The sequence below is a fragment of the Myotis nattereri genome (genome assembly GCF_964212035.1).
Source record: "Myotis nattereri genome assembly, chromosome: 3".
NCBI classification, from domain to species: domain Eukaryota; kingdom Metazoa; phylum Chordata; class Mammalia; order Chiroptera; family Vespertilionidae; genus Myotis; species Myotis nattereri.
Window position 1 is genome coordinate 198,253,166 of NC_138077.1, and position 251,193 is coordinate 198,504,358.

Here is a 251,193-nt window from a genome sequence, read left to right on the forward strand (position 1 = left end):
AATGAGAGAGTCTAGGAAGGGCGTGACTCCCACCACCTTCTTGCTGTGTGACCTTGGACAAGTTACTTAACATCTCTGGGCCATAGTTTCCTCATCTGTAAAGCTCAGACCTTTATCTCCCTGCTCTGCTGAGAAGGGTTGGAGTCAGCGAAACCTGGTAGGAGGAGGAAATAGCTCAGTCCTCGCTTCACAGGCCAGAGAAGAGCTCAATGGCCTCACACCCACCTGGCTTAGAGTAAGTGATCCCTGAGAGGTGCCCTCAGCTTCCAATACAGTTCCTACCCTCACACCAGCCCTTCAACGGGGGCTGCCTCCTCCGTAACCCCTCCTGGCTTGGAGCTCTGACACTGGAGAGGTAGGCACCCCACTGCGGATGCCCACTGCTGCCTGCCATGTGCTGGGTCTCCTCCTGTGGAAAGGAGCTGCAAAGCTGCGCTGATGTCCAAGTTCCTGGGTCCAGCTGCTCTCTGCGTCACCCAGCATTTGAAGGAAGGAGGAGAGGGTGCTTGCGAGGGAGCTCCCTGGGCCTCCTTTCCCCTTCCCAATGGCGGTAGTCCTTGCAAACATCCAAGGACACGTGGCTGTCTGATAAAAAAGCGAACGTCCACAGCCTGGGCCGAATGTCCAAGCGAGGGCCCGGGAAAGGCGACCTTGGGGGTGGGGATGGCCGAGGAGAGACCAAGGCAAGTCTCCCAAGACTAGAGTTTGGGCTTAGATGAGGCAGACCTGGGGGCCAGCCCGCTCTGGCAGTTAGCATTAGTGTCTCCGTAAACCTGTTTCCTGTGGGCAGGGCAGGGAGGGAGGTAGTGCTGCCCTCTCGCGGCCGTTGGGAGGATTACAGAGGACCTGCTCAAGCAGCGCCTCGCAGGGGCGCCCACGCGGTCAATCTGACTCCACCTCCCACCCCACGCGCTCACCCGGCTTTGTCCCGTGCGGTTCAGCCCCCACTCCGACCTCCCAAGCAGAATCCTTTCTTTCGTAAGGAGCCTGCGGTGTGCCAGGGGGCGCATCCATAGGCTGCAAGGCCGGGGACCCCGCGTGCCGGATGGGGCCGCGAGGCCCGAGGGGAACACGTGCGGCCCAGGATCCCCGCGCGGGGAGTCAGCGGAGAGGTGGAACTGGGTGCCCGCTTCTCTGCTGCAAATGCTGCGGCGCTCTGGGCCCGGAAGGGAGGGCGGGCAGGGGGGGCTCCAGGGGTAACGCGGGCCTCCGCGCGGGAGGATGGAGCCCGCCGGTGCAGGTGAGGGATCTCGCCGCCAGGTGGCGCCAGGCAGGCTCCGACAGCGACTCCTCCAGCCTGTGGCGTCCAGGCTTCTCTGAGGGCTCTGCGTCTCCATTGCTGTCTCTGGCATACTTCCTGCTGCCCGCTGCTCCGGGCCTGGGCACTAAGCTCTTGGCACAGCTCGGAGGCAGGGGTGAGCCGCTGGAACTGGACTCCTGCCTCGCTGATATGGGGAAGGGAGAACTGGGGTGACAACCCATCATCAGACTGTGACTTCGGGCATGCCACTCTGCCTCGCTGGGTCTCCTTACGTTGTCTTTATGTTTACAAAGAACTTTATTCAGACCTCTGGAAACTGGCATTTGACCCCGCATTATAGACAGAACGGGGACCAGTCCAGGGTTGTGAGAAGCTGGACCATGTGCTCCGAGAGCCTGAGACTTGCTCCCTGCAGGTGACTGATAGGTAGATGGACAGACAGTGCCCACAGGCACATGTGACACAGATGACAGTGGCCCCTCACGCTCAGAGTGGCCTTGCACTTAGGAAGGTAATGGCGGGTATAAAGGGCCTGGGTAGCCGACAGTTTGGCCAGAAGGTGACATTCCTACTGTTGTCCCTCAGCCTAGGGATTAGGGCAGGAGGCTGGCTTTGCCCTGTTCCCCAGGAGGGCCTCACCCCCTTGACTTTCCCCGTGTCGCCCAGTCTCTGCCTCCTTCTCTCTTCCGGGTTTAGGAGAGCAATGGAGATGGGACTCATTCTCCCTCAGGGCTTTGCCAATGGCCCCGACACCAGGAGAGAAGCCCAGTGGCCCAGCTCAGAGCTTCCATGGAGTGGGAGATGGACTGGGGGTTCACATCCCAGAATCCCCTGAGGGCCTGAGCCTTGGATGGGCCCTTGTGACTGTGGGGAACTCTTCTGACCCTGAAACCCGGTGGGAATGTCACTAGCGGGGCACTGGCTTCTGCCCCTATGGCATGGAGCGTTGGAGCTGGGCTTCTGGGTCCTACTTGCTAGTCACCTACTGAATCAGCACCCCAGTCCTTCTCGTGGGGGACGAACCGAGAGGCGGGAGCTGTGAGGGAGTGCCGTGACGCCCACGGCACCCAGGGGATAGCTGGGCAGCAGAGTCACAACTGGGCCTCGGAGCCCTGGCTGGGGAGCTCATTGGTTAGCATGCACCCCCAATACACCAAGGTTGGGAGTTTGATCTCTGGTCAGGGCACAGAGATGTCTGCTTTGTGGAACAAGTGGCTGTTTCTCTCCCTAAAAAACCAATACATTACAAAACAAAACTGGGCCTTGGAGCTAGGCTCTCCCTTCTGAACCAGCGACTGTCCGGGTTCTCAGTTGAGGTGTCTCTGGGGGGATTGGGGGGGGGGGAGCTACACCGGCTCAGGAGCGTTGCCAGGGCAGCCCCCAGACAAGGCGGCTTTAGGAGCCCCTGGCTCCAGCAGGGGAGCCGGGCAGCCTGGCCTCGGCCAGCATGGCGGCTACTGCAGCAGACAGGAGAGAAGAGGGCTTTCCAGGCCCTGCTCTCTGCGGCCCGGCTTAGTGCAGCCACAGGCAGGAGGTGACAGCTGCCCCCTCCCACGGTGGCTTCTGGAGAAGACACGGAGCCTCAGGCGGGCAGGCACCTAAGGGTCACTGTGTCCAGTTCCTGTCTTCACAGAGAAGCCTGGGCAGAAATGCTGGCCCCCTGGGTCCCTGAGGGCGAGACAGACAGGCCCCTCCTCAAAAGTGAAAGAGTCCGGCTCACACAGAGGCCAGAACAGACCAGGAGGAAGTCCGTGTCCGACAGTGAGGTCGCCAGTGCCCGCCCAGCAGGCCCCGTGGGCAGAGGGCAGGCTGCTGGCTGGGTGTCTGTGGGGCAGTTGGGTGGCCTCTCTGAGCCAGTTTCCTCATCTGTAAACTAGGCCTAACATTGACTTCCTAGAACTTGCAAGAGAATTTAAAGAGGTTATATCTAGGGCAGAGGACGCCTCTCTCCCCCAGCCCCCCAAAATGACCCCAGGGAGGCTCCCCCAGTCCCAGAATCTGTGCCCTGTGCCAGGAACCCCGGGCAGAGAGAGGATGGAGCAGCTGTTTGGTGGGCACTGACTTCGTGCCAGATGCTGACATGCGTATTCTTATTTAATCTTCAAAACAACACTGGGAGGTATTAACCCCCCCCCCCCCCCGCCCTTTTATACGGAGACACAGAGAGCTGAGTTTTCTCTCCTGCTGTCTGAGTGGGGCTCGTGGTGGAGATTAGGAAAGGGTGTGGCGCTTGGGGGAGACACAGGCCAGTCTAGGGCGTTGTGGGCAGGCACTGTGCTGGGCACAGGGCTCCAGGGGTGAGCAGGACAGATGGGGGAGGGGGAGGGCACAGACGGGAAGCAGACTCAGTTCCCAAACACGGACCTGTTCGCCAGCGCGCAGTGCTGCTCAGAGAAGGCTCATGAGAGGGTGCAGAACAGGGTGGAGGAGGGGCTGACCTGGTCTGGGGGACACGGCAGGTCTGAGGGTGAGTAGGAGCCGAGGGACGACCAGGGGAGGCTGGAGTGCAGAAGATTTGGGGGTGGGAACAGTCCAGACCCCCAGGCAGGGGGGTGTGAGAGGGCAGGGGCTGGTCTGTGGAGATTTGGGCGCAATGGGAAGCATTGGGGGTTGTAAGCAGGGGTGAGGGGTGGTTCGCATTCAGTGCAGAGCTGCGTGGTGCCCTCTGCACGGCCGGTGGGCAGGACAGGGCCCGGGCACAGGGGGAAGGTGCTAATTCCAGATCAGAAGAGCAGGGCCAGGGCCGTGGTGAACTCAATGGAAGGGGGAGACCAGGGGCCTAAGGTGACCCACCCGTGCAGTGGTCTTGGGGGGCGGGGCGGTGAGGCTCCTCGCAGGGGGGATGGGAGGAGCCGGAACGGGCCAGGATCCCCGGAACGGGCCAGGATCCCCGGGAGGCTCCCCTGAGGTCTGGCTGACGGGGAGGCTGGGCTGGTGGCCCGGCTGGGGGAGCCCCGACACGGGGGGCCGGGGAAGGGGAGCTGGGAGGAGCAGCAGGAAAAGCAAGTGGCAGACACCAGGGCAGGTGGAGGCCAAGGACCAGGACGCCCGACAGTCCAGAGGCGGGTCCCGGGAAGAGCAGTGACAGAGCGGGAGGAAGGCGTCTGTGAGGGCGGGAGGTGTGCGGGGAGGTGAAGTGCGGGGTGCGGGTCTCCAGGAAGGAGGTGCAGGAGGCGGGAGGAAGGTCCGGACGCAGAGCGGAGGGCGTTCCGTCCCGGGCTCTCGGCTCGCAGGGGTGCAGCCCCGGCCCCCCGCTTTGGCCTCCTCCGGACGCCGCTCTGCTCCGGGTCGGTACCCGAGGAGGCTCGGCTCCCAGGCGGCCGCGGTGGCTCCGGAAGATGCCGGGCCCGGGGCTGGGAGAGGGGGCGGCGATGCGGCCCCCAGGCCCTCCATCGGCAGAGGGCCGGAGCCGGGTTCGAGGCCGAGCTCTGCCGGTGGCTTCGGGACCCCGCTCGGCCACGCGAGGGGGCGGGGGCCCAGGCCGGCGACTTCCTGCCGCTCCCCTCCCCCCGGGCGCGCAGCCGGGTCTCATTAGCTCCCTCCCCCGGGCCGGGGGGTCTCCGCGCCGGGGCGGGGCGTGTCCTAATCAATCCCAGGCCGGAAATTCCTCCCGAGGGGCCCGGGGGCTGCGGGAGCGAGGGGCCGGCGCGGAACCTGGCCGGCCTCCGCACTCCCCTCCTCCGGGCCCGCCCCCCGCATCATGGAAACTGGGCGGCCGGCCGACCCCCGCGCTCCGCTCCACATTCTCGCCTCTGGGGCGGGCGGGGCGCGGGCCCCCCTCCGGCTTCGGGACAAGCACCCCCACCCCAGACTGGACGCATCTTCTAGGCTGTTAGGACCATTCGGTCCCTCAGCTCTGGCGGCCGGGGTCACCCCAATCACCCGCCCCCTCGCCGTGAGCGCCGCTGGGGGATCCGGGCTGCGCCCCGCGGGAGGATGCGAAGCAGACACCATACGCCCATTTTACAGGTGAAGACGGTGAGGTCCAGGGAGAGGAAAGCCTGGCGAAGCAGGACCTCGGGCCGCCGCCTCCAGGCAGCCCCCCGGGGCGCTGGGCGTCCTCGAGCGCTCAGCCGCCCCCGCAGGTCCTCTCCAGGCGCCGGGACCGAGGGGCTCTGGGCGGCGCGGAGGGGGCGGCCGCGAGTCCCGCCGCACCGAGCTCAGCCTGCGGGCCGGGCGGCGGCTCCCAGCCCCGCGCTCCGCCTCCCCGCGTGGGAAGAGGGCGCCCCTCGGCCTCCGCGAGCGGCCACCGGGCTCACCTGCGCCCAGACCTGCGCGGGTGCGTCCTCCCCGCGGCGGGGCCTGGCGGGGCGCGGGCCGGACGGTCCCCGGGCTCCCGAGGGGCGGGGCCGGGCGGCGCGGGGCGGGGCGGGGGCGGGACCCGCGGCCCAGATTCGGTGGAGGCGGCGGCAGTGCCTGGAGCCGCGGCGCGCGGACTCGGACCCGGACCCACCCGGGCGCGGCGGCGCCAGGTGAGCAGAACTAGGGTCCGGGGTTTGTCCCCCACTTTCCCCAACTTTTTGCTGGGCTCCTCGCCCCGGAAAGGCCCGGGAGTGTGTTGGAGCCGGTCCTCCTCCTCCGGCCGAAGTGGGGACGAGGCGGAGGCGGGAGTCCGGAGTCCGAGAACTTCCCGAGACCCGGACCTTCGGGCCGGACGACCAAGTTTTGGCGGCTCTGAGCTCCCAGCGCCGACCCACACCCCCGAGCCTGGGGTCTCGGAGCGTGTCCCCATCTCCCGTCCTCCGCGGGGGCTCGGAGGTGATCTCCCGGAGTTGGGACTGGGGCTCGCTCTGACCGGGGCTGGGAGAGGGCCTCCCACTCCTGCACAAGCGGGTCCCGGGCCTCGCCTCCTGCCGGGACGCTCCGCTGCTGCACCGCGAGGTGTCCGGCTCTGAGCTGGGCCCGGGCCCGGTGGAGCCCCCGCCTTGGGCGGTGTGACCCGGGCAGGCCCCTCTCGGCCGCAGTTGCCATCTGTGAAAACCCGGCGGTGGACGCGCGGATGCTGCTGCCCGTGCTGGGCCCTGGACTTCAGCTCTCCTCTCGCGGGCAGGGATGGGCGTCCTGCTTCGAGCTTCGGGGTGCGGCTGGGGAGTGGGTAGGGGAGCAAGGCCTCCTCCCTGGGGCCTTGGGGCGGGTTCCAGCGCTGGAGCTGCTTAGAAACCAGATTCGGGATGTGAGGACGCACCACTGGCCCGCGAGGTCCTAACCGTCCTCTCCTGCGGTCCCGGGGCGCCCTGGGCGGGGGCCCCGTTTCTCCCCGCACCCTCCCTTCCGTGGGGGCCGTACCACACGCAGCCCGTTGCTCCTGCCCCAGCCCCAGCCCGGATCCAGCTCCCAGGCCGGGCTGGACCAGCAGCCGGGAGGGGCTTCAGCTGGCGGCCCGGACCCGGGGGTGGCCCGAGGCGCCGGGGCGGTGCTGCACCGGCCGGGACTCGGGCCACGGAGGCCTCGGGCGGAGGAGGCCGGAAAGGAGGCCAGGCGGCGGGAAAGGGGGATGATTCATCCGGAGGAGCCCGAGTTGGAAACGCAGCAACCTGGGAACAGCCTTGTCCGGGCCGAGGGGAGCGCCAGGAGGGAGTCCCGGACCAGGCGGAGTGCGGCCCCGCAGCCCCGGCCTCCTGCCCGCCGCAGCCTGGCTGCTGGGGGCGGGGCGGCCTCTTCTGCGCGGAATTGAAAGGAATCCTGGGCCACGTCTGCGCTGGTCGAGGTCAGAGCGGGCTCCCGAGTCTTGCTCAAGTCTCTCCTGCTGCAGCTCCATGGAGGAGGGGGCGGGCGGGAGGCTGGAGTCAGCGACACCCCCTCCTTCCTACGCTGCGGTACGTGAAGCGCAGTGTGGGGAAGGGGGCCCGCGAGCCGCTCCAGCGGACCGGGCGGTACCCCCCGCCCCCCTTTACTACGGTGCAGCCACGTGCGGGGGTGAGGTCGGCCCGGGCGGGACTTACACCGGAGACGCCGCTGCCGGGGCTCCCACACCTCCCGAGGCCCGGGACCCGCGGGCCGGCGAAGAGGGGTCGGCGGGCGGCCAGAGCCCCGCAGCCGAGGATGCGCCAAGGAACAGCCGGCGCCCCTCCCTCCTCTCGCCCGCAGGCTCGGCCAAGTCGGGCTTCTGCCGCGCGGCCCTGGCTCCGAGCTCCGCTGCGGAAAACCGGAGTGGGGGCGGCTCCCCGCCTGGCAGCCCGGGAGAACCCGGGGGCGGCCGCCAGGGATCTCCAAGCGAGATCCTTGGCGAGGCGGCCCGACCTTCCCTCCCCGATCTGTGTCCCCGACCCTAGGCCCGCGGGTTCAGCCCTGCCTCCCGCTTCTCTCCACAGAGCGTCCAGACGACGGCGAGATGACGGCCGGGAGCCCCGGAGACCGCGGGGAGGTGCGGAGGAGCCCCGAGGGCCGCGTGTCGCGCCTGGGCCGCCGCCTGGGCCGCCGCCGGCGCCCGCGCTCCCCTCCCGAGCCTCTGCGGGTGCGGGCGCGGCTGCGGCTGCGCTCGCCGTCGGGAGCGTTCGCGGCGCTGGGGGCCCTCGTGGTCCTGGTGGGCATGGGCATCGCAGTGGCCGGCTACTGGCCGCACCGCGCCGGGGCCCCGGGGCCGCGAGCTGCCAATGCCAGTGCGCCCCCCGTGAGCGAGCTGCGACGCGAGGGTCGCGGTGCCGGCCGGGCGCACGGCCCACACGAGCGGATGCGGCTCCTCGGGCCGGTGGTCATGGGCGTCGGCCTGTTCGTGTTCATCTGCGCCAACACCCTGCTCTACGAGAACCGCGACTTGGAGACGAAACGGCTTCGCCAGGGGGTGCTGCGGGCTCAGGCGCTCCGGCCCCCCGACGGCCCCGGCTGGGACTGCGCCCTCCTGCCCAGCCCCGGCCCCAGGACTCCCGGAGCCATCGGCTGTGTGGAACCAGAGAGTTGGGACCTGTCCCCGCGCCGGGGCACCTCCCCGGTCCCCTCCGTGCGGAGTCTGCGTTCAGAACCTGCTAATCCTCGCTTGGGGTTGCCTGCCCTGCTCAGCAGTTACCCGCTGAAGGGCCCGGGGCTGCCCCCACCTTGGGGTCCACGGACCCAGACTGGCCATGTGATTATCACCGTGCAGCCCTCGGGTTCCGGCATCGAACACTCCAAGTCTCTGGATCTGGGCCTCGGAGAGCTCCTGCTTGGGGCCCCGGCAGCTCGGGACTGTGCTCACCGAAGCTGGCCCCGGCTGGACCGCCTCAGCCTGGAGGGTTATACCAAGTTGGGAGGAGGAGGGGACTTCGGGGCTCCGGTTTGAGGAGCTGGGCAGCCAGCTACGAGGCTGCAGCATGGGCCATCGTCATAGGACCAGGAGTCCCAACCTCTAGTAGATGCTTGTCACATCCCAGACTGGGGAATGGATGCTTTGGCCCAGCAGCTGCTAAGGCATCCTGACTTATATGTCGGCAGAGAAATGCCAACTGCACAGGGTTCAATAAGCTGGAAAGTGTTTTCATGTGAACTCTGGAGACCAGCATGACTCGGCCTCAGGAATTCCTTTAGCCTCCGAAGTGGCCTTAGCCCTGAACAGGTACCTGAGGAGGCTGGAAGGCCAGGCCAGGGTGATTGGGAGATGCACCTGGTGTCTTGGCAAACCCCAATGGTGGGCAAGAACCCCTAAGACTTGGAAGGTAGGTTGAGATGTTACAGGTTGGGACAGGCTCCCTCCAAGGTGGCACTGGTGATGGGGTTTGGGCCTCCAGGAAGATGGGCAATGGGGTACAGTTGTGACCCTTCACTGCCATCTGGGATGGGGACTGAGCCTTTAACTCTCACCACCTCAATCCCTTTCTTCCCTCAGCCATGCAGGGTATATCCTCCTAGGGCTACAGACTGCCAATGCCTCCTGCTGAGGGCCTGGCCCCTCCCAAGCAGGTCTGGGAGCCCCCTTCTCTCCTTGTCCTGGTCTATGCTGCAAAATCTCCCTTCTGTTGGCCAAAGGCATTTGCCAATTCTCAGAGACCTTTTTATACAATATTGAAGCTGCGTTTTGGCCAATGTGGGTAACTTTCTTTTTAGCAAGAGGGGAAGATAACTTTGAAAGTTGATCAATCCTCACAGATTCAGTCCTTTTTTTTTTTGAAGTTTATTGAAAAATGCAGTACAAGAAGCAAGACCAAACACTCGTCTAAACACTACAGCCACTTCTCTTACTACAAAAGGCCAAAACAGCAGACTTAATTATTGCCTATTTAACCTAAGGATTTTGCCAATTTGATTCTGCTGCCATAGTTCCTATTTTGTCAAATGTAAACAACTACTTGATATGATTCATAATTTTTTAAAATTTTACAAAGCTCCTTCATTTTTGTCACCAAAATAATACATTTGAGAGAGATTTGTAAAACCATCAGCCTGGGGCTGAGGTCCTGGCAGACAGTTCCCATGAGCATTCCTGGGGGTCGGTAAGGCCACAGCCGTGGCTCCAGTCGCTGAGATGACTGCTGTCCCCTCACCCTCCGCTGCCCTGCTGCACAAACGGGGGTGGGGGGGGGGAGGTCTGGGAAAGGCGTTGAAGACGCCCTGACAGCCAGGCTCTGTGGGCCCTCCGCTTATAAATGCAGGTCCGGCGTGGTGGGTGGGTGGGTGGCAGAGACCTCGGGTGGCTTGGAGGAAGTCTTTATTTCTCAAGTGAAATAAAAATAAAATTGCAGCGAGAGTTGTTACTGTGATGTGTCTGAGTCACTAGGAAAACTGCCAAGTCCCTCTCCTCTTCATTTCCTACCTGGACAGAGTCTGCTTTTCTTCATGCACACACACACACACACGCACACACAACTGCAGGAAGAAAAAGTCTGACTATTGCCAAACCTCAGGATCTGTCAGCAGAGAGGGAGGAGGGGGAAGAGGCCTGGAAGGACATCCCTCATGCTAGCTTGTCCCCAGTGTGACTTCCTGGTGCGGGAAGGGCGTTACAGATCTGCTCCAGTTTACAGACAGGGAGCAGCAAGAAGTGTGCTGAGCTGGTGACAGAGCTGAGGGAAGGGTAGGCCCCCTGACGCGTGGTCCTGTGCTCTGAGAGCTGCCACATGGTCGGGGTGGTCACCTGGAAATGCTTCTTAGCGGGACCTGAACGAGGTGAACCCCTCATCCCCCTGTGTGCAGTGCACATTCCCCGAACTAGAAAACCTTTCAAAAACCTCATTCATTTTCTTTGCCCAAATCACCACTAAAAATGTGCCATTAGTGCTTTGGCCCAAAGTGCCTGTTTTCCTGTGAGTTTTGCTCTCCTGAGATGGGAGGTGGGGGAGTACCTAGCAGAGCCAGTGCTTCTGGTGAGGTAAAAAGGGTCGGAGGGCAGGAAGGTGAAGGCCACGGATCTGTTAAAACATTCACAGTATCAGATAGAGCTGAGCAACTTCTTATATCTTTGATCTAAAGAATCTCCAAAAAGAAAGAACAGGAGGGAGGAAGGAAAAGCAATGCCACATTCTTGGCAGAGGTCTCTGCCTCCCCCAAACCACCCTCCGCAAAGGGACAGGGACTCTGCTGGGTCTGTGGATCGGGGCAGCACCCTGCCCGACATTCCTGTAAAGTCACATCATTGGCTCTGAGAAAGGGCTGGTTTTTAAAGTTTCAACTGTCACCCAAAGGGTATAAAACTAGGGGAGAGCAGGGCAGCCCCATGCAGCTGGCTTTGGCCCCAACACAGCGGGGACAGTCTTTGGAGGCTTCCAGAAGAATTCTGTGGGCCCTGTCAGCATCTGGGTTGGAAATCAATGGGGAGAGGCTGGGCTGAAGGGGTTACAAACCACCCCATAAAAAACCAAAAAGCTCTTTAAAAACAGTTCGTAGAGTGAAAAGTTGAACAGTTCTAGTATCACAATATAGAAAAAGGTATTCAAAAGGTCAGTGATGTCTAAAAGACTCTGTTGGTATAAACTCCAAATAGAAAATGAAATTAATTTTCTGGTGGTTTAGAACCTTGAAAGTCTGAAGTCTGACTATTGCAGGTTAGCTTCTTTGTCGTTTCTCTTGGATGGGAGACGGGCAGGGAGTCGGGGGTAAGTGATTCCTAGAGGAAAGAAAAGCAAAGTTGATAAATCCTGCAAGGAGACTCACCCAGTCCCATCACCAAGTTCTTGTGGCCACAAGTCATAACCAAGGCCCGCGCGGTTTCACAGGACCCAGTCCTGACGGGTGATGGATAGCACCTTCCAGTCATTTGTAATCACTTTTAGGCATGAATTTATCTGGATCCCTGTCTCTCAAAAAGCAGACCCCCTGCTGCCAACTCTCTAGTCTGCTGCGAGAACTTCAGTCATTTCTCCCTGTCCCCCAGCCCCTCTGTCTCCAGGCAGCCTGGCCCTGTCTTTCTTGGTTTTGTTCTCTGGCTCTTCCCCGTGAGAGCAGAGAGCAGAGAGGAGAAGGGGAGGTGCGCAAGGTGGAGCAGCAGGGACTGCATGAAGGGACTGCAGGAGGTGGGTGGGGTTTGCCTCCAACCAGCACTGCAGGCACTAAGGGCGGGAGGACACAGGAGACCCGGTTGCTTTAGTTGGAGCCAAATATTTAATAACCTCCTATGTTGCCCTCGTCAACCTCTCCTCTGCCTTCACTGTACCCAGCTCCAGGGTGGACGCCTCTGGGGGGATGGCTCCCAGAGTGGCCAGGGCTCCTGGCCAGTGCTCTCTGAGGCTGGAGAGGGAGCACCCTCCACTACAGCAGGAATAGCCCCTACCTGAGCTCATTCCTCAGAGATTTCAGTCTCCTGATGGACGACCACCTTGGTCACTGACATGTCCGGGTGCTGCTCCTTTGCCTCCTTGATGGCCTGCACCAGGACCTGAGGAGGACAGAAAGGGCACCCATCAGGCAGGAAGCAGCTTGGCCAGTGAGGTAAGGTCACAGGACAGCATTTTCCTGGCAAATTCAATCCTGTCTGCAGCACCAAGGCAGCATTCAGGCTAAGCCAAGCTGATGATGACCGTCTCCACTCTATCCTGCATAGGGAGGCTCCTGGATAAAGGCACGGAGACAGGGAGGGTTAGAGCATCTTTAAGGAATCAGAGAGGGACTTCAGGGGTGAAGGCTGCACCTGCTGGGTGGGTCTGGGAGGATCCACTCAGAAGTGAGTCTAAAGGACAAAGCAAAATCTGTGTTCAGCAAACGGTGCCTGGGAAGCTCAGAATAGGAGAGGAAAAGGAAGCTGCGTACTACCAAAAGGAAGAGGTGGCTTTGGCTAAAGTAGGGAGAAGAAAGGAGAGCAGGAGAGCCTAATTCCATGCCATGTACTAGCCTAACCACATTACTTATTGTTACGTAGTTAATCTTCACAACAACCCGGTGCACGAGGGCGGAGTCAGTACTTCCCTTTTATAAACAAGGAACTGAGGTTCAGTGGTGAAAGTGCTAAACGTTCCACAGCCAGTAACGCAACAGGCGTTTTAACTCAAGTCCACTGGGCTTTCCTCTTTACCGCATGGCTTATCAGATGGGGGGAGGGGGGGGCTGTCTTAGCATCTGAAGGGGTTTGGTCATTTCAGGGAAGCTAGAGGGGGCAGCGGGAAAGGAGCAATGAAGCCACTACTCCTTGGGCTGCAAGTCTCTGAGCCTTTACCTTTGGAGTCTGGTGGCACACCACTTCTCAGAGAAGTGCCCCCTCCCCCATTACAAAGGACTCTAGCTAGATTTGACCAGCGGACTGTTGACCCAGCTCTTAAGAACCATCTCTAAGCCTGGCTGGTGTAGCTCAGTGGTTGACCGTCGACCCATGAACCAAGAGGTCTCGGGTTTGATTCCTGGTCAGGGCACATGCCCGGGTTGTGGGCTCAGTCCCCAGCAGGGGGTGTGCAGGAGGCAGCCGATTGACATTTCTCTCATGCATTGATGTTTTTCTCTCTCTCTCTCCCTCTCCCTTCTTCTCTGTCTAAAAAATCAATAAGAAAATATATATTTTTTTAAAAAAGAACCGTCTCTAAGCCTTGGCTGGTGTAGCTCAGTTGGATGAGCATCATTAGGGCACCAAAAGGTTGCCAGTTTTATTCCCAGTCAGAGCACATGTCCGGGGTTGCAGGCGTGATCCTTAGTAGGGGCTTGTGGGAGGCAGGCAATTGGTGTTTCTCTCTCACATTGATGTTTCTCTCTCTTTCTCCCTCTCTCTCCCCCCATCCCCTAAAAGTCAATAAATATACTTTTAAAAGAACCATCTCTAAGATGGAGCAACAGGAGAAGAAGGGAAATCCTCTTTTGATCTTTGTTTTGGTTAATCCTCACCCTCCTTGACCTCTTTTTGCTCAACTCATCTGCTCATGCTTCAAGGCCCAGCCCACGCCCTCTCTGGTTACTCCGGCCTTCACCTGCCTCTCTATGAAAGCCTGCATCACACAACTTCTCCTGAATAGTCCTCCTTAAAGTGCTCCCGCAACCCATCCAGGGGCCACCACACCTCCTTTCACGTAGCCCTCAGGACCTAGAGAACCGCGGACCCGGAGCATCTCTCTGAGCTATCAAGTGTGCTTGTCCCTGTGTCACAACAGCCCTGAAGAAACCTCCGCTTATCTTTATTCTATAGAAAGGGAACCACATCTCAGAGAAGTAAAATCATCTGCGCAAGGGCATGCACCCTGTGAGCTACGGAGTCAGGATTCAACCCAGGTCTATCCCACCCTGAGCCCCACGCACTTTCTCCGCCCGCCGCTCTTGCTGTCCGGCACAGACTGAGCGAGCACAGAGTGGGGGCCCAGATCACATGAGACTGAGGAGGGGTGCAGGCTGGTGATGCAGCAGGATCCACTGAGCTGGGGCAGACAGGCTGCAAGGCCTCTCACTTGGGTGAGCAGCCTTGCTGCTGGGACCCTGAGCCCAGCATTCTTAGCTGTAAGTCTCAAGCCTGCTACCAAGGGAACAGCCGGCACTCAGCTCAAGTTTTCATTTTTTTTTTTTTAAGGCACTCAGCATATCAGCATAGAGGCCACGGCATCACTGCTCCGGCGCTCCTGTCAATGATTCCAGAAGCATCTGCATGCAGTGTCTTCCACCCCCTCTTCTCTGCAGCATTAGTTCTAACCTCACTGGCAGAGAATCGGGAACATTAATCCTGACCTTATTATTTGCTAATTGCTTGTAGCACACAATTAGCACCTAATTAACATAAAAACATAGAATTTAGCTCTCAGAAAGGCCCAGAAATTATCTAGATCAACGTACTCTTTTAGGAGAGGGAAAAAAAAATCAGAATTAAAGTGATTCGCCCGAGGTCCACAGTGAGTCAATGATAGATCTAGGGCAGAAATCAAGTCCAGTCTATGTCCCCCTAGTTGTGTCCTCAGCTAGACAGCCCTGAGGGTAGAGGTCATGCCTTCCTTTGGCTCCGATATCACCTGCTGTCCCTAGCAGAGGCTTAGGGCCCGCTATCCCCCGCATAACAACAGCTCCAGTTACTTGGAGCCCACCTTGTGCCACCTGCTGTATCCCACTTCAGTCTGACAGCCTTGGGAGGAAATGCCCATCGTATAGATGAGGAAGCGGAAGCCTAGGGAGCTGAGAGCTAGGATTTGCTAAGAACTAGGATTTAAACTCAGCTGTTTGGAGTCTGAAGTCCATTTCTTCCTATTACACCTCCTTGCTTCCCCAGTCTACGGCCCCCACCCACAGCCTCTGTGATCTGATTCCCTCTGTCTTCCTTCTTGCATAAGAGCGACAGTAGCTGAGGGGGCTCTTTGGAGGTGACGCTGGCAGAGGTGTCTTTTGCATCCACCAGTCTTCCTGCCCAGGACCCCTCCCATGCCCAGGGTCTCCTCAGCATTCCCACCTGGTCATGGTCAATATCGGCATCTCCTGTGATCACAATTCTCTTCTCAATCCGGGTCTCTGATATCCCACCTTTGACCGTCTGAAACCAAAGGGAGGGGGTCATATGAGAAAGAAAGAAAAAGAAACAGCAGGAGATTATTCTGAAAGTTCCACTCTAAATTTTAATCTGCTGCTAGGTACTGGATAGGATAGCTTCTCACCTACTTGTCCAAAATCTTGGCTGAACCTGCTAAATGAACACACCTCTATCCCCTTGGGTTGCTAAAATCTTCAATAAGTGAAACCGAAAGTCAGAATTCTCTAGTTGTTTATTTTCCCCTTTTTCTTTCTCATAAATACCACAGAAATTCAGTGAGTAAACAAAATAGGTCTATTTTGTTCCTTCATTACTGTATATTTTATTTGACTATTTTCAGGAGGGAAAAAAAATCAGAAGACTGACCAAAAGCCTCACACAACTTGAAAGTGGGTTCTTTACTTTAAAGCATTTTCATATTATTGATGTCAAAAGGGCCTCAAATAATCCCCTCAGCGTGGCCTGGTTTCCCGACTTGGCACCTGAAGAAAAGCAAGGTCTAGGTATGCTAAGTAACTGGCTTCCAGTCCTCCGTGTGCTGATGGGGGAGCTTGGTCAGAAATCTAGATTTCCTGCTTATAAGCAAATGCATTTTCTTCCAGTGCTACAGCAAGCATGGCTTGTCCCTGACTTCCCGAGAGCAGTCCCAATGTTAGATAGGTTGTCCCTCTTGCCCCCATAAGCACTACTGTGATAATTCCAATATTTCAGCATCCAAACTCTAGTTCCCATGGCCCTGATCCTGGACATGGCATAAAAACTCCTTGTTGGACCCCGAGTTCTGATTTCTTGGCTTGGAAAATATGTTTGCATTATGATACCAACAAACTTGCCCTTAAACTGACTTTTTAAACTTACCTCCACCACCAGGTAAGAGACTCACTAATCGGAGAGACAGACGGATGTGAAAAGAACAACCACATGTGACTTATGAGACTAAGTAGGTGGGGTGCTCTCGGGGTCTCTCCAGGTTTATTCCTGGGGAAGCAGCAGGTCCTTCCGCCGGGACACTTGGCATAATTTGGCTCAAAGGGGATGGAGTAGAAAACCCTGGTTTATGGACCAGGGTCGTTCCTGCAGAGAGGCAGTGAGCTTGCTGCACCGCTGGATTCCAGCAGGAAGCACTGGCTGGTCTGTTACCTTGGTAATCTGCGTTGTGGTGGTGCTGCTGGTGGTCTCAGAGGTGATGGTCTGAGCTGTCAGCAAGACTCCTGGGTCCAAGTCCCCATTGCTCTCATCAGTCTACAGAGGGAAGGAAGCACAACCCGTCATTATGCCTCAAAGGAAGCCTGGTGGGCAAATGCAGGATGCAGTTTTGCTCTTTAGCTGTCCATTCTAAACCAAACCCCCCGATTCCTTTACAGTGATCTCTCAATAAATCAGATTTTAAAAAATACCCTGGCAACACTGCTCCCTATAAAAAGGTTGGAGGGGCCCCGTTTCCCGTAGCACCGGGTCAGCAATAAGGGCAGGTCAGAAAGAGGAGGCAGGGTGTAGCCGTAGGTTCAACAAGAGTAACAGTCACTACGCACTGCCACATCTTTCTGATGCTCACAGCTCTATGAAGCAATTCAAAGGGCGAGGTCTATACTCCCAGGTAAGAAAACTCAGGCTCACAGAGGGAATGACCTGCCCACAAACTCAAAACTAGTGAGTGGCAGTTGTCCTCTCTACAGATCTGGAGCTCTTTATACACAGCACCCAGAACGGAAAGGGGCAGGCCCCTGGTTCCTGAGGCATGGGTGGGTTCTGAATCCTAGGGAGAGCTTTCCAGAAAGGCCCGGGAAAGGCCAGGGAACCTCAGGCTATCTTCTTTGAAGATGGAGATGGGAGACTAGAACAATGAGGTAGGAAATGTCCATTTAAGGCAACTTGTAAGGAGATATAGCCACTATCTCAAAGACATTTCTGATAACAACTCTGTTATTGAAATGGATCCTCCTTATTATAGGAGGGATTTAAAAGTATTCAGGCCCTGGCTGGGTAGCTCAGTTGGTTAGAGCATCGTCCCAATATGCCAAGTTTGTAGGTTCAATCTCTAGTCAGGGCACATACAAGAAGTAACCGATGAATGCATAAATAAGTGGGACAACACATCGATATTTCTCTCCTTCTCCCCCCCCTCTACATTTAAAAAAAAAAAAGTATTCAAAATACAGTTCATCTATATGGAGAACAGGGCTGGGCTACTTCTTGTTTCTCTGGAGCTCACCACATTATGAGAAAGACAAACATTTTATGACCAGGCTGAGAAAGGACATTAGCAAAAAGGAAGAGGGATGCTTGGTAGGGGCCAAACTCAACTTGATGAAAAGTTAGGGCCTTTAGACTCAGATGGCTGATTAACCCACAATCATTATGGAAACAAACAAGACCAGGAAGATGGAGGCTGCCTAGAGCAACATGCTTTTCAGATGATAATGATCTAAAATACCTGCTACTGGCATTGCACATTGTCTCAGAAAGGAATTTAGAGAATAGCAATTATTTTCACAAAAAATCCTGAAGCAAACATGTGTTAGGCCACTATCTTTCTTTGCCACTTTATACAAGTCATCTGTATTATAAGCAGAGGCCTCCAACCTTTTTATGAGTAGGACTACATTTTATTAAGGACTACATTTTATTGAGATATGGGGTGGGGGATCAGGTGGAGGAAGGAGAAGAATTCCTAGCTGGGTTCCCTTCCAAGGAGGAATTTAGACAAGACAAAGAGAAGGAACGTGGTCATGCCACCTAAGTCACACACATGGCAGTACCATGCTGGGTGTATTACTGGCTAGTTTGCTGATACTTTCTTTAGCCCAGACCCTCTTATCTACCTTAGCTTCAGACTTAACTAATATTTACTGCACTCCTACTATGTGCCAAGCACATAATGCAACTGTTACCTCATACACTTGAGTAGGTCCTGTTATACACTCACTGTATATAGTGAAGAAAACTGATGTCCAGAGAGGTGAGGTAACTGGCCACAGTCTACAGTTCATGAGCATTTGAAATGAGGCTTAAAGCACGAAGCTTAAAGACTGAGGTTTGGGTCCCAGTTCAAATAACTGAGCAAGTTAGTCTGACTCCTCTGAGTTTTAGTTTCCCATTTATAACAGGTAATACTGTAGTAAGTGCTCTGTTTCCACCAGAGCATTGTTTTGAAGGTCAAAAGAGATTACAGAAATAATTTTATAAATTGTTATATGAATATAAATTTGCATGCCAGGAGAGCTAAACCTTTTTATTTTTTAAATTGATTTTTAGAGCGAGAGGAAGGGAGAGGGAGAGGGAGGGAGGGAAGAAGGAAGGGAGGAAGGAAGGGAGAGAGGAGAGAGGAAGGAAGGGAGGTGGGGAGGGAGGGAGGGAGACAGAAACATTAATTGGCTTCCTTCTGCGCACACGCCCAGACTAGGAATCAAGCCAGATCCTGGGCATTTGCCCTGGCCGGGAATTGATCTGGCAATTGCTCGGTGCACATACTGATGCCCAACCAACACCTGAGCCACGCCGGCCAGGGTGGGTAAACCTTTTTAAAGAGCTCCTCCTCTACTAAACCTGTGACTTTTTTTCTGCCTTCCCTTGAACCCCTTACTCCTCCGTTTCTGTCTCTGAAGGAGGTGGAAGACAGAGGAGACATGGTTAGGATTTCCCACTTACACGCTTCCCACATCAGGCTTCTCTTCTTTGATCCTCTTACCAATGTTTCCTCACACGGTACTGTGGCTCTGACAGTTGCTCATAAAGGTAAACACCCATTTATCCTGTGACTCGGCAATTCCACTCTGAGGTGTTTACCCAAGATAAGTGAAAACATATGTCCACAGAAAGACTTGCACACAAAGGTTTATAGCAGCTTTATTCAAATTTGCCCCAAACTGTAATCAACTCAAATGTCCATCAACAAATAAAAGGATAAACAAATTGTGGTAGATTCACCCAATGGAATCTATTCAACAATAAAAAACAGTGAACTATGGATTCATATGACATGGATGAGCCTGAAAAACATGTTCAGACACAAAAGTGTACTATTTCATACTCTATTTATTTGAAGTCCAAGAACAACTAAGCTATGATGATAGAAATCAGAATAGTTGCCGAAACCGGTTTGGCTCAGTGGATAGAGCGTCGGCCTGCGGACTGAGGGGTCCCAGGTTCGATTCCGGTCAAGGGCATGTACCTGGGTTGCGGGCATATCCCCAGTGGGAGATGTGCAGTCGGCAGCTGATCAATGTTTCTCTCTCATCGATGTTTCTAACTCTCTCTCTCCCTTCCTCTCTGTAAAAAATCAATAAAATATATTAAAAAAAAAAAAAGAAAGAAAGAAATCAGAATAGTTGCTGAAACCGGTTTGGCTCAGTGGATAGAGCGTCGGCCTGCGGACTGAAAGGTCCCAGGTTCAATTCCGGTCAAGGGCATGTACCTGGGTTGCAGGCACATCCCCAGTAGGAGATGTGCAGGAGGCGGCTGATCGATGTTTCTCTCCCATCAATGTTTCTAACTCTCTATCTCTCTCCCTTCCTCTCTGTATAAAATCAATAAAATATATTAAAAAAAAAAAGAAATCAGAATAGTTGCTAGAGGGGTAGGGACTGACTAGAAAAGTTATAAAGAAAGGAGTGATGGAAATGTTCTATATCCCAAATATGTCTTGGTTACACAGGTATATGTTTATCAAAGCCAATCAAATGCAACACTTAAAATCTGTGCATTTCACTGGATGTAAATTTGACCTCATGCGCACACACATGCACATATACACAAACAGTAAAACCCTATTCTGGCTCCCTATCTCCTCTCACCCTGTTTCCCAACATGTAGAATTGTAGAAGAATAACAAAAAGATTCCTGGGCTTACTTGGCTGGCAATAAAGTAAAAATAGAAGTAGAAATACTTGTAACAAATAAATAATTATAATAGCCAAAAAGTATCTGGTGCTTATGTACAAGGTACGTTTTTCTACAGATTATTCACACCGTTTTTGCACTGTGCTTTTTCATTTATCAGTTTATCACATAGTCTATTCCCATCAGAAGCTTCTAAAAATAGCTGCCTAGACTTACCTTCATTGAATGTACCATAATTTATTTAACCTGTTTCCCACTGATGGACCTTTAGGTTGTTTCCATGGTAGTGACAACGTAAAGAGCTCCCTCCCATAAGCAAGTAATTCTTTCCTACATCCTCTGGCTAATTGTGTGCACAATCTTAAAGTCATTTCCTATTCCTTCCTTTTAGTCCCCTTCACTGCCAAGTCCTATTCATTCTCTCTCTCTCTCTCACATGTCCTCAGGCTACACTTCAGTTCCTCACCAGCATCTCCCCACACCTGCTTTAGTCACATTCCTGTCTCCAGGCGCTCCCCTACTTCAACATATGCAGCACACAGCTTTAGGAATCATCTTCCAAAATTGTTGCTTTCATTATGCCACTTTATCACCACTATTAAAAAACTTCAAGCGACCTCTCATTATTTACCAAACTCAAGTTCCACGCTCCAGACCACAAGAAAGAGAAGGGGCCGCGTTCTAACATTACATGCCTGTGAAAGCACTAAGCACTTTACAGACGTCGTTTCACTTAGTCCTCCCCCAGATCCTGCAATGAGCGATCCAGCTAGTCATCCTGCAGGCCGTGGCCAAAATGTCACCTCCTCAGAGAGGGTTTCCCGAATGACTACTCCAGCCCCAAAGTAGCAACCTTTCATGTTAACTCAGATTGTTTAACTATTTTAGTTTCTTTATAGCACGTATTACTGTCTGAAATTTATATATTTATTTGTTGTTTTATTGTCTGTCTCTCCTGATCAAATGTGAGTTCCGGAGGATATGGCCAGTGTTTACCTGTACACTGCTTTGGCCTAATAAATAAATGCTCAAGAAATATTTAGCCCTGGCTGGAGTGGTTCAGTTGGTTGAGCATTGTCCTGTGCAGGGAAAGGTTGCCAGTTTGATTCCTAGTCAGGGCACATGCCCAGATTTTAGGTTCAGTCTCGGTTGGGATGCGTGTGGGAGGCAGTTGATCAATGTTTCTCTCTCTCTGAAATCAATAAAATAAAAAATAAAAAAAGAAACAAGCAATGAATGCATAAATAAGTGAAATGACAACCTGTCTCTCTCTCTCTCTCTCTCTCTCTCTCTCTCTCTCTCTCTCTCTCTCCCCAAAAAATCAATAAATTTTTTTTTCTTAATATATTTTATTGATTTTTTACAGAGAGGAAGGGAGAGAGATAGAGAGTCAGAAACATCGATGAGAGAGAAACATCGATCAGCTGCCTCCTGCACATCTCCCACTGGGGATATGCCCGCAACCCAGGTACATGCCCTTGACCGGAATTGAACCCGGGACCTCTCAGTCCGCAGGCCGATGCTCTATCCACTGAGCCAAACTGGTTTCGGCCAAAAAATCAATAAATTTTAAAACATATTTTTGAAAGAGAAATATTTATTGCCTACGATCATGGAAGCCCCTGTGAGTGGGGTCAGTGGGAGTGGTGGACTATACAGTGTGGCTGCAATACATAAATGAATGAATTAACAGCTTGGTTTATAGAGGGTTTCTTACTGTTGGCTCCTGTGAATTAAAAAAAGAAAAATAATTCAATATAAGCAACCCTAGCTCATTCAAATTGCCAATAATAAAAGAGAAAGTTTATTAAAAGTAGGACATAAATGGAATTTTAAATACTTAAATTCTTATGTGATGTTAAATTTAATTTAATTGCACTAATAGGTTATAATTATTATAGCTGTTGCTAATTTCTGCTTTCAGGCATGGTGCTCAAGTCAATTCCATGCAGTACAATGTTTTATAAAATCTTCCTAACAAAATCATGAAGTAGATACAGGCACAAACATCATGTGGACTAGAGGAGGGGATGGGCAGGGCAGCAAGGCTCAGAGATATTCTGTTATTTGCTTAAGTTAACAAGTGGAGAAGCCAGGACCTGAACTCAGGTTTGTTTGACCCAAAGCTCATGTTCTTTTTTTAAAAAAAATATATTTTAATGATTTTTATAGAGAGGAAGGGAGAGGGATAGAGAGTCAGAAACATCTACAAGAGAGGAGCATCAATCAGCTGCCTCCTGCACACCCCCTACTGGGGATGTGTCTGCAACCAAGGTACATGCCCTTGACCGGAATCGGACCTGGGACCCTTCAGTCCTCAGCCCAACGCTCTATCCAGTGAGCCAAACCCGTCAGGGCAAACTCATGTCCTTAACCACTACACTAGACTCCCTTCACTAAGTGAACAGGGTGGATATCAGCAATCAGATCCAAGACAATTTTGATTTTATAAAGTATGTCGGTTCATTCTTAGATCAGTGATCTCTACTAAAAAGAACGGCCCCAGAAAAGCCTAGTGTTAATTGGAGTAAATAATTGGAAACCATGTGAACAAAGGCTATTTACTGTGTCTACTCAGCCTTTGCCCCTGAGACGTTAACCGCGTCCTACCTGAGCGGCCTCGTAGGTGATGGTCTTGGTCTCGGTGTGGACAATAGGGACGTCTTTGGTTGGGATCTCGCTTTTCGCGGCATTGGCCGTGTCTGAGATGGTGACGGTCTGAGTCTTCACCAGAGGAGGCTGTGAAGCAGTAAAGACACAGTTACCAGAATCTTCTGAAGGCTGTGGGGAATTAATCTTCTGACATTGATCTGATCAAAGTGACAGCTCTAATCAAGCAAAAGCCTAGCTCAATCTCTGCCCAAGACTTGGACACTACTCCAAAGTAGCGCTGACAAGGTGTCAAATCATGAGGGATATTAAAGAACAGCATTACTGCAATCACTTTCATATGCTTAATGGAAAGTTATAAGATCAGACAATTATGGCTGGTGATATAAAACACTTCAGACTGACCTTCAGAATTTGAAAATAAAACTATCTGCCAAATAGCAGTCACTTTTGTTGTCCTTGTGACCGTACCATTAAAAAAACCCAGCCACATTTTCTCCAATAAGTTCAAGTGGTACATGAAACAGCAGTGGCATTGAAATGCATTACCCTGAAATTCATTAATTTCTTTCAAATCAATGTCAGACATTCACTTTGGAGTAATTGAGAAGAAACAATATTTGGAAAACTGGAAAGAAAATAATCACTTTTACCACCACCTGGTGATTAATCTCAGAATTTCAGAAGAATGAACATTAGTGGAATATCAAAGGCTTCTTGTCCATCAGTTCACCTTCCCCAAGACTATAAATCACCCTACAACTACCATTTGACTGTGATACAGTTATGTGGCCACCCACCTTAGCATAGAAGATTAGTGCCTATGATCATGGAAGCCCCTGTGAGTGGGGTCAGTGGGAGTAGTGGGCTGTACAGTGTGGCTGCAATACATAAATAAATTTTGGGAGCCTGAAATCTCATAATAAAATCAGTTACACCTTCTAATTAGGAGTATTTGAGTTTTTTGAGCATGGTATCAGAACACTGTAGGTTCCTCATCATGTAAGTCTCAGAAATTCATCTCTTTACATTGCCCACACTTGAGCAAGGAAAAGAGAAACACACACCAGCTTCATAAAGGCAAACAGATGGAGTTCACCCTCAAAAGTCTTGTTAAATCATCAAGGGAGAAAGCATTTCATGGAGTTAATTCCCCTGACTAAATTTCTTTATAGTCATCAAGGGCTTCAATTTTATTCTGTGATTTTGAGAAAAGCAGACAGACTACTACCCTCATTACCATCACCATCACCACCACCACCACCACCACCACCACCACCTCCACCTCCTCTACAGAACAGATTCTGGCCCTCTCCCAAAGTGAGTCATTAGACCTGCATCATTAAATCAGTTACTACCTGGAAACTTCGAATGAGGGTGGGGAACTGGTTACCCACACAAGAGTCAGCAAATGATCCATTTTGCTTTCCAAGTGGCTCTCCTGGTGTAACATGTTCTTCACTACTCTCTGCCTTTTTTTCACCAAGTTGCAGCTGAGAGGAGGCTGGTGATACTGAGAGCTTTAAGGCACTGGCCTGTTCCTCCACTCCTATACATTCCCCACTTGGGCCTCCTGGCATTTCCTTAATATCAAGATGGCCAGCAGCCCCCTGCTCCTTCTCTTCTGTTTCCTTGCTGCTTATGGAGAGGGAGCCAAAGTCAAAGCTTTGTGGAGACTCCGCGGGGGTAGTCATTTGGCTCTTACTAGGAATTACTGAATGCTCGGGGCCCTCCCATTCAGAGTCAGGGTTGGTAGATGGCCCCTTTGTCACGGCAGCCGCCTCCTCTGTGCGAATGCCATTTATATTCTACAAATGAATGAACACATACAAAAGCAAGAAGATTAGGAATAAATGGGGAATATAGTAAACTCTGAGAATCAACAATGATTTTTAAGAGGCCTCAAAAATATTAATATTAATACTAATATAAACTAATAATCTTAGCTCATGAGGTAGTCAAAGGAAGAATTAAGCAGCTTAAGCAGTTCCAGCCTTATTTGGGTCATGATTCTAAAAGTCTGTTAATCTGAGAAGTAATTTCGATGTCCCTAGCCCTGTACCAAGCACTTTGTATTATTTTGGTCTTTCCTGTATAACATACTCTCATACTTAAAGGAGTTAGTTACTTTGCCATTCCTAAATACCCAACTCATTACTAGACACAGGAACAATGCAACCTAAGAGTCAATCAAACCATATTCTTGAGGAGCCTGATCAAGTTGAAAAATGTTTCATATCTCCAAGCCATATATATCATCATATTAGCATCTAATGCAGAAACTGAAATCTAGACTTCCGTTGGCAGTGATATAAAAGTTGAGTTCATCTGGCACAGGCTTAATTCAATTATTGCCATGAATTCAATGTAATATCAAAAGTAGTGAAACATTTCTGTGTAAATAAAATAAAAGTGACCCAGCAGCTGAGGTCATTTCTTCACAGATGAATGACTAACATCGGCAACCCCTAAGGGAAATGAATCCTGGAAACACAGAGTTCCCTCTAAGGCTAAACGCCTCACATCCCGGGAAAACAGATCTAAAATAAGTACTTTCAAGAGAATGTGAATGAGAAGAAAATGCCACAGTAGGCCTATTCCTAAAGTTTAAAGAAAGGTACTGAAGGTGGAAGAGAAGGAGTTCACACTAGTAAGAAAAGAACGAGTCATTTGAAAAATGAACAAACAATCTAACAGAAGCCAAATGTCATGGGAAGTAACATATTCAAATACTCTCCAGAAAGCTGTAAATATGCCACTTGGGCCTGAAAATCTAGTAAGGGCAATTTACCATATTACATACCACATAGGAACTGGATCCCAGACAGGCTCTCTTAAGAAGGTGTTTCTGAACTAAATGACATATGCTTGGACCAGCGTACACATTTTAGTACCCACATCACTGCTGCTCCTTTACTTGTAAACCAGCCTACATTGTGATATTGTGATGAACATAAACCAGCACTCTGTTAAGGCAAGAAAAGAGGCAGTGTACCAAGAACTTGAGGCCACTTTTCTTCTAAGCCATCTTTTTTATTATTATTATTGATTTCAGAGAGGGAGAGGGAGAAAAAGAAAAAGATAGAAACATCAATGATGAGAGAGGAACATGATCGGCTGCCTCCTGCATGCCCCCTAATGAGGATTGAGCCTACAACCTGGGCATGTGCCCTTGACCGGAATTGAACCCGGGACCCTTCAGTCGGCAGGCTGATGCTCTACCCACTGAGCCAAACCAGCCAGGGCTCTTCTAAGCCATCTTAAAACAAGAGCAATCACAGTTTCGATTAGGCAGGTCTTTTGCTGACTATTATAAATTGACTAAGGACATTAAAAAATTGAATTGAGAAATGACCATGCAAACTGTCTCTGTCAGGAGATAAAACAGAGATATATAAAATATCTTGCTAAGGTATATGATTTCATCATACTCAAAATGAGGATAATTCTCAATTTGACTTATAGGTTTCTGAGGATCAAATACAATAAACTAAATGAAAGCACTTTGTAAACTCTCAAGTATCATATAGATTCACTTAATTCACTCAACATTATCTGAGCACTTATAATATGCTAGGGTCGGGGGACACTAGAATGAACTTGTAATATTATAAACATACTAGAGGACCGGTGCACCAGTGGGGTCCCTCGGCCCGGCCTGTGCTCTTGCAATCTGGGACCCCTTGGGGTATGCCAGAGAGCCGGTTTTAGAACGATCCCCGCAGGCCAGGCTGAGGGACCCCATCGATGCACAAATCCATGCACCAGGCCTCTAGTATGCATATAAGATCTTTGGTTAATCTCTTTCCGCCCTCTCCCCTGCCCCCTTCCCTCTGAGATTCATTAGTCTGTTCCATGTTTCCATGCCTGCGGTTTCTGCTCCTGCGTTGAGAGTCTGCCCCCCTGGTGGCCAGTGCGCATCATAGCTACGCACTGATGACCAGCCAGTTGGCTGGTCACTTAGGCTTTTATATCTATAGACTAGAGGTCTGATGCACGAAATTCATGCAAGGGCCTTGGCCCCAGCCCCTGCCCACCACCGCCATGGCCAGGGGTCTCTGCCGCTTCTGCCTTGGCCCCCGCCTGCTGCGGCTTTGTCTGGAAGGACATCTGGTCTAATTAGCATATTACGCTTTTATTATTATAGATTGTACTTTCTAAGGCACTTATCCTACCATTTCTTTGGGGTTACACAAGCTGATATAGAGAAATCAAGAAATAGATTAGCCCTAACCGGTTTGGCTCAGTGGATGGAGCATCAGCCTGTGGACTGAAAGGTCCCAGGTTCGATTCCAGCTAAGGGCATGTACCTTGGTTGTGGGCACATCCCCAGTAGGAGGCGTGCAGGAGGCAGCTGATTGATGTTTCTCTCTCATCGATGTTTCCAACTCTCTATCCCTCTCCCTTCCTCTCTGTGAAAAATCAATAAAATATATTTATAAAAAGAAATAGATTAGCTGATAATAAACAAATAGGCTTTCTCAAATTGCTACATGCTAGCTCTGTGAATGGCACATCCAAACCTATATACATGGAGAGGAACTTTATGGCTTTTCCATATATATACATTTACAACTGAGAAGGCTAATTAATAACCAGGAAAATATCTAGATAATCAATCAAGTAAGAGACAATTTTATACCAGTCTACTCAAGTGATAAGTGGTGGTCTGTCATCAAGAAGCCATTTATGAATTAAACGTTGTGTAGGCCAGCACCACCTGGCCCAAAGTTGCCTACTGCTGAGTAAAATTAGATCAATCATTTTTTTCAAAGTACAGACAGAGGAGACCACAGGTAAAAGCTGTAGTCACAGTAATATCAATTCAACAAATATTTACTGATCACCTAATATGTGTTAGTCATTGGAAGGAAAGGAAAACTGATAACAGTTGAGCTAAATTGCCACTTACAGCATTCTCACGTAAGTCAAATCCACCTCTCCAGTTGGCTCTGTTGTCCAGATCTCTTGGACAACACAACCAACAACTTACTGGACATCCTCCCAGGCATATGGAATGCAATATGCCCCAAATTAAACTCATCTCTGCTGCCGTCTGGACCTGTCACCCCAACCTCCTCCATCATTTCTATTACGCTGGTAGACAGCACCATCATTCATCCAGTCCTCCATGCTAGAACCCTGAGAACCATCTTCAATGCCTTTCTTACACTCATCACCACCTCCCACAGATTACATCAGCAAGTCATTCTATTCCACTTTAACGTCTCCCTTACCTACCTGCTTGTTTCGATCCCCACATTTACTATCTTCATTCAGGCTCTTATAATGCCTCACCTGGCTTACTACTCATGCATTAAACAGTGTTTCTTCTTACCTTCTTTCTTATCTAAAACCTTCCTTAAATACACCCTCTATTCTTCTGCTAAAATGTTATTTCTAAAAAAGAAACATTGAAAATTCCATTTTGCAGTTTAAAACCCTTCAGTGGTTCTTCATTGCCTTCTGGTTAAAGTCCAGACCCTTTAGTAAGACAGAAAATACTTTAAAATATGACTCCTACCTCTCTCTCCATCTTCACCCTGCTACACCTCCACACACATCCTTCTCTCCATTAATTCAAAATTATTTGCAGTTTCTAGAACAGAGCATGCTTTCTTTGGCCTCTGTGCCTTTGTAAGTACTGTCAACACCCTTCCTTCTACCTGGAAGTCCATGCTCAGCTCAAGGGTCAGTTCTTCTGAACGTTCCATCCTGGCTGCCTAGAGCAGGGGTCCTCAAACTTTTTAAACGGGGCCAGTTCACTGTCCCTCAGACCGTTGGAGGGCCGGACTATAGTTTAAAAAAAAACTATGAACAAATTCCTATGCACACTGCACATATCTTATTTTTAAGTAAAAAAAACAAAACGGGAACAAATACAATATTTGTATTTGTATGTGGCCGGCGGGCCGTAGTTTGAGAAACCCTGGCCTAGAGTATGTTTAGATACCATTCCTCTTTTGATCCCATTGTACTCTGTCATTAATGCTTTAGTCATCAGTCTTTTCCATTAGACTATGAGCTCCTTGGGGGATAAGTACTTACTATATTACTTAGCTATATTACTATGTACTCTCTTGTACAGTTTTTAGAACCTAATAGATGTTAAGTAAAAACTTGTTGAAAGTATACAATATCCAGACTTGAGAACTTCTGCTTCGCCTTGTGCTATGCAAAAACTGAAAAGGTATGTTTAGAAAGAACATAAAATATGAGCTATTGTCTAGTCCAGCATTTTATCTCCTACATCAGTAAAATAAGAGGAAAACTAACATTATTACATGTTCACCATGTGCCAGTCAAACATGTTTCCTCATTTAATTTTTCAGCTCACTATGAGGTGGGTCACTATCTCTATTTTATAGATGAAGAGATGGAGAGGTAGCAACTTAGAACTAGTAAGTGATGGAGCTAGGATTTAAACTCAAATCAGTCTGGTTCTAAAGTCCATTTCTTTTCATGGTACCAGAAATCATTTCAAGTAGGACCAAAGGATAAATCCATCAAACCTGACTATACTTTTGAGAAATACAAAGGTTATCCAAAGTCTGCTTATCAAAGTTTGATTTTAGTGGCCAACACTATTCTCTCTCTCTTTCTTTCTTTTTCTCTCACATAAAGGGTTTATATTAAATATTTTAAGGATAGGATAGAGTTACATCATAATTATAAAAATCACTTACAAAATTAAAGATTTATATTGCGTATACTTCTAAATGGAGAGAACAGGGAACTCTCTACACATTGTATAAAATTAGCCGAGACCGGTTTGGCTCAGTGGCTAGAGTGTCAGCCTGCGGACTGAAAGGTCCCAGGTTCGATTCCGGTCAAGGGCATGTACCTGGGTTGCAGGCACATCCCCATAGGAGATGTGCAGGAGGCAGCTGATCGATGTTTCTCCCTCATCGATGTTTCTAACTCTGTATCTCTCTCCCTTCCTCTCTGTAAAACATCAGTAAGATATATTTTTAAAAAATTAAAATTAAAAAATGAGCCTGCTGGGTCAGTGGTTGAGCATTGACCCATAAACCAAGAGGGTATGGGTTTGGTTCCCAGTGAGGGTACATGCCGGGTTTTGGGCTCAATCCCCAGTACGGGATGTGCATGGGGCAGCCGACTGATGTTCTCTCATTGATGTTTCTATCTATCCTCCTTCCTCTCTCTCTGATCACCTAATATGTGTCAGTCACACATATCTCTAAAAAAATCAATAAAAACCTATTTGTAAAAAATGAATTCAAGCTTAAAAGATGAGGTCATTACCTAATTTTAAGATGCAAACACGAAGACCTCTGATGTACACATTCGTTCAAACTGCACTACAATGATAGAAAATACAAAAAAGCGCAGCATTTCCAAGGAACCACACACATTTCGAACATAATTATTTGTTCCCGTTTTTCTTTGGAGAACTTTCATTTTTTTAAATATATTTTTATTGATTTCATAGAGGAAGGGAGAGGGAGAGAGAGATAGAAACATCATTGATGAGAGAGAATCATTGACTGACCGCCTTCTGCACACCCCCTACTGGGGATCGAGCCCGCAACCTGGGCATGTGGCTTTGGTTGAAATCGAACCTGGGACCCTTCAGTCCAAAGGCCAATGCTCTATCCACTGAGCCAAACCAGCTAGGGCTAAAACTTTCATTTTTAAAAAAGATGATCAGCTTAAGGATGTTTTCAGCCACTACAATCTGTGACCATCAAAACAGTCCTCTAATGGGTCCACATCATTCAGAGATTCAAGCCCAATCAGTTTGGGGTTTGGCACACAAAACAATAATAGGCATGCAATCTGGTTTGGAGGTAACGGTGGTTGTTCAAAGGTGTACAGTCCCTTCAAATGCCACATGTCACATACAACTGGAAAATCATCTTCTGTTGGCCCCGCGTTTGCTTCACAAGTGCACTTTATCCTATAACCACTGAAACAGCACAGTAAGCAAATATACAGACAACTGAAAACAAGTAAAAACAAAGATAAAAAACAAAAAAACCTAAATATCTTATTTTTAAATCTTTATTGTTGAAAGTACTATATATATCCCCCCTTGCCTCTAAATATCTTTAACATGCATTTTTCATTAGTTATATTCAACATTCTACTTAGAATAAAACAGGCAAAAAACATTTAAGCAAAAAAGAGAGAGAGGACTCATGGACATGGACAACAGTGTGGTGATTGTGGGATTGGGCGGGGGGGAGGGAGCTAGAGGTGGAAGAGGGCATAGAGAGGATAAATGGTAAAGGAAAAAAGAAAACAAATTAAATTTAAATAAATAGGTAGACAGATAGAAAGAACAATCGATCAATGGAGAAGGCTGAAAAGCCAGAATAAAAAGATTGAGGCAAAAAGAAGATATAAAATCTCTATGACATAACACTCAAAATTTGGAATATAACATCAGAGAGAAATTTTAACTGACAATGTTGTGCTTTTGGCTATGACCATCAGGAAGGACAACTGGGTTATATAAAACTCTGAACAACTGCAAATACCAAAGTGGCCTGGTAACTTTGAAGGGAACTTCTCAGGGACATGAATATATGACTGCATCTGAATCATCCACAATAACAGACAAAATTGAGACTTAATGTGATTCAAAGGTGCTAATTCAGATGGGGTATCTACAAGAAAAAAGATGCTACAATAGAAAGACCAGCTGCTTGTATAAAGTACTACAAGGCTAACTCGTTGGTTTCAAAAATATGAGGAGGGAATGTTACACAAGTATTTAATTGAGTAGGAACACTATTGATGGAAAATTCTTAATTTTACTTAAAAAGTCAATGGTTTCCACTATGTATGATAATTCAATATTTTCTTTGGTGGGGGGGGGGACAGAAGATCTTTTTTTTCTAAAAGCTTTCTCTTGAAAACTATTCAAAGGGATATATTTCAGGATTATCAAACTCCATGTATGTATATACTAGTACTTTGGGGAGTTATAAATTCCTCTTCTTGCCTTATTAGAGTTATCAGTAAGAGCAGGATATATTCCAAATATCAGTAAGAGCAGTATATGGTTGTTTTACAGTTGTTTTGCTGACATTTCATTAAATGCAATCCAGAGTTTTGTGTGTGTGTTTTTTCCCCAGTAAAAAACCCCCAAAACCACACAGACTATATAAAGCCATCCTTGAAGGATTTATATATTTGAAGAGACTATCAGAACAACTGCAGTTGTGCTTACAAAACTATCTTATCCTATTAGCATCACAATGAAAAGAAATCCTGAAAATCTTTCTAAATTTTGCTACATAAGGAAGAGCCATAAGTCTTTTTCTGGAAGGTCTATGTAGTGATTTCTGCTCCATACATGTGATCACTTGTCCCTGCTTAGTGAAGATCAACTTTACCTTTGGGTAACAATACAAAAACAAACCCTTTCTCTGTTAAAAGAAAGACAAGAGCCTGGTGTTGTCTTATTTTTATGTTTCTATATATTAAGATCCCGGGTAGGCAGATAAGTATGAAGTGAACAACAGAAGTATCACTGCCAACATTGCAATGTGATTTCGAGGAAGTATTTTCATCTCAGGACATGATTAGATGTTGGAATAAGGAAAGAAGGCAAAAATGCTAACTTCAAAGACCAAACCCTCCTCTCGATAATGTGATGTTTCATTTCTTATCCATTTAAAAATATTTTCTTATGTATATAATTATACACATGAAAAAGACCTTAAGGTATATTATACTAAAATATCACTAGTGGTAGGACTGCAAATAATTTCATTTCTTTCTTTGTTGTTGTTTTTTTCTGTACTTCCTAACCTTCCTAAAATAAATATGCATGACTTATTTTAAAAAATGTTATTACATTCTTTCCTTGTGTCGAGGGCTGACTTTCAATAGATCGCAGCGAGGGAGCTGCTCTGCTACGTACGAAACCCCGACCCAGAAGCAGGTCGTCTACGAATGGTTTATACATTCTTTCCTTATGCAAACTTTTATATCTGGTTTCATAATGATGTGATCTATTAAACCTGAAGAGCCTGGTAAACAATTTATATTTTGCTTAATGTTTCTGATTTAGAGATGGCAGGGATATTCTCAGGAATATGAATAAAAATATGGTTGTAGCTGTGATTTAATCCCTAAGTAAATGTCCTTATTAGATACCTGCTTCTGCAGCAGTGAAGACACTAAAAGAAAATTATTACTCTCTTGGCAAGTCATTATAGCAACAAGGAATATAAAATCTTAAAGATCCCCAAACTTCATCTGAACAATAACTCTAGATTAGTGATATTATAGATCAACACATCATTCTTCACTTCAGAATGGTCTCTCTCTCTCTCTCTCTCTCTCTCTCTCTCTCTCTCTCTCTTTCTCTCTCCTTCCCTCCCTCCCTCCCTCCTGCTGACACCTTGTTTTATTAAAATCAGGTATGAGGCATCAGAATGAATTGACCAAATTCAATAGATAGTGTTTCATTGTCATTTCAGAAGAGAAACCTTTTAGGTGATTTGGGGGTTAATCAGAGAAAGCAGTAATCCAATCTCTAGGATAGACTTAGTTAAATGAGGATACCGACAATATGTACAGATGGCAGTTAAATATGTTTACATAATAAACTCAGGGCCAAGTGGTGGTTGTGGCAATGGTGGAATCTTGGGGAAAAGGCAAACTTTTATCAGACCTGGTCTCTATGCTTAATTACAGTGTCTTATTATGTTTCTGTGCATTCTCCAGTATTATAATGTTACTAGAAGCCCGGTGCATGAAATTCATGCACGGGTGCAGTCCCTAGGCCTGGCCAGCGATCAAAGCATGAGAATCTGGCGTGGAAGGGCAGGTCCCAGCTCACCTCTGGGCCCTGGGCAGCACCTGGGCCCCCGGGGTCCCATGCATCCCCCTCCGCCTGAGTCCCCATGCGGAGATGCGGTGAGCACAGCTGGACATCATGGGCCAGGGTGCAGCATGGGCCTCTGGGCTGCCCAGCGGCACTGCACAGAAGCGGGCAGGTAGTGGGTTCTCTCCCAGCCAGCCTCACAGACTGGCTCCTGCTGGCCCGGCTCACCCGAAAGAAGCTGTGTGGGTGCTTCCCTGGTGCGTGAGCCCTGGTGTCCCAGGGGAGGGTAGCAGGGGGAGTGAGAGCGAGCTCAACGGACACCCTGCATTCTCACCACACCTCTGTCCCCAAGTAGCCAGCGAGAGGTTGCACAGTACTCCACTGACGCCCACCATGTTCCGTGTTGCCCCCTGGTGGTCAGCGCATGTCATAGTGAGCAGTCGAACTCCCAGTCTCCCTGTTGAATGACTGCCTGAGGGGACAATTTGCATATTAGCCTTTTATTATATAGGATAAACACTGAAATAAACCAGTCAGCAATGTTACTGAGTCCAACACAAGCAGAATTATACAGTTGAGAGAAAAGTTTTGAAAGAAAGAAGAAAACACAGTCATGTCCATTATAAAGCTAGCTTCTAATAAGGGCCTTGGAATCACTATCTGTTTACGTTTTCAAAAAAAGCTTTCCCTCATACTCTATTCAATGTTTTCAAAGCTCTATCTTCAGAATATCTGTGCAAATTTTATCTTCATATATATGCATGTTCAAACAAACATTATAAGTAAATTAATAAATATGGGCTTTCTTGCTGAAATTATCCAAGACAAACTTTAAGGGAGGGCCATTAACGTGCTAAAGTAACATTTTATTTTTATCAAATTGACTAAACTGAGAAGTAGGAAACACAAATGATAATTGCAGAAAGAACTTTCATAGTCCAACCAGACCAAAATACAAATTCTTTCACTAAACTGCATAAATACCCTGGCTACCTTACTGAACCAACACCATCTTTAATGGTCTCAAACCCTATATTCCAAACAATAAGAGTTTCACATTTACATAAATACACTTAGGGACTCAGGTACAGAATACCAACAATACTTTCTTTGATGAAGAAGAAATAATTACTAGTGTTACACAATGTCATTTGTTTTGATGTCAGTGTTTTTGGCTTGTTTGCTTTTGGATCCCAAGCTAATTTTCTTCTGACCTTGTGCTTGAGGCTTGGTTTAATTAACAGGAATGTAAACTATTGATCTATCTAAATAGCCCCAATAAAAAGGAACTACTATTTTCTTCTAAAAAATTCAATTCTTTTTATTGAATGATTTTAACACTGGAACCAGATTATCTCCACGGGGGCCAAACAATAGCCCTGAGAACTTCTGTCTCAACAACAGGCAAGGCCTCATTTCTCATTCTCAACTTCTGGTTCCTACTGACTGAAAGAGATCCAATTTCAGTTTCTGGGAGATTCTGTGTGACTCAACCTGGGGAATTTAAGAGATAAAAGGAGTCCAGTATTAATTAATCAATTCATTAGTGGCTTCCAGATCTTGGAGAACCATTTTAAATGCCTACTTTTTTATAAAGCATTAGGGCAGTGGTTCTCAACCTTCTGGCTCTTTAAATACAGTTCCTCATGTTGTGACCCAACCATAAAATTATTTTTTTTCTTCCTTTTTTTAAATATATCTTATTGATTTTCCACAGAGAGGAAGGGAGAGAGACAGAGAGCCAGAAACATCGATGAGAGAGAAACATCGATCAGCTGCCTCCTGCACATCCCCCAACGGGGACGTGCTGCAACCCAGGCACATGCCCCCGACCGGAATCAAACCCGGGACCCTTTAGTCCGCAGGCCGACGCTCTATCCACTGAGCCAAACCGGCTCTGGCCATAAAATTATTTTTGTTGCTACTTCATAACTGTAATGTTGCTACTGTTATGAATCGTCATGTAAATATCTGATATGCAGGATGGTCTTAGGCGACCTGTGTGAAAGGGTCGTTCGACCGCCAAAGGGGTCGCGACTCACAGGTTGAGAACCGCTGCATTAGGGCATCACAAATTCCAACCTTCTCCTTAAGTCACTCTCTATAACTTCCACCACATTTTCATTTGGGGACAAAGTGACTTAGACAGCTGCAGAGTAAGAGGGAATGTCACTGGGCTGAAACACAGAAGACGTGGGGTCTAACTCCACTTCCCTCACTTAAAAGAGGCTTTTTCTTGAGCAGGTCTCTGAACCTCTCTGGGACTCAATTTTATCATATAAAGCAAGAACATCACTACCTACCTGATATGGCTATTGGGAAGGTTAATTGTGGAGAGTGCTCAAAATGACGTGCTAAGCTCTGATAAAAGTTTGCCTTTTCCCCAAGGTTCCACCATTGCCACAATCACCACATGGCCCTGAGTTTATCTGCCTTTGTACTATATTTCTTAGACTATTACTTTTTGCAAAGAAACATGAACCAGAGCAATAAAGCACCTAGTCCGTACATGGAAGGGTTTCCTGAGCACACTGAGTAGGCCACGCCTATGGATTGAACTGCAGCTGGAATTCCTTTCAGCTTAGCAAGTTCTCTGCCAGGTTCTCATACTAGCATTTTAGAGAACATGACCGGGCAGAATTTTGAAGAAATTGTGATAGAAAATAAGAATTTAAATAGGTACACTATGAGGATATTTAATAAATATTCCTGAGCCAAGATCCTTACAAAGAATAGTAGGTAGGCCATTTTCAATAATTTTGAGATATACACTGTCTGTTAAGAAACAAAATAAGGAGAACACTTCTGATTTATCACAAAACTTACAATCATTTTAAAGCTTAATAGATTTATTGCTGTTTCTAAGCCCAAAGCATATCTTTCTATGTTACTATCCACAGATGAATTTCCTGAAATTTAGTAACTTTTGTCTAAAAAGAGTCTGAAAGTGAGCTTACTACCTCTGTAGTCACTGACACAATGGAACCCTAAATCCACTACCTCTATTAAACTACCACTGGTTTTCACACTGTCTTCCATCTGTTTTGCCATTCTGTCAGTAAAGTGAGAGTCAGGACTGGCCTTGTGATGTCTCCCTTGTCTTTTCAATGACTCTGTGGCCCGTTGAGATGCAAATACCTCAGGGGAAGCTCATCCATTAAATTTTTATCAGTGTCTCTGGACCTTAGAAAAAGGGGGTTTGGGGATTCATTAGACATCTTAATAAGATTTGCATAATTTTTCCCATCCTCACCCAAGGATATGTTTATTGATTTGAGAAAAAGAGAGAGAGAGAGAGAGAGAGAGAGAGAGAGAGAGAGAGAGAGAGAGAGAGAGAGACACCGATGTGAGAAAGAAACATCATGGTTGCCTCCTCTACAAACTGTGACAGGATCAAACCCACAACCTGGTTATATCCCCTCCTGACCAGAAATGGAACCCACAACCTTTTGGTGTACAAGACGACGCTCTAACCATCTGAGCCACCCAGCCAGAGCTAAGATTTGTATAATTTTTGAAAATAAGTTTTGATATGAAAAAGGGAGTGAGCAGAAGGTGGCAGTAGGATTGAGGGGGAAGGGTGTGCACAGACACACAGACACCCACAGAGCACATTACCCTTGTTTTGCAAACCCAGTAAGAAATGCTTTGCACTGCAAGTGCCCACAGAACCAGCAGGAATCGAGGTTATCTTAGCACAGAAGGAAGATACCCAGCAGAAGAGTGGAGCTCCTGGTTCTTAACTAAAGTAAACAATAAACATTACAGTCACTTAAATTATCAAGAATATATTTAAATACCCCCAAATGCTCTGCAACATGCAAACTAAAAACGTACAATCCAATCCTGAAAGATCAGTTAATTGCGAGTGCTTTGTTTCTACATTCTTCTCTTTAACAAAACATGGCAAGTTTATCTCACTAAAGAATGCCTTAATTTAAATGCCTTGGGGAAAAGCTCTAAAAAATAAAACGTACGTCATATCAATATTTGTAATCTTATTTCTATTTTGAAAAATTAATAATAACAGTGTTTTTCTTGGTTGTATAATAATCACTAGAAACATTAACCTGGTGATTTTTAAAAATCTGTCAAGTTAAAACGAATGTTTTTAAATGGACACTTGCAATAAAAGATAAATCAGATGTGGTAATGCCTTCTTTTGTAAAAGCCATATATAAACAGCACATAAAGATGACAAGTCAAGCAGCAGTAGCCCATTCTTCAGCCAAAAAAGGAAAAAAATGAGGAAGAACAAAAATTACCAAAAGAAAAGCACCCGCTGGCCCCTGCCCCCCAAAGCCTCATAAATAACAGTTTGAGTACAGTTTTGGTGGAAAACTCAGGCCAACTGATGGTTTAAAAAAGGACATTAGAATCACAAACACTCAAGATGGGGATAAACTAACAACAGAGTAACCATGTGGCCAGCAAAAGATGGTTTAAAAATTCTCTATTTCCTCTCTAGTGTGCCGTTCTTTATCATGCAATACATTTCTCTTCATTCTAACTTTTATCACTTGGCTACACCCTCCCCCACTTAAAAAAAAAAAAGTTTGTATGTTATTGGTCCCCAGCTAGAAATACATTCTTGTAGAGATCACTAGCTTCTCCATGAAATTTGAGTCATTTTCATGGTCCATTGCTATTCTCTGGCATATAAAGATTACATCTAGATAAAGGAACTTATTTAGGAAGGTGTAGGCCTTAAATAAATCACCGTTGGTAAAACTGCTTATTATATGAAAATCACTCCATAATGCAGCCTTCACAAATGCCAGCAAATGGAATTTGCCAGTGATGTATTCTTCAAGCATAGTTTTTATAATTTACTAAGTAGTGCTGTTATTAGATTATCCCCAGAATTCATGAATGTAAAAGCAAATAGCTTCAAAATCAGTGTCTGATGCAAAATTTAACTATTAGGTAATAGAAAATTTTGCCTTGATACTGCACTCACCAGCAAAGGACTCCACAGATCAAATGAGTGTTCTCAAGCTTGAACAGAGCTACAGAAGTCAAAGTGATTGAGCAAATATTAAAGGTTATACTAAACATATCTAGGAGACCAGAAGCCTTTGGTTGGTCCATTTTATTTTATATACTTAGAAGGGTGGAGAGATGAAGATGGAGAGAAGGGGCTATAACCAGTGCAAAAACTCATTTAGTATGGAACACAAACATATTTGGCAGGGCTTCTCGGGAGTCCCAATTCCAAAAATGATAAAGCCATAATAAATAAGCATTTAAGAAAAATATTATGCCCCTATTTGATATCTAAAAAATAACATGATTCCATAGAACTAAATACAACAGAAAACTAGTAGATGCTAACTAGCTGTGCCTTCTCTTCCTGAAAAATCCTGTAATAAAGAAACGGCTTTCAACAAATTTCTAACAGGAATGTGGTTTTGGAGAAACACTACAAAATTTTTCTATTACTCAGACCTCCACGAGGTACTTACTTTGAGCTAGTAAATACTAGCAGACCACTTCAAAATGCAGTGTTGGTTTTAAGTAATCACCTGGATAATACAATAGAAGCTAGAACTGTGAGGAGAGAATAAGAGATAAGGTTTATCCAAGGTGAAGTAAGAGATCAGGTGGAATACATTCTGTTAATTCCACCTTCCAGGAGCAAGCTCTCCTCACACCCACATATCCACACCCACTCCACTCTTCACTCTTCAGTATGATCAGAGTGGCAATCCTGGCGGGTTAATAACTACTAATTTGTAGAGTGCTTTTATGAAATAACATCTGAAAGACAATCAGCATATTAAAAATGCTTCTAACAGATGTGACAATTACATGTATTATAGTGACTGATTAAGTTGGTTAGAAAAAGTTGTTTTAAAATGCTTGGTATAAATAAATCAAATGAGTTCCCAGCTGATTTAAAATATTCTGAGAACTGAACACAGGTCAATAGGTTATCTCTTTTTTAGGAGTGAGAAAAAGGTAATTACTGGGTCACCGACAAGAGTAAAAATATGTAAAACAGGAGAACTTTTCTGGAAAGACTGGCTGACAATATCTCTTGCGGATCCACTGAAGCAGAGGTTCCTTTTTCTTTTTTCTTTTGTAGAAGGTCTGTCTATGTATAGCATCACTGGCTCCTATTTCCCTTAATGACTAGTATCAACCAGAATCATATTTGCAACAAGATTTATTCATGATAAATTTACATATTAACAGAGCAAATAACGTGAGAAAAATATCAAAGAAATTGTTCCAAAAGAGAAGTTCTCAGCAGAGGCTTACATATATTGTTGAACTGCTAAATGGATAAACAGTTTATTCAACCGAGTATCAGAGCTCAAGAATCTTGGACCAAGAAACCGAAAAGAACATATTAGGGGTTTATTAGAAAGGACCTCCCAAAGCTAATTACAGATCAAGGAATCCTTCAGAACACAACCACGTCAATTTGGAAGCAAAGACACTTATGAAAGAATATAACTTCACTTTATTCTGACTAATTGGTAAATATTGCCTAATTAGGTTCTGAATGGAGAAATTCCTGTCAGAGAAATCTCTTTATTTTGAAAGAGGAACCCTTCTAAAAGGTTTTCCTAGATACCCAACCGCTTACATCACTAAGGTGTACCAAAAGTTGAGACTGAAAATAATTTCACTTTCTTTACCATGGTTTTTAGATAATGTCTAAAACTTGGCTAAAGAGAAGGTGAATTTGGGAATTGTTTATTCCTTAGGGGAAAATGGAGGTAGACCCTTAAAAAACAAAAAACAAACAAACACCAAAGGAGTTAGCTGGATTCATCACTGAATATGTTACAAAGGCAATATGTTAACAGAGAACAAAAATTTGGAAAACTGACAAAGGCAGGCATGCTGTGGTGGTTACAGATGTTTTAGATTATTGTTCAGGTGTACTCTGCCAGATAAACAGAAACAAATACCTTGTCTTTTGTTTTCCATTTCTAATCATAAACAAGATAAAAAATACCTCTACAAGGAATGAAGACAAGATTACAACTACAGCTCTTCAAAACAGTACAAGGGCAGAAAATGTAATTAGTCAATCTCTGGTTCTCAAGACCTATGCCAGAGGTCAGCAAACTACAGCCAGCAGGCCAAATCCAGCCCTCTCCTGGTTTCTGCAGGCTATGATCTAAGAATGGTTCTCTATTTTTAAATGATGGGGGAAAACAGAATAATATTTAATGACATGTAAAAATGATATGAAATTCAAACTTCAGTGTCTATATAAATAAAGTCTGATTAGAACACATTCATTTGTTTACTTATTGTGTATGCTGCTTTCACTCTCCAATGGCAAAATTTTGACAAGGACTATGTGGGCTGTAAAGTCTAAAAATATTTATTATTTGGTGCTTGACAGAAAAAGTTTGCCAACCCCTGGTCTATGTGATATATCTAAAACTCTTGCTATCACAAGAGTTTGACATATTTCATGTTTTTATATCATGTAAAACACACATGTATCAACTGCTCTCTGTAATGCATTTTTTGATAAATACAAGTTGTCAAATAATGAAGTTCTTTTTTGATATCACAATCCAAGATGAATTTATACACGCAGAAACATACCTGTCTTGATAATACGTTCTATAGTGAAAATAATTGATTATTACCTGTAGTAAAAGGATAAGAACTTTTAATTGAACCAAATTATAAGACATTTATTAGAGAGACTAACACCTATCACAGAGGTATATGTAGATTCTTTGAATAAACCAGGGGCCATCCTACTGAATTAACAAGAGACAGTGGCTTCTGGGTTGTATATGGGTTTCTGGGCTACCTGCATGTACTGACTGGACATACGGTGAAGAATTTGGCACACATCTGTGTCCCAATATAAGAAAGTCCAAGTGAAAAGTTAGAGTTGATCCATTACCATTTGTGACTAATCATTTAATTCAATTTAACAATTATCAGTTATTTGTTATACTATATCTGAGATACAGGGGTGATAGGCTGGCAAACAGAGATGAACAAAACAAGGACTCTCACCTTTGAGAATCTCAGTTTTGAGAAGACAGGCACAAACTAAAAGGTACAGATTAACAACATTTCAAAGTTTTATTATTTTTTTTCTGGTGGAGATCTAAATCATAATAAGAATGTTAAACAGAAAATAAGTTTCCATAATTTTATCAGATCACATTGGTATAAATCAGATCACTTGGGGTGTTAAGTATGTAAACGTTAGTCAGGCTGTCAGAGAAGCAAGCAAACTTAGATCTAAAAAAATAAATCCCAGGTGTCTGTGTTATCTATGAAGAAGCTGGGATTTACAGGAATTTCAAAATGTTCTTTTACAGAGGACAAGTCAATGGGTATGGACATAAAGCTAAATAAACCACAGGGAAGCAACCTATGGGCAACAGAGCCAGAAAGAGAAAGAGCTGCTAAAGCAAGGAATGCTAAAAAAGAAAGGAAGCAAGCAGAAGGAGGAAGACTGGGACAGATCTGGATATAAGATGGTAAGTTATCTGAGGGCAATAACTGTGACTAATTCCAACATGACAGTTACTTTTAACTATATAAAGAGCTTATAATGTGGAAGATAGAATGACTTTTATACAAAAATCAGAGATGTCCAAAGATGAAATGTGCTGTATCTTAGGAGATATTTAAACACAGGCTAGGAGACCACCTGATCTCTAAATCTCTAAATGATACTGTACAATAGAGTCAAGCATTGTAGGGGAGAGGAGTTGGGTCCTAAAATTCTGATAATCCTGCAATTCATTATCCTAGTGGGCCATGAATAAATGCATGGACAGCAGTAACCATGCCTTTCCTTGATTTTTATCCTCTGCATTTTGTTGAGATAGGATCCTACACATATCAAAGACTCTTTTTAAGAGACAATAGAAGAGAAAATGAGACTAAACTGCACCCTTTATTGATTTGGGGGGACCCACAAAGATAGTTGGGACTCTAAGCTTCCCCTAGCTCCTTTAATCTCTAAATGTTAGATTTATTCTATTATTTACCCCAAACAGAATTCTGACTATGATAAAGGGGAGGGTGCCGTCTAGGATATCGATCGCAAAAGATGAGAAAAGCACTAATAAAGCATGTTTCCTCAACAATCTGTCATTCTATACATTTAGTTAGGCTATTATTAAAGTTACTTAGCTTTTAATCTGTATTTCCTATCTATGGACGCAATAAATTATTTTCTCTTCTTGTCTTTCAAGTTCTAGTATGACAGGAATTTCATTTAGGAAATGGAATATTCCATGAATTTGTAATTGTTGGTCATAGCCACATCTCTTCCTCTTCCAGCCTAACTTTATATGGCGTCTTCACTCTAACAACCATACCTTCTTAACCATTTCAGATGCCCATTCCTAAGTCCACACCAAGGTGTTTCTTTTTGCGTCATGTTCTGTTGCAGTACAAAGGAGATCCTAAGGTGTGAGGGGTAACAGGAGTAGAAGTGAGGGCAGACTTACTGATACCATCCATTACAGTATAGAGCAAGACTGGGATTTTGTAATGTCTATGAAGAAGAATAAAAAGGAAAGAAACTCTGGAGAAGTTCTGTATATCTTTACTATACTCAATACCCTTGGCAAAAACATGCAACAGTGAAAAGCATTTTATATTATTTTTGAATTTTAGGGCTTCCTTTTGAAAGGAAAGGGTAAAACCCAAATATAGATTTTGATTGGTAATGCCTTCTAAAAAAATAACTGAGACTCTATGCCTATATGCTTATTACAGAAGTGACTTAGGAATGTAGGAGAAAGTGAATTGGCTTATATTCACATAAATTTCAGAGTAAAATTTATAATGATATTTAATAGGAAGACATGTAGTAGGATGTAGGATGATCTGGAAATCTAATCCACAGATAACCGCAGTCTAATGTGTCAACAGAGTCATCTTCTCTCTTCAAAACTTTTACCAAAAATGTAAACAAGTAGTAAAATTCACCCATGCAAACTGAATCTTCTTCATAGAAAATGGCTAAAAGGTAGGTCCGAAATATTGATGCTGGCTTTATTCACAAGTATGGCCCACTCTAAGTAGGCCATAAGGATAAAATGAATTGTTTAAGAGTTTAATGAATTTGGAAAGACATTTTAACTTTAGTAGTTGTAAGTGCTTCTTCAAATACCAGTAAGGAGTAGATGGAAATAAACATAGCTATTTAATTTCTTATTTTCATGTGTTTGTTTTTTAGTTTCCATCTTCCCAGTCCCCAAAAAAGCAGGAATTAAACAATAACCAGAGTTTCTGGTGCCTGGAATATGTTACAGATTCATTCTCATGAGGTAGGTTTGTCTCTACACTACTAGGTGGAAATCTGGGCACCACATAAGTGAACCTCTCAGTTACTCTAGCAATAAATAAAACCAAGGCAAACACTCAAGACTTTTTACTGGTCTGTATTAATAACTTTAGTTCAAATTATTTTTTACATATCAACCTGCCATTAAGAAATTGAACCAGCCAGGCTGGTGTGGCTCAGTGATTGAGTGTCAACCTATGAACCAGGAGGTCACGGTTTGATTCCCAGGCAGGGCACATGCTGGGGTTGTGGGCTCAATCCCCAGTAGGGGGCGTAAGAGGCAGCCAACCAATGATTCTCTCTCATCACTGATGTTTCTATCTCTCTAACCCTCTCCTTTCCTCTCTGAAATAAATAAATATATGTAAAAAGAAACAGAACCAGGGTAAAACCAATACACAGTTATTTGGATCTGTCTCTGGTATTGAGAATGGAATGAGATATGAGAAGGAAACCAAAACTATTTACAGCTTTAGGTTACCAATATCAGTAGCATTAATTTTAGGTAATACAAAGCTGTAATGTCCAATGTGTTTCTTCTGATAATTGTGTTGGGTATAATTTTTGAGCCAACTTAGTCCAATACAAATAAAGGTTTAGCTCTTCTCCATCAGTAAGGATCTGTGAGGACTCCTGCTGCACTTGATAAAACTGAAAAGTATTACTGGATTACATTAGACTTTTAATGAATTTGGAATAACTCTAATACAAAGGGAAAAAATTTCAAGGTGAAGTTTAAAATAATAATAAAAAGCTGTGTATAGGAATGAAAACTAGAACTATAATCTGAACAGTTATAAAAGTATCAATAACATTCTAAGATTATTTCCTTCCTAGTTCCTTGAAAAAATAATTGAAACCAATGCTATAGTTTTATTTATTTCACAAGAAAGCTCTTATATCTCTATTTCACAGGTAAAGGGGAATATTTATGATGATCACCTTCTAAGTTAGAGAATAGCTTTGCGATATTTCAGGTTGACTTGACTTTTTTTTTCTTTTTATGAATGAATCAATAAATATGCTTAATTATAAAATATTTGTTGGAAACAGATATAGCCTCTGACATGAAAGATACACACTCATACCGGATTTTTAAACTTAACAGGCTCCTTGCTTCTTTTTCCTTTATTTTGGTGTGTGTGTGTGTGTGTGTGTGTGTGTGTGTGTGTTTTGTTTTTGGAAAGCCTATAATGACAGAGTAACAGTTTTCAGGAATACCAGAGAATTACTTCTGCATGTCTATAGAGACAATAAAACAATAGTGATGAATGCTTAAGGACAAAAGATTCTTGGTTTTACTGGGTTTTTTTGCTCTAAGAAGCCATCATCTTAAAACAAAGAGTCATGTTTAGCAGTTTCACCACCTGAAAAGCATTAAAGAGTAAAAGAAAGTGCAATAATCTCATTTTGATGACCCTATGAACTCAGACTTACAAACAAATATTTGAGACATTAACCAAATCACCCACATTGGTACATCCAAGTGCTATAAAAAGCAAGCTACATGCAAGACTTCATTAATAAAGGTAGAAAGTAACAGGTTAGACATCCGAGTTATGTTGTGAAGAGAGAGCACACTCATATTTACTTCAGGAAAGACTTAAAAATCAACATGCAAACATAGGACACACTTGTCACGAAAGAATTTTTTAGCTCACAAGGTCATCAATTCAAAACAATTGGTTTCAACACAAATGTAAGAACAAACGTGTTTAAAGTGTACCAAGAAAACAAAATATATCAATATATATTTTAAGCTTGCCACATGGCTAAATTATGCTTCTAGCAATATAACTAATTACTTAAGTCATAAAGACAAACACAGTATTTTAATTCAGAAGAGTATGTTTATGTACAGATCTTGAATAAATCTGTATTCCAGGACTTCTAAAGATGGATAGAGTAGTCTGGGAAATTCAGTCCTGGCTGGAGGCTATGGGATACCAGCACCATTTTCCTTAAACCATCAACATTTTATTTATGAAAAGATGGCATTTAACCTTTGCAGAACTCTTCTCTACACCAGACAGGATGAAGTTGTTTGTCCCTGTACCTCTCAGAAATACACATTAGGAAGGCCACAGAAGTCAAAAGCCCTTTTCAAAAAAAGGGCCTTTGTATATATTGGTTTGATATATCAAGAAAAGGAGTGGTTTTGGATTCGTAGATTAAAATGTGTCATTTTAAGGCTTTTGAAAGGTTAGCAAGTTGAATTTTTTTCTTAAACTACTGAGCCTGTGCCACACAAATGACTATGGAAGATTAGGAAAATATTCCATTGAATGTTTCTGCAGAGTATCTTGCTTTGTGTGAAACATTGGAGAGGAGGACACAGCAACAATAATAAAAACATAAAAAATAAAAGAGCAAAAGCTTTTGGAGAAAGTACCAACCTGCCATACGCTTAAATCTGATTAGTCTAAACTTGTTCACTTCAGTGAAGAAAGCTGACTTAGGCAATCCATTCCTACTCCTTTGTACCCCATAATGCATATTCTACAAAGAGTAACATTTTATTGACAGAAAAATGATCACAAGAGCTATCAAGGACAGTGAGCTATCAAGATCAGAGGGCATCATACAGTAGAAGCCAAAAGTTCGACAGTTTTAGTCTTGACATTTCAGATGTGCACCCTGTTTTCCAATCACAGAAAGACCAACCACCAAACAGCCAATGCAAGAACCACGAGAAAAGACATCATGAAAGGAATACGAGGAGATGGAAGAGTATTAGAGTAGAGGTGGCACTTTTTGAAAGACTTGTGATCCTCAGGGATTGGAATAGAAACCTTGGGAAGAACTTCTTCATTTTCTTGCTGGGGCAAAGCTCTTTCAGTAGATCTCTCTTGCCTTTTAATTTTCTCTTCATCCTGTACTAACAGAGCACGTTCCTGTGTCTGCTTTCACGGTAGAAGATCAAGAAAGACAGAGAAAGATGAACAAAATGACAGATGGAAAATGCTTAAAAATGATACTTGGGGATGTGCAAAGGATTTGGGAAAATCTTTTGGACACTCTATTTTATTTTGACAATTTATCCCAGCAAAGTTTTTATAACACAATACTCAAAGATAACTTTTTTGAATGAACACTAGAAGTCCTGACAAATCAAGGAATCACTGGACTTCCTTACAGCATTTATTCCTCCTTTGAGGATATTCACATAAGAATTTGGGTCACTTTTCATTGTTTTGGTGCTGTCAATTTTTCTTAGATCAATTGGGCAAAACCAATAATGAAGCATTCTTCTTGCCATCAGAAAAGTTACCTTTATTACAAATAGAATGGCAGAATATAAAGTTACCCTCATATTTCTTCATACAGATTTTAAAAACGAACAGTTCATTCAATACGGCAATTAGCTTTTGCTCAAGGGAATAAAAACCTTAATCCTATACATTTTAAAGATTGCAGAGAAAAAATGTATAAAATTTTATATGTGCCTCCGAGGTCTATCAAAAAACCCCACCAAAAACCAAAACCCCACAAATTTACAATTATAAACTACCTTCCCCTCTCTCTTGGAATTATGATTAAAAATAAATAATAATGACCACCATGAAGGTTTATAGATCACATTAGGCAAATACTTTTGATACTTTTAAGGAGAGTTATTTTTTTACAATTGTCCAATTGTTAAGTTTTTCTCAAGTCCCTGCTCCCCGCCCCTCGCCCAAATTTCTGTACTCTGCCATCCAATCAAGATAGATGTTATCTATGAAAGGAAAAACTTGGCTCTAAGTTCTCTCAGTTGAGCCAGCCTTCTCGGATCAGTTTGGAAGGTCGACACTGGTTCTTTGCACACCCCTAAGTGATATGTATCAGGGAGAAAGTAGCTGGGGGACTGGTCAGCAAAAAAGAAAAAAAGGAAAAGAAAGGATGCAAAATTATAATAATGATTTTTAACAGAAAACAAAGGGAGAAGAAAGACAACATAAAAAGAATAGGGTACAATTAAATTCATTTTCTCTCTGAAAACATATTTACATCTGCATGCAGCTTTTCAACCAGCCATGCGCCAACATAAGCAATTTGGAAGCTGCAAAAGCTGCAGCAGTGGAAATGTTATGTGTTAGGTCAAAAGGTGGTGGGTGTGAATTTACTAGTATCGCCAAAAGAAAAATAAATTAGCCGCTGCTGTTCAATTCTGGGGCATTATCTGCTTAGTGCCATGGCAAGAGCAAATTGTGATCGAGAAGCACAAGTAACAGCAGCTTTACCTCTGGCCCACCAACCTTTCTTTCCGAGGGAAGGACAGTTTTCTTCACCTGGTCATACACAAATTATAAAAATTCAGTTGCTTTGCAATGCAACAACAATGCTGTCAAAGGTGGAAGAGGTATCCCCAGAGAACAGAAATATTGTTCTAATTATTAAAGAAAAAGTAAGATATGCCAGAAAGTGGAGTTATCCTATACAAAAGGCTATCACAGTACAGTTCTTATTTATTCCATTATTCATTTAGAGGGGTAATATACACAAACATAGAGCTAAAGTTTCACAACTATCCCCAATGATGTAATTTAATTTATAAAGAGTCATTTCTTTAAAGTCCACAGAATGGCACAGCCATTCCCCAAACCAGTCCTGAGATGGTTTCTGAAGGGTTTCTATTAAGTTATAAGATATTTTCTGGAAATGGAGACTGATTCAAATTTACCAAACCTCATACAAGAGAATACTCTTTACTTTTTCCAAAGTAGGTGAGCATCTTTTATTATTTGCACAAAACCAAAAAGAAAACTTCTAGGAAATATGCAGTTACCAGGCGAGATAGAAACGCATTTTGTCCACCAGAAAAAAAGTCAGTTCAGGGGACATTCGCTAGATTTAGAATACAAAACTACGTCCATGTCCATCAGGGCATGGAGGCCTCGAAGACAGTGAACAGGAACAACTGCATCCTGCATCCCTGGTAACTCTACTTAGCTGCTCATCGTTCAGGATTTCTCCACCCTTACTCAGTGAAACTGGTTTGACTCCATTTAGAGAATCATTAGCCAATTTTAATCACATTTTGAAAAATATAGAAAGTACCCTTTGTAAACCAACTTTTACTATCTTCTCCAGTTCCAGAAACTAAATAAGTTGGATAGTTTATCCTAAATTCTGAATATAAAAGCAATTTTTAAAAATTATTAAGATATCACTTTACTTTTCTTAACTAGAATTGCTATTGCTTTGGGTGGGGGGGAACAAGCATATAATTTAAAGATCATTACAGTCACTCAGCAAAGTCATTGTAACTATTTATATAAATATTTAGCCCGGCAGGCTAAAGATTAAGTAAAGAATTTTTGAATATATGCTCAAGGTAACTTTTAGACATTTTCATTACACAGATTCATTTATTTGGGTGTAGAATTTCTACAATAGGAATGACAACAATAACAGAAAAAGAATAGCCCCTGGAAAGTATCTCTGGTTTCTCTAATTGTGACTATTTTATAAAGCAGTGTATTAAAAGTTTGATATTTCTCATAAAAATAAAATAAATCATCAACAGTTTTTCTAAAATTGAAATACAATAATTTAATATTTGGTATTCTGCATTCGCAGGCTTAGGGGCCTCCTAGGTTTATTATATAATTATGGTCAACCATTCCAGACATTTCTAAGTTATTCAAATGTTCAAATAAGTTTTTTAAAAATGCTTATTCCTTTCTAATTTTGACCTTACTAAATTTAGTGTACTCTCTGGTCCTTGAAGGCACAGTTTGAACATAAAGTTCCGTTGGCTTATGGTCAATTTGTAAACACACACTAGCCAGAAGCATGCAGCTACAGAGAGTTCTCAGACCCTAATCATCTACTGGTAGCTCTGGCTCTCTTAATTAGACTGGGTGGTCCAAATAACTTAAAAAAACCAGTGTTTGATTACAAATGCCTTAAAGCTGCAATGAACTGGTGAGACACCAAAGCTAAATTTCAGCTCTAAACTTTCTCTCAGATACAGAATATGAATATAAAAAACACTTATTTCACTAATTCTGATAATTGGTCACGTGAATAAAGTACTCACTCCTTCTCCTGTTGGGATTTGGCCATTGATGTTAAGTGTTCGGAACGGGGAGTGAGTGGATAAGCGTTTATCCCACTCACTAGGCCGTGGTTCAGGTACGGATTCCATGAAGTTCTTTTTCAGTTCACTGATGCTGGCATGATGTTTTTTGATCTCTTCTTGACTTTTGTCTAAATCCTATAGTTGGAAGGGTAAAGATGCAAAACAATAAATACTCAGAGAAAAAAAAAGTACCAAGGGAAGCCCATCACAGATTATGAGCACTGGTAGAAAACACACCACATCCAGGGATAGATATAGCTAACCCATAAATTGTATTCAAATTGTAAATAGACAACATGGTATAATTGCTTGCCTTTTTTTTTCAACAAGGTGCTTTTCTTGGAAGCAGTGAAGCATCAAAACCCCATAGCGCTTAGCAGTTATATAACCCATTAGAAGCTCACTCAATTTTACAACTCTCTTCCCATTATGACACAGCGCTAGATCTCCAACTCCTCATCCCAAGAAGGTAATCTCATACTCAATTAGCCTCAGCTTGATATAAACTGATTTAGGCTCAGCTCAGGCAGGATGGAGATAGCAATAGACAAGGAGAAACTATTAAATGAAGGACACGGTGAAAGATTCAGTTTCTATCACTGACTGCCTTGCATTGGTGAGTTGCAACTGTACAATATTCCTCTATTTCTACCTAGAGAAAGTTTTGCTTCCCTATTATTTAGTGGCTGTTGTTGGCTTTTAGTAAACAGGAATAGTCCTTTCTTGATATAAGAATTTATTACTAGTACATAAATGTTGATTCTCTAAGTTATACACCTGAAACTAATATAATATTGTATGTCAACTATAATTAAAAGATGAAAAAAAAAAAAGACTATCTCTCTGTGAGAAAGTGATTGGCTCCAAGATTACAAAAAAAAAAAAAAAAAAAGTTACTGAAATTTCAGGCTCAAGCTTCCAGAGCAGGTTGTTACTATCTCTGAATATTTACTCAGGGGTATGTCATATAATGGCTTTTTTTTTTTCCCTTTGCCAATACTATTCATATAAACTAAAAGGCTTATGCTTTCCAGCCTCTGACAGCTTCACTTTATCCCTTAGTACAATTAAAAAATAGGGGCCTTCTTCTACTAAATGTCAATGAATTGGGAGTGATTTAACAAGAGTTCATAAAATAATTTATATACCTCCTTGACGATTTAAAATACCTCAACTGTTCCAGCAGATGTGCATACTGGACAACCAGGGGTAGGCACTTAAAGGGCATATTCTAGGGAGAAATGATCAAAACTAAGATTGGTAAAGCTTGTAATAATGAAAAATACTTAGGTTTAAGTAACGGGAGGTATATAACAACTTTCAAAAGGGAGATTTGGCCAGAAATAATCTGAGAAATACAACTTGAAGACAAAAACTCAAATGTTCTTTGCCAAAATTCTTCTCTGAAAAAACTCAAAAGATTTATACTTGAGATCAAAATATGTGGGAGCCTGTCACCTGATGACTGCTAAAAATTCTGTGTTTGTTATATATCAAGGCAGCTCTGTATCCAAGAAAAGCATAACACTAAATATATCTCCTAATATGCAATGTGAATTTTGGGATTTGTCTTCTTTTTTTCTTTTTTACTCTTGTGGGGAACAGCCTCATTTGGAAAAAAATTGGAACTCACTGAAATAAAAATTTGTTTTAAAAGTTTTTTCTGCAGCAATTTAGGCTTTAACTACATTAAATATTTTTCAAAAGCAGTGTCAAAGGGAAAATAACAAATAGCATAGGAAAAAAGAAACAGTAAGGCACATGACACAACTTTGATTCTGGAGATATTCATTCAGAAAATTCATTTAGTAGTCCATGCTTTTTATTTTTGCAAGAATGAACCATGTAGCCCTAGCCGGTTTGGCTCAGTGGATAGAGCGTCGGCCTATGAACTGAAAGGTCCCGGGTTCGATTCCGGTCAAGGGCACATACCTGTGTTGCGGGCTCAATCCCCAGTAGGGGGCGTGCAGTAGGCAGCCAATCAATGATTCTCATCATTGATGTTTCTATCTATCTCTCCCTCTCCCTTCCTCTCTGAAATCAATAAAAATATATTAAAAAAAAAGAATGAACCATGTATATTTGATTTGCGGTCATTCAAAGAGAAAACTAACTCCAAAAGGGCAATCCTGCAGCTCCCCCATAAGAGTACCTCTTGCTTTCTGGGATGAAGTGTAAGTATAGCTCATGAACATGGGCTTCACCATGGGGAAACAACAGTTTGCACTTTTGTTCTATCTGAAAGCAAGAAAAGCATGTTTACTAGCTAGAGAAAAGGCATAAACAAGCTCAAAGACTCTGTAGTAGGCTGAACTCACCAGGCATGTAAGGACCTGTGACCCAGCACCTGACTGGAAATTAAATCTGCTCAGGCCAAGAACAACTTAACATTTGGGGGAGAGTTAAAAGAATGAATGGAGCAAAATATAAATGAGCAAGAGATGCTATGGTCAAACTATGACTCTCTAGGTTAACCTTTTAACACAAGAGTTTGTTACTCTTCTTGCCTAGCTTTTCTCTGGCTTGGAACCTGAGAAAATAAATGTTTCAATAACATCAATGGTTTCTGAGGGAGCTTTCTCCATCCTTCTTAGCTGGCTGTTGGAAACCTGTGGGGGCACAGAGTAAAATTAAGAGCTCAAAGGGACCTGTTCCAAATAGAATTTGTCATAGACACTTGCTACAGGTTCCCTCTGGGAGATGGAGGAGGAGGAGGCGGTACATCTAAAAATTAACCCGACCTTATTTGTGCCAGAACAAAGCATTAGTGGGGGTAGGGTAGGAGTAGAGGGAGGAGGGACGCTTGAAAAAAAAAACAAAAAAAACCCAACTGCTAGAGTGACAGATAACTTGAGAGAATTTCCTAAGAGGAAAAAAAAACCACACCCAAACTTTTATAATAACTAGAGAATGATGGTTAGCCAAATTACTTTGGCTGTTTCCAGGTTAGACACTTTTTGATGCCTATCATATTTTAATTTTAGAAGCAATCAAACCAAAACACTTCATTAAATATAAAATATTCTCAAAAGGTAGTTAGTAGTTTTAATTTTCAAGCACACACTTATTAGAAATCCCCTCTCATGGCTGTCAGTGAAATGCTGGGGAAAAACACACCACACACAGGGACTTTATGAGTCTCAGAAGCCATAACACACCTCATGAGACAAATGACAAATATATGATTGGTACTGCAGGTTCCAGTTAAGAGGAGGCCAAGAAACTGGCATGTTTGGAATTAGGAGATGTTATATTGCTGAGTTCAAGGAGATCAACTGAAATCAGTTATTTTTCCTAATCTCAGAAGAGCAACCATTCAAGTCTAGTTTTAGTTATGGGCTAAAGCAAAGAGATCTAGTTGCCACGCTTGAAATATCCTAGGGTCCAGCTTTGAAAAACCTCATGCTACATGAGGTAAATGTATGTAGAGCACTTGATATTGTACCCACCACATAGTACATGATTAATGAAGGCTGGCCATAACTTGTGTTACTTTCATCAAAGTACCTTATATATACATAGCAGGCACTCAAAATTTATGTTTTGACAAAGAATAAGATGAGCTTAAGTAATTATTAGAGACCATTACATTAAATCAGTGATCTATCCTAAAAAGTTTCTTTAATCTTCCAGATTAATAGTATTGACCACATTTAATATATGCTCATCTTTCAGGTCTCAACTAAAATGTTGTCTCTTCAGAGAGAGAACTTTCCTATCCATCTTATTCACAGTAGATCCCTTTTATTAGCACAGCCTATGGTTTATTTCCTTCATCGCTTTTATAACAACTTGTAACCATTTTATTACTATTTGTTCACTTGTTTATTGTTACTCTCCTCTCCACTTCCTCACACTATAAGCCTTCTGAAGGCTGAAACCATGTTCATAATCTTCCTGTATATTTATATTTCCTTTATAACTAAGTTAAATCCCTGATATCAGAGTTTGTGGTTGTTTCTTTTGGCTCTGTTTTGAGTGGAATTGTAAAATAATTTGGTCATCAACTTCTATATGAGTTTTTTTGATGTGTAAACTAACATAGCCTCAGATTTTTCTCTATACAGAATAATTCATTTCCTTATTTTTTCCTCAGAGTTCTCCAAATCTTCTAATTAACTTTGCATCCCTATCCAATATGGAGCCCAAAACTAGATAAAGTATGCAACATAACTCTGATAAAATTCTCACCAATGTTGACTGTAATGGGAAAATGACCTTACAATTGCTATAATCGACGGTATGTTGCTATTTCTTAGTTGGGGCGGGGGGGGGGGGAAGTAGTGTAATAGAGTTAGACAGGTCTACCTCAAACCCTAGCTTTACCAATTTACCAGTTCTGTGACCATATGGAAATTAGTTAATTTCTCTAAGCTTCAATTTTCTCATCTTTAAAATAATAATCTCATACCCACATACCTGTTTTTATGATTAAACCATCTTAGGTCATAGTAACTACTCATTAAATGCTAGGCTCCCTTTTCTCCTTTCTGTGTCTTTTCCTTCCCTCTGACTGTCCTTCCATCATTTCCTGGTATCTCCAAAATTTTAAGTCCATTTTGAATTGTGGTCATTTCTCTTGCTTTTCCACACTCAGTTCAGAAGATAAAAAAAATTGATGCTTGGAACATGTAGCAGTTTATACTCAGAAAATTCAATGAATTTTTTTTAACAGAGATGTAAAATTTTCTAAAAGTGGGTAAAACAATGGAACCACAAGAGGCAAAGGTATTCCCAATCATATATTTTTTAGATAAGTATGAGAGATGGAAACTAAAAAGAATCAGGTGAGATGGTTACATATCTTTGTGTTTACCAACATGCAAAAGCATTTTAAACCTAAAATTCTCCCATGCAATGGCATGCAAAACCAAACGCAGCACAGAAAGAAGAAAGGGGCATCAGCAAAGAATGCAGGAAGTTACAGGCAACCAAATGAAATAAGCTTCAAGTTCATACAAACCTCCAACATTAAATTGCTATGTCTGATATAAATGTTTTCACCATCTAGTCTCTCTCTCTTTTTCTGTGAAAATGAAAGAGGGGAAAAACAGAAAGCATAAAAAATTAAAATACTGTTCTTGCGGGGGAAAAACTGCAAATTGGCAAACCAAAAATTGTTTAAAATTAAATGTCCACAGCGCAGCAAAGCCAACATGAAATGGTCACAGAACCACAAGGACACACAGAGAACACGATTACCACTGGGAAATGGATGACCTTGTCCATGGACGATGGAAGAATGTGATGATGTTATTTAAACAGACAGTGCTCCTGGCTTCATTGGCTTCTTATATAATAAGATGTTTTATGTTCATTTTTTAAATTGAGCTGTTTGAGGGGTTATCTTAACACATGATTTTAAGAAGCATTAAAACTCCATGTTCCTTCCTGTATCTCTGGAATAGCTAAATACTTTAAAACATTATTTAGCCCTAGCTGATTTGGCTCAGTGGATAGAGCCTCGGCCTGCGGACTGAAGGGTCTCAGGTTCCATTCTGGCCAAGGGCACATACCCGGGTTGCGGGATTGACCCCCAATAGGAGGCATGTAGGAGGCAGCTGATCAATGATTCTCTCTCATCACTGATGTTCCTATCTCTTTCTCCCTCTCCCTTCCTCTCTGAAATCAATAAAGAAATATATTTTAAAAAGCATTATTTAGTTTTTTGACATATTTCATACATACTCATAATGCAATCTGTACATCTCTAATACTTTTCATAAGAAAGATCTATGGGTATTTTATATATGATCATTCAATATTATATTCAGCAGAAACTGGTTCATCTCACTCTATAATTGGGAAGAAAGAGGCACAGAGCAGTCAAACCCAGTTATTAACAGTACTGGGAAATGCTATGATGTTTCCATAATAAATATGTATACAATATTGCCAACGATTTCAAGAATATGGTGCCACTGTGAAATATTTCTTATAAAATTTAATAAAGGATAGGTTTGGCCTTTACTAATCATTTTACTGTGTTTCAAAAGATATTTTTCTACTGGAAAGTTTATTTTAATGAAATTTTTCAATTATAGTATAGGATTATAATGTCTTTTGTATCATATGTGTGTGCATATATGTATACATATACATCTATCTTTACTTGAAAGTAATTTCTGATTAAGAGAAATCAATGAAAAGAATGGATCACTGTCTTTTTAATGCACTGTAAAAGTCAGCATGGGTGATGCTAATGCAGTTTTGTGAAAGTGAAAAATGGCTAACCTTCCTCATTCTTATCAGATCTTCAGTTTTTTCTGCAAGCTTCTGTTTTGCCATTATTAAAAAAAAAGAAAGAAAAATGATAAAATATTGGCTCATTAAAGTTAGTTGGAACCTTAATTTAATTTAATTTTTTTAAGGAGAGGGGAGTTGGGGAGAAATAAAAATTGAGGAGGGAGGGGAAAAGGAACGAGTGTCCTACTGGCACAAACCTGTGTTTGGTCACCATTTGAGGTGGGTACTGTGACCTCGATGTGGGTTTTTTCCCCCTACATTTAAGAAATAAAGTGGTTAAAAACATTTTAGGTTTGTAGGTTCCTATGAATAGCATTATTTTCAAAAAAGCCGCATCTGTAAGCTGGTTGTAAAATAAGTTGATATGTAATCATCATGATGCAGCCTTTAGGGGGTGTAAGAGGGAGGGTCATTACTCTCAAGGGCAATCTGTTAGTTCATCACATTTTCAAGGCTGAAGAGGTAATATGGACAGCAAGTGATCAGTAAAGAAAACTAAGGTAATTATCCTACTGATGAACATTTTATACTTATTTATAAAAAAGTACGTACTAAAAATAATTAGGCTTAAAAAAGCCATATGTTTTTGTTTTGCTTTTTAATGATCTAGAGGTACCTTAAATAACATTTAAAAACAAATTTACAAATGAAGATATCAATGTATGACATACATGATAGTTAGAAACAAAAAGAAAATCTTTGCAGTTAAAGCGCACATATAACACCAAGCAGGTAAGTATAAAACATTTTGGTAGTTGACCAATATATTTAAGGAGGCAGTTTCACTCTCGAGTTTATTAGACAACAAAACAGCAAAATAAACTTAATCCAAACTGTTACTGATGCATGCAATTACTACTAAGGCTGGTTTATAAATACGCACACACAGGGCTCAGCTGCAGTATTCAACATTCTATAATCTCCTCTCTAGGCAGCTGGAGCCCATCTGTTTGGTGAATGGGTAAGATTCATCCTTAATACTAAGAAGAGAATAACTACGGCCTCTTGCTTAGCTTTGAAATACCTTTAGTAAGAGTCATTTCATATACCCCAAATGGAGTAAGTATAAATAAACAAACACTAGACAGACTATTAAGAGAAAGCATAATAAAGTGAGCAATGCCTAATGCACTGGATATCTCAAAATTAGAAAACTGTTTTTATTAAGGGTCAACTCAGATGCTTTGCATCAAGTTCTTTAAAGAACCAAATCGATCAGTGGGTTTATTTTTAACACACTTGGCAGCATAACTTCAAAGTACAATGTCACTGTGCTATTTTCTCTAGGACTGACTGTGAAGAACATAAGATAACACCAAATCTTGTGACCCTGTCAAATCAGAAACACATCCATAATAGCACTTTTAACTACCAAGGGTAATTAACAATTTAGGTCAGTTCTATTCTGAATCCCAGTATACTGGTTATGTGATTAAATAAACTAAGTTATTTCACCTCTCTGAGTTTAAGTTAGTTTAAATTTTTTATTGATAAAGTGGAAATGATATTTTCATAGACTTGTGAATGCTTAGCAAATGGTAGTTTTTAATTATTTTGTAAAGCTTAAATTACTTGTGTAAATGAATAATGATATTTTTGCTTTGGGTTCCTAGCAATCCAACAGCAGAAATTGAGAGCCTCTACTTCGGTCTAAGAATGGAGGCCAAGTAGCAGCAGTAGTTCTGTGTATGCCCCCTACAGAGAACCTTAAGTGACAAGATGTACACACCTGCAAAACAGGTCTTGTCAAATGACTCAAGATGCCAAAAAGCTCTCTCTATCTGGCACCAAATTAGTGTTAGATAGTGAAATTTACACAGCTACAAGACTACTTTATTACTGCTATTGCTTTATATAAAAATATAGCTCAAGTAAAAAATACGACTCAAGTAAATTCCATAATTATTTAACTGCTACAAATAAAATCAACTCAGAGTCACCCTTAATTCTGTACTGTATTACAGTAATAGGTGGTCATCACAGGTGGTTTTCAGTCTGATCTCAAAACAAGTATCTCAGAACAATATTATACAGAATTAATTGGCAAGAAGACCCCCTTCAGGCACTTAAATGGGGACCATATACCAGAAAGGATCTCTCCACTCTGCTGAGGTCCCAAGAGCAAAGGGAACCTTTCTTGAAGATACTTGTGTCTGCTTATAGGCAAAGGAATCTTTTGTCATTCAAAAAGATTCCCTTGTCAACTCCAGTAATCCAACACTTTCCAGTTAGTATAACAGTCAGAAGTGCCAGGTAAGAGATCGTAACTTTAAACTGGGTAGTCTAACATGAAAAAGGCACTGCTGACATTGAACTGGATGGCTGGTGTCATGCACATTTGGCTGGTACAAAAATGCAAACACCCATCATTCAATCAAACGTTTTTTGTTTTCTCTCTGGACTCAAGTTGATCTCAAAGGACAATGAAAACGGCATGTTGTATTGCACAGTTTCTTTTTAATACCATCAACACAGAGCCAACTTGCCCTCTGCTCTACAGATAAACTCGATGTTGAACTGACTCCAAAAGAACAAAATTTATCCATCTGCCAAGGTGAGAGCACTTACTAAGGTCTTATATGGTTTTAAATTTCTAAACAGACATATAAAGACATCATTTTTTTTATAAAGACTGAGTCGATTAATTTCTGTTGTCAAAAGAGAGATTTGTATTTACTTCAATAAATCTGAACTAGCACCTCAACTCCCTCACTACTTATCAACACATAAAAGATCAGTCCAGTTAATGTTACTCCTGGAAAATCTGCTAATTAAGTTAGTAATTTTTCAATACGGTTCGGTGACTAAGGGTACAATCAACTCAGAACTATCAGTAAGTCAGTAGCATAACCTCTCCCACATACTGGATCTTCCTCTTTTTGGAAAGCAACAACCACATAGATGCAATTTATGTAATACCTGGATAATCTCTGGCTATGTTACACACATATCCAACTTAGGGAAAACAAATTGTATTTTTATCACACTAGCACGGCTTACTCTTAAAAAGGAATACAGATATTCCTTCTGGATGAGTAAAACATTTTTAAAAGCAGATGATCACAGTGCTGCCGTGTTTTATAGACTTATTATTATTATTATTATTATTATTATTATTTCTTTTTTAGATAAAAATTGAGTTAAGGTTAGGTCATGTGAAAACTTCTGAATAGCTCACAGTCTTCATGACATTGAAAACATTCTATGAAAACATTTTACAGGTTCATGGGAGATACTTTCTTTAAGAAAGAGTAAGGGAGAAATAACTTTGTAAGGATTCTATAGGACTTAATGCTTTGAAAACCTTCCTGGTCAAGCAGTTAACACCTCTAAATGGAAAAGTTAATTTGCCAGATACGTGGACTTACGACATACCTTCCACACTTCTGTGGGCTCTGGCTCAGCTTGCTCAGGTGGCACTTCTTCCTTTTTCACTTCGTCCTTCACTGTTTCCTTCTGTGCTTTAGAAACCACTGTTTTTTTGGCAGGTGCACCTGGCACACTGCCTTCTGTGTCCTGACTCTGAGCAATGGCCGGTGCAGAAGTGGGCCGAGGACTTCGGTCTGTTGAATCGACAGCTGCTGTTATGTGAGAAAAGGAAAAGAGAATAAGTGAAGGCAAGAGTCACTGTACCACTTCGAAGTCACCAGGTGACCATATGAATGCTACAGCGTCCAGTGACTATCACACAGAAGGTACAAAAATAAATCATTAGTACTGCTCAGCCAGGTAATTGATGGCAATAAGAAAAAAACCAAAATGTGCAGGTGATCATGTTCCATTAACAGGAGTCAGGGGTGGAGGTGCTGACATCAAAATAAGAAAAGAAATTGAAAACTCATTTTATTAAAAAGTTACCAAGATTGTGTAACCTAGTAATCTGTTTCAAGAACCTGTAATGCAGTCTATGTAGAAAAAGAAGGGGTTAATCAAGTCTTATTTCTTCCATGAAGCCTCTTTGAAATAAAGATCTATGCCCGGCTGGTGTGGCTCAGTGGTTGAGCATTGATCTATGAACCAGGAGGTCACAGTTGGATTACCAGTGGGGGCACATGCCCGGGTTGCAAGCTCAATCCCCAGTAGGGGGCATGCGCAGGAGGCAGCCAATCAATAATTCTCTTTCATCATTGATGTTTCTCTCTCTCCTTCCCTTTTCCTATCTGAAATCAACAAAAATAATTTTTTTAAAAAACAAATAAAGATCTATTCACTTATGGGTAATTTCAGGAACCTAAAAGTATATTCTAGGGAAAAGGAATAAGCTTGATTTCTTCTGTGAAGCCTCCTCAGAATGATTACAAAATAACTTGGTAAATGGATCTTTTTTAAAAAAATATATTTTATTGGGGCTTTTTTTTTTTTTCACAGAGGAAGGGAGAGGGATAGAGAATTAGAAACATCGATGAGAGAGAAACATCGATCAGTTGCCTCCTGCACACCCCACACTGGGGACGTGCCTGCAACCAAGGTACATGCCCTTGACCGGAATCGAACCTGGGACCCTTGAGTCCGCAGGCTGACGCTCTATCCACTGAGCCAAACCAGTTAGGGCGGTAAATGGATCTTTTAAGACAGTATGGTTTTGATGCATGTTTAAGGGTAAATCTTTGAACACAACACTTTCCTTTTTAATAAGTCATGTGATTAAAATAATATGAATTCAAAATGTTTGGCTGTTAGTCCTTGGGAAAAAAAACACACCAGAAATACCTCTAACCTTTTAGGTTCTGTCCCACCAACTCCTTGAGTCTTATCAATTTGTATTATAACTCCTATTCTCGAATATATTTAAGCCAGCAGCTCTCAACCAGGAGTAATTTATGCCTCCCACAGAACACATGGCACTGTCTGGAGACATTTTTGGTTGTTACAACTGGGAAGAGAAGTGGAAGGAGGTACTGGCATACAGAGTGTACAGGCTAAGGTTGCTGAGGTTAACTAACCTTTTAGAGAGAATATTCAATTTAGGTTTATGACAAAATCTTGATCTCTTCAGAGTTTTGGTTTCGACTATTTGACAGCTAAGTTTCAGATCACTTATTTCAGAGCAATCATTCACACTCTTATGATTTTTATCTTCCTTCTTCCAGGGACTAAAAGAAAACATCTATACACTTTGTAGTAAAATCTCACCCAACAGTGCCTAGGATTGCAGTGTGTTTGTACATGATTTAATATTTCTGATAACAATTCATCCTTGCATGTACTGAGACTTTTAAATTTTAATTATTTTGCATGAAAACCTTTACAATTTGTATAACACATGTTTTTGCCTTCTTAAACGGAGTAGACTGAATTTAACTTCTCCTGATAAATTTAGACTTATAAACAGGAAGGATTAGGTAAAACAAAAAAATTCCATGAATCACAACGGATAAAAAAGATGAAATTCACAACTACTTCATATACACAACACCAAGAAAGAAATGCTCATAACCCTATAATGATCTCCAGTGAAAGAAATCATTCCTCAAAGGACACATAAGTATAACAGCAGAAATAAAATAACCTACTTTATCTTTCGATGAAAACTCTGCCCTGTTGCAAGTCCCTGCTTCTCATGGGTGCTCTAAGCCAGTCAATGCAAGAAAGGCAGATGGTAGACCAATTCTAACAACACAGGGGAATGTGACAAAATATTTTGCTCACAGTTGTGTTGAAGTATCATTATACATGTGTATTCACACCTCCTCTCAAAGAATTAATTCAATTCTGACTGGCATTGCAGAAACATAGCCCATGCTTCCACTATGTGTTATTTTGCCACTTGCGTTTGGTTTTAATACAATACTAATATTGCAGAGCCAAATGATGTATGTCTCCAGCATTCCTAACCCTGGCAATCTGTACTGCATGTGGAAAAGTAGGTAAAAGTGTGGAAACTGGCAGCTGAAACAGAGGCAGAAAGTTGCATCACTAGTAAAATGTGGAAGATATTAACTCCACAGAATACCAGGGAAGGCATGTTCAATGGCTATAAAAATACTTTATAAATCCTAACTATTAATAACTTTTAATGTCATACCTAAGTCTTTGTATTTCTTTTGTTATGGGTTAATATTTCAAGAGCATGTGGAGCAAAAATTAGTTATGTAATCATGGATATGCAATTCAAGTGAAAAATATAACCTGGGAGCCCTGGAGAGAACTTTCTTTCCTCTTCTCAATCAGACTACTACAAACTATGGATCAGAACAGAGAATCATGGCAGTGACTGTGGTCATTGAGATATAATTCACACACCATACAATTCACCCAGAGAGTGTGCATAATTCAATGTTTTTAGTATAGTCACAGTGTTGCAGGTAGTGAATATTTTTAAGATGCTTTGGCTCTTCAGTTTAATGAATTCTTTTGTTAACTAATACAAGACCTTGATGCGTCTGTAGAGAACATTTAACCTGAAAAATTCAATTATTTCCCATTTCTGGAGTGCTGGTTGTGATAATCTTATGAACCCATTAATTCCAGTATTATATTGCTCCCCTCTGACAACAGAAACTTAGACATTTATACATTATAGCAATAAAGAGTAAAACTCAAACCCTCATGTTGAGTAAAAGGGGACTTAACTTCCAGTTCTGGCTCTGTAACTTACTAGCACAGCTTCTGCTAGTATAGTACAGGCACAATAGGTATGCAATGGATCAGTGGTTCCATTACCAGAGGGACCCCACATGAATTAGCTGTGGATCTTAAAAACGACTATTGCCCAGGTCCACCACAGACAGATGAGACATCTAAGAGTCAGGCTTGGGGATTTGTTTAAAGCTTCAAAAAATGATAGGAATGTATTCCCCTGGCAAGAACTGAAGAATGGATTAACTTCCTGGTTGTGTGACACTCGCAAGTTATATAACTTTTTTTGTGCCCTAGTTTCCTCATGAGCAAAACAAGAATTCCTAAATGTGTCTTGTTACTAAGTAGGAATATATGGAAACGGCTTGAAAAGCAAAAAGGGCAACAAAAATATAAGTTGAAAGATCCTTGTCATCTTTATTAGCTATCCTTGTGACTTACCACTCGGTTATATACACTGGGATCTGAACCAGTTTTACTTCTTCAGCTAGCGAAGAAGATGCTCTGAGCACCAGATATATCAATACTCTACTTTGGTTACTGACTTCTGAACTTTTATTTATTAGCCACCTTTTCTTTTCTTAGTGGCATAAAGAACTGAATATGGCTTGTTACTTCATTTCAGTAATGCTCTCAAATCCTCAATACTGAGAAAAATTCAGACAGATCTTCGGTTAGAATACACAATCACGAAACTTATTTATTTTCTCCCTATTTTAAACAAAATTTGGAGATTCCAATAATAGGACTGCTTTTTCTGTATATAATTGACACATGACAAATGATCTAAAATAACTAATTGCTCTAGTGAGGCAGACCCTTTTCCTCTTTTCTACTTGAAAAAAAACAACTATTTAAAAACATTCAAGAGGGCCCTGGCCTGGTGGTTCAGTGAGTTGGAGCACTGTCCTATACACCGAAAGGTTGTGGGTTTCATTCCCGGTCAGAGCACATACCTAGGTTGTAGGTTCAATCCCCAGACGGGATGCATACAGGAGACAACCAATTGATATCTCTCTCTCTCTCTTCCTCTCTCTAAAAAGAGAAAAAACCAACAGAAACCTATCTTTGGGTGAGGACCAAACAAAAACATTCAAGAAGGCTTTAGTTCAATATACTACATTAAGTTTCACTCTGCAGTAGAGGTTCTGAATTCTAATTCTAGTCGTATTCAACCTCCTACTACCTATCAGTGGAACTTTGGTCTAGTTACTACTCTCTCTGAACCTCAGTTTTTCTTTGCTTAAGATGATTCCACTGACTTAGATAATTAGTGAGATCCATTTCATTTTACCAATGACATTCTTTAATTTGGTTCTCTTATAGATAACTGTACTTTCTTTATCTCTCCCTAAAGAGTTATCTTTTATGCTATTATGCTTAATATCTCACCAAAATTCAATACAAACCTCCATCAAGGCTCCGGGATGCCCGTTTGCTTGCTGTACGCTCGAAGTGTGGGGCTGGCCTGTCAATCAGAGCACTAGCTTGTCTGGTTTGAGCTTGAGTTCGGCCACTGTATCGAAATTTGGATCCCAGTGCAAGAAATTTGCTTTTAGGAATGGTGTCTGTAGATGTCAGTCTGGGGGGAAAAAACCATAATGATCACATAATACATTTAATCTCACTCTACTGAGACTGTGAGATTAAAGACAAAAATCTAGATTTTAAAAGTTTCAAAATTTTCAGTTTCCTTATAGTTACTAAGACATATTTTATGGGCCCAGCACGCTTGTGCTGCACCACTCTGCTCTCTATAAGACATATTTTAAATCAAGCAATCATTATTTTTTATTTTTTTTAAATATATTTTATTGATTTTTTACAGAGAGGAAGGGAGAGAGATAGAGAGTTAGAAACATCGATGAGAGAGAAACATTGATCAGCTGCCTCCTGCACATCTCCTACTGGGGATATGCCTGGAACCCAGGTACATGCCCTTGACCGGAATCGAACCTGGGACCTTTCAGTCCGCAGGCCGACGCTCTATCCACTGAGCCAAACCGGGTTCGGCAAGCAATCATTATTTTAATTCTATGTCATTTCTCCAAGCAACATGTATAATTTACTTATATTAATATCATCTTATATTATTATATCTCTGTAGACAGGGCCTTATGGTTTTCAAAATCCTTTTATAGCACTGTAATATTTTCACTATATCCTCGTAATATTATCATTTTACTGATAGAAGAAAGTGAATCTCAAAAAAGAAGTTACTTGCTTAAGGTCACATAGCTGTAAAGAGGTTGGGCAGTAACAGAGCTCTTTTTCTTTCCTTTTTTTTTTTAATTTAACTTTTTTATTGCTTAATGTATTACATAAGTCTCCTTTCTCCCCCACTGACCTCTCCCCAGCTGCCCCCAACCTCAGCAAATCCCCCCCCCCGGCCCTCCCCCCTATCTGTGCCCATTGGTTATGCTCATATGCATGCGTACAAGTCCTTTAGTTGATCTCTTACCCCCTCACCCCTCCACCTTCTCTCATAGGTTGGACAGTCTATTCGATGCTTCTATGACTCTGGTTCTGTTTTTGTTCATCAGTTTATGTTGTTCATTATATTCCACAAATGAGTAAGATCATTTATTATTTATCTTTCTACGACTGGCTAATTTTGCTTAGCATAATACTCTTCAGTTCCATCCATGCTGTTGCAAATGGTAAAAATTCCTTCTTTTATACAGCAGCGTAGTATTCCATTGTGTAGATATACCACAGTTTTCTAATCCACTCTTCTGCTGATGGGGCACTTAGGCTGTTTCCAAATCTTAACTATTATAAATCAGAGCTCTTTTTCCACTCTACTAGAATAATTTTGTCAAATGCACTCCAAACTCAATTAATCCCTGGTAACCTATTTAATAGGTTATTTAGTGTATTTTCAACTCAGTTAGGAACCCCATCTTCTTATGCAGTACCCTGTGCTCTCTTTAGTCACAGCATTTACTACAATGAATTGAAACAATTTATGTGCTGGTCTCCACTTATTCATCCTTATGTTTTCACTTCTGGCATAGTGCCTGGCATGAATTTGGCACTCAATAAATGTTTGCTGAATAAATACATAAATTATTACATCAAATACTATAAAAAAAGTATTTTTTCCTTGGGGATCGTTTATTTTAATTCAGCAAATACTTTCTTTTATGTAATGAAGCATTACATGTTAATATAGCTTCTTATTTTGATGCAATGGATTTAAATATGCTATCCTACAAGTAAATACAATGGTTGTAGCTGGAATCTATAGCATAGATATTAAACACTCAAAATAACTTTTTGGTTTTTTTTTTTACTTTCCCTTACCCTTTTTAAAAACTCTATTCTATTGGTTTGATTTTAAAGAAGAGGATGATGAAAGCATAAACAAAAATCTTAAAGTCAATGATTAAGATTCTTTAATTGGGTATAAAATGTATCCTCATGTTTTATTTTTAAGTGAGAATTTAAATGTCATTTTCCCTGGCTTTTCTTCCTGTCCACTGTGCTGTAATACTAGGTATGAAATGAAAAATACAACTAGAAGGAAAATATATCATGATTCTCTCTCTTGAGAGCCATTTGAGAGTCAAGTTTATTTATGAATGATGTGACATGAGGTCTTAGATTTGCTTCAAAATAATCTAGGAAGTAGTGGGAAGAATTGGGTGGCATAATAGATAAAACAAGACTGGCCTTGGGATGATAATTATGGAAGCTGGGTGATATGCATTATACTAGTCTCTTTACCGTACTAGTCTCTTTACTGTTGTTATGTATGCAATTTTCCATAATAAAGAACTTTTCTTAAAAAGGCAAGCTGACAATAACAAGCTGACTCTCCTTTCAATACAGTAATCTGTCTAAGGTCTGTGTTCTCTGCTAGACTGTATGTTCTATCAGGACAGGGAATAGAACTATCTTGTAGTATATATAGTCTCAGTGCCTAGTACACTACCTACACTGAGAAAATGCTTGGTAAATGAAGACGGGGGGTTAATGATATGGCCTCTTGAAAACCAGAGGAAAGAAAACTTTCTTCTGATCATCTGATACAATTGAGCTTCAAAGATGGTTCTCTGTGCTCCCTTTCTGGGTTGATTAGAGCCAAGATAATGATCAGCTTCATACCTTTCATCTTTCAGTTAAAAAGCCCCACACAGAAAGTAGTTAAGCACTACTTAGAGAAATTACATGTGGAGATGGTCAGGGTACCTCCTCCTGATAGGACTGATTTCAGCTCCAGTTAGAGCAATCACAGAGCCCCCAGTAAACACAGGTTCCTATCCTCACTTCTCTACTCCTACTACCATACACAGAAAGGTGCTCTGGGAATGCTGAGGCATGTTTTTCAACCCAAAGGAGAACTGGATTAATTCTGTCTTGCTTAAGATGGTCTTACCTGAGCTAAATAAAAAAATGTCAGCCATTCAAAGAAGAGAATTTTAATAGCAGACTTAAAACAGAAACTTGCATAAACAAGTTATCCTTGAAAAATACTGAAGTGAGAACAATACCTGAAAAATGTGTGATGCTCTACACAGACTTTCCATAATTTCTTAGCTGCTCGGTAACTGGGAAGTTTGAATCCGATGGTACTTTCATACTGTTCTTGCTATAAAAACACAAATAAACATTGAACATAAAGGATTATTTGACTATAGTGATAAGGACCAGAGAAATATGGTACTACAGAAAAGGTCATCAAGAATAAAAAGATGCCGAACCGGTTTGGCTCAGTGGATAGAGCATCAGCCTGCGGACTGAAGGGTCCCAGGTTCGATTCCGGTCAAGGGCATGTATCTTGGTTGCGGGCACATCCCCACTGGGGAGCGTGCAGGAGGCAACTGATCAATCTCTCTCATCGATGTTTCTAACTCTATATCCCTCTCCCTTCTTCTCTGTAAAAAATCAATAAAATATATTAAAAACAGGCAATTAAAAAAAAAGAATAAAAAGAACATCCCTAAAGGCGTAAAATATTTAAAATATTTTCCTACTTACAAAAAGAAATTTACTCACCGAGGTGGCTTTTTCCACAACAAGGAAGCCAAGAAATGCATCTTATATTATGTATGCATCTTATTTCGCTCAGAAACACACACATGCAGAGTACATTATTCTGGGTCATCATTAAGTTACCTTTTGATTGTCCAGACAGGGCTCTTTCTTAGTCATTATTTGCACTTGGGATACCAGACTACTTAATGCTCAGGGAATGAGATAGTAGATGATTCCTCCAATCAATCAATATTATTATGCAATTTTACTTATTTATTGTTTTTTTAGTAATAGGAGCTAAAGATGAAACATTTTGCCGGTTTGGCTCAGTGGATAGAGCATCGGCCTGTGGACTGAAGGGTCCCAGGTTTGATTCCGGTCAAGGTCACCTACCTCGGTTGCAAGGCTGCAGGCTCATCCTCAGCCCTGGCCCTGTTCAGGCTCATGCAGGAGGCAACCAATTGATGTGTTTATCTCACATCAATATTTCTGTCTTTCCCTCTCTCTTCCACTCTCTCTAAAATCAATGGAAAAATATCCTCGGGTGAGGATTACAAAAAAATTTTTTTTAAAGATGAAAGATTTTGGCTCTAACCAATTCTTGAATTAGTAATTGCCTTCTCTCTTTTACTTTAATTGATCATTAATTTATCTTGATACCTCTTTGACTGAAGCAAACCATATCCTGCTAGTCTGCTTTAAGCATACTTTTTAAGATGGAAAGGAAACTGACATTTATTTCTAGCGCCTATTATTGCCAATATGCTATAACTAGATAGTATTACACATGAAAAAACTGAGGTCAGACAAGTTACTTCTCAGTTTCACAGTAATGAAGTGGCATAACCAGAATTTCTTGGTTTCCACTAAACCATGCTACTTCCAAATCATCTACTATAGTCATAATACTACACTTATTGAAATCCTACTGTTGTTCCTGGCTGTGTTCTTAAAGTAAGAATTCTGCAATTTTAGTATATATTATATAGTTGACATTTAAAGAAACCAAAAACTTCTATTATCAAATTTATTAAAATGTGTGTGTGTGTGTGTGCGTGTGCGCGCGTGCGCCTTCCCACAAAAATAAATGGACTTTTATTCACTGTCTCTACCCACTAGAGTAGTGCATGGCACAAAGAATGCCCTCAATAAATATCTGTTGACTGAATGACTCTTGGTTTGAAACTCTTTGACAGAAGACAGAGATTGTTCTGTGAAAGGCACAAGGTAAATAATTATGGTACTAAATAAATGCTTCAATGATCATTCTTATGAGATTTTTAAGGCTGAACATCCAGTATTTCCATGCTCAAATAATGAGCCATTTCCACCAGCAGATGGTGATATACACACACAAAAAACCCACTAAATTAATATAATATTTTCCAGCTTAGACTTTTTGCAGCTGTCTTCTCATTTGGTCTTCAAATCAACCCTGACAGAGAAGGTATTTTCCACCTTGAATGATAAAGAAGCTGAGTCTTAGATTTCTCCAGGGTCTTTTACTTAGTAGTTGGCAGAGTAAGAGGTAGAACTTTTTAAAAAATTTAATTCCTACTTAAACAATTTTCCTCTATACATAATGACTATTTAATATAAAAGTTAAATTTGGTCAGCATTAATATATCCTGAAACTTGCCCACCAACTAATAATTGAATTATCTGACACAAAGTTAAACAACTCTATTAAAAATCTAGAACTTGAGCCTGGAATATATTCCCAGTAACTACTAGAAGCTACACATATAAATACATTTTAATTAAATGAGTAAGAGATTGGTGGTACAAAACATGAGTAACAAACTCCTCAATTTAAAAATCTCATGCTACTCAATTTAAAACGATTTTCCATGAAGATTTTACCTGGAGTAAACAAGGAACAAGTTTATCAATGCAAGTTTCACTTTTGGCCATGGTATATTTACTTACATAAAGAGAAAAGCCCAGAAAACCAGTAGCAAGGAGGAAAAGCAGCATTACAGGACTGATTGAGAAAACAGAATATCAGCTCCTGCATACTATAGAGAGACCTCTTAGATGACATAACAAGAAAAAAAGGAAGCGACGAGATATTGTAGACATGGTCTGTGTTTGATTTGGGGGTGGGGGGGTGGGGGAAAAGAAACACAAATTCTATACCTCTCCAGGCCGAATCTTGATAAAAAAGCTGCTACGTTTATAAGAAATCTTCAGCACTTTGGGCCAAGGAAAGCGGTTAATTCTCAGCTTATCTTTGTAAACCAGAAGGCCACTAGAGCAGACACCTAGGATGATGTCCACTCCCTCCAAGTCCTGAAAAAGAGAAGTATTAGCATTTCAGTCTTGAGCAAAGTGCTTAACACACTGCTGACTATTACTAGAGAATCTGAAGATATCAACAACCAAAAAGAGTTACAAAGCATACCATGAATAATAAAGCTTAACCTAACATAATAATCCATGGGACTATTCGGTCTATGTAAAAATGTCATTACTCTGCCACATTAAAAACCCCCACAATGTTATTACCTATCACAAATATCTTTAAAATGTCCAAATCAGACACAGTAATTCTATTTCTGTAATTTGTTCCAAGAAAATAATTCAAATCACAGAAAATGCTTTATACATGAAAATATTCAGAATGTTGTAAGAGTGAAAAATTGGATATAACCTAAGTACCCAACCTCCAGGGTTAAATTATTGCCCATTCTTTGGTGAAATATAATGTGACCATTAAAATAGTTACATAGATGCCCTGATGGGTTTGGCTCAGTGGATAGAGCGTCGGCCTGCAGACTGAAGGGTCCCAGGTTCGATTCCGGCCAAGGGCATGTACCTTGGTTGTGGGCACATCCCCAGTAGGGCCTAAACCAGCAGTTGGATATGCCCCGAGGGGTCCCGGATTGGAGAGGGTGCAGGCTGGGCTGAGGGCCCTCCCCACCCCCATCCACCCCATGCACTGGGCCTCTAGTCTATATATATAAAAGCCTAAGCGACCAGCCAACTGGTAGCTATGATGTGCACTGACCACCAGGGGGCAGAGGCTAAACACAGGAGCAGAAACGACAGGCATAGAAACGTGGAACAGACTGATGAATCTGAGGGAAGAGGGGGTAGAAAGAGATTAACCAAAGATCTTATATGCATACTAGAGGCCCAGTGCACAAATGCACAGCAGGGATCAGGCCAAAACTGGCTCTCCGGAATCCCCCGAGGGGGTCTGGGATTGCAAGAGGGCGCAGGCCAGGACGAGGGACCCCACCAGTACACAAATCCATGCACTGGGCCTCTAGTATACCAATAAACACTTCCAACAATTATTTTTTTAAAACATATATTTATTGATTTCAGAGAGGAAGAGAGAGAGCGAGAGAGAGAGAGAGAGAGCGAGAGAGAGAGAGAGAGAAAGAGAGAGAGAGAGAGAGAGAGAGAGAGAGAGAGAGAGAGACATCAAGGTAGAGAGAATCATTGATTGGCTGCCTCCTGCAGCCCCCCTATTGGAGATTGAAACTGCAAACCAGGCATGTGCCCTCACTGGGAATTGAACTGCGACCTCCTGGTTCATAAGTCAACACTCAACCACTGAGCAACACTAGCCAGGCTTTTTTTTTTTTTTTATGATAAAGTGGTCATCCTTTCAAAAATCATGATAAGGAGTTAACTTTATTACTATATAAATTTAATGTGAGAGAATTGTAGGTTCTTATAATTATTATGTTAAGTATATTAAATTATAAATATTATCCCCAAGTCAAGAAAGAATAGTCAGATAAAACATAGTCACATTTACATGCCTCTTTTCTTAGAGAAAAATTTAAAAATTAGATGTTAATCATCTATATGTCTGTAACTCAAGGAAACTAAATTTCACCTGAGTTAATTTCTACAGATGATTACTTATTTAGATAAGTAATCAAAACCTAGAGTCAAAGGTTTCTTGACTACTTCTTTTCCTCAATTGGGTATAGAAAAACATATTAGTGCCTACATGTGTACGTGCAAGCACAATCGAGAAGCAGAAATTATATGACTCCAATTCAACGACTACGTAACTGAGAATTTCCCAGAAGATGTCCTCTTAAGTTCTTAAAGCCTGTAGGTACAACAATATCTCTCAATTATACATTCTGAAGAAACAATTTGCTTTACAACATTTGGGAAAGGAACTTGTTACCTGACTCCTCTATTCATTCCAGATAATTACTGAATCAATAGCCAGCCTCCAGCAGGAATTAAGAGCAAAACCAAACAATTTTAGTTTTGGAAATATAGCTATTCTAATGTTACTCATCTTCCTACCATCTACTTTACATTTTCACAGATTACATAGATTCAAAGTTATAGTGCCCAGCCCAAAACAATCTGGAACAACATATTTAGAAAAACCATTAACATGCAATGAAATTGTAATAGAATTAATCTAACTTAAGGAAGAGACTTCAGATATCAGATATTCACATTGGGAGAAGCTTGAAAGGTCACTTTAGTTCAATCACTCAAGTGACTGTACTGCCTACGATGGGGTACCTCTAACAATAGAAAGCTCACTATCTTATGAGGTAGTCCATCCCTTCTTTGAATAGCTTTGACTGTTAGACAGTTTGTCAAACTATGCTGAACAGAATTTCCCTGTAGTTTACTTTACTGGCTCTAGTTTTATATCTTGGAGTCATAGTAAAATCTCTATTTCACACACCAATTCTTTAAATATACGAAGACAGATATTATGTCTTCCCAACTTTCTCTTCTGTGGGCCAAGTATTCCTATTCCTTTGCTTGTTTCTCATTGGACCTAGTTGTTGTTTTTTTTAAATATATTTTATTGATTTTTTTTACAGAGAGGAAGGGAGAGAGATATAGAGAGTTAGAAACATCAATGAGAGAGAAACATCGATCAGCTGCCTCCTGCACACCCCCCCACTGGGGATGTGCCTGCAAACAAGGTACATGCCCTTGACCGGAATCGAACCTGGGACCCTCCAGTCCACAGGCCGATGCTCTATCCACCGAGCCAAACCAGCTAGGGCTGGACCTAGTTTTGAGTCCTCTCTTCGTGCATCCTAGTTAAGTTCTTCTATGAAACTCTGATTATCCCTTGAGCCCTTTCCTTCACAAACTCCTCAACCTCCCAGCCAGTAGCTGAAGATGAGAGAAGTCAAGCATCTGCCCTTAAAGTATTCATTCTATTAGGTTGTATTAAACAGAACTAGGATTAGAGCTCAAGTTTCCAATATCATAACCTAGTGGTTCTCAAATGAGCCACTAGTGTTCATGCCATGTGCACTAAAATCACCTGGACAGATTGATTAAGCAGATTGCTGGGTTCTGCCCACAAAGTTTCTTATTCAGTAATTCTGGGATGGGGCCTGGAGTGTGCATTTCTAACAAGTTCCTCAATATGCTAAATGCTGGTTCAGAGATCACACTTTGAGAACTACTACCTTAGGCCAATGGTTCTCAGATTGTGATGTTTAATAAATCTAGAAATTTAGCCTTTTCTCCAAAATAATTCAGTAAATCTTGGAGGAGTTTGGGAATCGGCATAGTTAGTAAATGCTACAAGTGATTCGGATATATGTGACATTGGCTGTGAAACATACATGGATGCCACTCAACATTTTCAAATATATCTGTATTTTAGGAAAACAATTTTTGTTGCTCTAGATGTTATATATTTTGATGGCTTGGATGTGAAACTTGAATTCTGATGGTGGAATTACAAAGGGACAATTCATTTCAATACTTGATACACTTGATTGACTCAATTGATAGACTTAAAAGTCTAACAAGAATTCGTCTCTCTTTAGAGGAGAAACCAAGATGGCGGGGCATAGGTAAACACCAGAGATTGCTGCCTCGCACAACCACTTCAAAAATACAACTAAAAGATGGAACAGACATCACCCAGAACCACAGGAAGGCTGGCTGAGTGGAAATTCTACAACTAGATGGAAAGAGAAAAGCATACCGAGACTCAGAGGAGGTGCAGTGCAGAAGTAAAATACAAAGGTGCGGAGGTGCATGTGGAGAGGGTTGGCGGCTGAGGGTGCGGTTGTCGTTTTCAATCGGGAGGGAGTCTCAGGCTCTGAGCTCCAGTTCCCGGCGAGTCTCTGGGGACCCAGCCTCATATGGGAGAAACGAGACTGTCTGGCATCAATGGAACTCGAGGGCAGCTTTCTCTTGGAGGCACTCGCAGCGATTGCCAGGACCTCTGAAGGCAGGACTGAGAGCAGCCATATTGCTCGCTCTGCCTGTCCTGCTGATCCCCTGGGACCCCGCCCTGCCCAAGCCCTGCACAAAGGCTTTTGCATATGAAAGGCCCGGCCCTTTGTAATCTGAAAATTACTTAACAAACTGCAGCTTCCCCAAGGCCCCAGGGCAACTTGCATTGCTTTGCAGCTAGCTGGCTTCTGCTGGATAGCCTCAGGCAGAGGCTAGATTAGCACCTCCTTAGATCCAAGAGCCAGTGTACCCAGTGGTCAGAGTGGGACCATCCAATTACAACTCCTCAGATCCATAAGGGACACACTCAGGGGGAAGACTCAGTGAGCACCAAAGCCCCACTGAAGCAAGTCTTGCCCCATAAGGGTGTCTTCAGCACAGAAGTTCTCCCACTGTAGACACAGCTGATTCTCACAGCCAACTAGCCTGGAGGTCAAATCCTCCCAGTGTTACCTACAACAATCAAGGCTTAACTACAACAAAACTGTTCACAAAGCCCACAGGGGGTGCACCAAGAGTGTCTACCTCAGGTAATTGGGGAGGCTGAGCCACTGGGCCGTATAGGACACTTAGCACAGAAAGCCACTCTATCGACACAGCGAAGCATAAAAAATGCGGAGACAAAGAAACAGGACACAAATGACAGAAATGGAGGAAAGGAAACTACTGGATATAGAGTTTAAAACCACACTTTTAAGGTTTTTCAAGAATTTTCTAGAAACCACCAATAAACTTAATGAGACCCTCATGAAATCTAATGAGATCCTAGATGTTGTGATAAAGGACCAACTAGAAATTAAGCATACACTGACTGAAATAAAGAATATTATACAGACACCCAACAGCAGACCAGAGGATCGCAAGAATCAAGTCAAAGATTTGAAATACGAAGAAGCAAAAAACACCCAATTGGAAAAGCAAAATGAAAAAAGAATCCAAAAATATGAAGATAGTGTAAGGAGCCTTTGGGACAGCTTCAAGCGTACCAACATCTGAATTATAGGGGTGCCAGAAGAAGAGAGAGGGCAAGTTATTGAAAACCTATTTAAAGAAATAATGACAGAAAACTTCCCCTACCTGGTGAAAGAAATAGACTTACAAGTCCAGAAAGCTCAGAGAACCCCAAACAAAAGGAATCCAAAGAGGACCACACCAAGACACATCATAATTAAAATGCCAAGAGCAAAAGACAACGAGAGAATCCTAAAAGCAGCAAGAGAAAGAAATTCAGTTACTTACAAGGGAATACCCATAGGACTGTCAGCTGATTTCTCAACAGAAACTTTGCAGGCCAGAAGAGAGTGGCAAGAAATATTCAAAGTGATGAATGCCAAGAACCTACAACCAAGATTACTTTATCCAGCAAAGCTATCATTCAGAATTGAAGGTCAGATAAAGAGCTTCACAGATAAGGAAAAGCTAAAGGAGTTCATCACCACCAAACCAGTATTATATGAAATGCTGAAAGGTATCCTTTAAGAAGAGGAAGAAGAAGAAGAAGGTAAAGATACAAATTATGAACAACAAATACGCATCTATCAACAAGTGAATCTAAAAATCAAGTGAATAAATAATCTGATGAACAGAATGAACTGGTGATTATAATAGAATCAGGGACATAGAAAGGGAATGGACTGACTATTCTTGGGGGGGGGAAAGGGGTGTGGGAGGTGCGGGAAGAGATTGGACAATAATTGTGAACCTGTGGATGAGGACAGTGGGTGGGGAGTGAGGGCGGAGGGTGGGGTGGGAACTGGCTGGAGGAGAGCTATGGGGGGAAAAAAGAGGAACCAATATAATAATCTGAACAATAAAAATTTAATTAAAAAAAATTCTTCTCTCTTCAGAATGTTTTATAATTATAACCCCAGATAAAGGTTAGTGAGAAGTATTATATGACACAGGTCTGATACATGCATGTTAATAAAGGCCGAAGTTATTACCTTTGCTTTATGAAGGTCAACACCATACATAGACAACTTTTTGGCATTCTCAAGAAATTCCAGGTCAGCTTGAGCTGGAGTCATGGACCTTTGAAAGAATACAAATTTAAAACTCTTTCAGTGTCACAGTGTCAACATTTACAGTAACATTTGTATGATAATTGCATTTTATATAAACGTATATACCAATATGAATGTATAGTTCATAGTTCTGAAAGAAGAATATTATGGAAAATGACTCTTAAAATAAGAGATCTTAGAGCAACAGAAAGTTCACCACAAAGCTATCAGAAAAAAAAAAAAAAAGTTAAAAAAACCCTACTAAACAATTTCCTTAAAGCAGCCTCATCCACCATCAGTTCTGCCCCTTCCTCTCCTCAGTCTTTTTCCCAACACATATAAACTCCTCCCACTAATTTTTCTTGCTAAAGGGGTGACTAAATTAAATCCTCTGAGGGCATGGTACAATTTACAATATCTTCTTAGCTGCTTTTTTCGCTCCATACCCCTGAATTGAGTTACTATGAAAATTAAACAGAAGGGCAGCTGAAGTTACTTAACTGGAGACTCTTAATGGGGACAGGCTTGATGAAAAAAAAAAAAAAAATCTAACAGATGGTGTTCCTGTCCACTGATCTAAACAAAATAAATTGGTTAATAGAAGCATGTAGATAATGGGGCTGCTTTCTCTGTTATTAAGATGTCTTCATTACTAGGCATATAATGAATTTGATTTGTTTGAAAACAATCAGTCTCACTGCTTAAATACCCACTGTGATGGTCTTTCCTTCTCCTTTTTAACTTTCCTTTTTTTCCCCCCAAAAAGATCTCATGAGCAGTTATGTTAAAGAGAAAGATATCACTCCTAGTGCTGCACAATTCAGACCAATAAAATATAACTTCACAGTAACAACAATGCACCCACAACTCCAAAGAAAAATTATGGAAATGCCTGTTTCCCATAAGACTGCCTCAAGCTATACAAAGCAGCAGTGGCCTATTCATTTAACAGGAGGAAAAGTCTCTTTCAAAAACCATCTGTTTTTACCCTCATTAAAAAGAACAAAGGGTTCCTTGGAACAATAACAACAAAATCTCAGGAGAGAGGAGCAGAATTGTTCATGTCACAGCCTCCCTGAATAAACTGCTTTTCACAAGTTCACTATCACACCTGAGTTCTATTTACTAATGGATCCAAAGAAAGGAAAATTCAGACATTTACAAATCTGTATAGTCAAGTCATTAAAAACATATAAAAGTTTTATAGTTTTTCTACCCCACATAAGTTATATACTTTTATAGTTGTAAGAGTCATTTTATGGGTTTTGTAGTTACTATTATCTATGGCTTGAATTTTAGGATTTAAAAAATATGTATATTTTTATTGATTTCAGAGCGAGGGAGAAAGAGACAGAAACGTCAATGATGAGAGAGAAGCATCAATTGACTGCCTCCTGCACGCCCCTACTGAGGATCGAGCGCAGCCAGGGCTTATGCCCTGACCTGAATCAAACCAGTGACCTCTTGGTTCCTGGGTCAACGCTAAATTGCTCAATCGCTGAACCACACCCGGCTGGGCGAATTTTAGGATTTGGAAGCTGGAATGGAGCTTGAAGATTGCAGAGTCCAACACTTTCATTTTGCTGATGAAAAAAAAGGCCCCGAGGGATCACATAGTCATGGGCAAGTTATGACTCCTTGTTTAAGGCAGCAGGATTTAGTTAGGACTCAAGTTATATTTTCTTGAACTGGAATCCTGGCTCCTACGCTGAAAAAGTAGTGACCTGGTATCTTCTTCAATATCTGAACTATAAAATCAAAATCAATATAATAACTACTTTTTTGTCTTTGCTGAATGAATGTGACTGGTAGGACAAAATTAGGTAATGGTTGTGAAACTGCTTTGTAAAATATAAATGTTTATTATTTTTTATTGCAACAGTGATATACCTTATGCAGCTCATAAAAGAGAAATAATTTTGACCACTTGAATTTGAAGACAAATTTTAAAACAGTAAATGAAACAATTATGATAAAATCTTCCCTATACTCACTCCCCTAACTCTAAGGGACTATAATGGGGTCAATCAATTTGAGTACAGATTTAAATTTCAAACTATGTGGTCAAATGCTTTTCTGAGTAAGCATGCTTTAAAACTGTATTATGGGCAGGTAGTAAGAAGAGATCTTTAAATTTGAAGATATAGCCGAAACCGGTTTGGCTCAGTGGATAGAGCGTCAGCCTGCGGACTGAGAGGTCCCGGGTTCGATTCCGGTCAAGGGCATGTACCTGGGTTGCGGGCACATCCCCGGTGGGGGATGTGCAGGAGGCAGCTGGTCGATGTTTCTCTCTCATCGATGTTTCTAACTCTCTCTATCTCTCTCCCTTCCTCTCTGTGAAAAATCAATAAAATATATTAAAAAAAAAAAAAAAAAAAAAGAAGTTTCAAGGTGATTCTTCTTCTGTAAAAAAAAAAAAAAAAAAAAAAAAAAAAAAAATTTGAAGATATAACTTTCCACCCTAACCGGTTTGGCTCAGTGGATAGAGCGTCAGCCTGCGGACTGAAGGGACAAAGGTTCGATTTCGGTCAAGGGCACATGCCTGGGGGGGCATGCAGGAGGCAGCCAATCAATGATTCACTCTCATCATTGATGTTTCTCTCTCTCTCCCTCTTCCCTCCTCTCTGAAATCAATAAAAATATTTTTTTAAAAATAAAATAAAAATAAAGATATAACTTTCCCGTTAGTTTAAAATAATATAATTTAAAAATTTTGAAACACACTTAAACTTAAAAGTTACCTATAATATGAAAACTAATACAAAGTAATGTTGAATGTAAACTGTAATTGAAAAATAAATTTTTAAAACTTACCTATAATCACAAGTAATATTTTCCTGAACCATGAGAGTAAATTGTCAACCTGATGACCCATCACTTCCAAATATTTTAGTATGTAATTCCTACAAACAAGGACATTCTCCTACATAACCTCAATATAGCTGTCAAAACTAAGAAATATTTTCTAAAATATATTGTTATTGATTTCAGAGAGGAAGGGAGAGGAAGAGAGAGAGATAGAAACATCAATGATGACAGAGAATCATCGATTGGCTGCCTCCAGCATACCCCCTACTGGGGATTAAGCCTGCAACCTGAGCATGTGCCCTGACCAGGAATGGAACCGTGACTTCCTGGTTCATAGGTTGACACTCAACCACTGAGCCACACTGGCCAGGCAGGAAACATTAATACATTACTGCCATCTAACCCCCAGACTCCATTCAAGGTTAGCCAGTTTCAAAAATGTTCTGTATAGACACAAGGATCCAGATTAGCATCACAAGTTTCATTTAGTTCATGTCTCTTTAGTCTTCTTCAGTCTGGAACAGTTCCTTAATCTTTGTTTCATAATCTTAACCTTTGGAAGATGAAAGAGAATCATTGATCAGCTGCCTCCTGCACGCCCCCTACCGGGGTTGGAGACCACAACCCAGGCATGTGCCCTTGACCAGAATCAAACCTGGGATCATTTAGTGTGCAGGCGGACACTCTATCCACTGAGCCAAACTGGCTAGAGCCATGGCCATATTCTTCATCCTACTCAGGCTTCAAGACCCTGTATCAGGTACAACCCATATGGGTGCCCTCCACCCGATGCAGGCCTTAGCCCCATGTGGATGCCTTTCTCACTCTGCTTTGCCAACTAACATATGACGGCCCTCTTCATCCTATTTGAGCTGACTTTCCACACCAGGCTGCACACTCATCCCCATGAACACTCTTCCCACCCTGCTTAGGCCTGAATATCGCCAGCCAGACTGCCCTTCTGCACATATGACTATCTTGCTCTGTCCCACCTATTAGTTTTTAAACAAAATTGTTTAAGGAAGCCTTTTCTGATTATAAAAATCACCTATGTTCATCATATAAAATTTGGAAAGTATCATTAGGAACACAGGGAAAAAGTCTCCTATAATCCCACCATCCACAGACATCTGTGCATGCAAATATAACATTTTCTAAATGTAATATCATATATCAAACTTAAAGTATTTTTAACTTAAAATTTTAAAGATCATGGCTTTTCCCAAGACTCTTGAAAGTAATAACAAATTAGCTGGGAAGAGATTAGATACCTCTAAACCATTCAGAGTACTGTCATGAATTTATTAAATACCACCTAATAATTTACTTTTTCAAAGTACTGCCGCCTACGAAGTGCCTAACCAGAAAGCTTTGGCACTGGTTAACTCTTGCTCATTAAAAAGGAAAGTTACAACAAAGTTTCCCTGTATTTATTTTGAGCAAGTGGGGTCAGGATATATAGCCATTCAGTGAGTTCCAGTGTTATGTGACAGACGTTTAATAATGTTTCTTACATCTCTTAATTAAGGACTGTGATTTCAAATAATTAAGGGGGGAAACTGACAAGTCCTAGTATCCATAAATGGAGGGCAATTAATTTTTAAAGCTTGATGTGTTCATGTAAATTTAAAGTGTTAATTATAGCTTCAAAGTCTCTGTCTGGGCAAAGGGCCATTACTAAGAGTTCCATATAAGTGGCTATCTCTGCCTTATCTGAGGAGCAGGGTGGTATTTGCTTGTGCTTTTCCATGCCTAGTACATGCTTCTGCCCAAGCAGAAGTTTCTTTATATTGGTTAAAATGTCATGTGTTTGGACATAATTAAAATCTCCATTTGGCCCTAGATGGTTTGGCTCAGTGGACAGAGCATCAACCTGCGGACTGAAGGGTCCCCAGTTCGATTCCAGCCAAGGGCATGTACCTCGGTGGCAGGCTCAATCCCCGGCCCTCTCACATTGATGTTTCTCTCTCTCTGTCTCCCCCCTCTCTTTCATTCTCTAAAAAAAATCCATGGAAAAAATATCCTCGGGTGAGGATTAACAAAACAAAAAACAAACCTCCTATATATAATCAAATTGGCTTTCTGTTTGTGAGGGTTACATATTGTTCTAAAAAGGAGGAAGTAAATTCCAAGATGACAGACTGCAAAATGTTCTAGTCATGGAGATCCACTATTGCTCAATCTACCCGTGTATTTAACAGAACATCAACTGAACCATATCCATTGCTCCTCAGATCATTTCACCTTCTGGGGTTTAAATTCTGTTAAGTTCCAAAGAGGTGTTCTCCAACCCAAACTCATATTCATCACATAAAATAGGGACAAGAATTATCATTATCCTAGCAAACATCTGAATTCTCACTGTATACTAATCATTATTCTAAGCACTTTACATGAACTTTATGGTTTAATAATCATAAAATTCACATTATCACCCACATTTTTGAGATCAGAAAATTGCAGCTGAGAGCACTTAAGCAACTTTCTAAGAATCACAAAGCTAATAAGGAATGTGTCTGAATTCAAAGTAAGACAGCCTGACTCCAGAGCCCATGCTTCTGTCTTATTACCTAACTCAGTGGTTCTCAAAACTTTTGTACCTCAGGATCCCTTCACTCTCTTAACTATTATTGAGGACTCCAAAAAGCTTTCCTTTATGTCACTGATTTTCAACCAGGTTTAAGCCTAACGTATTTTGTTACTAAAATAACTTGAAATTCTTAAATTTGTCAATCTAAAGGAATCAAATCTCTGGTAAATCAGAAGCAAAGAATTTTTAAAGCATGCAATAGTTGACCTTTTCCCTTACATTGTCAAATTAAAAAAACCACAACAGCCAACACAACTATAGCAGCCCAGTGTTAATGAATCAAAATTACACCTATTTTTTGTGTGCCACAGAATTTGAGTAATTAGTTTATGTGCCATGAGATGAAAAAAGGCTGAAAATTGCTGCTTTATGTGGGTTATTTCTATCAATATTTACTATATTGAAAATTAAAACTAACAAAAAATTTATAATATTTACTAAATCTTTAAATAACACTAAACTCATATTGTAACATAACTTTTTGTGTGAAAAATAACAATACTTTCTAAAAAGATAGCAAAAAAGGACATTGTTTTACATATTTACAAATTTTTAAAATGTCTGGCTTAGGTTAGATTCTCTTATCCACTTCTGAATTCAATTTGTTGTAATAAGTTGACTTTGTTATAATATATGAATGTTATCTCACAAAGACACATAGTTATAAAAGGAAGGATTAATTATTTTAAATATTCTTTGATAGTACACCCAAACCCAACAATGGCAGTTTCTTAAAGGTTAGTTGCAATACGAAATCTGAAAATATATCAATGCATTTTTACACAGTGTTATTTTGATCTATCTTGCATTTTAAATGGACCTTTTTTATCCACGCATGATTTATATCACGAACTTCATATCTGAAAAATATTGGTTCACTGAGTAATAATGCACGTTTTCCAAATGTTGACATATTTCAGTGTATGATATATTAAAAAATCACATTCATTAAAATCACAACTTCATCAGAAAAGCCTTTAAATATTTGTAACTTGTCAAGATCATGGTGGCAAATACAAGTTTTCCAAAATTCCAATTTTCACTTGAAAGCTTGAATTTTATCATTTTATCAGCAACAAATACTGTCAGTTGCTTACTAATCCTAAATGTACTGGCTCTCTTCACTTTTAAGAAAATGTCTTCAAAATAACCAAGTCTGAATAATCATAGTCATTTAAAAAAATATGTTTTTATTGATTTCAGAGAAGAAGGGAGAGGGAGAGATAGAAACATCAATGATGAGAGAGAATCACTGATTGGCTGCCTCCTGCACACTCCTACTGGGGATAAAGCCCACAACCTAGGCATGTGCCCTTGACTGGAATTGAACCTGGGACCCTTCAGTCTGCAGGCCAACGCTCTATCCACTGAGCAAAACTAGTCAGGGCCATAGTCATTTTTTCAAGTAAAAACAGTGTTCATAAAAAAGGTGACCAGCCCGGTCCGGTTTGGTCAGTGGTTAGCATGTCAGAACTTGGGCGAAAGGGTTGTGGATTTGATTCCCGGTCAAGGACACATACCTCGGTTGCATATTTGATCCCAGCCCAGTTAGTTGGGGCACATGCAGGAGGCAACCAGTCAATGTGTCTCTTGCATTGATTGATCTTTCTCTCTCTCTCTCTCTCTCTCTCCCCGCTCCCTCCCTCTCTTCCTTCCTCCCTCCTCCCTCTTCCCTCTTTTGCGCTCTCTCTCTAAAGATCAATGGAAAAAATATCCTCAGGTGAAGATTTAAAAAAAGTGGCTAATTCAGCTCACAACTCAAAACAATTACGCAGATGCTTTCCTCAAGACAACTGTTGTACCTCAGTATATAGCAGAACTGCTTTGTGTGTAGGTCCTATTTAACCACAAAGAATATTACATAGAAATGTATTTAAGATTTAATAAAATTAATACTTTTTACTTCCTCATCAAGAAAATTTCTAAGTGAACTGGCCCTTTTAGTCTTATTTCTAACTTCAAGTTAAAAAGTAAAATTAAAGTGCCTGTGTGTAAAGAATATAATAACAACTAGTACAGTTTGATGTCATTGCCTTTATTTGTGCTCCATCCATTTCAACACAGTGAAAAGTCAAATATCATCTTAGTATTGTTATAAAAATAATTTTAACCTTAAAAAAGTCTTGAAGACCACAAGGCTGGCCTAACTCAAAAGGTGGTTATAAAGATTAAATGTGACATTGTATGTAAATTACTTAGCATAATAACTAGCACATAATAATACACAATAATTAGCTGCTTATAATTATGACTAGAGGCCCGGTGCACAAGAATTTGTGCACTCGGGGGGGGGGGGGGGTCCCTCAGCCCGGCCTGTGCCCTCTCGCAGTCTGGGACACCTCGGGAGATAACGCCCTGCTGGCTTAGGCCTGCTCCCAGGTGGCAGAGGGCAGGCCCAATCCCTAGGTGCAGCCCCTGGTCGGGCTCAGAGCAGGGCCAATTGGGGAGTTGGGGCGCCGCCCCCTGTCATGCACAGAGCAGGGCGGATTGGGAGGTTGCGATGCCCCGCTCAGTCATGCTCAGGGTAGGGCCTATTGGGGGGTTGGGGCACCGCCCCCTGTCACACTCAAGGCAGGGTCGATGGGGAGGTTGCAGTGCCACCCCCTGTCACACACAGAGCATGGCGAATCAGGGGGTTGGGGCGCTATCCCCTGTCACGCACATAGCAGGGCCCATCAGGGGGGTGGTGAGCTCCCCCCTGTCACGCACAGAGCAGGGCCCATCAGGGGGTTGAGGAGCTCCCCCCCCCCCCCCCCCGTCACTCACAGAGTAGGGCCGATAGGGGAGTTGGGGCACCGCCCCCTGTCACACACAGAGCAGGGCGGATCAGGGGGTTGGGGCGCCGCCACTCTCACACTCAGGGCAGGGCCGATGGGGAGGTTATGGCTCTACCCTGTCACACACAGAGCAGGGCCTGTGGGGGAGGGGGAGTTGGGGCGCCAAACCCTGTCACACACAGAGCCGCAGGGCGATCAGGGGGCTGGGGAGCTCCCCCGTATCAGGCACAGCGCAGGGCTGATCAGGAGGTTGGGGCGCCTTCCCCTGTCACGAACAGAGCAGGGTGGATAGGGAGGTTGTGGCCCCGCCCCCTGTCACACACAGAGCCGCAGGGCGATCAGGGGGTTTGGGCGCTGCCCCGTCACGCTGATCCCGGTGCCGGGAGGCCTCGCGGCTCCGCTGATCCCGGTGCTGGGAGGCATATTACACTTTTACTATATAGGATAGAGGCCTGGTGCATGGGTGGGGCTGGCTGGTTTGCCCTGAAGGGTGTCCTGGATCAGGGTGGGGGTCCCCACTGGGGTGCCTGGCCAGCCTGGGTGAGGGGATGATGGCTGTTTGCAGCTGGTCACACACCCTTCAGGGTGGGGGTCCCCACTGGGGTGCCTGGCCAGTCTGGGTGAGGGGCTGAGGGCTGTTTTCAGGCTGGTGGGTGACTGAAGCTCCCAACTGCTCCTTTTTTTCTTTTTTTTTATTCTGGGCCAGCTTTAGCTCTGGCTCCAGCTCTGAGGCCTCTGCTGCTGAAAGCAGGTATCTGGTTTGTTTGGGTTCTATAATCGAAACAATGTGTAACTCCAGCTCTGAGATCCCGGCTGGCTGAAAGCAGGTTTCTGGGGTTTTGTTTAGCTTCTGTATTTGTTACAATGTTTCAAACTGCAGGCTCAGAGGCCGGCAAGGCAGGCGGGGAACGTTGGAGTCCTCCATCACTGAAGCAAGCAAGACTCATGTTAGTTTCAAGCTGCCTGGCTACCGGCCGCCATCTTGGCTGGCAGTTAATTTGCATATCGCCCTGATTAGCCAATGGGAAGGGTAGCGGTCGTACGCTAATTACCATGTTTCTCTTTTATTAGATAGGATGATGATTGTATAACAATGCTACAAAGGAGAACCAAGCATTGGATAACCTGAGATTCTATTATGATCAAATAGCCAGTAAAAAATCATCAGAGATAGATTTAAGGCCTCAATCATAATCTGACACCATCTGCTGTTTGGCTACACAGCAAGAGTAAAATATTTTCTTTTACTATTTTACTGACTGCCCAAGATTTTACTATCAATAATAAAAATTATTTTTAAACTAAAAAGAGCATTCCCCTAAATCCTGACATTCTAACAAACCAAATTACTTTAACTGGTTGTTCCTATTATTTGCTTTTGCACGGATATATGTGTGTGAATATATACATTTTATAAATATAAAATTTTCTAGAATCATAATCAGAATATAAATAAAAGTATTAAAAATGTATTTAAGGACAATGCAAGATCATTAAGTTATAATCATTAATAAGTAGAAAATGGTATATTTAGGTGGTCCTAGATATTAGTGTTTCTTTGGAAATAGGTGACCTCATGAGAATAGGGTTATTCTTATAAGGCTATTGCTATATAGGTTGTAGACTTAAAATCCTTACGGTTCTCATGACTGATGTACACTACAGGGGCAATAAGGCAGACAGAACTTGGGCAACTTGAGTTAAAGGTCCCTTACTCAAAGCATCTCAATGCATGCAATCCTATTGGAACCACTCCAAGGTAAACAAGATTGTTCAATGTCTAGACAGAATACTTGTTAGTACCATGTAAAGCCTATAAGACTATTCTGGATTTCTCAGCAGTATGACCTTCTGGAACATTGTAACCTACTCATGCTAACCATAACTCAGGGTACTAACTCAAGGCCAAGATCAGACATTCACCTTAGTATGCTAAAGCAGCTTACAAAATTTAGTTATAGCAAGTCAAATATGGGAAGTATGGTAGGAAGAAACACAAATTACATTGGAACTTTAATATTAGCTAACATTTATTGAATTTTCACTATGTAAGACATTGTATTAAGTTTTTCCACACATTATCTTTCCCAATCCTATCAACCATCCTATTTCCTCTGAGGTAAATAATCTCTACCAGACATATAAAAAACCCGAGAAATTAAATGAATGACCCAAAGTCCCAAGGCCATGACCAAGAAGAGCCAAAAATGTAATCCAGCTCAGTATGACCATAAATCCTGCTTTTGATAAAAGTATTTTGCTATCTCCCAACATTACCAATTATTTCCATGAGAAAAAGCAGTAACTTTAATAAAGACTTTAAAAAATACCTCCTGGGGTTTCATGGGCCCTCTGAAGTCTATCCATGTATATAGACCCCAAGTTAAGAAACCCTGCACTAGAATCTCAAGATGCTTAATACAGTATAAGTTTAAAATTTGAAAAAATAAGGTATGGCAATCCTATATAATAAAAGGCAAATCAACCAAACGGTGGAACGACAGGTCCTATGGCATGCACTGACCACCATGGGGCAGACGCTCAATGCAGGAGCCTCCCCCTAGTTCAGTGTGCTCCCACAGGGGGAACGCTGCTCAGCCAGAAGCTCTGAGCAGGGCTCACAGCTGGCGAGCTCAGTGGCGGTGGCAGGAGCCTCTCCCGCCTCCATGGCAGCACTAAGGGGAGCGGGCCTAAGCCATCAGTTGGACATCCCCCAAGGTCTCCCAGACTGCGAGAGGGCGCAGGCTGGGCTGAGGAACCCCACCAAGTGCACGATTTAGTGCACTGGGTCTCTAGTAATATTAAAATAGCTACCATTTATTGAACACCTACTATGTGCCAGAGACACTGTGCTTAGTACTTTACATATATTAGCTCATTTTGTTTTCTCCCACAATGCAACACCCATTACTCTGATGAGAAAACTGAGATCAGAGGACTTAAATGACTTAATGAACTGGGAGGGAATTGAGCTTATGCTGACTCATTCTGTGGCACCAGTTCCCATTAAAGCAAACAGTGAATTAAGACCAGGTAAAGGGTTTAAACTTATTGCCAAAACAAACACAGAACAAACTCTGGAGGCATATTTACCTGTATGACTTATGCAGTTCCATGACTTTCTCTTCAAGTTCCTTGGTCTGATTTGGGGCCAGTTTAAAATCACTAACATAATCCGAACCATGGAGTTCAGGGTCATAATCGCCCAGCTCAGACTGGATGGTATAAGAACCTAATAAAGCTAAAGTTGCAAAGGAACAGGGCAGACGTCCTGCAACTATGTCTTGTCGAAGTTGAAGACATAAATAATATCTATAGCCAAAAGAGAAAAGATGTTACCATGTCAGCAACAACAATAACAAAATATATACAGAGAAAAAGGAATAAAGGGGAAGAGAGAGGAAAAAAGGGAAGAGGGCAAAAAAGTGATTAAGTAAATATGCGATAATAATAATTGTTCAATCTAGGTAGTGGGTTTATGGTTGCTTCTTGCACTATTATTTGTTCTTTTCTGTGTGTTTGAAAATTCCCTGTGACTATGTTGGAGTCATTGCTGGAAAGAAGTTTAGAAAGAAAAGAGGGAAAGTCTGAAGGAGGTAAAGAAACTAATGTTTTGTTGAGTGCAGTAAGAACCATACACATATCAACTTAACTAACTTTCACAAAAATAATTTGTGAGGGGGGAATTATTGCTAGATTACAAGATGAGGAGTCTGCCTCAAAAGGTAAGCGTGCTCAATGTTAGGTAGTAATAAAGGCTGTTTGGCTCTGAAATTGGGCCTTTTTCACACTGCTTTGCCAAATGCGTAGACATTGCCCTTCAGATTCAAAGATGACATTATTGATACATTTTCACTAGAATATGATCAGAAACTTTATCTTATGTTTAATAGCTCATCATTTTCCGTCAATTCTGAAGAGAAATTCCCAGAGTTTATAATCATGAGAATTACTTATTACATATTTGACTATTAATAAATTGTTTACCTTGTTATATCTTCTGTTAACTGTGCTGGGTCAGGTGGATAAAACTTTACATTAAATGTGAAATTCCAAGGAATACCTGTAAAAATAAACGCAAAAGAATTTTATGCTTATGCCTAAGTTTCTGATTGTTAGAAATACCTAAAAATATTCTATTTTTCCTATTTTTCCTGAGGTTTTAATATTTTCATGCTTTGTGAATGAAATATTTTTATTTTTATAAAATTTGTTTATATACCACTTAAGAGGTAAAGTTAGAGGGTCTCATTTTTCTCTTAATCAACTTAATACAGTTTTGTTTACAAAAGACTAAAACTATATAGGCAAAATAAGAAGGAAACCATCTTATAGGCAGACATGTTTATAGCAATAGTTTTCAAAATATGATTTATACTAGTATACTACTGTGGGTGCTCAGAGGTCATATGAATGATACATGAATGTTCTCTTTTGGCAACAGCATTATTTATTTGTGACATCTCTCAATATAGGCATACCTCATTTTATTGAACTTTGCTTTATAGTACTTTGTAGATAATGTGTTTTTGTTTGTTTTTGGTTTTACAAATTAAAGGTTTGTGGCAACCCCGCATCAAGCAAGTCTATTGGCACCATTTTTCCAAAAGGTTTAGATGATGGTTTGTATTTTTTAGCAATAAAGTATTTTTTAAAATTCTTTATTGTTTAAAGTATTACATATGTCTCCTTTTTCCCCCATTGACCTCTCCCCGGCCACTCCCACCCCCCAGCACATGCTCTCACCCCCCTAGTGTGTGTGTCCATTGGTTATGCTTATATGCATGTGTACAAGTCCTTTGGTTGATCTCTTAACACCCCGTAACCCTCCCCTGCCTTCCCTCTGAGGTTTGATGATCTGTTTGATGCTTCTGTCTCTGGATCTATTTTTGTTCATCAGTTTATGTTGTTCATTATATTCCATAAATTGGTGAGATCATGTGATATTTATCTTTCTCTGACTGGCTTATTTCATTTAGCAAAATGCTCTCCATGTCCATCCATGCTGTTGCGAATGGTAAGAGTTCTCTCTTATTTACAGCAGCATAGTACTCCATTGTGTAGATGTACCACAGTTTTCTAATCTACTCATATGCTGATGGGCACTTAGGCTGTTTCCAAATCTTAGCCATTATAAATTGTGTTGCTATGAACATAGGGGTATATATATCCTTTCTGATTGGTGTTTCTGATTTCTTGGTTATATTCCTACAAGTGGGATTACTGGGTCAAATGGGAGTTTCATTTTTAATTTTTTGAGGAAACTCCATACTGTTTTCCACAGTGGCTGCATTAGTCTGCATTCTCACCGAAAGTGCACAAGGGTTCCTTTTTCTCTACATCCTTGCCAGCACTTGTTGTTTGTTGATTTGTTGATGATAGCCATTCTGACAGGTGTGAGATGATACCTCATTGTCATTTTGATTTGCATCTCTCGGATGATTAGTGACTTAGAGCATGTTTTCATATGGCTCTTGGCCTTTCTTATGTTCTCTTTCAAAGAGTGTCTACTTGGGTCCTTTGCCCATTTTTTGATTGGACTGTTTATCTTCCTTTTGTTAAGATGTATGAGTTCCCTATAAATTTTGGAGATTAGATCCTTATCAGCTATAACATTGGCAAATATGTTCTCCCATGCAGTGGGCTTTCTTATTGTTTTGTTGATGGTTTCTTTTGCTGTGCAGAAACTTCTTATTTTGATGTTGTCCCATTTGTTTATTTTATCCTTAGTTTCTATTGCCCTAGAGCTATATCAGTAAAGATATTGCTATGACATATGTCTGATATTTTGCTGCCTGTGGATTCTTCTAAGATTTTTATGGTTTCCCATCTTATATTTAAGTCCATTATCCATTTTGAGTTTATTTTTGTGTGTGCTGTAAGTTGGTAGTCTAGTTTCATTTTTTTGCATGTAACTGTCCAATTTTCCCAACACCATTTATTGAAGAGATTGTCTTGACGCCATTGTATGCTCTTGCCTCCTTTGTCAAATATTAATTCAACATAATGGCTTGGGTCGATTTCTGGGTTCTCTGTTCTGTTCCACTGGTCTATATGTCTGTTCTTGTGCCAGTACCAGGCAGTTTTGAGAACAGTGGCTTTGTAATACAGGTTGGCATCTGGTATTATGATCGTTCCAACTTTGTTCTTCTTTCTCAGGATTGCTGCAGCTATTCAGGATCTTTTTTTTTTATTCTGTATGAATTTTTGAAGAGTTAGTTCTAGGTCTGTGAAGTATGCCATTGGTATTTTAATGGGGATTGCATTGAATCTATTGATTACTTTGGGTAGTATGGACATTTTAATGATGTTGATTCTACCAATCCATGAACACGGTATATTCTTCCATTTGTTTATGTCTTCCTCTATCTCTTTTTTCAATGTCCTGTAGTTTTCTGAATACAGGTCTTTTATTTTTTTAAAAAAATATGTCTTTATTGATTTCAGAGAGGAAGGGAGAAGGGAGAGAGAGATAGAAACATCAATGATGAGAGAGAATCATTGATTGGCTGCCTCTTGCATGTTCCCTACTGGGGATCAAGTCCGCAACCTGGGCATGTGCCCTTGACTGGAATTGAACCCGGAATCCTTCAGTCCGCAGGCTGACACTCTATCCACTGAGCCAAACCAGCTAGGGCTGAGTACAGGTCTTTTACCTCCTTAGAGCAATAAAGTATTTTTAAATTAAGGTATGTACATTGTTTTCTTAGCCATAATGCTTTTGCACACTTCATACACTACAATATAATATAAACATAACTTGTTTGTTGTTTTTAATCTTCACCCGAGGATATTTTTCCATTGATTTTTAAAAAAATACATTTTTAGATTTCAGAGAAGAAAGAAGAGGGAGAGAGAGATAGAAACATCAATGATGAGAGAGAATCATTGACTGGCTGCCTCCTGCATGTCCCCCTACTGGGGATCGAGCCTGCAATCCAGGCATATGGCCTGAGCTGGAATGGAATATGATCTTCTGGTTCAAAGGTCAACACTCAACCACTGAGCTACATTAACCAGGCTTTTCCATTGATTTTTAGAGAGAGGGGAAGGACGAGAAGGAGGGAGGGAGAGAGATACATCAATTGGTTGCCACTCAATCTAAATCAAACATGCAACCCAGATATGTGCCCTTGACCCGGAATCAAACCTGCTAACCACTGAGCAACACCTGCTAGGGCAAGGTGAAACAGTTTTAAGCATACATTCATAGTAATAAAAACCATTAAAATATATAATGGACTCATTAACACAAAATTCAGAACAGTGATGACTTCTGTAGGGGAAGGAGAGAAGGATATATTTAGAAGGGGCATACTTGGGCTATAGATTTTTTTAAAAACATAACTTGTGTACATTATATATCAGTGTTTTACTATATAGATGGGATTTCTTGCCTTTGCTCTGTGCTATACCAGAAAGAAAGGTGTGGAGGTGCTAGCCTAACTCAATAGGGGAGATCTTTCTTATTCAGAATCAATGGAATTAAAGAAAGCTAAAAATCAAGCTGCAAGGAGAGAGAAAGAGACTGATAAATCTCAGAAGGTAAGATTGGGTCAGAGGGAAATTTCAAAAAATGAGACAAAGTTATATATATACACACACACACACACACACACACACACACACTGTATATGGGTATACATGAAAGGAAAATATAGAAACATGGACTGAAAGGAATCACCCCGAATTCATGATAATAGATTTCTATGCATTGGGAGATGGGAATGGGACTAGGAGGAAAACAAGAGATAGACCTTGTATGGTTCTATTTTAAATTAAAAATATTAACACATGGCCTGCCGGTGTGGCTCAGTAGTTGAGTCTCAACCCAGGAACCAAGAGGTCACAGGTTCAATTCCCAGTCAGGGCACATGCCCAGGTTGTGGGCTCAGTTCCCAGTGTGGGGCATGGAAAGCAGCCAATCAATGATGTTCCTCTCTCATTGATGTTTTTCTCTATAGGTCTCTCTCTAAAAATCAATAAAAACATTTTTAAAAGAAGAATGTGGAAGGCATATTAAAAAATGTTAACACATTAATTCTGGGTGATGAGTACATGGGTATTTGTTATATTAGACTCCATAGTTTTCTATATTTTTGAAATATGAAAAAAATGTTATTGATGACTACCTATTACAATTTAAAATATTCATATTTTTATTCTACTTCTAAGATTTTATCTACAGACATTTATAATACACAGATATATATTATATAAATAAAATATATGCTCACTGCAACCTTGTTTGTAATAGCAAAGTATTGAGATTAACCCAAAATTTCCATCAATAGTACTGGTTATATGTAATATGTCACAACTATATAATCAATTAAAAATTTTTAATGGATGAAATAAATGTGTATATGTTGATGGTGAAAAATACTCTATATTGTGTTACATAAAAGACTGCATTTTTTAAAAAATTTTTCTGTTAATCCTCACCAAGGATATTTTTTTTCATTGATTTTCAGAGAAAGTGGAAGAGAAGGGGAGAGACAGAGAGAGAGAAACATCGATGTGAGAGAGACACATTGCCTTCCACACATGCCATACTGGGGTCGGAATCAAGCCTACAACCAAGGTACATGCCTTTGACCAGAATTGAACCCGCAACCCTTCAGTCCCTGGGCCAATGCTCTAACTACTGAGAAAATTGACTAGGGCTGGTTGCATATTTATATTAAATACATATAAATATTAAATGCTTATATCAAAACATACATGTTCAATGCATATTTATATTAAGACACACATTGCCGGAAGCCGGTCCATCCTTGCTGCTTGACACAGTCGCTGCAGGAAAGAAACATCTGCACAGCATATGTTTCAAGGGACCTGGCGTATATAGTATACTGTTCTTAATATGTTTGCTCCCCTTAGCGCTGAGTGTTTTAACCAAGGTCACCTCTCCGAGAAAGGTTGTTTCCCCAGGTAGGAATTTTTCCCTGAAGTCAGGGAGGGGATGCCTCTCCTAGAAAGGTTGTTTCCCTAGGTAGGAATTTTTCCCTGAAGTCAGGGAGGGGATGAAACTCCTTAACTAAGTGCCAGGCGGGTAGTTAATCACTACAAACAATCATGCTTAAGCTACATAATCTTTACTCCCTGGAATGGAGATAAGAAACGCCCTAACCTTTGTAATAGAAATTGACAGGATTAAAATCAACTGGGATAAATACGGATGTAACAAGACAATAAACAGCAGAACCTCTCTGGAGATCGAGACCAGAACTTGGCTGGAGATCCTGGCTAGGCTGCTGATCAACTGAACGCTGTCTCCGTGTCATTCCTTCTTCGCCGACTCCGTCTACGCCTTTGGGAACCCCTGGACCTGCTGGGGTTGGACCCCGGCATCTGGCGCCCGAACAGGGACCCCTAGGTAAGCCCCACTCTCAGGATGGATAGGACTCCACCGTAGAAAGAGGGTGGATAGTCTTCGCCGACTCCATCCACACCTTTGGGAACCCCTGGAACAGGATTCCCCTAGGTAAGCCCTCCCCATTGAGAACCCCACACTCGGGACGGATAGGGCTCCACCAGGGTACTGCAGACCCCCCTATAGAGGATAAGTAGGGTAAGAAGGTGGATAGTACAGAACTTAGATTGAGAAGATGTGCCATACTGAGTCCAAAGAAAGAAGACTCTGTATTGATCTTTAGATTAAGAAGATGTGCCATACTGAGTCTAAAGAAATAAGACTCTGTATTGATCTTTTAACACATATGCTTGCTAGCAGAGGAATTAAGGCTACTCCAAGTCAGACAGAACGTTTTATACAAGAAGTATGTCCATGCTTTTCTGAGGAAGGAAAGGTAAATGTAAAGGCATGGGAGGAGGTAGGCCCAAGGAGCCTTATCCTTAACCCCACTGCAGCCTTTCCACTCCGGGAAAGTGCAGGATTGGCAAGCTCTCCCTGGGGTGATAGATCAGGACTCAGGTAATAGCGGAAAGCGCCAATCCTACTCTTAAAATGGATACAAGAGAGCATTTCGGGGTTTTCTTTTTAATGCCCGCTTTTAAAAAATAAAAAAGGGGGAATTTGCCGGGAGCCGGTCCATGCTTGCTGTTTCAAGGGACCTGGCATATATGGCATACTGTTCTTAATATGTTTGCTCACCTTCTTGGCACTATGTGTTTTAACCAATGTCACCTCTCTGAAAAAGGTTGTTTCCCCAGGTAGGGATTTTCCCCTGAAGTTAGGGAGGGAATAAAACCTCTTAACTGAATGCCAGGTGGGTAATTAATCACTTTAACTACGAACAATCATGCTTAAGCTACATAATCTTTACTCCCTGGAATGGAGATAAGAAACGCCCTAATCTTTGTAATAGAGATTGATATATATATGGTCTAAAGGAAAACGTTTCACCATAATAAAAGTGCTTTCTTTTAAGAAACAAATAAAAAAATTTGTTTCCAGGTGATTAAAAGTTAAAACTTCTTATCATGATGAATAACATCTTTCAGTTCCTAGAAGCTTCCTCAAAATAAACTAAATTAAAAGGACATCTAGTCATAAATGGGGTGTTGGGGAGAGAAAGTCTCTATCCTTTAGCCATCCCATTGGGCCTAGGGCTAGAAAATACTAATTTATACTTAACTGGCCTAGAAATATCTATTCCTAGACATTAGTTGGAGCAGGGTGGGCAGCAGTGATATGTTCTAGAGCAGCGGTTCTCAACCTGTGGGTCGTGACCCCTTTGGGGGTCGAACGACCCTTTCACAGGGGTCGCCTAAGACCATCAGAAAACACATATATAATTACATACTGTTTTTGTGATTAATCACTATGCTTTAATTATGTTCAATTTGTAACAATGAAATTTGGGGTCACCACAGCATGAGGAACTGTATTAAAGGGTCGTGGCATTAGGAAGGTTGAGAACCATTGTTCTAGAGGGTTTGAAGCTAGGAGAAAGCCACAATGTCAAAAGGATCATTGGCAAAGAATTCTTATTATCTATTCTTATACTTCAATTTGGAAGAAGAATGTTGAAAAGGGACAAAGCGAACTGTAGAGAGAAAATCATGGAGACAGTTAGAATGCAATAGTCCAGAACATTTTAAAAAGGACAGGATCAGGCAGCATACTTCTAATTGAGGGCTGCTACAGTTTCAATCACTACCCTTTTGAGAACTGACTCCCCTATCCTTTTTCTCTTTTCATCTCTGTTCTTTTCCACCTTCTGATTCTCTCAACCTATCTTCCCCAACTTTGCCTAGTTGTAAAAAAGGAAAAAAAAAATCATCAAGATCTGACCTACATCTTAACAGTGTTCACCACTGCTGTACCTCTCTATTATGGAATCTCCTCCTTCCAGGGGAAGGCTTTATCTCAATTTCAAAGCCATCTACTATAGTCAGGATTCTAAAGTGACCCACAGCCAGAAAATGGTTGGAAATCCGCTGACCTACTAAAAGAAAGAATTATACAAAAAGGCAATATTTACTTACCACGAACCTGCTTTTTTATTTCTTTGGCAGAATCCAGCCATGTCTGTAAAAAGAAGAAAAGGCATTCATACAAATTTCCAAAACATAAACAAGAGAGTACCAGAACCAGGATTACTGACCATTTCAAATAGTGCCTCTAGGTCAACCTACATTTCCAATATTCTCGTATTAATTTCACATAGCATAGAAATATAAAGCCAGACAGTTGGGCTGGAATCCTAGCTCCACTACTTCCTAGCTGAGTGTCCCTTTTTAGCATCTCTATACCTCAGTTTCCTCATCTATAGAATGAAATATTAGTAGTAGTGCCTATCTCATAGAGTTATTATGAAGACTAAATGAATTGATGTATATAAAGCTCTTAGTAAACAAGAAATGCTAAATAAGCACTTGTTATTTTTATTACACTATAACAACTAGTAGAGACCTATAACCAGGATTATTGACATCACCCAGATCTTATTTTTCCAGCTTTTCTATGTCAGCACAGCATCTGGCACATGGTTCACACTCAGTTAATGTTTACTGAATGACTATTTTGTTTCCCCTGACTACTCTTGTCCACATTAACCCCTCCCTTCACTGTTTTCCAATCCCACTTAAAATCTTCCCAGCACTGTGGTGAACCATATAAAATAATTGTATGTGAAAAGAGCCTCCCCCTTAACATCTTTCATAGGCTCCTTGGGAAACGTTTAAACACAGAAAGTTCTAATTTGAATTGCTTCAAAGATTTTATTGACATAAGATGCATATGGAAAAGTACATAAATTATCAAAGCAAATATATAACAGCACTAGAGGCCCAGTACATAAATTTGTGCATGGGTGGGGGCCGGCTGGCCCCGCCCCAATTGGGGTAGAGGGGGCCAATCGGGGCTGAGGCTGGCCGGAGGGAAGGGTCGCGGGAGGTTGGCCAGCCAGCCCCAACTCTGATAGAGGTGGGGGTGGGCCGATCGGGGGTGGGGCCGGCCTGGGAGAGGGGCCGGGGGTGGTTGGCCAGCCAGGGGGAGAGGCCATGGGAGGTTGACCGGCCGGCCCCACCACCACGCAGTGTAAGTCATAGCGACAGGTCATCCTGGTCGTTCTGGTCATTCCGGTTACTTAGGGTTTTATATATATAGATTACCAGCATCCCAGGAGCTCCTCTCACACCTCTTCCCAATCCCTTCCCATTCCCTCCACTAAAAAGTTTAAAATTGAATTTTAGTGGTATTTAGACAAGAGAAGTAAGGTGTTCCCTCTTCACTCTCTACTAACAAGGGCAAAGCACAGGTGAGCATCCCATTTGCCCTACCAAAGAAATGAGCTTGAATACCACAATTTTCTATTTAACCACATACCACTTTAACTGTTATATAAAGACTAGATGCCTGGTGCACGACATTCGTGCACTGGAGGAGGGGGGGGGGGGCGGTCCCTCAGCCCAGCCTGCACCCCTTAGCAGTCTGGGCCCTCAAGGGATGTCCAACTAACAGCTTAGGCCCGCAGTTGGACATCCTTAGTGCTGCTGCAGAGACCGGAGAGGCTCCCTCCACCACTGCTGAGATCACCGGCCATCAGCCTGGCTTGTGGCTGAGCAGCGCTCCCCCTGCGGGAGCGCACCGACCACCAGGGGACAGCTCCTGCATTGAGCGTCTGCCCCCGGGTGGTCAGTGCACTTCATAGTGACCGGTCATTCTGCCATTTGGTCGATTTGCATATTACCCTTTTATTACATAGGATAGTTACTATAACAGACAATAAGCACAAGAGTGAGGACTAGTTTCCTTTTATCTCCCCGGCTTCCACAATTACCATAGCTGATTAAGAAATATATGTTAAAAATAATACAATATAAAATTAATTTACAGTATAAAACTAGGCACACAGTTGTCTAAGCCCTGTCAGAAAGGGGTAACCTGGGTGTTTCTTCTTTGTCTCTCATTAAGACCAAAGAACTTTAAGTTGTTTATAGACACTATAGTGCAAGTAATCTAGGTTTCACTGCTTACATGTTTTAAAAAGCCACATTTAGACTGGCTGGTGTTGCTCAGTGGTTAAGCCTCAACCCATGAACCAGGAGGTCATGGTTCAATTCCTGGTCAGGGCACATGCCCAGGTTGCGGGCTCCATCCCCAGTAGGGAGCATGCAGGAGGCAGCCGATCAATGATTCTTTGTCATCACTGATGTTTCTCTTTCTCTCTCCCTTCCTCTCTCTGAAATCAATAAAAACATATTTTAAAAATAAACAAGTCCACTAGTGATGTCAACCCAAATCTTCCTAGCAAAAGATAAGATCCCCAAAATGGCCTCCTACTCTGCAAGTATGTTTACAAAATTGATTTTAGTCTTTCTCATTTACCAGACAATAAAAAAACAATCATAACTGGCATTTGCCCTTCAAAGCCAGTCATGAATCAATAGAACACAATCCATCCTTTCAGATAACTAAAAACTAAATTCCTCACACTCTTAATGTAATATTCATTATACTAGTGTTTGCTATTTGCCTGTGAAAGGTGATTTTCCCACTCCTAAGGTAAAATAATTCATCCACACATTCATCTATTACTCTATTCCTCACTCCCTATAGTAAGCCAGGCTGGATGGCTCCTAGTTCCTCCAAGGCTACTCTCTCAACTCCAGGCCTTTCTCTCTCCACTTCACTATCCCATTTTATCCTTCAGGTCTCAGCTTAGGAAGCAGCTGTCCAGAGAGGACTTCCCTGGCTACATTCTCCCATGATGTCTTGTACTTCCATTTGTATGACACCCATCACTCTTCACTGTAAGCTCCAGAGGGCAGGACTGTGTCTACCTATTTACAGCTATATCCACATCATCTAGTACAGCACCTGCAAATACTTGTTAAACTGAACTAAAGTCTTCATCATTAAAGTTTGAGCTAAATATTTGTAATTTTCAGTTAATTGGCCCAGGAAATAATTCAAGCTTTCTGAAGTAAATACTTGACTTCTGCCTGGCCAGCATGGCTCAGTGGTTGAGCATCGACCTATGAACCAGGAGGTCATGATAAGATTCCTGGTAAGGGCTCATGCCTGGATGTGGGCTCTATCCCCAGTGTGGGGCGTGCAAGAGGCAGCCGATCATTGGTTCTCTCTCATCACTGATGTTTCTATCTCTCTTCCTCTCTGAAATCAATAAAAAATATATATTTTTTAAAAACCCTTGACTTTTAACCTTTCTTCCCTCCTCTATATTCTCACACTTTTTTTATTTCCTTCAATTAACTTTACTGGTTTTCTTTTAGGTTGAAAGAAAATGTCAGATTCATTGTATAAGTGTTTCAGCAATATTGGGACTTTATTCTCTTTTATAATGTTACTTTCAAATTATAAGTTTGCAGCGGCAAAAGTAGGTTTACAGTTGTTCATATGGAAAATAATACAATAATTAATAAATAATAATACAAGGATAAACTCTGTGTTTTGCATACTCCCAACTATAAACCTACTTTTGCCAATCCCTGTATATCATAATTATCCTATGATTATAGTATGATAATTATGATAGAACCATCCATTCAACAAACATTTATTATAAACCTGCTACATACTAGATCAAATACTATATGAATAAAACATAAGGTGATTGGTATATACTTGCTAATCAGGATATCAAAGTTCTGTACTTTGCCTGTCTTTTAAAACTAAACAATAGATACTTTCAATGATGAAAGAACACAGCAGCAATGATATTTTTTCTTTAAAATGTTCATTCTAGTCTAGAGAAATAAGAATAACTCTAAGTGCACCGTGTCTTGGAGAGGCAGGCATAAAATACATTAATTAACAACACAGCTTCTTACATTATCAGCAATTTCCTCACCTTGGAGTTTTCATTATCCCAAATGGCTAGACCAAAGTAGTCTTCTTCCAAAAGATTGAGGTGCTCACACACTCGCTTAAGTAAATCTTGTCCTTTTGCATGTTTCTGCAAAGATATACATATTTTAGTTGAGGTTTCCTCTTATTCCTGTATTCATCGCCAAATAAAATAAAATGTCATTTTCCAATTTCCTCTTTTATCTAGTTTAAAAAATAGCTAATAGCTAACATTTAAGTGGATTACACAGTATAAGTAGAACAATGTGAGTTATAAAAATCTTGCTTCATAAGAAGCAACTTGTCAACTTATATATGCAACACACTTACAATGACTTGGAAATAATGCTACAATTCAAAGCAAAATTCCAGCTTCCCTCCATCTACCACCACCACTTCACCTCCTTCGTAAACATGACATTCTTTATTTTTTGGTGCAATATTTCCTGAAGCTTGCTATGGGCTGCTGTCAGTCATCGTGACCATCTGAATTAACTGAACCAACTGCTGACATTGACAGTTAGTGGCTATGGAAATTATTATACTCTATCATTCTCAGACCAAATGTCCCAAGAGAATAAACTATGTCTCAAGTCCGTTCAATCTCTTTCAGAAAAAATGCATGGAGTGTAAAATTCTAGATACCTACATATATTAACTATTGCAGTTGCTCTTTCAGATGTGCTACGAATCATTTTCTTAATATCTCTTTACCTAGGAAATAAACAACTGCCAAATGTGGGTACTTATATTCCTGTTTATAGTGAGGAAATTCCCTAACTTAGGAGCTAAGATTTAGAGTAAAAAAATCCTGGCTCTTCCATATACTAGCTAAATAATCTGAGTCTATTTAATCTAATCACTCTTTCTGAACATTAGCTTTTGTATTTACACCTGTCCTACCTATTGACTGGAACAGTTGGGGGGTGGGAGGGAAGAATCAAATGTGCTAATTAATGCCTTCTGATAAATATATTTTTTAAATGTCAAAAACTAGAAATAATTTTTGGAACATATACATGGCATGTCCTCTCAATCAGCTGAGTTATTTTTAATGACTATTAGTAATTCATATAGATGTTAACTCACTTTCAGACTTAACCCATTCATATTACACCATTTTCTCACCTATGTTTTCACTCTAAATGACATAGATGATTTGGGAATTCTTCACAACAATCGCTTTATATCAAGCATATAATTGACAATTACTGCTCTAGTTTAAAAAATAGCTAATAGATTTTTAAGGATTTTAACTTGTCTTGAAGGAGCAAAAGAGTAACTGAATAACTCACATTTTTATTCAATCTTGATTCAATTTTTTATTCTTTCAGAAAATCGAGAATTTTAAGAATTAGCATTACTTGATTTAAATTTTTTATATCCTATATAACGGGGATAAAGAAATACATTAAATAAACTAAAGCTTATCAAGGTTTAGAGAGGAGAGCAGAAGTGAACACATAGTAAATTTTTTTTACAAATATAATTTGGCCCTGGCTGGTGTGGATCAGTTGGTTGGGCATTATGCCATGCACCAAAAGGTTGTCAGTTCGATTCCCAGTCAAGGCACATGCCTGAGCTGCAGGCTTGATCCCCAATTGGGGGAGCATGCAAGAGGCAGCCTTTCGATGTTTTGCTCTCACATTGATGTTTCTCTCTCTCTCTCCCTCTCTTCCGCTCTCTCTAAAATTCAATAAAAATATTTTAAAAAATTTGTTTTGACTATAAAAGTAACATATACTCAATTCACAAGATTTGACAGATGCAGAAAAAAAAACCTGAAGAAAATAGACTCACTCATAATCAATCCTTCTACACCTCTACCTCCAGAAAAATCACTATTAACATTTAAGCCCATAAAAATTGTCATTATACTGGGTCTTATCTCAGGCCATGACACCACTTACCCAATCCTACATGAAATAATTTGTAAGAATTCTAACTACCGAAACTTAAAATGTACTTACTTCTACAACACATTCATAAACTGTGTCATCCAACAAAGAAACCTTGCAATGCATGTTTCTGTGTCTTCTGATTGATTTCTGGGAAGCTTTTAATTCTCTTTCTGCTTTTGATTCAGGGCTTTCTTCTTTCACTTCTGTTTTAGAGCACTCTTCAACTCCTCCTCCTTCCTTAGTTTCAAAATCTGGATCTTCTGTGCGTTCTTCCTGAGCAGGCTACATATGCATGACATCACCAAGTCAATAATAAAGACATTTAACAAAACATGCTGCATATACTTCTACCTATAATAATGCTACCACTAACAATACTAACTGAAGAAGAAAAACTGTTGAAACAAATATAAGTGATGCTAATATTAAATAATTATTTTTTCTATGAAAGATATTACGATCTCCCAAAAGAACTACAGACTCTCCTATTCTTAAAACTACATAACGGAAGGTAGAATCCCATTTTTCAAATCAATAAGCAAAGGTTTCAGGTAAATTAGAGGACACCATTCTGTTGCTTTCAGCATTATATATTCTTCCTGATTATGCCATTATATAATTTTAAAGCCTATCAAAATTTTAACATCTCTGTGCCATGCTCCTCAATTTTAACAAGGTAGCCTAATGAATTGCAAAATGAGATGTGATTTGTCATGTATTCAAAATTTTATGAATGGCTAAGAGGGGTTCTTGGGACCAATTTTAGAGCACAAATAAACATATATAGTAGACTAACTGTAACTACCAATTAACTGATACCAGGTATCAATCATGATAAATACAAAGAAGGTTTAAAGAAGCAAGAGACAGAGAGAAACCAAGAAGGCGGCATAGGTAAACACCAGAAATTGCTGCCTCCCACAACAAATTCAAAAATACAACTAAAAGACAAAACGGACATCATCCAGAACCACAGGAAGGCTGGCTGAGTGGAAGTTCTACAACTGGAAGGAAAGAGAAAAGCACACTGAGACTCAGAGGAGGTGCAGAAGTGCAGAGGTACGGAGGCACACGCGGCAAGGGCTGGCAACTGAGGACGCGGATGTCTTTTTGAGTCGGGAGGGAGTTGCAGGCCCCCGACTACTCTGAACTCCAGTTCCGGGTGAGTCTCTGGAGACCTAGACTCATACAGGGAGAAACTGGACTGTCTGGTAGCGGGAAGAACTCGGAACTTGAGGGCGGCTTTCTCTCAAAGGTGCTTGCAGCAATTACTGGGACACTGAGACCTGGGGCCCCTTAGGGCAGGGCTGAGGATCAGCCACAGCTGCTTGATCAACCCTGTTGATTCCTTGAGACCCCGCCCCACCAAAGCTGCGGCAGAGCTTTTGCATATGAATGCCCTGGCCCTTTGCAATCTGAAAATTACCTAACAAACTGCAGCTGGGCCAGACAGACCCAGAACTTCCAAGAGAAGGCCCAAGGCCCCACAGCAGCTTGCATTGCTTCACAGCTGGGCCTCATTTGGGCACCTCCAAACCCCAAACAAGGAAGGGGAATCTGCAGATCTCTTCGTAGCTCCTGCTGGGTAGCCTCAGGCAGAGGCTAAATTAGCACCTCCTTAGATCCAAGAGGCAGTATACCCAGTGGTCAGAGGGGGACCATCGAATTACAACTCCTCAGATCCATAAGGGACACACTCAGGGGGCAGACCCAGTGAGCACCAAAGCCCCAGTGAAGCAAGTCTTGCCCCAGAAGGGTGTCTCCGGCACAAAAGTTCTCCCACTGTAGACACAGCTGACTCTCATAGCCAATTGGCCTGGAGGTCAATTCCTCCCAGTGATACCTACAACAATCAAGGCTTAACTACAACAAGACTGTGCACAAAGCCCACAAAGGGGTACACCAAGAGTATCCACCTCAGGTAACTGGGGAGGCTGAGCCACTGGGCCCTATAGGACACCTAGCACACAAAGCCACTCTACCAACACAGGGAAGCATAAAAAATGCGGAGACAAAGAAACAGGTCCCAAATGACAGAAATGGAGGAAAGCAAACGACTGGATATAGAGTTCAAAACCACACTTTTAAGGTTTTTCAAGAACTTTCTAGAAACTGCCGAAAAATTTAGTAAGACTCTCAAAAAGTCTGGTGAGACCGCCGATAAATGTAGTGAGACCCTCAAGAAATCTAGTGAGACCCTTGAGGTTATGAAAAAGGACCAACTAGAAATTAAGCATACACTGACTGAAATAAAGGATATTATGCAGAGTTCCAACAGCAGACTAGAGGATCCCAAGAATCAAGTCAAAGACTTGAAATACAAAGAAGCAAAAAACACCCAATTGGAAAAGCAAAATGAAAAACGAATTCAAAAATACGAAGATAGTGTAAGGAGCCTCTGGGACAGCTTCAAGCGTACCAACATCCGAATTATAGGGGTGCCAGAAGAAGAGAGAGGGCAAGATATTGAAAACCTATTTGAAGAAATAATGACAGAAAACTTCCCCTACCTGGTCAAAGAAATAGACTTACAAGGCCAGGAAGTGCAGAGAACCCCAAACAAAAGGAATCCAAAGAGGACCACACCAAGACACATCATAATTAAAATACCAAGAGCAAAAGACAACGAGAGAATCTTAAAAGCAGCAAGAGAAAAACAGTCAGTTACCTACAAGGGAGTACCCATATGACTATCAGCTGACTTCTCAACAGAAACTTTGCAGGCCAGAAGGGAGTGGCAAGAAATATTCTAAGTGATGAATGCCAAGAACCTACAACCGAGATTACTTTATCCAGCAAAGCTATCATTCAGAATTGAAGGTCAGATAAAGAGCTTCACAGATAAGGAAAAGCTAAAGGAGTTCATCACCACCAAACCAGTATTATATGAAATTCTGAAAGGTATCCTTTAAGAAGAGGAAGAAGAAGAAGAGGTAAAGATACAAATTATGAACAACAAACACACATCTATCAACAAGTGAATCTAAAAATCAAGTGAATAAATAATCTGATGAACAGAATAAACTGGTGATTATAAGAGAATCAGGGGCACAGAAAGGGAATGGACTGACTATTTTTGGGGGGGAAAGGGGTGAGGGGGATGCGGGAAGAGATTGGACAAAAATCGTGCACCTATGGATGAGGACAGTGGGGGTGGGGGGTGAGGGCAGAGGGTGGGGTGGGAACCGGGTGGAGGGGAGCTATGGGGGGAAAAAAGAGGAACAACTAATAACCTGAACAATAAAGATTTAATTTTAAAAAATAAATAAAATAAAAATAAAGAAGCAAGAGACAAATTGAAATATGGGTCTCCTGGTGCCTGAACTGTTATGAGGCTATTTTTATTTTTATTTTTTACCTCTATCCATCTTTGAATGTATCTTTGTATAATTTACATTTATATCCCAAAGCGATACAACTAAGTGGAATAAGATTTTGGCAGACTTTTTTCAAGCACGACAAAATTCTTTTCATTTAAAAGAATACATGGCTGACTTTTAGGAAAAAGAATTTAATTATTTGGCGCCTGCATTACATGTTGGAAGAGGTCTGTCTAAAAGGATCCTTCCAAACCTCATGACCCTCTTAAATGCAACCTCTTCAGAGAGGCCTTCATTGGCTATCCTACCCATCCTATTCTTCAAATCAGTACCTTCTGTGTTGCCTTCATAACACTTATTATGATAAATAATTATTTTGTATTTACCACTTTTTGTCTCCTCCATTAGATTATAAAGTCATCAAGAGTAGGGATGATATTTGTTTTATAAAAATAAAGCAAACATTTACATAACAAATACAAAAGCATTACTCATATGAACTCATTTTATCTTCAGAACAAACTCTGGGGAGGGTACTATTATTATCCCCATTTGACAGATAAGAAACTAAAGCCAGAGAAATTCAAGTAACTTGGGATCATACAGTTAATAAGTCACATATCAGTCTGGCTCCAAAATTCATCATATCAAACTTCTTTACCATATTATAGTTTTTATTTACTAATGTATATTCAGGGCCTGGTACACATAGTAGGTTTTCAATAAACAATTGTTTAATGAGTAAATAAATATTAAAAACTGACACATGGCTTCCAACAAAATCTAAGGCACTCTAGATGAAGAATAGTACAGTCCTATAAGGCAAATACACTTTGTTAAAAATTCTGGATAGAAAAGGACCACACAAATGAAATTCTCCTACAAGTAAGAAATATGGTTAAGCAATAAGGTTCTGATCCACAATGCTGTGATTTTAAATACTAGCTTCCATAAAGCCCTAAATCAGTGGTTCTCAACCTTCTGGACCTTTAAATACAGTTCCTCATGTTGTGACCCCCAACCATAAAATTATTTTCATTGCTACTTCATAACTGTAATGTTGCTACTGCTATGAATCATAATGTAAATATCTGATATGCAGGATGGTCTTAGGCGACCCCTGTGAAAGGGCCGTTCAACCCCCAAAGGGGTCGCGACCCACAGGTTGAGAACTGCTGCCCTAGTTTGCTCCTTTAAACAATATCCTCTTGAAATTTTATTATTTATTTTATTTCTTTTTCTTTATATGTAGATAAATACCTAAACACAATTTATCCCAATTCTGAATTAATGAAATTTCAATGAATGAGATTTTAAATAATTCTAGAATTTTGTCTGTCATGTGTTTCAACTTCAGTACAAATACTATGATCTTTAGACAAAATGACCCTGATTCAAATGCTAACTACAATGAGATATGGATTTTTCCCTACATAAAGCAGAGGACCCAAAAAAGCAGTTAAAAACCTCTTGAAAGTACCAGGCTTCCTGAAAGAGGGTAGAATTTAACTATTGGTATTCTTCAAATAAAATTAACAATATTAAGATATATAGTGTATCTTGGCCTTTACTGAGTAACAATAACTAATACTGAGTGCTTACTAAATGCCAGGCAATAACTTGAGACTTTACATGTTTATCTCTTTTAATCCTCATAATTGCCAAATGAGGTGGATATTATTATCCTCAGAGGAGGAAAATGATAAAGCAAAAGTGTCACTTCTCTATGATTTGAACCCTCTAGTCTGATTTCATAGCCTGCATTCTTAACTATTACACTATATAGTAAATCTTATGTTCAATCTTGTTTCACTACTAGCAAGTATGTAATTACAACTTTATCCTAAATTTTACTCTTAGCACATTTATTATACAATATTTCTAGAAATGCATGTAATACTTTAGAAAATTCTAATAAAACTGTATAGCCCAAACCTGTGACCTATGAACTATATATAAAAGCCTAAGCGACTGTTATGACCAGTCGACAGGTCGACCGATTGACCAGTCGCTATGACGCGCACTGACCACCAGTGGCAGACGCTCAATGCAGGAGCTGCCCTCTGGTAGTCAGTGAGCTCCCACAGTCAAACTCTTGCGGTCGGCCAACCTCCCGCGGTCCCTCCCCACTAACCAGCCCTGATCAGCCCCTATCGGCCCTGATTGCTGGCCAGCCCGAGGGACCCCACCCATGCACAAATTCATGCACCGGGCCTCTAGTAAAAATATATAGGACTTAGACTTTTACAATGCAGATAATACATGCTTCAGAAATAAAAAGACTGAAAATTACCCCATGTTTTTGGACAAATGAACAAATCCAGAGCTCATGTTTAGTTAACTACACTGGTGACACAATTAAGACCTCAAATTACTATATATTACAATGGTGATATAAAGACCTAGACTTTCTCATCTGTATCTTATACTCTGTGGTAATATGATCCAGTTAGAAAAGATGACAAAAATAAGCCAGGCATGGCTCAAATCTATCACGTACCTCTGGATGGCTTGAATCTATCACATGGCTTTAATGAGATTTCCATTAAAAAATCATGTCTGCTGATAACTATCCCATTCCTAATAACTCCAAAAATTAACTCTAAACCACCTGAATTCTTTTTTCCTTTTTATTAAGTATCATGGATATGTTCTACAATAACAGTAAAATGTTATATAGGCTGAATAAATTCATTTGATAAGTTCTTTTCTTTCATTTTGTTTTCTTTGATTTATACCGTATAAGTATCTTTTTAAAAATCAAGTTTCCGGATGGCGGCATAGATAAACACCGGGAAATTGCTGCCTCCCACAACAACTTCAAAAAAAACAACATAAAGACAAAACGGACATGATCCAGAACTACAGGAAAGCTGGCTGAGTGGAAATTCTACAACTAGAAGGAAAGAAAAGTACACTAAAAGCCAGAGGAGCTGCGGAAGTAAAGTGCAGAGGTACGGAGGCTCGAGCGTGCGCAGAAAGGGGCTGGCACCTGAGGACCCGACTGTCTTTTTGAATTGGGAGGGAGTCACAAGCTCCCGACTGCTCTGAACTCCAGTTTCGGGAAGTCTCTGGGGACCCAGGACTCATACGGGGAGAAATTGGACTGTCTGGCAGCGGGCAGAAATCGGAACCTGAGGTCGGCTTTCCCTCAGAGGTGCTTGCAGCAATTACCGGGACACTGAGACGCACGGCCCCTTAGGGCAGGGCTGAGAATCCGCCATAGCTGCCTGCTCCGCCCTTTGATTCCCTGAGACCCCGCCCCACCCAGGCCGCAGCAGAGGCTTTTGCATATGAATGCCCCGGCCCTTTGCAACCTGAAAATTACCTAACTGCAGCTGGGCCAGACAGACCCAGAACTTCCAAGAGAAGGCCCAAGGCCCCACAGCGGCTTGCATTGCTTCACAGCTGGGCCTCATCAGGGTACCTCCAAACTCCAAAAAAAGGAAGGGGAATCTGCAGTTCTCTTTGTAGCTCCTGCTGTGTAACCTCAGGCAGAGGCTAAATTAGCACCTCCTTAGATCCAAGAGCCAGTGTACCCAGTGGTCAGAGGGGGACCATCCAGATTACAACTCCTCAGATCCATAAGGGACACACCCAGGGGGCAGACTCAGTGAGCACCAAAGCTCCACTGAAGCAAGTCTTGCCCCAGAAGGGTGTCTTCAGCACAGAAGCTCTCCCACTGCAGACACAGCTGATTCTCACTGCCAATTGGCCTGGAGGTCAATTCCTCCCAGTGATCCTACAACAATCAAGGCATAACTACAATAAGACTGTGCACAAAGCCCACAAAGGGGTGCACCAAGAGTGTCCACCTCAGGTAATTGGGGAGGCTGAGCCACTGGGCCCTACAGGACACCTAGCACACAAAGCCACTCTACCAACACAGGGAAGCATAAAAAATGCGGAGACAAAGAAACAGGTCACAAATGACAGAAATGGAGGAAAGCAAATGACTGGATATAGAGTTCAAGGCCATGTTTATAAGGTTTTTCAAGAATTTTATGGAAACTGCCGATAAATTTAGTGAGACCCTCAAGAAATCTAGTGAGACTCTCGAGGATATGAAAAAGGACCAACTAGAAATTAAGCATACACTGACTGAAATAAAGAATAATATACAGAGATCCAACAGTAGACAAGAGGATCCCAAGAATCAAGTCAAAGATTTGAAATATGAAGAAACAAAAAAGACCCAACCGAAAAAGAAAAAAGATTCCAAATATATGAAGATAGTGTAAGGAGCCTCTGGGACAACTTCAAGCGTACCAACATCAGAATTATAGGGGTACCAGAAGAAGAGAGAGGGCAAGATATTGAAAACCTATTTGAAGAAATAATGACAGAAAACTTCCCCTACCTGGTCAAAGAAATAGACTTACAAGTCCAGGAAGCGCAGGGAACCCCAAACAAAAGGAACCCAAAGAGGACCACACCAAGACACATCATAATTAAAATGCCAAGAGCAAAAGACAAAGAGAGAATCTTAAAAGCAGCAAGAGAAAGACAGTCAGTTACCTACAAGGGAGTACCCATACGACTGTCAGCTGATTTCTCAACAGAAACCATGCAAGCCAGAAGAGAGTGGCAAGAAATATTCAAAGTGATGAATGCCAAGAACCTACAACCAAGATTACTTTATCCAGCAAAGCTATCATTCAGAATAGAAGGTCAGATAAAGAGCTTCACGGATAAGAAAACGCTAAAGGAGTTCATCACCACCAAACCAGCATTATATGAAATGCTGAAAGGTATTCTTTAAGAAGAGGAAGAAGAAAAAGGAACTCTTACCATTTGTCACAGCATGGATGGAACTGGAGAGCGGATAAATACCACATGATCTCACTCATTTGTGGAATATAATGAACAACATAAACTGATGAACAAGGACTGATCCAGAGACGGAGAGGCATTGATTGGACTGTCGGGCCTTGGAGGGAAGGTAGGGGAGGGTGGGGGTAAGGGGGAAAGATCAACCAAAGGACTTATATGCAAGCATATAGGCCTAACCAATGGACACGGACAAGGGGGTGGTGAGGGCATGAGCTGGGGGGGGTGTGGGGGGGGCGGGTAGAGGGTATGGTGGGGATAAGGACACATGTAATATCTTAATCAATAAAAAATATATTTAAAAAATCAAGTTTCCATTGACTACATTAATTTCCTTATTTTTTAAATTTTATTTTTTAAATATAGTTTACATTCAGTATTATTTTGTATTAGTTTCAGGTATATGACATAATGGTTAGACAATCATATACTTTACAAAGTAGTTCCCCTGATATTTCATCTGGCGCCATACACAGTTATTACAATATTATTGACTATATTCCCTGTGCTGTACTTTACATCCCCATGGCTACAGTAATTTCTTTAGAGCAGAAACTCCAAAGCTTCATGTTACTTATTACTATCAATCCCAAGTCAACTGGCTAATAACAAATAAAACCTAATGTTCTTAAATGAAAAATAAAGTGTCTAACCTACCTTCATTACACCCACTTCCCACACATTCACATATCCTTACCTGTGTTTCTGCACTGCTTAATGAGTGAAGATCCAAGGATGGGTCTGTTTTGAGTTCCGGTTCAGGAGCTGCAATTGGGGCCTTTAAAATGACTTCTTCATCAAGACTGGTTGCAAATTCTATGTCTCTCTGACCTTCTTCACCTTTCTCTTTAGCTGACTCTACTTCTTTGCCTTCTTCCTCAGAGACCTGAGATTTAGGCTTTTTGAGAAATGAGGAGAACAGCCGTGACAGGCCCCTGTTTTCTGATGTCCGCTCTTTGTTCTTGGTCAAGTCTTCATGTGTAGGAGTGTCTCCATTAGATGTTTTCAGCTTCTGCTCACACTGATTATCTCCCTCAGCTGCTGCTTGAGAAACCTCTCCCAGCTGAGTTTCTTGTTGGCCTGAGTTTATAGCTCCCTCTCCCTCTTCCTTCTGTTGTTGGTGCTGTGAATTTTCAGCCTCAGCCACTAAACTCTTCTCTGTTGTCATGATGTTGCTATTAAAAAGAAGTTGGAAAAGGAGGCTATTATAAGCAAAACACATTACCGTAGGCGAAACCCTAAATCAGGTCAAGTGTGCTAAAATTAATATATTTAGGTATTTAATCACCAACAGACAATACTGCAGTCCATTAAACGTTAGGCTTTCCATTAAAGCACGAAAGTATTTACCTATACATCCTGAATAAATTATTAATGCCTTGTCTTGCTAAAGATATTCACATAGAGAAATTAGCTTAAAATAGTACCCCTTGAGGTCACCTTAATGAAATATACCATATTTTAAACTCAATGCTCAGAACTGTACAGAGCAAATAGTTTATCCTGCCTAAAAAAGGATCTTATCTGTATAATGTCTTCTGAGGGTATCAATCTGAAGGTTCAAGGTTGCAGGAATTATTCCTCTATACCCCAAAAGATGAGATACCCCCCACTCTTTATTGTTCTTTCCCCCCTATATTTCTTAGAATGCATAGACTTCTCTATTAAGAACAACAAATTCAGAATTCTGATCATTTATCAAACTTGACGACAACAACAATGACAAGTTAAAAGAATCACACACAAAATTCCTTAGGTTTTCCTGTTGCAATACTAAATTACAGGGTTTTATAGAAGCATCCCACTTTAAGTTCTTTAAGAACTTCTTCCTCTGACAAATGTGATTTTGAATGCTCAAAATCAGCATTTTTAAGAGTAGGCAGTTAAACTATTACAATGTAGAGAAATAATAGAGAAAAAGAAACAAAATAGAGAAGAAAATTTTAGAAAGCAAACAATTCAATTGTAGGAAAGGAGGAGAGGGTAGGTTATAGACCTCACAAATTTCAAATTTGTTGATTTCCAGCCTCTCGATCTCAAAATCCCAGTATTATTAATCAAGCCTTACAATAATAGCCAAAAAGCATTGTCATACCTTGTGAACAAATAATAACCAACACACAAGGTAACTTTTGAGACACTAGGCAATGAAGTTGACTATTGATTATCTTACACTTTGATTCACTGTTACTAGTATATCTGAAAGTACTCCACTCAAAAAGTAGCATTTATGTTGTCTGTACACCTGCTCCATACTATTTATATGAAGAAATTGTATTTGGATGCTAACAATCTGAAGTAATTAACTATATTTAGTTCATTCCCTCCTCAGGCCCTTCGCACTTGCTCTTCTCTCTACTTAGGATGATGTTCTTCTCCAAAGCTGATCTTCTTCTCATTATTACCTTCTCTGCTCAGAAGTCACCTCCTTAGGTCTCCCACATACACCCTGTCTAAAGTAGTGGCCCTCTGTCCTCCAGATGGCCTCTCACCACTACTGCACTTATTATTATCTACAATTATCCTGTTACCTTATTTGTTTACTGGTTTAGTGTCCTCTCCCTTTTTCTCCCCCAGCTAAAATGTAAGTTCCATGAAGACAGAATAATACCTGGCACATTATAGACCTTCATAAAAGTTTGTTGAATTATTTCACTTCAACTGAATAAACCTGACAAATATAAACTGCAAAGGCATTCTCTAAATTTATTCAAGCACATTTACTTCAAATGCATGACTATTCAACAAATCCTTATCAAGCACCTAGCACATAAGGCTGATCAGAATTAAATAAATAAATAATCACAAAAAGAAATAGACTATGGACCAACAAACTCATCCTGACAAACCTGTTTTACATGTAGCCAAATTATTCACATTACAAATGATAGAATAGGTAATCGGTGGAAAAGATACAAAGAAGTCAAGCAGTAAAACAGGATAAATACTCTACAAATAGGCCCTTCCTCTGTAAATAATACTATTTTTCATTCTGGATACAAAATCCAAAAGGAGATAACTGTTTATGTAATGTCAGAAAGAGGTCTTCTGATTTTAAAAAAATCGGAACAGCACTGAAGACAAAGTAATGAATTCCCATTCCATTTCAATCCTAACCCTCCAAACCCTAGGAATTACACCCCATCTGGTATCAAAGGTACACTTGTTTTAATAGTGTGCATCTGTTGACTTCAGACAAATCAGGTCTTTAAAAACCTGATACTGAGCAGATTGAAGTGCTGGACTCTATCTTTCACCTTTTTTGTATCTCTTTCTAACATTAGTACGGTCAGTACTCCATTAATGCTTCTTGGGTGGAAAACTTTATAAAAACAGTACAGTTTGGCACCACTAAGAAAATTTCCCTTCCAATCACCATTTAGGGATAAAGTTTAATGATTTACTCTTCAAATTAGCTCACTGAACACCTATAAATGTTTACTGGGTGCTAATCATGCATAAAGTTTTGGGTCAGCTCTTTGAGAGGAACTAAAAATGGATAATACACAATTCTTAAGGAACTAAGACATATACAGCCCTATACGGTCTACTTCTAAAATATAGTAAGTAGTTCCGACTGGTTGGAATAGGGATATAAAAGGGAAGTAGAAAGAGGTAAGGTTATATAGTTACCATTTAAAATTAATTCTAGGTTATGAGGCTTGATGAAAAAGGTGAAGGGATTAAGAAACAACCAAAAAAATACTCAGACACAGACAACAATAAGGTGATTACCACAGGGGAAGGGGGGTGAGGGGAGGTAGAAGAAGGTATGTGGGGAGGGGAGGAAAAATAAAATAATTCTAACTGAAATAATAATAGTAGCTACCATTTATTGAACACCTACTAAATACCATATATTATTCTACATACTTCACCACTTACAACCATTCTATAAGGTAAGTGTCTTCATTGCCCAGATAAACAGGTTCTGGGAGGTTAAAATTTCCCCCCCTCAGATTATAAAACTAAGCCATGCTTTAATGAAACTATTAATATACTACACGGTAGTGATTCTATTGTAAATTCCCAGGATAGTATTTGTCTTTTTAAAACTTGGTACTTCAGACGCTTCTACTCCACCGTTCTCTGCTAAAGAAGCCCCTATCTGTTAAAAATTTAAGAACAGGCTATACAGTCTGGCCAAGACCACCTCTGTTCCCACAAGTCTCAAGTCCCCCATTTGTTTACATAGTTATCTTTCCATACAGTGTATGTAAAGATAGAATGGGGAGATAGGGAAAGACAGGCAAAGAAGAGATTTTAAAAAAGGACTTGAATAACATGCTAAACAGTTTGGACTTTATCCTGAAGGCAATGGAGAGCCACTGAAGGTTTCTAAACAGTGAAGTGGGTAAACAAAGTGAGGGCGGGAGAGGCTAGAGAAAGAAAGAAACTTGGCAAACGACTGAGTAAATTCAGGTTATCAGTGAATAAATTCACAATGGGAATCCCTAGGGAAGCGGAAACAAATACCAAGCAGAGAAATTTGAAAAGCCTTTGCAACCAAAGCTTAAGAATGACTGTTGCCCTTATTTTCATTAGCATGCTTATTCTCTAGCTTATTCTCCAGCTTATTTTTATTATGCTTCTCATTAACCCAAGCAGTTTCATGTCTGAGTCTGTCATTTTTATAATACACCTTCCTTGACCCACTCTGATAAACAGCTTAATAAATGAGGGATAGCAATACAACCAAAACAGAAAAGAGAGGGAAGAGAGATGGGTATCTCACAGGCATCTCAATACACATGTCCAAAAGTAAACTCTTGATTCTCTCTTCCTGTCCCAGTAGATTGTTCAATCATATCATCCAGTAGCTCAGACCAGATACATAAGCATCATCCTTGTCTCAGTCTTCTCCACTTCCCTTCCCAATGAAATCTATGTCAATCCTACAGAGTCTACCTCCACAATATATTTAGAATCAGCCCACCTTTCCTCTTCTCTACTGCTACCATGTTTATGTAAGCTTCTTTCACTTCTCACTGAACTACAGATCCTTGAATGATGATCTCAACAAAACAACCTCACCATGTTCTATTTTCTTCCTTGCCTCTATACTCTAGTCACACTAGTCAAGTGCTTTCCTGCTTTAAATTGTTGGTACATGCCATTTTCTTAGACTGGAACACACCCCATCCCTTGCAACAAGTCTGGTTTCTTCTTATAGTTCAAGTTCCAGCTAGAATAAGTCCTCCTTAGGCAATCTTCCTTGACTACCCTACCATCTACAAAACTTTCCCCATAAGTCACTTCCCAGTCCTCTATTCCAGAACCTATTTATTTCCTTCACAGAATTCTCTCAATGTATATGAACATACTTGTTGTTTACCTGTGTAATATCTGCCTTCCCCACTGCACCATCATCTACATTGTAATATCCATGACAGAAGGGCTGTTTCCACAGTACATATACCTAGTACCTAGCACAGAACTTGTGCCACCTAGCACAGAACCTAGTACTAGCACAGAACCTAGTGCCTAGCACAGAACACTGTAGGTACTCAGTAAATATTTGTTCCGTAAATGAATTACTATAAAGAAAAAGAAGAATTTAGGTTTAACAATATCAATTATACATGTACAGGCTGAAGGTTATACAATTTGATGATAGTTCACAAGAAAAGGATGTTGAGGTTTTGATTGAACATGCTCCAGAGATAAAATTCTAAAATAGCTAACTTTACTGCATTTCTAGATTTATAGGAACCACAGCACTCATTTGACTCATCAACATATATTTTCTGAGAACATTATTATGTTCTATGCAACATGGTTAGTGGGGCTACAACAGAGAAAGACAAACACAGTCCCCGACTTCTGGGCTTCGCTCTCCATGCAGAAGATCATGGAATGTAACAATCCCTCAGTTCTCATTATTTATATTACATCTTAACACTTACATTCGGTTCTAGACAGTTTATTTAAAAGAAACCAGAATCTGTCTGAAGAAGAAATAAAAGATGGAATTTGAAAGCATATCATAAGATAAATAATTGAAAGATATTAGAATGCTTAGCCTAGAAAAAGAGAATCCGAAGCAGGGACTTGATTGTGGCCCTCACAAATTTCAGGAGTTGCCAAATTCTATGTGTTTCCTAAGGGCAGAACTCAGATTAGTCTGTGGAAATTACAGAGACACATTCGTCATCCCAATAAAGTAAAAGAAATTCCAAATAATTCAAAATATCCAATATTTATATCCAAATATATATCCATAGAATTCAAGCTTATACTGAGACAATGTCTGAATGTAACCTAAAAGTACACCACTCAGGCCCTCCCAGAAGAATACACTACCCCTAAAATGTCTAGGCATCACAGAAACATATGAGACCAAAAAAATTATTTTCCATAGGACTGAGTTTTACTTCTTTTAAGTGTTAGTTTAAGTGGGCTGATTAGGAATAGTGAGCTTATTATCAACGGAAATATTCACTCAGAAGCTGAATGATCATCTGTTATGGATGCCAGAGAAAGAGTTGTTCCATTAAGTGGGTCTTTATATTAATTGACCTTTAAGGTCCCATCCAATGCTAAGATTTTACAGGAAGGAAAGTAAGGACTAAAACAAAAGAAACAGTAAGCTAGTGATGCAACTGGTTTTTTTTCTTTAAGGCTTTATTTTAAATTTTTAAAGATTTATTGCTTTTAGCCCTAACCGGTTTGGCTCAGTGGATAGAGCGTCAGCCTGCGGACTCAAGGGTCCCAGGTTTGATTCCGGTCAAGGGCATGTACCTTGGTTGCGGGCACATCCCCAGTAGGGGGCGTGCAGGAGGCAGCTGATCGATGTTTCTCATTGATGTTTCTAACTCTATCCCTCTCCCTTCCTCTCTGTAAAAAATCAGTAAAATATATTTTTTAAAAGGATTTATTGCTTTTAGAAAGAGAGCAACATTGCAAGAGAGAGAGACATTGATTTGTTGTCCCACTTATATATGGATTCATTGGTTGATTTTTATATGTGCCCTGACCTGGGATAGAACATGCAACCTTGGCATATCAGGCAGATGCTATGCGGCCAGGGCAAAGCCTTATTTTAAAGTCAGAATTACCATTTAGGTTAGAAGCTGGAGGGGAAAAAAGAAAAAGAAAAGAAAAAGGCCCTTTACTTCTCTAATCAGACAACAAAATCCAGTGGCATTCTTTCAGGCATAAAGGAAAAAAAAATGTTCAAATATTGAAGTTTCAAAAAGTGTGCTAAAGAATAGTTTGTTTCCCAATAAAATCAATCCCCTCAAAACCACAGGAAAGTGTCTTTCCTTTAGAATTAAATCACACAATTAACACTTCTAGAAAAACAGGACAACCACTTACATTTTTTTCAGGTTAAAATGGTAATTTAAAACATACAAGAGTTATTTTGTGATTCTCCTCTATCCTTCCAAAATTATTTGGATCTTAAACTACTCCTTACGTAGACTTTTAAAGAATAATTGAGAAACTGAGTGCATCAGGAATGTCAGCATGAACGTGCTGTTTTCAACAAGTTGCTTTTTAATTTAAGTCATCTCTATGGTAACTAACACCATTGAATCAACTCATTCATAGATATTTTTATATAAACAAACGCTTACTCATCTCCTTCTAGGAAGGCCAAATATATATCCATAGAATTCAAGCTTATACTGAGACAATGTCTGGATGTAACCTAAAAGTACACCACTCAGGCCCTCCCAGAAGAATACACTACCCCTAAAATGTCTAGGCATCACAGAAACATATGAGACCAAAAAAATCATTTTCCATAGGACTGAGTTTTACTTCTTCTTTTTTTTAAATATATTTTATTGATTTCTTACAGAGAGGAAGGAAGAGGGATAGAGAGTTAGAAACATCGATGAGAGAGAAACATCGATCAGCCGCCTCCTGCACACTCCCTACTGGGGATGTGCCCGCAACCAAGGTATATGCCCTTGACCGAATCGAACCTGGGACACTTCAGTCCGCAGGCCGACGCTCTATCCACTGAGCCAAACCGGTCAGGGCAGTTTTACTTCTTTTAAGTGTTAGTTTATTAATTCTGAATGGAGCCCTGGCCAGTTTGGCTGAGTGGATAGAGCGTTGGCCTGTGGACTCAAGGGTCCCGGGTTCGATTCCGGTCAAGGGCATGTAACTTGGTTGCGGGCACATCCCCAGTGGGGAGTGTGCAGGAGGCAGCTGATCGGTGTTTCTCTCTCATCGATGTTTCTAACTCTCTATCCCTCTCCCTTCCTCTCTGTAAAAAATCAATAATGCCGGGAGCCGGTCCATCCTTGCTGTTTCAAAGGACCTGGAATATATGGCATGCTGTTCTTAAAATGTTTGCTCACCTTCTTGGCACTATGTGTTTTAACCAAGGTCTCTGAGAAAGGTTGTTTCCCCAGGTAGGGATTTTCCCCTGAAGTTAGGGAGGGAATAAAACCTCTTAACTAAGTGCCAGGTGGGTAATTAATCACTTTAACTACGAACAATCATGCTTAAGCTACATAATCTTTACTCCCTGGAATGGAGATAAGAAACGCCCTAACCTTTGTAATAGAGATTGATAGGATTGAATCAACTGGTATAAATACAGATGTAATAAGACAGAAAGACACAGAACTTAGGAGAGAGAGAGAGAGAGACAGAAATTGGCACAGAACCTACACAGAACGTTCTCTAGAGACAGAAGAACTTCGCTGGAGAGAACATGGCAAAAGATCCTGGACAGAAACTGGCCTCAGAACCTAGAGACAGAACCTAGCGAGAGAACATGGCAAAAGATCCTGGACTGAACCTGACTACAGAAATTGGCAAGAGAACCTGACTAGAACCTGGTGACTGAACCTGGCTGGAGAACCTGGACAGAACCTGACTGGAGAACCTAGCGAGGGAACATGGCTACAGAGCCTGGCTGGAGAACCTGGAGAACCTAACAAGAGAACATGGACACAGAACCTGGCTAGAGATCCTAACCAGAACTTCGCTGGAGACCCTGACAAGAGAACCCGGCTATGATGATCAACTGAACGCTGTCTCCGTGTCATTCTTTCTTCACCGACTCCATCAACACCTTTGGGGACCCCTGGACCCGCTGGGGTTGGACCCCGGCACAATAAAATACTTTTTTTAAAAAAAATAATTCTGAATGGAAACCATTATATAGACTATACGCTTCCTTGTTTCATTTTAAAAACCTATAGAACATAATTAAGCCTTTATTGATTTAGTCATCATTATGTACCTCAAGTACTATGCAATGATAATGTCCTCAGGGCTGCTGAAGTCTGTAGGGTCAGTAAGCTCTGCCATGAGAATACCTGAGTACTTTATTTTTTGTATCAGCATCTTTAATAGTTTTCCTGTTTGTCCATTTGCAAAATTAACTCACATTTCTTGCTGATGTCAAGGTGGCCTGCCAACAAGTAGCTTCCAATATCTCCTCTTCTACCATTGACTCGGAAGCCAATAGCCAAGTGTGTTAAAATTGTGTCTAAAATAAGAGTGAAGTACTAAGAAAGAGTAAAAGACTAAAGCTTCACATTACTGGAATAACTTCAACACATGGATTTTATGAAATCTATTTTAGCCCTCCTCCAAATAGATTCCAGAGTATCAGTATCTTTCTTTCATATATGGTACTTGGAGTCAAATACATTTTCCTAAATTAGAAAAGTTCTTATATTACTTCAATTGTATAACTTAATTCTAAACTGAAAACTGAAGTAAATTCTCAGGATAAAAGCCAAAATCTTTTCTACCACCTCTCCTGCCTAAAATTGGAGACCCCACTGCACTTTTTTCCCTTTTCCTTTAATTTTCTTTGCCCTTATTATTCTTTAATGACACACTATATAGTTTTCCCCTATTTATTTTACTTATTGTCTGTTTACCCCACTAGAAAAAGATTTTACCTGTCTTGTTCATTGCTTCATATCTGGTACTTAGAATGCTGCACCAATAAATGAGCAAATGAATAAAATAAACTAATCTTAATATGCTTAATGCCCAAAAACTATTTTCCTCAAGATAAAAGATGTACACAAGTCATTTGATAAACAGTAAAGAAATTCAGACTCCAGACATACTCAAGAATACAAAAGGCTTATTTATATATTGAAGTAATTCAGAGACTTCAGATGTGGATATAGTAACTCCTTTAAAATAAATTGGTGATGGGCAATAATCAATATCAGAAACTTTGTATTACTTTTTTAAAGTTTTTTTTAATAATAAATACTCACTATTTTAAAGAAAAACATTTCCTCATAAGGCAAATGCTTTTGTAATTTAATTATAAACTATTAGCTAAATGTTTGTGTTGCCTAGCCACATAAGAAAATTAATATGCCAAGGCCTTAAAAATGCTCGTTTATTCCAAATATTTTCTTGTGTAGTCCAGATAGTCTCTAACAAAGGTAACACTCAAAAGAAATTAGAGTGATGAGAATCAATGCAAATGTCAATGACCTTAGAGTCCCTAAGGGTGCTCAGTTCTGGGTCAGATCCCAGGAGTCTGAGTCCAGAGATAAGTAGGCTTAGCCATTCCTACCTAACTTCTAGGTCATTTTTATTGATATGTGCTCTGAAAAAAATAAGATTGTGTTTCAATACTGCCAAGAGAATCATGCACCAAACTAGATACTAGAAACACTGTTAACTAATTCTATATCTACATTTGATTCATTCTTCTCTTTGATACGGTCTCCAGACTACACCTTTTTTAAGTAATAATACCCTAAAAGGTTTCGTTTCTATCAAAAATAACTTGAAAAAATTCTTAAAAAGTAATTATAAAATGCTTCCCTGAATTATTTAGGTTTTATAAAAATTTTTAAACAGTATAAGAAAATTCTCTTTGGAGGCCAATGAGAATTACAATATAAAAACAGCTTTTTTTCCATAATAAAACAACAAAATAGTTTTCTTCTTCCTCCTTTGAGGAGAGTAAAAATTAAAGTTATATCATAATTATAAATAATATAAAAAACCCACTCACTAATTCAAACAAACTCATTCACTAATTTTAAAATATGTGATTCCTGTGTGTCTGGCAATAGAATAATTGCCACAAGAACAATATCAACATATCTACATTTAAAAGAATGAATCTGGACCTGTACCTTATACCATATACAAAATTTAACTCAAAATGCATTTGGTCCTAATATAGAAACTAAAACTATAAAACACTTAAAAGAAAACATAGATGTAAATATTCATGACCTTGGATGAGGTAATGGTTTCTTAGATAATGACAGCTAAAACACAAGTAACCAAGGAGAAAATACATAAGTTAGAGTTCCTCAAAATTTTTTCTTTTATGCTTCCCAAGGGCACCACCAAACAAGTGAAAATAAATCCTACATAACTTAAGATCTTTATTACTGTTCATAATAATCCAAAATCACCAATAAAAAATGGTAATTCCATATACTTTATTCAAGAAGGCGGGAAGAATGTAGCTCCTGTTTTCTCAAACTCAAAACCTTGGATTCTTCTATTCCCCTTCTTGTTCCAATTTAGTAAAATTCAGTCAGTTGCCAAATCCTATTGATTCTACCTCTGCATCTACCTACTTGTTTCCATTTTTACTGTTCCTGCACTAATTCACTCAAGAATACTACAAATAACCTGCCACTATTTCCAGTTCCTCCTGCTATCAAAGCTATCTTCCTAAAACAGAGATTTTATCATGTCACTTTTATTCATTCAGTTAACAAATATAGGGTGTCCCCCCAAAATAAAATTAACACTTTAACAGCTGACAGCTCAATTTTGAAAATGAAATGTATTTTAATAAACACTGACTTTATAATTCAAAGTGTGCATATACATTTTTGGGACACCCTATATTTATTGAAAGATCTAACTTTTAAAGGCTCTGTAGTTGCTACAGTATAAAACCCAAACTCCTTTTCCACAGCACCTCCGCTTAGCTGTGATTTGCCCTTACCCTTCTCTTTTCCCACCGCTGTCACCTGGAACGACTAAATTTCCTAAATCAACCTGCATTTCCATTGCTTCTGCCCCTTTGCTCTCTGTAATACCCTATGCCTGCATATCCACCTACTGAAATTTCAACCCTCCTTCAAGGCCCAGCCAAAATGCCATGTATTCCATAAAACTTTCTCTAACCCTTCCAGTCATAATTAATCCTCCCATTTAAGTGTCTTTATTTACTTAAGATATATTGTACATTTTTTCAGCTCATTATTTTTAATAGTTGCATAGTATTTTACTTTGTAAATGCCACAGGTTTTATTCAAAGATGGCGTACAATTTTTAAAACATTAATTCTTCTATATAGAGAAGAAAATAAAAATAATTCTGTAATCCCTCTGACCAGATAATACCTGTTGACCCTTTAAAAAAATAAGTAATACATGCTTCTGGTTAGAAAATTCAAACAAGTACAGAAAGGTTATTTGCTAAAATTATAATAGCAACTTCAACTAGGTACAGGTAAAGAGAATCAAACCAGAGGAATATAAAGAGGGTATGAAGAATTGCGGGAACAGCATAGGTTCACATAATTATAAACATTCATTGAAATTCACTGTTTTTCCCCAAAACAAAATGGGCCATTTTTAAAGACCCATTCTTAAAAACAACTGTATATTACAAAAATATTCTTGCAACTGTATATTACAAAAATATTCTTGCACTGGCCGGATGGCTCAATTGGTTGGAGCGCTATCCCATACATAAATGATTGTGGGTTGTTTCCTGGTCAGGCACATATCTTGGTTATAGGTTTGATCCCCAGTCAGGGCTTGTATATGAGGCAACCAATAGATGCTTCTCTGCCATATAGATGTCTCTCTTCTCTCTCTCTCTCTCTCTCTCTCTCTCTCTCACACACATCAATAATAAAGCATATCCTCGGGTGAGGATTAAATATACATACACACACACACACACACACACACACACACACACTAGAGGCCCGGTGCATGAATTCATACATGGGTGGGGTCCTTCGGGGTGACCTGCAGGGATCAGGCACTAGCTTGCGCGCCCAGGCTTGCAGCCCCACAACCCTGACTGACACCCCACTGTGGCCCAGCACTGCCCACTCACCTGCTCCACCATCCCGCCTGAGGGGCAACCCATGGGGCCCGGCTCCATCAGCGCCTGGTAGGCGGGCGGTGTCCCCACCCCCCACCTCCGCTGCTGCCAGTGGGGCGATTGGTGGGGCGATCAGGTCCCGCTCGCACCTGCCTTGGTCTGGCGCCACCCGCTCACCCGCTCCACCATCCCGCCGCGTTCCTGCTCTCGATGGGGCCCACTGGGGCCGGCAGCACCTCCACTGCCGCCCACTGCCAGCTCTGCATTGCTGACGCCCGCCATGTTCCACACCACCCCCTGGTAGTCAGTGTAGATCATAGCGAGCGGTCAAACTCACAGTCGAATAATTTGCACATTAGGCTTTTATTATATACTAGTAGGAAGGATATATATATATATATACATATATATATATATATACATATATATATATATATACACACACACACACACATATATATATTCTTGCTGTGTTTCTGTAAGGCAAAATAAGCATTCTTTTATCTTTTTATTTTGGCAGTCTCTCCACAGAGGGAAGGAAAAATGGATTATCCAGAAGCAAGCAGTCATTAGCAAAATCAAAGGACATTCCCATGAAGATGTCTAAAAACTATTCGAATGTTCTCTAACTTCCCCTGCATAGTATCCCTCGTTGAAAAGGTTTTCGTCATACAGTGTGGTTCTATCTGCCAAAACCAAATCTGACAGATGTAAGCCACACAGACAGGATACACTGTCTACCCACCTTCAATGCAAAAGCTTCCTATTTAAAGGTTGACTTACTCCAGATCCAACCACACTCCTACCCATTCTTGGTCTTTCTTAAGCAATGCTTTCTTCATGTCTTGCCTGTAGAATTGTTACACTATATCAAGGCCAAACTCAAGTTGCAGCTCTTCCAGGAAACCTTTCCTTGACTCTAGCTCTCCATCATCTCTTTCTCTCCTTGAAATTTAGAGAGCTTGTTCATACCACATTACCCAACATTTCATTAAATACATTCTCTAATATTTTATGTGTATTACTAAACTGCAAGCTCCTTGAAAGCAGAGTTTATATCCTAAATGTCTCTATTTCCCACAGTACCTAGTCAGAGGTGTTGCATAGTAGATTCTCAATAAGGAATATTTTAGATGATTCCTATTGTGAATTATTTTTATAGTAATTTAAATATTAAACCTTTACATATAATTCTTTAATCATGGAATTCCTCAAGTTTATTTGTGGTTATATGTTGCATAAAGGCAGTATCAGTAATACTGATTGCAACCTAACACAAAGATTCATCTGTCAAGCAACTTTCCAAGAAATAAATAGCTCAATCCATGATAGCTCTCTAAATTTCAAGAAAAAGTTCTTGTTCTTAGAGACCTGTAGTATAGATCTGCTGAATAAGTGGCAGTTACTTACTTTCAATTCTTAAAAACCAATTTTCCATACAGCTGTGTTTACTCACACCATGTCTCATTTATACTAGAGGTGTAAAACCGCAAAGCCCGATTCTCTCTCCCCTCCTCTATATTTTCCCTTGCCTTTGTTATTTGCCTTTCTGCAGCTTGCTAGCCAAAGCCATAATTAGCACCCCATGGCGACCTGTATTTTTCTAATAAAGAACAGCTTACAGCACAATGACATGTATACACACACAGCCATGTGTGTTCCTAACAAATTAGGAATATTTTACACATGCAAGCTTCAATAGCTAAATGGGAGCACTTTACTTGGCAGCTGCAACTGACTCAACACTGACTGCAGATTGATTCATCCTTTCTCTTGTGGCACACACAGTCCAACTGCAAGAAGGGAAACTACCTAGTTGAGACTTAGTAAAATTATGAATACAGGTTCTAAAGCAGACCTTAGTACGTAAACCACATTTGTCAAGGAAATATTTTTTTCACAAATTACTACAAAAGTTGTGGTGTTTATTACATGACAGTTTACTGTGATTGTGCTGTAAAGTCATAGTTTTCAGCCAGACAAATTAAATAGTGCTTAAGATAGACTGCCTATATATGAAGGCTCTGGATCCTGTTCTACATTCCCTTCACCATCCAGTCGCCTCAGATTCCTACCCAGCATCACCTTTCACTCAATCTTCTCCACAGCTTATCATTAACCTTGTCAAGCTCCAACCCACACCCTTTCAGTAAATGGAGGAGAGTCAAGTAAAATACATTATCAAATTGAAGAAAAAAACAACTCATTTATTAAACATTTAATTTACAAGCAAAATTCAAGTAGGAATAAAAGACTTGTCCCTTCCCCACTACGGCAATATGAATGAAAATTCCTCCACGAGTGTATAAATATCATTGTAATTGACCTACGTGCTTGCATTAGTAAGTATTAGTAGTAACTATAATGATGAACTTACTTCATTGAAAGTAAGGGCCACGGAGGTTTGGAGCTATAACAAAGGGTCCAAAAAGCCATATACACCAATACTGCGCACAGAATAAATAATGGTTCCCAAATATACTACTATTCTTCAAATGTACATAGATGCTGTTATGATTAATAAAATCAAGCTACATTTAAAGACTTATAATAGTTTTGTCATGTATTTTGTTAGTTAACAGTTACCAAAATTATAGCTATTACATGTAGATCCACTAAAATATTTTACCTGAAAAGGAGTCTATACAACTGATGGTTATTCACTGAGACTGAATATTAAAGATGAATTAAGGTTGAAAATCTCTCTGTGCCCCTTGAATTGGAACTGTATATAACTCATGTTTTTGTTGCCAGTAACACATAGGAATTACTGAATAAATGTGCTTTCACACTAAACTGAACATGGCTTAAACATGGGGAGTCTTAATCTCCCTTCTGCATGTTTTTCAAGTTGGTAAAAGATTTTAAAACCCTAAAATTTTTAAGCCTGTGAAGGGTAAAGTAGAAATATGTTGTATGAAGTTGGAGCCTCTCCTTAGAAGTTGTTGTTAAAGAACAAAAATTTTTATCACGCTAACTGGCATGTCTAATCTGTAAGATTCTACTCTAAATGTGATTGAGATGTCATCACTCATCATTGGCTCACACACATAATGGTTAATGAAAAGTTCAGGATCTAACATTACACAGAGGAGTTCCCTGCATTGAGGTATCCTCAGATCAAATTATTGTCAATCACCCTTTGGGAAACATTAATCATCTTGAAATAACAGTTATGCTTTGCAGCAAGCAAGAGCATCAATGCTGATTTGTCAAGGATAGGTGCCAACAGCTTTGTTTTTTACTCTTGCCTTTTTTTAACTATGGCGTCTACTGTGACAATAAAAGCACAATGTAAAACTATGAATCTTTCCTAACGTGTGCCTCATTTATAACAATATCAAAAGCCTATGATATTTTTAAATGAAAAAGGAATGAGCACATCTTGGTAAAAAGAAAATATAGAGGGATAAATTAAACAATTACAATAGCAGTTCTCAATCTGGGAGGCACATCAAATCATTGTGAAATATGTTAAAAATATAGATGCCCAGTCCTAGCCGGTGCTCAGTTGGTTAGAGCATCATCCCATACGCCAAAAAGTTGTGGGTTGGATTCCTGGTCAGGGCACATACCAAGGTTGCAGGATCCATCCCAGGTCGGGGTGCATACTGGAGGCATCTGATCAACGTCTTCCTTCCTTCCTTCCTTCCTTCCTTCCTTCCTTCCTTCCTTCCTTCCTTCCTTCCTTCCTCCCTCCCTCCCTCCCTTTTCTCTCTCTTTCCTCTCTCTCTCTCTCTCTCTCTCTCTCTCTCTCTCTCTCTCTCTCTCTCTCTCTCCCCATCCCTCCCTCCCTCTTTCCCTCTCCCTCTCCCTCTCCCTCTCCATCTCTCAAATCAATAAAAACATATCCTTGGGTGAGAATTAAAAAATATAAAAAGAGAGATGCCCAGACCCCAGCAGAGCATCTTTAAGACTGGTGGTTTTTGGTTTTTTAAAAGCTCCAAAGAATTCTAATTCAGGCCCTTAAACTTGAACCTAAACATTCTCAAAGTGCAGCCTCTTTATCAGTAGCATCAACATCACCTGGAAACTTGTTAAAAATGTAAATTCCCAGACTCCCCCCGCAATGAATCAGAAACTCTGGGATAATGCCCAGAAACCTATTTTCACAAGACCTCCAAGTTATTTTGATGCTAAAGTTTAAGATCCTCTGCTTTACACCCTGGTGTCCACCTCCTCTTCATTAACTCTACAAGATGAAAATGAGATTTAACTAATATAAAGAATTTTTTTATTAAAAATTTGTTTTGTCTTAGAATCATTAAATTAACACTAATGTGACTTTCATTGGAAAATGGTTCAATTTGTCAGTTCTTGGATCAGTTTCCTTTTTAAACTTAAATGTGCCTGGCATTAGACAACAGATCCAACGATCTCTTGCCATTTTGTCTATTCTTCCTCTGGTCCTGGGTAGCAGGAGTTCAAGTCAGCTGATTAGCTGCAAACCTTGAGAAGGAAAAAAACACACATAGTTTTTCTTTCTTCGTTTTAAGACTAAATGATGTCTAGAATCAACTACCAATTTACAGAAAATACAAAGAACAAAGAAGCCTGTAAAGCTCTACCACGGAACTGACATAAGCAAAAATCCAGACAAAGTAGAAATTCTACAGAATAAATGACCCAATTTGTTAAAAAATCAAAGAATAAGAAAAAGAGGATATAAAAAGCATCCTATGGGTTAAAAGAAACTGAAGAGATATATCAATCAACTGCAATGGATTCTAACTCAAATAAATTACCAACAAACAAAAAATGTATTTCAGACTATTGGAAATTTGAACACTAAGTGGATAACTGGTATTAAATAACTGCTAATTTTCGGTACAATAATGGCATTATTATGTTTAAAGCATACTTATCTTTAAAGAAATACCAAATTATCACCAGATAAAATGATATGTCCTGGATCCACTTCAAAATAACAAAAGAGGAAGAAAAGCCGGTAGATGATAAAAGTAAACTGTGATCGGCCCTGACCTGATAATTGTTGAGGCTGGTGAGGACTACTGGGGATGCATTACAGTATGCTGTCAATTATCCTATTACATGCTTAAAGTTACCCAGAACTCTAAAGTTTTCAACTAAATGAAGTTAAAAGAGACTGGCAAAACTGTGAAAGGAAGATCTGTTCCATGTATTGCCTGAAATAGTGAAGTCGGGAAAATATTAAAAATAAGACTATTTAGGACTTTTTTAACTTAAAACACAAATCTAAGTACTGCAATTTGCAATTTAAGGAAAGAGATGGCTAAAGTACATTCTTGGGAGCTGCTCAGCTGTCTTTTTTTAATTCTCTAAGGAAAGAACTTTATGACCTGTATTATACCATCCCAGTGTTCGGTCCGTTCAGCTGCCCAAGCATTACTAAATGGTTATAGTGTGTATACATATGCTTTCTTCCCTAGGGCCACTCTATCAACTTCTTCCTAAATGGGGTGATGGAGAAACCACAGCTGAGGTCCTGCATAAAATCTGTCACAATGTTTCCATGAAAAGGCAAGTTAAAATCTTTATCTTCATCCTGATTTACATAACAAATTTATTTTAAAAATACAAAATTGGCAAAAAAAGAGAAAAACTTCAAGATAGCAGCCCTTGTCTGAAAATACTTATCCTCCAAAATGTACATAATATACATAATTGATGATCTAACACCATCATATAGATATAGTATATTTTAAAATATACTATTTAAAAAATATACTAAAGGTAACAGTAGTTATCTTCCTACGGAGGGATGTCTTTCTCTTTTTCAGTATTTTCCAGATTTACTACAATGAACATCTATCACTTTGATAGCTAGGAAGAAAAAGTGCCCCTCTACTCCAGGGACAGAAGAAAATTTATTTTACCACATCACATAGTAAATTATAAGTCCCATTAAACAATTCAGTTCAGGCCTATATTATCTTTTATATAGACTATAATTTTATTTTTCTTCTACCCTTATCTTGCTTGTATCCCCAATATGAACTAGACATCTTTTTCTCAGCAGTCCTCAGCAGTGAGGAGACAAGGTCACCTCTGTTTATTTCTCCATAGGTTTACTTCAAAGGGTAGATAACACTAACCCGTAAATAACTTCCTAGTTTGAAATCTCCTGGTTTCAAGAAATATCCATAAACTAGTATCTTTTTTCTAGATAATTTCTGTCTGCCTAGGCCAAATTCCCTTAGAAGTTATCCTCTCATTCAAATTTTTTTCTGATTTGTTTCCACTCAATTATTGTACTCCTTTCAGTCTCCTGCTTCAATTCCTCCAACATACATCAAATCACTTCATTTTTTAGGTGTTTTTTGTTTTTGTTTTTTTCTCAGTCCCTACCCTATTTCTAAGCACCAATACATTGGGGTAATGTAAAAATAAAATTTAATGTGATGCAACCTAATGTTCAACCTGGTATCAGGTTCAAACATGATTAGTAATTACATGTAGAGGTAGAGATAGGTTTTTATAAACATGTTTTCTCAATAATTAAAAACCAACAACTATAATACCATCCTTTGTAAATGGAAGAAGTACAACTTTCTTCACTTGGCCTTGATATAAATGTGCAGAAACTTTTTGGTGCCTATCCAAGATGTCTCTCTCCTTTTCTTATTAACAAAATCCCCATATAATTAAGGGCAGAATGTGCCCAACTAAAAGGCTACATTTCCCAGCTATCCTTACAGATAAAGAGTCTGCCAGTGGGATATGAATGAAAGTCATTGCCCTTTGGCCTTTTACCCTCCCCTCTACTGTCTTCTTGCCTAGAATGCAGATGCTCACTGGGATATTAGCTGCCATCTTATGACCTTCAGAAGGGAAGCCATATGTTAAGGTTGGCAGAACACAATTTAAAATGAAACTAGTTTCCTAATTTCATGAAACTACGAAAGTCTTTTGTTTAATATACAATAGATTTTATCCTCTAAAATAGATCTATGACAAACATTCACATTAAAAAGCATCGCAGTTATATCTAAAACCTGATTATGAGTACTTACCATAATATACTGACTAAGGGTCTGGTTCTAAAGTTAAACATGAATCTGACCCTGTTCAGACAACTTGCTACCTATGTGGCTTCTTGGACACTTAACATCTCCACGCCACAATTCCTTTATTAAAATGTTGATAGTTAGGGTTGTTCTGATTATTAAATTCTAATGCTTAGTACCATACCTGGTTTTATCTTTAAGGTTGATCATTTATATTCTATGACCCAGCAATTCTACTCATAAAAATCTACTCTAGAGTAACTATGATGTGCTAATGCCTACACACACCCCCACACACACATACACAAGGAGATATCTCACACATACAAGTAGATATGTGCAAGAATGCAATGTTCATTGCAGCACTGCAATGGCTATCATCAGGAAAATGAACAAATTAATTGTGGAATAGTTACACAATGAAATATTATACCATAGTAAAAGTGAATCAACTATAATTACATGCAATAACATAAGCAAAAGTAAATGATATATTTCTAAGGACATATATATAGTAAAATTATTTTTATATATAAAACACTAATATGCAAATAGACCAAACAGAGGAACAATCGAACAACCAGTCACTATGTCATGCACTGATCACCAAGGGGTGTGTATGGAAAATGGCGGGCGTCAGCAGCAGGTGGCAGAGCGCAGAATATGGCGGACTTCGGCGGCGGAATGGTGGAGGTGAGTAGGGGCGCCAGACCAAGGCGGGGTGCCGGTTGCAGTCATCGGGGTGAACCTCTGATGGTTATTGAAAATTCTTTGCTCCCATGCACCACGGTCCTGCCCAGCGCTCACACCTGCTGCCCATGCTGGCCCCACTCGCACCCGCTGCCGGTGCCAGCCCCGATCACTCGGTGCTGTCAGTGGGTGCGAGCGGTGGTTGCCAGCCTGGATCACCCCTCAGGGCTTCTCCACCCTGCTCCTGAAGGGTGATCAGGGCCAGCAGCTGCCTCTCGCACCCGCTGCCAGCGACGGCACCAATTACTCCATGCTGAAAGCAGGTGCAAGCAGGGCCAGCACCATCAGTGTGTGGGAGCAGTTGTAGTGGGAGCGGGGCTGCTGGCAGACAGGGGAGCCAGGGGCTGCAGCAGGAGGGGCCGGGCGGGGGCACAGAGGATAGACTGGGACCCGCCCCTGTGCCCACCACAGCCTTGCGGCCCATAGTTCCTTTCAAGATGCACGAATCCATGCACTGGGCCCCTAGTTTTTAATGTAAAATACAACATGCATTGCAGCAATTATCCCTGAGGGGAAGGCAGGGAAATGATGGGGCTGGGAAACATTGGTAGATTTAATAGTACTGGTAATGTCCTAGTTCTTAAATTGGATTGTAGGTCTATAGGTATTTCTTTTATTATGCTTTCTAAATTACATTTCATGTTTTATATATTCCTTTAATGTACCAAATGTCAGATAATAAACATATAAAATAGTGTATAAGGATACTATGCTGACTTAAATAAGTAATAAAGAAATTCCATTCTTGCTACACGCAAATGGTTGCTGCTTCATTATCAATAACCAATTCTCACCACATAACACAAGTAAATATAGTACTGTTCTTAGCAGCTCTCCAAGAACTGTTGATTTGTTTTCTTTCAGAATACATGTAAAATTTCTCTTAAAGAAATAAAGTGTCCACATGATTTGAAACATAAAAAATATAATTTCTACAGTATGAATAATATAAAAGCTAAGATGTGACAATTTCCACAAGTATGTCTTAATAAGGAATCAGGGGAATGTTTAAAGAGAACATGAAAAAAATTGTAATTATTAAATAACTTCAATTTATAGCAAGCCAAAATGCATTTTCATCATTATGCTAAAATAATTAAAATAATTTTGCTGATTAAGAAGAATATGAAATATCCTAAAACTAAACATTAAGATGTCCAGCCTATTCTGTGGAATATCTAAAGTAACTATATTTTAATGACATCCAAACACTAAGAGAGTCCCTAGTTGTATCTAATAAAAAGAAATCCATTCATCCTTAAGGGATTAAGAGGCCTATTTGAGATTCATAATTAAGAAAAGAATTTAAAGTTACACTTAGCCATTAATTTGGCCTTCCCTTTGGCACACACCCACAGCTGTTCCATTCCCATTCCTGAATAATTACTCACCCTCCATCTTCTCGCTTTTTGTTTTTCTACTACACTCTGCATACTCTCTCCATACTCAAAATTGTTCCTTTCAGCCATGATGTAGGCTTCTCTACCTCTTTCCTTTTGTATGAGTTTACTTCATTCCACATTAAAAACACAACACACCTGCAGTAACCATGAACATTCTGTTTACCCTTATAAATGTCTTGAATACATCAAAGAGCATGAACTAGGCCAGAGAACTCTAGAACAGTCTTTTGAGATTTAAAACAGCTAGATACCTTCTTCATTACTTGATTTTTATTAGTTAAAGTTACATGCTGAATACTGGCGAGAGGAGGGATTACAGCATGAAGTAAAATGCAGTTGCTACTTTAATGAAAGGAAAAGTGGAGTCATTATTGCAAGTAAAATTATAATCAAGTATTATTCGAGTTATAATTATTTATACTCGAAAAATTTAATCTCGTGGAAATCAACACGCCAAAATAAAAAGTGAGCTCTAAAATATCAAATATCCAAAATTTTCACATCATGCCTAGTTATCCTGTCCACATTTTGCCAATTTCCAATTCAATTGGCTATGGGTAGGTGAGATAGCAGGGGAGATGTCTGTTTTGAATAAGAAGTTAAAATAGATAACTTTAAGGTTCTTCTCAAGCATAAAAGTATTATATACATTAGTAAAAAGCTACAAACATTTATGAAAGGAATAAAATGTTACATATTATCAATAACCCAAATCTGTGTCAGCACCATTTTTATTCTTACATTCATTCACAATACTTATTTGAAAGAAATAAATTCATCTTCCTCAAAGATAGGTTTTCCATAAACCATGCCACGCCTATTTTCCTGTCACAGTCACAATGGACATTCTGACTGATTTACAAGTATAAAAGCAGCCTGAGGTCATCTAGCAAAATGAGATTATACCAATCAACACTACTACATCTCTGGCAAATCTTGACTAATTTTAGATGTCAATCTAATTCAGCCAGACCAATAAGATTGGTATTATTAAAAGCAAATTTATTTTCTAATTTTGTTGTCAAAACTATTTAAGGAACCCCACTAAAACAGACAATTAAAATGTAAAGATATACTATTCTAACGATATATTAACATATAGAGTATTCTAACAATAACTTCACAATGCACATCAATCCAATAACTTTAGCCCATTTTCTAACTTAAAGACAATTAAACAAAAACACAGAACATTAAATACATATACCTGCCCTAACCGTTTTGGCTCAGTGGATAGGGCATCAGCCTGCGGACCGAAAGGTCCCAGGTTCGATTCCGGTCAAGGGCATGTACCTTGGTTGCGGGCACATCCCCAGTAGGTGTGCAGGAGGCAGCTGATCGATGTTTCTCTCCCATTGATATTTCTAACTCTCTATCCCTCTCCCTTCCTCTCTGTAAAAAATCAATAAAATATATTTTTTTAAAAAAATACATATACCTGATACATTCTACTGGTGCACAAGACCTTTCTTCCTTTAGAGTTATGAGACTCAAAACTCTAGAATTATACTACGTTGGAATGTAAAAGATACCTTCTTAGGTCTATTCTCACAATATTTTGGGTTGATGATATAGCTACTTTAACAATCATCAGTTTAAAAATTCTAAAGTGCAGCCCTGGCCAGTGGCTCAGTGATTAAAGTATCAGCCTGTACACATAAGGGTCTTGAGTTCGATTCCAGATAAGGGGCACGTACCTGAGTTGCAGGTTAGATCCCCAACCTAGTCAGGGTGCATGGGGGATGCAATCAATCAATGTATCTTTCTCACACCATGTTTCTCTCTCTCTATTCTCCCTCCCTCCCTTCCACTCTCTCTAAAAAATTGGTGGAAAAGTGTCCTCAGGTGAGGATTAACAATAAATAAATAAATAAAAATGTTTAAAATAAATGAATAAAAATTCTAAACTGCAAACTCTAAGGAGTCATCATCATAAACAAACATTAATGGAACTAGGCATAGCCTTAAAGAGATATACACACCATTTTTATTAATATGACTTTTTTAAAAAAAGATGACTTATGTCCCAGGTCAGATTTCCTCAGGTACACAAATTATTAAATAACTGTATGCATATGATTATCACCAGATAACTAACCAAGTAATAAGAGGGACTACATGGTCACAAAGTCAATTATAGCATAATCAGAGCCAATTTAGTTCATATCATCACTAGTAAGAACTATTTTTATTACCCCCAAGTTTATAGACTTTTTAAATTTTATCTTTATTAATTGAAAGTATTACAGATCTCCCCTTCCCCCCCCCCCTTGAACTCCTCTACCCTGCCCCCACCTAAGCCTTCACCAAACTATTGTCTGTGTCCATGGGTTAGCATATCTATATATATAAAACCCTAAGTGACCAGAATGACCAGTTGCTATGATGCACACTGACCACTAGGGGGCAGATGTTCAATGCAGGAGTTACCCACTGGTGGTCAGTGTGCTCCCACAGCCAACCTCCCCCAGCTGGCCAACCTCCCACAGTCCCTCCCTCCTGGCTGGCCAACCTCCCACGGTCCCTCGCCTTGGCCTCTGGGCTGGGACGGGGAACCGGGGGTGGGTGGTGGTGGATGCGGCCCTTTTCCCCGGGGGCGCCAAGGGCCAGCTCCCTCCCGTGCCATGTCCCTCCCCCCAGCCAGCAGGCCCCAATCAGCCTGGAGGAGGTTTGGAGGCAGGGATATGCATGGTGGCAGAGTGCCAATGACGGCGATGTTGGCATCTGTTTCTTCCACACCTGGCCCAGCGACCGGTCGCCTCCTCTCCGGCCCAGCCCTGATCAGCCCTGACCACCAGCCAGGCCTAGGAACCCCACCCGTGCACAAAGTCCAAGCACTGGGCCTCTAGTCTACACTAATAAAAGAGAAACATGCAAATTGGTGTCACTCCGCTACCCTTCCCATTGGCTAATCAGGGCGATATGCAAATTAACTGCCAGCCAAGATGGCGGCCGGCAGCCAGGTAGCTTGAAGCGAACATGAGGCTTGCTTGCTTCAGTGACAGAGGAAGCCAACGTTCCCCACCTGCCGCTGCCGGCCTCTGAGCTTGCAGTTTGAAACATTGTTACAAATATAGAAGCTAAACAAAACCCCAGAAACCTGCTTTCAGCCAGCTGGGCTTCAGCCAGCAGGACCGCAACATTGTTTCAATTATAGAACAAACGCAGATCCCTGCTTTCAGCCAGCCGGGATCTCAGAGCTGGAGTTGAAACAGTGGTTCGATTATAGAACCCAAACAAACCAGATAGCTGCCTTCAGCAGACAAGCCTCAGAGCTGGAGCCAAGCCTCAGAGCTAAAGCTGGCCCAGAATTTAAAAAAAGAAAAGAAAAAAAGGAGCGGTTGGGAGCTTCAGTCACCCGCCAACCTGAAAACAGCCCTCAGCCCCTCACCCAGACTGGCCAGGCACCCCAGTGGAGACCCCCACCCTGAAGGGGGTGTGACCAGCTGCAAGCAGCCATCAGCCCCTCACCCAGGCTGGCCAGGCACCCAAGCCGGACCCCCATCCTGATCCAGGACACCCTTCACGGCAAACCAGCCGGCCCCCACCCGTGCACCAGGCCTCTATCCTATATAGTAAAAGGGTAATATGCCTCCCAGCACCGGGATCAGCAGAGCCGCGAGGCCTTCCGGCACCGGGATCAGTGTGACAGGGGGAAGCGCCCAAACCCCCTGATCGCCCTGCGGCTCTGTGTGTGACAGGGGGCGGGGCCACAACCTCCCTATCCACCCTGCTCTGTTCGTGACAGGGGAAGGCGCCCCAACCCCCTGATCAGCCCTGCTCTGTGCCTGATAGGGGGGAGCTCCCCAACTCCCTGATCGCCCTGCGGCTCTGTGTGTGACAGGGTGCGGCACCCCAACCCCCCCACCCACGGGCCCTGCTCTGTGTGTGACAGGGTAGAGCCATAACCTCCCCATTGGCCCTGCCCTGAGTGTGACAGTGGCGATGCCCCAACCCCCTGATCGGCCCTGCTCTGTGGGTGATAGAGGGCAGCGCCCCAACTCCCCTATCGGCCCTACTCTGTGAGTGACAGGGGGGAGCTCCTCAACCCTTTGATCGGCCCTGCTCTGTGCGTGACAGAGGGTGGCACCGCAACCTCCCCATCGACCCTGCCTTGAGTGTGACAGGGGGCGGTGCCCCAACCCCCAAATCAGCCCTACCCTGAACGTGACTGAGGGAGGCATCGCAACCTCCCATCCACCCTGCTCTTTGCATGACAGGGGGCGGCGCCCCAACTCCCCAATCAGCCTGCTCTGAGCCCAACCAGGGGCTGCACCTAGGGATTGGGCCTGCCCTCTGCCACCCAGGAGCAGGCCTAAGCCAGCAGGTCGTTATCTCCCGAGGGGTCCCAGACTGCGAGAGAGCACAGGCCGGGCTGAGAGACCCTCCCCCTCCGCCCCGAGTGCACAAATTTTTGTGCACCGGGCCTCTAGTCTATATATAAATTCTTTGATTAATCTCTTCCCAAATCCCTCTGAGATTTATCAGTCCAGATTTATCAACTTATAAATAGAATTATATTCTGGGTTTTTTTTTCAAATTAGCTTTGAAATCTTGATTTTATTCCTTAGAACCAAAGAAAACTTTTACCAAACTAACATCAGAATATTTGTTTGTTCCACTGACCAGGGTTGAAACCTATACTCCTTGTATGTAAGTAGAAAAGAAACTTTTTCTTTTCTCTTTTCTTCCAATAAACTGAGTTAATATTCCTATTATAATTAAAAGAACAAAGAGCTAAAACTATCAGAGTGGGAGGGGTTGGGGGTATGAAATCCATTAAGCTCTATATTTCCTCATCAAATGAAAAATATTAAAGTTCAGAAAGAAATACCATCAATATATCTATAGTTTTACCATCGTTTGATAAAATTATGGGTAATTTTTAGGTTTGTCTTTATAATTTTCTTTATTGCCCACATTTTCTAAAACTCCACAACTATTTATTACTTTTAAAATCAGGGTGAAAGGCATTCTAAGTCACTTATTTCTATGAATCTTCTTTGCAGAAAAATTATCTCTGCTGATAAATTAATAGCACAATTTAGGTACTTTCTAACTCAGTGCAGACCCATTAAAAACAGTTCTTCCTCCAAAGGATACTCATCTAACCGACTGCTTACAATTACATACAACTCATTCTTCCTCATCACTTGACTCCACACTAAATGTTACAATAATCTGGTATTCTATCAAAAGCTGTGAAATATGTCTTGAAAACCAAAATAACCATCTAATGATATTCTATGTGCTTTTTGTATGCCATACTTCAAGGGTAATGGGTAATTCATTAAGATCTTCAGATGTGAAAAGTCCCCAGTAAGAAAAGTAAGTGTCACGCTTTCATTTTCTTATCAAGCAACACATTGAATATTCTAATGCATATTTCTTGGCATATCACATCAGACAGTTGCAATTTTTTTTGGGTTACACAACATATGGCCAATCTCTGAATATTTTGGTTCCCCTATTTAGGACCAAAATAACTTAAAATATAATTGTTAACGAAACTAGAACAGCGTTGAGACATGAAAAAAAAAAAAAAAGTCTGGACTTCTGCCTCATACCATATAAAAAATTAACTCACAATGAATCAAAGATATGAATGTCAGCATTAAAACTATAAAGCTCTTAGAACAGCGGTTCTCAACCTGTGGGTCGCGACCCCTTTGGGGGTCAGGGTCGCCTAAGACCATTGGAAAACGAATATATAATTACATATTGTTTTTGTGATTAATAACTATGCTTTAATTATGTCCAATTTGTAACAATGAAATTGGGGGTCACCACACATGAGGAACTGTATTAAAGGGTCACGGCATTAGGAAGGTTGAGAACCACTGCTCTTAGAAGAAAACATCAGTGTATATCTCCATGACCATAGATTAGGCAATGGTTTCTTAGATATTACACCAAAAGCACAAGCAATGAAAAAGAGATGATTAATTGGACTTCACCAAAATTAAAAACTTTTGTGCTTCTAAGGACACAATCAAGAAAGTGAGCTCGGGCAGCATGGCTCAATTGTTGAGCTTCAGCCAAGGAACCAGAAGGTCACAGTTCCATTCCCAGTCAGGGCACATGCCCGGGTTGTGGGCTCAAACCTCAGTGGGGGGTGTGCAGGAAGCAGCCAGTCAATGATTCTCATCATTGAAGTTTCTCTCTCTCTCTCCCTCTCCCTTCCTCTCTGAAATCATAAAAATATATTTTTTTTTAAATCTAAAGTGCTTAGAGCAATGCCTGTCAGCTAGTAAATTCTCAGCAGGCCTGGGTGTCACCAGCCTTTAGTTTTCCTGCTGTTTCCAAACTTATTGCAGCCACTGTGGGCCTATAGGTCTAAATCTGATAAAAGTTCATGTATTTTAGCCCTAGCCGGTTTGGCTCAGTGGATAGAGCGTCGGCCTGCGGACTCAAGGGTCACAGGTTCAATTCCGGTCAATGGCATGTACCTTGGTTGCGGGCACATTCCCAGTGGGGAATGTGCAAGAGGCAGCTGATCGATGTTTCTAACTCTCTATCCCTCTCCCTTCCTCTCTGTAAAAAATCAATAAAATATATTTAAAAAAAAAAAAGTTCACGTATTTTTTTAAAGTTAATGCAACAATTTAACCCTGGACTGAGTTAGTGCTTTGTCAGTGAGAATGCAAACATAAGGACAAATACAAGACATATTAAAATGAAAGACATAATAGAACCGGATGACAAAGAAAATACGATGGCTGGAGGAGATAAAGAAGTGGGATATTCAACAGATGTTTTTAAGTCTGGGAAAGGGAAAAATATTATTGACATTACAAAAATAAAACAATGAAACAGGAAAGACAAGACTGGAAAAGTGAGGCTGGCCTTAGAATATCTACTGAAAATCTCCCTCCTTCCCCTCCTTTAAACAGGTTCCTCCTCCTATATTTGGCCTGTGCTGGTTAAATGCAGCACCATTATTTCTTCATTCATTCATTTACCCAGTAAAAGCTGGACACCTCAGTAAACAGATATGGTCTTACCCTCATAGTCTTATAGTCTAGCAAGGAAGAGTGAAATTAAAAAAGAAATTACAAAGGTATGGTGTATTTCAGAGAAGTGCAGAATGCTAAAGTTATATAACAAGCAAACCTAATCAGAAGCCCTGTCGCTCAAACAAAAAACCTAGTTGTCCTCACGTCACACAATCAATGTATCCTCAAGTGAAATTTAACCTAACTCCTAAATCTCTTTATCGCTCACCTCTCCCACTGTCACTGTCCCGGTTCAGGCCCCGATAATCTTTGTTCTTATTTAACATAGCAGCCTTATATTTAGTTTCCCTGCCTCCAGTTTTAGTCCTCTCCCATTTGTTCGTCACAGAACTACCAGAATAATCTTTCAATAATATAATCTGTTCATAGCTCACCATGTTTCAGAATAATGTTTAACCCCCTTAATAATGGCATCCATGATTCTTCACAATCTGATTTCTCACTTCATCTCTCTCCACATCATGTACTCTAGGACAGAGAATTACTCACACTTCTCCAAACATGTTTCACCTTTTCGTGCCTTTGTATTTACAATTCCCTCTGTCTGAAAAGCTTTTCACACACACTCCTTTCAGCTGAAATGGCTACCTCTCTGTGTCCTTCAAAAATCTATTCAAAAGTCACTTGTTCTAGTAGAAACTGCTCTCTTCCCTTGGTTTTTCTTCTCTGTAATCCCATAATACTCTGTGCATATCTCCTTACAGAGCTATTCCAACTTTGGTGGTTTCCTTTAGGGTAAGAATTGTGTCTTGTCCATCTCCGAAATCCTTATTTCTAGTATAATGACTAGCAAAGAATAAGATACTGGATAGACAAATGGTGGAGCGAGGTGATGACAAAATATCCAAATAGAGTAATCCCACAAAGAAAAGACAGACTGGAACATGGGTGTCAGGGTTGGAAAATGTACCTGCTTCAGGAAGTAGTAGAATGATATATTATGGTATATTATGCATAATAATTTACTAAGAAGTAAATTACCAGACCTATAATTAAATTTGGATTAGAAGATGTCGTAGCTCTTAAAAATTGGAAAAAATGAAATACTCAACTATATACATACTGAATTTATAAATTATCAACAAAGGTATTTAAAAATCTACCAAAAAGTCTAGACTTCTGTTTGTCCTATTTGTAGACCTTAGATCTCCAAAAATAAAACTCTAAATAACCAATAATATTAATAAGATATCAGGGTCATACTATCATGGAGCACATTTACTTGTAAGTGATTTGCACAGCATATGGTCTTGTAATACTGTACCTGACTTACACTAATACAAGAAGAGATAAACAGAATTAAAGTTGACATGAAAGAATAAATGTACTGAGGGCCTGAAAAAATAGACTATTTACTGTGAAACTGAACAGAGCAGACATCTCAGGCTGAAAAATATATGGCTATACTAAATAAACTTATGCTTGTCCTATTTTTTATCCCCAAACTAACACTAATACAAACTATTTGGGAAATAAAGATATCTACATTGGAGGGAGGGAGAGTGAAAAAAAAGCTTTTGGTAGTCAAGTATGACTAATTAGTACTTCACACTCCTAGAAGAAACGATATTATAGAAATGTACACAAATAAATTTATAATTGAACATTCGATCCAAGAAAGATTCACAAGAAGTAACTTATAATAAACTGCAATCAACACAGAATATGCATATTACAACCTCTTCATTAATATTTTAAGATTATTTACTGCGCAAAGGTAGATCGACTGTGAAACTAAAAGAACTTAAGCTTCAGAGCTCTCATTTGTACTGCCAAGTTCATGTAGTAGAGGAAAGGCTGAATTATCTTTCTATTGTCTTTATAGAAAATATTACAGTCATAATATGACAATATTTAGAGGAGTATGAAACTAAAAATATTTTAAAAATTACAGCAGTGTAACAGGCAGTTAATTAATAAAAAATGTTATGCTATTTTTCTTAATTCTGTGATGTTTGTGCTATTTTTCAGCTTTTAAAATTTTTTTATTGATTTTTAAGAGAGAAAGGGTGAGGGAGCAAGAAACATCCATTGGTTTGCATCACAACTGGGGATCAAACCCACACCCGGGTGTGTTCCCTGACGGGGAATCATACTCATCACATTTCGGTGCATAGGATGATGCTCCACAACGGAGCTACACGGGCCAAGGCCAGCTTTTTAAAATTATGTAACTTGTGCCCTGGCCCATGTTAGAGTGTTGGCCCACATACCACAGGGTCATGGGTTCGATTCCTGGTCAAGGGCATGTGACTGGATAGTGGGTTTGCTCCCACCCCTAGTCGGGACACGTGCTAGAGGCAACCAGTTGATGTATGTCTATCACATCATGTTTTTCTCTCTCACTCTATCTCCCCCTTTCTTCCTCCCTTCCACTCTCTCTGTCAAAGCAATGGAAAAGATATCCTCAGGTAAAGATTAACAATAAATAAATAAATAAATAAATAAATAAATAAATAAATAAATAAATAAAACTATGTGATTTGTTGCAATTTCTCATGCTAAATATTTTTCCTCTCTAATTTTGTATTCATAAATTTGTATTACTTTTCTTTAAAAGCCTTTGTTAAGCATTTTAAATATTGATGAAATAATTTCACTTGCCTCATACTTTTAATATCATTGTATTAAAGACCTATTTAAAGACTTCTCCTTCTATCACAGATCTTGGGTATTATTCATCACCAAGTACAATATACTAAGGAATAAATCAAATTTCAGTGGAATTTTATTTAGAACTTTATTTCTTAAAACCATATTCAGCCAGAGAGAAATAACAGGGATGAAAAGGTGGAATGGAAAAGAACAGCTCATGGATAGGTCGTATATCTAGTATAGAAAACCATTCCTTTGTAATCAGATTACTTATTTAAGCAAGATGGAATACAGCTAAATAGTAAGAACATAATAAAAAATAGTCAGGAGGCTTTTGGTAACGGACAGTGAAGATGGCTGACAGAAAACAGGAGACCATGGAATCAAAGAGAAAAAAATGATTAAAAAAATAACCAAGGACGGTTCCTCAAAAAGTTATGCACATATGATACAACAATTCCTCTCCTAGGAATATACTCAGGAGAAATTAAAACATGCTCACACAAATATTTGTGCATGAATGTTCACAGCAGCATTATTCATAATTGTCAAAAAGTAGAAACAAGCCAAATGTCCATCAGCTGATGAATGGATACATAAAATGTGGTACAACCATATAATGAAATATTATTCAGCAATAAAAATGAATGAATTATTAATGAGCTATTGGTACATGCTACCACATGGATGAACCCTGAAAATGCTACCATAAATGAAATAAGCCAATCACAAAAGGCCACATATTATATTATTTCATTTATATGAGATATCCAAAATAGGCAAATCTAGAAAGATATAAAGTAGTTCATGGTTGCATAGTGCTGGGGTTGCAGGGTGGGAAATGGGGATTGACTGATAATGGGTATGTGGTTTCTTTTGGGGGAACAAACTGTTCTAAAATTAGATTGAGATGATGACTATACAACCCTGTGAACATACTACAAAACATTGAATTGTACATCTTAAATAGGTAAATTGTATGTTAATTATAGCTCAATAAAGGTATCAAAAAAGCCAAGATCAGAACATATATAAGTCATGTATAAGCTGGATTTTAAATGTTATTTAAAATAATAATAATAATAATTAGTTCTTATTCACTAAGTGTCCATAATGTGCAAAGTACTATGTTAAGCATACATATTTCTAATCTTTTCAGCAATTCTAAAAGGTAGGTTTAGGATGTTAAATGTTAAATAAATTTAACAGCTGAAGAAACTGAGGAACAGGGAAGATAAGTAACTTGCCTAAATACACACAGCTATCAGTATCAGAGCCAGGATTCTAAATCAGAGCTGTGACTACAAAGGTCTTTGACCTTATTACTCTTTTCCTATCTTAGAAACAAGTCCAGGAACCTTGTATTAATAGCCCACTTCCATATCCCCTTCTGGTATTAATAGTCTGTGATACAAAGGACATCCCCTTTAACATTTAAATTCAGCTCAGGGCACCAGGTATTCCACCTCGATCACACCAAGCTATGTTTATCACCACGGTCCTCAGCCAAACTTTGGACTGATTAAGTGCTTAGAATTTCCTCAAGCAAAACTCTGAGACAAAATTACAACAAACTAGCCTGGCTGGCTTGGCTCAGTGGCTGAGTGTCGACCTATGAACCAGGAGATCACGGTTGGATTCCTGGTGAGGGCACATGTGGGCTCACTTCCCAATGTGGGGTTTGCAGGAGGCAGTCCATCAATGATTCTCTCTCAACACTGATGTTTCCTCCTCTCTCTCCCTCTCCCTTTCTCTCTCTGAAATCAATAAAAATATATTTTAAAAAAGAATTACAATAAACTAAAGGATAGATCCTTAGATATCAAATGATATTAAGAATCAAAGAATGGGAAGGGAATATTTATTGAGAGCTATTTTGTGCCAAATTATTGAGCTGTGGCTGGAGATTGTTATGATCTAAGGTAAATGATTAAAAGGAAACCCCATACATCTACCCCAAAACCCCTCTACTGTTTGTATTTCTCTTCTGTGATTAGTAATGTCAGCAAGGGATTCCTCAAGGGATCAAAAGTTCTTGCTGTGAACTCCAATTATTTCACCCCATTTGCAGAATTTCCTTCTAAAGCCAATTCTGGAAGATTCTGATTTTTATTTATTAAGATAGAAAGTAGTTTTTCCTATCAAAAATGAACCTTACTGTAAACCCAGGTCTATCTGATTCCATCTGTATTCTTAGCTGCTACATCACATTGTCTCTGAAATACTATAAATAGAAAACTGATCAGCAAAAGTATGGGAGATAACTAAGAGAAGGAGGAGGAGGAAAAGGAAAGAGAGGGAGGAAGAGAGAGGAAAGGGGAAAAGAAGGGATTTCACCAAAGCATAAAAACTCATTGTGCATTGAATGTCAAAGATGGAAATATTTCAATTTAATATATGCACTTAGCATATATGGAGAGTAGTACCTGATATATAGCTAGCATTTGATATGTGTAAATTCCCTTTCTTAGGAACAAAGAGCCATATAGAAATATGCTGTCCTAAGTTTTAGCTTTTGAAAAAGTTCAAGTGTAATGATATTAGAACAGATATCCAACAACAAAACACTCCACATTTCCTTATTGAAAAATATTCTATAGATAAGAAGAACCCAGAATTTGTGGCAACTATAAAATTCATACATCAGTTCTCCCTTTCAAACAAAAAGGGGAACACACTATCTCACTTCTCCAATATGTTTAAATGCAAAAAGACATGCAAATGCATGATTTCCTTAAACTGCAAAATCATTTGCTTTCTTAAGGCATATCTTTCTGTATCTGCCAAAAGTCACAAAGATTCAAGGCACTTCAGATTTCAGGTGGCTTATGTACAAGTTCCCCTGCAAAAATACCCTCCCGATGAACATCAGCCAAACCCCTTCCTGTTTTTCACCTTGTATGTTTACTTTCACATCTGCTGCAAAAGATAAAAGGAACAATGGGGACATCAACCACGTGACCATGTCATACCAACCCGGAAATGAAGCTATGAAGCCACAGTTGCTGTGAAATGGGTCTTTAGACACACAGATTTAAAAATGTTACAGTATAAGTCTGAATTAAGCCCAAAAACCATATATTTCTACATAGCTATAGTTGTTTATAAAAAATAATAATATACACACATAAATAACGAATTTAAGGAGAAAAGGGTATGGGTCAAGATGCAAAAATTATTCTTCTGAACCAAAGATTATTCTCCATATTTCCATGAGGTCGGATTTTATCAAAAGGGAATTAACATTTACTTTTTGAGTATCAGTATGTGACAGGCACACTGCAAGGTTTATTTTTGTTTGTTATTACTATGTATTCTGTGTGATGTGGGTATTATCCTCATTTTACAGAAGAGGAAACTGAGGCATAGAAAAGTACTTTCACAGAATCACAATCACTAAGAACTCATTGTTTTGGCAGAAGTCCTGCATCCAAATCTCTCCTTCCCCACTTGCTCATGGACATATTCAGTAAAAGTGAAGCAATAAAGAATGTGATTTTGAAGCCAATATTTCACTATAGAACATTTCTTGTCAACCAGTGTCATATTAGAGATAATACAACTAACAAGTATCAGTCAACAAAAATAGCACCCCGGGGGGGGGGGAGTTATTGGGTAAATCTTACTAAGTAGATGACATCAGTTTTTTTAAAATTATGAATTGGATATTGGTTATTATGAAAAATTATTAATTTTCTTAGGTATGATAATAGTATTGTGGTTATGTAGGATAACATCTTTATTCTTAGGAGAGGAGTAAAGTGTCATAATATCTGCACCTTACATTTTTTAAAAATTGATTTTAGAGAGAGAGGAAGGGGGGCGACGTGGGGAGGGAGACATTGATCTGCTGTTCTGCTTATTTATGCATTCATTGGTTGATTCTTGTATGTGCCCTGACTGGGGATCAAACCTGCAACCTTGCAACTCAAAATGACACTCTAACCAACTGAGCTACCTGGCTATGCCTCTGAATCTTACTGTCCAAGAAAATAGGATATATATATACATATAAAGAAAGAGGTAATCAGAAGCAGAGTCAAAATTATAACCCAGGTCTTAAATTTTAATTATCCTGGAATTCGCATTCTCACTACACCTCTCTCTGTCTATTGTGTCCCCTATGTTATGTACCTAACTACTATACTAAGCAATATTTGTGTTTGGGGGAATAGGGAAGACAATGAAAGACGTGACATTGACCTTTTGCCCTCCAGAAGCTGATAATCTTACTGGGAATACAAATTTTATATGCAATATAAAACAATACCTGACAAATCTGGTGTGGAACAAATAAATGCTGCAAGAGTTCAGAAGAGGATACCAATAAACCTCCAGAGAATAAAATATCTTTAAAACCTCTTCCCTTTAACAGGTTTCTTATTCTTGGCCTCCTTTCCCTTAAGTACTTCTCCTTTACTTCATTTACTTGGCAACAACTGACTTATTTCCTACCTAACAAAATTATCTGGAGACTATCTAAACATAAAATACATGTTTTGCTTGCTTGGAACACAGAATATGATTTTTGAAATAAAATACTTTTTACATTTTCACTGGAAAAAAGCACTAAATATACTATCTGAATTTTCTTGCCTTCAGAAGCAATTGCGTTGTTTCAAGTGTGAGGATGCCAGAAAGCTTGAAGATTTAAAAATAGCCTCACAAAGAGCTCATTTCCAACACCAGATGGAAAGAAATTACTCTAAAGACATGTGTGGGAGGACATATATACAACATCATATGACACCATGCAAAGATTTATATAATTACGTAATACCATCAAAACTAGCACGACTCTTGCAGGTAGTAAGTTAGCAACGGTATCAATTCTCTGAATCATTAAAAAGATAAAAAGGCAAGAAACAGCAAATGGGTGGTAGCAAAAAAAGCCTTCACTTTATACTGCCTTCCATGTGTCCGTGTTGCACACTGAAACAGGTTGGCAGGTAAAATTTGAGGGGTTACATCCTTGGAACTCTTGACAGTTCTGCCATATGGTCAAAACTGGGGGGGAAGACGTGGGGGGAGATGAATTTCAACAATTTGTATCAAGTCTATTGTTAAGGTGAAACACTTTTCACTTGAAAATATGTAGAACATCAAATTGGTAAATTAAAATACATACTTGACATATCAATTAAAATAATGCTTTTTTATACGATATTTGATTTTTAAAAAAATATATTTTATTGATTTTTTTACAGAGAGGAAGGGAGAGAGATAGAGAATTAGAAACATCGATGAGAGAGAAACATCTATCAGCTGCCTCCTGCACACACCCTACTGGGGATGTTGCCTGCAACCACGGTACATGCCCTTGACCGGAATCGAACCTGGGACCTTTCAGTCCACAGGCTGATGCTATCCACTGAGCCAAACTGATTAGGGCAATATTTGATTTTTGTATTCAAAGTTATACTGTTAAGATAGCATTTAGGCCTGGCCAGTGTGGCTCAGTGATTGAACATCAACCCATGCACCAAAGGTCACCGGTCAATTCCTGGTGGATTCCCATTAGGGGCACATGCACAGGTTTCCGCTCGATCCCCAAAGAAGGCAGCCAACTGATGATGTTTCTATCACCCTCTCCCTTCCTCTCTCTCTAAAATCAATAAAAAGATATTTTTAAAAATATAGCATTTAGCATTGTGTTAAAATGATTCTGACAGGGTTAATTTATGTAAGCATTAAGTAATGGCTAAACAGCAATCACAAATGAAGCTTGGCATATTACTGTATATTCACAACCAAAAATATACATTTCTAATCACACTTGTGGGTCACAGGCTTAAATTTAACTATTTCAAAATAACCCTATGCTTTAACATTAAATCACTGAGGGTTTCTCACTCAAGACTTTTAATCATAACTTTTTAGGGTTCAATGCAGATATTATCAAAATATAATATAAAAGTTTTCTGAGTGAATATTATTGTAGAAAGTATATAAACATCAGTCTGTTATGTCCAGTGCTACAATTCAGACTGTAGAGGGCCTACCAAAAGTTAATTTGGATTAGGATACTTTTTGTAGAAGATAGAAGGCACAAAGAGCAGGTAGGTTGCATTTGTAAATCACAATTACACATAGGAATACACATTATATCCTATTTTATTTCCACCTATTTTCAAAAAGAAATTGAGGTGCTCCTATCCCTATCAGTAGATAATATTAATAAATAGAATTATAGACATACATTGAATATAGATAGAATAGATAATACAAATAGAGTATCTACGGCTTCTTCCAATCTTATTTATCAATATAAATTTTTAGTCATAGTTCCCATCCATTTCATCAGACAATCCTGCCTCTTCCTACCCAATCTGCAAGATTACTTCAACCCTACCCAAAGTCCACTCCACGTAGCTCAGAAACAACTTTAATTTCTACAAATAGAGATTGCTCTGAAAATTAAGAATGACAGACGAGGCCCTACATTAATTGAGTGGAAGGGACTCAAAGAGCCTTCAGCCATAGAAGGGAGAGAGTAGCAATTTAATAAACCATCACAATTCAATCCATATGGATTTATCTTGGAGATAATAAGGGATAACTACAAAATTAGAACTGGTATTAATAAATGCAATAAAATAATAAATGATAAAATAAACATGATGCCAGAATGGCTCTGGAATTTCTATATAGAAGGGGTTTTAGGGGTAGCATATTTACTTACGTGACTCGGGGGAAAAGCTGATGGAGATTAGGGGTAGGGTATGTTAAAGTCTCTCCAAGTCATTCCTTGAATTGTAGTGGCCACGCTCATGGTATGTTGCTTTTCTTTAAAGTTAAAAGAGCTAGCCAATTTATTTTCAAATATTTCAAGATGGGTATACTCCCATTTTAATAAAAATAATTAACAAAAATAAGTGTAAACAGACTTTGATCATAAATCAGATTCTCTCACTAAACAGACTTTGACCATAACCAGAGTCTCTCAGATTCTCTCAGATACTTTTTTTTTTAAATATATTTTTATTATTGATTTCAGAGAGGACGGGAGAGGGAGAGATAGAAACATTAGTGATGGGAGAGAATCATTGATTGGCTGACTCCTGCAGGCCCCACACTGGGAATCAAGCCTGCAACCCTGGCATGTGCTCTGACCAGAAATCAAACCATGACCTCCTGGTTCATAGGTCAACGTTCAACCACTGCGCCATGCTGGCCGGGCTATACCTATTTTCTTTATCCTTCTCACTGTGTATTCCTTAAATAGAAGCAGAGTAAATAAAAATACTAATCTAACCCAGTATGTACATCGAAGTGTTTGTTACACTGCATTGTACTGAACAAATCATGACCCAACTCACAAAAAGGACACACAGTAAATCACCAGTCACATACCAACAAACTTAGACAACAAAATTAACATATATATTTGGAATCTGGCTCTTCCCTAACTAAAAGCTATTATAAATGCAATGAACCAATTACCTTCCAATTATTCTAGATTCTCTACATAAATAAGGCCCATAACTAATCATCATGCTATTTTTATAACTCTTTTAAAAGTTTTTAAAAGTTTCATCTTTGGGGGCATTATTCAGGAAAAAAAAAAAGCAAAAGTTGTTTGCTTTTTTTAGAATTATTATTGTTTAGCTGACAAACAAAATAAGGTAATTCCATGCTCAAGCAACAGGGGGGAAACAATTCCTTTAGAGGTAGCAATAAATCTGCATAAAAATATGCACATGACCAATTATGAATCTGATGAGACTCTTGGAAAAATATACTGGTAGCACTTGGGCTGGCCTGCTTCTTAAATAACAAGGAGACAGATTGTGATAGAAAAGTACACTCCTACTGATTTAAGAACCAAATTCAGCTACAATGGCCACTGCTATTCTAAAGTTATAATATCAGATCACCAATATTAAATTGGATTTGAACATTCAGAATACAATGTAAGTAAGCCTGACCACTCATATCACAAATTATAGACTAACATGCATTAAATCTCAATCTACTGGTAAGCATACCAAAGTTCCTGCAGAGAATTCAAGAATCTCTTGACTACTACTACGCAATACTTCTGACAAGCTTACCTGAAAGCTTTCTTAGGAACAGAAAGAAGGAAACAAAATAGCACCGTAAGCATGCTATCTCCTATAATATTAATCTATTCAAAATTAAGAGCATAAACTAAGGAATGAGGTAGAAAGCTAGCTCTATAATTTCCAGAAATGTTAAATTCAAGCTGCGTACAAGAAAACATCATACTGGTGAACTTTACACGTGGGGCACAAACCTGACAAAAGAGAACAACAAGAAAAATATATAGGTCATATCTCAACAAAATACCACAACCATTTTTTTCAGAGGAGACAGGAATCATTGAAAATCACTTAAGCCTGGTCAAGCCACAACCCTCCCCGCCTCTGCCCCCCACCCCCACCCCCGCCTCTGCAAAGAAAGGTTTCAGGTTCAATTCCCAGTGGGGGTGCATACAGGAGGCAACCGATCAATGTTTCTCTCTCTCTCTCTCTCTCTCTCTCTCTCTCTCTCTCTCTCTTCCCTTACTCTCTCTCTCTAAAGCAATAAAAATATCCTCGGGTGAGGATTTAAAAAAAAAAGTCACTTGTAAATTTAGAAGTGTTTCTCACTTCTGAAGAGGAAAAAAAGGAGACAAAATGAAAGTACTTTTAAATATACAAAGAGGGAGATTTGTATATTTTTTGTTAATATTATATCAATTATTATATAATGTTATTTTATATATTCTATTAAGGATAAGCCTACTTTAAAACACAGGTTTATTCACCATATCTACTACTATAATGCAATAAATAGGATTTAACAAACATTAAGGAAATATTGGCCCTTAGACCACCAAGAAAGAGATGCGGAAAGCAAGCAGAGATCCACCTAAAAGATAAAATTTTATTCTTCTAGCTTAGTCTATTTGCTGACAGCCAGCGTTTCCAAGCATTAATTGACGGAATTCTTAGCTCTGAGTAGAATGGAAGCCTAAGAGCTTTTCTTAATCTACCATCAACCATCATCTACTATGAGCTGCACACATTGATGCGGTACTTAGGACTTAAATCCTTTTAATGAACACCAGTTAAAAGAAAATTCAATAATGAAGCTCAAAGAAACTTCAAAACAAAACAAAAAATTCCATCAAGTTCCTTCAACATAGGGAACTTCACATTTCAAATTACTAATATCATTAATAATTTTTTTTTTAAAATATATTTTATTGATTTTTTACAGAGAGGAAGGGAGAGAGATAGAGAGTTAGAAACATCGATGAGAGAGAAACATCGATCAGCTGCCTCCTGCACATCCCCCACTGGGGAAGTGCCTGCAACCCAGGTACATGCCCTTGACCGGAATCGAACCCGGGACCCTTCAGTCCGCAGGCCGACGCTCTATCCGCTGAGCCAAACCGGCTTTGGCAATATCATTAATAATTTTAAGGTAAGACAACTAAAAATAATCAGAAGGAATATACACATATGACAAGCACAGGTGAAACCACATGGCCAGAGGTACAGAGATGGGAAAACAGGGTTATTACTGAGCAGTTCTTTTTGGTTGGAAAATATAAGTAATAAGGAGAATACCTACAGAAACTGAGAATAAATTTTTGTGTCAAGCAGCTAAAAAAAAGGGGGGGGGCATAAATGTGGAAAGGTAGATTGAGACCAAATTGTATAAGGCCTGCAGGGAGTGGGCCTAAGCTGGCAAGGAGACATCCCCTGAGGGCGCAGGCCAGGCTGAGGGACCGCCCCCTGCCTGCACGAATTTTGTGCACCAGGCCTCTACTATTGTATAAGGACTTATAATACACTAGTATAAATGTTGAGAGAATTTTGGTAAGGCCTAAAGATTAAAAACATTTATTTCTAAGCCTGAATTCAACTATACAAATAAAAATGTGTAGTTTTGTTACTAGAAGAGAAAGGAATCAGGTTAGCATGGTCAGCTTGGGTCTACTAGTGAGGTTACTTTTAATAGTGGCAAAGAAACTGTACTTCAGTTTCCCCAGGGATATAATTGATGCCTATCGATCGCCCTGACTGGTTTGGCTCAGTGGATAGAGCATTGGGCCGTGGAGTGAAAGGTTCCGGGTTCGATTCCCGGTCAGGGCACATGCCTGGATTGTAGGCTCGATCCCCAGTAGGGAGCATGCAAGGAGGCAGCTGATGGATGTTTCTAACTATCCCTATCCCTTCCTCTTTGTAAAAAATCAATAAAAATATATTTTAAAAAATAATAATGCCTATCTTTACCTTAATTATAACCTTCCTATAGAAAGCACTCTGAATCAGCACTTCATTCCAAGGCAATCTGATGCTCGGTTATTACAGCCATTTTTAAATCTGTCATTTACTGAGTGCTTCCTGTGTGCCAGATATTCTGCTATATACTCTACATGGATTATATTAATCACATCCCGAGAAACTATGTTATAAAGCCAAAAATTGGCCAGCCAACAGAGAACTCATATGTTTCTAATTTAGAAAAAAGGAAAATGGAGAGTAGCTAAGTTCCCATAAAGAGTAAGGGTTAATGCCACACTCACAAAATTGGGATGAGAAGTGGTGTACAAGGGAGATACAGATACAGATGCAGAGGCTACCTTATGTATGTGTGTGCCTGTATACTTAATTAAAAGGACCAAACCAACTGAGGTTTTGGCCAGGACTGAGAATACTGAAAACAGTCATGATTAACAGCACTGAACACAGTATATCCTCAAGAGAGTATAAAACCACTATAACAATATCCAGGATACAAGACATAGCCATTTCTTGCAATTTTCCCTAAAAACAGAAAGAACAAAATAGCAGCTGTGAAAGCACCCAGACTACTAAAAAAAGCTCAGCATCTCTTTTAAAAAGCCAAAAAAAAAAAACCAACAAAAAAAACCCCACCACTATCTCCTAATCAGCAATACACGCCAAAACCCGACAAGCCTCCACAGACTAGTCATTTATGGCGGGGACAGTCAGAGACAACAGGATGACAGTGGCTGTCATGCGGCCAGGAACCAGCCCGGCAGCGAGGCTTCACGCGAGGTCACTCTCGCTTCCCAGAGATGCCCGCCCCTGGGAAGCAGGAGCCCGCCCGGCACAGCCCCATCGGGAGGAATCGCCGGCCGGGCCGGTGCATCTCGGAGGGCGAGCCTCCATCCAGTCTCCACAGGTACTAAGGGGGGGGGGGGGAGCCCCGCGAGCAGGAGGAGAGATTTCCAAGCCGACAGATGCACGAACTGGAAAAGGAGGTCACGACGCTGAGAGAACAGATTTAACCCTTTGGTCACGGGAACCGTGACGACTAAGGGAGAGCGCACTGGAGCCCTCCGTGCGGGCGAATTTGTTTAATGACACGAGCGTCTATGGCGGGAAGGCCTGGAAGTCGTCGCGGGGTTCCCGCCACCCCTCGGACTGCGCCCGACTCCTCCAGGCAGCCCGCTGCCTCGTCCGGAGGAAAGCGCGCGGCCGCGGCACCCGACACCTCCACCGCCCGGAACCCGCAATTCGCCTCCATTTGGTTTCCTTCCAAGGCTCCTGCAATGATGGACGGACCAGACCAGACACATTTCCCCGCGTCACCAACGAATCCAAGCCTAACTTCGAAACGCTCCCCGACATCGGCCCCGCCTCTTTCTCCTCGGGCCGCCGCGTCGCGTCCCGGCTGCAGCCCCTCAGCCTCCCACGTCCGGGGCCGCACAGCCGGAGCCCCCCAGCCCCGGGCCTGCGGCGGGCTGGAGACAAAGAGGCTGCGGCGCCACCGCGGCCGCCAGGACCGTCCCCTCGGGGACAGCTCCGCGCCCCGCCTCCCGCAACCCGGCTTGCACGCTGCAGCCGCCTCGCCTCGCCTCACCGGTGCTACGGGGACCGCGGTCCCGCGCCCACCGCTCGCTGCAGCTGCCGGATGAACAATGGCAGGAGGAGGTGCCGGCGTCCAAGGCCCCGGCCCTCTGCGACTCTCGGGCTCGCCGGCTGCAGGCGGACTGACTGACTAACCCACCGGCGGAGGGAGGGAGCCAGTGAGCGAGCAGGAGGCAGCGCCGCGCGCCCTCCCGCCTTCCCTCCGCGAAGCGAGGCCGGCCCGGCCCGCAGCCAGCCCGCCCGCCCGCGCGCGCCCCTCCCCCTCGGGTCGCCACAACATTGTAGTAAATTTCTATTGGACGGTGCCGGAGGGGAGGAGGGGGCTGGGCCGCGGCCCGTCATCCCATTGGCTGAAGCCAAGTTCTGACTCCTCTGGTTCCCCACTCCCCTAGCCGTTAAGGAATGGGGAGGGGAGAGAAAAGAGGGGAAAGGCAAGGGGCTGGCGGCGTGTGCGCAGGCGCAAGGCGAACCTGCTCAGGAGCCCGGTGCCCTTGGCCTGCAGCGGCACCCACGTGGGAATGAGGCAGCCAGTGCCCAGGACGCAGGTGAGGCCCTTTCCACCCGGAGGAGGGCCAGGTAATAGGCCGAGATCTGAAATCAGGGGAAGATGAAGTTGCTGCCAGACTACTCCAGCTGACCGCCCCCTAATGCACCTTGGTTAAGTCACTGAGCTTTTCTGGGCCTCAGTTTCCCCTTCTGGTAACTTAACCATCTCTAGATGCCATTCTAACCCTGACATTCGATTAGATGTTACCTGTCCTGGCAGCTGTGTAATGCCTGAAATGGAAGCCAAGTGTGGCCACGCCAAGATCTCTGCTGTCCTCTGTGCTTAACGACCTCCCAATTCTGCCCTGGCACCCTCAAAATCATAAAAATCCTACCTGAGCTTAGGGTTGCTCTGACAATTGCCTTGTGTGCCTGTATTTCCTTTCAGAAGTTTCAGAGGCCGCTTGACCTTTCACATTCCCTGCCAGGTTGGTCTCTGAACAGGCTGTGGCCCCACAGAGCAGAAAGAAGGCTCTGTTTTCAGCATGGTCTCTATAAGGTAAGGCAGGTTCTGCTCTTCCCATTTTAGAGAAGGAGCCCAAGCAGAGAGGCTTACACCTGCCAGGATAAGAAGCCAGACAATCTGACATCAGAGCCTGTCTGTGCCAGCTACACTGTCTCTTAGTATCTAATCACAGCCCTCTCACATCCCAGCTCAGCCTCGGGAAACCGACTACCTCGATTCAGTTCTCAAACTCCAGCCCTCCTTAGGTGTTTGGCCTCCTCTGTGCCTGTTTTGGACTCCATGAAATGGGACAATAATAATTTCTACCTCATAAGAGTTGCTGTAGGAATTAAATGAGTTAAAATATGTAGAGTTCTTAGAACAGTGCCTAGCTCATAGTAAGAGCTACAGAATTATTACTGCTATTTGGAGGCTAAAATGTGGACTGAGAGATGTGGAGCTGGGAAACATCATAATAATATATTTGTTAAGCACTCAATTGTCAGCACTGAACTGAGCACAGTATATGAATTATCTGTTTGAAACATCCTGAGAACCCCTAGAGGACCACCAGACTACCCTATCTGAAACTGCCTCCACTCACACTCCCTTGTCCTGCTTTCATTTTGCTTCATAGCACTTACTTCTACCTGACTCTACTATATATGTATTATTTGTTTGCTGTCCTTCTCAATAAACTGCTGCAGTATAGACCCACTGGACTGCAAGCCCCAGGAGGGCAGGGACTTTGTCCCTCTTTTTCATTTAATGAACAAGTTATCCTATATAAAAAAACCCTAATATGCAAATTGACCAAACGGCAGAACGACCAGTCGCTATAATGTGCACTGACCATCAGGGGGCAGATGCTCAACACAGCAACTGCCCCCTGGTGGTCAGTGTGCTCCCACAGGGGGAGGCCGCTCAGCCAGAAGCCAGGTTCATGGCTGGCGAGTGCAGCGGCAGCGGCAGGAGCCTCTCCCGCTTCCACTGCAGGTGGGCAGTAAGGAGCAAGGGGTCCCGCACTGTGAGAGGGATGTCTGACTGCTTGCTTAGGCCCAATCCCCAGGGGAAGCAGGCCTAAGCCGGCAATCGGACATCCCCGGATGGGTCTCGGACTGCAAGAGGGCACAGACCGGGCTGAGGGACCCCCTTCCCCCCCCCTCCTCCCCAGTGCACAATTTTTATGCACTGAGTCTCTAGTTTTATATATAAGAAAGCTGAGGCTTATAAGGTCAGGTGACATGGCCAAGGTCATTCTGTGTACTAGGAGTGAAGCACCTGTTTTTGAATACTCTGGTCCCCTGTCTTACGATCTCCAGTTCAGCCATGCTTCTGATTGGGGAGCTCTAGCTCTACCACCTTTGTACCTCAGAGGCTTACTACAACTAGACCTGGAAATCTGCTACTATGAAGGATAAATCCACAAGACAGCTCACCACTACCACCAAATTCAGATTCATAAAGACCAATAATAGTCTCTGTGCTGTGAAGTGCTAGGTAATGACACAGCATATTAAAGAGGCTTATTTTGATGCACTGAGTATACAATATTTAAGAAACATCACCCTGAAAAAGTAGGGGGTCTCAGGCTAGCAGAAAATGGCTACACAGGCAGTTGTAAACCACTCTTAAAATCCACACCAAGAACTGTTAGCACAGGCTTTAGAATCTGAAAGAATTAAATTCTAGTCCTAGCTTTTAGCCTGAAAATTAAAGAGCTTTGTAAATTATAAAGGACCATCCACACAAGGGGGATTTTTGTTATTAATTAGGTGCACACCAATAACAGTTAAGTTAAATGCCCTGAGTATAGCTGGGCCCAACACATATTTGGGGGTTGGGGGTAACCACTGCCCAATCTGAAGGCAGAGAAACTACCCTTACTCATATGTCCACCTGTCCTCTCAAAAGAGGCCTCTGCAAACCAGACATTGAGTCCCAGCTCACCCTGCAGAGGTTGCCATTGGGTACCAAGGATAAAGGTCTCAAGCATCATTTCTGAAGCTAATCACCTAGGCAGAAACTCAGAGCCCCACCCTGCCTACTCCATGCTCACATCTGGGTGGTGGCGGTGCCGTGCTCCAAGCCCCAGGATAGGGTCTCTAGGGGCCATCTCTATCCCGCCTGCCAGCTGAGCCCGCCACGCTCTCCCCCACCATCCCTCCTGTTCCTTCCTAGGGAATACAGGCCCTGCTGGCTGCCTGTCAGTCCCAGGAGCGGTCAAGGCCACTAAGCAAAAAAAAAAGAGAGAGACAGGCATGAAAGGGTCCTAATCCTTCCCCATTGCAAACTGAGCTCCAGCAAAAGCAAGCACCAGCTGCATGAAAGAGGGTGAAATCAGATGGTGAAATTAGGTGGTGACCAGTGGGGAAAGCCAGGGAGGGTAGATGGGACCTCCGATGACCTGGAAGAGATGAGATTGAAAGAAAGTGGGGGTAGAGTGGGGGCACAGTTGGAATCTGAGCCATTACCAAATCTGGGACATGGGCGTATTAGGGACACAGCTGGCCTGACACCCCAATGATAGGGCTCGTGGAAAACATTTGTCTGTTGGGGGGGGGGGGCGGTAACAAGAGATGAAGAAGGCTTTGAAAAGCTGGGCCCACGGTAAAGTGTTCTGAACAATCATTCTTGAATAAAAACCAATCCTGGTACCAATTTTGAATAAAATTACATGAAGAGTAGAGCTTTCCATCCAGCCCATGGTCATAAAATTGTAGTCATTTTTGACCTATTAAACACCAATGATAAATCAAGCAAGCTATAACAGGGTGAGAAAATTACTGTTCATACAGTGGTATGCATTTCTAGGGGGGATTGTTTCTAGTAGTAAGACTTGAATTGTTCATTAAAAAAAAGCATATATATATATATATATATATATATATATATATATATATATAATTTGGCCCTGGCTAGCATTGTTCAGTGGTTACAGCATCAGCCTATGCACCAAAGGGTCATGGGCTTAGTTCCCAATCTGGGGCACATACCTGGGTTACAAGTTTGATCCCCAGTCCTAGTCAAGGCATGTTCGGGAGACAACCAATCGATGTGTCCTCTCTCTCTCTCTTTCTCCCCCCTTCCCTCCCTTCCACTGTCTCTTAAAAAAAAAAAAATCAATGAGGTTTAACAAAGATATATATTAGGGTTGGCAAAGTATGTCCTTTCTGCTGTGCAGACGCTCCAAGAAACCAGAAGCAGAGGGAAGGAAGTTGAAACTGTAAAAGAGGGCCTGGTGAGTAGGTTCTAAGGTATTTCTTTAGGCCGCTAGATTCACAAATGTTAGGACTGGATAGGACCTTCAAGCCAAGTTGCTAACTTTTTTAAGCAGTTTGAGAAATGGGTCTAGAAACTGGAAGTGACTTGCCCAAGGACACACAATATAGGGGTGGCAGAGCCTTAACTTGAACCTAAACTTCCCAACCCCTATTACAAGATTCTGTTCACTGCCTTCTTCTAAGTTTCAGCTACATTTCCCTCCCAAAGCTGGAGGCCAGGCGAAATTCTACAGCCATAAAACCTAGGAATGCCTAAGCTGGAAGGGACTTTAGAGAGAATTTATTACTAAAAATAGTAACAACTACAGTTATGAGGTGTTTACTATGTGCCTGGAACATCCTAAGTACTTTATATGCATGGTTGCATTCAGCCTTATAGTAACCCTGCAAGTTATTATCAGCTTCAATTACAGTTAAAGAAACTACAGCCTAGAAATGGTTGGTGATTTGCCTAAAGTCACACAGCTTAAACTAGGTCTGTGTGATCCCACTGTCCTCTGCTCCATACTGCTTTCATATCACTCTCAGGAAAGCAGTCTGGAAATTATATGAATGAGCAACATCAACATCTGTCCTGGTCCTGGCTGGGTAGCTCAGTTGGTTAGAGTACCATCCTGATGCACCAAGATGGCAGGTTCAATCCCTGGTCAGGACACATACAAGAATCAACCAATGAATGCATTAATACGTGGAACAACAAATTTATATATATATATATATTAGAGGCCCAGTGCACGAAATTCGTGCATGGAGGGGTGGAGGGTTGTGTGTCCCTCAGCCCAGCCTGCACCCTCTCCAATCTGGGACCCCTTGAGGGATGTCCTACTGCCCATTTAGGCCTGGGATTGGGCCAAAACGGGCAGTTGGACATCCTTCTCTCAATCCAGCACTGCTGGCTCCCAACTGCTTGCCTGCCTGCCTGCCTGATTGCCCCTAACCGCTTCTGCCTGCCACCCTGATCACCCCCTAACAACTCCCCTGCCAGCGTGATCAACACCTAACTGCTCCCCTACCAGCCTGATTGCCCCTAACTGCCCTCCCCTGCCAGCCTGGTCCCCCCCACCACTGCCCTCTCGTGCAGGCCTGGTTGCCCCCAACTGCCCTCCCCTGCTGGCCCAGTCACCCCTAACTGCCCTCCCCTGCTGGTCTGGTCACCCCCAACTGCCCTCCCCTGCCAGCCCAATTACCCCTAACTGCCCTCCCCTGTAGGCCTGGTTGCCCCCAACTGCCCTCCTCTGCCAGCCCAGTCACCCCTAACTGCCCTCCCCTGCAGGCCTGGGTACCCCCCCAACTGTCCTCCCCTGTAGGCCTGATCGCCCACAACTGCCCTCCCCTGCCAGCCATCTTGTGTCCACATGGGGGTGGCCATCTTGTGTGTTGGAGTGATGATCAATTTGCATATTACCTCTTTATTATATAGGATGTGTGTGTGTGTGTGTGTGTGTGTGTGTATATTTTTTTTTTTTCAAGTCAAAACAAAACATCTGTCCCAAGACTCCAGGGGAAGACTATTGTGACTCCTTCTGATTACAGCCCTGAGACATTCAAGGAGGGATCCAAGGATCTGGCCTCCCATGACCCACCCCCCAACCCCCTTCTCTCACCAGCTTGAGTGAGCCTAATGACCCTGATCCAGCAAAGCCTCCAGCTCTCTCAAGCTTAACCCAATAATTCTCTCTCTCTAGGGCAGGGAACCCACTAGCTAGAGAATCTCCCAAGAAACACAGGGATAGGCTCAGTGCCATCAGCTAGTTGGGCCTCTTCTAAAACTCGTAGTCAGCCTGGCTCTCCCCTCACCATGGGAGAGGACAGAGGAGGAGCTATAGGGAAGAAGCGGGGATTTGGCATCCAGAAATGCCCAGGTTTGACTTGCTCCAAGATGCTCCAAAGCTGCTATGACAGGACAGTCCCTGAGCTGCCTATCTAGCTTGTCTCAATTTCTTTAAAAAAAAAAAATGTTTTCATTGATTTTAGAGAGGGGGCGGGAGGGAGAGGAACAGAGAGATAGAAACATCTATGAGCAAGAAACACATAGATTGGCTGCCTCCTGCACACCCGTACTAGGGATAGAGCCCACAACCTGGGCATGTGCCCTGACCGGGAATCTAACTAGTAACCTCGCTTGTCTCAATTTCTAAGCCTTCCAGAGACTGGGAGGGTTTCAGTGAGGAAGAAAGAGACAAATGACTACAAATAACTTCCAGCCGTAGCTCTGCCAATCACTCACTGTGTGACTCTGGGCAAGTCACTTACCTTCTGCCTTAGTCAGATGGGGTTGCCATGGCACAGACTGGGTGGCTTACGCAACAAATTCACTTTCTGAGAGTTCTGAAGGCCGGAAGTCCGAGATCAGGATGGCAACCTGGTCAGGTTCTCCTCCTGGCTTCTAGGTGGCTGCCTTCCCTCTGTGCCATGACATGGCAGAGAGAGTGAGCTCTCCGGTGTCTCTTCTTATAAGGGCACTAATCCCATCATGAGGGCTCCTCCCTCATGTCCTCATCTAACACTAATTACCTCCCAAAAGCCCCATCTCCAAATACTAACACACTGGGGTTTGAGGTTTCAACATATGAATTGGGGTGGGGGACCTAAACACTCAGCCCACACACCCTCTCTGGGCTCCCATATCCTCACCAGTCCGAGGGAGGCGGCAGTGCCTACCCAGGATGTGACACTGGGTAGCAAGAAGGATCAAATTATGGGAGGGGTGCAAAAGGTTCTGCAGATTACAAAGCTCACACCTGCACTGCATATGCTTGTTACTTTTTATTTGTATTTGTATTCTGCTTTCAACCAAGCCAAAAATTCTTCACCTGCAAGGTAAAAGCCTATCTGGAAGTGAGGACACATTGGTACCCCTTTTCTTCATCCAACAAACACTCATTGAGCATCGCCTTTGTATAGGCACTGGGGATCACAGAATGAATGAGATGAGACCAGCAGCCATAACAATCACCATCATCAGCCCCTACATGGGTGATGGCAAGAAGAAGTAAAAAGAACATCGGCTTTTGAGGCAGGCCAACATGGGTTCAGATCAAAGCTTCCCCACTGAGATACATGGGAGTTCAGTCAAGTCACTTTCCTCTCTTATCTATAAAATGGGGATGACATGTGCCAACCACTGTATCAACTAGCACTATATATACAACATGTCACTGAACATTCCCAACAGCCCCTGGAGGAAGATATGACTATAATTCCCATTTTACAGATGAGGAAGTAGAGTCTGAGAGAAGAGAAAAGTTACCCAAGATTACCCACTTCGTGTCAGAGTTAGGATTGAAACCCACATCTGCCTGGCTGTACTGCTAGTATTCTTCTTACTATTTACAGATTACCTGCATTTCCATAATGGCCATTATAAAACTACCAGCAAAGATGTATGGAGCACTTGCTATGTGCTAGGTATTTGACCTGCATTCTCTTATTTAGCTCTCACAACTTTATGGAGTGGGTACTATTTTAACCCCATTTTATAGCTTTGGCAACTGAGGTCAGAGAAGTGAAGCAATTTGCCCAATGTCACACATCTAGAAGGGGGTACAGTTGGGAAGCCATGTGTGTCTGACTCCGAACTCTATCCTTTGCTCACTACACTACCCTGCCTCTCTTTCGCAATGAAGCTAAGGAGATGTCTTTATCTCTACTGGACAGATGAAAAAGCTGAGGCCCAGGAGGAGGCAGTGATGTGTGTGCCTAAGGTTCCCAGCAACACAGCAGCTAAGCAGGGACTTGAACCAGGCTCCTGAGTCAAAACCAGGGTTATTTCCTCCACCCATTCTACCTGAATCCTGAGCATCAGAAAATATCCCTGATGGCTGGACACTGGGAAACCCTAAACCTAGCACCCGCAGGGGCACAGGGAGCCCCCTCTATGTAGGAGCCCCTATATGTTGGCCAGGCATGGAGAGTCCAGGGGGTAGGCGAGAAACTTTGCAGAATACGGCCTGGGGAAGGCACCTGCTTACCCAGGTGCCCCTGGTTCTCCCTAAGCTATGGGCCCATAGCTGGGAAGTGGGGAGTTACAGAGGAAGCTGCTCCAGGCCTAGGCCCCAGTGGCTGGCACAACTCTCTGCTGTGATTTAGGCTGAAAAACAAAAGCTCATCCTCTGAGCCTAAGTGCTAATTACCAATAATGACATAATAACCATTGTGGGCCCAACAGCCAAACAGCCTGAACTAGAAATTCTGCATAGCTCAGGCTCAGGAACAAAAGATGTGGGCACTCTATCTGAAACTGATGCCCTGACAGGAAATGTCAGAAGAAAAGGGCTTCAGGGTTGACCCAGCCCAACATATTATCTGACAACTGGAAAGGACGATGACTACTCATACGATTATTTATTGAGAATCTACTACGTGCTCAGCACAGTGCTAGACCCAGAGAGAAACGGCTTTATATATTCATTCGTTCGCTCCACAAATGTTTACTGCGCACTTACCATGAACCACACATTGTTCTAGGTATAGGGAATATAACACTGAACAAGACAGACAAAAATCACTGTTATCACTGAGCTTACATTCCAGTCAGGGGAGGCAAACAATAAACAAATATTCAATAAAATATAGTATGTCGGAGAGTGATTAGTGCTATGGGGGGAAATAAGCCAGGATGGAGCATGGGGAGTGTTGGTGTTGGGGCAGGAAACGGTGTTACAATATTAAATAGGATAATCAGAAAAGGCTTTACTGAGAAGGAGCATAAACAAAAAATTTAAGGAGAGGAGAGAACAGTCACGAAAGTATTGGGGAGCAGAGTGTTCCACGCAACAGGAACAGCAAGTGCAAAGGTCCTGAGGCAGAAGTGTGCCTGACATATTCAAGGACTTGCCTGAAATCTACCTCCAGTCATTAACAGAACTGGAAGAGGAAAGAAATCAGACAGACTGATCACCGACTGTGAACCTGCACGCTTTTAAGCCTTAGGACAATCCTGGAGGTAAGGATTAAGCTCACTCTTCTCACCATTTTACAGAGGAGGGAGTGAGACCCAAGGAAGACAAGTAATTGATTCCACATCAAGCAGCTATAGGCAGGTCTATTTGACTCCAGCTTTCTCCAGCCTCCTGGTTCCTCTTCTCTGTGTCTTATCTATCCAAATCCAAATTACCTGCTGAGTGACTGAATGACTAACGGATGAATGAATCCTGCACATGTCTCTAGTCCTACCCTCCCAACGAATTATTTTCTTTTTTATATATCTTTATTGTTGAGAGTATTACAGATGTCCCCTCTTCATCCCCCCCTCCCCCATTACCCGCCTCTATTGGGTTCCTACCCCACCCCAGGCCTTAACTATCCTATTGTTTGCACGCATAGGGAATGCATATATGCATATAAGATCTTTGGTTAATCTCTTCCCACCCCCTCACCCTCCTTTCCTCTGAGATTCATCTTCGAGGAACTATTTTCTGACTGCCTTTGATGGATTTCTTGTTCTTGTCTTTACTCAATCATGAATAACAATAATAATTCCAATGTGCCAACTATAGACTGAGAACTTTCCCCAAATTATCTAACTTAGTCCTTAAGTAATCCTATGTGAAGGTGCTGATATTTTTCTCACTTTATAAGTGAAAAAACTAAAGCTCGCTGAGGTAAAACAACTTGCTAGAGGTCCCCCAGCTGGTAAGCAGTGAGACTGGGATTTAAATCGAGGTCTGTCAGCTCCCAAATCCCTTCTTTTAATCCTATAATATTAGTAGAAACCTCTGACATCAATCCATCCCCTTCCTTTTATAAATCGAAAAACAGAGGCTCAGAGAGGGCAGGACAGGCTGGGGGAGAGATGAAGCCCTCCAACCTCCCGTCTGCTGGTCCTTCCTCTCTACCAGGAGTTCTCTTTTAGGCCCATTTCATGGCCTTTGCAAAAGTCTTAACATTGTCCTAGCTCCCTAAGGATAGTCTCAGGAACTCACAATCTACCTCTATTTCCTCAGCCCAGGTGTGGGTGATGCAGGACCCTTCCGACTCTGCTTTTCCCAAGTGACTACAGTAGCATTTGATCGGAGAAAGGTGCAAACGGGGAAGTGGCCTCCTGTGGCTTCTGGAAGAGAGACTGCAGGCTGGGATCCAGGAGGGCAGAGAGCATCTGGGGGCAGGGGCCAAAACCGGGCTAAGGGTGAGGCTAGCGCATTCCAGCCAACCAGGAGAGGGGAAAGTGGGGGGGGAGGGGGGGATGCTGAGCCTCTGGCTTTAGAACAGGTTTATTGGGTGTCATTTGTTTAACAAGAAACTGTATCAAAACTCCAAGTCCCTGGACTGAAAAGAGGGAGGGCAGAGAAGGTCCTTAAAGGCAGCAGTTCCAACAGCGGTGACACTAGCTCCCTACCACTGAGGACTCAGAGTGCTCAGCACTGGGCTGGGTGGTTTGTCTACATCATTGCCCGCCCTCACGGTAAAATCAGCCCCTCTACGGCACAGAAAGCTGAGGCTCAGAGAAATACAGTGACAGCTAAAGCCAGTCATCACTTCATACCCATTCACAGGACGGCGCAGAAAAGGGTCCAGACACCTACGTTTCTGCTGCGTGAGCTTGTGCCATTAGCCACCTGCTCTAAGGGGAGGTTCCACATCTAGACCAAAAGGAACCTGGTCACCAGCCTCTGCTATAGAATCCAGGAGGTTCAGGGACCCAGTTCTGCCCAGACTGTGGGGCCTCCCACGGATACAGGACATCACACTTGCTCTTCTCCTCATCACCCAAAGAAAGGGGCTGATTACCAGCTCCCAGGGAGTAAAAATAAAGGTACATTTTTTTCAAAGTATGTGTCTCTTGTTCAAGGCTGCTGCTGGCTTTGGCCTCTAGCCAGAGAGAAGCTTCTAGGGTGGGGCCTTGGAAGAAGCCCAGGCCTCAAGACAGTGTCCTTGGGCCTGCAGCCAAGGGGGACCAGGGGCAGGAGGGGGAAGCTGGCAGAGGGCCAGGCCCCCTCTGGAGATTTGGGCTTGTTTCTTAATCCTTTCCTTCCTTTGTTGGCCAGATCAGGCTGCCAGGAGAGGCAGGGGAAGCAGTGGGTGGGACCAGGGGACAGAGCAGTCCAAATCATGATATAATCCTTTCTATGAGTGTCCATTACATGTGCAAGGCCCTTTGTGGGGATTACCTCATCGAAGCCTCCGCCCTTCCCTGTGAGGAAGGCCTGTTGTCCCCATTTCACTGAGGTGGAAACTAAGGTTCAAAGAGGACACGTGACTGCAGACTTAAGTGGCAGGCTGGTAGGGAACCCAGGTTGGCGACTCCTGAGAGAGGAGCCACTGGGTTTGACTAGGGTAGGGATGAGAAGGGCATAGGAGGGGAGGGGGACGAGGAAAGGGCCCTGGCAGTCTCAGTGGGAAGAACAGAGAGCAGGCAGCTATGAGGGTGCAGGGACGAGAGGGGAGCAAGTGATCATCTGCAAAGTGACCATCTTCTAAGCCCTCCATGGTCTGGGCCCTGCTTCCCTGTCCAGCCTCATCTCCCATCACCATCCATCTCTCCCTTTATGCTCAGGCCATACCAAACTACAGTACTTACGTGCCCTGAGCACATTACGTGGGTTCAAACCTTCACAGATGTTCCCTATGCCCAAATGTTTTCCTTCTACTACCCACCTAGAGAGCCCTTACTCATCCTTCAAATCTCAGTCTGAATATCTCCTCCCCCGATGCCTAGAAAAGTTAACTACCTGCTCAGCTGGGCTTGCTCAGAAGTGCTTCATGCTTCCCAAGAAGTAGGAATCCTATCTGAGTCATCTCTGTGCCCCTATAACACAGTGCCCAGTCAATGTCCAATAAATGACAGTTGTCTCTAATTGCATTGTATCACTGAATCTTTGAGGCAGCAAAACAGGTTTCCTTATCTCCGCTCTCAAGGCGGGAGTGACTTCAGAGGTCATACAGACATTCAGCACTGTAGCACTACAACCACTGGCTTCTCTATTCCACACAGCCCCTGTCTGACGCCCACCTCAAGAGCTGTCCTTGCTGCCAGACCTGCCAGGGTCACCACAAGGGACCCCCAAGGCAGGAATGGGAGCTATGGGCCCTGGTGGCCAGAGGCCTTGCCAGTGTCCAGCTCAGACACAGAAGCTACCTGGGGAAACTGAGGCAGAAGGTAGAAAGGAGTAGACAAGTGGCTTTTTCACCCCAAGCCAGCTCTGGTTCCTCTTCCCAGGTATGTCCCCCGGATCTCACCCCAAGATCTCACTCTCACCTCTTTCCTCTCCTGCCTGCCCACGGCACTCCACTATCACATCCTGCTGGCTCTGCCTCCTAAGCAAACCTCACATCCACCCCACTGCTCCTCATCCCATGGCTCAATCCTTGCCCCATATCTCAGCATCTCTCACCTGGAGACTTGCCTCTCCCCACCCCCTCCCACATTTCCCCTATACCAGTGATCTTCTCAAAATACAAGCATGACTATGTTTTTCCCCTGCTTAATATCCAAAGGCCTCCCACTGCCTCTGGGTCAAGTTCCCCAACTCTCCTGAGCATGTCTTTGCAATCCCATTCCCCTGAGTGCAGGTCATGGCTCTGCAGCTTGGCAAAGTAGTTCCTTCAGCTAGGAATGCCCCTCTCCCGGTCTCTGCACGAGAAGATATTCACAGTTCACACTTCAGTCCATCGATCAAAGGTGGAGCTGGTGATTCCTGTATCTTTTCCCCCAAAACCAGACTCTGAAGACCTGGGGAGGTAGGGGGCAAAGACAACACAGACTCATCTCTGTGTGCTATGCTCTGTCAAAGAGTGGATGTTAGTGAAAGCAGATGATAGAGAGAGAGCAGATGACTAGGGGACTGACTAGATAACCTTCCAAGAGGTCTCCTCCCTCCCTTCACCTTACAGATGCCTTTCAGAACCTGTCAGACTAGGTTGCCACCTGCCTGTCTCCAGCAGACCCCTCCCAGATCTGGTCTCACTGTCCCAAGAGGGATATCTTTGTAATCCCCAAATAATATTCATAATTATAACTGTAATAACAATAATTACTATCACTGATTACTCACCATGTGCCTCATTGGCACTATTTAATCTTCATAAGAACTCTCTAGAATCTAGGAGGTAGGTAGGTAGGGTTTTGTTTTTTTTTATTATCCCCATTTTACAGATAAGGAAACTAAGGCTGAGAGGTTAAAGATCTTGTCCAAGGTCACAAAAGTAAGCAATAGATACGGAATTCAAAGCCAAGTCTGTCTGACTCTAAACCACTGTGGTGTCTGGATTTCTCCAGCTTTCTGTTGTCTTCAAAATTCTTAGAACTGCAGTCCTGGGAGGAGGTACCGTGTGTGTGTGTGTGTGTGTGTGTGTGTGTGTGTGTGTGAATTTATTCATTCAGCAAACAGCTCAGTAGTTCCCACTGGCCCCATGCTGGGCATTGGAGATTAACAGAAATGACTCAAACACAGTATCTGTCTCCTCAGGGGAGATAAAAGAGTGTGACACTAAGAATTTGGGCTTGATGAGCAGGCTTGAGTCTGAGCCCCCAGCTTCACCCCTAAATAACTATGTGATTCTGGGTAACTCACTTGATTTACTCAGCACCAGTTCCCTCATCCATAAAGTGGGGTCAAAATGCCTGGGTCACTGGAAAGACTAAATGAGATAATGTATCTAAAATAGCAGAAACAACCATCCCAGCATATAAGAAATACCCAGTGAATGGCAATAATCAATATGTGGACTAGACATTCTCAGGATCCCTAGGCTGAGATGGGATGTAATTCTCCGGGGCCCGCCCTGAAGCCTCCTCCGCCAGACCCAAGTAGTAACAGCAATGTTAATGCCTAATCCATCCATTTGCTCATTAAATAATTCTTCAAGGAAAGTGTCCTTTGTTAACCCTATTTTATAGGTGAGGCAATGATGGCCTGGAGAAGGCGGGTTAGTGAATCAAGTCACACAGCAAAAGAATGACCAAGCTGAGACTTCCACTGAGCTACTTCTACACTGGGCAGAGCCCAGCCCTTGTCCCAGGGCCCTGGCCAGGCTGCTGAGGAGTCTGAGACTCCTGACTCATAGATTCCAGTCCCAGCTAGATAGCAAGTTAAAAGAGAAAGGTGCCAAAAAGAGGGACCCTTTACTTGGTCCCATCCGAGAATGAGCCCAGGGTTAGGAGGAAACCAACAAGTATCACATGGGGCCCTGAGCTGGCACTTCTCCTTGGCTCCTTGTATGCATGTCACAGATGAGGTCTCCAAGATTCAGGGAAGTGAATGACTTGTCCCTCCTCACCCCGCCCACATTCAGCCCCAGATCTCCCCAGCCACCCCTCTCCCCTGAGTCTGATGAAACCTAGAGGCTCTACCACTCCCTCCCCAGTTCTAGTCTAGTTACCTAGGCCCCTCTCTCTGCTAATTGATGGGCTTGGTACTTGGCCCCATACTCAGTACAGAGGACCCAGAGCTCAGTACAGAGTCCCCCAACCCCAGGAACTCACAGTCTAGTGAGCAAAAAGGAAAACCCACATTCACGAGCCCCTATGATGCTGGGCACTTTATATCCATTAGCCATTTGATCCAATACAAAGCACATTGATGGGGAATAGTGACACTAAATGAATAAACAGGTTCATTCAGAAATATTCATTGAGCATCTACTACATGCCACTATATCCCAGATGCTGGGGATACAGCAGGGAACAGATGAACAAAAATCCCTGTCCTCATGGGGATTACATGAAGAAAAGAACAAACATACCTATGTTGGTAGGTGTTAATATTCCAATTTTACAGATGAGAAACTGAGATGCAAAGACCCACCCAGCTACAAATGGCAGAATAAGGATTTTATTCCAGACCAATTTAGCCCCAAAGACCTTTGCATTGTACCACCTGACCCAAAAATCACATCAGTGGGTTAAGCATCTGAGAGAAGTCAGATGGTTGTGACAGGATCCTAATTTCACAGAGTAGTCTCTCTCAGTTCTTCCACCCCCAGCCCTGGGCCTCCCTTTACACCTCCTAGCGGCTCAAAAGCCAAAGGACATGCATTAGAATCAAGCCCACAGGGCAGCTATTTAGCCAACCCAGTACTCACCCAGAAGCAGCCATCGGGGTCACGCAGCCAATCAGGGGGAAGCCGAGGAGCCATCACCACAGTGGCACATGGAAGCAAAGGACAGCAGTGAGACACAAGCACAACCAACAAACAAGCTCTGGGGCCCCTCCTCAGCCTGGGCCTGGGCCAGGGGTGAAACTCTGCCCTCCCTCTACCTCTGGGGCTCCGCTGGGGCAGATACCCTCTTAGTCAGCAACCTGATAATCTGATAATTCACCCTGAGCTCATCAGGCCTCCCAGGGCCCAGCCCAGCTGGAGGCAGCAGGATCCCTGTGGACAAAGAGTAACTGAGCACCTACTGTGTGCCAAGTGTGGGAGATATAGTATGAAGTAGACAGACATGGTCCCTGCCCTCATGGAGCCTATAGTGCAGTAAGGAGGCAATCATATAATATTAGCTGGATTACAGCTGTGATGAGTGCTTCAAGGAGGAAATGAGAACTTGGGTTCAAATCCTGGCCCTGCCACTCACTAGCTTTGTGACACTGGAGCCATTTCTTAACTTCTCTGTGCCTCAATTATTCCACCCCCACCCCTCGGCCTCCTCAATTATTCATCTGTAAAAAGGGGATAACATTAGTACCCACCTCCATGGTTGTTGTGCAAATTAAGTGAGTGAACATATGTAAAACATTTTGCACAATGCTTGGCACACAATAAACTGTCCATTAGTGTTAGCTACGATTATTACAGGGAACTGTAGGCATAGGATTTAGAGGAACCTAGTACAGGTCAGGCCACCACCTGCCTGGCAAGGTAGGGATTAAAGAAGACAATGAGAGGCGAAGCCCTGAGCCCATTCAATAAATGGTGTGGCACTCTTGCGGCTGTTCTCCACACATCACCAGGGTAAAGCATCTCAGCAGAGGGGCCATTAGAAGTGTCTCTCCCCACAAACACATAACCAGAACTGCAGCTTTGGACTGAAAAATACCCGGCACCCACACTCTCACCTGACTCTACAAATGCCTCATCTCCTCTGACCTTCACAATAACCCAGGAAGTAGACAAAGGTGAAATTATTACTATTCCCATTTTACAGATGAGGACAGTGAGAAGGGACTCCTCTGTGTGTTTCTGGCCACATCGCTTCATATCTCCAAGCCTAGTTAAGTGGTCAAGCCAGGATTCCAACTGGCATCTGCCGAGACTTTGTTCTCCAGGCCCTCCCTTGCTTTTTTCCCTTTCTGCAACACTAGCTGCACAGCCCCAGACACGGCTTTGAACCTCAGTCGCTTCATCTGAAATAGCTGTCAAAGAGCCAGCCCAGGATCCAAGCTGTTCCGGGCCCAAACGCTTCTTCCTTCACCACAGGCTCAGGCACTGCTACACCAACCCCGCCTCTAACCTGTTACCCCATTGTTGACTTCAGCTACAAACCCATAGGCCAAGAAACGTCTGCATGCAACTACTAAAACTCAAGTTTCACAGCCCTGGCCGGTGTGGCTCAGTTGGGTGAGCATCACCCCATGCACCAAAAGGTTGCTGGTTTGATTCAGAGCACATGCCCAGGTTGCAGGCTTGATCCCCAGTAGGGGTTGTGAAGAAGTCAGCTCACCGATGTTTCTCTCTCCCTCTCACTCCCTCTCTCTCTCTTTGAAATAAATAAAAACGTATTAAAAATAAATAATAAAATTCAAGTTTTCTAGGTGGAGAAACTGAAGTCCAAAGTTGGCCACATAACCACAGTGTCCAGCTCTTGCACCCGAGCAATAGTCAACTGCTGCTGACCATCTGGGGAAACTTCTGGTGGGACGCTGACCCACAGATTGCTCCCTCTGCTCCTTTCCCCCCATACCAGGCCCAGTGGGCACTGGCACAGCCTGAATATCCCAGAGCTCTGAGTTCACCCAGCAGGTGTCAGGCAGGTTCCATAGGTAAGGGGTAAACAATGTGGGTGCAATCTGGGCATAGGCAAGAGCTAGTACCTAAGAGGCTCCCCCTTATAGTGAGTCTGGGCTTTGAGGTCAGACCTAGGTTCAAATCCCAGCTCAGCCACTTCCTAGCTGTGTGACTTTGGTCAAGTCAATTCACCTCTCTGAACTCCTGTGAAAGAGGGATAATACCTATTCCCTCATGAGGCTGTAAGGAAGACATTCGTTAATGTGCATATTGAAGGCTTACCACAGACTTCCATGCACAGTAAGTACATCTCTAATTATGCTTAGAGAATGCAGGACAAGAACAGGACTTGGGGGCCCATCTCACTTGCCCTTGCCCTTGTCCTTGCCCCATTCTGTCCATTCTCCCTCATGTGGGATGATGTAGGGGATGGACAAAGTCCCTAAACAGGTCCTGGAGACTATAGCAATGGGTGCTGGAAGACTTTTAGAGACTCTAGGTCAGTGGTTGGCAAACTCATTAGTCAACAGAGCCAAATATCAACAGTAAAACGATTGAAATTTCTTTTGAGAGCCAAAGTTTTTAAACTTAAACTAAATAGGTAGGTAGGTACATTGTTATTAACTTAATTAGGGTACTCCTAAGGCTTAGGAAGAGCCACACTCAAGGGGCCAAAGAGCCGCAGTTTGCCGACCACGGCTCTAGGCTCGTCTTCCCTTCTCTTTTCACAGAAACGGAAACTGAAACCCAGGGAGAAAAGTGACTGGTCCATAGACTATAAGGAAGTGAAATCCTGACCCCTTTAATAAACATCTGAATCTTAGGCCCTTGGGAAATTCTAAATGCCCAATACCCCCCACCCCCTTTCAGGGGACTATCATAAAGGTCTACTCTGCAAACCCCTAACAAATCTCAGCCCACCATGACCTCCATGGTGAACCATTCATGGGTATCCTGTTCAGCTCTGTGGCTAGCAAACCTGAACATGGCACACAGCAGGAGCTCAGGAAAGACTTAGGGCTTAACCCTGTTAAGTTCCTCTCTGGTTCCACAGCTTTGCCCAGGCTCCTTGTATCTTATTTCTCCTTGTATCTCCCTTCATCACTCCCACCCCAGCCTCTGTCTCACCCTGCAGCTCAGGTCCCAGTGCTCGACCCGACCCTAGCCAGCAGAGCTCTCGGCTTCCAAAGGCCTGTACAGTGTCAGCATCTTCCCAGCCAGGCTGGGCTGTTCCTGCCCAGCACAGCCAGCCAGGCTCCCGGCCAGGATCCACTCTGCAGAGGGGATGCCGACCCTGTCCTGCCAGGGGCCCCACCCGCACTGGTCTAAGGGGCGGGGCAGCCTAGGAACCCTGGGAGCTCCTACTGGCACCTGCGGGCTACAGGAGGGAGGCCAGCTTGGTCTAGGCAGCGCAGAGATGGGCAGATCAGCAGACAGACGGGTGTGGACCTCCTTGCCTCACTGAGTATCAGCCACACGCCCAGGCCCTCCACCTGCATCCCACATTGCTGAAACCTGGCAAGCCCTGCCTGACTCTCCTATGTACACAGAGGAAACCTCAGGCCTTCCCCCACTCCACCCCTTGTGAAAACACCCCCACTGGCCTGCTCTCAGAACAGCCACCATTCTGGTCGCTGCACATGCGTTACCTCATTTGATTCTGCTAATGCCTGTGAGATCTGGATTATTGACTAAAGGAATCTGGGACTTAGAGAGGTGAAATGACTCATGCAACAACATCACACAGCAAGGAAGCGGCAGGGCCAGGATTCAAACCCAGTTCTGCTGCACGCAAAGCCGACAGGGCAGGGGACATCCCCTTCCCTCCCTCCCTCCTCTCCGCTTCCTACAGCTTCTGGATCCCCTAATTCCCAACACTTCCACCTCACTCTGCAAAGTCTGTCCTCCCCCACCCCTAGTCAGAATAAGAATTCCCACCTCATGACTGCTATAAGACCTTGTTTACAGGCACCGACAGCAGCAGGGTACAGGCGTTATTTCTGAGGTGTCAGCCTCTCCCACACACAGAAAGGCCTTGAAGACGGAGGGTGATCCAGCAGGTGCTCCTTAGACCTGATAACCTGTCCCTTCTAGCTGCCCTGTGCCCTTCTCCCACCCCATGCGAAAGGCCTCTGGCCTCCTCCTGTTGATCTTCCCATGCCCAGGCCTGAACTGGGGTGAAGGTGGGACGCTTGCTCAAACTTCAGGGCCCTGTGCCAATGCTCTGGCCCTACTTCCCACTCCCTTTCCGTAGCTGAGGATCTGACCCTGACCTGACACCGGGCAGTTCTCACAGGGACTCCCAGCTGCCCTGAGCCCCAGCCCCAGCCAGGCTCTCCCCAAGCTTCCTCCTTCTGGAGAAAAGGGCTGCAGAAAAGAGAAGGGGCTGCCGTCGGTCAGCCACTCCCTCTCGAGTGAAGCCGAGCAATGACCACCACCCCCTCCCCCTCGCAGGGTAGTCCTCCCCTCCCCCTTCCGGGGCAAACTTGGGCTGGGTTGTCTGGACAAGTTCCGCCTCCAATTTGCTGGAGGTGAGAACAGTTCTACCCCAAAGAGGCGGGGTCTGCCAGGAGGGGTAGGTTAGGGGGAGAACACTCTAGGGGAGCAGCAGAGGACAGGGCCAGGAAGGAACTGGGCGACAGCGACCAGAGGTGAGACACACGGGGAATAGAGGAAAGGAGCAAGCCGGGATCTGAGACGGGCAGCGCCCTCGGAGAGAGAGGCAGAGGGAAGTCCCCTAAGCCTAGAAGGGAGAGTGTGGGGCAGCGCCGGCGCCCCACCTCGCGGGTCCCGCAGTCCGGAAACTCAAAGTCAGTTACGTAAGGACCGGAGCGGGGCGCGGGGCTCCGGGCCGGGCTTGGGGGGGCCCCCTCCCGCTGCGCGCTACCCGCCTGCCGGGCTGCAGGCTGCAGCCCGCGCTGCGCAGGACCCGGCAGGAGCGTGCCGGGCGCGAACAGGGCGGGGTTGGTGGGGGCGGGGGACCGTGGGCTGCACACCCCGCAGAGACGCGTCCGCGGGAGCCTAACTCGGGATTCCCCCCCACCCCCCAGGCAGGCCCGGGACCGCCTGCGGCGAGCGACCAGCTCCGGACCCGAGCTGCCCGTCCTCCCCTCCGGTCGCCGCTTCCCCTCCCCGCGCTCTTAACTTCAAGACGCCCAGGACCCTCTAGCTCCCCGGTGCGGAATTTAGAATCCGGGGCGCCGAGACCCCAACTCCCCCAGCCCTAGACTCTGGTCTCTGCGTTACCGGGACGGCCCGAGCCCTTGGGAGTGGGTCTATCTGTCCCTCACCCCGTCCCTCCCGAAGACCAGGAGTCTCCCCACGGGTGGTCAGGGCTCACCTGGGCCGGACGGGGCGGGGACCGGGCCGGGCCGGGCCGAGCCGGACCGCGTTCTCTCCGTCCGCTGTTCTCTCCCTTTAAGAGGTTCCTGCCACTTTCCCCGGCCGGGGGCCTCCACCTGCACTGACAGGGCAACTCCGGCTGAGGCCCCGCCCCCGACCCGGGAGGCCTTCTGATTGGCGCGGGCAACTGCCAATCGGCGGGGCTGCGGGGAGAACTGGGCGGGGGACTGGGAGCGTTGCAACCGGGAAGGGGCGGGGGCTGCAGGTGCGGCCAGACCCGGACGCCTAGCCTTAGGCAGCCGCGTGTTAACCCGAGGGGTTTAAGGGAGGGTTGAACAGGGAGCTCCTGGATTGGCTGGTACGGTCTCTGACGTCATATGGCAAAAGTATGATGCAATTTACCACGTGGTGGTGCCCCTAAGGTCAGAAAGAGAGGAAGGAGCGGAGTTGGTCTTCGGTGACCTAGGAAAGTGACCGTGGTGAGACACCTGGATCACCTGCCCACCATTTTGTTCTGTGTGACCTTGAGCAAGTCACTTCTCTGAATCTGAGTTTCCTTAACTATACATCTTACCGTGTCTTCCTGAGAATTAGCAATATAGCAAGCCCAGGTCTGGCACACAGTAGGTGGCATTCAGTGAATGTGGGTTCTGGTTCCTCTCCTCCGCATCTTGCCACTCCTCTCGGAGACTTTCCCCTCCTGCTGGCTCATCTGAGTGCTAGAAGGTGCTTGCATAGTCAGGGATCCAGGTCTCCTCCCCTCTGCCTCATTTCAGACCTCTGCTCATATAACGCCAATGACGGGACGCTCACCTCCTCCCAGGCTGGCCTCTTTCATTTTAGAACCATCCTGAAACTTCAAAAGCTCTTCCTCAAATTAAGGCCAAATCTGCCTTCTTTTTTTAAAAATATATTTTATTGATTTTTCACAGAGAGGAAGGGAGAGAGATAGAGAGTTAGAAACATCGATGAGAGCGGAACATCGATCAGCTGCCTCCTGCCCATCTCCCACTTGGGGATGTGCCCGCAACCCAGGTACATGCCCTTGACCGGAATTGAACCCGGGACCCTTCAGTCTGCAGGCCAACGCTCTATCCACTGAGCCAAACCGGTTTCGGCAAATCTGCCTTCTATGATTCCTGCTCACTGAGAACAAACCTAATCCCTCTTCTGTGTAGAGGAATCACAGAATAATAAGAGCATCGGATATTTCAGGTCAGAGAGCTAGTCACTTTTTTGGGCAAATGGGGGAAACTGAGGCCCATTGTGGGCAAGTACCTTCCGCTGAGGTCGGTGATCTTTCTACTAGATGGGCTCTGGCATAAGACTGTCTGGGTCTCAATCTTCAATGCTGCCACTTACGAGCTGTGCATTATTTTGGGTGAGCTACTAACCCTCTCCAAACCAGTTTCCTCCTCTGGAAAGGGGGGTTAATAAAAGTATTGCCCTCGCCCTGGCCAAAATGTCTCAGTTGGCTGGGTGTCGTCATCCTGGGCACTGAGGGGTTGCGGGTCCCAGTCAGGTCACATGCAGGAGGCAGTCGATGATGTGTCACTCTCATATTGATGTTTCTCTCGCTCCCTCTACCTTCCTCTATCTCTAAAAATAATATTTTAAAAATCTTTTTATTTTTATAAAGTATTTCCCCCAAGGGTTGTCGTGAGAATTAAGTGAAATAATCCATGTGAAATACTGAGAGTAGTGCCCATCTCAGGCTAAGGATCCAAAAAGTGTTAGCGTTTATTATGATTATTGATGTTAATGATATGTCAAGGTCATACATTTATGTATAGCCCCCCGAATTTGCTGAAGCCTCCTCTGACTCCGGTCTTATTTTAGACTCCAGGGTCCTGGCCCCCCTGCCTTTAAGAAGCTCACAGTGTTGCAGAGGAGGGTCTGACTGAGCCCCTAGAGCTGAGGGGTGCTTTCTGATATAGGTGGGTGAGCTCCAACCCACCAGCGAAGCTTTACTTCCTTTCATCAGAAGTCTAGACACTTGAGACACTTTCAGACCCTAGCGCTGTGGACCGATGCACACACACACACACACACACACACACAGGCTCCAAGCTGACACACACCCAAGCTCCAAGCATATTGACACAACTTTCACCTTCCCACCTACTCACCTGCCCACCAGGTGACATTGCCCAGTGGTTAAGGGCTTGCAATTTGGTGGCAGTTGAGTCTTGGCTCTGCATTTTGCCAGCTTTATGCCCTTTGGTCAAGTCACTTTCTCTCTGGGGTAAAATAGGACTAATTATAGCTCCAACTCTATATAGAGCTGTGGTGAACATTAAACGTTATGAGAAAATACATATGCAAATACCCAGTAATGGATCTAGTGTTGTTTTTTAATTGTCCCCACATGCATTCATGCACCCAGGGGAGAATGTCTCAATTTAGCACTGGGGTTTCCTCTCCAGCGCCCCCCCGACCCCCCATTCTGACTCTGGTCTTCAAGGGAAGGGGCGAGGCAGGGAGAATCCTGCCGTGACTGGGATTCCGCTGAGGAGCTGCCGCAGGCCCCGCCTCCTCCCTGATTGGGGCGGGCACGTGGCTCCGGCTCTGTTGGGCCGAGCTGCCTGTGGGTGACTCAGCAGGGCCAGCGCCTGCCCGGCCTGATAAGGGTGTGTGCCTATGAATGTGTGTGTTGGGGGTGGCCAGGGAGGACTCTGTTTCTGAGTTTGTGAGGAGTACCTGTGTGAGTGTGTTGGTGATCTTGATCCTGTGTGTGTCTCATCTCTGTATTTGTGTGTGTGTGTGTGTGTGTGTGTGTAGGGGAGTGCATCAGTGCATGTGAGGGTGTACCCATGTGTTGGTGACTTTGCATAGAGGGTGTGACTCTTGTTTGTGTCTGTCTCTCTGTGTGTCATATAAACAGGTCCCCCTGCCCCCGGCACCCCAACCCCCCAAACTGTTCCCAGCCCTGAGGACCTAGAGAGCTCTGCCCTGCCCAGGGGCCTCTCTGCCCAGGCAGCCTGTGTTTCTTGTTGAGGTCACCTGTGTACTTGTAAGGGGTGAATGTAGCCTTCTTGTCATTATAGAGATGAGAGTGGGGGTGCTGTCGCCCTTGCCCCACTGCCTCTGCCTGTGAAATCTCCATCTCCCTCCCCAGAATATACGGAGCAGTTTGGTTCCTGAGATGCTCCCTGTGAAGGGAGACCTCCAGAGGAGGCAACTGGCATTTAGTGATCACTGTTTTACATGCATTTTCTCATTTGAGCTCTGAATCCTTACAGCCAAGAACGTTCAGAAGAGAGTGAGTCTCAGAGGATGGAAGTGGCAGCCCAAGGTCACACAGCTCTTAAGTAATGGCGGCCTGAAGATGACAAGCAGGAGGCAGGTCTTTCCCTTAAGCTGAGCACCCAGTTTGCCTGGGGCCTGTGGGGGAACTGATAAGCGTGAGGGCAAGGAAAGGGACCTGTTTGTGTCTCCCCCTCCTCCTCTTCTGAGTTGCCTGGGCCTTCAGCCAAATCCTTATCCTTCAGAGCCTGGACACTGCCACCAGCTCCGACTGGGTGACTGAGTCTTGAGTTGGGTGATAAAGAGGCCAGGAGACTGGTTGGGGTAGGGGTGGGGGGCGGGGAGGATAAGGCTGAAATGGACACATCTCTTCCTTCAATAAAACTTGATTGACTGCCCGGCCAGCATGGCTCAGTGGTTGAGAATCAATGTATAATCCAGGAAGTTACAGTTCGATTTCCAGTCAGGGCACAAGCCCTAGTTGGGGGCTCAGTCCCCAGTAGGGGGTGTGCAGGAGGCAGCTGATCAATGATTCCCTCTCATCATTGATGTTTCTATCTCTTTCTCCCTCTCCCTCTTTGAAATCAATAAAAATACATTTATTTTAAGAAAAACTTGGTTGACCACATGATTAAAAACTGACCACTACTCTGCTCAGTCTGAGAGGAGAAGAGAGTCACAAGACCAGGCCACAAGAAATGGTGGAGACTGAAGGCAAAGCTCAGGCCGGAGGTAGGAGGTGTGGCTAGAATCTGCTACTGGGTTTGAATCCCGACTCCACCAGTTACAGGGCATGTGATCTGGCCAATCATATTTCTCTCCCAGCTGGTCTCCTCATCAGTCCAATGAGGTAATGGTGCTCAGCCTGCCTGCTCTTCCTGACTCCAGGATCCTGGAAGGAAAAGCCATTTGTAAACAGAGTTGCTCTCCACACTTAATGGGCATTCCCGTGGTGAAAAGGCCCTAAAGCAATCGTCCACCCAGAGCTCAGAGAGAGGAGAGGATCCCCTCTGAGGGTTAGGGAAGAGTGCCTGGAGGAGGTGACCTCCCAGCTAGACTTTGCAGTATAAATTTACTACATGGAAATGGAAGAGGGCATTCCAGGTAGAGGAATAGCCCGCATAAGACCTGAAAGTAGAATAATGACGATGTGCTCTGGGAGCAGAAAATAGTCTAGTATATTGGGAGCACAGAGTGGATCCTGAGACCGAATTGTGGGAGGCTGTAAATGCCAGGTGAAGACCAGGGCAATTGGGGTGGGGAGAGATACTGACTTTTAAGGATAGCCAGGGAGTCTTTGGGGTAGAGATAGCCATGTTCTGGCTAGGGTATGGGAGTCATGGGTAGGTGGGGTGGGGGTTCTGAGAGGAGAGAGAGAATCGGGGGACAGTTCAGAAAGCCTTCTCCCCAGGAGGATATATCTGAAACCTGGGGCAGATCCATAGGATAACATTGAGGCGGGCAAGATCCTGCAGAGCCCCCTTCAAAGGAGAGATGGGTGTTGGCAAGGATGGAGAAAAGACTGTCAGCTGCCACCGTCCAGGGAGGGACCCATGCATGGGCACAGGAGGTGCCCACCAATGAACATTTAAAGGCTCTGAAAGACCCCACTGTCTAGGACAGCCGTGGGCAAACTACGGCCCACAGGCCGGATCCAGCCTGTTTGAAATGAATAAAACTATTGAAAAAAAAGACCGTACCCTTTTATGTAAGGATGTTTACTTTGAATTTATATTAGTTCACACAAACACTCCATCCATGCTTTTGTTCCGGCCCTCCGGTCCAATTTAAGAACCCATTGTGGCCCTCGAGTCAAAAAGTTTGCCCACCCCTGGTCTAGGAGTTCCTCTGATTTGCTGCGGTGTGGAGAGGGGGCAGTCCTACCAGGAGAACCCCTCCCCAGGGAAAATGTCATCTCCAGAAGCTCCTGTTGAAACAGCAATGGCTGCCGACGATTGGCTTGTTATACATCTGCCAGGTGCCACTAACCTGTCCCCATCAGATGCCCCTATTTTATGGGTGAGTAAAGTTAGGCTGCAAGAGGCAAAGTGGTCTGCTGGCGATTGCACAGCCAGTAAACGGGACTTGAAGGCATATTTCCTGAGAGGGCAGGAAAGAGCTGATGCAGGTGGTGGGAAAGCTAAGATTCTGGTTGGTGGGGCCAGAAACAGGCTCCAGGGAGAAAGAAAGCAGGTGTCTGCCGCCACCTTGTGGTCATGGAGACACCTGGGCAGAGCGGCAGAGCCCAAGACGTCCAGGCTGCCTGAGGGAAGCTGTGCCAAGCACCCTGCCCCAAGGAGGGGGGTTCTGTCTTGGGTGCATGTGTGTCATTTCCAAGGCAGGGGGTTGGTTGTAGGGGAAGGTGGGCTCTCAAGTGGGACTGTCCTAGACTACAACTCCAGTTCAGCACAACTTGTGAGACCCCAGGCGAGTCTTATCCCTGCTCTTCATCTCCCCTCAAGGCCTATCAGAGGATTAAAAGAGATCGTCTTCACTCCCGCAAAGACCCTTCACAGCCTTTTTGCAATCTTTGCAGTTGGGAAAACCAAGGACCCAGTGATAAGATCCAGGATTGTGGAGCTGGTAGCTTATTTGAGGGCCTCTGTAAGAAAAAGAAAGCTGCCCTGGCCAGTGTTGCACAATGGTTAGAGCATTGGCTCTCGGACCAAAGGGTCTTGGGTTTGATTCCCAGTCAAGGGCATCTACCTGGGTTTCGGGTTCACTCCCCGCCCTCGGTTGGGGTACATGTGGGAGGCAAACCAATTGATGCGTTTCCCTCACATGGATATTTCTCTCTCCCCCGCTCCCTCCCTTCCACTCTCTCTGAAAAGCAATGGGAAAAATGTCCTCAGGTGAGGATTAGTAAAAAGAAAGGAAAGGAAAAAGAAAGCTAAGCTAAGAATACAGAATGCCTGTAGCCACTCCATCTGGAGGACACTAGTGGGAAGGGGGGAGTCAGAGTGGAAAGAGGGGGTCTTAACCAATTGATGTGAATGTATTTTGCTTTGGCAAATAGCATAGAAAATATGATGCTGTGAACACAAGGCCAGGGTCCCTCCTAGGGCCTATGCAGGTGTGAGGCCTTGATTGACACATAAGCCTCAACATTAGTAACTTACCCCTAGTTAACTATCAGTTCCCCATGGGAGATTTGGGGATTCTGAAGCCAGAGCAGGATCTGGCTTCGTGTCTCCCAACCACCCCCAACCCTCCCAGCCTCCTGTTAGGCACGCCTTTCCCTGAGGACTTCCAGAGCTTCCTACCTGGACCTGAGTCCATACTCACCACACCTTCTGTGTGGCCACATCCTACCAGTTGGGTTGCTCCAGCCAGGACTGCGCAGGGACCCTCTGTTCCATCCAGTGGAACCCTCCTTTGCTTCCCAGGTTTGGGGGTCCAACCCCACCAGCCCCAGGAAGACTTCTCTGCCTGCCCTTGCCTCCCAGTGGCGCTGCGCCAGCACTCTGCTTGGACAGAGGCCTTTGGTCAGTACGCAGTTGTTCTCTGAGTCCCTGCAGTGCTATCAGTCTAATGTTGCCCCTATGTGGTCAGTCCAGATGGACACATTCTGAGCCTCCTCTTGCAGTCAGGCCTGGGGGGGGGGGGGAGCGGTGAGGTCAGTGGGAGATAGAGAGAGGACTCAGACCCAGTTCCAGCCCTCCTCTAGCTCATAGTCTGGTGGTCAGGAAGACATGGACTGAATCTTGAAACTTCTAGCGCTAAGTATAACTTAGAAATAAATTAGTCCAGGTGGTTGTCAAACTCTTTGAGAAGCTCAATGTGGGAAACAGAAGGAAGCAGTGGGTGTGCACGGGTGTGGGAAGGTTCATGTGCTTGGCCTCTCCCAGCCCTTCTAAGGAACTATGGTTGGAATCACTGTTCAAGTTCAAGCCCTTTGCTTCAACACAGGCCCAGCAAGGGTAAGAGGTGTAAACAGGTCACAAAACAGTTTGGGGCTGAGGCTGGATTCAAACCTAGGTCTGCTTGACTGCAGGTCTGAGGCTCTCTGCTCAACCTCAATACTGAAGCATCTCTTCCCATCCTTGCCTCATATCTCCATGATCTCGCTCTGGATCTTCCACCCACACAGCACAGCCAGGGGCCCATGGGAGTGGGACAGTAAACAAGGAGTCCTCTTGGAGCCCCCACACTGGAACGAGGGCAGAGAATGGACTTTTGTCTGTTGGTTCATTGCTATCCTCAGTCTGAGCTCAGAACCCGCCATGCTGTTTTCAGCAAATGTTAGTTGAGTGAATGAATCTGAAGCAGCAAGTTAGAGTAGAGCAGTGGTTCTCAACCTTGGCTGCACATTAGAATCACCTGGGAATCTCTTTAAAATCCTGATTTTTGGGCCTCATCCTCTGGAAATTCTGTTTCTTTGTTATGGGGTGGGGCCACAACATTAGTAACAAAGAAACAATTTCCGGAGGATGAGGCCCAGAAATCAGGATTTTAAAGAGATTCCCAGGTGATTCTAATGTGCAGCCAAGGTTGAGAACCACTGGAGTAGAAGAACCTTCCTGGGTGGGAAATCATCTTTCCAGGTTGATATCATCCACCCCTGGGCACTTCTGGTCCCCTCGGGGTGGGGATCTGGGCTGGATTTCCTGCAAGTCTTATTAAAGACTTTCAGCTTTGCTGCATCTTCCTTCTTTTTCTCTTCAGAACAACGTCCTTTCAGAGGAAACTGTTTTGTGATTCTGGGAAAGTCACTTCCGCCTCCATTTCCTCATTTGTTAAAAATACTCCCTTTACAGTGTTCCCCCCCCCTTTTTTTTCTTTTTTAGAGAGAGAGTAGAGAGAGAAACATCTACTTGTTGTTCCATTTATTTATGCATTAATTTGTTGATTCTTGTATGCGCCCTGACAGAGGATCGAACCTGCATCAGGACAACACTCTAACCAACTGAGCTACCCAGCCAGAGCTACAGGGTTTTTTTGTTATTCAATTGATATACCTACTATAACTTTTCATGTGTCAGGCATTGCATAAGGCACATGGGATTGAGAAAAATAAATGAGATCATAGCTGTCAACACATAATAGGTGGTCAGCCTGTGCTAGTTCCCCACCCCCTCCAGCCCACGCTCACCTAGTGTCTCTTAACAGAATGCTTCCCTCATTCAAGACCCTCTTTCAGGAACCAATTCCAGTCCGCAGCTTCCGGGGATGAGAGAGGGTGCGGCAGTTGAATGAGCCAGGGGTGGGCAAACTTTTTGACTTGAGGGCCACAATGGGTTCTTTTTTTTTTTTTTTTTTTTAAATATATTTTATTGATTTTTCACAGAGAGGAAGGGAGAGGGATAGAGAGTCAGAAACATCGATGAGAGAGATACATCAATCAGCTGCCTCCTGCACATCCCCCAGTGGGGATGTGCCCGCAACCCAGGTACATGCCCTTGACCGGAATCGAACCTGGGACCCTTCAGTCCGCAGGCCGACGCTCTATCCACTGAGCCAAACCGGTTTCGGCCACAATGGGTTCTTAAACTAGACCGGAGGGCCGGAACAAAAGCATGGATGCAGTGTTTGTGTGAACTAATATAAATTCAAAGTAAACATCATTACATAAAAGGGTACGGTCTCTCTTTTTTTTTTTTTTTTTTTTAGTTTTATTCATTTCAAACGGGCCGGATCCGGCCGCGGCCGTAGTTTGCCCACGGCTGATAGGGACACCAGATGGGAAAAAGGAGTAGGAACTAAATAAGGGTGCTACGGCCAGGCATGGCCAATAGGTGGCAGAAGCATCCGTGGAATAAGCCTGTCTCGGGCTGCCTCTCCTAAATTTCTCCCAGGCCAGGTTGTTTGGCTGTCTTCCAGTGTATGAACATCGTTGTATGAATGAGTGTGTGCCCCGGTGGGAGGTGTGTGCACAAAGAAGGGCATGTGCATACATATGGGATGAACGCACATGAGCAACATGTATACAGATGCCAGGAGTCTTGGTGACAGAATAGAATGTCCCTGACGATGTGAAGAACTACATGGGGAAGATGCTTGTGTGCACAGTCAGGTGTGTGTATGTGTGGCCTCCTGGTCAGTGTGGGTCTGTGTGCATGTGACTGTTCAACCTCCTTTCCTCCCCCCTCCCCCCACCCTCCCCTAATGCAGAGCCTCCTAACCTTTTGGGTCCTGGACCCAGACTCCTGGCACCGCCAACGAATCTCACAACAGGGCACATGGTGACACACAGTGCATACTGTTTTGGATGGCTCTGGAATCACCTGTGGACCCCCTAGGGATGCCCCTGGGTAAGGAGTACAGTCCAATGTTAATAGAATGGGGAACTGTGGGTGATGTTTTTCCCCCTTCTTTTCAAGCGCATCAGATTTCTGTATTGAACATTCTGTAACAACCATAAACGTTACTAAAGAAAAAAAACCCGTTCCTTCCCGAAGCCTTTCCTTTCCCCTCAGGGCATGGTGCAGTTCCCATGCATCTGGCAATGCTGTGGGGGCCAGCAGCCAGCTGAGAAGAGCAGGTCTCGCTCCGCTCAGCGCTCAGCGTTGGGGAGCCCTGATAGCAGCTGTGGGTCATCCAATCAGGGCAAAGGGTCAGTACGGAGCAACCAGAGAAGGCTTCGTGGCGGCAGAGGGAGCGAAGCTGACCTGGAAGCGTGATGAAGTTGGCACATGACGGGAGTCTGCTCTGTCTACCCCACTTCTCTGAGAACCGCCTGCCTTGGGCAGGGCCTCCATCGCCCTTTTCCTGTAGAGGGTCCACTTCTCCCCACTAGAGAGTTTGAGGTAGCAGGCAGGCCAGATTGAATTTAGAACCTGAGCATTCCCCACTGGGAAGGGGCATAGAGATCATCTGGAGATTGTTCAAGCACCCGACCGCTCTTGAAGGTTAAAGGCAGAGTGTGTTTCCCCGATGATGATAGCGTGCCCTAGGTACCACGCACAGCCGTTGTCTGGTTGGGCCGTCGGGAGAGTCCTGGTAATTTCGTTATAATAATTGTTATCCGATGTTACAAGTGAGGAAAGTGATGCCCATAGTGGTCACGCAGATGCTTGTCCTTGGGGAATAAGAGCTCTCCCCTGTGCACAGGTGCCACATGAACACCCAGGGGCTCCCGGCCATGCCGTGCAAACATTCTCACCTTCAGGCATGCTCTTCCCAGCGTCAGTGGGAGCTGGCTCGGGGGGGAGCTGCCAGGCCTGTGAAGTCTCCATGACCTCTCTGGGAGGCCACGCAGTCAAGCCCACCTCCCCACCCTGGCAGGTGTGGTCGCCCTGCCCAGGCTGCTGCCCACACCCTCTGCAGCTGAGTGGGATTGAGATCGCAGCCCACCGCCTTGGCGCTCCTCATCTTGACACAGCAGCCCCAGGTGGGCAGCCCTGGGCTGTGGCTCTGGTTCCCTGAAGGAAGGTTGCCCCAGAAGAGGAAGAGGGGCTCTGTGCCCTGGTGCCCTCTTAACAACCTGGTCACACGTGGTGGGGAGGCAGAGCCCACATCAGGAAGTTTTTCTTCCAGAGAGCTCCTTAGGAACCAGCAGGGCCAACAACTCTTTGAGAAAGAGAATACTGAAGAGGTGGGGTTCTCTTGGAGCACCAGGCTCTAATTCCCGCCCCCAGAGCTGCCTTATATGGACAAAGGTCTGGGGCTTCTACAGTCAGAGGCAAGGTCACCATGGGGCAGGGGGAGGAAGGGAGGTGGGAGCAGGGCGGCAGGAAGGAGTTGGGGGGTAGGCAGGGCTCTGGAGAACAAGGGACTTAGATTAGGGGGGTTACCACAGGGATGAGGAGGAGCCAATTTGGAGGGAGGGGGAGGGGGGAGGGTGCCTTGGGTATCCGTCTCTCCCATCAGATGGGGTTCCTTTTTTTTATTTTTAATTTCAGAGAGGAAGGGAAAGGGAGAGAGAGATAGAAACACCAATGATGAGAGAGAATCATTGATCGGCTGCCTCCAGCACGCCCCCTACTGAGGATCAAGTCAGGGCATGTGCCCTGACTGGGAATCAAACCTTGACCTCCTGGTTCATACATCGACGCTCAACCACTGAGCCACGCTGGCTGGGCCAGATGCGGTTCTTAAGGGACAGTGTTGTATTTACCTCTAAGACAGGTCCTGAGGGCAGAGCTATACTTTTCACTCTGTGCACAGGCGGGTCTATATCACCTCCTAAATTGCCCCCGCTTCCCCCTCACACACACAAGCAAGGAAACCACAGAAGGTGAGCAAAAGAAACAGCCAGAGATGTGGACACTTGAAATAGCGCTCACTTTATTGGGAAAACAGAAGGTTGGGTCCTTGGTACCAAGATGGGGTCCGGGATTGGCAAGAGCCAGATGTCTGAGTCACGCTTCATTTGTGACATGCCTCTTCCCTCCTCCCCAAAGTGGAGCAGCTCCGATTACAAACACCAGACCCCAAGGCGTCCTTTTCCTGGCCTCTGGGCAGATGCCCAGGGGACTTTACCAATAAGTGTCTGTTTCTGGCATCAAGGAGCAAAAAGGAAACGTCTCTATTCTCTCCCAGGATGGTAGAACTCCCAGAACCCATCAACTTCTGCCTCTGTCCCTCCATTGTGTAGAGGCCCAGAGAGGGACAGAGACCTGCCCAAAGTTGCACAGCCAGGAAATGGATGACAGAGTCCAACCCACATTCTCTGTCTCTCGGCTTGAGACTCATTCCAGAAGGAGATTCTAGGAGCTGAGTCCCAGCAGATGGATGTCACCTGCACTGACACCCACCAAGGGACTCCGTCCTCATGACTCAAACATTCAGGCCAAGAGGTCTAGGCCAGTGCCACCCAGGGACCTTTCTTCCCTCTCAGGCTGTGCCCACGACTGGGGTCCCTGGGAGAGCAGTCCTGGTGAGGACAAAAGGGGACAGCCCTGTGTAAGGAACTGGAGAAGAAGACCTCTATTGAAAATTTCCTCTCTAATGCATTCTGCTCCACCGTTTGAAACTCGAGGAGAATGGTTAAAAGAGGAAGGCCTACAGCATTAAGAGACAGGTCAGAGCATGTGTAACCTTAATACGACATAATATTAAAAAGCTCCATCTGATGAGCACTTACTATGCAGCACGGAGTAGAATAGCTACCATATGTAGTGCCATTTGCTGGGAACGCTTTCTTGACCAAAACAGATGAAGTCCTTCTTTCACAGCCTCTTTCTAAATCTTCACAACTTCTTACCAGGTAAGCGTTGTCATCCACGATTGAATGAAGTGACTTGCCCACAGTCATACAGCTAAGTCATGGCAGGCAGTAGGAAAATTCCAGAACCAGAGGTCTTCCAAGGCAGGGAGCAATGGATGGGGGACCTGCCAAGGCCACAGCGGTTTCTTGGGCAGCTGGCATGTGGCTCTGCCGCCAAGGGGAAGAGGCACAGGACCTGGCACAGGAAGGGAGCTCCGTTCATGCCTGTGAGCTGGACCCACCGTCTCCCTAGCGTCTTCTGCGTCATCAGTTTCCTCTCGGCACGCAGGAGGAGGGAAGCAGAGGAAGGGGACTTGACAGACCCAAGAGGGCATCCTTGCTGGCCCAGCTATCGAAATGCCATGTGGCCTCTCTAGGTCTGTTTCCTCATCTGTACAATTGGGGTAATAATAACAATGCCTACCTCGTGGTCAAGCTGTGAAAATTGAGTAAATTACCGCAGGTAAAGTGCCCAGAGCAATGATGAGGACCACGTGCTGTGTGTGACCTATTGTGATTAATTACATCGGCTTCATTCGCGCTGAGATGGCTGTGAAGGCGCTCTGCACTCTGGGAAGAGCTGGGCCCCCGGTGGGGCTCATGGCCAGTGGAGATGACAGAGCTAGAACCTGGGCAACCCCCCGCCTCGCCCTCTACCCCATCAGGATGTCCATCTCCATGGCTCTCCCTAACCCAGCCGTGGGCAAACTACGGCCCACGGGCCGGATCCGGCCCGTTTGAAATGAATAAAACTGAAAAAAAAAAAAAGACCGTACCCTTTTATGTAAGGATGTTTACTTTGAATTTATATTAGTTCACACAAACACTCCATCCATGCTTTTGTTCTGGCCCTCCGGTCCAGTTTAAGAACCCATTGTGGCCCTCGAGTCAAAAAGTTTGCCCACCCCTGCTAACCCCTTTCAGAATTCCCAAACTGCCGGCCGCCAGAAGCACACAGCCAGCTGTCCTAGTCTCCTGTCTCCCAGCATCTGCAACCTCCGAGTGCGGGGACTTCCTCCCATCGCTGTCCCCGAGCTCCCAGCACTATGTGCTCAGTGCCCAGGAACGAAAGAAAAGAATAAATAACAATGAGTAAGTTACTGATGAGAGAAAGGTGTGTGTCTGTGTTCTGTGTGTGAATGCTGGGGCCTCGGTCCAGGGGCATCACTCCGGGGGCTTTACAGCCCCTGGAGCTGTTTCCACATGGATCCACAGCAGTTGCCAGGCAGGGAAGGCAGTCAGGCCAGGGCCCGGGCTCGGGAGCTGCTGCTGCAGACAGACAGGGCTGGTCTTTGGTGGGAGCCCAGCAGGTGCCCAGCCTGGGCTGTTGCTCCTCCAAGTCCTCTCAGGACAGTGGTGGCCCCTCTGCACCTTGAGGAGCATTTCAAATTCCAAGCCAAGCAAACGTCCTTAGCTGCCTCTGGCAGCCCCATCATGCTTACAGAATAACCCTGTCTTTGGGGTCTGCTCTGTGCCAGGCACTTCCGTAAGCATCTCACTGGCATCATTTCTAGCCATCAGAGGGGAATCTTGGAAGTAAAGCGACTTGCCTGCAAGCACACTGCTAGCAAGTGGCCAAAAAGCAGAAAAATCAGGATTCTTATGAGACTAAGCATATTATTAGAGCCTGACCCATCCCTTGGACTTAGATCTAGGAAGACACAGAAGCCCAGAGAGGGCAAATCCCTTGCCTAGGTCACACAGCCAGTTAGCTTCAGAGCTGAGATTGGATCGCAGGCCAGGTAGGAGACTGAACTTGAGGACTCTGGTTTACTCTCATCTCTCCCCTGCCCTCCCCACCCCCAACCTCTCTTATATGACACTTGACATTATCCATCACTCCCTCCCTCTGGGAACGCCCTCCTCCTCCAGTTTCCATGGCAGCACATCTCCCCGTCCTCCTCCAGCTTCTCACTCTCCACAGTGGCTCCTGAGCCTAGAGGGATCCTTAGGCTGGGTCCCCAGTCTCTTCTCCTATTACTGGCCTGGAAGCTCGTCTGCTTTCCCTCTAGGTCTCTAGCTCTGACCTTGCACTGCAGGTCCACTTGTAAGTAATAACAGTGACTAACCATGTGCTAAGAGCCTACTTATGCCCTGGATCCTATACAGCAGGTCCCCAAATGATGTCCTTTCCTTCAGCATCGATTCATTATAACAGTGATGAGAAAAGAATTGATTCCCAGCTGAGGCCCGTCTGGGGTGTGCGTGTTCTCTCCTTGTCTGTGTGGGGGTTTTCTGGATACTCTAGCTTCCTCCCACATTCTAAAGGTGTGCATGTGAGGTGAATTGACACGTCTAAATTATGAGAGAGAGAGAAAGAGTGTGTGTGTGATGTGACCTGTGATGGGAGAACATCCTGTCCACTTTGCACCATGAGCTGCCTGGAGAGGCTGTGGCCACCTGTGATCCTGAACTAGAATAAGGGAGTCGGAAAATAATCATCTTACTTTTTTTTCATTACTCTTTCTTAAATGTATGTATAGCTCACATTGACTTTGATGTTTAATATTAGAAGCATTTGGGGTCTTTATTTAGAAACTAGAGGCCCAGTGCACGAAATTTGTGCATGGGCAGGGTCCCTAGCGGCTGCTGGCTGGGGCCTCCCTTCCCCCTTGCTGCCTGCCACTGCCACCAGCCTGGGCCTCCCTTCCCATGGTTGGCCGGCTGGCCCCACCTCCTGGTCAAACTCCTGGTCGAACTCCCGGTTGAGGGGACAATTTGCATATTAGGCTTTTATTATATAGGATAGTGGTATGTTTTTGTGGCCAGAAATATCCTGTAGGAACTTAACTCTTGCTTATATCAATTAGCCTATGTAAAATGGTTTTGTTATACATCATGTCACTTAAAGTTGCACTTTCCAAGAAACTAGAGATGAAGTTAAGGGAGGACTTGCTGTATATTAACTCATCAAATCCTCACAGCCCCATGAAAGAAGTTTATTCTACAGATGAGGAAACAGAGGCACAGAAAGGGAAAGCCAAGATCTGACTCCAGCCTCAACCACTACTTCTATTACAAGAGATATGAAATTGTAGGAGACAATAATTTCCTTCCCTCCCACCTCCTGAAGAGAGAGGAATGGGAATTTGGGGGGAAATGAGATCTACTCTAGTTTGAGAGCTCTGTGATGCTCTAGAATTACACTGTTAATTTGGGGCTTTAAAATACATCATGTTCAGTACATTTTATTTTTTTAAATATTTTTATTGATTTCAGAGAGGAAGGGGGAGGGAGAGAGAGATAGAAACATCAATGACGAGAGAGAATCATCGATCGGCTGCCTCCTTCAGGCCCCCTACCAGGGATTGAGCCCACCACCCGGGCATGTGCCCTTGACTGGAATCAAACTCAGGACCCTTCAGTCTGCAGGCCGATGCTCCATCCACTGAGTCAAACCAGGTAGGGCTCCAGTACATTTTAAAATGTGAAGAGTTAGAGTGCCAGGTGGAACAAAAGTTCATGGAAAATTGCCCTTTTCCTTCAAGACTTTCCATTTGGTTTTAAGTCTTCAAAACCTCATCCCAGGGTTCTACAGCTCTTCTACTTCAATGATGTCTGAAATTCATCATTAAATTCCTGGAAACTGGACCCTGGAATTCCACTGACCTGAGTTCCGCTGCCACTAACAAGCTCTGTGACTTAGGGTGAGTGGCTGGACCTCTCTGAGCCTGACTTCTTGTCTAAAATAAGGGTAATAATCCTACTCCCACCATGTCCCCCCAGGAATGTCATCAGACACGTTCGGTTAAGCCCCACGCTCCAGCTGCACACAACTTCTCAGGTTTGCCAAGCGCTGGAACATCTCGCTGATTGGCACAGGCTGTCCTCTTCTTAGCGGCCAACTCCTCGTCATGCATCAAGGCCCTCTGACCCTTTTCCACCTCTTTCAGAATTGCTACAACTCTCTTTCCGTGCAAAGCTAGAAAAGGTAGTTCCCTGTGACACCCTCCCAGGGCTCCCTGTGGGCTACACACGTCACAGGGAGATGCAATCATCGCTTATGCTTTGTCTCCAGCACGGGATCAAACTTTCTGAGGGCAGGGCAGTACCTGACTCATTTCCAAGTCCCAGTGCCCAGCGTGCTTACAGCCTGGCATGGCATACATTTCCATAGACATTTGCTTTCCCTTAGATGCACATGGTCTGGACCCAGCCCCTGCTGACCCCAGGACAAATTTATGTATGAGAAGTAGTGAAAGGGAGCCAGTCTGTTGTAGCCACAGGAAACGGTAGTGGACAGACCTGGGCAACCTTGAGCAGCCTGTTCTAGGAGGAATTAAAGGGGACACAGCGATTGCAAGGAAAAGAAACAGACTTGGTCCCAACCTCACCCCCTAAAGGAGTCTTCCCTGGTTCCTAAATTGTCTGCTTCCCCTGACATCTCCCCAAGGCATTCACAGGAGGGGTCCCAGGGGATGAGGAGTGTCCAGGAGTGCCCCCACCTTGCTGATACCCACCCCCATCCAGACACAGAGACCCCATGGTCTCAGGCTCCATTTGAAGGGTGAAAGTGAGCAGGGATCCCAGACCTCGGTAACTTGGCAGCAGGTCTGAGTGCTGGGCACAGCCCCGCATCTTCCCAAGGCACTAGGGGAGCCTCTCTCAGGAGAAGAAAAGTCCCAGGTCTGCAGTTTCCGGGGACCTCGCCCTGAGAAGGGGACTGTGCTTTGCCAACCAAGGGTATCCCTGCTTCTAATGTGCCCAAAGCCCACCCTGATGCCTCAGCCCCCACCTTGCTGAATGCCAGTTCAGCCCCTGCTGAGTGACAGCCTCCCAGACAGGGAAAGGCTTTTGTTCCAAGGAAATGGCTGTCAAAGGGAGAAGAGGTACATTGTTTCTTTTCTTTTTTCCCCCCTTTTATTTCTTTTTCCGCTTGTGACAGACGTCAATTTCTTGCCATCTGTCCCCCAAAGGAAAGATGATTAAATGTTTTTACAAGGATGTCAGAACACTGCCTCAATAGGGAGCCAGGGTGCTTGACTGAGGCTGCGCATGTGTGAGGAAGGGGAAAGCCGGGGGCGGGGGAGATAAAGCAAGGGGAGGCCAGGGACCAAGGACAGACCCTGGTACTGGGGGAAGCAAAGATCTGGCTCGCCTCAGTAAAATGCCCCACAAATGAAATGAAATACTCTCTGCCTAGCTCTGGGTGGACCCGCCTCTCAGCAGCTTGAAGGGGGCAGCGAGAGCAGGTGGGGGACCTGGGGGTCCAGGGAAAAGGCAGAGGGGAGCACGTACTGACAGGAGCATTGCAGTTATAAAAGCCTTTTCCCCCCAGTTCCTTCAGAGTCCGGTCCCCACATGGGCCGTCCCAGCTTTCCGGGAACAATGGACACAGTGGAGGCAGCCAGATGCGGGGAGAAAGAGGAATTCTTGGAGCTTCTTCTCAGGAGCCCCGGGCCGGGAGCAGGGGGCAGGGCAGTCTGTGCTGGCGCTTCAGATGCCCACCCAGTCCCAGGGGCACTTACCCTCCACGGAGCTCTGACCCCCAGTCCTCTGTCCTGCAGCACCTGGGCCAGAAAAGCCAGGGTCCTGGGGAACCCCCAACGGCATCTGTCCACTGGCTTCAGGAACTAACCGCAAAGCTGAACCAGCAGCACCACCACCTCCACTTCCTGCCTCAGCCCACCCACCACCACCCCTTGGCACTGAGACCAACCAGCAGCTTCGGTTTTGGAACTGAAGCCATGAAGCCTCCTTGCTCCTTCTGAGCCCCGTTAGGGACTCGGCCTGAGGAGTCAACCCCAACCCCGGCCCTGTTCTGCTACCCTATCCTGGAGCCACCCCACTGAGGTGCAGGCTGGGGACGCTACCTCCATGCTGAGGCACCCTGCCCATCCCAAGGAAATGACTGTCAAGGAGCAAGAAGGTATGTTTTTTTTCTCTCCCTCTCTATTTTTCTCTTCTTTTTATTTATAGAGATGGCAAGTTGGACCTGGACCTGGGCAAGCCCAGCCTTGAGCCCCACCTCCTGCTAGAACTCAGGGCCGGGCCTCTCGCCCAAAGTTGAGGCCCCTGTCCCCCGCACACAGGGCCTATCTCTGAGGCCCAATCTTGAGCAGTAGCCACGCCTCCCAGTCCTGTCCTTGCGTTGGGTCCGAGAAGAGGCCCCTCCTCGCTACACAGAAGCCTGATCTTGCAGCTCAATTCTCAAGCCACTGTCCCCACCACTGCCCCATGGGTCCTGGCCGGGCATCTTCAGGGCTCGGTCCGCACCCTCACTGGCAAGCCCAGCTCAGGGTTGGAACGTGAAGCTCTCCCCACGGTAGAGGCCCTACTTATCCGCCCAGGTCTAGAGCCACAGGTCCTCCTCCCTAGGAGTCGGCAGCTCCTCCTCCACCCAGAGCCTTTGACCAGGCCCTCAGTCCAGTGGCACAGCCCACCGCCCACCCCTCTGCCCCGCCCAGAGGCCCACCCACCTCAGGGGCCCCATCTCTGGGCCCCTGGCCCATCGCAAGCCCGGGTCTGTTTTTCCAAACAGAGGCCCCCTTTCTCCTCCTGCGGCGCCCTGGCCCCCACCCCCCTTAGCACTCGGGGTGACCGCCAGGTGGGCCAGCCGGGCCTGGTCAGGCAGCGGTGCCACCAGGACCCTCGGACGGGGTGCAGGCGGTGACCCTTTCGCGGACCGTAGCTTCCCGGGCGCGGCTGAAGCCGCCGGGCTCCTGGCGGCCGCAGGGCCAGCGGCAGAGCTGGCGGAAGCAGCGCTTGAAGTTCTCGTCCAGGAAGGCGTAGAGCAGGGGGTTGAGGCTGCTGTTGGCGTAGCCCAGCGCGATGCACAGGTGCAGCGCGGCCACCACGAGCGGGTCGCGCCGGTTGATGTCCACCAGCGTCCAGACGATGACGAAGATGTGGATGGGGGCCCAGCACACCACGAAGGCGCCCACCACCACCAGCACCATGCGCGTGATGCGCCGCAGGCTGCGGTCCTTCTCCTTGGAGCCCGAGAGCACGCGCACACTGCGCAGGCGCAGCAGCATCAGGGTGTAGCACACGGTGATGATGAGGATGGGCACCACGAAGGCGAAGAGGAACACGCAGATCTTGGTCACCGTGTCCCAGTACCAGCTGGGGCTGGGGAACTGGAGCGTGCACACCACGGCTCCGTCTGCATCAAGGAACGAAAGAAGAACAGGCAGGGTAAGGGGGATGGGGGCCTAAGGGGCTCGGCCTGCCCGCGACCCTCCCGTCTCAACTTGGTCCGGTCCCACCGCCTCCTCCTGGCCTTTACACAGGGTGATTCCTCTACCTGGATTACCCTCCGTTGCACGTGGTGAACTCTTCCTCGTCTTTCAAGATCCCAGCAGGATTGGCCCTAATACAGAAGGCCTTCCTATATTCCCTCCAAGTCCCTTTAGAAGCCCAACACAAATGCTATAATTTAGCCTAAGCTCACTAAATGCCAGTGATTATGATAACTGAAAACAGCTCACACATTTCCAAAGTAGTTTCAGTGGGGACGATATTGCTAAACTGACATAGAGAGCGAGTTAAGAGCAGGACCCAGGTCCTATTAATTGTGTGGTGTGGCCTTCAGCAAACTATTCAAACCTCAAGAGCTTCCCTAAAGTGGGACTAACAACAGTACCTAAACCTCATAGGGCTGTTGTGAGGCTTAAATGGGCAAAACATGTAAAGCACATAACACAGTCCAGCCCTTGGTGCACTCACAGGGCAGATACACGGGGGAGTCCAAAGGTCGGGGCTAGGGCTGGGGAGGCAAATCTCAGTTTAATGGCAAAAACTTCCGACTGCCAGACTTGTCCAGAGATAAGAGGGGCACCCAGGAGGGAATGAGCTCCCTGTCCCTGGAGTGTGGGCTTGGGCTGGATGCGCAGCTTATGGGATGTTGTGAGATACAGATACAGGCGGAGGCTGGCCCAGGAGACTCCCAGGTCTTTTGGAATTCTGGAATTTGAGGAGCTACACAGTGGACTTGGAGCCTGAGAGTTGTGAGAAGGGGGCTGGGACTCCACAGACGGAATGGACCTGGGGCATCAGGGTGGCAGGATCCACGTGGATAACTGAGTCGCAGAACTTCATTGTACAGATGGAGGACAGGCCCAGAGAGGAGCAGCACTGTGCAAGGTCACACAGCAAGTGGCATATAAGTGCTGATGGCACACACTGGGGAAGGTGTGTGTGTGTGTGTGTGTGTGTGTGTGTGTGTGTGTGTGAGAGAGAGAGAGAGAGAGAGAGAGAGAGAGAGAGAGAAGGGGGGGGAGTGAGGAGGCCCATCTGGCCCAGCCCCCAGCAGAACTGTAGTTAATGGCCCGTAAACTGAAGGCTGACAGTGAGGAATAGGGCCCAGCTGCTGAGTCAAGACCAATAAGCTCAGAGACTTGATAAGGGCTCTACCCTTGTGAGAGTCAGCAATGGCCAAGAAGCCTCCCACCAAGCCTGTTCCCTTCTCCCACCACAGCACTGGTGATCTGCAAACCTTCACTGCAGGGGCCAAAAGGAGCAGCAGATACGGGGCCAGGAGCCTTAGGTTTTAAGCCAAATTCCACCAAATGCCTGGCTGTGTGACCCTAAATAAACCATGGAGATAGGAGTCTCTGCCTTGTCTATCTCATAGGCGTAATCATCTTAATTGCTGCTATTTATTGGGCCTTGGCAATGAGCCAATACTTGTCCTAAGTATTTTACACAGACAACCTCATTTAATCTTCTCAACACCCCATGATATAGTGTGGCTCAGAGAGGCTAGTGACCAGTGACTTTGGCACCCTGCTGAACTACTTTTCCCACTTCTTTACATCAAGTTGGAGTCATGTGACCAGCTAGCACCAGGAAGAGATGGGCCATGACATGGAAAAGTGGTTGTGCTTTCTCACCACTCCCTCTCCATATTCATCTGCTGCCCAGACCCAGCAGTGGAGGAACCCAAAACCCTCATGTGGAGCCTGGGTCCCTGAACGATGTGCGGCATAGAGACCCTCCTCTTGCTCACACTGAACAGTAATGTGAGTAAGAAAGAAACTTCTACTGTGTTAAGCCATTGCGCAGCTCCCCTGACTGATAGAGGTGGTTACTATACTAATAATTACCATTTTGCTCTGAGGAAATGCACCTATCTACCTGTCATTCTCTGAAGGCCAATCTCTAGGCGTTGCTTTGGTCATCTGAGCCAATGATTTCAAACTGGGGTGGAAGGGAGTTTGGGGTAGGACTGCAGACCTTGTGGCCTCCACTGCTCAAGGATCAGTGACAGCCTCACCCCACTGGCCATCCATCTAGCTCAGGGGTGGACAAACTTTTTGACTCAAGGGCCACAATGGGTTCTTAAACTGGACCGGAGGGCCGCCGGAACAAAAGCATGGATGGAGTGTTTGTGTGAACTAATATAAATTCAAAGTAAACATCATTACATAAAAGGGTATGGTCTTTTTTTTTTTTTTTTAGTTTTATTAATTTCAAACGGGCCGGATCCGGCCCGCGGGCCGTAGTTTGCCCACGACTGATCTAGCTCCTTAAAGGTCAGTCATCCACACACTTCTGGCCAGCGGCTACATGCTCACAAACCAGCCATCCATAATCCCATTGATAATTTCCTTTGGCCAGCAATCCATATGACTACTGACTAGTCATTCATCCTCACCACAGTCCACCATTCACATTCCTCATTGGCCAACCATTCCCATTCCCATTGGTTGACTATCCATATTCCCACTGGCCAGTCATCCACACTGATCAGCAGTCCATATCTCTACCCTTGTAAGTGGCCTATAAACCCACAGAGGCCCATGTGCTGCCTCCTGTGGCCACTCACCCCGGGGACGGGTCACAGCCATGATCATGATGGGTACACCAACACCTGATGCCAGGACCCATATGCAGATGTTGATCAGCTTGGCCTTGGCGGGCGTGCGGAAGTCCAGGGCCTTGACAGGGTGGCAGACAGCAATATAGCGGTCCACACTCATCATGGTGAGTGTGAAGATGCTGGTGAACATATTATAGTAGTCAATGGAGAGCACAGCCTTGCAGAGAAGTTCCCCAAAAGGCCACGTCTCCATCAGGTACTTGGCGCTCTGGAAGGGCAGCGTGCTGGTGGCCAGTGCATCTGCCAAGGCCAGGTTGAAGATGTAGATGTTGGTGGCTGTCTTCATCTTCGTGTACCTTAAAGGGAAATGCACATATAACTGTCCCAATGCACAGATTTCCGTTCCACTTGAAACTCAGGGAGGCGAAATGACTGATCCAAGGTCACACAAAAGTCCGGGGCAGAGGAGGGACTAGAACCCTGACCTCTCTGATTCAGCATCATTCCTTTCCATTCTAACAGATGAAAGAGCATTTATCTGGCTTGGAGTAACTTTGGCAGAAGGTATTTTAGGAAAAACCCTTATCTTTTAAAAATAAAACAGCTCCAGAGGGAAACAGGTCTAGGTTCGAATCCTGCCTCTACTGTTTGTCAGCTGAGTGCTTCTGGGCTAGTAACTTGACCTTTCTAAGCCTTAGTGTCCACAACTGTAAAAGGCGGGACAATATTTTTACCAATCTCATTGAGTTGCTATGAAATGTAATGAGATGATATAGCACTTAGGCCAGAGCGCAAAGCATAAGGGCTTGGTATAGGATAGGTGTTATTATTCTTCAAGTACAAAGAATGGAGCTGGGGGCTAGACCAGAGTGACCTGACCCTCTACCACTGACCTGGCCTTTTGGGAATATGATTGGGCAGCTCTGATGGAGGGACTCTGCCTAGCAGAATGACTAGGACCTTAGACCACCTGGAATGTCCTCCATGGGCTCCCAGTCCTTCCTATTGCCCTTTCCAGACTATCTTATTCCCATACAGGTGGACTCACCCAGCTGTAGGAAAGGGGAGCAGGGGACAGTGTCAGGCCTCCAACACAGAGCACATGCCCAGGTGTCCAAGCCAAATGTCTGCAACCAGGCCCGGTACCTGAAACTCTCCACCATCCATCCCTCCACGGTCTATGCTGCCACACAGCTGCTAGCACCACAGCTGGCCCCGGTTTGGCCAACATTTCCAGTCCTGGGCTGGATGGTACGATGGAGGAGGCTCATACACTGAAAACAGTGCCAGTGCAATGTGATCATGGAAACATACCAGTGCACCGAGGCAGGGGTAAGGACTGCTTTCATGTCCCTGGAATGATCCGAGAAACCCAAAGAAGAGTTGTCTGAGTGACTCCTCAAATTTCAGAGCAGAAGAACTCTGAGAGGTGGAGGGGAGTGATTTTATGAACGTGTGGTTCAAGGACTTCCCTCACAATCATTGGAAGAACCCCAAGAAATGCAGATCCTGGGACCCCACCCCAGACCTTGAGATCTTAATCTCTGGGAATCTTCATCTTTAACCAGAACCCCCTCCCCCAAGTGATTCTTATGGATCTTAAAGTTTAAGAAACACGATGTAGCCTATTGCCCATGTTGAGGAGAGATGGGGAAACTGAGCCAAGGTGAGGAGTGACAGCGGCAGAGCTAAATCAAGAACTTAGACCTCCTGACTCCCAGACCAAGGCTTTCTCTCCACTCTACCCCAAGGGTGGAACCGAGCTTCTGCCTCTACCCCTCTAGGCGGGACCGATGCGTGCCCTCAACGTGTTCGGAATGACTGAATGGGTTCTACCCGCTAAGGCTCCATGATGTCACTGATTTGTTTGGCTTTAAAAAAAAGATGCTGAGTCACTCATTGTCCTCCATGGCCAGCATCTGTCCTACTCCCTCCCAAAATAGCCATCACTTGTCCTGCAGCTGGAGAAGCAGAAAGTTTTGCTGGAAGACAGCAGAATTGCAAGTCTTGGAAAGTCTGTCTTCAGTGGGGTGCGGGATCACAGCTGTGTGGGAGGCAGTCTCAACCCCACAGCTGACTCGTCTAATTTTGCTTCTTTTACGCAGAACAATTAGAGGCTGTTCTTTGCCTGCTATTTTGATTTATGAAGGCTCCTTCAATTCCCGGGGGGGGGGGGGGGGGGCGCGGAGATGAGCTGCTGGGAAGTAGGTGATGAAGCTGCTGTAGCTGATCCAGGCAGGGCTGAGAGGCCGAGCACTGCCAGCCAGAGCCCCCTCTCCTCACAGGCCTCCCCACCCTGCAGCTAACCAGCCCCAGCCCTGTCCTGTTGGCCTCTTCTGACAAATCATGCTGCTCTGCCCTAGTTGGTTTGCTCAGTGGTTAGACAACCGGCCCTCGGCCTGAAGGGTTGTGGGTTCAACTCCCAGCCAAGGGCACGTACTTCAGTTGCAGGCTCGATCCCCAGTGCTGGTTGGGAGTGTGCAGGAGGCAACCAATCGACGTGTCTCTCGCACATTGATGTTTCTCTCTCTCTGTTTCTTCCCCCCCACACCCTTCTACTTTCTCTAAAATTCAGTGGAAAAAATATCCTTGGATGAAGATTAACCAAAAAAAATAAATAAAAAATCATGCCGCTCTCCTGCGCTCAGGGCCAATTCCACAAACTGGCCCCAACCACCTCTCAGGCCTCAGCTCCCAGAACCTTCCCTTGATGGCTGCCCCCCACCCCTCACTTCTTCCCTGTTCCTTGGACACATCCAGCCCATTTCCACCTCAGGGCCTCCGGACTGCTGCTCACTCTTCCTAGAAGCCTTGAGTCCCCAATTGTGCATGGCTTGCTCCTTCACTTAACTTAGGACTCTATTCAAATGTGGCCTCCTCAGAGAGGCTGCCCTGACCTCCCTATCCCTACCCGCTCCTAACACTGCTTCATTTTCTTTATACCACCAACTACCGCCTGACTTAATATTTATCTTCTTTTCTGTCTATTTGACTCTCTCGCCCACATAAACTCCCTGAAGACAGGCCTTTTGTCCATTTTGTTCCCTGCTGTATTATCGGCCCTACCAACAGTGCCTGGTAAATAGCAAGCTTTCAATAGGCATTTGTTGTAGAGGCCAGGTCTCACCAGCTCTCACAGGGACCACCACAGCAGCCTCTCCGCCCCTCAAGTCATCATCCACATAAGCCGGGGTGCTCACAATAACAGGCAGATTTGCTCAGGACACTCTTCTGCTTACAGTCCTTCTGTGGCTCCCCATTGCCATCTGGATAAAAGCCAAACCCCTCAGACGGGCATTCCATCTGCGCGGGCTCCTTTCCCACAGTGCCTCCGCGCCCAGCCACTCCATCTCGCATCCCCTCCCCGCTAAGAGACAGCCACTATAATGGTTTGGCGGGACTCCTTCCAAACCACATATATGCATATAGCTTTTTATAAAATTTTATTTCTGCCAGTGTAATCCAATGACATCATATAAAAAGTCACATAGCACCATAATGAAAATAGGTGCCCCTCTGCCCTCCCCTTCCCCATGCCTCTGGCCTGCTCGCCAGAGCCACCACTTTTCACGTTTTTAGTTATTCTTCTAATTATTATCTCCATCATTCTAAACAACATGTTTAAATGGTGGTTTCCTGATGTAGCCATGTTAGACAGTATTTAGCCATGTTAGACAGTAGTTTGTATTCGGTCGAGCCAGGCTAGGCAGCCGTGACAAACAATCCCCAAATCTCAATGGCTTAACACAACCAAGGTCTCTCTCTCACCCCTGCAGAGTGCTGTCAGTGCTTCCAGGACTATATGCCACGAGGCAATCCCAGCCTGCTGCAAAGGACTATATGCCACAGATAATCCCAGCCTGCTGCAAAGGACTATATGCCACAGATAATCCCAGCCTGCTGCAAAGGACTATATGCCACAGATAATCCCAGCCTGCTGCAAAGGACTATATGCCACAGATAATCCCAGCCTGCTGCAAAGGACTATATGCCACAGATAATCCCAGCCTGCTGCAAAGGACTATATGCCACAGATAATCCCAGCCTGCTGCAAAGGACTATATGCCACAGATAATCCCAGCCTGCTGCAAAGGACTATATGCCACAGATAATCCCAGCCTGCTGCAAAGGACTATATGCCACAGATAATCCCAGCCTGCTGCAAAGGACTATATGCCACAGATAATCCCAGCCTGCGGTAATCGTGCGGCTCTGCCTGAGGCCTCCTTGATCACCGGAGGGAGGGAGAAGAGACAGCTGCAGGGCCATCTAGGCTCTGGTCTAGCTGCAGCATAGCACTTCCACCTGCAGCCCACGGACTAGAACTAGTCCTGTGGCCCCAGCCAACAGCAAGGGGCTGAGAAGTGCAGTCTTTTATGTGCCCAGAAGCAGGGAGAATCAGGTATTACGGAACACTAGCAATGACCGCCCCAACTCCCTATTATGGTGGGAGAGGATTCACTCTCTTACACGACCCAACGCCACCGTCCCTCCCCATTCTTCCAATATAGTTTTACCACAATTTTTAAAATTTAAGTGAAACCGATATTCAAGGTTTATACTCTTTTTTGTGGGGTTTATGTTCTTTTTCTTTCTTTTTTTAAAAAATATATTTTATTGATTTTTTACAGAGAGGAAGGGAGAGGGAGAGAGTGTTAGAAACATGGATGAGAGAGAAACATCCATCAGCTGCCTCCTGCACACTCCCTACTGGGGATGTGCCCGCAGCCAAGGTACATGCCCTTGACCGGAATCAAACCTGGGACCCTTCAGTCCGCAGGCCGAAGCTCTATCCACAGAGCCAAACCGGTTAGGGCGTGGGGTTTATATTCTTATGACTTTGTCGATATTGTCCACTGCTGAGCCAAATGGTATGCTATCATCACATTTATTTTCTACTACAGATTTTTGTTTTTCCTGGAATAATTGCCTCTTTTTTTTTTCTTCATTTGTACACATATTGCTAAATTTCCTCAAACATTCCAGCAGACCCATAAAATGCCCTTCCCATGTAGTCACATAATATACCAGGTCCTTTCCCTAGTGATCTATCTCCTGGAGTCACTCTCCTTTCCTTGCTTTTTTAAAAAAAATCCTCACCAGAGGGTATGTTTCCATTGATTTTTAGAGAGAGGGGAAAAGAAAGGGAAACACAGAGAGAATGCCCTTGACTGGGATCGAACCCAGGACCCTCGGGTCCGCAGGTTGACGCTCTACCCACTGAGCCAAAGCGGCTAGGGCCCTCCCCCCCTTTCACTCTGCGGGTGGTTTCTTTCCAGACCAGCTGCGCACCTGCGCTCTTGTGTTAGCGCACCTGCTTTCTGGCTCACACGTCTTTTCTATCTTGGTTTATGCCCTTGTGTTGGTGCAGCACATCCTTTAGTCCCTTCCTAAGAAAGGACACATAGAAAATAACATTTTTACACTCTTCCACGTCTGACAATGCCTTCCTTCTATCCTCACTTCTGATTTCTCTGACTGTATAAGGATGAGTAGGTTGAAAATCATTTTCCATCAGAATTTTGAAGGCTTGGCTTCCTCATCTTCTAACTTCCCTGTTGCCCCTGAAGTATCTGAACCATTCTGACTCCTGGTGATTTGTCAGCTGCCCTCCCCGGCCAAGAAACTTTTAGTATTGTCTCTTTATCACTAGTATTCTGACGTTCACGGTGATGTACTCTGGGTGGTTCTTTTTCCTTTTATTGGGACCTCTCAGTCTGGAGATTCATGTCCTTCGATTTGAAATGTCCTTATAGTTATTAGGTCATTTCCACCTCTGCTTGGTCCGGGCAATCCGTTAGTCAGACATTGGGCCTCCTGGATTGATCTCAAATTTTCTTACTTTCATCTCTTTGTCTTTGGGGGACATTTCCTTTTCATTATCTCTCAACCTTTTTATTGACTTTTTTTTTTAAAGTTATGGCTTTTGTGTTTTGTTTTTTCATTGCCCTTTCTTCCTATTCCTTTTTATAACATCTCATTTCATGGATACAATATCCTCTCTGACCTCTCTAAGGATATAATAGTTTTTTGTATTTTCTTCTGCTCTCTGCATTGTCTTTTTGCTTCGAACATTTTTGTTTAATTGTCTGTATTGGCCTTTCTCTTCTATTCTGGAGACTGCCTTCAACTATCTGGTAATATGTGACTAAAGGTGGATCTTTCCATGAAGCACTAAACTAATTGACAGGGGTGTTGTGTGTGCGTGCGCGCACGCACACGTGTCAGCACAGGGCCCTGTAGGGGGGCTGAGCAAAGGTCTGGCTTTACACTGGGGGACAGCTAAATATCAGTTCTCTTCTCTGAGGCTTTCAGAAAAGAATCCGCCCATCTCCTGCTGGCAACACACATCTGGCTGTAGGGAGTCTGGTGGCAGGGACAGAGACCACCCTGGGATCCCTCCATTTTCCATCCGGTATCTCACTCTGACCCTTCCTGCGTCTGCTGGCCCTGAGCTCGGAGTTTCTCCAGGTTAACTTCTCGAGGGAAAAAATCTTGACTTCCTGCAAAATAGGGGTCTTCACCTGGTTGGGCAGGGCCTAAGAGTGAGAGGCCTAAATGTCTCACTGCTCCCTCTATGGAGACTCAATCCCCTGCCTGTTTTCATTCCCACACCCCACCGCTGCTCAGCCTCTTCCAATTGCTTTCCATCTTCCAAAGAGGTGTTGACATCTCTGAAGAGACATAAGTTGAGGCATAAAAGGTAAAGTGACTTGCCCAAGTCACATGGGCAAGTGAGTGGCAGAGCTGGTATTTAGTTGAGGCATTCTAGTGCCAACACACCTGGTAATGACTTTGCTCTACTGCCCCTCAGTGCGTGTCACCTTCCTTCCTCGCCCACCTCCCACAGTTAGTGAAAAGGTCAAGGGATGTGAGCTTATGCTAATGGTCTTCACTCCTCCAACAGGCATTAGCAAGCACCTCTTATGTGCCAGGCACCGGGTAGGGGACATAGGAGAGAAGGTGATAGTCTGGCTTCTTGAAATGTATGGTCGTAGGGAGGGGGCAGACACTGAACAAATCGCTGTATTAATTAGTGCACAGTTACCCACTATTACCGCTCTACCACGAAGGACAAGAGAAGGGTTTAGTGATGGACATTACCAGTGGGAGCACGAGGCGGGTTCATGGGAGGAACCTGGCATAGATTGGGAGGTCACTGATGGCTGCTCTGAGGAGATGTGCAATGAACTGAACTGTGTTCCCCCAAATTCTTATTGGAACCCTTACCCATGTGACGGTGTTTGGAGATCGGGCCTTGGGAGAGCCTTGGGGTTATATGAAGTCATGATGGGACTAGTGCCCATTTAAGAAGAGACACCTGTTATAAGGGGACTAATATCTCTCTCTTTCTCTCCTTCTCGCCCCCCCCCCCCCATCTTCCAGTCGCTCCCTCTCTCCTTGTCATGCGAAGCTAGGAAGAGAGCTCTCTGGCACCTTGATCTTGGGCCTTAGCCTCCAGAACTATGAGAAAATAAGCTTCTGTTGCTTAAGCTACCCAGTCTGTGGTGTTTTGTTATGGCAGTTTGAGCTGAGATGAAACGACATCTCTGCCAGGATGGAAAGAATGAGGAGTCAGTCCTGTGAAGATGAAGGGCGAGGTTGTTTCGGACGGAAAGAACAACATGTACAAAGACCCTGTGGCAGCAAAGAGCCTGGTGAGCTGCAGGAATCGTCATAAATCAAGTGCAACTCAAGGGGAGTGAGCCAGAGAGGGACAGCAGGAGAGGCAGCAGCGTCGCTGCTGAGCAGTCAGTCATGCGGAACCTTCGGGCCATAACACAAAGTGTGGATTTTATCCTGAGGGCAAGGGGTTGGGGGGAGTCATCAGAGATTTTAAGCAGAGGAGTGATCTGGTCTGATCTATGTGTGCATCTTTAAAAATCACTCTGACTACTGCGTGGAGGCTAGATGGAGGCAGAGCAAGAAGGGGCAAGAAACTGAACTTTCTAGAAAAATAAAGTGCTTATTGCCCCACCCCCAAAATCCTACATTGGTTTCTAATTTTTTTCCCTTTTTCAAAAAGTTGTGGATATGCCATTGAGCTCCTACTTTAATACCATATTAAAAATGAAACTGAAAATGGATGAAAGAGCTGAAACTATAAAACTCTTAGAAGAAAATATGGGAAAAGCTTCATGACACTGGGTTTGACAGTGGTTACTTGGATACGATACCAAAAGAATAGGCAACAAAAAATAAAATAGATAAATTGGGCTACATCAAAATTAAAAACTTTTGTGCACCAAAGGACACTACCAACAGAGTAAAAAGGCCACCCACAGATGGAAGAAAATACCTGCAAATCACATATCTGATAAGGGAATTAATATCCAAAATATATAAAGAACTCCTACAACTCAAAAAACAACAACAAAATCACAATCCAACCCGTGTGGCTCAGTGGATGAGCACCGACCCAGGAACCAAGAAGTCACGGGTTCGATTCCCTGTCAGTGCACATGCCAGGTTTCGGGCTCGATCCCAGGAGGGGGCATGCAGGAGGCAGCCCGTTGATGAAGTTTCTCTCTCATCAATGTTTTTATCTATCTATCCCTCTCCCTCCCTCTCTCTCTAAAAATCTATTTTTTTTAAATGTATTTTATTGATTTTTTACAGAGAGGAAGGGAGAGAGATAGAGAGTTAGAAACATCAATGAGAGAGAAACATCGATCAGCTGCCTCCTGCACACTCCCCACCAGGGATGTGCCCTCAACCAAGGTGCATGCCCTTGACCGGAATCGAACCTGGGACCCTTGAGTCCGCAGGCCAACATTCTATCCACTGAGCCAAACCGGTCAGGGCTAAAAATCTATTTTTAAAAAACACAGATTTTTTTTTAAAAGGGCAAAGGACTTAAATAGGCATAAGTCTGAAGATATATAAATGACCAATAGGCACCTGTAAAGATGCTGAACGTCATTAATCATTAGGGAAATGTAAATCAAAATCACAATGAGATAGTACTTCATACCTAGCAGGATGGCTACTATTAAAAAAATACGGAAAATAAATACTGGCAAGGATGTGGAGAAACTGAAACCCTTGTGCTCTGCTGGTAGGAATGTAAAGTGGTACAGATGCTGTGGAAAACAGTACAGCAATAGCTCAAAAAACTAAAATAATTGCCATATGATCCAGCAATTCCACTTCTGGGTATATAACCAGAAGATGTAAAAGTAGGATTTCAGATATACATACACCCCATGTTCATAGCAGCATTATTCACAACACCCAAATGCTGGAAGCAATCCAAGTGTCCACGGATGGATGAGTGGATAAACAAAATGTGGTACAGTCAATGGAATACTATTCAGCCTTAAAAAGGAAGGGAATTCTGACACATGCTATGCCATGGATACACCTTAAGGACATTGTGCCAAGTGAAGTAAGCCAGTCACAAAAAGACAAATACGACATGAGGTACATAGAGAAGTCAGATTCGTAGAGGCAGAAAGTAGAATGGCAGTTTCTGGGATCTGGGGGAGGGGGCTATGGGGACTTATTATTTAACTAGAGGCCCGATGCACGAAATTCATGCAAGAGTAGGCCTTCCTTCCCCCGGCTGCCGGCACTGGTTTCCCTCCGGCCACCCAGGACCCAGGGTTCCCTCGCAGCCCCGGCTTCCTCCTGAAGGTCGTCTGGAAGGACATCCAGTCTAATTAGCATATTACGCTTTTATTAGTATAGATTAGAACAGAGCTTCAGTTTGCAAAGATGAGAAGAGTTCTGAAGACGAATAGTGGTGACGGCTGCACAACAATGTTAATGCACTTAATGGCAATGAACTGTGCACTTAATGGTTAAGATGGTAACTGTTATGTTATGTGTATTTTACCACAATAAAGAAAAAAGGTTGTGGGTAATCAAGAGCTGTTGCTGTCTATTTTCTAAGCTGGAGAATGCGGTGAGGGAGTCCTTCAGAGCCTTTCAGATTTGGCTCCTCAACAGACAGCTGTGTGATCTTGGAGAAATTATTTCACCTCTCTGAAGCTGTTTTCTTGTTGGTAATGTCAGTGTAATCATGCTTTTTCGGAGCCAAAACGTGTGAAAATGTCTAGCTTACTAGCCAGCATGTAGACAAGAACTGGCAGCCTTTTTTGTTTGTTTGTTTTTCTTCTGATATTCTTCTGCTTTTTTCTCATGAGGTTCAATCCTCACCATTGGACCCAACCCCAGAGGTGAGGTAAGCTCTGGCTGAACCTCTTTTGACTCTGAGATGCACTGGGAAACCCTTTGCTTTCTCTCAAAGTCAAATCCCCATTAGCTCACCTTGAATTACGCAGCTGCTAGGGAATTTGCTCCCGAACATCACAGTCCTCAGCGAGGCTTCATCATACCAGTTCCGGAGCTCTAATCCCCTCCTGTCTTCTGTCAAACAGCCCATTGTCAGGGGAGGCCATCACCACCTCTACTGACTTCCCTTCCATTTGAAGGAGACGGGGTGTGACTGCAGCACAGGCAGGGCCACATTAAACCCACACACCCTCCTGAGCTCTGAAGTGCTGGGCTTCTCGATGACAAGCAAGCTCCTCGTAAGAATTTTCTCCCGTAGGCACCCCCGGGGCAGTTGGTTAGACTGGCTGACGTCTTAGTGCCTGGCGCCCAGAAGAAGGCTAACGCATTCCCTCCTGCGTGCAGGCCTCGATGGGCCAGGTCTGACAGCTTTGTGTGGGTTGTTTGTTTCCTTTAAGCAATATTCTCTGGCTGCCTTTTCTTCCGTGGGCCAGGCACTATGCCTAAAGCAGCAAATGCATGATTTCATCTCATCCTCACTGCAACCCTGAGTGTTAATGCCATGCTCGTTCTACAGATGAGCCAAGTTAGGTGATGCTCCCAAAGACACATGGCTAGGAGGCGGCAGTGACAGGATGCAAACTTCGAACTGGTTTCCAGAACCCACACTCATAACCCCTCGGGCCTGTGCTTTGCTGTTTACTGTCTCCCTGCCACCTGCACTACCTTATCAAGCATTGGCCATGGCCAGGGCCCCAATCCGGAGGCCAGGACCGAGGGGAGTACACTGGTCCAGAGGTGGGCTGGCTCTATAGCATTCGTCTGGTTTTCACACATTCCTCAACCCTGCTATGTCCCGGGCTTTGGAGACAATCTGCTCACAATCCAGATGGGGTCAGGGAGAGACAGACCAATAAACATCAGGACAATGTCACAGGCACAATGACGGGGCCCAATGGGGAGTTACTACTTATGGGGCAAGGAGGGGAGGTCAATGCAGCACAAAACATACCCCTCTGGTCACGGGGGGCAGTAGCCAGTATTTATGAACAGCTATGTGTAAGGTCTGCTCAGACATGGTTTGATGCACTCCTCACACCTGTGTTTGTTTTGTTTTGTGTTTTAATAGAAAACAAACATTTGTTGGACACTGACTACGTAGCAGGCACTGGAAAAGCATTCTGCGTCATTTAATCCTCACAGAACCCCCTACAGAGTAGACAGTACTTATGATTCCCAATTCACACAGAACTTACCCAAGGCTGCACAGTCAGAAAGAGGCTGAGCAGATTCAAACCCAGAGCCCTTCCCTGAAACCCCAGTGTCTGCCTTGGACTTCGGTTTCCGCTTCTCTCATGAATCCAGAGTGCTCTGTGTGCCCCCCACACATTCTCTTGAACCGTTAAAGCATACGTCCCCCAGAACGTCTCACCACTATGTGCCTAGAACTTACAGCAGCCCTTAGCACAAAGCAGGGGTCCAAACACATTTGGTGAATGAATGAATGTTGGCGACTCAGCCTTCCAAACTAGACTGGGACATCCTCAGGCAAAACCCGTGTCCCCTTCATGCTATCCACAGGGGACAGCGTTGCCTGGAGGACTCCCTGTGGGCAGAGGAGTCTCAGTGTCCTGACCCTTGAAAGTAACCAGTCACGGAGTGAAGGGCTCAGATTGGGACAGCCCTTCCCCACTCGCTACCTTTCTCCTTCATTCCTTCTTCGATTCCTTCCTTCCAACCTGGACGAGTCCAGGTCCCCTGAAGGACATCTGGGCCTCACCCTGTTTGCCCTGAATCTGAAGTGACTCAGCTCTGCGGCAGCAAAGGGAAATACTGTCAGATCATTTCTCCAAGTAGCTCCTTCGTTTTCAACCAAACTGAGGGGAATGTTTTTTTCTATTTATACACAAAGCCCCATGTGGGTCAAAGTCAGGACAAGAGACCTAAAAACCAAAACAATGACAGTAACAGCAACAAGGTAAGAGCACCAACCCACAGTCTGATCCACCTTGTGGTACCAGAGGAACCAAATCGAAGAAAATAGCTTCAGCCTCGATCAAAACTCACTTGGTCCCAAACAGCGTGGATTGCTGGAGTATTTAGAATTAATTTTATTCCCAAATGCTTTTGGGAGCTCAAAAATAACAGCTGCTCACTATAAAATGTTCAAACAATACAGAATGATTTAATAAAGAAAGCTTTAAAAACATCATTACTTTCACAGACCATCGTTACAGATAGCATGCAACACACATACCCTGTTTTATATCATTGGGATCTTGCTCTAATACTGTTATGTAACCTGTTTCTCTCAAAACTATGCTGTGGCCCTGGCCGGCTTAGCTCAGTGGATGGAGCGTCGGCCTGTGGACTGAAGGGTCCCAGGTTCGATGCCAGCCAAGAGCACATGCCTGGGTTGCGGGCTCCTTCCCCAGTGTGGGGTGTGCAGGAGGCAGCCAATCAATGATTCTCTCTCATCATTGATGTTTCTATCTCTCTCCTTCTCCCTTCCTCTCTGAAATCAATAAAGAAATATATTTTTAAAAAAACAAAAAACTATGCTGTGACCATCTTTCTATAACCATAAAAACAAAATTTTTTAAACTACATTCTTTTTTTTAATATATTTTTATTGACTTTAGAGAGGAAGGGAGAGGGAGTGAGAAACAGAAACATCAATGATGAAAGAGAGTCACCGACTGGCTGCCTCCTGCACGCCCCCTACTGGGGATCAAGCCCACAACCCAGGCATGGGCCCTTGACTGGAATTGAACCCGGGACCTTTCAGTCTGCAGGCTGACGCTCTATCCACTAAACCAAACCAGCCAGGGCACCATACATATAAATTAATAAAGATTTTGGTGACCAAACTGATTGTTATTCTAGTCCAGAGGTCAACCAACTTCTTTCTGAGGAGTCAGAGAGTAAGTATTTTAGGCTTTGTAGGCCACATAACGTCTCTGTTGCATATTCTTTTTTCTTTTTTTTATTTAACAACCCTTTAAGAGGATAAAAGTCATTTTTAGCTCAAGAACAGACTTCAGGCTAGATCTAGTCTCACTCAGAGATACTAAACCTCCCAAAGAAAGTTACTTAATACATCCCCTGTCGAAAGACACACAGGCTGTTTCCTCTCTTTTGGTTATTATAGACAAGGCTGTGATACACATCTTCGTGCACCCAGCTCTCTGATGGTCTCCTAGAGAAAGAAATCCTAGAATCTGAGCTAGAAGGAAACTTCACGGAGAGGGCATTCCCTCTGTGGCCCTCCAGGCACATTGGCTTCGCAGTTTCTACTTGAGTGTGTTGGAGACAGCAAAGCCCCCACCTGCAGGCACACCCATCCCGCTGTTGGCACAACTCACAGGGTAGGCAAGTTCTTTCTTTTCTCTTTCTCTTTTTTTTTGGGGGGGGGGGAAGGTGGGGGATAGGGGATGGGGCAGGACTAAAGACTGGCTCCTTCTTACCTGGCACTATTATTCCTGGTTCTGCCCATGGAATCACAGAAACTAAACCTAACCCTCCTCCTTCCCACATGGCAGAAAGTGGAGATATTAACAGTACACATCTCATCCAGCTTTGGGGAGACCTGAGTTAGCACAAGGAAGTGCTCGGTATGTGTCCGCTGTTACGGCCGGTTGGTCAGCGGCCTTCTCAGCGCGGTGTGGCCATTCTTGGAGCTCCCATCTTGGTTTGCCCTCATGTGTTCATTAATGAGATTATCTGAGTGAAGAAGGCACCACTTCTTAGGTGAATGGAGGGCCCGAGACAATGCAGGGAAATCACGTCACGGGCACAGATGGTGCTCGGGCCTGGCTTCTCCCATCTCTCCAGGCAAGTAAATGAGGCCAAATCCCTTTTCTGTGGGATCTGCAATTTCAATCCACATGGCCACATGCCCCAGCCAGCACAGATGGCTCCTGAGGACAGGTTCCCAGGTCTCTGCCCGTGGCTGGCTCCTCCACCCATTACCAGATGTGGTCTTCACGTATGTCCTACCGAACCGGCATCACTGCTGGCAGAACGTCAGCTGAAGCGGCAACCCCCGTCACACAGGCCCCCCCAGATCGGCCTCCCCAAGTCACAACGTTTTCATCTCCTTCTACTTTTTTTTTAAATATATTTTATTGATTTTTTACAGAGAGGAAGGGAGAGAGATAGAGAGTTAGAAACATCAATGAGCGAGAAACATCGATCAGCCGCCTCCTGCACATCTCCTACTGGGGATGTGCCCACACCCAGGTACATGCCCTTGACCGGAATCGAACCTGGGACCTTTCAGTCCGCAGGCCGACGCTCTATCCACTGAGCCAAACCGGTTTTGGTATCCTTCTACTTTTAAACCACTCCAGAAATTCCCCGTTCCCTGCACCTCCCCGTCAGGGGCCAGGCACTCAGCAGATACTGTCACCATCAAGACTTCCATAACTGCAAATGGCCCTGAGGCCGTCCAAGCCGCGGACAGCCAGGGCGGTGCTCGCGCAAAGAAGACCTAGCAAATGCATCATAGGCACAATCCTAGGGGGGGACGCCGATGATGATGAAGACTCAGAGGACAGTGAAATGGACATGGCAGATGAGAGCATTGCTCTCTCTCCAGCTAAACCTAGTCGCAGGTCCAGAAACCTGAGCCCCCGGAAGAGAGTGACAATGATTCTGACTTTCTTGCCAAGGGACCCAGGCAGATGAAAACCCTCAGATGTGTAGCCTCCTATGTGTTACTCCATGAAGCTTAAACCAGAGCAAACTCCAAAGATGATTTTTTTTTTTTGCCTTATCTCCTTAAAGTGGGAAATGTGTGAGCTTAGTGATTCACATCCACAGGACAAAAACTTGAGGAAAAATAAGTTTCTATGTAAGTTTTGATTATTGTTGTCATCACATACGTCCTGTAAGAGTCGGTGGGACAAACCTGGGGCTGGCATGGCGCACAAGGACTCGTTTTAGGAATCAGTGTCAGACTAGTAGTCACTTGTACAATTTAGAGGTTTTTAATTCTAGCTTTTATTTCATTTTATTTAGTCTTATTTTTCTTCTGCATGCTCACAATACCAAGCTTTAAATGTATTTTATTAAAATTTTCTGAATGAAAGTTAGCTAAGTCAGATGAAAACCAACTTTCTTTGAAAATCAGGCAACAGAAGATCCTCTGGGTTATAAATACCCCATTTTCTCTCAGAAGGCCAGCATTCCTTCTGAGGAAAGGTGACTTAAAAAATAAACCGGAATTGAAATAGGTAGAGTAACACGAGAATTTCCCTATTGTGAAAAAAACAAGTGGCAGATAGGTGGCATTGTTTGCTTGTTTGTTTTTTGGAAAGCACAGAACAATTTTCATTGCTTTTCAGTTATAAAGTCAGAAGACCTCTGAAGTTACTTCTCTCTTTTTTTAAAAAAAATATATTTTATTGATTTTTTACAGAGAGGAAGGGAGAGGGATAGAGAGTTAGAAACATCGATGAAGGGGAGTTATGGGGGGAAGAAAGAGGAACAAATGTAATAATCTGAACAATAAAGATTTAATTAAAAAAAAAAAAGAAAAGAAACATCGATGAGAGAGAAACATCGACCTGCTGCCTCCTGCACACCTCCTACCAGGGATGTGCCTGCCACTAAGGTGCATGCCCTTGACCAGAATCAAATCTGGGGCCTTTCAGTCCGCAGGCTGATGCTCTATCCACTGAGCCAAACCGGTCAGGGCTGAAGTTACTTCTCTTAATAAATGTTTTTAATACCATATTTTTATATTATTATAATAAATTTTACTTGAAAAAAAAAAAGAAAGAAAGTGGCTCTGAAAGAGACAAGTCCACATCCCAACCCCCAGTAGCTGTGACGGTGGCGTATTTGAAAAAGGGTCTTCACCGATGTGATTAAGGTAAGGCTCTCCGGAGGAGCCCATCCTGGATTATCTGGGTGGGCCCGACCTCCAATGACCGGTGTGCTTGTAAGAGACACACAGGGAGAAGAGACGGCCATGTGAGGATGAAAGCAGAAATCAGTGATGCAACCACAAGCCAAGCGATGGATGCCTGGAGCCACCAGAAACGGGAAGGGGTGGGGAAGGATTCCCCCCAGGAGCCTTCCAAGGAAGTACAGCCCCGCAGACATTATTTTTTATTGGCTTCCAGAACTGTGAGAGAATACATTTCTGTTCTTCTAACCCAGCGGTTCTCAGCCTGTGGGTAAAGACCCCTTTGGCGGTCGAACGATCCTTTCACAGGGGTCGCCTAAGACCATCCTGCAAATCAGATATTTACATGACGATTCATAACAGTAGCAACATTACAGTTAGGAAGTAGCCACGAAAATAATTTTATGGTTGGGTCACAACAAGAGGAACTGTATTTAAAGGGCCAGAAGGTTGAGAACCACTGTAACCCATCAAGTTTGTGGTAATGTGTTATGGCAGCCCGTAAATAGTAAAGGTGCAAACCAGGGAGAAGCACAGACTTTGTCACTGGACACAATATATTTAAGCCCCCGCTCTGCCTCTAACTAACAGTCTGACCTCGGGCAATTCAACATCTCCAAGCCTCAGTTTGCTCATCTGTGAACTGGGTATATGGATCCTACCGCATGAGGGTGTGGTGAGTACCGCGTGAGTTCATGCCTATGATGTCCCTAGCACACGGCCGGGCGCACTCTTATAACAGCAGCCTCTCTTCTTGTGCAGATGAAAACAGGTCTAGAGTGATAGCTACGGAGCTGCTCCGGGGTGTCTCAGGAACCTGACTTCTGTGCTGGCCCTTGGTAACCCGCCACCGCTGGTGGGACACAGAGCCCTGTGCTGCAACTTCAGCACCAGAAGAGACTCTGATCTGCAATCACTCATTAAAAACTCCTCTCCCGCTTTAAAGATGGGGAAACTGAGGCCTGGAGAGGGAAAGAGGTAAGGCACAAGGTGACACGTTCTCTAACTTAGAGCACTGGTTCTCCTGACTTCTGGAAGGCCACGGTCTATTCCTCCAAGCTGCATCCCCAGGATGAGTCCCAGGTGAGTGTTCAGGACAGCTGAGGCCAGAGGGAAGGGAGCTCCTGTCCAAGGCTCCAGAATTCCTGAAGCGGCTCTGGGCTCTTAGTAGATGCCTGTGTGCTAGGTCCGTGTCCAATGATTAACCAAGGTAGCGTAGGTCCATGGATAGAACCGTCCCCATCATCGTCGCCATCTTCACCACCATCGCCATCACAGCAGCTACACAGACTCAGGGCTTACACGGTCCTGACAGTCTACAGAATTCTACCATGACATTTACATAGATGATCTCGTTTAATGACTCCAACCACCCTATGAAATTACTACTATTATCACGCTCACACACAGGAGGAGAGTGAGCCTAGGAAGTATACTGGGTTGAATAGGTGTCCCCAAAATTCACGTCTACCTGGCACCTCAGAATGCAATCTTATTTGGAAATAGGGTCTTTGCAGACGAAATTCACTAAGATGAAGCCGTACGAGATTAGGGTGGACCCAAATCCAATGACTGGTGGGTGTCTTTACGAAAGGAAACACAGAACACACAGAGAGAAGGAACACAGCCATGTGAAAACAGGGGCTGAAACTGGATTGATGCAGCTGTGAGCCCAGGGAGGCCAAGGACTGCCCATGAGCCCCAGAAGCTAGAAAGGAAGGCGTCTTCGCTAGACCCTTCAGAGGGAGCGTGGCTCTGCTTGGTTTCAGACCTCTAGCCTCCTGGACTGTTGCTTTAAACCACCCAGTTTATGGTCATTTGTGAGGGCGACCCAAGGAAACTAATAGAGAGGGATTCACCGTGCCGTGGCCTAAAACACAGAAGCAATGTCTGTTGAAATTGCTCCACTCTCCAGCTCTCCCAACAAAAGGACTTTTTTTCATCAGGAATATAGAATGTTAGCACTGAAAGGAAAGATGGCTGGTGAGAGTATTCACTGAGCACTTACTAAATAAGTGCCACATGTGTGTTCATTGTCCCATGGAATCTGCACCACCACCACAGGAGGTGAGCGGTAGCAACCCCATTTTACAGATGAGGAATGTTGAGGCTCAGACACTCCTAACCTCTACCACACCGTCTTCTCCCTGAATGTCAAGTTCAATCCCTTTGTCTTACAGATGAGGAAACCAAGGCACAGCGACAGCAGTGATCACAAGGGCTCTGCCCATTGTGGGAACAGCTTAAATAAAGCAGCTGCCGGCAAGCAGGGGTCCAGCGGGGGCTCCCTGTTTGCAGACAAAGGGTGGTTGCTCTTCCGACTGGCAAAACAAGGCGGCTGGGCAGCAAGGGCTGCAAGCGACAGCCCTGTCCACCATTTGAGGAGTGGCGAGTGGCCAGAAATTAATTAGCTGTCTCCGTTTTGGCAAAGCCTGAGGAAGGAAGGTGGTTCATTATAATGAGACCCAGTGTGTCACAGAAGCTTAAGGGCTGGAATATGGAAACACAGGGCCACTGAGTTGAACATGAGCAGGGAGGCCAGCCAGGTCAGCAACAAACAGGGCAGATTCCTTGTTCGGGTCAGTTCAAGAACCACAATATGCTCATGGAAGCCACGGAGGCTTACGGATGGCTGGACCACGGGATGGAGCAGTCGGACACAACAGAGTTCCTCAAGTGTCGCTGGTCAACCCATGGGTCTCTGGAAAGAGGACATATCCCTCCTACAAACACCTACTGACCAAACACCTGAGTGTCAGTCCCTGGGCTAAAGCTCTAGCTTTGAACGAAGGATTCTTCCCTACCCCCCCCCCCCGCCCCCACCACACATCTGCTCATTTCGGGGGTAGAGAAAGAGATGAGCAATCATGTGTTTGAAAATGTGTGTGGTCCCTGCTGTAATGGGACCCACGGAGAACACTGTGGGAACACAGGGGAGGGGGATCAGAGAAGGCCCCTGGAGGAAAGATCTCCAGGGCTGAGAAGGGGTTATTCAAGAGAGAACCGAGACCCGAGGTCCCTGCACATTTTACTTCCCTCTTGTCTGGTAGTTGGAGGATTTTTATTATAGAACCCAACTCAAGAGAGGGAATCTCATGCACAAAGTGTCAACTAGATATTTAAGAAATGCTTAGTGATGGCTCCTTAGGGCCAGGGATTGAACTAGGAAACAAGACAGAAGATGAATGGGACACAGTCCCTGCCCTCCAGGAGCAGCCAGTGTAAAAGGGAAGGCAAACACAGGAACAATTACACTGCAATTAGAAAACACGATTTCAGCCCAGCCAGTGTGGCCCAGTGGTTGAGCCTCAACCTATGAGCCAGGCGGGTTTCGGTTCGATCCCTGGTCAGGGCACATGCCTGGATTATGGGTTCAATCCCCAGTGGGGGGCGTGCACGAGACAGCTGATCAATGATTCTCTCTCATCACTGATGTTTCTATCTCTCTCTCTCCCTGTCCCTTCCTCTCTGAAATCAATAAAAAAAAAAATTATTTTTAAAAGAAAACACTATTTCATGACCATCTATTTTTGTGTGCATCGCCCTCTTTCTATGTGACAGGCTCTGGACAATCAAGTGTTTTCCTATCATCCCCATTTCACAGATGAGAAAACAGGATCAGTGGGGTGAGCCCAAGGGTGAACAGCCAGCAAGAAGCAGACCCGGATTTGAATCCCAACCTCTCCACCTCTGAGGATGTGGCTGCCTCTCCAGCAGCTGCCAGACGACGCTTAGGGTTCTTTGGGGCCTGTCCGGCATTGTCGCTGGCACCCAGGCTGGACTGACCCGGGCAGGAACCCACTTCTCATGCTCCCAGAACTACTACTTCCAGCTACTCCTGGGCTCTCCCTTAGCCCAGGAAATTCTAAGTGTGGAAAGAAATGCAAGAGGGGACAAGGGATTAGGAAAAGCAGGTTCCAACTCTGGCTTGGCCACTAACTCAAAAGACACAGAACATGTCCCAGGCCCCAGTTTCCTCATTTGTAAACCAGACGGGCTGCACTTGACATAGGAGGTGGCAGAAACCAGGGCAGTGGTTAAGAGTGTGGGCTCTCAGATCAGAACTTTGAGTCACTGTCACTTCTCTGAGCCTCACCTTTCCTCATCTATAATATGGGCGCTCACCTCATATGGGCATAAGGATTAAACGGGAAACTATATACACATCTCTAAGCAGAGCACCTGGCACAACATAAGTGTTCAATAAAGAGAATGATCAGCCCTAACCGGTTTGGCTCAGTGCATAGAGCGTCGGCCTGCGAACTCAAGGGTCCCAGGTTCGATTCCCGTCAAGGGCATGTACCTTGGTTGTGGGCACATCCCCAGTTGGGGGTGTGCAGGAGGCGGCTGATTGATGTTTCTCTCTCATCGATGTTTCTAACTCTCTATCTCTCTCCCTTCCTCTCTATAAAAAATCAATAAAATATATTAAAAAAAAAGAGAGAGAATGATCATCCATGATTCAAAATTCTAGGCCTTGGTGAAAAGGTTACTTCTGCAGGGAGAAGAGCGAGGCTGCTTCTCCCTCTCTCTGTGAGATGTTTATTGAATGGGGCTTTTGGGCCATGAAGGACTTCAAAGTTTGAGTTCTTTCCACTTATCAAGAATGACTCAGAAAGCTACAAAAGAAAGACATGATTCTTTCTGCTCACACCCACCCAGGCCAGAGACAAAGCGGCTGATTTTCGCAGCTGCACGGGGAGCTATAAATCAACAGAGCACAACCCAGATGCCCCATCCCACCCTGTATCTCCCAGCTGATAATGGGGCCTAAATTGCTCATTTAAGCCAGGCTTTCTGCTCTACTCACCCTGCGATTATCCCTCTTCCTGGGCATGTTATGATGTGCTGGGTAGCCAATTGGATTTAGAGGTCCCAGGACTCTGAGCTTAATGAAATCATGCCTTGCACGGCCCCCCTTCCTCTCAAAATCCAGGCATCATCTGCCAGGAAGGGGAAAGGGGGAATCTGAGATCACATCTGAGAAGCATTCTTCAAATCTCAGCCATGGTGAGAGGAGCCTGGAATTGTTTGTCTTATGTTTTCTCCACCCAAATCTGCAGTGCCAAACCTGCACCAGTGGTTATGCGGTGTCCTCTTGCACACCGCCAGTGACGGGGTGCTCCCTACATTACACAGCAGCCCATGTCTTCTTGGAGAGCTTTGACAATTGCAAAATTTCTTATAGAAATCATATGAAATGTGCACAAACATAAGTGTTCCAGAATGTTCACAGATGCATTATTTAGATTGGCATAATATTAGAAATAATGTAAGTCCCCCCCCCCCCACATAGAACACACTCATATAATGCAGCCATAAAAATAATCATGTTTTCAGAGAGTGTTTGATACCATGAGTACATACGCATGAGATAATGTTAAGTGAAAAGGCAGTTTACAAAATAGTTTATATAATGTGCTCATTATTTCAATAAAGTGTGATCCTCATGTCATTAAAACAGAGAGAGAGATAGAGAGGAAAGAAATACACCAAAATGGCAAAGCTTTTCTCTGAAATAACCACTGTGTTACCTTATAGTAAAAGAATATTTCTAATATTGAACTGATCAAGTTTCCCTGTCGTATCCACCCAATAAGTCTGGTTCCTATGGGGCTTGATAAATATCGATCCAAGGAATGAGAAGCAAGTCTCACTCCTCTTCTAAGTAGACATAATAATAGAAAGTGTTTGCTGAATACTTCCTAACTGCCTGGTTCCGTGCTGCAGTCCCTCACGTCATGCCTCACGAACGTCTCCTAACCCGCCGCCCCCCCCCCGCCCCCCGCAGGGACCTGCTGCTACTCCCATTTCACAAACGAGAAAACTGACGCTCCGAGAGGTCGTGAGGACGTGGCCCAGCCCACTCTCTCAGTGAGCGGCCCAGCTGGGACGTGGCCCAGGTCAGTCTGGCTCCCATGGCCAGGCTCCCATAGCTGTTACCCACACAGAGGCCTCAGAGGTGTACAATCTCCCCTGTCCCTCCCCCAGCTCTCACCCCCATTCCTCCTGTGTCTCGTGGACAGCAGGAGCAGAGCTGAAGCGGAGAGGATTCGCCGTCAGAAAGACCTGGATTGTACCATCTGGCTGTGAGGGGCACCGACACCCTCACCCAGCCGTGAGAATGCCCAGTCCCCGCGACAGAGCTGTTGTGAGGCTTGGAGAGGCCTCTGGCACGTGGCAGGAGCTCGAGAGAGGCCCCTCCGTGCCCTCTGTGACTCCTGGGCTCAGTGGCTTGGGTCTGAGTCACACACACCCCTCAGGGAATGAACCCAGGGCCTGGGAAGTGTTGGCTCCGGGCAAGGCCAGAAGGCAGGGCAGGAGCACCAGCCTGGGCTGCTGCCCGCTCTCCCTGCTCGGCCTCACCGCGCGTCACCTGGCAGCCTCCTGACTTCCTGTAGGTCTGGCAGTGCTTCGGGGGGCAACTGAGGGCAGGGTTTCAGGGGCCAGCCCAAGGTCACACAGCTCTCTTCCGTCACCCTGAGCTGGCCTCTCTGGTTTCCACCCACGGAGGCCCTCCCCGCGCAATCCACCTCTCACCCACCCACACCAAACTCATCCTCCTGAACACCATTCTGGACGGACATTGCTCCGAAGTCCTCCCCCCACGGCCTGTGACCCAAAGCTCCTGGTTTCCCAGCACGGCCACCTTATCCTGGGGCCCGAGAACCTGCCCAGCCCCAGCTCCCACTGCCCAGGCTGAAACTGGAGCCTCCGTTCGACCTCCAGCCCTGCCAGGCTGTCTCCTTCCTCAGTCCCGTCTCCCCACCTCCCCATCCCCACCAGAAGGACTCCCTGCAATTACCGGGGGCTGGTCCACGGAGTTCCTCTCACATGTGCGGGAACTGTGGAAGGCAGAGACATAGTTGGTGGCTTCACCCCTGGCTCCACAGCCTGGCCGAAGCTCAGCACACAGCAGGCACCCGACACGCACGGCCAGGAGGACACCTGCTGGCAAGGCCTTCCCTGCTTTTGTCCCTGCAGCCTCTCCCACGTCACAGCCACCCAGCCCTGCCCTCGGCAGGAAATCCGCGGAACCCTTCCTTGCTCCTGCTGTTCCCTCTGCCTGGAATGCCTACCCCACCTCTCCTCGTAGCCAACTGCTGCCCCCAATCACAGCGCAGCACAGGCATCCCCTCCCCAACCTCCTGAGCCCCAGAATCCCACAGCCCAGGGAAGCTGCCCTCCTCCCTGGAGTTGTAACTACCCAGGAGTCCTGAGGGGCGTGCCTGTGTTAGGAGCCAGAGGCTGTGCTGAGGCTTCGGCGGAGAGTCTGGGCAGTGGGAGCTGAGCCGGACGGCTCTGGCAGGGGCCAGCATCAGCAAATGCTCGTTGAGTGAGTAAATGTGCAGATGATTCAGGAAGCCGGAGAGGGCCAAGGTGGAAACTGCAGACAATCTGGCCTCACAGCCACGAACTATGTGTGCCTGGAGCAGCTGCAGGGGTGCTGGTCAACCACAGCCAGCCGTGCTGAAGGCCTGCAAGGGGCCAGGTGCTGGGCTATGGCCTTTCGCATGCATGAACTCACTAATCTTTCCAATAATCCACAACAGATCACCCTAATTTTACAAATGCAGAAAGGAGGCTCAGGGGAGTTAGGCTTTGCCCAGGATGTGGCTGAGCTGGAACTGAGGCTGGGCAACCTGAACTCCAGCTGTGACCTTTGCAGTGTCACCTCACTGGGATCTCTCCTGGCCAACCCAGGCCACAGGAGAGGGGAGGGGCACGAGAGGCAAGGAGCTCGTGCTGGGCCCCCAAAATCAAGAGTTCCAACCCTGCAAAGTTGACACTTGAGCACTTATCCCAGCAATGCGTGGCACCTCAAGAGCAGACAGAGGGGACAGCCAGCCAGGCCCTGTTGCCATCTTCCCCAGCCACGTGGTCTGGCCCAACCTCCCCTCCCTGCTCTGTGCTACAGCCCCCTGGGGCGGGAGAGAAAACATGCTTTATCACCGTCGTCATATCTTTAGGACAAAGGTGCCTATGAGGCAGGTACTGGGATCCACGTTTTACAAATGAAGAAACTGAGAGGCAGAGTGGCCGTCCAACTTGCTAGAGATCTTAGAAGGCGGGAGAGCCAGCATTTAATACGAGGAGACAGGAGCTGAGGGAGAGATCAAGGGGCAGAGAAGCACACCGCCTAAAGCAGAGAATCGATAGGGGCAGGGTGGGGGTGGTAAGAGACATCGCAGGGCGTAAATCTGCCAAAACCGGGATCAGGGAGGGGGGTGGTAGGGAGACAGACTGTGGAACAGACAAGAAGCCAAGTAGAAAAGCACCAACTCTGTTCCGCTCCCTGGATTCTGGAGCAGGCAAACCAGGAAGGTCTGGGCCGTGTAGAGAGAAGAGAGGGAGCTAGAGGTAGGGGCTCCCCTTAAGCTCTTCACACTCCACCCTGCCCAGAGGGAACTCTGAGATACCAGCCCTGCTCAAGGCACTGACTCTGCCCAGAAACAGGTTGTCCAGCATCTGTTCCGAGGATCCACAGAGTCCCCCGCCTGCCGAACCCACACCACAGGACTAGGGAGTGATGCTCTGCTTGGGGACTACATGTCCTGAAAAATCCTGTTCACACTTCATGTTGTTCGGCCCATGTATTTTAGGCTGCTGCCCTTGGGGGAGGGGCAATGAAGGAGGATCCAAGTTAGTCTGTCCCCCCCAGTGGGAACTAGGGACAGCGTGGCTGCCTGGGGCTTGGCTTCCGCTGGCCAAGTCCCAAGAGCAGTGAGGAGAGGGGAGCTTGTCTTGGCCTCTTGTCTGTTCCACAGTCCGCTCTGTCTCCCTGCCACAGGCTGTTTGCTAAACGTGTGATTCCCAGAGGCCCCTCTCTGCACCCAGCGAGATGCCTGGGCCTCTCGGGCATGCCCATGAGGTGGGGAGGGGCCCAGGAGGCGGGGGAGGAAGGAATGGAGAGAGATGTCGGATTCTGAGATCCCCGTGCTCCGTTTTCCCAGCCCCTCATCTGTGTCAGTCTTCCCATCAGAGGCTCCTCCCTCAGCTTTTTAAATATATATATTTTTATTGATTTCAGAGAAAGGAAGGGAGAGGGAGAGAAACATTGATCGGCTGCCTCCTACACACCCCCTACTGGGGATGAGCCAGCAACCAGGGCATGTGCCCTGACTGGACTCTAACCAGGACCTCCTGGTTCATGGGCTGATGCTCAACCACTGAACCACACCAGCCAGGCCTCCCTTGGCTTTTGACTTCGTTACCCCTCAGTCATCCTTCAGCATCTCAGAGGCCTTCTCTGAGTTCCCTGCTCAGGTGAGACCCTCCCCGGGCCCCAAAGCCCCCACAGCTACAAATTTAAGCTTATTCAGCTCCCTGGATTCTGACCAATGACCATCTATTTCTCCCACCAGACCCTAAGCTCCATAAGGGCAGGGGCCGTGTATTTGTTTCCTCACCATTTCCTCATCAGCATCTAGCACAGTGCATCCATAGAATCCTCTTGAATTAATTAATTCTTTTCATTCCATCACACAGAGACCCTCCCTGTGCTCAAAGGGCTTGAAAGGCTCAGCTACAACACATGATCACATTTAATCCTCACAACCCGGGATGCAGTGTATTCCCACTTTCCAGGCAAAGAAATGAGCTTCAGAGGTAAAGTCACAAGCCCAAAGATACAGCCAGTATGTGGCTTTGAACTCAGGATTTGAACTTAGTTATGTCTGGCTTCGGAGCCCCAGTTCTGCCACTATACCAGCCTGCTTTCCTGCCCCAAGGGGCCTTTGGATCTTCCCTTGCAAACCTCCCCCCTGCACTCCAAAATGCCTAAGCTCAGAACTGACAAGCAGAATTCATTCATTCATTCACTTCTCACTCATTCATTCAACCAATCAACTGACTCACTTATTGGTTGTGCCAGGCCTTCCACGGAGAGTCAGAGAGAGCAGAGGCTTTTCTCTGTCCTGGGCTCCCCTCTCCTCACTGCTCTTGGGACTTTACCAGCAGAAGCCAAGCCCCAGGCAGCCACCCTGTCCCTAGTCTCCCACGCAGTGGGGGAAGACTAATCTGGATCCTCCTTCATTGCCCCTCCCCCAAGGTGAGCAGCCTAAAATACATGGGCCGAATAACATGCAGGATCACAGTCCATTAGGCCCCATCATTCTCTGAGGATTCTAGGACAAGAGGAGGGACAGATTCTGCCCCCTCCTTCCATGCATTTCTTTGACTGTTGCCTATCCCAGACAACTCTGGAAAAAGTTCTGGACGTGGAGTCACAAGACCAGGGTTCCAGCTCCGGGTCTAGGCTAGCTGTCGGCCCTTAGGAGAAAAAGTCGCCCTGCCTCTCTCTGAACCACCGATTCCTCATCTGTAGAATAGGGATGATGCTAAGGATTCCAATGCTTAACGGTCAGGGAGGAGGTGAGGATTAAATCATTCAGACCCAGATATACCGTTATCACATGGTTGGCCATGGTCATGCAAAGTGGGGACCTCTGGGGGCTAGCTACACTGCTGGCAAGATGTGTTTTTTAAAATATTTTTTTATTGATTTCAGAGAGAAAGGGAGAGGGAGAGAGAGGTAGAAACACTAATGATAAGAGAGAATCATTGATCGGCCACCTCCTTCATGCCCCCCAGTGGGGATCAAGCCCACAACCCATATGTCCTTGACCAGAATCAAACCCTGGACCCTTCAGTCCACAGGCTGACGCTCTATCCACTGAGCCAAACCAGCCAGGGCAGCAAGATGCATTTGATAATGTGATTGAAGGAAGGTTGGTTGGGAGCACCCCTAGCAGGCTGAGCCTGAGGCCTCCCCTGAGTGGACCCTCAGAAGTGAGGCCTTCCCCTATCAGTGGTCAGCAAACTGCAGCTCGGCAAACCACGGCTCGCGAGCCACATGTGGCTCTTTGGCCCCTTCAGTGTGGCTCTTCCACAAAATACCAGCTCTTCCACAAAATACCGACTTCTGCGCATGGGCCACGAAGTTTCAATCTCACTATACATGCGCGCCCGCATGTGGTATTTTGTGGAAGAGCCACACTGAAGGGGCCAAAGAGCTGCATGTGGCTCACGAGCCACGGTTTGCCAACCACGGCCTCGCTCAATGGTAGCGGGGTGCTGTGCTCATCAGCCCACCAGCCAGAGGCCCTGGAGAAGAGGCTGGAAGTGGGACTGAACACACTGACACAGCTTTCCTCAGACTCGAGCACCAAGGGCTCCCCAAGAGAGGGTGTATGCCAGGAACCTGGAACCCTCAGAACAGGAGCCACTCTCAGGCCCACCTTAGGACAAGTGCCTCCCTCCCTCTCCCCTCCTTAATAGACACTAGATTCGAAAGAATCTGGAAAACTCCCCCTCTTCAGCTTCCATTTATTGGGCCCGGGCACCAGGCCAGCTGCATTACATATGCTCTCTCATGGACACCTCACAAAACCCTGTTGAAGAAGGTCCCATTATGACCTCATTCTAAAGATGAAGAAAGTGAGGTTCAAAGACACGAGGTGACTCACCCACGTCCCAAAGCCAGTCCATGACAGAGCTGGGACTGATACATACACAGGTTGGTCCAACACTATCTCAGAAGGCAAAGTGGAGAGAATCACTGACAGAAACACAAAGCAAAGATCAATGCTGCCGGCGCTGGGGGAATTTGCCCACTGTAGCTGGTGATGAGTCACTGAAAACACAGGAAATTCTGTGACGTCCACTCTTCCCGGGGGAGCAAAGATCCCCCAGACCTCACGGATGCCAAAGCCCGCTCAACACCCACACGCCGCATCCAATACTGTACTCCAGTGCACTGAGCTCTGCCCTGCAGAAACCCCATACTTCCCAGTCGAGGAGGAGATTGGGTCTCTATCCTTAGGACAGGGAAACTGAGGCAGGTGGGAGGTTGGGCAGGGGGAATGGTTGTTCCCGCTCTGTGGGCATCGGTGACAGGATTGATACCACAGTTCACACGTCCAACTTCTGAGTCCACAATCTCCCTCTGCCTTGCCTGGTGGCACCACAGCCCAGAGAGGTTTAGGGCTGTGCCCTCGATCAACCAGCACAAGGACCCATTGCCAACTAACGGTAAATACCAAGGCATCTTTGTTGTTACAAGAATAGGAGTTTCCTTTCAATCCTTTTGCTCATGTCTGAACTAGTAGAGCTGGTTTGGGGGGCTGCTGCTGGGGCAAGACAATGATGTTTTAGACTTTATGAGAGGTTCATGGATACCAAGAAGGAGCCTTACTTCCTGATGTGAAAGCACAAACTCCGGCCCAAGCACCCGCTGCTGCCTTTGGCAGGAAAAGATGATTAGAAGAGAGGAGGGGAAGAGTAAACTGAATGAATAAATTAGAACTTGCTAAAAAATATATTATATTGACAGGACAAATCAATGGAATATATTTTAAAAAGAGAGAGAGAGAAGAGGTGAAAATGGGAAGTGCATTTGTGAAGAGGATCTGAGGCCTCTCAAAATCACACCCAGAGCTCCCGACCAGATGACCACGGGGGACAGGAGCAAAGGACTGACTGGCCTGGCCAGTGTGGCTCAGTGGTTGAGCATCGACCTATGAACCAGGAGATCATGGTTTGATTCCTGGCCAGTGAAGGGCATGCAGGAGGCAGCCAATCAATGATTTTCATCACTGATGTCTCTCTCTCTCTCTCTCTCTCTCTCTCTCTCTCCTCCCTTCCTCTCTGAAATCAATAAAAATATACTAAATAAATAATAATAAAAAGAACGGACTGGCTGACCCACAGCTGTTGGCCACAGTACCCAGGAACCATGGGCTCTCCACTGGCAAATGCACACACAGCTGCATAAACAGTGTCCAGGGGCACTTTGGATGCCCCTGCCGCCGTTTCAAGGATTTGACTAGAAACAACACCTTGTCACGTTATCAGACACAGAGAATCACAAATTGACAGTGTGGGGCAAGCACACACCCACACAGGGACCCAGCAGGTGATCACCAAATGTGGTGTGCCCCACAGCACCTTGCAGACACACTCTCTTGTGTCTCCCCCCCTACCCCTCCACCACCCCCCTGCCCCCCACACACACACCTGCATAGGCAGCCTATACACAGCCGTTTCCCCCAGAGTTCCCTGGCACTTCAAACACCTCTGCCCACCCCTACGGGGTTCAGAAGTCCAAACACACAGAGCATTTGTACTGTCACAAACACAGAATCACCCACTCACAAACTGGCAGACACACAGACTGTCGCCAAACTGTCCCCCAATGCCGGATGCAGAAGGAAATGCCAACAGATGATCCCGTGTCATTAGTTACACACACACACACACACACACACACACACACACACACGGAGATGCAAACCCAGCGTCCTCTCCCAATGAAAGTGGTCTTGCCGCTGGGCCCCATGCGCCCCCTACAGAAAAGTACGGAGGAGGCCCGGGGAGTTCGGGGTCCCAGGTCAGGGTCCGAGTCCGCGGTCCCTCCACACCCGGGCCCAGCCCCGCGGCGCCAGCCGGCAGCGGACTCACCGGACGATGCCGTACATGACGAGCACGTTGCCCAGCAGCCCCACGGCGCACACCGCGGAGTACAGCGCGGTGATGGCGATGGCCAGGGCGAGGGACGAGGCGCTGCGGACGCCGGGCGGCCCCGACGCATTGGTGCCCGCGCTGGGGAAGGCGCTGGGAAAGGCGTCCGAAGCGGTGGCGAGGAGCGGGGACTGCAGCTCGGCGTCGGTGGAGGGGGCCGGCTCCATGGCGGCTGGGCGGCCGGCGCCGTGTGAGTCCCCACGGTGCGCCCTGGGCGCAGAGACCAGAGGCGTGGAGCGCGCCACGGGCTGAGGCCGAGGCCCCGACGCCGCCGGCTGCTGCGCCCTGGCCGCCCCGCTCCCTCCGCGCCTCCGCCGCCCGCCTCGCCGCCCGCACCCGCCCTGCCCCGGGAGCCCTCCCGCCTGTCCTCCGCGCCCGGAGCTCTCTTAACTGGGAGCCGCTGCGGGCTCCTCGGACGCGCCCGCCGCGCGCACCACGTGGCCCGGAGGCGGCCTCCCGTCTGCGCCCGCGACCGGGGGCGGGCGCTGCACCACCGGCTTGGAGCTGGGCGAACTCTCTCCCGGAGATGCTCCTTGGGCTCTGGTGTCCGCGACCCCAGCCGGGACACCCGCTCCCCACCCCCCACCCCACCCCCACCCCCACCCCCCCACACACACCTTGGCTGCTTTGGAGTCAGAAGGACCTGAAGGTGAATCTTGCCTCTCACCCTGCACTAAGGAACAGTGACCTTGAGCGAGTCACTTCACCTCTCAACTCCATTACCCTCCTCGGTAAAAGGAGGATCATCACACCACTTGGCTCAGAGATTAATTAAGTCAAGAACTTAGCTCAGTGCGTGGCACACAGTTAGTGCTCCGTAAATAACCATTAGTATCCATGGTTTCTTGTACCCCATTCATTCACTCAGCGGACTTGGGCGGGGGTTGGTAAGAGCCAGGAACTACTGGGGATCCGCTAGTGCACGAAAGCTGGTGTGGCCCCTCCTTCTGGGGCTTACAGTTCAGTGAAGGGGAGACACCAACCCTAAAATTACACCGATGAAGACAGAGTTACAAATGGAGGAAAGTGAAGGGAAGCAAGGTTTTCCTGCGGCAGCGCCTACAAAACACAGAGGTCAGGACAACTTCCCTGACAAAATGGCACTGAAGGTGAGATGTGAAGTTCGGGAGTAACTAACTTAGGGAACCACATGTCCACATGTGCAAAGGCACTGTGGTCAGAGGGCTCAGAGGAGGCCAGGAAGAAGACAAGATAAGGGAGCAGGTGTGGAGAGAATGGGATGAGGTGGGGGAAGGTCTCAAATGCCACCGGAAGGGGGGGCATTTCTCATATTCCTTCCCTCCCCTGACCTGCGCAGGCCGAGAACCATCCTCCTTCTTGGGGCTCCTGTCCTTCCCAGAACATTCTCTCTACCAACCATCACTCTGTGCCTGGCACTTTATCCATGCATCAACCCTTTGGAGTAGATTCTATTATTACTGTCCCCATTTTACAGATGAGAAGACTAAGCTAGGCACTAAATTATCCCTTAGAGCAATTATTTCTACCTGAGTTTGTTTCCTCCTTGGGGAAACCAGGCTTGATTGATCTCTCCACCCATTAGAGGGCTAGGGTCAGAGTGGGTGCTCAGAAAATACTGGTTAGATAAATGGAATGGGACCACATTGGGTTCCTGAGCTGGAGGCTTTGGGGTGATGCTCATGGCCCTGAGAGCGGCTGGCAAGGACCCCTCACCCATATCACTCTCTGGCTTGAGTCATCCATCTATATGCAAGGCTCTTACCCTTCCCAGGAAGAGCAAAGCCAGAATTCTCAAGTTCACCCTCCTCTCCATTCTCTTTGCCCCTCCCAGCTGCTGCCCAAGCCACTCAATCAGCTACAGTAGACTCCTCACCCCCAGGCTTCCCACTTAACCATCTAAGGCAGTGGTTCTCAACCCTCTGGCCCCTTACATACAGTTCCTCATGTTGTGACCCAACCATAAAATTATTTTCGTTGCTACTTCCTAACTGTCATGTTACTACTGTTATGAATCGTAATGTAAATATCTGATATGCAGGATGGTCTTAGGCGACCCCTGGGAAAGGGTCGTTCAACCACCAAAGGGGTCGCGACCCACAGGTTGAGAACCGCTGATCTAAGGACTCCTCAGAGAGGTGATTTTCGCTCTGTGGTCACATGTGTTGCCAAAACTCTCTCCCCTGTCCCAAAGGGCCTGACACTCAGAGACTTTTCTGGTGCCAGGGGTAGAAATTGGGACAAGAAAGAGGAGAGCTACTTTATTGGAGTTCTGGCCCTCCCTACCCTTCCAACAAGCCAAACGTTTTCCTTCCTCAGGATATTACACACTCTATTTCTTCCACTTGGAAGGCTGTCACTTCCCCAGGCTAAATGCTATTCATCCTTCAGGTTTCAGCTTAAATATCACTCCATTCATTCACTGCCCCCATCCCACCAACTGGACCAAGCCCCTTGTTTTTGTTTTTAATATATTTTTATTGATTTCAGAGGGGAAGGGAGAGGGAGAAAATTCAATAATGAGACAGAATCACTGATTGGCTGCCTCCTGCATGTCCCTACTAAGATCAAGCCCACAACCCGGGCATGTGCCCTTGACCAGAATCGAACCTGGGACCCTTCAGCCCACAGGCCTACGCTCTAGCCACTGAGCCAAACCGGCTAGGGCTCCCCTTGTTATTTGTTCTCATAGCATCATGAGCCTCTTCTTTACAGAATGTCTTACATAGTATTTATACACTCATTGGATTTTTGTGCATCACCTTTACAATAGGTCTAGTGCATTCCTGTACCCTCACCTTAGTACAGTTGTTGGTGCTCAGTGAGTGAGTGAATAGATAGTTCAGTTCCAACTTTGGTGAGCTCTCATTTTGCTGAGGGAGACAGAGCAAACAGAGCTTAATGCAGGCCTAGGAATTCTAAGCAATTAAAATCCTTTGCATAAACTCTGCAATCACATCTTACTTGGAACTGAAATACTAGATCCCAGCTCCATGCCCGTCCCTGACTTTTGGCCATCACCAAGCAAGTCTACCCTCACTCCTTGGCCTTGCATTGGTCCCTCCCAGGGTGGTCCCAACCAGGGTTTATTGCTGTCCTCTTGCGACTCCATCCCCTACTCCTACCCCAATGGCATGCTCCAGTCACTCTGGGCTGAAAGCAATTTTTTTTAATTGCATTTCACAATGTTTCTTTGAGTCCCTCCTGGATACAGAGATGCTATGATGGAAACCCATAGCTATAGTGGAGGCAAAAGACAGAAAAAGATTCCCTTCACTTCTCTGAGCCTTAGCTCTCTTCTGTAAGGTAGAGAGGTGCAGAATGGGTGGGAATCTGGTGAAACAACCGATGCTCTGCCAGCTGAGAAAGGCTGCCTGAGCACGTTATTAAACCATAAGGATGAGTAAGACCATTGCTCTCTAAAACAAGCTCAAATCAAGAGGCTGTGAGAGAGCCCTAGCCGGTTTGGCTCAGTGGGTAGAGCGTTGGCCTGCGGACCAAAGGGCCCCGGATTCGATTCTGGTCAAGGGCATGTACCTTGGTTGCAGGTTCCTCCCCAGCCTGGGCCCTGGTCAGGGCTCGTGCAGGAGGCAACCAATCAATGTGTTTCTCTCATGTTGATGTTTCTCTCTGTCTTTCCCTCTCTCTTCCACTCTCCCTAAAAACCAATGGAAAAATATCCTTGGGTGAGGATTAACAAAAACAAACAAAAAAGAAGCTGTGAAAGATGTAAATGACCAACTACATGAACAGAATATCAAAATTGCCCCCCAAAAAAACATATACTAGTATATGCAATTATAAATGGCCCTTTCTAAGAGTTTGGTCAGGGCTCATGCAGGAGGCAGCTGATCAATGATTCTCTCTCATCATTGATGTTTCTATCTCTCTCTCTCCTCTCCTTTCCTCTCTGAAATCAATGAATATATATATATATATATATATATATATATATATATATATATTTTAAATGGTTTAGGAAGTCACCCCACAAAACATAAGATTCCATCGCCTCTGCCTCTGCTTGGCAGTTTTCCCCTTGAGTTCATCCCTGCTCTTGGTCAAGCACAGGGTAGACACAGCCCTCCATGGCTGGGTTACACAATGGTAACCCAGGCTTTGCTTGGGGCTCCCTGCTCCCCCCCCCCCCCAGCATCCTTGACTTCAGGGGAAAACACAAAAACATAAACGCTTGGGAAATCCCGAGCCAACTGGGGGCATCAGAAGGTGTCAGCAGTGGAGAAACAGAAATCACAGAAGGAGTCGGAGCAGAGAGGAACTCCCCGGGGAAGCTATTAACAATTTAGTACGTGGGAATGTGGTTCCCACCTGCCAGAGAGACAGCTCCGCCTGATGGAAAATACAGCGGCTCCTCTGCGTGAGCAGGCAGCTCCCCTGGGCTGCCTTTCAGTCTGGCTCCATCTGCAAGCCCCCGGAGAGGGAGGACCTTAACAACATCCATAAAATAATAACCACTTACATTGGCAAAGTACTTCTGACTTTCCGAGGCACTTTCCTATTGATGACTTCATCTTATCTTGACACCATCTGGATACATGGGAAGGTCAGGTTTCATTATCTTCGTATTACAGCTAAGAAGACAGATATCTAGAGAGCCTGGGTGAGAGCCCCAAGGATACATAGCAAATCGGGGAAAGAAATAGGGTTAGTACCATCCATCTGGTTGCTCAAGCCAGAAACCTGAGAGTCATTCTTGACTCCCCTCTCTCTTTCCCTCTAATCCAGTGGTCCTCAACCTTCTGGCCCTTTAAATACAGTTCCTCATGTTGTGACCCAACCATAAAATTATTTTCATTGCTACTTCATAACTGTAATGTTGCTACTGTTATGAATAGCAATGTGAATATCTGATATGCAGGATGGTCTTAGGCGACCCCTGTGAAAGGGTCGTTCGACCGCCAAAGGGGTCGCTACCCACAGGCTGAGAACCGCTGCAACCAATCCTTAAGTCCTGTCCATTCTTCCTAAATAACCCACGAATCCTACCATTGTCCTTTATTCTTACTATCATCTTCCAGTCCGATGGCGCCACCATTTATTGCTGAAATTACTGAAATAGCCCTGGCAGGGCCTCCCTTGCTGCCTTCAAGCAGTCACATGGCTACAGGATGCTCACTGTCACCCCTATCTTGTAGCCTTTTGTTGTGCCACCTTTCCCTTCACACACTATGTTCCAACCAAAATAAGCTACGTGTGGGTCTCCAGATAACCTGCTACCCTCACCTCCAGGTTAATCTAAGTGGTTCAGAGGGGAGCTTTGGCCTGGCTGGTGTGGCTCAGTGGTTGAGCACTGACTTATGAACCAGGGGGTCACGGTTTGACTCACAGTCAGAGCACATGCCTAGAGAGCAGGTTTCAGGCTCGATTCCCAGCAGGAGCGCGTGAAGGAGGCAGCCGATCAAAGATCCTCTCTCATCATTTATGTTTCTATCTCTCCCTCTCCCTTCCTCTCTGAAATCAATAAAAATATATTTAAAAAATAAATAAACTAAAAAAGAGGGGAGCTTTGGCACCAGACTGGTTGAATTTAAAATCCCAACTTAGCCACTTACTGGTTGCACAACCTTGAGCAAGTTACTTTTTTTTACTTCATTAAAAATTTTATTGTCCTAGTCAGTTTGGCTCAGTGGATAGAGTGTCGGCCTTCGGACTGAAGGGTCCCAGGTTCGATTCTGGTCAAAGGCACATGCCCAGGTTGCCGGGGTGTGTAGAAGGCAGCCAACCAATGATTCTCTCTCATCATTGATGTTTCTATCTCTCTCCCTTCTCTCTGAAATCAATAAAAATGTATTTTTTTAAAAAAGTTTATTGACTTTATTGGGGTGATATAGGTCAATAAAACTAAATAGGTTTCAGGTATACAATTCTACAATACATCTTTGGGCAAGTTACTTAACTTCTCTGAGTTTCATAAAATGGGGACAACAAAAGTATCTGCTTTATACTCCTGGCATGTAGACAGTGCTCAATATGTGTTAGCAGTTGCTGTGATGGTTCCTCTGCCTGGAACATGCCACTGCAGGCTCCCCAGCCCTTTTGTCACCTAACCCACTCCCATGCTCCCCTTACATCCCAGCTGACATGTTGCTTGCTCCCCCAGATTAGTTTATATCACACACGGCCTGTTCCCTTTGGGTATGTCTCCTTCCTGGAAGTACAGTCAGGTCCTGGGTCCCTAGAAAACCAACCCCCCAGATGTTACTGGAGAGACCTTGGTCTGTTAGGAGGAGAGGATGGAGTTGAGGAGGGAAGGGGAGAGTTGGACTCCCTGAGAAGGGGAGACCAGAGAAGCTTATAAGTTCCTTGTTAAAAACTTCGATGGGCCATAATAGCCTGAAATTTCCTGCAACAAGTTCAGGGGCAAGGGAGCAGAGATAGCCTCCCACTTTCTAATGGACCCTTGGGGCTTGGACAAAAGCATCTCAGAGGTGACCTGGATGGACGAAATGCCAAAGGTCTTTGTCCCATGTTTCCTGGGTCATGCAAACCCCAGAGAGGAGAATGACCAGACCACCCACCCAGGCCCCATCCTCCGTGAGTGACCCTGGGTTTTCCAACCCTGGTGGATGGGGGCAGAGGCAGAGTTCAAATTTGTTTAGTTTGTTTTTAAATTGCTTTTACACCTGAGTTTCATGAGGCCCAGGCCAAACATCAACTAAAGACAGGTGGAAATCACCCTCTTCAGAAAAAGGAAGGTGACTTGGGGAAATTAAAGCTGCAAAGTCTCCCTCCTCCTCCCTGTGCCTGGGTGAGTCCCCTGTGCAGACACTGTCAGCCATCTGCCCAACAGCCATGTCTTTGCCTGATTCCCTGCAACTGTACCCTGACCAGGGGTATGGATGTTTCCTTGATTTGGGGAGAAGGGAGCCTCTTCTGTACCCCAAGGGATGAGTTGGCCTAAATAAATCACGGTAACCTGTGGTAGAATGCAAAATAGTCACATTCTTCATTGCTCTCTGCATCTATGCCCTACGCAGCTTTGCAGCTCTTCCCATCAAGTGGTGGAATCCATGTCCCCACCCTCATACCTGGGCTGGCCTTGAGACTTGCTTTAAGATGGAAATGACAGTGCCAGGTCAGAGTCCAGGCCCCAAAAGGCCTTGCTGCTTCCACCCAATCTCTTGAAACTCTATTGCTGCCATGGAAACAAGCTCGAGCTAGCCTGCGGAATTAAAGACCCAGTTACCCATCACCCCAGTTGACAACCAGCCAACACCAGATATGTGAATAAGTAAGACCATCCTAGACCAGGCAACCCCAGCAGACCCAACAGTTACCACAGGTGCACGAGCAAGCCCAGCCAAGATCAGGCAGGCCCGGCTCGGAACAGAGAACTACTCAGCTATCCATTGACAGCTGACGGATAAGTGGCTGCTGTTTCAAGCCAATAGGTCAGTGGTCGGCAAACTCATTAGTCAACAGAGCCAAATATCAACAGTACAACGATTGAAATTCCTTTTGAGAGGCAAATTTTTTAAACTTAAACTATATAGGTAGGTACATTGTTATTAACTTAATTAGGGTACTCCTAAGGCTTAGGAAGAGCCACACTCAAGGGGCCAAAGAGCCGCATGTGGCTCAAGAGCCACAGTTTGCTGACCACGGCACTAGGTTTTGGGATGACTTGTTAAGCAGGGGCCATCATAATACTTTCCCACATCAGTGATTGGTCTATGGGGAGATACACAACCAAATGAAGTGCTAAGAGAAATCTACTGACAGCCTTTATTTTCCATTAAAGAAAGCAAAGCCCCATCAGAAGAAGACTGTTTGACCAAACCCCTTGGGATGTTGATATGATGCCTGGAGCTGTAGCAGCCATCCTGCAATCACTAAGCAATAAGCATGAAGATGAAAAGCTAATATGGTGAGGTTTTCTGTAAAAAGACAGAACAAACCTGAGTCTTTGGTGACGCTGTTGAGCTCTTATCTTATTACGCCAGCCCTGGGCTACCTGCTTCAAGACCTCTTGTTTAAGCCACTCCGTAATGGCTCGTCATTTTGTTGTTGTCGTCATTGCAGCTTAAAGCATTCCTACAGGATGCACCAGTGTTTGGGTCACATCCTACGAAGAGTGACCCAGAAATAAACAGACATGGTTTATTGGCATAAATGCATCTTTGTTTTGAGACTGAGAGGTGGCATTCTGTGATTAAGGGTAGGGACCCTGGGTTTGAGCACTGGGTCTGTCACATGCTAGTTACGTGACTTTGGATAAGTTTATCAACTTCGTCAAGCCTCAGCTCCCTTACCTGTAAGGAGGAAATGAGAATAATACATATTTCATAGGATTGTGCAGGGGATGAATGAGGCGATGCAAATATAGAGCTTGTTGCAGTGCCTGACCCGTTGGAAACATTCGATGAACTCTTGTCTTGGCTGGTACTATTATTCCAATAACCATGTTTACCGATCAACCTTTCTGCCTTGACGTAGGGAAGCAGTGATCCCAGATTTAGACGAATCCACCGTGGGATTTAGCCAGTGTTGGGTACAGTACTGAATGGTGTGCTGGGCCCTGCCTGGAGTGACTCACAAGTGTCAAATTGCAGGATTTGTTTGTTCAGTGTGGAGGGTGAACAGGGAGGGACTAGAAGGGACTTGGAAAATGAGTGAGCGGCAGCAGGGGAGGGGCAGTGGCTAAGGGGGGAGTGTGGGACAGGCTCACACTCCCCAGCCCAGGGCCAATAGATCTGCATGAATAGAGGCCTAGGAGTCCCAGGCAGAAAGCAAGGGCCTCTGAGGAGGGGCCCCAGCAGCCCAGGCAGTCAAGTGTGACCCAGGGGAGAAGGCTTTCTCTGGAACTCTACTCTGAGAACCGGGCGCTGGGCCTCCCCGCCGGGCTCCTGGGGACCGTGAGCGAGCAGCATGATAGTGGACGTGAACATACTCTCTCCTGGCCTTTTAATCCAGCTGTCATTTTTCTTAGACAAAAGGCAGTTGTTCTCCCCCCTCCTTCCCCTACTTTTTTCTCTGTGTTTATTTCCTTCAGCTTCTCACTCCATCGCACCAACCCCCCACTGGGAGTTCCCATTCCCTCCAGTGGAATCCCTAATGCCACGCCCCGCCCCCTTCATCCTCAGGAGTCACTCTCTGGAGCATGGCAGCTGCCCGGCTCTCATCCCCACGCTCTGATGCAGGGGGTGTTAAAACTTGCTTTCAGTTGACCTTGTCAAACGGGTGCAGTCTCCTTATTCAAGGTATTCTTCTCTCCCTGCCCATCCCTGTCCTCCCCAGCCTGTCCCCACAAGGTCTGGGCAGGACCAGAACCAGAGGTGGACCCTGGGGAGCCAGACTGAACGCCAACACCCAGCCCTCATGGAAAGTTCTTGCCCTCAGAGGTCAGAGGCATCTCTCCCTCTCCAGCAGAGGAACTTCGGGCTCCGGGGGCTGGTCTCCTGGCTGGCCTCCTGGCTGGTCCTGGAGCCCTGCTGGCAGGGTGAGGTGGTGAAGGAAACACCGCTTTAGGAGCCCTAAGATAGCATGCTGTCACCAAATGCACAGCATTCAGGCCTGGAAAAAAGCTTAGGCATCATCTCCTTTCACTTACAGAAAAAGATGCTGGGGTCCAAAGTGTTCAGTGAAGCAAAGTAGTAGCAGGATCTAGCCCAGACCCATGCCTCCTGAGTCCTGTTACAATGCACTTTCCAGGGAAGGAGCATCATGATCCCCAGTTTACAGAGGGGGGACCCAGGACTCAGAGCAGTTCAGGAGCTTGTGCAGTGTCATGCAGGGGCTGGACTGGAACCCAGGTCTCTCTGACTCCAAAGACCCTCCTGCCCAAGGCACAAATCCTCTTTGACACTAAGCACCCTGGGACTCAGTTTCCTCACCTGTGAAATGGAGGAATTGGGCTCCATGGCCCCAGGACCCCCCGGGGGGCATTGAAAGAAATTTCGAGGAAAGGCAGGCTGCTTGCTAGTTGCCGGCATTAGTGGGAGAATTTCTCTGTTTTCCCTATTTGCTTCAAAACAGCTCGCCCCCAGGTTTACACTGAGAGAAGCCTAGGGAAGGTGCCATGGTAACCACAGTGGCTCCAAGAACGGAATTCGCCTGACTTAGCCAGACTGGCAAACCCAGTGACCTTAAGCCTGCTGTCCCCAAGGGAGTCAGGGCAGAGGCAGGGCCTGCCCAGAAGACTTGAGTCAGACCACAGGGGGCCCGGGGAGGGGTTGAGCAGCCTGCACCCTGCCCCTGAGATCCTGCTGGTCGGGCAGAGAGAGCACGGGTTTGCAGCCTGGAGATAAGACCCTGTGGTCAGATCTGTGACATGTAAATTTGGGATCTTGGGCAAGTCACTTAGTCTCTCTGAGCCTCAAGAGCTCCTTTTTCTTACCTAGCACATAGAATATGTGCACGATAATTAGTAGCTGCTATTATTATCATTACTAAAGGCCCAGTGCACAGATTCCTGCACCGGTGGGGTCCCTCGGCCTGGCCTGCAGGGATCAGTGGACCTCCGAGCCACCGCAGCCCGGCCTTACCCACCAGCTCATCAAGCTCCAGCCTGCCGTGCGCATTGATCCCGCACAGCACGAAGTAGTGCATGAAGCGGCAGGCGGCCGGGGAGGAGCCTGAGCCCAGTCTGGGCGCCCGCTGCTCCCGCTCATCCCAGCCCCGCAGAGCCTGCCACTGCAGCTCAGGAGCGCAGGGCGGTGTCTGCAGGAGAGCATGAGCCTGGCGTTTGGCGCGCATCTGGTGCCCGTCTGTCAGCTGAGCGGTGCTCCCGCTGTGGCAGCACACTGACCACTAGGGGGCAGCTCCTGCATTGAGCATGTGCCCCCTGGTGGTCAGTGTGCATCATAGCTACCAGCCCGTCATCTGGTCATCCGGTCGCTTAGGCTTTTATATATATAGACTAGAGGCCCGGTGCACAGAAGTTTGTGCACTTGGGTGGGGGGGTCCCTCAGCCCGCCCTGTGCCCTCTCACAGTCTGGGACCCCTTGGGGGATGACCACCTGCTGGCTTAGGCCCGCTCCCTGGGGGATTGGGCCTAAGCTGGCAGTCTGACATCTCTCTGGCAGCCCAGGAGTCCTCGGGGGATGTCCACTTGCCAGCGGGGAGCAGGCCTAAGCTGCAGTCGGACATCCATAGCGCTGCTGAGGAGACGGGAGAAGCTCCCACCACCACCGCTGTACTGGCAGCCATCAACCTGGCATGTGGCTGAGCAGAGCTCCCCCTGTGGGAGCACACTGACCACCAGGGGGCAGCTCCTGCATTGAGCATCTGCCCCCTGGTGGTCAGTGTGTGTCATAGTGACCAGTCATTCCTAGTGGTTCTGCTGTTAGGGTCAATTTGCATATTACCCTTTTATTATATAGAATTAGTAATATCTAAATTCTGAAGAGTTGAATGCCCAGCAGAAAATGAACTTGAAAATGCTTTCTATATAGCAACAGATTATTATTACCCATTAAGAATATGCACACTCCCCTGGTTGTTGCATATAAATTGAACTGAGCATTTTCCATACAAAAGACATGTTTGGGGAGAAGTACGAAGATGAATCGTGCATGAATCTTTTTTTTTTTTAAGAATAGTTTATTGATTTCTAGAGAGAGGAAGGGGGAGAGAGAGAGAGAGAGAGAGAGAGAGAGAGAGAGACATCAAGGTGAGAGAAAAACATTGCATGGCTCCTACAAGGGATCAAGCCCAAAGACCAGGAATCCAACCAGCCACCCTTCTGTGCACTGGACAGCACCCAAGCAACTGAGCCACACCAGCTAGGGCATGCATGAGTCTTTATGGTCTCTAGAAGGTAACATATAAGACAGACAGGAGGAGGCAGTAAGTGTTATGAAAGAGAGTCAGATCGAGCTGCTGGGAGTTGAGAGACAGGACCATAGACTGAGTTGGAGAATGTAGCCTGGGAATGTAGCTGAGTTGGCAGGTCACATCCGCAGGTACACACGGGACTGTGGACACCTCTGTGAATGAGTTACAGTTATTTACAGACATTGTCTCTGTCAATTAGGACTCTGGTTGCAAGTAACAGAAGCCCCCTGCAGTTAATGTAAGAGGACAAAGGGGATTTGTGGCAAGGGAACAAGGGTGTCTGAGAATCCATGGTCAAGGATGTAGACGGGCTTTGGGAAGGCCTGGAGTCAAGACTAGAATCACTCCAGGGGTCTCACTTTCTGTTCCCCATCTCTCCTCCATTCTTCTCTCTCTGAAGACCAGCCTCCTCTTCTGCTCCAGCCACAGTGATGCCTCTGCCCAGCAACTAAAATCCTCAGCCCTGCCCTAACCGGTTTGGCTCAGTGGATAGAGCGTTAGCCTGTGGACTGAAGGGTCCCAGGTTCGATTCTGGTCAAGGGCATGTACCTTGGTTGAGGGCACATACCCAGTAGGGAGTGTGCAGGAGGCAGCTGATCAATGTTTCTCTCTCACCGATGTTTCTAACTCTCTCTCTCTCACCAATGTTTCTCACTCTCTATCTTTCTCCCTTCCTCTCTGTAAAAAATCAATAAGATATATTTAATAAATAAATAAATAAATAAATAAATAAATAAATAAATAAAATCCTCAGCCTGGCACACAGCAGATAGTGCAGCCACCCACCCTGGTTTTCCTGGGACTCTCCTAGTTTACCACCTCTCAGTCCTGGGAAATCAGAAGGGTTGGTCACCCTACAATACCTGCTCAAGCTATGTTTGAGTTCATATTCTGGTGTCCAGCGGGGGTAGGGTTTGAACCCCCATTCAACGATCCCGAGAGAAGGAAACCTGATTGGTCCTGCTTAAGTGAGGTGACCCTCCTGCTCCAATCAGCCATGGCCGAATAATTGGCTCAGAGTACAAACATGGCTTCCAGGGACCAGCAACCCTGGAGCGTGGAAGTTTCTGGAGATAGTGGGGGCAGGGAGGGAGGGAGTCATTGGTAAATGGTCCAGGTAGGTCCCTCAAAGGGTGTCAGCTATGTCTGCCTCCCCGCAAAATAATGAATTCTTCAGGAGAAAGGACTATACCCTATTGATCTTTGTAGACCCAGAACCTAGCATATGCCTGACAGAAAGTACCTAATACAAGTTTTTTCTTTCTGTTCTTCAAACACATCAAGCGTATTCTACCCTTTGCCTCGGCACTTGCTGTTCCCTCTGCCTAGAATGTCCTTCCCCCAGTCCCCATGTGACTGGCTCCTCTAACCAATTCAGGTCTCCAAACACCAGCACTGAGCTCCCATCTAAATTGCATCCCTCTCCCCCCCTAGCACTATCTTTCACATCAGCCTGTTTGCAACCTATTATTACTTCCTGGCTTTCTTCCCAGCGCTTATCACCACCTGAAATTATCTTGTTCACTTACTGGCTTGAGTTGTGTCTGTTTCCCCAGTACTAGACTGTGAGCTCCGATAAGGTAGGCACCTTAACTCTCTTGCTCATCGCTGCATCCCCAATGCAAAGATAGTACCTGCCACCTTGCAGATGCTTAAGAAATATTTGTGAATGAGTAAAAAACTGGATTAAATGTAGAGGAGGTGGGGTGCATTCCAGGTGCAGTAACAGCACCAGGTGAAGCACAGAGGAAGGAGTCCATTGCAGGGTCTGTACTGAGAACAGAGAGTAGCTTAGTTTGGCTGCAGGATAGAGAACACAAAGGGAAGTGGGCAGGGATTTGATGAGCGGGCGAGTGGGCATGGCCAGATCTCCACACCAGAACGTCTAGGCCTTAGCTGACTCCTGCCTGCAGGAGAAGGGTTGAGTGAGGCTCACATTTTTGTAAAAACAATAAATTTTTAATTGCTTCAGGCCACACAGGTACTGAAAAATCTATCAAAAGACCTACTTCTTAATAATGCCTGACAGGAGCATTTTGTAATAACATCAGGCATGCGCATAGACCTTTGTGGAATGTAAAGTCTTTGCAGGAGAATGTCTTCTGTGCTGACAGCAGCCCTAGAGCCACACAAGGCCGGCTCTGGCCGCTATGCCGAGGAGACCTGTGGGGTGGAAAGAGCAGCTGCCTGTGTCCACCTCAGAAAACTTGGGTTTTCTTTCTTTTCTTTTCTTTTTTACTATATTTTTATTGATTTCAACGAGGAAGGGAGAGGGAGAGACAGATAGAAACATCAGTGATGAGAAAGAATCACTGATCAGCAGCCTCCTGCATGCCCCCCACTGGGGATGGAGCCCACAGCCCAGGCATGTGCCTTGACCAGGAATTGAACCACGACCTCCTGGTTCATAAGTCAACGCTCAACCACTGAGCCAAGCCAGTCAGGCAACCTGGGCCTTCTTTTTGACAGCTGTGTGACTCAGACAAGACCCTCGCCCTCCTTAAATTAATCCATGTATTCATTCATTGAGAAGCTCCTTCAACAAATAGTTTTCATTGTGATGGTTAATTTTATGTGTCAATTTGTCTGGGCCACACAGTGCACAGAGATTTGGTCAAATGTTATTCCGGATGTTACTGTAAAGGTGTTTTGGATGTGATTAACATTTAAATAGGTGGGTTTTGGAGATTTAAAATGGCGGCAAAGTAGGAGGATACTGCACAGACATGGTCCCAGGAACAAGCTGGAATTACAACTGAAATATGTTTTTGTTTTTGTTTTGTTTTTTAAATATAGTCTATTGATTTTTTACAGAGAGGAAGGGAGAGAGATAGAGAGTTAGAAACATCGATGAGAGAGAAACATCGATTAGCTGCCTCCTGCACATCTCCCACTGGGGATGTGCCCGCAACCCAGGTACATGCCCTTGACCGGAATCGAACCTGGGACCTTTCGGTCCGCAGGCCGACGCTCTATCCACTGAGCCAAACCGGTTTCGGCTACAACTGAAATATGGAAAGGCTTCCTGAATAATCAATGGAAAACTCATAGGAGAGAACCCTGATACTCAAGGACTGAAGGTGGAGATGGCATCGAGACTGGTAGGAAGAGCAGAGGTGCAAGAGAGCTGGTGGGCACCCACAGATGGCAACTGAAGTCCCAGAGAGATATCTCAGCTGTGGAGGGGTGCCACTGAGAACTCTGGGATCTAATCCCAAAGCTGGGCTCCCCAGAAGATAGCACCAAACTGAGGAGGGTACCCACATAACATCTAGATGTGAAAAGCAGTGGGGTGCTGTCTGCCAGGGAGTGGCAGCTGAAAGTTCAGGCACCCTCTTAAAGAGCCAATGCACAAAAATTCCCTGTGGAGCCACCCACCTTATGCTCTTGCAGAGGGAGGGTAAAGTGAGCTGGAGCTGTGAGAAGAGAACCCAGACTGAGGACTCCAGGGATAGAGCTCAGAAGGCACTCCAAGTTTTCTGGGCTGAGTCATTCCCTCACACAGTGGAGGACATCTTTCCAACATAGACATCAGCCTTGCCTAGGAGGAAGACAGTTGACACAACCTATTGGAAAACACCTGAGGCCACTTAAGAGATTAAAAGTAACAATTAGCCTCCAGGCAGAAGCACTGCCCCACCCTGTTGGAAAAAACTCTCACCACACCTGAGGACAATTGCCTGGGGGCAAGTCAAGTCAGAGTCCTATTAGTCTGTAGACAGAGGTGGTCTCTGGAGGCTTTGAGTCTTTGCCTGATCCAATTAGTCAGAAACATCCTTTAACACTGTCCTGCACTAGAGATTGAGAGGTATAGAGGATCTACCTAAAACATAGTCACAAACCCAAACAGACAACCAAAATCAGGAAACAAAGAAACAACTCCCAAATGAAAGAACTAGCAAATTCTCTAGAAGAAGAGATAAATGAAGCAGAGATAAGAAATTTATCTGAAGAGAAACCAAGATGGTGGCATAGGTAAACACCGGAGATTGCTGCCTCACACAACCACTTCAAAAATACAACTAAAAGACGAAACGGACATCATCCAGAACCACAGGAAGGCTGGCTGAGTGGAAATTCTACAACTAGAAGGAAAGAGAAAAGCATACCAAGACTCAGAGGAGGTGCGGTGCGGAAGTAAAATACAGAGGTACAGAGGCGCATGCAGAGAGGGTTGGCGGCTGAGGACACAGTTGTCTTTTTCAGTTGGGAGGGAGTCTCAAGCTCTGAGCTCCAGTTCTGGGTGAGTCTCAGGTTACCCAGACTCATACGGGAGAAGCGGGACTGTCTGGCATTGGTCGGAACTCAAGGGCAGCTTTCTCTCGGGGGTGCTTGCAGCGATTGCAAGGACACTGAGAAGCAGGGCCTCTGAGGGCAGGACTGAGAGCAGCCATAACTGCTCACTCCACCCTGTTGATCCCCTGGGACCCTGCCCCGCCCAAGCCACGGAGGCTTTTGCATATGAAAGGCCTGGCCCTTTGCAATCTGATAATTACCTAACAAACTGCAGCTGGCCCAAGGCCCCAGGGCAACTTGCATTGCGTCTCAGATGGCTCCTGCTGGATAGCCTCAGGCAGAGGCTAGATTAGCACCTCCTTAGAGATCCAGGAGCCAGTGTGCCCGGTGGTCAGAGTGGGACCATCCAGATTGCAGCTCCTCGGATTCATAAAGGACACACTCAGGGGGCAGACTCAGTGAGCACCAAAGCCCATTAAAGCAAGTCTTGCCCCGGAGGGGTGTCTCCAGCACAGTTCTCCCACTGCAGACACAGCTGATTCTCACAGCCAATTGGCCTGGAGGTCAATCCCTCCCAGTGTTACCTACAACAATCAAGGCTTAACTACAACAAGACTGTGCACAAAGCCCACAAGGGGGTGCACCAAGAGTGTCTACTTCAGGTAATTGGGGAGGCTGAGCCACTGGGCCCTATAGGACACCTAACACAGAAAGTCACTCTATCGACACAGCGAAGCATAAAAAAATGCAGAGACAAAGAAACAGGACACAAATGACAGAAATGGAGGAAAGCAAACTACTGGATATAGAATTCAAAACCACACTTTTAAGGTTTTTCAAGAATTTTCTAGAAACCGCCGATAAACTTAATGAGACCCTCAAGAAATCTAATGAGACCCTCGAGGTTGTGATAAAGGACCAACTAAAAATTAAGCATACACTGACTGAAATAAAGAATATTATACAGACTCCCAACAGCAGACTAGAAGATTGCAAGAATCAAGTCAAAGATTTGAAATATGAATAAGCATAAAACACCCAACCGGAAAAGCAAAATGAAAAAAGAATCCAAAAATATGAAGATAGTGTAAGGGGCCTCTGGGACAGCTTCAAGCATACCAACATCCGAATTACAGGGGTGCCAGAAAAAGAGAGAGAGCAAGATATTGAAAACCTATTTGAAGAAATAATGACAGAAAACTTCCCTTACCTGGTGAAAGAAATAGACTTACAAGTCCAGGAAGCGCAGAGAACCCCAAACAAAAGGAATCCAAAGAGGACCACACCAAGACACATCATAATTAAAATGCCAAGAGCAAAAGACAAAGAGAGAATCTTAAAAGCAGCAAGAGAAAGACAGTCAGTTACCTACAAGGGAGTACTCATACAACTGTCAGTTGATTTCTCAACAGAAACTTTGCAGGCCAGAAGGGAGTGGCAAGAAATATTCAAAGTGATGAATGCCAAGAACCTACAACCAAGATTACTTTATCCAGCAAAGCTATCATTCAGAATTGAAGGTCAGATAAAGAGCTTCCCAGGTAAGAACACGCTAAAGGAGTTCATCACAACTAAACCAGTATTATATGAAATGCTGAAAGGTATCCTTTGAGGAAGAAGAAGAAAAAGGTAAAGATACAATTATGAACAACAAATACACATCTATCAACAAGTAAATCTAAAAATCAAGTGAATAAATAATCTGATGAACAGAATAAACTGGTGATTATAATAGAATCAGGGGCATAGAAAGGGAGTAGACTGACTATTCTAGTGGGGGGAAAGGAGTGTGGGGGATGCAGGAAGAGACTGAACAAAAACCGTGCACCAATGGATGAGGACAGTGGGGCGGGGGTGAGGGTGGAGGGGGAGGTAGGAAACGGGTGGAGGGGAGCTATGGGGGGAAAAAGAGGAACAACTGTAATAATCTGAAGAATAGAGATTTAATTAAAAAAATAAAATAAAATAAAAATAAAAAATAAAAATAAATTTATCTGAAACAGAGTTCAGAGTAATGATGTTAAAGATGCTCAACATATGAAAAAAGATATAGTAACTATGAAAAAAAGAACAGTCTGAGATAAAGAATGACATAACACAAATAAAGAACACATTGGAAGGAATACTCAGCAGATTAGGGGAAGCTGAGAATCAAATAAGTGAATTAGAAGACAAAGTTGAAAATATCACTCAATTAGAGAACCAAAAAGAAAAAAACAATTAAAAAACAGGAGGACAGCTTAAGGGAGCTGTGGGACAAAGTGAAACGTAATAATATTAGAATAGTAGGTGTATCAGAAGAGGCAGAAAGAAATAGAGAAGGTGTTTGATGAAATAATGATAGAAAACTTCCCTAACTTAGTAAAGAAAAAGTCACACAAGTTCAGGAGGCACAAAGAACCCCAAACAAGGAGAACCCAAACAGACTCACGCCCAGACACATCATAATTAAAATGCCAAAAATTAAAGACAAAGAGAGAATCTTAAAGGCAGCAAGAGAAAAGAAAACTATTACCTACAAAGGAGTTCCCATAAGGCTGACACCTGATTTCTCATCAGAAACTTTACAGGCTAGAAGGGAATGGCATGAAGTACTCAAGGTAATGGAAAGCAAAGATCTGAGACCGAGAATACTATATCCGGCAAGGCTATAGACAGTCAAATAAAGAGCTTCAAAATAGACGGTCAAATAAAGAGCTTCCCAGACAAAAAAAGGCTAATGGAGTTCATCACCACCAAGCCAGCATTACAAGAAATGCTAAAGGGATTGCTGTAAGGGATTGCTGAGAAGAAACAGAGAGAGAAACCTAGCCATACAGAATTAAAATGACTATAAATAAGTACCTCTCAATAATAACCCTAAATGTAAATAGATTAAATGCTCCAATCAAGGTGTAGGATAGCAGAATGGATACAAAAACATGACCCAACTATAAGCTGTCTACAAGAGACCCACCTCAAAACAAAAGACACACACAGAATGAGAGTGAAGGGATGGAAAAAATTTTTTCCATGCAAATGGAAAAAAAAAAAAAAGCTGGAGTAGCAATACTCATATCCAACAAAATAGATTTTAAAAGCATCATGCTAAGTGAAATAACCCAGTTGGAGAAATATAAATATCATATGATTGCACTCATTTGTGGAATATAATGAACAATATAAACTGATGATCAAAAATAGAGTGGGGGGGAGGGGGGAATACATACTAGAATGTAATAGAAGTAATCCTTTTATTTGCAGATTTTTAATATTTCCTATAACTTTTGTGATATACTATGTTAGTACAGTTTTGATAATATTATTATACTTAAAATCCTTTTATTCTTGAAATAGTAACATTTATTGCATGTAATGTTATTATATGTAAGATCATTTTTCTTGAATTGGTGTTTATTGCATGTAACATCATATTTAAAATTGTTTTTCTTGAGATATTAATGTTTATTGCATGTAACGTTATTATATTTAAAATCATTTTTCTTGAAATAAAAAAAACCGGAAAAAAATAAATAGGTGGGTTTTGGGTAAAGCAGATTGGGTAAAGCCACCCATGTTATGGGGGGCTTCATCCAATCAGTTGAAGACCTACATAGAAAAAGACTGATCTCCGCCCCCCCAGCAAGAGGGAGCTGTCCAGCCTGACACCCCTCAGACACGAACTGCACCATCAGCTTGTCCCTGGGTTTCTAACCTGCCAACCACCCTATGGATTTTGGACCTGCCAGCCTCCACAATCACATGAGCCAATTCCTTACATTAAATCTTTCTGTCTATATATACACATCCTATTGACTCTGTTTCTCTGGAGAACCCTGACTATGCAGCCTACTATTCGATTAATTCTGAAGACAGAGCAGTGAGCAAAACTGACATGGTCTGTGGCTTCACTAAATTTACATTCTAGTGGGAGAAGGAAACAATAAATTAAAGACAAGCACAGCATTAAACACATTCATTAGAGATGTTTGCAAGTGTGCAGAACCCCGAGTTGGGCAGGGCAGCTTTTAGGCAAAGGCCAAGATTTTTGTTAACTCTTTTGTAAAGTGGAGAGAAGAGTACCAGCTCTGTTGCCATAGAGAATGTTTAGAATGCGCTCATTTTTTGTTTTTAAAAAGGATGGATGTGTCTAGCAGGATGGAAGGAATTGTCTGTCGCCTTAACAGATGGCAGCAGGCTCCTTAGGGAGAGAATTGTCTCTGTAAGATAACACTCTGACAAGCCACCTGAGGCAGGAAGTACGCATGCACCCAAGGGCATTAGCTCTCAGACCAGCCTATCAGAGAGATGCGTTAGAAACAAGGAGAACTGGAGGGGGGGGGGGGTGAGCCACGAGGCAGAGAGGACAGGAAGGAGGACAGGAGGTGGGGGCAGAGGACCAAAGACTTTTCTTAACAGCGTGTCAACATTCAATTTTAAATGGTTTGTATTCCTGTGACATAAGCCCACAATTTGTCCCTTCTACCTTAGGGATATTTGCAAAACACACATGACTTCCTGTAAATGGGATTTTTTTTTTTTTAATTGGAGGAAAAGAGCTAAATTCCAGGTCTCAGTTGTCCCGGGAGTTACACACCAGAACAGCCCATATTATCCCAGGAGTTACACACCAGAACAGCCAAAAGATGAAGGCAAAGACTAAGAATTCCCTGGAGCTAGGAAGGAGGAGCCAGAAGTGACTGTGCCCACTTACACCCCCTGGAGAAACATGGTTTTGAGGAGGGAATTGGAATTTTCCACTGGGCACAGAATGAAGGGTTCAAGTGCATTTTATCTCAATCTTAGGACCCCAGCATTGTCCCAGGTGACCTGGAAGTGAATGTGTAAGAAAACAAAGTGAGGAAAGCTTGACCCCAAAATGCTAACAGCGGCTATTTCTGGATGATGGAATAATGTGATTCTGTTTACTTTCTATATATCTTTATGCAACTATAAACCTTTTACAATAAGCAGAGAAACTCCAACACTCTTTTCAGTTTTTAGAAAGAAATAAATCTCCCCCTGCTGCCAATCCTGCTGAAGTGGCCCAGGCAGCAGGTGGCTCCTCAGCAGGAGGGGAGGTGGAGAGGGCCTGGGAAGGGCAGGCAGGGTCTCTCTCCTCCACTGCACTTGGAAACATGACTCATCTCCTCCTCAGACTTGTAAATTGCTCATCTCCCCCTTCTCTCTCTCTCTCTCTCTCTCTCTCTCTCTCTCTCTCTCTCTCCCTCTCTCTCTCTTTCTCAGAGTAAGAGGAACCCAACAGTCCTGCTCTTCTCTCCAGGGAGCTAATTCCAGGCCATTGCCTGCCAGACCCAGAGCTTCCCCCCAATCACCCTCAGGCCAGGAAGTTAACAAGGAGGGTGCTCATTTTCATTTCTTTCCTCCCAGCTCCGTTGCCAGGCCTGGCTTCCAGAGAGAGAGAGAAGGCCTCCGCCCTCTGCAGCCTTTGCTGCCCATGGCCCTGATGCCAGAGAGGGCTGCAGGCCTCAGGGAAGCCAGGACTACCTCCCCTACCCTCCTGGAGACCCCACGCACAGCCTGGCAGCCCAGGTTACATGGACTCCTTCTCACCTGCTTCCACAGGACCAGCCTCCTCCTCAGATTATGGTCCAAGTGAAACCTGGTTACAAAGAGCACTGGGGCAGGGAGGGGGGATTTGAAAGGGAATAAAGGTAAGAAAAACCTAGAGTTAAATGCAAGAGTACTGCTGGTAAATGGTCTAAGTGAGAGAAATTATTATCAAGATGAAAATAGTTGTAACCTGAGAGTCCCCTCTTTTCTACTCTTCCTGGCCCCCCGCTTTCCTTGAATATCAGAAACAAATAGTTCAATCCTCCCTTCTGAGTGACTGCAGGGAGTCTAGACTTCTTGCCAATATTTCTGAGGGTCCTAGACAAGAGGTACTTTAACAACAACAAACCCTGGCCAGGTAGCTCAGTTGGTTAGAGCATTGTCCCAATATGCCAAGGTCATGGGCATATACAAGGATCAACCAAGGAATGCATAAATAAGTGGAACAACAAAGTCATGTTTCTCTCTCTCTCTCTCTCTCTCTGTCTCTCTCTCTCATCAATCAATAACTAAAAATAACAACAGCAATAATCTCTACACTAATAAAAGACAAACATGCAAATTGACCATACCTTTGCTACACCTTAAGCCATGCCCACCAGCCAATCAGAGCGACTATATGCAAATTAACCCAACCAAGATGGCGGCCGGCAGCCACGGAGCTGGAGCAAGCAGGAGGCTTGGTTGCCCCAATGATGGAGGAAGCCAAGCTTCCCTGCCTGCCGCGGCTGACTCTGAGCTCCACTCAAAGCAACAAAGTTTCAATTATAGAAGGTAAATAAATCCCAGATATCTGCTTTCAGCCGGCTGTGGCCACGGAGCTGGAGCGAGCAGGAGGCTTCCCTCCTGCCTTCCCTGGCCAGCTCTGAGCTCCTCTCAAGGCTACAAAGTTTCAATTATAGAAGGTAAATAAATCCCAGAATAAAAAGAAAAAAAGGATTGGCTGGGAGCTTCTGTCATGGGGGGTTGGGGGGGCTTGGCCAGCCTGAAAATGGCCATCAGCCCCTCACCCAGACTGGCCAAGCACCCCAGTGGGGACTCCCCACCCTAAAGGGGATGTGGCCAGCCTGAAAACAGCCATCAGCCCCTCACCCAGGCTGGCCAGGCACCCCAGTAGGAACCCCCAATCCCTGAACCGGGTGTGACCAGCCTGCAAACACCCATCAGCCCCTCACCCAGGCTGGCCAGGCACCCCAGCGGGACCCCCACCCTGATCTGGGACACCCTTCAGGGCAAACCAGCTGGCCCCCACCCGTGCACCAGGCCTCTATCCTATATAATAAAAGGGTAATATGCAAACTGACCCTAACAGCAGAACGACTGGGAATGACTGGTCACTATGACACACATGGACCACCAGGGGGCAGACGCTCAATGCTGGAGCTGGCCCCTGGTGGTCAGTGCACTCCCACAGGGGGAGCTCTGCTCAGCCACAAGCTAGGCTAACAGCTGCCAGTACAGCGGTGGTGATGGGAGCCTCTCCCGCCTCCTCAGCAGTGCTAAGGATGTCTGACTGCAGCTTAGGCCTGCTCCCCACTGGCAAGTGGACATCCCCCAAGGACTCCCAGGCTTCCAGAGGGATGTCTGACTGCCAGCTTGGGCCCGATCCCCCAGGGATCGGGCCTAAGCCAGCAGGTGGACATCCTCCGAGGGGTCCCAGACTGCAAGAGGGCATAGGCCAGGCTGAGGGACCCCCTCGAGTGCACAAATTTTTGTGCTCTGGGCAATAACAAAAATAATACAGCAATAATAAAAATAATAATGTCCTGTGTTTATTGGTTCCTGGTTAGGTTCCACACAACTGCCTCTCTTAACCATATTTGAACACACATCAGCAATTTCATATGGTTGAACTGAATGAAGTCTAGCCCACGTGCACTCTACTAAGTGATGTACATACAGCATCTCATTTACCGACCCCCCCAGGGCAGCCCTATGATGTAGAGACTGTGATGCTCTTTAACAGAGAGTAAAAGTGGGGCACAGGGAGGTGAAGGTCACACAGCTTGTAAGGTAGAACCAGGAATCAAAACAAGACTATCTGATTCCAAAACTTACATCTTAACAATAGCCATGTCCTGCTTCCCCTTCATCCGAACAGCTGCTCGGGTTCTTCCTGCTCATGCCAGGCTAGCCTCCCGATGACCTTCACCCAATGACAGGGCACTCTCCTTCCCTTCCGTCCCCAAGCAGCACTAGCCCCAGCCTAAGTCCAAGTGGTGGCAGTAACAGGTTTTGCTGACCACTTGGGTGCGTCATGAAGAAACTGCAACTCAGTCAACAAAAACCTAAAATTGATGTCCCACCAGAAAACTCAAATATAGACTCTCAAGGCCCCTCAGTCACTGTCCTCTGGTCCCTCAACCTCCCCACAGCCGCCCCATGACCCCTGCCAATGGGCGTGGCCTTCCCTGCTCAGATCAGGTCTCCTGTCCTTCCTCTTTCTTCTCTGTGACCAAACTGTGCCCCACATGCGATTCCTGGGTCCTCCAGAGAAAGAAAACAAGAACAGCATTTATAACCAAGACAAAAGCAAACAACAGCAGCACAAAACAACAAGCTCACCACCTTACCACACAAAGACTCCGCCCTGCTCGCGCGCTGGGCACAGTGTTAAGCTCTTCTGGCGTCGACTCTCCATCCGTCCACATTGCTCCCCAGGCTTGCTTTGCATAACCGGGGGCCAAGGAGGCGTGATGGTGAGAAAAAGGCAGTCTCCCACCAACATGAAATCAGCCTTAGTGTACAAAATGCTATCTGGCTGCTTTTTAAAATGTATCGTTAAATATACATAAAATTTACTACTTCGAGCAGCTTTTAAAAATAGCATTTTTCCTCATCCCTGCTAAGTTATAAATAAAACGGGCAAATGAAGTCTAAGGAGAATGTGAATGACAAGGGGCTGGGAGGGGGACATCGTTTTCCCAGGCAAGCGGCCCCAGTGGGCGGCATGGCATCCCCTGTTCGGTCTGCCTGGCAGCCTCCCTGCTGGAAGTGACCAGCGATGCCAGAAACTGCTCCCTCTGTGGTTACCAGGCAGCAGCATGGACAGGTCCCAAAGCCCTTTCTTGGTCCTCATTCTCCTCAAACTTTCAGGAGCGGTTGGCCCTGTTGCTCACTACATCAGCTGGCCTGGGCCCAGACTCTTCCAGCTTCTTGTGGGTGCCAGGTTATTATTCTGCCTAAAGGACAAATAGGAAATCTCATTCCCTTGCTCAAAAGCCTCTAAACGTGCTTACTGCCCACTGGTTTCAGGAGAAACGCACCACCCAGGTACTCAAAGCTCTCCAGAAAACAGCCTCCATGGGCCTTCCCAGCTCCCTCTCTCATTGCTGCCTTGCACAAGTTGTGTGCCCCAAGTACAGCCCCGCCATTCTTCCCCGCCTCCCTGCCTCTGTCATGTGCTGATCCTTCCTGGAATCTCCCTTCTCTGATGATCAAACTACTTCCCATCATCCATGTCCATGCTACTGCTTCTTTGAAAAGCTCTCTTGCCCTAACCAGTTTGGCTCAGTGGATGGAGTGTCGGCCTGCGGACTGAAGGGTCCCGGGTTCGATTCCGGTCAAGGGCATGTACCTTGGTTGCGGGCACATCCCCAGTAGGGAGTGTGCAGGAGGCAGCTGATCGATGTGTCTCTCTCATCGATGTTTCTAACTCTCTATCCCTTTCCCTTCCTCTCTGTAAAAAATCAATAAAATATATTTTTAAAAAAAAAGAAAGAAAGAAAAGCTCTCTTGATCATCCCCAAAGGTAACCAATAAGTTAAGCTGCTGAAACAAAGACACCTTAAAATACCTGGGTGTCAGTAAGCCTTCCTTGATTCCTGCCTGTTTTCTGACCCCAGTTCTCCAGTGTTCCTCTTGACTCTGTGAGCTATTTGATAACCTCCCAATACATTCCTTCTCTGCTTAAGCTATCCAGAATTGGTTTCTATTGCTTGCAATCAATAACCATGACTGATACCCCTGCCTCCCCCCTAGATTGCTATCAAATGAGGTGCTGTGTACTTGGGTGCTTTGTGAACAGTGATTTATCATTCCACCCAATATTCCCCACCCACCTCCTCCCATCACCCAGCTGCCTCCAACAGAAAAGAACCAATGAACAACTCGCAATCACATTAGCCAAAGGGAATGAAGGGCCAAAAGAGACCCCAAAAGTTACACTTGATAATTACCTCTCTGAAGATGACTTTTGCAATTACATAATTCCAAACTTTTTTTGTACTGTAAACAGATAGCAAATAATCTCCAAAACCACTTACTGATGATTTCTGACTCCATTAAGTGCTTTGTTTAGATCCTGTTACTGAGCCACCAAGAGAGAGAGAGTAGCCATTTCCGCCCTGCAGTTCCCTCTCCAGGCCAGTTCTCTTCACCATCCACTTAGCAGCAAGAATGCGTCTCTAAAGTCTTCTGGCACAATCATTTTTCAAAT

At 44.4% G+C, this 251,193-nt stretch overlaps 3 protein-coding genes across 5 annotated transcripts; 1 reads left to right on the top strand and 2 right to left on the bottom strand.

Annotated features, from left to right (window-relative positions):
* Positions 1 to 7,577: 7,577 nt before the first annotated feature.
* On the top strand, positions 7,578 to 8,516 carry TMEM200B (transmembrane protein 200B; the record flags this gene model as incomplete). The annotated part of the gene is made up of 1 exon (XM_081087831.1): positions 7,578 to 8,516. The coding sequence occupies exon 1, from the start codon at positions 7,593 to 7,595 to the stop codon at positions 8,514 to 8,516; it is 924 nt and encodes a 307-aa protein (XP_080943957.1). The 5' UTR covers positions 7,578 to 7,592.
* Positions 8,517 to 9,338: 822 nt separating this feature from the next.
* On the bottom strand, positions 9,339 to 173,494 carry EPB41 (erythrocyte membrane protein band 4.1). Of its 2 annotated transcripts, XM_081087828.1 has the most exons (24): positions 168,159 to 168,704; positions 109,919 to 110,396; positions 101,141 to 101,353; positions 99,175 to 99,279; positions 95,345 to 95,387; positions 87,878 to 87,953; positions 86,984 to 87,202; positions 75,656 to 75,743; positions 69,648 to 69,800; positions 67,025 to 67,122; positions 63,938 to 64,110; positions 59,325 to 59,530; positions 56,147 to 56,203; positions 55,938 to 55,979; positions 54,667 to 54,729; positions 49,662 to 49,838; positions 47,860 to 47,907; positions 46,429 to 46,536; positions 23,894 to 24,343; positions 22,536 to 22,664; positions 16,227 to 16,328; positions 15,009 to 15,089; positions 11,937 to 12,041; positions 9,339 to 11,273 (listed from the first exon to the last, which is right to left on the bottom strand). In XM_081087828.1, exons 1-23 carry the CDS (start codon positions 168,170 to 168,172, stop codon positions 11,943 to 11,945), a joined length of 3,222 nt encoding a protein of 1,073 aa, XP_080943954.1. In that variant the 5' UTR covers positions 168,173 to 168,704; the 3' UTR covers positions 9,339 to 11,273; positions 11,937 to 11,942. The 2 variants fall into 2 exon arrangements, with proteins under 2 accessions (XP_080943954.1, XP_080943953.1); XM_081087827.1 differs by lacking the exons at positions 23,894 to 24,343; positions 46,429 to 46,536; positions 47,860 to 47,907; ... (1 more) ...; positions 56,147 to 56,203; positions 168,159 to 168,704 and adding an exon at positions 173,362 to 173,494 and having other exon boundaries at positions 109,919 to 110,379.
* A 17,135-nt stretch (positions 173,495 to 190,629) lies between these two features.
* OPRD1 (opioid receptor delta 1) lies at positions 190,630 to 225,495 on the bottom strand. 2 transcript variants are annotated; one of them, XM_081087922.1, is made up of 3 exons: positions 225,132 to 225,495; positions 195,527 to 195,876; positions 190,630 to 192,862 (listed from the first exon to the last, which is right to left on the bottom strand). In XM_081087922.1, exons 1-3 carry the CDS (start codon positions 225,356 to 225,358, stop codon positions 192,324 to 192,326), a joined length of 1,116 nt encoding a protein of 371 aa, XP_080944048.1. In that variant the 5' UTR covers positions 225,359 to 225,495; the 3' UTR covers positions 190,630 to 192,323. The 2 variants fall into 2 exon arrangements, with proteins under 2 accessions (XP_080944048.1, XP_080944049.1); XM_081087923.1 differs by lacking the exon at positions 225,132 to 225,495 and adding an exon at positions 218,476 to 218,751.
* Positions 225,496 to 251,193: the final 25,698 nt, after the last annotated feature.

Excerpts from the sequence above, each read along its gene's own strand:
- OPRD1 (XM_081087922.1), bottom strand. The coding sequence starts at position 225,358 with ATGGAGCCGGCCCCCTCCACCGACGCCGAGCTGCAGTCCCCGCTCCTC. Across the intron at positions 195,877-225,131 it reads GTCATGTACGGCATCGTCCG|GTACACGAAGATGAAGACAG; the intron begins GTGAGTCCGCTG and ends TTTCCCTTTAAG. Across the intron at positions 192,863-195,526 it reads GGCTGTGACCCGTCCCCGGG|ACGGAGCCGTGGTGTGCACG; the intron begins GTGAGTGGCCAC and ends TCCTTGATGCAG.
- EPB41 (XM_081087828.1), bottom strand. Across the intron at positions 87,203-87,877 it reads TTAACAGAAGATATAACAAG|ATATTATTTATGTCTTCAAC; the intron begins GTAAACAATTTA and ends TTTTGGCTATAG. Across the intron at positions 56,204-59,324 it reads AGCCCACAGAAGTGTGGAAG|GGGGAAAAAACCCACATCGA; the intron begins GTATGTCGTAAG and ends TCTTAAATGTAG.